This window comes from Podarcis gaigeae, assembly GCF_964106915.1.
Source record: "Podarcis gaigeae genome assembly, chromosome: 6".
Lineage (NCBI taxonomy): Eukaryota > Metazoa > Chordata > Lepidosauria > Squamata > Lacertidae > Podarcis > Podarcis gaigeae.
In genome coordinates this window covers 2498701-2784423 of record NC_139682.1, presented here as the reverse complement: position 1 = coordinate 2784423, position 285723 = coordinate 2498701, and the positions used below count along the sequence as shown (strand labels likewise).

Below are 285723 nucleotides of genomic sequence, written 5' to 3'. Positions count from 1 at the left end.
AATTTATTTATTTCTCTCATCATTTCAACCTACTCACCCTTCCAAGAACAATCCATTATTCTCCCTACCAAGGTTATGGCTAACAATGACAGCATGCTTTCTGCAGGGAACTGATAACACTTTAACAAATATTAACAATAGGCAGGGTTATTTGCACTCTACCCAAAAAAACAAAGCCACCACAAACAAACCTCAATAAGGAAATCCTAATTTTGTGAGAAAGAAGCAAAAAAGTCCATGCTCAAAATAAAATTGACATATTTTCAACTGCCCCTCTGCCAACGTGATAGTTAGAATATGAAATTCTGAAAAATCTGGCTGGCTTCCATTATTTCTGTGGTGGCATCTGAAGAATGTTAACGCTTTATTTTGTATTTTTGTAAACCACTTAGAGGGCTTTTTAAAAAATCAAGATGTAAATAAACTTAGATAGATGACAGAGATAGATAGATGATGATAGATAGATGATAGATGATAGATAGATAGATAGATAGATAGATAGATAGATAGATAGATGATAGATAGATAGATAGATAGATGATAGATAGATGATAGATAGATAGATGATAGATAGATGATAGATAGATAGATGATAGATAGATAGATATAGATGATAGATAGATAGATAGATAGATAGATAGATAGATAGATAGATAGATAGATGATAGATAGATGATAGATAGACAGATGATAGATAGATGATAGATAGATAGATAGATAGATAGATAGATAGATAGATAGATAGATAGATAAGGTTGACATTTCCAGGGCCCAAATCTATGCTAGGTTTTGTGCAGTTAAATGTCTGAAGAACTATAGAAGAACAAGCATCACATCAGCATCAACAGTTCGAACATGCTGATTTTAAAAATGGAAGCACCATAGTCATTCCCAGGACCTAGAATCATAGAATCATAGAATCATAGAGTTGGAAGAGACCACAAGGGCCATCGAGTCCAACCCCCTGCCAAGCAGGAAACACCATCAGAGCACTCCTGACATATGGTTGTCAAGCCTCTGCTTAAAGACCTCCAAAGAAGGAGACTCCACCGCACTCCTTGGCAGCAAATTCCACTGTTGAACAGCTCTTACTGTCAGGAATTCTTCCTAATGTTTAGGTGGAATCTTTTTTCTTGTAGTTTGGAACCATTGCTCCGTGTCTGCTTCTCTGGAGCAGCAGAAAACAACCTTTCTCCCTCCTCTATGTGACATCCTTTTATATATTTGAACATGGCTATCATATCACCCCTCAACCTCCTCTTCTCCAGGCTAAACCTGCCCAGCTCCCTTAGCCGTTCTTCATAAGGCATCGTTTCCAGGCCTTTGACCATTTTGGTTGCCCTCCTCTGGACACGTTCCAGTTTGTCCGTGTCCTTCTTGAACTGTGGTGCCCAGTACCTACACCCAAGTACTTTGTGATACTCTTACCATAGCTTTTCATGAAAGACTGGAGAGCAGGTTTTGAGCATGAGCATGCTCAAAGTCTTTACTGCCCAGAGTAGCCTCGCGGAAGCTGCTCGATTGGCCAGAGGCTGTTCTGTGCCATTCCTGTTCTTTCTGCATTTGGTCCATTGTAATATTTCCAAAACTGATTAACTATGGTTGTGGCAAGAGTGCCAGGCTTAGTCTAACCTCCGGTGCCAGCACAAAGCCCTGAAAACAGACATCTTCTGCTTCTGTTGCTATTGTTATAGAATATATTTACCATCAGTAAGAAATTCACAACTCTTCCAGTGCTCACCGGAATCATATAAGGTTCCTGATGCTTCCATCTATCCTCATTTTACAGGTAGAGAAGCGTGACCAAAGGGGCAGCAACTTGCACCCAAGGCCATTAAGCAAAGTCATGACTGGACTGGACTGAACCGGGATCATGTAGGAAGCTGCCTTAGATCGTCTCTGTGGAGCAAAGTATTGGAAAACAAAAGAACTACCCACCGTGGAAGAATGGCAGATGAAAGTTATAGACTATATGGGACTGGCAGAGATGACCGGCAGAATCCGAGACCAGGGGAAAGAGACGGCGGAAGGAGATTGGAAGAAATTTAAAGACTATCTTAAGAAATACTGTAAAATTGTTGATTGTTAAGACGATGTTGATTCTGATTTTAAGGGGTTGCTAGCTATAATTATTATGTAATATGAAAAGAAAGCCTAAAAACTTAAATGAAATTAAGGGAAGGATTTGTTGAAGAGAATTAATTAGAGATTGGAATGCAGTAAGGAGAGGTATGAGGAGGCCGGGAAAGCAAGTTTTATGAACATAAGGGAATGAAGTTATACATGTGGTTTTTGGTTTTTTGTATGTCTTTTTGTCTATTTTTTTTTCTTTTTGATTTTTGTGATTTTTATGTTATATAAACTTCTGAAAATGTTAATAAATATCTTATAAAAATATATATATATTGTCTCTGTGGAGCCCAGTATTGTCTCCTATAACTCACTGGCAGCTGTTCTCCAGTGCTTCAAACAAGGTGGCAATTCCCAATCCCACTACCTGAGCTCTTTGCAACCTAGGGAGTCTGAACATGGGACCCTGGATGCTCAAGGCGTGTGCTCTACAAGACTGAGCTCTGGCCCTTCCCAGGCACACACGTTGTGGGGTTAGAAAGGCCTTTTCAGTTTCCCCCTCCTGATTCCCTGCCAAAGTGGCCTCATTGTGCTGCTGCGAATGCCAGCGAGTCCCATGACAGAAGCGTGGGGCATTTCGTGTCTCAGCAGCAAACCAAGGTTTTAGCACATTTGAAAACACAGAACCGCATGAACTGTCTGAGATCACGTTCTGGAAAAGAAATCAGCAATGTCAAGAACAAAGCCTTGGAAGAAGGGTCTCTTTGTCTGATTTCACAAACAAAAGCATAAGAGATCAGGCCGAGGATCCGTTTAGTCCAGGACTAGCTCCAGGAGTGGAGCGGCCCACCAGATGCCCCGTGAAACATAAGGGCACAGCAAAACAGAAATAGTCACCCCCTTCTTGCCTGCCCTCAGCATCTGATAGTCAGGCATACACTGCCTCTGAACATGGAGGCTTCATTTATCCCTCACAACTAATGGTCATTTACCACCCTTGCCACTCCACCAATTCGTATAATAATAATAATAATAATAATAATAATAATAATAATAATAATAATAATAATATTTATTTATATCCCGCCCTCCCCAGCCGAAGCCGGGCTCAGAGCGGCTAACATCAAATGTATAACACATTAACATAAAATCAGACAATCAATTAAAATACACCCTCAAATCAGATCAGGATCAGAATAAAATCCAATCGGATGGCAACCCGCAGATTAGGGTTGGGGACCTTAAATGCTCACCAGGCCCAACTGTTTGTGCTGAACTTATATGGGCCTGTGAGAAAAATTGGGAGGCCACTTTCATGCAAGTTCTTATGAAAGGAGAGGGAGTCAGACTGAACCCCGACCAAAGGCCTGGCAGAACAGCTCCGTCTTGCAGTCCCTGCGGAAAGATGTCAAGCCCCGCAGGGCCCTAGTCGCTTGTGACAGAGCATTCCACCAGATCGGAGCCACAGCCGAAAAAGCCCTGGCTCTAGTTGAGGCCAGCCTAACCTCTCTGTGGCCTGGGACCTTCAGGATGTTTTTAAAAGCCACCTCAGACAGAAGCCACCTCCACCTCTGAGGGTAATCAATTCCACATCTGTGGTGTGCCAGTCCTGAACTTACTGCCAATCAATTTCCATCCACTGTTGCTTAAAAGAGGTTTAATGCAACAACAGCAGAAAGAATACTTATTGCAAAGTATTGGAAGACACAAGATCTACCCACCCTGGAAGAGTGGCAGATGAAGGTGATGGACTATATGGAACTGGCGGAAATGACTGGCAGAATCCGAGACCTGGGAGAAGAGTTGGTGGAAGAAGATTGGAAGAAATTTAAAGACTATCTGCAGAAACACTGTAAAATTAATGAATGTTAAAATGATGTTGGATTGAAAATAAGTGGCATTAGCAACAAAGTTAACAAGAATATGCAAAAATGAATTGATAATGGATGAAAATATAGAGTTATAATATGTTAAGATATAGAGTTAAGATAAATAAAGAGGGTAAGGATTTGCTGATTTGATTATGTAAATGGGAATACAAAAAGGGGAGGTGTGAGGAGGTCAAGGAAACAAGCTAATGAGTTTAAAGTTATAAAAAATGGATTTGTTTTTAATTCTTTCTTATCTATTCGTTTTTTGTATTTTGTATTTGTATTTTTTATTTTTTATGGATTTTTGTATTTATGTCTTTGTAAAATCTTAATAAATATTCTATAAAAAAACAAAAAAATAAAAGAGGTTTAAGTCCAGGAGTGGAATTCAACATCACGCTCTTCCAGTCGTTTCATCTGCGCAAGCACTGCAGCCTGCCAGGCGGAACGGAACCTCCTCTCTTCCCCCTGTGGGTTCTCATGACCGCTGCCCCCCAAGCCAATTTCAAGGGGCACATGGGGGGAGGAGCCCTGTTGCGCAGGTCGCTGAGCTTCCATTTCCACTGACAGGGCTGGTTAAGCGAATCCTGCCCTATGCCAGTATTCCCTGTTTCTGCACAACAACATCATGCATTAGGCATGTGGACATAATTTATTTATTGCACTTATATACCTTTCTGACAAGGGACCCAAGGTGGTTTGCAATTTTAAAATATCAACACAAATAATGATGTAAAATGTAAAGTTGGCCTGAACACTGTCGTACTCTCACACCCTGGTTCTAAATATATTTACTCGGCTTGCTGTTGTTAGGTTTGTTTGTTTTTTACTTTTACTGTTTGCCGCCCAGGAGACATTGCTAATTGCTAACAGCATACAAACAATGTAAATAAATAAGTATGCTTCACATGTTAAGGCAGCTTCAAAGATCATATTCAAGTACGCTTCATATTTTCAAGCCAGGTAATAGGGAAGAAAGACAGATTTTACTTTAGGAAGGGGCTACACGTTCTGGCACCTTCAGCTAAAAGGTTCTCAGGTATAAAGGAAAACCTGAAGAGCGGCTGTTAGGCAAAGGAGAGAACACAGGCCTAAACACACCAGTGGCCTCACTCTTTGTCTCACTGTAAAACAGACTTATATGATCTGAACTGCAGCCTTACAAAAACACACACAACGGGCCTCATTTTTCATAGTAGGAGAACCATGCCTCCGGCAGGAGAGCTCAGATAATGGCCTTTTTCTCTGTGGCAAAATTGGGCAAGAGCACATGACAATGTGTATCATTAAGTTTGTGTCTCTTCTCAGGATCCAAAAAAAATATGAAGATCCTCTTTCAGATTAAATAGCTACATTATAGGATGGGATGTTATTCAAATAAATAAATAGCTGTGGCATTAACCATATTGCTAAGTTTAAAAAAAAGGTGGCATGGAGAGGAGGAGTAGGGAGAAAGTCATATTAGAGACTAAACATTCTTAGCAACACTGGAGAAAACACCCTCTGTTTCCTGTTGCAATTAACCCATTTCAGTTTGTGTGCTGAGATAAACATATTTGTGTACAGTGGTACCTCGGGTTAAGTACTTAATTCATTCCGGAGGTCTGTTCTTAACCTGAAACTGTTCTTAACCTGAAGCACCACTTTAGCTAATGGGGTCTCCTACTGCTGCTGCGTCGCCGCGGCACAATTTCTGTTCTCATCCTGAAGCAAAGTTCTTAACCTGAAGTACTATTTCTGGGTTAGCGGAGTCTGTAACCTGAAGAGTATGTAGCCTGAAGCGTATGTAACCCGAGGTACCACTGTATGTGTTTTTTTTTAAAAATGAAAAGAACTTTAGGACACATATCACATGAGATCACTCTTAAAAATCAAAACAGAGAAGGAAAAGAGGCCTGAACCTTTCTAGAAGAGAGAGAAGAACTAAAAAAAAAAAAAAAATCCTGTGATTTTAAAAGTGTGATTTTTTTCAAAGAGACTAGGCACCCTGGATTTTTCTTTGAAAAAAATAATAAAGATACCTATCTCCACTAAGTGGCAGCACAACCCAATTTTTGCTGGCAGGCTAGGAAGCAGCAGGGCAAAGAGCAAGGGGGGGGGCGACCTGGTCCCACACTGCTTTGGAGATGCTAAGAGGGTTGTTCCCTAAGCACTTGCCAAGGTTTTGGCTGAGTGGCCACCCTGCCTCACCTTCTTCTCTCAAGGACCCCAGGAGTCATTTGTCAGCAATTCCCCTTTCAGGAGCTGCCCAAAGAAGGGATGCAATTCAGAGGAGGCTGCTTGGCTAATCGGAAAATGAGCTGAAAACTGCATCCCAGCTGTGCCTCATCTTGCTCCTTCCATTTTTTAGTTGAAAGTGTGGCAAAAGCAGCAGTGAGTTTCATGAGCCGTTGGGGAAGCCATCCTGATCTGGAGGAGGAGGACAAAAACAACCCCGAACTCTTCTGATCCCAAATGTGGAGATCTGAGCAAATTCACACGCTGCTTTCTGCCACTTGCATCTTCTCTTTCCCCCCTTGCAGAAGAGCAACCTGTTTTTGAGAGCAATGTGGTAGCAGCTGGGATTTGGCTTACTTGGGCGGTAGCCTGTAGCAGCTTCCATTATCAGAAAAAATAATAACGACAACAGACCACAATAGTTGCTTTGGCTGAAACTCTCCAGTTTCCAGCTCATTAGCACACTTTTCTTGCTGGGTGTCAGCCACTCACGTGCTAGGAAAAGAGAGAAAGTAGAGTTGGTGTATGAATCGACCCTTACACCCTTGGCATGAAGCTCAACCTACCAAATCTGCTATTAATTACTTCAACATGTTTATATACCCCCTTCTTCCAAGCAGCCTGGCTTAGTAGATAAGGATACACCCTATTCTTAGCCTCCTGACAACCCTGTGATGTAGGTTTGGCTGAGAGAAAGTGCAGACCAAACTCATTCACACTGAGCCTCATGCCTGGGGGCAGGGGGGCAATCTGAAACCAGAACCCTCAGGTTCAAGTCCACCACTTCATGCACCTCATGCCCCTGGCCTGATGAAATCCCACAGGGTTTCCACAGGAATCTCAACCACCTGAAGCAGGGAATGACAGCAATGGTCTTTCTTTAATGTGTCCCAACTCAGTCTTGGTAAACTCAGTGAACTGGTAAGCAAGCAACTGATAACTGCTAGCTCCTCTAGCTGCCATATTAATAACTCTTCCTCCGCTGCTACCTGTCTACAACATGGCCATATCTGGAAAGCAGGTGGGAAGTTACCCCTGGTGGTTCTGAAGCAGTACTACAAACGTTGCCACTTTCATGTTGTGATCTCATTTAGGAAGATAGTTCCTTAGTGCGGACTAAGAGCTGTTTGTGGTGAGAATACCGCTGTCCTGAAATACCTGCTCAGGTATGGGGACAGACAGATCTAAGAATGGCTCAGGCCCAAAACGATTTTCAGTTCCAGGGCTGAGTCCTAGAACAGGTGCAGAACTGCTTGCTGCCTTTGAGCATGTGCAGAATGCCATGCTCAAAGAGCCAGTGTGGTGTAGTGGTGAAGAGTGGTAGTCTCGTTATCTGGGGAACGGGGTTCGCGTCTCCACTCCTCCACATGCAGCTGCTGGGTGACCTTGGGCCAGTCACATTTCTCTGCAGTCTCTCAGCCCCACACACCCCACAGAGAGTTTGTTGTGGGGGAGGAAGGGAAAGGAGAATGTTAGCCGCTTTGAGACTCCTTAAAGGGAGTGAAAGGCGGGATATCAAATCCAAACTCTTCTTCTTCTTCTTCTTCAGAATGCTTGCTGGAATTAAGTGATGGGGCTTCCAGACTGGAGATCATGACTCTAGGTGGTCTTCTGAGTCCTAGGATGGCCCCCTTACAGTGGGCAGTCTGTTTCAATGAGTCCTAGACTTGAAAGGCTGTCTAGTCCAAGGCAGTTTAAAGATAAACAACCATAAGAATAGGGGGCTTGAAATTGCTGGTCATCAGTTAATACCTGGACAGCCGACTAAGCAGGATCGCAGATCATGTTTTCCCCACTGCGGTGAGATGTACTGTATTTCTAGTCATCAGCTATTATTCCACAAGTTGGTATCCAACTAAGGTGTTCTGTCAGTGCAAGGATTTCCTTTTGTACAACCCCCCCCCCAATGTGTCCAAATCTGCACTGATTTGAGATTTCTGCCAGGCCTTGAGATTCCTTGCATGGATTAGAAGGCAGAGAGTCCCCTGCACTGTGAATGTTTTGAAAACTCAGGAATAGATTGAACCCCTAGAACAAATTTGAGGGTGGGGAGGGGAGGAGAGCAGGGAAGTCCCAACATTGTACAAGCAGAAATCATTGTGCCGATGGGATGCATTACTCAGCACTACTTTGGATAGAACCCAAACAGTACATAATGCACCTTTACTTATAAATTAGCAAATACGTTTGTAAACTGTTATATATGCTAATTTATGCAAATCTGTGATGGGGCTTAAGTGGCCACTCTGGACCCTTTCAGAAACTAAGCGCAGAGTTAAGTGTCATCCTATGCAGGAGGAAGCTGGATTGCGTGATGAAGGGTTACGTTCACTGAGTTTATGTACCAGTTACAGAGCCCACTCCTGAGGCTATGTAGTACAATGATTTCTCTGCCACCTCTTTAATTTCTTTTGAAGAAGTACCTTTCTTGCACTTCCCCATATTAGGGACACCAGACTGCAGCACTCTGCCAGTCCCCATGGGGCCCTTTCTTGCAAACAGTCAGCTAATTTATTTCTGATAGCCTACCTAAGCAAGCAGAGAATTACCTCCAGCTCCAAATTATCAACCTGATTGGCTGCCCTCTGGAAGTGGAAGACAAAGACGAACTCTCTGCTGAATCTGGCCTAGTTCTCACAGAGGTAGTAAACCTGCGTCTTGGGGTGTGCCACTTCAGACTGCAGGTAGGAACTCACACCAAACGCTCCCTCTGCCAAGAAAATCCCTATATGCACAAATGTAGCCTACTGCATAGAAGGCTAGGCCTTTTTAAAAATCTCCCCTAGCTTTTTTATGTTCAGGGTACTTTTGAATTTAATTTTACCATTTTGGTATGGGGTCTCATTTTATCACGTGGACCCTCACCTGCATTCTGAAGTCGTTCAACCCAGAGACACAGTGCTGGGGCGGGCAAGCACCACCGAGACAGGGTTCACCCCTGAATCTAGCATCTCAATATTAATTCTGGTCCAGTGCGGCATCCCCAATGGGGGCACCAGAAAGGGAAGATGGCTCAGAGCCCTCCCAGGTCAGGAGGGGATACAGGCCTGCTAATGTGATGAGATCAGCTCAAGCAGAGGGGTGGAGCGCAGCAGAGCTGCAGCTTTTCTGGCCTGAGAAAAGCAGGCAGATCCAGCCTGCTCCCCTGAGGCTGTGGAAGGCATAGATTAGCACTCCCCGGAGCCAAATTGAAGGAATTGGGGGAGGGCCAGAGCTGTCCACTGTCGAAACAAGCAGAAAGTTTCCTGAATTGTAGTTGTACTGGTGGCCTTGCCCTCTTCCATTATGGAGAGGTCATCCGCCGATAGGCAGAGAAAATCGGCACAGACAATAGCTTTGCTGGCTGCGCGCAGAGGCAACGACAGGGGGGGCCTCCAGGTTGCCCAACCTGCAGCCGCTGTTAGGGGACAGGGAATATGAACAGGAGCTCTTTGCTCCCTGGGAAATATGCCAGAGGCAAACAGAGCCCAGCTGGGGAAGGGAGGGACAGGCCTGCATTGCAGGAAGTCAGGCAGCCATGTGCCCCATGGAGGATGGGCTCTGGTGAAGAGGTGAGAGAGAGAGAGAGAGAGAGAGAGAGAGAGAGAGAGAGAGAGAGAGAGAGAAGCTGAGTCTTCAGCTGCACATTTAGCCCCCTGGATCTCCAGCAGCAACCAAATTGCTGGCAGAGGTAGGGGGGGCCATGGCTGCCTTGCAATTTTTCAAGCAGAAATCCAAATGTCACAGGAAACCACAGTGCAGAAGCTGCAAGCTGTGCAGCCCTCGGAACGCCTCGCTTGCTGCATTCAGTTGCTCGGTGCCCCAGGAATAAACAGAGCAGCAAGAATTAGGCAAGAGATTGTAGGCCCCAAGTAAAGAAAGAGGCAGAAGCTGCCCCGATGTTCTCCTACTAGCAAGACCCTGGGGGCCAATTCATCCCCAGTCTAGCTAATGTGACTGAAATAGGGATATATGGAAAGAGATTGAGCATGTTACATGGGAAGAGACAGGGAAGCATGTGTTATTACTAATGATAACAACTGAATAAATAACATTCATTCAATTGAATAACAGTCACTCAATTTGATAAATACTTCAATGAATAACATAAATGTATAGACCACACAGGAGCATTTAGCAATGAAAGCCGAGAAGCAAGCATAAAATGTTACATCAAAATTTAAATGAAACATTCATTTTAGGAGTATGGGCATGACAACTGCTGGATTCTCCCAATCTGTTGTCCAAATTTGCTTGGCGTATAATTTTAATGTGCACAACGGGGCCGCCTGTCCCTCTAGTCAGCATCCTGCTGGAACCTCTGGGAGATTCTGCAAGCAGTAGGAGATGGCAATGCGGAGGACTGTATGTCCTAGGAAAACTAACCGTCTGGGCCAAGGAAAACTGAATTCTGCATCTTGAATAAATAATGTCAATTAAGCCAATCTATTCCCATCTTAGTGGTGTTTTTAGTTCTATAGATTTGTTATTATTTCCATCATACCAAAAGTTTGGAATATATTACTGATGTATCTGGCCCCCTTTTTGTCTCTGTTTCAATATTTCTAACCTGTGGTGATTCTGTTTATGCTTAATTTTGCATTTAATAAAAATAACTTTTAAAACCTCAAGCCAATCTATATGCATTTGCTTATTCTGGGGATGCCATCATCTTCTTCTGCTTATGAAGGGGAAGGGCAAAAAGTTAGCTAAGAGTTTTTGACGTCCTGCCTTCTGATTTCTGGCTTAAGAAGACTGGAACCTTCTTCGTTCCAGATGTGTGCTCAACTTCTGAGCTTCTGAGAAGATACCATGATCACACATTCAGATCTAAGCTAGGTCTGCAGCACTGAGGACTAGACACCTGCTTTTTAAAAAACAAACAAACCAGCAACCAGCATGCTGAATTCTACAGACAACACCAAATGTGAGGCAGAAAAAACATACCTGGCCTGCCTCAAAATACCCTCCCTGTCTCAGAATATGAAGTTTGCATGTATGGTTATCACAGTAGCCCAAGAGCTACTAGGCCTCTTTAGCATTTGTCCTAATTCTTTTTAAAGCCGTTTATGCTAATAACCTATCACAAAATCCATTACAGCAGAGCCAGAGCAGTGTATGAGCTGCAAAAGACCACCATAAATGCATGAGGCGGTCTTAGGCAATCTACCATCTTTCCAGCTTCGGCCTCCTACCCAATTCCATTCGCCGTATTGCTTTAATACTACTGATGATGATGATCTACATCACAGGGCTGTTGTAAGGACCCGAGACAATGCCCGTGAAACACCTTTGAGCGCTCAGGAAACATTATATATCTCTTAAGTATTGCTAAGCTGTGGCAAGACGTTCCATAGGCTGAGCATGCGCTGAGTGGCGAAGTCCTTCCTTTGTTTAAGAAGCATTTCCTTTCCATCCTGCATGGCTGGTCACTGCCTTCCCTGTGCCTTGCCTCTCATGCCTGGCCCCTCCCTTCTCTAAGCACATCTGCCATGGCCATCTCCTCTCCCCCCACCCTGCTTCCACTGATGCCCACTCTGATCCCTCTTAGCCAGTCCTTCTCACATGCAGGAGCCTGTTCCCTAGTCAGCCCCCCTCTGTGTGTGTGAAAAGGGGGGCATAGTGAGATGTGGCTACTGGCCCATTGGGGGCCTCTGTCAGTAGTACAAAGACAGGAATCTCACCGCCCGGTAGGTCTTCTTCTGCCCGGCATGTTTGGGTGCTTTGCCTGGCTCCGCCGAGCTCTCCACATGCATCGAGTAGATGATGTCAAAGAAATCTTCCACCACAGCGACGCGCTTGAGAGCGATGCCCTCGGGCTCCGACAGACCATCTGCCCCCTACAACAGCGCAGGCAAGTCAAGTTAGTCTCAGGAATGGGTGACAGAGGTGAAGAAAAGGGCTGCAGGATAATATGAGCAGAGGGAGGGAGGGAAAGGGAGAAACACAGAAACCCACTCCTGCCAAGGTCTGAACGTGTAAGGAGAAGGGGTGTCTGAGGAGGTTCCTATCAGGGCAAGGAGTGTGATATTTGTTGCTGCTTCTGCCGCCGCCACCAGAGACCAAAGCCAAAATGGGTGAGGTGAAAGCAGGAGAACCCATGAAGAAATCCCCCTATTCTTATTTATAGCAATCTCATCAACAGACTGGGGTTGTTGTTTTTTGTCTGGGCCACCTCCATCGCCCCCCTGCTGGCTACACAATGCTGGCTATCAATCAGCGAAAGAACTGCTAGTTGATAAACACCTGCCTTTTAATCGAGCAATTTCAACCAAGTTGAAGCGACTTATCAAGAGAAGCGACTTCCTGATATATTGAAAGAAACGTAAAATTATGTAGGATTTATTAAGTAAGCATCTACCACTCAAGCTTAGAAGATAGGTGACATATTTATTAAGGTTTTCTTCATTCTTTAATATCGTAGCATACCAGAGCATCTCCACCAGCACACACACACACACACACCATACTCACAAAACTTGACAGATGCCCTTAAAACAAGAGCTCCTGGAGGGATCCTATTACTGACGGAAACAGCAGGATTTGTACTTGGTGCTGATTTTACATAGTGCCAAATGCAAGGACTCTTGCAAGAGACCACTGGCTTAAAAAGTGCACTCCCAATTGTTCCCTTGCAAAGGGAGCTTGTGTCCAACACTGCTTAAATGCAGTGTCAAATGCAAGTCCCGCTGCTTCCTAGCAGGGACGGATCCACCTGACCTCCAATGATGGTATGTGATTGTCCACAGTGGTTCTCCAACGCTGTCTTAAAAAAAATAGTTGCACAATTAACATTTTGCCCTTACAAATTCATATTGGATTCAGTTCACGAAATCAATGAAAACTTTTGGTGATTAACCTATCAACTCTAAATCTATTTGCTAAGTGTTTTGAACTCTCAACCCCCTCCTTTAACAATGTGCCACCAGCATGAACCCTGCCCAGCTAGAAATTCTGTAGTGCCTGGGAAAGAGAGAAATAAAGGGCCTCGTAAATCAATACAAAAAAAGTATACATGTAAGCCAACTGCCCACAACTTTGTTCTGAAGTCTCTCATTGGCCAAATCTTGAAAGCTGGTTGATGGGCCAGAACATTCTCCACGTGTTGTTCCTTGTAAACATAAGGGCTAGAAACTTGTTTTATGGCAAAAAAGAAAAGAAAGCTGCAATTTCGAGAAAGGTGCCTGGGTGTCCTTCTCATGACTACATAACTGACCTGACTTGTTGGCTGGCCTGCCATTTAGAGCACCAAGTGCTCCCCATGTGTATTGCAGATGTCCAGTGTGCTGAATGAGCATGCCAAGCATTGCTCTACTATAGAAGGATGTTTCAGCTTGCAGAAGGAGAGCTAGGGCAGGGAGCAGGCTAGACAGGTGCTTCCATCAACACACATGTGCACACACACATGCCGTCTAGACCAATAAGCAGGGCACCTTTTTCACCTTGAGGCCAGGATGCCTGGAGGAACAGGACTGAGTCACCCTCCTCCCCGCCTCTGACCTTTCCCAGATTTCACATTCATTTTCTCTCTCTCTCTCTGACACACAGCCAAACAGTAGCAGTGCAGCTAAGCTTGGAGTGCAAGTACAGGATGCTCTAAACCAGCCACGTGGCAGCAGGACAGAAGAGGCGAATGCCACTGAGCATCTTATCTGTCTGACATAAAGGGCGCTGGCTCATCCTGGCAAGAATTGCCAAGGGAAAGGAGGCATACCTTGTTCCCTAGCTAGTTATTTGTGCCACACCCACAGCTTGTGTGCCACGAAAGCTGGTGGAAAACAAGATCTTGAAGGAATGAGGCAAGCATACTTTGTCTAAAGATTGGAAATCATGCTGTTTCAGTGTGGATTTTTCAACACACCAGATAAGGGTGCTGAGGAGCTCATAGAAAATATGCAATTAAGGTGTCACTGGCTGTCAACTACAGCTGGCTCAGAGTTTGTGCACACATGTGAGTGTGCTGTTGCCTGCATTCACAGAAACCACTCATTCACAAAAATTACATAGAATTCACTGCTGAGATGTGGTGATGGCCACTGGCTTACAATGGCTTTAAAAACAAAAGTTGAACAAATTGATGGAGGGTGTCAACCAATAACTATTAGCCATGATATCTAAATAGAACCTCCATATTCAGCATCAGTATACCTCCGAATACCAGACACTGGAGACAACAGCAAGAGTAGGCTGCTGCATTTATACCGTTTTTGCACTTCTCAAAGTCTTGTATTTAGCCTAATCCACAAGGGCTCTCATGCAGTCATGCAACTGCGTACACAACTACATATTTAATTACTCTTCCAACAAGCCTTTGTACTTTCACAGGGAAAGAGCCCGATCTGAAACTCTAAAGAACCACTGTCAATCAACATAGACAATACTGCATGAAGAATGTCATCGGCCTGACACACTATAAAGGAGCTTCTACGTTCCTCCTTATGTACTTAACAAACCCTTGCTGTAACCAGACCCTTGAGAGATTTCTTTTTCAGATCAGTGCTTAATGCAAGAAATCTTTCATTTCAGTATAAAGTGAAGCAAATTGTGTCACAGATGAGGGCAAAACTCATGTTTTCAAATGGGAGCTTCTGGACATTCTCTTTCTCAGCACTCTAAGGAAGATTTGCAGGCTAGTCTTATGCAGAGTGACCTCAAGTCCAGTGACCTCAACAGACTTCAGCACACCTAACCCTTAACAGCATTGACTACTTAGCTGTATTTACATTCTCTGTGCAACTGAGAAACTTGCACAAAAGATATATGAATACTTCTAAAAGAAGTAGCACTAGTAAAAATGCTGCCAATTTTAAATTTATTATACTGTTTTAAATATTATTTTATTAATTTGTTGTTGAATAGAGGTACAGAGTGGGACGCGGGTGGCGCTGTGGGTTAAACCACAGAGCCTAGGACTTGCCGATCAGAAGGTTGGCGGTTCAAATCCCCGCGACAGGGTGAGCTCCCATTGCTCGGTCCCTGCTCCTGCTAACCTAGCAGTTCGAAAGCATGTCAAAGTGCAAGTAGATAAATAGGTACCGCTCCAGTGGGAAGATAAACGGTGTTTCTGTGCGCTGCTCTGGTTCGCCAGAAGCGGCTTAGTTATGCTGGCCACATGACCCGGAAGCTGTACGCCGGCTCCCTTGGCCAATAAAGCGAGATGAGTGCCGCAACCCCAGAGTCGGTCACAAATGGACCTAATGGTCAGGGGTCCCTTTACCTTTAGAGGTACAGAGAATCCTAAGCTCCCTGCCATTTCACTAGGTTATCTCTCAGGCAAGCCCATGCCATGCACTGAGAGGATGGAAGGATGATGATGATGATAGTGTCTTGCTAGTAATATTATCATGCCCTTTGTGCAGGTGTGGGCAGAGAAGAGGTCTGAACAGGGAACTTTCTGGGTTCTTAGATACCATACGGTACTACCTCTGGGTGGTGAGGAAGGGTTAGGGGGACAGACAAATATGCTGACAGTTTTCCAGGCCGCTGCTTGAACCTGTTACCTTTTCTGAATCCTTGGAGGTGGCAATAGAGCTTCCAGCATCTGCACCTCCTCTATCTGCCTGCCTCTTCAACGTCTGCTTCTTCATTCTCGGGCTTATTTTCTGCCCCTCATTAGCAATTTCAGTCTAAGAGGAATGACAAAGTGTCACAAAATGAAAACAAATGGACACACGCTCTCTTAGTGTTTCCTCCCTGACAACATACAGTAACTGACTTTTAAGATCTTGGGGGCAGGAACCCAACTTCTTCTTTTTTTGCCCAAGTCCCTCTGTAAATTATCAGATCAGATGCTGTTCACTTGTCAGGATCCCTCCCCTCCCACAACAAGTGACCATTCCTGCTTAGAAAATTGGTCACTCAGGCTTCAGTCTTGCCTCGGACCTTAAAGACACTTCTCTAAGCCCAACCTCCTCCTGGACACCCTGCACATAAATCGTACCTTGCAAGAGATATATATTGTCTCTCCTTAAAGGACTCCAGAAGATTCCACAACTAGCTAAGCCTGTTCCATGGAAGCCCAGCTATGTGTCCCTATTTCCAGCTTAGGCTGCAATCCTATCCCCTCAGCTGGGAGTAAGACCCATTGAACTCAATGCAACTTGCTTCTGAGTGTAGAAGGCTGTTAATTTGCTACAGTCAGGGTTAAATGCCTTTAACAGAGACTGACATCCAGAAATTTAACAAGCTCAATTTTCCCCTGGCTTGGAAATAAGTGGTAGGAGCACTTGTTCAATTTCTATGTCAGGCTACCGTCAAAGGCTAAGGGGCAGTTTTGGGGTGTTTTGGTTTTTTTGGTACGGTATCTCCCCTGGCTACTATTGGAACCCATTAAACTTTCCTTCAACAGACCCTTGCAATCTGCCGTTCTCTCTCTTCTTCACCACTGCCTTTCACATTCTAAAAAAACCCCTAACATGTCTCTCTTTTGGCTCTAAGCCGAACACACACTCTACTTTGGTTTTCTAGTGAAAATCAACAGATATCTCCGCAGAGGCCTCCCATATACCAAACAGTGGAGAACTGCCAACCCTTGCCCAGACACTTTCTAAAATGCAACCTATAAAGTAACTGCCCAGCACCCAAATTAGTCCAGCCTCCTCTGGCCCCACCCTCTCCAGCTCCCATCTGCAGCTCAATGTGCAAGTATGAGACCTTTTGCATTATACGAAAATACGTAAGAATTCAGACATCCCCCTGACTGGCATTAATCCTGGTAGTTTTGGGACGCACATCACCATAGCTGATCCTGGGATGGCCAGCGAGCCTCAAGCAAAAACCTGTGTGCTGGGTGGCTGTAGGAAGGGTGTTCTCAGGAATAGCACTATCATTTCCCTGATGGGGGACGGAGTAGATTTGAGTGCCCCTCTCCATGTAGCAGCAGTATCAATAGGCTCCATACCAACAGCAACTATCCATTTTGTTTATTTATGGAGGAAACGTATGGACATCTTTATCACTTGCATTCCCGAAAGTGGAATATATTGGAGGGGGATGCTGGGGGGCTTCCTTCCCTCTCAGCTCATGTGGGCAAATTGTGGGCTGCTTGGTTCTTGTAGAACCATATGGGGAGTGAAAACACTAAGAGGGTGGAAATGGGGAAACTCTGCCATTGATGTAAATCAGATTATTAGGGCTGAGCTGCCCAAAGCCAAACAGTCTTAAGGACTGCTACTCCGAAAGGGGGTGCAAGAGCACGCGATGCTTGGAATCCATTTCCCCATCACTTCCCTTACAGCAAAAAATCCCATAAGCACAAGACCTCCCAACCAACTATAATTGTGTGTAATGGTTATATGGGGTTGCTCGTGCGTAAGTTGCCGCCACTCCTGGCTAGGTGGCCTGGTTAAACCTTTCCTGGCTGGACAGCCCTTCACTTCGTGGCTGTTCAGTCGCTAGCAGAATCCGTCAGTGGGCGTTTCTTGAACTTCTTCCAGCAAAGAAGTTCTTTGACGCCAAGTCTACGCCTACTTTCCCTGCGCGGAAGTCTTCTGCGCAGGGTGGGTGTGGGTAGCGGAGGACCTGTGCTCTCCCCGCTGGTCTCCGGCGAAGAGTCCTGGAGACCCCTCTCCGATTCCCCCAACCGCTCCCCTTTATCCCTGGTGTTACGCTGATTTCCTTCCCCAGCCGATGAGCTCCCTCTCTCCCTGCTTGGCCCTTCTCCGGCATCGCTTGGGAGCCCTGCCTCCACTTCTGGCTCCGATGTCAGTTCCCTGACATTGTGCAACCTCAATTTGCCGGTTTATGATGGAATCCCACCCGAAAACAGCAGCTGCCTAGAAGCGCCTGCCTCCAGCTCTCGATTCTTTCCCTTTCATGTACACTACCCTTTTGCATCTTTCCATCTGGCTGTTTCTTTCTGTTGCAGCCCCTCCACTGCCAACACAGAACACGCTTCTTCTTTCCACCACCCACAGGCTCCACACACACGCAAATGTACATATTATACATAATCACCAAACCTAAACTAGCATTCAGCCACTTTCACATTTGTGGCTTCCCTCTGGACAGGCATGTCCAAGAGGTAGATCATGATCTGCTGGTGGATCACGGGATGTTACTGGTAGATCTCTGGTCCCTCAGTTATCTCCTTCTCCCTCCCCCAACGGGTAGATCATTGCCAGTTTTTTTTTATACTATGAGTAGATAGCAGTATATCGGGAGTTGGATATCCCTGCCTCTGGGGAACAATGGGCACTGACTCTATATATGTTGTTGTTGTTTAGTTGTTTAGTCGTGTCCGATTCTTCGTGACCCCCTGGACCAGAGCACGCCAGGCACTCCTGTCTTCCACTGCCTCCTGCAGTTTGGTCAGACTCATGCTGGTCGCTTTGAGAACACTGTCCCACCATCTCGTCCTCCGTCGTCCCCTTCTCCTTGTGCCCTCCATCTTTCCCAACATCGGGGTCTTTTCCAGGGAGTCTTCTCTTCTCATGAGGTGGCCAAAGTCTTGGAGCCTCAGCTTCAGGATCTGTCCTTCCAGTGAGCACTCAGGGCTGATTTCCTTCAGAATGGAGAGGTTTGATCTTCTTGCAGTCCATGGGACTCTCCAGAGTCTCCTCCAGCACCAGAATTCAAAAGCATCCATTCTTCGGCAATCAGCCTTCTTGATGGTCCAGCTCTCACTTCCATACATCACTACTGGGAAAACCATAGCTTGAACTATACGGAGCTTTGTTGGCAAGGTGATGTCTCTGCTTTTTAAGATGCTGTCTAGGTTTGTCATTGCTTTCCTCCCAAGAAGCAGGGGTCTTTTAATTTCATGACTGCTGTCACCATCTGCCGTGCCGCCATATATATATTATAATATATATATGTGTGTGTGTGTGTGTGTATATATATATATATATATATATGCAGGTTTTGGTGTCCTCGGGTGTCTTCCCGTGTAAAAGTTGGGGTGTCTAGGCGACGTTTCGACGAGGTCTCACTCGTCATCTTCAGGCTGGTGCTTTCGGCTTCTTGTTACTGGAACAGAGCGTCGCCTAGACACCCCAACTTTTACACGGGAAGACACCCGAGGACACCAAAACCTGCATTCCTATACCCGTGAAAATCTACGAAAGCAAATATATATATATATATATATATGGTGAGGGAATGGCGTTTCAATTATAAATGTGACCTCGCCACCCACCCAAGCGTGTCTACTCATAAGTAAATCCCCAAGTTCAAGGGAATAGGAAATGCGCTTAGGACATACACACTCCCCTGAGAGTCTGCCCCACCGGGCTCACTTCTGAATAAACAAGCCTAGCCTCCCTCACTTGCTATCATAAGTCTTTAGGCTCCAGGACATGGTGGGCAGCTGAAATGGCTCCAGTTTCCTGCACCTCTACATGCCCTGGATGGATTCCCCAGTCGCCTCCGTCCCTCTCTTTGCTTCAACACCCTACGTCTCCCCACATTTCCCCTCCAATCAGAGAATCATAAGAGTGGGAAAGGGACCCAGGAGTCATCTAGTCCAACCCCCTGAAATGCAGGAATCTCAGCTAAATCTAGGCTGACAGCTATTTGTACCCAGACTCTATTTCATTGTGAAGGAACAAGCATGGCTTGGGCCACAGACGGCGCACATTGAGAGGCATCTTGAATGGCGACAGTTGTTTCACTGCTACATGCAGACCGTGGCAGCCATTGTGGGTGGGGGGTTTTTGGGGGGGGGGCGCGCACTGTTCGATTTTGGACTTATTATTATATATTTATTTATATCCTGCCTTTTTTCCTGACAGGGAGTCACTCAGGCAGCGTGTGAGAACAAGTTGCTGGGCTAGGTTTATTTTATAATCTTGTAAGATTTATGCAATGCTCGATTGTTAAAAACAAACTAACAGACAAGGGAAAAAGCCCAATCACCTCAAAACAGTTTGCAAAGACAGACCCCACATGTATTTCCTGATTTCATAGAATTTATACACTACTTGATTGTTTAAAACAACAACAACTCAAAGTGGTTTACAAAGATGGGCTGATTCAGCAGCCTGGCAGCATTATTATTATTATTATTATTATTATTATTATTATCAGCCACCACTGAGGCGCAAAACTGGTATCGGGCCTGTACCACTTCAGTGATTGAATGCTGTACCACACGGAAAAATCCAAAACCTGTAGGAAACCTTATCAGTTTAAAAGTACTTCATTGGGGTTTTTTGCTTTTTAAATACTGTATTTTATCATTTTAATTTTTGTGCGCTCCATAAGTACCGTACACTATAGCTACAGTCGTAAATTAACTAAAATAAACTTGAAGCTGAGGTAGAATGCAACAGAAAATGCCAGCATCTCCTGGCGTTTCTGGAAATGTCTGCCTCTTCTGGGACGCCGGACCCCTTGCAAAACTCAGGCTGCTTTCTATTGCAGGCCCAGGAGATGGGAGGCAAATGGCTGCACATCGGAGACAGGGACCCGGCAGCCACGTTCTTCAAAGAGGCTCTTCTTTTTTTAAATAAAAAATTAAAAATGGCAGCGATGGTGGTGAGACCACGCTTCCCAGAAAGTCACCTTGGAAAATGAGAAGCTGCCTTTACCTTGAGGAAGAATGAGCTGTGCGCACTCTGAGGAAGCAGCCAAAAATACTAACCATGGTAGGCCTCCTTCAAGGCCTAGCCAAACTGTGGCGCAACAGCGGCCATTTTCCTGACACACGCAACCCAGTCCCCTTGCCAGACGATGGGCAATCCCCCATTTTGTTCCCCCCTCCGAATCTGAAAATTGGAGGGGGCAATATTCACCTCAGTTTATAACATGCCATTGTGGGGGGGTGCATTCCCAAAACAATTCACTTTAGCTACCCCAAATATCAATTTTTGAAAGATAACAAGCTTAATAAATAATTTAAAAATTATTATTATTATTATTATTATTATTATTAAACTGCTCCATTGCACAAACTGCTACGGTAATTGAAAAAGCAATTAATTGGTTGATATTTTTCCTTAAATTTATGGGCCAAGGAGGGGCTCGCTCAGCCTTTGCCGAGCACAAAAACGTGAGGGAATGACCGTTGCTCCGCAGGACCAACGTAAAATAAAATAATATTCATGACCCGTTTGTTACGTTTTAATGAATTTTTACTTATTTAGTGTTTCATGTTGTCCACAGCCACTTTTCTTTTCTTTACTTTTTTTAAGCACTTGCTTGTTTAAAGCAGAATGCAATGCAACAAGCAGATACCATCTTGCGAGTGCAGCTCTGCAGCATTACGCACCGCGGCCTTTTCCGTCCTCCCCCCGCAACCTCCAGCCATCTCCCCTGCTCAGGCCCCAAAGCCTCTTCTTCCCCTTATCCTTTCCTCCCAGGCAGCCTTCTCTCTCCCTCTTATCTAGCATCATGCCATTTCACCATTTCACGTTTCCCCAAAAGTCTCGCTTTCCCCCTCCCATTCCCTTCCTCCTCATGCCCCTCTCATGCATTGGGGAGGCAGGACGTAATGGAGTATTGTCCCGGAGGAAGGCACGGCTGGCTGGCTGGCTGGCTGGCAGGATCGCTTCACGCTGCAACATTTTGTTGCAGGTCCTGTTTGCCATGGCCTTTAACAGACCCCCAACTGATGCTCAGCTCTGCATCCCCCAAAACAAATGCTCCTCTGAATTGGACTCCTTGGCAGGTTTTGAATAAACATACACAAACTTTTTATTGGTAACATATATATAGATAAATTAAGGATCTTTACAATTTTATAACATGCAGAGAATAACATGTGTTGAAAAACCAGAGAGAGGAGCTGAGGAAAGTCTGGGGGGTGGGAGGGAGGGCTTTTCTCTTTTTGGGGAGGGCGAGGGGAAAATGGGGGGGGGGGAATGAGAATGATGTATTTTTGAGAAGCGGACACGGAGCAATGGATCCAAACTACAAGAAAGAAGATTCCACCTAAACATTAGGAAGAACTTCCTGACAGTAAGAGCTGTTTGACAGTGGAATTTGCTGCCAAAGAGTGTGGTGGAGTCTCCTTCTTTGGAGGTCTTTAAGCAGAGGCTTGACAACCATATGTCAGGAGTGCTCTGATGGTGTTTCCTGCTTGGCAGGGGGTTGGGACTCGATGGCCCTTGTGGTCTCTTCCAACTCTATGATTCTATGATGGATTGTTATTTTGAAATTCCTAATAAAAAAAAATTACAAAACAAAATAAATGCTCCTCTTTCAACCTCACAGGGTGACCCTTGCCTAAACTGGCTGCTTTTCTCCGACTGACTGCCCCGCCATGCCACCTTTCTGCAACTTAACACCATCTCACAAGTTAGCCACTGTTCTCTCCCTTGTAGGGAGCTGCCCCAATGTTACAGATGCAACTGCACATTTGCCTTCTTGTCTCTTCACCATAAGTGTGGGAGGATTAAACCCCAAAAAGTGTTCACCCCACTTGTTGTCCTAGTGTATGTGTGAGTTATCACGGTGCGCAAGGCACACATGTACACAGCACTGCACACATGTGGGGTCCAGGGGTGCTTTGTGAAGGCTGTGGGTTGAGACTGCAAACAGAGACCCACACCAGCACTATTTTGCTGGATGGGACTGATAAAGGCACACATTCCTTGATCTACCCAGCTTCCGCACATGAGGTCCTGCCAAAGCAGAACGTAGGCACTCTGCAAATGCTCAATGGCACCTGACAAATTCACACACACTGCCTTCCCTACTTCCCCTAAAGTTGTTGTTGTTGTTGTTTAGTCGTGTCCAACTCTTCATGACCCCATGTACCGGAGCACGCCAGGCACTCCTGTCTTCCACTGCCTCCTGCAGTTTGGTCAAACTCATGCTGGTAGCTTCGAGAACACTGTCCCACCATCTCATCTGTCATCCCCTTCTCCTTGTGTCCTCCATCTTTCACAACATCAGGGTCTTTTCCATGGAGTCTTCTCTTCTCCTGAGGTGGCCAAAGTCTTGGAGCCTCAGCTTCAGGATCTGTCCTTCCAGTGAGCGCTCAGGGCTGATTTCCTTCAGAATGGAGAGGTTTGTTCTTCTTGCAGTCCATGGGACACTCAGGAGTCTCCTCCAGCACCAGAATTCAAAAGCATCCATTCTTCGGCGGTCAGCCTTCTTTATGATCCAGCTCTCACTTACATAGATCACTACTGGGAAAACCATAGGTTTCACTATCCCATGTTTATGCTCAGAGCCACCTTGTGATATAGGTTAAACTGCTAAAAAAATGTCCCCCAGTAAATTTCATGGGTGAATGGGGAACTGAATCCAGGTTTCCCCCGTCCAAGGGCTCGTCCACACTCATCCCACCACTTTCCCCCAGGGATACCCAATCCTTACTGCTGAATCGGAGCAAACGTCTATCAGGTTTCCTAGTGTTTGTTTCAATTCAGTGGTAAAGCGGGGGTTTCCCCAGGAAAATCAGCGAGGCAAACAGAAAACCTCTCGGACCCATGTTCTTTAGGCATGGGACGTTAGTGTGGACAAGCCGAGTCTGAAACATTCCACTGTTTCTTTGCCCTGATGGGTTTTTCCCCCCCACCGTTCTCCTTGGTATGTGAGGGGAGAGAACTCTGCACACGCTCAGACGACAACAGCCTTCCCCAACTTGGTTCTCTCTGGATATTTTGGGCTACAAATCCCATCAGCCCCAAACCAGTACAACCTAGAGGGCGCAACACCTAGGGTCAGATAATGTCTGAAGACAAATGTGACAATCTTACACACATGTGGTGCCAGTTCCCCATTCTCCTGCATTACCAGTTATTCCAGTGTCTTGTTTTTTCCTTCCTCTTGAGTCACCAGGGACTCCAACAAAAAAGCACACTCCTCCCCTCAGTGATACCAGTGTCCTATTTCCTGTTCCCAAGTGGGTGGTACTCACAAATCCTCCTCCTTTTCCCTATTCCAGCACACACATTGCTAATTCCTCACCCATCATCCAGGGTATATGCTCCCCCTGGCCCGCCCTCCAGAGCAACAACAGTGCCCTCCATTGTTGGTTTCCCCCCTTATAGCAGGAAAATCCCATTTCTTCCCTTCCAGGTGTTAAACTAGCATACTGCAGCTAGAAAGGCAGTATTATCACCAATGGCTGCTGCTGTGAACAGACCGCTCTGTTCCTGTCTGTGTACATTTCGGCTCTTCATTAAAAAAAGACGACTTGCAGATCATGGCTTTGGGCCCCGGTGTCTAGCAGGCGGAACATGTTCTCTGTACCCATCTGCCAACTGAGAATAACGCTTTGGGCATCTGACGAAGCAGGCTCTGGTCCATGAAGGCTTGTGCCAAAATACTTTAAGGTGCAACGAGAGCAACAGATTAAGAAGCCTGCTGTCCCTCTGGAGAGAAGAGGGTGTGCCGAGCAGGACTGGGGGAGATGGGGATCAAGCAGACTTCCTCTTTCCCATTGGACCACATGCTTCACTTGGAGCTAACCCCACAGGTCTAAAGAGGGATACTCCTACCTGGGCTTAACCTGAACAAGGATTCAGTCACAGAACACTCACTGCAGTAACAGAGAAGACCAGGAGCCTGCAGCCCCAAATATGGCTGGTGCAGAACTTTAACCCCTCTCCATCTCTTTGGGTTTCTTGCCCCAAAGCTCCACCACCCCTGCTTCAAAATTTCCCACTGCGTGTCAGAGGCTTTGGGGAAAACCTATGGGCAGGAAAGTCATGGCTGCTCCTCTGGAGTCCTAGACCTGCCAAGGCAGCCTTCGCCACCCTGGTGCTCTCCAGATGTTCTGGACTACAACTCCCATCAGTTCCTGCCAGTGTGGCTGCACTAGCTGGGGCTGATGGGAGCTGCAGTCCAAAACCTCTGGAGAGCACCAGGTTGGGGAAAACTGAATGAAGGTTGCAGTTATCTGCAGCCCTTGGGCCTAAGATATATCAGAGTTAGTAGTGATACTTTGATATGCCTGTTGCCTTTGTCCATGGAGTTGAATTCTGGTGCTGGAGGAGACTCTTGAAAGTCCCATGGATTGCAAGAAGATCAAACCGATCCATTCCGAAGGAAATCAGCCCTGAGTGCTCACTGGAAAGACAGATCCTGAAGCTGAGGCTCCAATACTTTGGCCACCTCATGAGAAGACTCCCTGGAAAAGACCCTGATGTTGGGAAAGATGGAGGGCACAAGAAGGGGACGACAGAGGACGAGATGGTTGGACAGTGTTCTTGAAGATACCAGCATGAGTTTGACCAAACTGCGGGAGGCAGTGGAAGACAGGAGTGCCTGGCGTGCTCTGTTCCAAGGGGTCACGAAGAGTCAGACACGACTACGACTAAACAACAACAAGTGATACTTTCGTCCTCCTAAAAATCAAGATCAAGCTACAAATAGAACAGAGAACAGGGGCAGATAGGAATACTGCTGCTGAAACACAGATGCACCCATAACCCAATATCTTCCCTTCCTTTAATGCAAGGGCTCCCAAACATTTTCCCCAATGATCCAGTTGCGAAGGGTCCTTCCTGGCAGACCACTTAATGATTTTTTTTTCTGCTTCTTGTGGCAATTGGGAAATGTAGTGCTAGATGCTGTGTGATTTTAAATTGTATTTTTATTGCTTCCCCCTTTCTTATATTGTATCATAATTCGCATTCCACAGAATTCAGCTTGCAATACAATACTTAAAGTACAATATAATAAAGGACAAAAGCAGTAAAACTACAATTAAAAAGCAAAATGAATATCTAATGTGGACTTGCTGTGGGCAAGCTGAATGAAACTCGTGCACCACCAATGGTCTGTGAACCACCATTTGGGAAGCACTGCTCTAATGTTCCTAGTCTAGGCATTTGCAGAATGGCAGAGATTCCTGCACTGGGGGGTGGGGGGTGGACTAGATGACTCTTGGGGACCCTTCCAACCTACGATTCTATGGGGCTTGCCACTGACTAAACACAACCAGCCCCTAAGCCTCGGGGTTCAGGGTCAGTGTTCCTGCGCACCCCGCCACGCTCGCCTTGCACATCTGGCCAGATGCACATTCGCCATCTCAAGAGATGCCCTGGTTCTTCGCGCCCCCCTGCAACGCTCCCCGCCCCAGCTCCGCGGGGTGGGGGCGCAGGCCCTCTGCCTGGAGGGCTGCTCAGGGCACCCTTCCTTCTAGCCAGCTCCCGAAGCGCAAGGCCGAGCGCCGCCGGGGCGTCCCAAACGGGGCGCAGAGGCTCGGATGCAAGCGCAGCGCCCTGCAGCTGGGCAGGGCAGGCGCAACGCCCGGAGAGGAGCAGCCCGAGCCTCGCCGGGGAGGGAAAGCGAGCCGCCGCCGGAGGCCCCATTGGCTGCAAGGCGAAGCGAGCTTCCCGTGCCAATCCCCCGCGCAAAAGCCCCGCGGGACCGCTTGGGCAGGGCTACCCCAAGGCCTTTGCCAAGCAGGTATTGAAGGTAACCATGGGAACCGGGGGGGGGGAGTGGGAAGGAGAGAGGAGAAGGGATCTGGCACAGCGATCCCTCCCCGGGCTGTCCTCGCCTGGGGCAGGCAGGCAGGCAGGCAGGCAAGCCGGCGGCCGTCCTGGGCTGCCCCTCCTTTGCGCGCAGGAAGGAGGCACTCGCCAGCTGGCAGCACCAGGGCAGGGCAGGGCAAAGCGAGGCAGGCCAGGGCGCGGGGAGGGGAGGGCAGGCAGCTGCGGAGAGGCCTCTCGCGGCGGGATAGAGACCCTCCGCTCCTCCCCCGCCCCGCGTGACTCGGAGCGAGGTGGGCCCCCTCCGTGGCGTCTCCAATTACGCACCCGCCTGCCCAGGCGCACCTGCCGCGCCAGCCACCTGCCCTTTGTTGTGCTCTGCTCTCGAACGCCCGCAGCCTCGGCTCGGGTGGCGCTTCCCCCTCCTCCTTAATGGGGCTCCTGTGGGTGCGTTTCATCAGACCCAACAAGTCCCCTCCACCTGCACCAACGCGCCCCCCCTCCCAATTATCCTCCAAGCGGCCCAAGTGGGATTGGGAATATTGTTGTGCAGGAACAAAAGAAAGGGGCGCTTCACACGTTACCAGGCAACAAACTCGGGTTTGCCTGGCAGGGGACGTGCAAGGAGTCGCCGCCACTGATCCTCACTAGAGGAGGCAGGTTTTCAAATGCCTGGTTTGCCATGCTCACATGCAAACGGGTGCAGCTTGGGTCAGACCAGAAGCCAGAGACCTGCATGCTACCCTCACCACCAAAGGAGCACCCAGGGATTGGGTGGACCAAGACCACATAACACTGGTCCTGAGAGATCTGCATTGGCTCCCAGTACATTTCCGAGCACAATTCAAAGTGTTGGTGCTGATCTTTAAAGCCCTAAACGGCCTCAGTCCAGTATACCTGAAGGAGCGTCTCCACCCCCATCGTTCTGCCCGGACACTGAGGTCCAGCGCCGAGGGCATTCTGGCAGTTCCCTCCCTGCAAAAAGTGAGGTTACAGGGAACCAGGCAGAGGGCCTTTTCGGTGGTCGCACCCGCCCTGTGGAACGCCCTCCCGTCGTATGTCAAGGAAATAAACAACTATCTGATGGCAGCCCTATTTAGGGAATTTTTTAATGTTTCATGTATTACTGTATTTTAATATTTTGTTGGAAGCCACCCAGAGTGGCAGATGGGCGGGGTATAAATAATAAATTATCATTATCATCATCATCATTAGGTGGTCTTGGGGGCAGCAGCAAACAGGCAGAGCCTCAGCACCTGAACCACAAATACATAGGCCCATCTGGTCCAGCATCCTGTTCTCACAGGGATCAGCCAGAGGCCTGTGAGAAGCCATGCAGTTTCCAGCAACTGGCATTCAGGAGCACTGCTGCCTCTGTCCTGGGAATGCCAGCACACAGTGGGACAGATGTAGCCCCCTTTCTCTCTCCTTAATCAAACCAAAACAAAAACATGTTCTAGTTCAGCCACATGCCCCCTGGCATGTACATGGTTACAAATGCCCATTCTGTTCTTTTTATCTTAAAATTTTATTGTATTTTTTCACACACACACCCCAAATGATGCCTAAGATTAGATCCTTCCATGATGGTTTATTGATGTCTTTTTAAAAACTTTTAATAGTTTTATCGTATGGTTTTATGTTTCCACTTTCTGCAAACATACAGAGAGAGCGGTATACAAATATTTTTATAAGTAAATAAATAATTCCCGAGCAAATGCGATTTAGGTTCAGGCAGCAGAAACAAACCACATTTCAGTCCTGTCGCCATGATGGCGCCATGATTTAAGTGAGCTTTTGAAAGGCAAAACTGCACATGCTCAGAGTATTTCTTTTTTATTGTTATTTTTCCTGCCAAACTATTTTTTTGTTCTTTGTTTCTGTGACAAAGCACAAAAATAGACACAGATGGAAAGCATTTAATGCAAGGCAGTAGGAAAGTAATGTCGGTTGTGTGGTTCACAACTTAAAAGAATGCACAGAGATGCAACCATACTTCCTTGTTGGCCCTTGTGCAAAACACATTCTGTAGGAGGCCCCTCCCCATTTAATTTGATTGTACCCAATTATACACCTTCTGATCGGAGAGGAAACATTATAGAGAATAAGGTAAAGGTAAAGGTACCCCTGCCCATACGGGCCAGTCGTGTCCGACTCTAGGGTTGTGCGCCCATCTCACTTAAGAGGCCGGGGGCCAGTGCTGTCCGAAGACACTTCCGGGTCACGTGGCCAGCGTGACAAGCTGCATCTGGCGAGCCAGCACAGCACACGGAAACACCATTTACCTTCCCGCTAGTAAGCGGTCCCTATTTATCTACTTGCACCCGGGGGTGCTTTCGAACTGCTAGGTTGGCAGGCGCTGGGTCTGAACGACTGGAGCGCACCCTGCCACGGGGATTCGAACCGCCGACCATGCGATCGGCAAGTCCTAGGCGCTGAGGTTTTACCCACAGCGCCACCCGTGTCCCTTATTATAGAGAATAACTTTAGGTAAATACGAAGGGCATAAACTCAGAATGCACACCAATTACAGAAGCATCTTTATGTGTCATATTAATTGGCCTGACAAAGCTACATTAGAATATTACAACAACTTAATTTATGGCACGTTAATAAGATTTCTGGCTTTGGAGGGGGCCTTAGAGCCTGTAGGCTCTCGTGCACAGCCCACCTTAAATTGCGGCCATTAAATGCACATGTCTGGGGAGTGCAGATGTTGCTCTGCAAGACTATTAAGTCCAGAGTCTAAAATTACCTTAGCTGCACTGCTGTTGACAAGAACTCCCCTCACGTGTTGGGAGAGCGCATAGCACCTATGTGCGCCACCACCACCCCTGTCAAGTACACTGGCCTCCTTCCCCACCAGCTGTGTGTTTGGTCTGCCTGTGAAAGGTCCCCATGCAGATTTCCTCCCTGCAGTATATTCACTGCAACCTTTATGTGTGTGCACCAAGCCCAATAAGAGGTGAGATTAACCTTTTAACATGTGAGGAGATTTCTCTGAAGGTCCCTATATATTTTGTGGCCTTTAGGTAAAGAGACCCCTGACAATTAGGTCATCGCAGATGACTCTGGGGTTGCGGCACTCATTTCGCTTTATTGGCTGAGGGAGCCGGCATGCAGCTTCCGGGTCATGTGGCCAGCATGACTAAGCCGCTTCTGGTGAGCCAGAACAGTGCATGGAAACGCCATTTACCTTCCCGCCAGAGCGGTACCTATTTATCTACTTGCACTTTTTGGTGTGCTTTCGAACTGCTAGGTTGGCAGGAGCTGGGACCGAGCAACGGGAGCTCAACCCATCGCGGGGATTCAAACAGCCAACCTTCTGATCGGCAAGCCCTAGGCTCTGTGGTTTAACCCACAGCGCCACCCATGTCCATTTAGGTATACACCTACAAATATAATGTATGAAATGGCCCACGGCCTCATAATGAATCTGTGGGAAATGTATGCGCAGCTCTGTAATCCACCCCTGCGCATCACCTTCAGATCCATGATGGAACAAAAGCATGATACAAATGTACTAAATGAATGAACATGTGGTTATCTGAGGATGTGTAGGGTGCCTTTCCCCTCACCAGTGATTTCTAATGCTGCCACTGTTTCTTCTGACAAGGCTCCTGTGCCTTTTGCCTGAGGGGCAGAAATTTTAAGAGAGATCTACACCGGCTGCTGATTTGCTACCAGGCCAATTTCAAGGTGTTAATCCAAATTCCTGCTCCACTTTTAAAACTATCTCGGCAAAAGCAATATACTTTTGCCCTTTTAACGTTCCTTTAGCCACTCCCACTTTGCAAACATGAGTGCGTTGATGAAAATACACATTTTGCAGACTTCCACTGGGAACCACAATGTGATGTGCCTTCGGAAATGGGCACCAGCTACCCAGAGCCCAAGAGAGCCAGGAGGAGCAAAAGACTCTCCCAACTCAGGTTCCCATTGGTGACTGTCATCTGCACAGGATCCTGACCTCTTCCTTTAACTGCATTGGGGAGAGGTTGTTTTTCAGCATCCTCCCCTCACAGAAGCTGCAAAATAAGAAAGGGCTCTGGATATCCCCTGAGAGGGGCGTAACAAAATTACAGGCTCCTCTTTCAAAGAGCAAAGCAGCCTGGGCTCCTGAACTGCTTGTATATAGGACCATCTCCTCTTCCTGGGATCTCCCTGGCCACCACAGAGAGAAGAACCAGCTACTGTCTGGAAAGCAAAAGCCCCGAAAAACAACTGCCTGTGTTTTGTCGAACATGCTCCTCCTTGTGGGAATTTTATGCACAACACAGCAGCCAGGCACACACCTCCTCCTGAACCAGCTCTTGCAGGGGCAACTGGTGCTTTTGTTTATGTGAACATGGCCTTAGATGAGCACGCTTTCCCCCAAAATGTGCCGGCAACTGCCATCTGATCTGCACAGTGCTGGTCCGCCAGTAACCTCTACCCTGACCCTGCACAGATTACAGCCCCGCACCTCATTTTCAGGCGTAACAAGACACCCCCCCTTTCAACTCCCCAAGCCCAGAGCATCTTGCGAAAGTGAGAAATGTGGTGTGTGGAGGCAACCTTTGCTTCAACAAGTAACCTATGGACCAAAGACCCCACCTTTCCGTGCCAGATGCCGATCAATCAAATCTGGAAAATAGGCTAAGTTATTTGCATTCTTTTTTGGGGGGGGGGCAACAAGCAGTAGAACTGGAGCCACAAACAGACACCGTGTCTTGGAGGGGCTCCTGCCCCACTGCCCAGGACGGGCAGGCACATTGCAAACGGTGTTTCTTGGGGCACAGATGGCAACTCTCCCTAGGGGCCGAGGAGGGGAGTCCTCAGCCAGCTCCAGCCCACTTAGAGAGGGCTGGGAAGAGAAGAGGTCTGCCCTAAGAGGCTTAGCAGGGCCAGGGCACGGGTTAAGGCACAAGGGGGGGGGGAGAAGGGGCTTGCAGCTCTCACAATCCTGGCCTCCGCTCTGCAGGACTCCAGATAGAGCGCTTTCTGGCCCTCGGGCGAGGAGGGGCTGATGCCAGCTGGATTCCACTTCCTGCCGGTGCAAAAAGGCTTCCTGGCAGTGAACGGGCGCCCTTGTTTTCTGACCACATTTCAAACGCCCATCACTCTGCCGGGGAGGGAGCAGCTCGGCAGACCCAGCTGGCTGCCCTAGAAGCATGCTTGGCTGTTCCATATAACTGGCCTCTCCCCCTCTGCAAAGGCTCCCATCACAGGAGCAGGGGGCAAAGGCATTGCTCCTCTTCAGTCTCACAGCTGCAGGTCTTTGCAACGAAAGGTGAAGACGCTCAAACATGCCTGGAAGAAGCCGCAAAGGCTGCATGCACCCATGAGGAGCTTAAAATGCAGCAAGGTGGCATCTCCTTCTCAATGCACACCAAAGCCGGTTTGCAGGGAAATGCATTGAAACGCATCATTTCTCCAGAAACAACAAGACTGGTAGGGGTTGAGGCTAAAATCACATGTACACCAGAGGTTACAGCCTACCTGCCTGCAGACTGTCTCCCCAGAGTGGTGTGTGCTCTAGTTCTCTCTCACTTGGACTACTGCAATGCGCTCTACGTGGGGCTACCTTTGAAGGTGACTCGGAAACTGCAACTAATCCAGAATGCAGCAGCTAGACTGGTGACTGGGAGCGGCCACTGAGACCACATAATACCGGTCTTGAAAGACCTACAGTGGCTCCCAGTACGTTTCCGAGCACAATTCAAAGTGAAGGGGCTGACCTTTAAAGCCCTAAACGGCCTCAGTCCTGTATACCTGAAGGAGGATCTCCACCCCCATCATTCTACCTGGACACTGAGGTCCAGCGCCGAGGGCCTTCTGGCGGCTCCCTCCCTGTGAGAAGCCAAATTACAGGAAACCAGGCAGAGGGCCTTCTCGGTAGTGGCACCCACCCTGTGGAACTCCCTCCCACCAGATGTCAAAGAGAAGAACAACTACCAGACTTTTAGAAGACGTCTGAAGGCAGCCCTGTTTAGGGAAGCTTTTGATGTTTAATAGGTTATTGTATTTTAATATTCTGTTGGAAGCTGACCAGAGCAGCTGGGGAAACCCAGCTAGATGGGCGGGGTATAAATTATTATTATTATTATTATTATTATTATTATTATTATTATTATTATACCACTGGCATCTCCAGGTAATGCTGGGGGGGAGCTGTTGCCAGTCAGTGTAGACAACACTGAACTAGATGGAGCAATGGTCTGGCTGTACAAGGCAGCTCCTGATGTTCCTATGTTCCACCATGTGCAGAGTAAGCAGGGGACATTGCACAGCCAATCTCTGACCCACAAAACCTCAATTTCCAATCTACCTTTCTGGTGCATGGATTTCTCTGGGGCAAGGGGAAGCCACTCTCTGCGCATCCTCAGAGGCACTCTGCTCCTTATGATCTCTACGCAGCTTCCGATGTTTGACAGGGGGTCCTGAACATGGCCTGCATGCTCTGCGTTCGAAATGCAGTAAGTGATCAAGCAGATCTGCCTGTTTCTGAGCCATTCTGAAATGCTGACAAAATCCACACTACACAACAGCACAGAGAACACATTTTCACATTTATGGGCTGTCAGTGCCTACAAGGAAAGTGGCCAAATGCCCTTCCAAAATCAGATAGCACCGTCCCACAACAGAATCAAGGGGTGGCAGTGTCCAGGGCAAAGAAAAATGCAGCAGACACCAGCAGCCTAGCACAGAGCAAGAAACAATGGCCTATACAGCTGGATACTTTGGTCATCATCATAATACAAAAAAATTCTGAATCTCAGAAACCTGTGGTGGCATTATCACTGTGGACCGAAATCTTATGTGTTTGTATCTACCTGAGGTTCCTGCTGAGGCCATAAGGTAGGACATAAATTTTAACTGTTACTGGTATTTATCATTAGGCTCATAGAGCTGTGGCACTGGAAGTAACCCAAAGACTGCCTTATTTTCTCTTCTACTTTCGTCCTGCCTAGAAAACTGTGTGCTTCATTTAAGACCTGGGGAAGATGTGGGTTGCAAGCCAGACTTCGCTTTGTCAGAAATGGGCTCAGCCACTGGTGCACCCTCCAAGAATCCCAGGTGTGAATTTGATGCCTGTAGCAATGAATTTTAAATCATTGAAACCTGCCCTGGACCATAAAGAAGGCTGATCGCCGAAGAACTGATGCTTTTGAATTCTGGTGCTGGAGGAGACTCTTGAGAGTCCCATGGACTGCAAGAAGATCAAACCTATCCATTCTGAAGGAAATCAGCCCTGAGTGCTCACTGGAAGGACAGATCCTGAAGCGGAGGCTCCAATCCTTTGGCCACCTCATGAGAAGAGAAGACTCCCTGGAAAAGACCCTGATGTTGGGAAAGATGGTGGGCACAAGGAGAAGGGGACGGCAGAGGACGAGATGGTGGGACAGTGTTCTCAAAGCTACCAGCATGAGTCTGACCAAACTGCAGGAGGCAGTGGAAGACAGGAGTGCCTGGCATGCTCTGGTCCAGGGGGTCACAAAGAGGCGGGCACCACTAAACGACTAAACAACAACAACAACCTGCCCTGGGACCTGTTGGTGAAGAGCAGGTAAACAACAACAACAACAACAACAACATATTCGGCCTGCAGTCTCCATCTTGGAGCCAAATTTCCATTCTGAACTTATGACTACAACATCCGGCCTCATTTTTTATCAACTAGCACTATGAGAAAGCTACCCCTGCTCTTTCTTACTATCATTTTTAATATAATGGTTACAGCCATTTGGAATGCCCAGTTTTTGAAGCGCCGAGAGCTCTTGCCTATGTGCTCTTGTGATCACACCAAATTCACACCTCATTACTCTGCCACTTGACTGCCACCCAGGAGTATAGGGTTTTGCAAGAGAGGATCAGTGTCTATCAGCACCATTCAGGCATTTGAGGGCTGCCAAATTTGTAGTAAGCACTAATACCTGTTTATCAAGGTGTTTGAGGACCAGAGCTTTCCCCCACTGAGCAGTTGCCATCCCGAACATTTTACTATGCAAAAAAATAGTCTGATTTATCATATATATCTCACGTGTGGCTGTCGCTTTTAAAAGCAATCAGTGCATTGACCTAGCAAATTTCAGACCCCTTTTATCAATAAACGAAAGAATGGTAACACACACACAGCAAAAACGATGCCAACTGATTCCTCAAGAAGTGTGCGTATGTGGGTGTAAACCCCTTCAATTGCTTCACAAAATCCACAGTTTGAGTTTTCCGCCACAATATTTAATCTGGTTGCTGGTGCATTTTAGGGCTGGTGGGGAAGATGTGTGAAAATTCCCTTCAGCAACTGGAATGGAGAAAGGGTAACAAAGACACATTCATAAGCCCGGCTATGAGGCCAGAGGAACAGATGGCTCAATCAAATGGCACAGAATCACGTCCCGAAAAACCTGCCCTTAAAGGATCAGCCTGGTTTGTGCTTGCCATCCCATACCATGACCCCAAACTTGCCCTAGAAGAAAATAAATATTGAACTCTCTGCTTGAATAGCTGAACTCTCCCTTAACTTTTACAGTTACCGTAACTCTGCAGCAGAGCCAGATAGGCAGGGTATAATTATAATTATAATTATGATTATGATTATATTACTGTCCTCTCAGCACTTACTTGAGTGTAAGTCCCATGGAAAGTCAGTGGGTCTTACTTCTGAGTAAACACGTGCACATATCTACTCCACCAACCCAGTATTGAGAGGCAGAAATATTTGTGTCAAATGCCGAACGAATTTAGGGCCAAAAAATTCATTGTGCTCATTTCCTTTAAGCGTGTTTCATTAATTGCTATTTTAGGACGTCTTCAGTTTAATCTTATTGCTTTAGGCAATGGAGAAAACACACACACACACGCATCAATAAAATAATTTAAACGCTGTTAGATATTGGGGGGTGCTGTAAGTTGTGCTGGATTGCTAGAATCCACTTGTGATTTATCAAAGGCACCAGTGAAAATGAAGCAGCTCTATTCGTAACACCACAGCCAGCATTAAAAAGTTTAAGGTCAGTTTTCCGAAGGACAGAGCAGTTATCACAATTCCTCCCAATGCCCACAAGGTCTTCCTCCTTACCACCCACATTAGAGCCATGCCAGTCTATCCTATAATGAAAACATTTTCTCCTAGCAGAATTCGGGACTGCATCCCGTGTCAAGGTGAAAAGAGGGACACTTTTATGAGATGTTTTGAGCAAAAACAGTTCTCAATTCTTCCATATCCTCAGGAAGCTGGTCCTTGACTGCCTTTTGCACGGAGATACACTGCTGCTCGTGTTGAGCTATAGGGTGAAAGCAGCTTTTGCAACAGGATCTGCTAAACCCAGGGGTCAGCAAACTAAGGCACATGGGCTTGAAGTGGCCCGCAGAGGTCGTTTGACCAGCCCACGAGCCACCCCTTAATAATAATAATAATAATTATTATTATTATTATTATTATTATTATTATTATTATTATTATTATTATTATTATTATTTATACCCCACCCATCTGTTTCCCTAAACAGGGCTGCCTTCAGATGTCTTCTAAAAGTCTGGTAGTTGTTGTTCTCTTTGACATCTGGTGGGAGGGAGTTCCACAGGGTGGGTACCACTACCGAGAAGGCCCTCTGCCTGGTTCCCTGTAACTTGGCTTCTCCCAGTGAGGGAACCGCCATAAGGCCCTTGGCGCTGGACCTCAGTGTCCAGCAGAACGATGGGGGTGGAGACGCTCCTTCAGATATACTGGATTGAGACCATCCAGTATACTGAGCTGCCCGCTCACGCGCTGCACTAAACCATGCACAGATGCTGGAAACCGCGGAGGGGTCTCCACGGGACCGATCCGGCCCAGACAAGATAAACCTTGCTGACCATTGTGCTAAAACTCACAAAGCCACGTCTTTCTAACGGGACAAGGAAAGGAATAAACCCCAGGAGGGAAGAGGGGTCTTGTGTTCGAATCCTGCTTGCTGGTTTCCCACAGAGAATTGTTCAGGGTGCTGGACTGGTTGGGCCATTGGCCTCATCCTGCAGGCTCTTATGTGCTTTTCTCCAGCTGAAATTAAAACTGCCAAACGCTTCACTGCCTTGTCTTGCCTCCTCCTTCCATCCCTTTTGACCCTTGCAGAGTCTCCCCATGTCTGTTGTCTCTTCCATCTGCCCCCCGCCCAAAAAAACCACCCTATATCATGCACTCCTTGGGACTGTTTGAGCAATAAACACGACAGCCCATCACAGTTAAATGAAGACAGTGGCAGGTCAGAAACAATTCGACAGAGAAGGACAGCGGATGCTCCTTCTGCAAAAGGTGTGATCCAAACCTCGGGAAACAGGACGTGTGTGTGTGTGTGTGTGTGTGTGTGTGTGTGTGTATAATTACCGTAGTTCAAAGGCAGAGGAGAAGTTGCAGAACTAATTCCATTTAATGTGTGTTTTAGGACCCTGTAAGACAGAGTTCTTCCGCCTGGCTTTTGGCTTGGAATCAACTTGATCCCCTTCCCCTCTTCCTTTTTCCTTTCTCCTTCTGTGATGGAACTCCTATTTGGGGACTTCCCTGGCTTTTTTCTGGCCGACGTAGGACCAGTCTGGATAGTTGGCCTTGGTGAAGACTTGACGTTTTCATCCCCAAAAACATTTTGCGTTTCTACTGAAACGAGGATGCATTTTAATGTTGTATTATAATCTTGTTTTTAAGTTGTATTTTAATCAGTTGTTTTTATACCTGTTGTTAACCACCCTGAACCCGGTCTTGGCTGGGGAGGGTGGGGTATAAATAAAATTTATTATTATTATTATTATTATTATTATTATTATTATTATTATTATTATTAAATCTGGGAGCCAGCTGAAGAGAAATAATAACCAGATTAAGTGCAGTTTTTAATTCAGTGAAGGCGTATGCATCATGTTGGGTTTTGCAAATGGTTCTGGCCCTTTTAGAGCTCACTTTCACACATTTAAGCCCTGCTGTCTTTAAAACTAACTAAGTGCAAAGCATTTTCAAAGTACTGCGAGAAAGATGCAGTCTGTTAAAAACTGACCTGAGTGAGCAGGGCTGAGCTCAAGGTATCTGATTAATCAACACTGCACTCACCAGGAGGCAGCTAACTATTATTAAACCTCAGGGATATGGAAGATCTGCCATCCCAAAAGCACTTACCCTTGATTAGTCCCATGGAGATAAATGAAGCTTTTGTCTGGGGTTGCCACGTTTTTTTTCTTTTCTCCCTGCCTTTAACATGTGCAAGGCAGGCAGAAAGTCAACAGGTATAGATTCTCCTCCCAGAAGGGCCCCAACGGAGAAAGCCACGCCGGTTGTGTTTCTGCTTGCCCTGCAGCTGAGAAAATCACACACCAAGGAAAAAGGCCACGCCAGCTCCCCAAGAATCAACATTTGTCAGCAAAACAACAGGAACCGACCTACTGCGAATCTTAAAAGAGCAAAAATCCTTCCTCAACCTTCACCGCTATTTTCCAGTGCTTACATTCTAAATTCATCGATTAATCATTTGAAGGCCAGCAACTTAGTTGATGAAAAATCTTTAATTGGCTCACAGCTCTATTAGCAGAAACCAATGAAAGCCACTTTCTAGGATGAGCCGAGCCAGCCCATAAATTCTGCTACCTAAACCTACCAGGTCTATTCCTCAGCAGTTCTCTTCCAACTCCGACCTCACCTGTGCTATACTTAAAAGCAGTATCATACCTCTTTTAAACAGCCATGGCTTCACCGCCCCAAAGAATCCTGGGAACTGTAGTCTGTCAAGGGTGCTGAGAGCTGTTGGGAGACGCCTAGCGCCCTCACAGAGCTACAGTTCCCAGAGATCTCTGGAAGAGCTAATGAAACACTCTGGAAATATAAGCTCCGAGAGAGGTATAAGTAAAGGTAAAGGGACCCCTTACCATTAGGTTGAGTCGTGACCGACTCTGGGGCTGCAGCGCTCATCTCGCTTTATTGGCCGAGGGAGCCGGCGTACAGCTTCCTTCTGAGTCATGTGGCCAGCATGACTAAGCCGCTTCTGGCGAACCAGAGCAGCGCACGGAAATGCCGTTTACCTTCCCGCCAGAGCGGTACCTATTTATCTACTTGCACTTTGACGTGCTTTCAAACTGCTAGGTTGGCAGGAGCAGGGACCAAGCAATGGGAGCTCACCCCATCGTGGGGATTCAAACCGCCGACCTTCTGATTGGCAAGTCCTAGGCTCTGTGGTTTAACCCACAGTGCCACCCGCGTCCCCCGAGAGAGGTATAAAGGTAAAAGGTAAAGGTACCCCTGCCCGTACGGGCCAGTCTTGACAGACTCTGGGGTTGTGCGCCCATCTCACTCAAGAGGCCAGGGGCCAGCGCTGTCCGGAGACACTTCCGGGTCACGTGGCCAGCGTGACATCGCTGCTCTGGCGAGCCAGAGCCGCACACGGAAACGCCGTTTACCTTCCCGCTGGTAAGCGGTCCCTATTTATCTACTTGCACCCGGAGGTGCTTTCGAACTGCTAGGTTGGCAGGCGCTGGGACCGAGCAGCGGGAGCGCACCCCGCCGCAGGGATTCGAACCGCCAACCTTTCAATCGGCAAGTCCTAGGCGCTGAGGCTTTAACCCACAGCGCCACCTGCGTCCCTGAGAGAGGTATAGGGGTCTCCTAACAGCACTCAGCACCCTGAACCGGTACTCCTGGGTGCGACTAATTATCCAGATCCACACCAATCTGGGGTCAGGCTCAGTTTCAGAACCAACTCAGTCTTAGTCGCCCTGACGAGGAAATAGAAGGAAAAGTGTCTGCTACTTCTGCTTGATCTCTCAGATTTTTGTGCCGTTGAGTCCTCTGGAACCAACTCAGTTGGATTGGCATCAGAACCACCATATTGTGTTTGTTCTGTTCTTTCCATCAGGTCCGCGTTCAGAGAGAAGCGCTGAGTGAATGCTCCTTGGACCCCTGGCAATTGCACTGCAGGGTACAGCAGGATACTACCACCTCCCCACTGCCATTTAACATCTTTATGAAGCGGTCATGGTTATAACGCCTGACCTGACTGCCCACTTCCGGCCAAGCCAGGTTCAAGGTCCTTGTATTCATCTACAAACCTCTGAACCAATTCGGTTCAGCTCCAGCCTGGACCTTTATATCCCAGCTCCATCTCTGAGCTCATCTGCAGAAGCACCATTAGTCATCCCCTGAGTTGGTGCGGCTCATCTGACATCAACAAGAAACCCAGCCTTGTGGAATATGCTCCGCCGGTAGAGATTCAGCAGGTGCCTTCTGCTTTGACCTTTTGATGTCTGCTGAAAACTTATTTTCAAGCAGCGCTAGAAATTAGCCAGGTGCCAGGCGCGTTTTGCAACTGGCGTGGGTCCAATGGTGACCACTGGAGATCTCTGGGTGCTAAGTTGGTGGCTGACATCTCCATCTGGCTGGCCTCTCCAACCTTTTTAAGCAGGTAAGCAGAATAACTTATTTATTGCATTTATATCCCGCCTTTTTAAGGACTCGGGTGGCGCTGTGGGTTAAACCACAGAGCCTAGGACTTGCCAATCAGAAGGTCGGCAGTTCGAATCCCCATGACAGGGTGAGCTCCCGTTGCTCGGTCCCTGCTCCTGCCAACCTAGCAGTTCGAAAGCACATCAAAGTGCAAGTAGATAAATAGGTACCGCTCCGGCGGGAAGGTAAATGGCGTTTCTGTGCACTGCTCTGGTTCACCAGAAGCGGCTTAGTCATGCTGGTCCATTCATCCCTGAATAGGATGTCCCTATTTTCATCAGAGAAATACTGGAGGGTATGCAATTCAGCAGGCAGGTTCTAACACCACTTTGGAGGTCCCAAACCTCAAGGAGGTTAGATTGGTCTCAACTAGGGCCAGGGCCTTTTCAGCACTGGCCCCGATGTGGTGAAACACTCTGTCACAAGAGTCTAAGGCCGTGCGGGACTTGACACCTTTCCGCAGGGCCTGAAAGACAGAGCTCTTCCGCCTGGCCTTTGGTTTGGACTCAGTCTGACCCTTATGTTTCCTTCCCCTTATGGTCTTGATTTATCAGCTACTTTAAAATGAGGCTGCATTTTAAACTGTATTTTAAATTGGGGTTTTTTCCTTTCCTTTCCCTCCACTCTCTTTTCCCCCTATTATGTTTTTACTGTGATTTTATTGGTGTTAGCTGCCCTGAGCCCGGCTCTGGCCGGAGAGGGCGAGGTATAAATAAAATTATTATTATTATTATTATTATTATTATTATTATTATTATTCTGTCATGTTCTTCTCTACATTAAATGTGGGTGTTTTCACACAGAGGCAGAACGAGCATGGTAACCTGACAAAGTCTGCAGTTCAAGCTGCCATTAAAAAGCTCTTCTGGGGAGAGAGACCTGTGTCAACTACCAGGTTGACACTCAAGACGTTGCCAGAGTCCATGTTGTTCAAACCGGCAGCAGCAGCTATCCAGTGTTTTGGATCAGAGTCCCTCGCAACCCCACCTGGAGAGGTTACCAAACACTGACCCTGGGAACTTGCAAAGGAGACGCTCTACCAGTGAACCACGACCTGCCTCTTCTTGTGGTCTTGCAGCAGGTAGATAATTTAACTGAACCAATGTTTCTGAGCAGCAAAGCTTTGCTGGAAGAAAGCGAGACGCACCGTTTTGGAGGAAGAGGCCGGTATGAAAAGGCAAAGAAGACTTCCAGCCATCTGCCCTGCTCCCTCCCACCCACAATTCCGGGGCGAGGAGGGGGAAGTCGGCAACCAACAGGTTGCACTTTGACGCAAACAGAAGCCGAGGCTCCTGTGGGACCAATTGCAGAGTTATTAATTAGAGGAACAAAGTGAGGGATTGGGCAGGGAGAGGAATTGGAGACGTTCAAGGTTTCAGAATGAAGACCTTGTTGGCTGGAGTCGAAGCCTTGCTCCAAGCAGAGGAAACAGCTTTCGGGCTTGCAAAGAGGCAGAAAGGGGCAGCTGCATGTGTGTGCATGCAAAGGAGTGGGAGAGGAGGACCCCAAAAGAGGCGCTTTCTGGGAAGATGCAAGCAGCACCCCTTGCCTGCTAGGACCAGAGGAGAATCAATAATGCAGCATTGCTCCTCTCCAGGTATCTGGAACGAGGCCTCCTGCTGCCACCAGCCAATGGCCTATCTGTTTACCTTGGAAGACGGCAGCCCAGGCAGGAGAGAAAAGCAATTAAAGGGCAGCTTTGATTAGGACGGCTCTGAGCTTTCTTAAGTGCCTGAAAAGCAGGAGGGGGAGAGATCCTGGCCTGATCCTTCCACCCGCCTCCTCTGCACATCACTGTGGTTTTTTTCCCTGGTGCAGCAGAAGCCGTGTTTAAAGGATGCGCTTCCTCAGTGTCCAGCTCGGAGGAAGGACCCGGTTGCTAAGAGACAGGGCTGTGCATCCCAGCCCACACTGACCTTTAATACCCGCCGCAAGCTCCAGGGCTTCTGCCGGCGCAGAGAAATACTTGCGCAGGTAAAGAGCCGGAAGACCAAAGGATGGTTCATCTAGGCGTCTGGCGAAAATCCCCGATGCAAAGCTGTGCACTTCCGGCGAGGGAAGCTGTCCCATGGGTCTTGGGAGAAGAGGAGGTGGAAAGAATAAAAGGGCCTTAAAAGCATTTCTGCACAAAGGGAGAGCTTGCGGGGGGGGGGGAGGCAGCCTCGCCGCAGAGCATCAGGGTGGGGGGTGCAGAATGGCACTGCTGCCCATCCCTGGCATCTAAGCAACAAAGGGAGCGATGCTCGCAGCATCAGAGGAGGAGGTGGAGGAGAGAGGGAGGCCGCAGGGAAGCTAGACAAAGGAAGCAGTGAGCAGGCAGGCTTGGTTTTAGGGCAGGATCCAAACCCCGTGGCTTCTTTGCTGCGGTTTGCATAGCAGTGGTCCAATCTGGGGCAGGTGGGCTGGATGGAGGAGAAGGAGCGAGCTTGTTTGCAGGACCCAAACAGCTGGGTTCAGGAAAGGCGATTCTGACTGAACGACAGGAAGAACTTTCACTGAAACGGAAGGCGAGGGACCCTCCTTCGTTGGAGGTTTCTGAACAGAGGTTGTGTGGCCATTCTGCTCGGGGTTCTCTAGCTGCAACTCCTCCATCGCGGGGGATCGATTGATTTAATTCAATTTATTAGACTGGTTTGAAAACCACAGGGTGGTTCGCAACAAGATTCCTCCGCCGCCTTAGAACAAGGAAGCTGGTGCCAACCCAAAAACACAAGGCCCTGCTGAATCAGGCTAGTGGCCCATTGAGTCCAGAATCCTGTTCTCACAGTAAGGTAAAGGTACCCCTGCCCGTACAGGCCAGTCGTGTCCGACTCTAGGGTTGTGCGCCCATCTCACTTAAGAGGCCGGGGGCCAGCGCTGTCCGGAGACACTTCCGGGTCACATGGCTAGCGTGACAAAGCTGCTCTGGCAAGCCAGCACCAGCGCAGCACACAGAAACACCGTTTACCTTCCTGCTATAAAGCGGTACCTATTTATCTACTTGCACTTAGGGGTGCTTTCGAACTGCTAGGTGGGCAGGAGTTGGGACCGAAAGACGGGAGCTCACCCCGCCGTGGGGATTCAAACCGCCAACCATACGATCGGCAAGTCCTAGGCACTGAGGTTTTACCCACAGCGCCACCTGTGTCCTGCGTCTCACAGTGGCCGACCATAAACTCCAGTGGGGAGCCCACACGCAGGAGATGAGTGTAGCAGCTGCAGCAACTCTCCTGCCTTCTGATTCCCAGCCACTGGCATTGAGAGAAGCACTGCCTGCCACCATAAAAGCAGAAAACAGTAGCCACCGCTAGCCTTATCCCCCCCCCCCCAAGTCCTCTTTTAGAGCCACCCCAGACATTTTGCTGCCTGAAGCAACCGGCCGAGCCACTTCTTTTTGAAGCAGAAGGAAAAAGGAGAGGGGAAGGACGAGACGCTGGGGTGGGGTCTCCTCCTATGATCTCTCCGCTCCTGGATTCACACAGAGACCTGAGCTGTGCTCCGGCTGAAATCATCATTAGGATGTCAAGACAGAAGTCTATTGTGCATCAGCCTCCAGAATCTGGTATGCGCTGCTTTCCTAGTCAACACACATCAAAAAGAGTCACAACAGACAGCAAGCGCAAGGGTAATGTGGGGAAAGGAGCCTTTTCCTACAAAGGATGGCTTCGCAACTGGCACTCTTGGCTCTTTAATTGCGGTGGGGAGAAAGATGACGAGGAGTTTTAATAAACCGTGATGGGTGAGAGGAAACAAGCAGAGAAGAGATTTCACTTTATAGATGCAAAGACCTGGGCGCGTCGGCTCAAAGCGACAGGCAGGTTCTTAGTTTACGGCAACAGCCAGGAATCATATTTTCATACGTGGTCTGGGTCTTCCTTCTCCCAACCAGGTACCCCTCCAGACTACAAATGCTGGCTGCTGCTGATGGGAGTTGTCCAAAACATCTGAAAGGGCAACTGGTTGGGGAGAAGGCTGGTGCAAATAATTTGGAGTTTTTATTATGCATTTTCTGTTTTTATCTTGTACTTCTATGTTGCAAACCACCCTGAGGTCTATGGATGAAGGGCGGTATACAAATTTAATGGAATAATTTATTTTTGCTTTGTTTTTTACTATGGTTTTATGTTTATCAGTCTCAAATGGCTTGGTGACTCTTAGGTTTAGACAACTAATCCAGAATGCAGCAGCTTGACTGGTGACTGGGAGCAGCCGCTGGGACCATATAACACCAGTCCTGAAGGATTTTCACTGGCTCCCAGTACATTTCCAAGCACAATTCAAAGTGTTGGTCCTGACCTTTCAAGCCCTAAACAGCCTCAGTCCTGTATCCCTGAAGGAGCGTCTCCACCCTGATCATTCAGCCTGGACATTGAGGTCCAGCTCCGAGGGCCTTCTGGCGGTTCCCTCCCTGCGAGAAGCCAAGTTACAGGGATCCAGGCAGAGGGCCTTCTTGGTAGTGGCACCCTCCCTGTGGAACGCCCTCCCATCAGATGTTAAGGAGATAAACAACTACACAACTTTTAGAAGACCTCTGAAGGCAGCCCTATATTGGGAAGCTTTTAATGTTTGACATTTTGCTGTGTTTTTATATGTGCTGTAGCCACCCAGAGTGGCTGGGGAAACCCAGCCAGATGGGTGGCGTATAATAGTAAAATTAGTAGTAGTAGTAATTGGGCTTGCTGCTGTGGTGTAATGATTGGAGTGTTGGATTGTGTGACCTAGGAGACCAGAGTTCAAATCCCCGCTCAGCCAAGAAGCTCATTGGGTGACCTTTGACCGCTGACCGCCTTTCAGTCTAACCTACATTACAGGATTTGGAAACACGCACTCAGAGTGAATACCTATTAAGGAAATATTTGGTAAGGAGGCAGGGAAACCCAAGAGCTAGAAACTCATCACCTAATAATGTTCATTCGCTCGGACCAGGAACAACGGATGCACCTTAGTTTCCACCTTTGTGTGAACCTTGCGTGTGAACCTCCCCCTGGTGCAGATTTGGACTGGCGGTTAAGTTTGACCATACATGAGGAATCCTTATGTTCCGATAATCAGGGAAAAGGCATTTCATATCCTTAACACCAGCCATCTCCCCGCAACAACACAACACTTTCACCAGGGGCAGACTTTGGTAATCTGTCGCAATACGGAGAGCCCAAAATTTGGCGTCCCCAATTGGATCTTATCAATGCGCTGCGCGGAAAAAGTATTTCAACTGTCTTGAATCTTCCAACATTCAGCATTCCTGGACGTCCACAAGTTCTCATGCTATCCCCACGTCATGCATAATTTCACAGGCTTCTGTCATGTCAGCTCTTACGTGCAAATAATCGAGGAAAGGCCATTTTATCTCCTTCATTCCACCCACCCTGCCAGTGTGGCTTCTACCGAACTAACTGCAAAAATAGCACAGCGAAGATCTCTCTCTATCTCTCTCCCGGACATGTGGGAGTTCGCCTTCCACGCGGGGCTCTTGTCTCAAGAGAAGGACGGGGCAGACACAGGAACCACGAGAGAAGGCTGAAGAAACACTCAACAGAATTCTGAAATGCTCAAACCGCTTCGTGCACATTATCTAGGCCAGGGATCGGCAAGGTTTACCTCGCCTGGGCTGGTTCACTCCAGCAGAGATCGCTACGTGGGACAAATCGTGTCTGCGCAGACGCGATTTCCGGCGCCGCGGAAGCGAGTCCCCGCTCTGCGCTGCACTTGTTTAGCGCAGCGCACGGGGACTCGCTGAGTGGGCGGCTCGGGGGCCGCTTAAACGACCCCCGTGAGCCGCTTGTGGTCCATGGGTCGCAGGTTTCCAACCCCTGATCTATATAACAACAACAACAACAACAACAATAATAATTTATTATTTATACCCCGCCCATCTGGCTGAGTTTCCCCAGCCACTCTAGGCAAATGCTTGCAGGAACCTTAAATAAATAAATAAATAAATATTCATTTTTCATTTTCATTCATTGCATACATCTCAAATTCTTAACGTTTCCTATATATTCCTCCCTCCCTCCTCTCCAAGACTTCCCCCAACTTGCGTTTCTGGTTTGTTTCTATTTTCACCCACTTTGCTATCTCTCAACAGAAAAGGTTATTAATAACATAACATCAAACCTAAAAATAAAATTAAATACTGATTTTACTTCTTCATCTTTGGTCTCCCATTCCAAAAGGAACCTTTTAAGATAAGCCAAAGTTTATCATCCCCACTTTGCAGACGGGAGCCAAATGACGCCCAGAGTTATTCTGACTGGGATGGCTCAGCCAATACAGCACAAGACTCTTGATCCCATGAGTTGAAGCCCTAAAATGGGCAAAAGATCCCTGCATTGCAGGGGGCTGGACTAGATGACCTTTGTGGTCCCCTTCCAACTCCATGAGAGGCAAGATCCATTTCTCGCCCCTTACACCACGGAAGACTTCACCAACCCTGTGCCTTCCAGACGCTTTGAGCCACTCGCTATTTATTTTATTTCCTGTATTCTGTTTAAATCTCCCCGACAAAGGCGCTTGGAATGGAAAGCAAGGGATAATTTAAATTAAAATTGGAATTAAAAACTTCTCAAAAATGATTCCAATGCAGATAAAAAAAACTTCTGGGAAATGATATATAATGAGTTGAAAAAGATGTTGAAATATACATTTCTTAAAAAACCCAGAAGCATTTTTACTTGGTATTATAGGTGAGGATATTAATAGAGAGGATGTAAAAAAAAATTTAATGCAACAACAGCGGCAAGAGTATTGTTGGCTCAGAAATGGAAGCAAGAAGAAATACCGACGAAAGGAAAATGGCAGGCGAAGTTAATGGACTACGCAGAATTTGATAAAATGACAGGAAGGATTTGAAACCTGCGGAACCAGAGACTTACAAAAGACTGGAAGAAATATACGAATTATTTGAAGAGCAACTGTAATCAACTATGCTAGTAGGACTACAAATACCATCTTTGTCAGGAGATCCCTTCTACAGGTACGGGGTATTGAGAGTGATGGCCCCTACTTTTGGGAATCCCCTCCTTCTGAATATTAGAATGGCACCGTCTCTGCGGCAGAAGACTTTTTCTTTCTTTCTTTCTTTCTTTCTTTCTTTCTTTCTTTCTTTCTTTAAATTTTTTATTAGTTTTTCAACAATAATTAAACATACTTTTACATCTTATACAATTTCTTTTTACTTCCATCAATCACATCTGAAAATTTCCCCATCTGTTTACTTAATTTGCATTTCTTATTTTCACTATTACATTTAAATCTCATAACTAATATCTCTCTTCTTTCCAATGTTTCATATATTTCTCCTTACAAAACTTCTTGCAGAACGCCCTCTCCTGCAGACTGCAATGATCAGCTGGATATATAAGGTGCGAGGTGATATTGCAGATGAGACTACAACTCCCATCAGCTGCAGCCAGCATAAATACATACAAACGTAAGAAAACCCTGCTGGATCTAATGCTCTTTTAAAGCCATCTAGGTTGGTGGCCATTACTGTGGCAGGGAGTTCCACAGTTTAACAAAGCACTGCGTGGAGGACTTCTGTCCCCGATCTTCCAACATTCAAAGGTGTCTCTCCGTTCAGCCTTCCTGCAACCTGGTACCCTCCTGAGTTCCCAATTCTTATCAGTCCTAGCCAGTGTGGCCATTAAGCAACCTGGAGAGCACTCGGTTGGGAAAGGCTGCCCCATGAGGTCTAGCAACTTGATTTCTCTCAAAGTTCTTAGGACACCAAACCCTACAGGACAACTACAAGAGCGCAGAAGACAGAGAGTCAGTCTACAGAGGTCACAAGATGAAAAGAAATCTTAGTCAATTAATATTATCTTAACAAATTGAATTGATTGGATCTACATATATTTGCATATGAATAAAACACTGGCTCTGGAAGAAAGAAGCATTCCTTCTTTTGTTCCTTACCAGATGCATGCAACATGTCACGGGAGGAACTATTACTCAATGGGAGCAATAGAAGAAATCAGAATGCAGAAGAACTCAGGTTCAACCCTGGCATCCTCCATCTGTGCTGGCTGGAGCTGCTGGCGGTTGTAGTGAAAAATCTGGAGGGCACCAGGTTGGCAAAAGCTGGGCGAGATGGACAAAGCTCAGCTGGCATCTCTCAGGCAACTTCCAAGGCTTCATAGCAGAAAAGGTATTCTCCTGGGTAAGAGAACCAGGGTGGTTTCCGCCCATGGATTTCAAGTACTCGCATTGTAAGCAATTATAATTGCTTCTAAGAAGCCTGTTGCCTGAGCCATTGATTTTTGGAGCAATTAATCCACAAAATCCGCCTTAGCCAACCTGGTGTTGCCCCCAGTGTTCTGAAGTGCACCTCCCATCCGCTCCTGACAGCACAGCCGTTTGTGACCTCGTTGCAGAAATTGTAGGGGGTTGGAATACAGGACCTCTGGGGGACCCTTACGACTCTACGATTCCATGAAAAGGGTAATACAGTTGTGGTGCTTTTTGATGGGGGCAGCGAGGGCAGCGGAAGTAGAGGCATGGCTTCGGAAAACAGCAGCACAGCCACAAGACTCAATGGAAATGTAAAGAAAAAGAAGGAACCTTTTACCACATGTGGTGGACGTGCCCCAAGGTAAAAGACTTCTGGGAAAGGATTTATAATGAATTGAAAAAAGTGTTGAAAAACACATTTATTAAAAAACCAGAGGCCTTTTTACTTGGTATAGTGGGGTGAAATCCCCAAAGGATATTACTTTTTTTCTGTATGCCACAACAGCTGCGAGAATATTGCTAGCAAAGAATTAGAAGAAACAAGATTTACCAACTATTGAAGAATGGCAGATGAACATGATGGACTATATGGAACTTGCCGAACTGACCGGGAGTCTTCGAGACCAGAGAGAAGAGACAGTAGAAGATTGGAAGAAGTTTAAGGAATATTTGAAAAAATATGTTAATATTTAAATCTTAGAATAGCTTTGGAAGTGGATATAGGCGGTAGGGTTAGAAGTAGAATTTTATTTTAAAATTAGAAGTGTATTTTATAAGTGATAAAATGTGAAGTTTTTTATGGTTAAACTAAGTGTGAAGAAAAAAAAAGATGGTTAGAAATTTTGATATATGTAAACTGCTAAAGATGAAGTAAAATGAAAATCAGATAGGTGGGACTTGGGGAAGCCCACTTAACAATATTTAGAAAAATAAGGTATCTGAAGAAGTGTGCATGCACACGAAAGCTCATACCAAGAACTGACTTAGTTGGTCTTTAAGGTGCTACTGGAAGGAATTTTTTTTGTTTAGAAAAATAAGGCTATGACAAGAATTTGTTTGTATTGTTTGTGTTTTTTATTTGTGTCATAAAATAAAATAAAAATTGGGGGGGGGGGACTCAAAATAACATCCTCTTCCACCCCCCTGAACCTCAATCTGCGCTTTGCCTTAATGTGGACTGGAATATCATATCCCCACCCCCCCAGTAGATCCTTGTCAATGGGCTGGATTTGCCTCTGGGCCTTCAGCTGCTACTCCTGTTGCTGAAAAGAGGCATGCAGCTTTTTTTAAAAAAAGTCCAATTTGTAGGGCAGGTGGGAGGGGATTCCAGCTCCCTGAGCACCCCACCTTGCCTCCTTTCCTCAGCAAACACCCCACTGCAAAGTAACCACTGATAGGGTTCAGCATGGCAATAGGAGCCTGAGAACCTACAAGGCACGGTAGACTGCCTCTGGCGCTGGAGGCCCTCTTAAGGATGTAGGTAAAGGTAAAGGGACCCCGGACCATTAGGTCCAGTCGTGACCGACTCTGGGGTTGGAGCGCTCATCTCACTTTATTGGCCAAGGGAGCCGGTGTACAGCTTCCGGGTCATGCGGCCAGCAGGACTAAGCCGCTTCTGGCGAACCAGAGCAGCGCATGGAAACGCTGTTTACCTTCCTGCTGGAGTGGTAGCTATTTATCTACTTGTGCTGGTGTGCTTTCGAACTGCTAGGTTGGCAGGAGCAGGGACCGAGCAACGGGATCTCATCCCATCGAACCTTCTGATCAGCAAGTCCTAGGCTCTGTGGTTTAACCCACAGCGCCAAGGATGTAACCTGAGCCTAAGAACCTGCAAAGGGAGGTAGATTGCCTCTGGCGCTTGAGTTTCCACCAGGACACCATATGACCCTGCTGGACCAGGCCACTACCCTGTCCTCCCGGCACCCATCGTGGGAAAGCAGCAAGCAGACCTTAAGCCCCCAGAAGAACAGGAGGAGGGCCTCCTAGATTTTGCCAGATAGACTGCCTCTGTGCCTGGAGGCACAGACTGTGCGTAATTTAGGGATTCTTGCAGCTCCCCACTGACTTATAGTCTCCCTTTCTCCAGCCCCCAAAATGGATCTTTAGAATCATTGAGCTGGAAGGGACCTTGAGGGTCATCTGGAATGCAGGAATCTCAACTAAAACATTGATGGCAGGTGACCATCCGTCAGCTGTCACTGAACACAAGAAGAGCCCTCCGGATCAGGCCGGCGGCCCATCCAGCCCAGCATCCCTGTTCTCTTTTTCTATCTCTCTCTCTATATATATATAATTGATTTTTATTGAGTCTTCCATAATTATCACGATCACATTTGTTACATACAGCAATAACCTTAAATATTGCACCGGCTTCCTTCCCTCCCTCTTTCTGACTTCCAAACATCTTTACTAAATTCTTAGCGTCTCCGGAATCGACGGGACGAACTGTTTCAAAAGAACTGGAGCAAATTTATATTTTACATGAAAGAAAAGTGTAAACATTTGAAAACGTTTGTAGGTTTGAGCTGAAATGTTTTGCCTAGGACCCTCGTACCTACGGGACCGCCTCTCCCGGTATGCCCCGCGGAGGGCCTTAAGGTCCATAAATAGCAAAACCCTAGAGGTCCTGGGCCCCAAGCAAGTCAGATTAGCCTCAACCATAGTCAGGGCCTTTTCAACACTGGCCCCGGCTTGGTGGAACGCTCTGTCTCATGAGACCAGGGCCCTGCAGGATCTGATTTCTTTCTGCGGGGCCTGTAAGACAGAGCCTGGCCTTTGGCTTGGAATCAATTTGATTCCCTCCCCTTTTTTCTTTTTTCCTTTCTCCTCCTGTGATGAGGCTGCATTTTAATGTTGTGTTTTAAACTTGTTTTTTAAGTTGTATTTCAATCAACTTGTTTTTATTATTGATTGTTAGCCGCCCTGAGCCCGGTCTTGGCTGGGGAGGGCGAGGTATAAATAAAATTTATTATTATTATTATTAAAGTGAATATAAAGACTTGATTTACATATAAAGAGGCGAAATGTTAATAGGAAGTCAGAAACCAGCATCCCTCTTCTTGCGGTGTCCAACCTGATGCCTACTGTGGGAAACTCCCAAGCAGGATTCGAACACAAGACCCCTTTCTCCCTCCCTCTTCTTTTCCAGCAACGAGTATGAGCCTCCGTGGCTTCCACAGCGAGCTCTTGAGGCAGGAAAACCACAGCCAGCAACAAACAACAGGAACTCTCAAGCCCTGAAGTCCACGACGGGCGTCGTAAATCAAGGCCCATCTCGCAGCGCAGTTTTGACTCACCCTGAGAGTCTGTGCCGCAGCCGGCCAGAGATGCGAATCTCTCCCGCTGGGCTGGCCTGGGTTCTGTAACCATGACAAGACGAAGACGAGACCCGACTGGCTGAAATACAGCATTGATCCGGCCAAACAGCACGGAGAACCCCATTAACAAAAAACAACTAGGTGTGGCGCAGTGTCAGACTACGGCCCAGGAGACCAGGGTTCAAGCTCATCAGGTGACCTCAGCTGCTGGTCACTGCCTGCGAGCCCAGCCTACCTCTCAGGGTTGTTGTGGGCGTTAAAATGAGAACCACCTCCATTGCCTGGGAGAAAAAAGCACTAGATAGATGCAATAATAATAATAATAATAATTATTATTATTTATATCCTGCCCTCCCCAGCCGAAGCCGGGCTCAGAGCGCCTAACAACACTAAATCAGGCATAGGCAAACTCTGGCCCTCCAGATTTTTGGGACTACAATTCCCATCATCCCTAGCTAACAGGACCAGCAGTCACGGATGATGGGTATTGTAGTCCCCAAACATCTGGAGGGCCGGAGTTTGCCTATGCCTGCAATAAAACACAGACTCAAAGAACTCTAAAGCAGACGGGCACCTCAAGGATCATGTAGTCCAACCCCCCTGCAACGGAAGATTAAATGGAAGGACGGGGGGGGGGGGCAAAAAGGAAGGCGGCCTTTTGCAACACAGCCAATGCCAAGCCCTAGCTGGGAGGGGCTGGTGCATTTTTAGGACGGCCCAGAGGCTTCCCGTGGACCTCTCTGCACCAGTTACCAAGCCCACACCCTCCCTGGGGGGCTGGGGGGGGGGAGAGAGGGGAGAGTGAAGCCTCCAGCAGCCCAGGCCTTTGTCTGGTGCTCTCACACGAGAAAGACCTTCCCCTGGAAAACTGACATGCAGGGAGTTTTCCAGTGCCAGACGCAGGCCTGGCCGCCTGTCCCACCCTGGCTCTCCAAAAGCACGGCACCATCTGGTGCCTCCGTCCCTCTGCCAGGAGAGGGGGGGGGGGGGAAACAGCAGACAGCCAGTAGCAGCGGCGTCCCAATCCACCTGAAGTCGATTAGGGTTGGGCTTGGAGAGGAGGGCAAGGGGAAAGTTAGGCCCAGCGAGAAAGAGTCCAGGACAATCTCCTCTGCCCAGCCGAGAGGGAGACTTGGAAGGAACCGAGGACGCACAGACGCTCTCTCTGCCCGCAAGCAAGGCCAGAGCTGTCATGAGAAGGCGAGATCTTATCCCTGCCGCCGGGATCCCTTGCACATTCCTCCGCTCCTCTGCTATCTCTTTGGACCTCAGATTTCTCCCCGACAACCTGCAGACACTGAGCAGGAACTCACAGAGGGTCTCCTCCCTGCTCAGCGGACCCGCCTGGATTCCCAAACCCTTTGTCTGCAAAAGCCAAGGACATTTTGGAGAGTAGAGTGCCTCTCCTCCAAACACAAAACACACAACCTGCAGTGGCAACAGTGGGAATGTGCCCCCCCCACTTCCAAAAAGCCCCTGGGGTGGAGCAGGGGGCGGGAAGGAGAGGAACTGGCTGGGAAGCATTTGCCCTACTAATTGGCAGAGCTAATTGCCCCAGTTAGAAGCATCTCGGCAGCAGCGGGTTTTTTGCCCTGGCTAGCTGGCGGGGCCTCCTCTCCTCTCCCCTCCGCCCCTCACTCCCTGCCCCCCCCCCCCAGTGAGCAAAAGGCAAATGCAACGGCTGGAGCAACAGGTCAGCGAGCGGGGCGCCCCACGGCAACCACCCAGCAAGGTCACTGCACATTTTTGGCAGAGGAGGATGGGACAGGATGTAAGGAGACGCTGCTGGAATGCTGCCTCTGCCGCCGCCGCCCCCCTCCCCAGCCAGGGAGAAAGAGGCAGACGTCTTAGTCAGAAACCCAAGCCTAGGAAGAGAAGCGCAATATTGAATATACTGCAAAGGAAAGGCGTTTGCCTGCCTGCAATTCCCCCTCAGTTCCAGGCCCAGGTGGGAAAGCGGAGGCGAGAGGCATTGCAAAAACAGCAGCACCCAGAAGCCACGGGGAGGGTGGCCCTTTTAGGGAGAAAAAAAGGAAGGAAGGAATAGTAATGGAATTACATAAGATCGTAAGAAGAGCATGCAATACCAGGCCAAAGGGGTCCTGTCTAGCCCACCTCCGGCTCCCACTGTAGCCAACCAGACCCCAAAGGAAAATAATCCACAAGAAGGTTCGGGGACAAAAGCAACTCTGCCCTCTTGCCGTTTCCACCAGCTGGTATTCAGAGGGCAGGGCACAGCCATCAATGGCCCTCTGCTCCACGCATTTCTCTAATGTTGGCTTTGTCAATCTACAGTACCTCCTCTCAAAATACGCACATGGAAAGGGTGTTATCATAAAGGATAAACGCACTTCCTCCCAGGACTGTCTCATGCAGGTCCCATGAAGTCCACGCAGGGAAATGGCCATAGGGTTGGGAGGGCAGAAAACAGCCTCTGGAACGCTTCGTGCTTTGGGGGACGGGACCCAGAGGTGGGGGGCAGTTTAGGGGGCATTAAAGGTGCTGGAGTTGGAGGGGGGCAGATCCAGCCCTTAGGCCACAACCCACTGGGACATCCTCCTATGCAAGCCTCTGGAATAAACAGTGACTATGCCAAGAACATCATTATTATTATTATTATTATTATTATTATTATTATTATTATGCATTTCAGTTCTACACCACTTTACAGCTTAAAGAATAAAAATCTCAAAGCAGTTCACAACACATTCGCACATAAAATAAAACAATCCAGAATAAAACAAATTCAAGCTTCAAGGAGAATATTTCCGTTCCGTCTCTAAATGACAGTTTGCTTTCCCCATATTTATTTACCTACTTAATTCACAGAGCTGCCCTATAGTAGAAGTACTCTAGAAAGTCAGTGGGGTGTAGTATGAGACCTGCACAGGGTGGGCACAGGGTGGTATACAAATTTAATAAAATAAAATAAAATAAAATAGTGGTTCAAGTGTTGGACTAGGACCTGGGAGATCAGAGTTCAAATCCCCATTTAAGCTATGAAGCTCACTGGGTGACCTTGGGTCGTAGCCTCTTAACCTACCTCGCAAGGTTGTTGTAGGGGTTAACTGAGGGGGGTGAACCATGTACTTCTTGGAGAAAAAGGTGGACTATAATTGCAATACATAAGCCATTCTGCTTTACTTGCTTCAGAAAGCTATAGGGCCCAGTCAAATGGGGAGTTCATCTGCCAACCATCCAGAGACTTCCCCATGGTAGCAATTGGACCCGTGCCAGTTGCCAAGAGTGCCTGGCTAATTTCTAACACTGGGGAGGAAGATGGTGGGGGCGCTCCTTGACTTTCCCTACTCATGCCCTGGTCTGTCCCAGGACAGTCCCATCAGGCAAGAGATGACACTTCCTCTGCGCATGCAAACTATTTTATAATTGCGTGCAAAAAAATAGCTACAGGTCCACTGACTAAGGTAAAGGCTAAACCAAAAGCAAACAAAAAGAGACATACACACAAATATTGGGAGAGGGGGAGTTGGGAGCCATGTGGCCAGCAGAAAAACTGGCCAGGTGGGTTTGAGGCAGATGGCAGAGGGGCTGGAGCCATTTTGGTCTCCCTTCTTCCCCAGCAGATATCAGTCCCGCTGCCAGCAGGTACTGCGATCTCTGGGGACTGAACTGGAGCTTGTTGGGTCCCTCCTCTGAACCTCACGAGGCCGAGGTGTGGCTTGTTGATTTGGAGAAGCCATGGGGTGTGCAGTGGGTCCCGCAGGAAAGGGAAGCAAGTGTTGGGCCCAGAGGCTCACCACACACACACACTCACTCACTCACTCACTCACAAGCACGGAGGATTTCCTTGGCTTCTGCTAGTCACTGTGCAAGGCAGACTCTGGAGGGCCGCAGGGTGTCCCAAACCACACAGCGACTGCTTAAGGGTATGTGTGTGTGAGAGAGAACTCACATGCGTGCGCAACACAAAAGCTCTGGGGAAGGAGGCAGCCCAGGCCCCGTGGGGCACCCCCAAACAAGCACATCATTTGAGAAAAGTAGGATGCACAAACCAGAAAAGAGAAGCAGGGTTTCTGGTACTTTCAGTGGGTGTTTGCAGCATTCGAGTCAGAATACCTCTCCAAATTTAGCTCCAGCACTAAAATCCACTAAAAATTGCTCTCTGCGTAAAGGGGGGGGGGCAAGGGGAAAGAGAATGGCCGTCCTCCTCCCCCCAGAACCAGGGAGGCCAGATGGGAGGCAAGCGTGCCCCATTTCACACAGATGGGCTGCCCTCATGGCAACCTCCCCCCAGCCTGGAAAAGAAAAACCCCTCCTGTGCCCTCCTGATGGCAGCAGCAAGCCTGCGAGGAGCAGCAGCGCTGGAGAAGGAAGGAGGGGGAAATATTAAATAAATAAGTAATCCCTCCTCCTCCTCCTCTGCTAGACACTTTTCTTCCCCGTGGAGAATATTCTCCCTGCCAGCCCTTGAGCTCAGCAGCAGCAGCAGCAGAGCTAAGCTGATGCCTCCTTGCTTGGGGAGGGGAGGGGGGCAGGCGTGCACACAGAAGTGCACTTTTCCAGCAAGGCCACCTCCGAGCAATTGTCTGCCAGGCGCCCAATCTCCTGGGCAGATGGTGCAAGGGACGGGCTGGCTCGCCGGGGCGGGGTGGGGGGGGGAGAGACGCGAGCTGGAGAGAGAGAGAGAGAGCTGGGGGGGAGCGAGAAAGAGAGAGAGCCCCCCCTCTATTTCCCAGCGTGCCCAAGCCCACCCTGGCACAGCCAGCTGAGCAGAGGGAGGGAGGATGGAGGATGGAGGGATGGATGGATGCGGACGGGCCGGGGGCGGCCCGGGGAGGGGACGGGCGCCAATGTCCAAATGCACGAGGCGGCTCCTGGCTGCCCCGCCCCGTCCGCGCACCCCGGCGGAAAGTTTAAATTGGGGGGTGCGCTTTGGAGGGGGGTGGAGAAAGCGCCCCGGCCTTCGCCAAGGGAACAATGCGGGCTCTGGGCGGGAGCGGCAGGGGGCCGGCTCGGCTGGCTGGCTGCGCCTTCCCGGGCCAGCAGCCTGCTGGGACGGAGGCGAGGCCGAGGGGGTGTGCGGAGGCCGGGCGGGCGGGCGGCGCGGCGTCCTGGGCCCGCCGGACAGGCGCGGAACAATGAGGGCGCCTCGGCGGGACAGGCGGCAAGCGGCGGAGACCCCCGAGCGCAGCCGGCGCCGCGCAACGCAACCTGCCCGGCGCAGCCCCGGCCGCCCCCTCCCCTCGGGGGCAAAGGGGGAGGGGAGGGAGGGGGAAGGCTCCCCCCTCTCCCTCTCCTCCTGCCCGGGACAAGGCAGTCGAGGGGGAGCAGGTGGAGGGGCGCCCGGCCGGGAGGGGAAGGCGCTGGCTGGGGGTCCCTTCTCCATCGCGCTTCTCCGCGCTCGCGCGCGCGCGCCTGCCCGGGGGAGGGGGCGATTTGGCCCCCAATCCGTTGGCACGAGGAAGGCGGTGGAGGTGGGCGGGGGGGGGGTTGAAGCTGCAGCTGGCTGGGCCGGGAGGGGCGCGGGGAGAGAGGCTGCCCCGCGCAAAGGCGACCCCGCTCCCCGCCCCGCTCCGGCGCCTGCTGAGCTCGAGGAAGTGGGACATTTGGAGGAGGCGGGAGGGGGTGGAAGGAGGAGGCGGGGCACCTCCCCCTCCCCAGCGTCTCCGCTCCCCCCCTAAAAAAAATGACCTCGCGGGGAGGGAGGGAGAGAGAGGGGGGGGAGGTCTTGGCGGCAGGGACTGTCCCGACCCCGTGGAGGAAAGCGCTGGAGATGCGAGAGCGCAGCCATGCCGCCGCCGCCGCCGCCCCCACTTTGCTCCCACCCCCAAATGACCTCCTGCTGTGCCAAGGGAGAGGGGAGGGCAGCGGGAGGGGGCGCGGCTGGAGGCGCGGGCATCTGTCTGGCTCCGGCGCGCCCTCCTGGCCATGCGGCACGGGACAGGGTGCGACGGGACGGGACGGGACAGGGCAGGGGGGGGTGGCGGGATAGGCTGGGCCGGGGCACCAACACACCCTCTTTCCCACACACCCTCCGGGGCACTGCGGTGCCGACACCCCCCCCCATGGCACCCACCCACCCGGGGAAACACAGACACGGCACATGGACGGACGCACAGACAAGCTTGGGGCGCACTAACCGTTCCCGTCTTCACCGGCACATAGACCACCACTTGACCCATCTTCGCCGCCGCGGCCGGCGGCTCCCGAGCGCCGTTGCCCAGGCGGAAGCCCTTGGAGCGCACCCAGAACTGGAACTTGCCTTTCTCTCCGCCTCCGCCGCCCGCGCCGGCTCCCCCCTGCAGCACCTCGGCGATGCGCTGGTACTTGCTCCGGGTCACCGTCTTGGTCTTGGCCGAGTCGCCGTAGGTGCGCAGGCACCAGTCCCGGAACTGCCGGCCCAGCTCGCTGTCCCCGGGGCGGCTGCCTCCGCCGCCGCTGGCCGAGCGCAGCAGGAGCGGCGGCGGCGGCGGCTGGGTCGGCTTCGGCATCGCGGCGGCGGCGGCGGCGGCGGAGCAGCCCCTGTCCCGGGCGGAGAGCGCGAGCGAGCGCCGAGCGCGGCGCCCTGCCTGGCGTGGCGTGGCCAAGGCGAGCGCGGAAGGAGGAGCCCCGAGGGCGGGCGGGCGAGGCCGGTGCCGCGGCCGGCGGGCGGGCGGGACGGACGGGGGCGGCCGGGACAGCGGCGGCGCTGGGAAGGCACCGGCGAGCTGGGGCGGCGCAGGTGCTGGTGTGGCGCGGGCACCAGCAGCTCGCCTGGCAGGCGGCGTCGGTGTCGGCGGCTGGGGCTGGGTCTGGCCGCTCCTTCCTCCTTTGCCCCCGCCCGCTGGCTCCTCCGCCCCCTCGCCGCGGGATCCCACCTGTTAGAGCCGCCGCCTCGGCTCGTCCTCGCCCGGGGCGCCGCGCGCAACGACGGGCTGCTGCTGCTGCTGCTTCTGGCCGGCGAGGGACGGGGCGGGGCGCGCCGGCGGGCCAAGGACGCGATGCGGAGCCGGGGCAAGGACGGCGCGGCTGCCCGGCGACGAGGCGGCCGGGGAGGGAGGGAGGGGCGCCCCGGGGGCAGCCAGGCGGCCACAGGGGGCGCTCCGGGCCTGGCGAGCCGGGAGGAGGGCGCCCGGGAGAGAGCCGGACACGCTGCCAAGCGGGCCCGCCCGGGCGCGCGGCTGGGCGGCGAGGAGGCGGACCCGGACGAGGCCGGCAGACGCCGCCCCGAGGGCGCTGCTGGGTCGCGGGCAGGTGCGTCGCTTTCCCGGCCGAGGTTAGAGACCTGCAGCAGCTTCGCGCTGACCTCATTTGCGACCGGCGAAACGCAGCCGGTGCCGACGAGCATGTGCAGAATGCCCTCGCCGCTGACTAGCGGGCCGGGGGCGTGGCGTCGCCCCAACACGTGGGAAAGGAGAAAAGAGGGGTGTCTGAGCATGTGCAAAGTGCTCCCGGGATGAGAGTGAAAGGGTTAGGGACCCATGACTGATTAAAAGACACAGTGCCCTTGAATTTGTGCAGAACGCCGCTCAGCATTGATTTTGGGATTGTGAATACAGTACTTTTGTTGCGGCGCGATCCTGTGCATAATTACCAGGGAGCAAGCCCGGTTGAAAACCATGTGGTTTTTTTCATCATCACCTTGTCAGTGGCTCTCCGATTTGATTTACTGAATTTCCACGCCACTTTTCATTCAAATGAGTCTCAGAGCATCTTACAAACAATAAATAGCAATAACAGAACATACATGATTTTTTGATTCTAAATACAGCATAAATAATACAAAGTAACTAACAAATCAATAAAACAATTATAATATATAAAAAGCCATTAATAAAACAGCAATAAAAATAAGCTAATTGTCACAGTTACAGCAAAACTCATATGATTAACAAATCAATGCAGCATTTATCATCTATAAAACAACATTAATAACGTTAACAAAATAATCACTTTAAAGTATAAAGCTAAGTGTTGTTAAGTTCATACACACTCTGTGCATGTGCAAAGTACATTTTCCTCACTAGTGAGTTTGGAATTGGAGGGTTGGGGAAATAGAGCGAGGACATAAAGGGTTGTGAGGTGCTTTACTGCTCACTTCTATTATTAATAATAATAATAATAATAATAATAATGTGTATAACCCCAACAGCCAGTATGGTGTAGTGGTTAAGAGCGGTAGTCTCGTAATCTGGGGAACCGGGTTCGCTTCCCCGCTCCTCCACCTGCAGCTGCTGGCTGACCTTGGGCCAGTCACACTTCTCTGAAGTCTCTCAGCCCCACTCACCTCACAGAGTGTTTGTTGTGGGGGAGGAAGGGAAAGGAGATTGTGAGCCGCTTTGAGACTCCTTTGGGTAGTGATAAAGCGGGATATCAAATCCAAACTCTTCTTCTTCTTCTTCCTATACCTGCAGATCTCAGGGCTGTTCTCAACACTTCTCAAACTGAACAGCTGTGACCCACTGGAGGAGCTACGGCCTTCGTCTGCAACCCCTCCCTTCCTCCCAGATAATAATGGCCACTGCTAAATGGTTTACTGGCCAAAGGCCGTTCCTCCACCCACCTCTTCTCCATTTAACTTCCCTTTCCAAGCAGACAGACAGATACATCACCGTCCTGTGGCCAGCCCTGCAGTAGGAAATTGCCTGGAGGCCAGGCCAGGCTCCAAGAGAGTATTCTGGGCCCCAAGGCAAACCAGGCCCCCATACCCAGCCCCACAAGACAAATGATGGAGATATGGACTGCCATTCAAAAAGCACCACTCCGTCTGCTCTATGATTCCATCCAGCGGGTTTCCCCACTTCTCCTACACCTCCCTTTCAACTTTCTCTGGGTGTAGCGGGCTCATTTCAAAGTTTGCAATCCTCTACACACGCCTTTGAAAACAATAGGGAAGGCATGGACAGCATTGCACTGCTCAAGTGCAAATCCTCTCTCTCCCCCCCCACCCCCCAGGACTGAAGCTGCTCTAGAAATTTAAAGAGGACCCCCACCCACTTTTAAAATCAGCCCTCTTAAAATTAGTTTCATTTCCCCTTAAAAATCCAACAGATGTGTAAGCGATGGAAGTCAATCAATGATTTTTATTTTATTTTCATATTGAGATATTTGTAAAATAAATTTGGAAGAAATTCTTCCAACTTTTCTCTTTTCTTCTTCTTTTCTCTTTTGTCCCCTTTTCATGTATGTGTGCTTATTTGAAGCGTATATGTGTATGTGTATTTGCAGTGTTTTGCTTATATTTTGTAACAATTATCTTAAATAAAAAGAAATCCAACAGATGTGTTCTTATCATGGGCAAACTGTCATGAGCATCAGGGAATGTAGAGCATTCCAAATGGCAAGACCTGAGTTGGACCTTCCCAGTTTATTATGTATTTATGTATTGCCTTTCTATATAAATCAATAAACAATAATAACAATAATACCACCTTAAGTTCCAGGGAGGTCAAGGCAGCAGGCACGGTTCTTCCCCTCCTCATTTAATCCCCACAGCACTTAAGCAGGAAGAACCAGCTGCACAAATATAAGATGGGCGACACGTGGCCTGGCCTGCCAGTAGTACATGTGAAAAGGATCTAGAGGGCTTAGTAGACCACAAGCTTAACATGAGTCAGCAGTGTGATGCAGTAGCAAAAAACGCTAATGCTATTCTATGTTGTGTCAGCAGAAGTATAGTGTGCCGACCAAGGGAAGTCCTAGAGTCCCACTTTGTTCTTCCTTGGTCAGACTGCACAATGAATATTGTGTCCAGTTCTGGGCACCACAATTTAAGAAGGATGTTGACAACCTGGAGCCCTTCAATGCAGGAATGTCAGCTAAAGCATCCATGACAGATGACTATCCAACCCCTGCTTAAAAACCTTCAAGGAAGGAGTATGTTCATTTAGGGAGAGCCAGTGTGGTGTCGTGGTTAAGAGCAGTGGACTCGTAATCTGGTGAACTGGGTTCGATTCCCTGCTCCTCCACATGCAGCTGCTGGGTGACCTTGGGCCAGTCACACTTCTCTGAAGTCTCTCAGCCCCACTCACCTCACAGAGTGTTTGTTGTGGGAGAGGAAGGGAAAGGAGAATGTTAGCCGCTTTGAGACTCCTTCGGGTAGTGATAAAGCGGGATATCAAATCCAAACTCCTCTTCTTCTTAATATGTTTCCCTATGTTGGGTGCTTTACAATTATTATCCCACTTCGTTCCCATAATATGCTTCTCTCTGTCTTACATACCTAATGTACTACCGTGGTATCTCTGGTTGCGAACGGGATCCGTTCCGGAGGCCCGTTCGCAACATGAAAAGTTCGCAACCTGAAGCGCTGTACCTGCGTAGCATGATTTGGCGCTTCTGCGCATGTGCGAAGCACGATTTAGCACTTATGTGCATGCGCGAGCGGCAAAACCCGGAAGTAACCCTTTCCGGTACTTCTGGGTTGCCGCGGGACGCAACCTGAAAAAACGTAACATGAAGCAAACGTAACAGGAGGTATGACTGTACAGCCACAGCATAGCAGACGCTGTAACTCTCCAGACATTTGCCTTCAGCCCCAAAGGCTCCCTCTTCCACGGTCTCCAGCCATGGTCTCCTACCAACAACCCAGTGAAAGATTAGACCTGCTGTATCACTCTTGCAGTCTCTGTGTGTTTACTGGGACGTTTAAACAATGAGTAATTTTAATTCCATTCTTTGGTCAAAACCACTTGGAATTATATAACCCTTGAAGTTTATCACACCTCGTTTTTGCTTTCCTTATGGGGAATTTCATCCAGAATTCTGCAAAGTGGCCTTAACTGCCGTCCGTGGAGGCATTCCTGCATTGTAGTGGGTTGGACTAGTTCTACGATTCTATCATTCTATGACTTATAAACAAATGTGGGCATTTAATATGAGCTTTGTAGGAGCCGAGAAGCCGCTTGGAAGCTTCAGTGGGGACCAAGAAGGGGTTGTGCATTTGTGCTGTGAAGCTGAACTCTTAATGGGGCGAGGCTCTCATTTCGGGATCTACTCGCCACCTTGGTTTTTAAAAATGCTACAGGTTTTGTCACAGGAAGAAGCTTTGCTTTGCTTCTCCTGGTAAAGCTGAGGCTGCTTATTTCTGCAGTGATGTCAGCAGGAGGCGTCATACAGTTCCTTTTAGTGACAAATATCTTAATTGTGACAGATTGCTTTCTTTTGAGTCTGGCAGCCTTGATGTTCACCAAGAACCCTTGTCCCTTGTTTCCTTTCCCTTCTTAACTATTTGCATGTGTAAATGTCTGAGTACTCATTCGCCCCCTGAGTAGCTCATGGAGGCAGATCTCTGGCTCAGTATGAACCTGTCTTGCCTTTCTTTAATGCACACGCCCTCCAACATTTCTCCGATGAAAATAAGGACATCCCATTCCATAATGATAATTTTACTATTTATACCCCACACATCTCACTGGGTTACCCCAGCCCCTCTGGGCAGCTTCAAACATATATAAAAACATAATAAAACATTAAACATTTTTTAAAAAACCTCTTTCCTATACAGTGGACGCTTGGGTTGTGAACGTGATCCATGCGGGTGGCACATTCGCAACCCACAGCGTTCGCAACCCACAGCGCTGTGTCTGCACATGCGCGGGTTGCGATTTGGCACTTCTGCGCATGTGCAAAGCTTGATTTAGCGCTTCTGCGCATGTGCGAGCACCAAAACTCAGAAGTAACCTGTTCCGGCACTTCCGGCTTCGGCGCGGTGCGCAACTCGAAATCGCACAACCTGAAGCTTCTGTAACCCGAGGTCTGACTGTACAGGATTGCCTTCAGACAGCTTGGGGGTCAGATAACTCCATACCCTGCAACGTTTCTCCAGTGAAAACAGGGACATCCTAAGGAAAAGTGAGATATTCCAAGATCAGATCAGAAACTGGGACGGATTCTCTAAATCAGGGATGTCCCTAGGAAATAGGGACACTTGGAGGGTCTGCACACACATGAACGTACACTAGTGAACAACCAAGGAATTGCGTCATGCTTGGCCTAAAATTTCACCCAGTAGGCTGAATACAGATCACAGGGCAAAACACCCTGTTGGCTTTCAAAACTGCAAGCCAGGCATTTGCAAAGTCAGTGAGTGGAGATCTGTTTGACAGCGGAATCATTTCCCTTGTGAAGTGGTGGGCTCTCTCCTTTATCTGAAATTTTCAAGCAGAGGTTGGGTGGCCATGTGTCATGGATGCTTAAGCTGAGATTCCTGCATTGCAGAGGGTTGGACTAGATGACCCTGGGGTCCCTTCCGACTCTGCACTTCTATGATTCTGTCTTCTCCAGTGTTCAGTGGGGTGCGAAGACTGGGGCTCAGACATGCATCCTTGGAAGATTAGGTGTGTTATAAGTTAGGTACGTTAGAAGTTAGTCCCCATTTTCCTGTGCGAATTGCAAACAAATTGCCCAAGCAAACAAATAAATGCAAATCCTCATGATGAAACCATCAAGTTCTGTCTCAGGCAGGCGAAAGGGTCATGATGTGTTCCTGTTAATTGATAGGAAAGATCCAAGTTTGGTTTGCTGGCTCTTAAATGCTGCTATTCAGGGTTTTGACCTCGGATGAGAAAGATTCTGGAAAGCAGCTGTGTTGGTTTGCTGAAACAAAAAATAAACAGCCAAATTTGTGAGGTATGGTACATCGAAGACTTAACACAGCATGGTTCAGAAATTGTGCACTCTTTCATCAGAATGTCCACCTGCGTGAGATTATCATGTAGGCCAGCCTTCACCAATTTAGTGCTCTCCAGATGTTGAGGACTACAATTCCCAGAAGCCCCTGTTAGCACGTCCTCTGAAGGGCATGAGTTTTTGCCCCAACAAATCAATTGCACAGCAAAGATAACTTGAGGCAAAAAGGAGCTAGTGAGGCCCAATGTATGATCTCGGGCTCAGTCCACCAGTTAGAAATTGTGGACCACTGGGAGCAAATGGCTGTGAAGATGGTCCCGTTTGCAGCAGCAAACTCTTTAAAATGATGTCACATGGAATGATGAAACATGGACCGAACAAAACTTTACGGAATACTGTAGAAGTCTTAAAATAGCTATTCAGGAAATGGTCGCTGGACACCCTTCTCTTCTGATGCTTCCCAGAACTACTTCGCTCCCTGCGCACATTTGCATGGCACTTTGGTTCCTACTGTCAGTGTGGTGTTGTGGTTAAGAGCGGTGGACTTGTAATCTGGTGAACTGGGTTCGATTCTCCACTCCTCCACCTGCAGCTGCTGGCTGACCTTGTGCTAGTCACACTTCTCAGAGGTCTCTCAGCCTCACAGAGTGTTTGTTGTGGGGAAGGAAGGGAAAGGAGAATGTTAGCCGCTTTGAGACTCCTTTGGGTCGTGATAAAGCGGGATATCAAATCCAAACTCCTCTTCTTCGTCTTCATTAGTGGAAAGCGAAGGAAGGAAAATGCAGTTACCTAAAACTAAGGTTGCCAACTTTTTTTTTACTTGTTACGTTTCCTGCTGAAAGCAGCTTGGTCAGCAGGCATGAGCAGGTGGAATAAATGTTGCCATGTCATGAAAAGCTTTGCCTGCTGATTTCTGTTGCTCAGATTGGTACTTAAGATCCAGCGGTTGTTGTTGCTGCTGCTGCTGTTAAATTTTGTATACTGCCGACAGGTCTCAGGGTGGTTCACAATATAAAATCACAATATAAAAACACAAAATACATAATAAAAACAAAAACAGGAACAACCCAATAATAATGGGTGTTTGAACAGTGTAGCTAGACATTTTTTCAAGTGTTAAGCCCTAGTGGGGGAGAGAGGTATCTGGGCTCCACTTCAGGCCGCAAAACGTCTTGTTGATTCATAAAAAATATTTTTATACCGCTATATTGTAAAAAGATATCAGCGCGGTTTACAGCACTGAAAATATAAAAGCATACAATAAGACCATAAAAAGTTTTTAACAGATAACCTGTTAACCATTGTGGAGACATTATTCTTAATTGCCTGCAAGGGCCTGGCAGAATAGAACTTTTTCCAGCAGTTGTTTGTGGGTTTTTTTGGGAGGGCGGGGGGAATCAAGTGTTTAAAATTTGGCACAGTAGATGCTTGCTGGGCCAGCACTGATTCTAGAGCAGGCATAGGCAAACTCCGCCCTCCAGAAGTTTTGGGATTACAACTCCCATCATCCCTGACCCCTGGTCCTGTTAGCTAGGGAGATGAGTGCCGCAACCCCAGAGTCGGCCACGACTGGACCTAATGGAACCCTGACCATGATGGCAGTGGCGTAGCGTGGGTTGTCAGCACCCAGGGCAAGGCAAGTAATTTGCGCCCCTTAACCCGTGGATTTGCGCCCCCTAACCCTAACCCCAAATGTTGCGCCCAGTGGAGCCGGCCCCCCCTGCACCCCCCACGCTATGCCACTGCATGATGGAACCTGGGGCGACGACCCCCCCTCCACGCCCCGGGTTGCTGCTGCTTTCTTTGGGTGCCAGGATGGGCAGGCAATGGCTTGGCGGCCCCTCCTGGGCCTTTGAATCCACCCTTGAACTGGGAGGAGAGGAGGCAGCTGTAACATCATCTACCTACTCCTTTGTCGCTGGCCCTTTTCTTCCACTGCCTACTGCTGCTGCAGCCAGCAAGGCTCCAGGTGTGTTTGGAGTTTGGCTGCGGGAAGGCAGCCAAAGGAATGGGGAAGGAACGGGAGGAAGAAAGAGCGCCCGGTTCGCCTCCCGCTTCAAAAGGGGATTTAAGGGAACCTTCCAAGGCCAAGCATTCCTCTCAAGAAACAGAAGTTGCCCTGCCCGTCTGGCCACGCCGATTTGCCCAGGTGGGACTGTCATATCTGAGAAGCACTGGAAGTTAAGACGGATGCCAGATTTTGGGTTGAGATAAATTGCCCTGGCTTTTGCCCTAAGCCAACACAGCACCATGATGATTATGGAAGCTGAGAACCCAGCTGGATACGGCCAATGGCCCATCTAGGCCAGCATCCTGGTCTCACAGTGCCCAACCAAATGCCAGTGGGAAACCCGCAAGCAAGAAAATAAAGAATTTATCTATGTATGCTACAACGGCGGCAAAGTCATAATAGCACAAGGATGGAAGAATGAGGAAATGCCGACAAAAGAACAGTGGCAAGGGAAATTGGTGGATTATGCAGAAATGGCGAAATTGACATACAAATTGCAAGACAAGGACAACTGTGGCTTTAAAGAAGAAGGGGAACTTTTTACAAAACAAAAACATAATGAACTGGACTCCTTGGCAGGGTTTGAATAAACATACACAAATTTATTGATTGTTAATATAACAGACAGATAATTTGAAGATCTTTACAATATGCAGAGAATAACATGTATTGAAAAATCAGAGAGAGGAGCTGAGAGAAGTCTCGGAGGGAGGGTTTTTCTTGGGGAGGTGAAAAAGTGGGGGAAATAATGAAGATGATATGTTTTGATAATTTCTTAAGCTGAAATTCCTAATAAAAATTATTTTTTAAAAAATTGTCCTGTCCTCCTCCATGAATTTGCCCAATCCTCTTTTAAAGTCATCTAGGTTTGTGGCCATCCCTGCCTCCTGTGGCAGTGAGTTCCACCGTTTAACTCTGTGCTGCGAGAAGAAAGACTTCCTTTTTTTCTGTCCTGAATCTTCCAAGAGATGGGCCTCTCCCTCTATGAGATGAGCAGATCTCCCTGTTGCCATATCCCAACACGATGCTCCACTACAGATGCCCTACTGGATGTGCCTGCAACCAGGGGCGGGGCCTTCTTTGTGGTGGCCCCTCCAATGGAATCTAAGAAATTCAGCACTGGTTAAACACATAATTGTGCCTCCCTCCTCACTCTCACACACACACAAACCAGCCAACCAACCATACTGCAACCAAGCAAGCTCTGTACCTTCCAATCTCTTGCCAATAAAAATAAATAAATATTTTAATAAAGGACGTACCCACATGATGCTGACGCACAAACACAGCACAAACACCATGCAATAGGTCAAAAGATCATTATCCTCCCCATCTCCTTCCCTCCCTCCCTCTCTTTCCCCCCCCCCAATGTCTATGACAAATATGTCTCATACGGAATATAAACAAACTGTGAAAAAGAATCTACGAATTGAAAATGGAGATGCTGCATGTACTTTTCTTTGTTCATTTGTTTGTTTGATAACATAAATAAATCATTAATTAAAAACTAATTTCAAAAAACCCGTACTTGTGCACACAAACCTTTTCTGGTGTTCAGGAGTTAATAAATGGTGCCTTTGGGCTGATCTGTTATGCTTTACATTAGTGCATTGCGATTATCCTGCTTTTACGAAACCTTTTGAACTTGCATACCAGCTTGTGACGCTTTATAACGGCCTTTATAAATAAAATAAAAGAACGCAGTTACCTGCCATGTATGCTTTGGCTACAATTCTATGATTCTGTGAGTCTGTGGTACTTAACTTCTGATCTGCTGGGATGCTTGAGGGCAGGCGAGAAGTTGAGGTCAAAAGGATGTTACTTTTTTTCTGTGTGCCACAACAGCTGCGAGAATATTGTTAGTGAAGAATTGGAAGAAACAAGATTTACCAACTATCGAAGAACGGCAGATGAAGATGATGGACTATATGGAACTTGCCAAACTGACCGGGAGACTCCGAGACCAGAGAGAAGAGACGGTGGAAGAAGACTGGAAGAAGTTTAAGGAATATTTTTTTTAAATATGTTAATATTTAAACCTTAGAATAGCTTTGGAAGTGGATATAGGCTGTAGGGTTAGAAGTAGAAGATAGGGGATTTTAAAATAGTATTATTTGTAAGTGATAAAATGTGAAGTTATTTTAAGTGTGGGGAGGGGAAATATGGTTAGAAATTATGATATATGTAAACTGCTAAAGATGAAGTAAAATGAAAATCAGATAGGTGGGACTTGGGGAAGCCCACTTAACAATATTTAGAAAAATAAGGCTATGACAAGAATTTGTTTGTATTGTTTGTCTTTTCTGTTTGTGTTTTTTATTTGTGTTACAAAATGAATAAGAAAATTTGGAAATAAATAAATAAATTTTCTGCGCTGGAAAAAGCTATGACTCAGGGCAGGGGGCTTTGGGCACGGGACTCTATCCCCCACCCCCAAATTTTTGGAGGTAGGATTGTCAGCCTACTAGAAGACAAACAGTCTGGCTTGCTCTTGCACCTCCGATTCACAGAAAGGAGCTGGTGAAACTTTCCGCAGCACAGAAGAAATTAGCATTGTCACCTGCTAATGTCTTCTGGTCAGATTGCCATACTAGGGAAGAGCTCTTTCTGCCTCACCTTCCTCAGCTGGCAAATTCACCTGCCTCATGGAGACACTGCCAAACCCTCGCAGAGCCTGCAACGTCGGCCAAAATCCTCTCTCCTAAAAAAAGACTCTGGAAAGTACCAAGGTCACAAGGTGGGTAGATTGGTCTCAACTAGGGCCAGGGCCTTTTCAGCACTGGCCCCAACATGATGGAAGGCTCTGTCACAAGAGACCAGGGCCCTGCGGGACTTGACATCTTTCTGCAGGGCCTGCAAGACAGAGCTGTTCCGCCTGGCCTTTGGTTTGGACTCAGTCTGACCCTTATGTTTCCCTCCCCTTACGGTCTTGATCTATGGGCTACTTTTAAAATGAGGCTGCATTTTAAATTGCATATTAACCTGTATTTTAAATTGGTTTTTTTGTCCCTACAGTGGTACCTCGGGTTAAGAACTTACCGTATTTTTGCACCATAACACTCACTTTTTTCCTCCTAGAAAGTAAGGGGAAATGTCTGTGCGTGTTATGGAGGGAATGCCTACAGGTGCCATGCCTACAGATTTTCCTCCTCTAAAAACTACGTGCGTGTTATGGTCGGGTGCGTGTTATAGAGCGAAAAATACGGTAATTTGTTCTGGAGGTCTGTTCTTAACCTGAAGCACCAGGTTAATGGGGCCTCCCGCTGCCGCCGTGCCGCTGGAGCACGATTTCTGTTCTCATCCTGAAGCAAAGTTCTTAACCCGAGGTACTATTTCTGGGTTAGCGGAGTCTGTAACCTGAAGCGTATGTAACCTGAAGCGTATCTAATCCGAGGTACCACTGTATTATGTTTTTACTGTATTTTTACTGGTGTTAACCGCCCTGAGCAACAGCTCTTGTTTATTCAAAGGCCAGAACAGACTGAACTGAGGAGCTCAGTCAGCCTGCTTATATAGAGCTCCAGAACAAGGTAACTGTTGCAACTTTCTAAAACTATCCAATCACTGAACGTCACTTTCGATCCTTCATTTGCATAACTATCTACATTATCCCCCTGCTGGCCCAGGGTGAGAACTTCAGTACATAACAGGTGGTGTAATGGTTAGAGCATGGGTAGGCAAACTAAGGCCTGGGGGCCGGATCCGGCCCAATCACCTTCTCAGTCCGGCCCACGGATGGTCCGGGAATCAGCATGTTTTTACATGAGTAGAATTTGTCCTTTTATTTAAAATGCATCTCTGGTTTATTTGTGGGGCCTGCCTGGTGTTTTTACATGAGTCAGCGGTTCTCAACCTGTGGGTCCCCAGATGTTGTTGGACTACAACTCCCATCATCCCTGAGCTCTGGCCTTGCTAGCTAGGGGTGATGGGAGTTGTAGTTCAACAACATCTGGAGACCCACAGGTTGAGAAAGACTGAATGTGTGCTCTTTTTTTAAAATGCATCTCTGGGTTATTTGTGGGGCATAGGAATTCGTTCAATCCCCCCCCCCAAAAAAATATAGTCCGGCCCCCAACAAGTTCTTAGGGACATGGGACTGGCCCCCTGCTGAAAAAGTTTGCTGACCCCTGGGTTAGAGTATTGGACCATGACCTGGGAGAACAGGGTTCGAATCCCCACTCATATGGGAAGGAAGAGACCCATCTGCGCCACCTTGAGCTCTTTGAAGGAAACAGGTGATATATAAACAAAAAAGGAATGTGTTTGGTTGTAAGTCTCTTTGGGCAAGATAAAGAGGCAAACAATTTAAACGAATGAATGAAAATGTGCCTTTTGGCCTTTGCAGCAGTTCCCATGCAGCATGCATGACTGGAAAAGATGATAACTGGATGATTGCTCTGGGACATGAAGCAAATATCAAAATAATGCTGGGGGGGGGGGCATTTCCCTGCCTGCAGTTTCCTTTGCTAGACATCAGTTTGAAAATTGGGTGCCTTTGGAAGATTCTGTTTGCTTTGTGATTTTATTCGCTTCGATTTTAAACCAAAACTGACTCCTCCTCGCCCCAGCTTTAATAATAATAATAATAATAATAATAATAATAATAATATATTTATACTCTGCCCATCTGGCTGGGTTTCCCCAGCCATTCTGGGCAGCTTCCAACAAAATTTTAAAATACAATAACTTAGAATCATAGAATCATAGAGTTGGAAGAGGCCACAAGGGCCATCGAGTCCAACCCCCTGCCAAGCAGGAAACACCATCAGAGCACTCCTGACATATGGTTGTCAAGCCTCTGCTTAAAGACCTCCAAAGAAGGAGACTCCACCACACTCCTTGGCAGCAAATTCCACTCTCGAACAGCTCTTACTGTCAGGAAGTTCTTCCTAATGTTTAGGTGGAATCTTCTTTCTTGTAGTTTGGATCCATTGCTCCGTGTCCGCTTCTCTGGAGCAGCAGAAAACAACCTTTCTCCCTCCTCTTATTAAACTTATTAAACATTAAAAGCTTCCCTAAACAGGGCTGCCTTCAGATGTCTTCTAAAAGTCGGGTAGTTGTTTATCTCCTTGACATCTGGTGGGAGGGTGTTCCACAGGGCGGGTGCCACCACCGAGAAGGCCCTCTGCCTGGTTCCCTGTAGCTTTGCTTCTCGCAATGAGGGAACCGCCAGGAGGCCCTTGGAACTGGACCTCAGTGTCCGGGCTGGACGATGGAGGTGGAGACAGGACTGAGGCCATTTATGGCTTTCAAGGTCAGCACCAACACTTTGAATTGTGCTCGGAAACGTACTGGGAGCCAATGTAGGTTTTTCAAGACCGGTGTTATATGGTCTCGGCAGCTGCTCCCAGTCACCAGTCTGGCTGCCGCATTCTGGATTAGTTGTAGTTTCCAGGTCACCTTCAAAGGTGGCCCCACTACCTTTGTAGTCCTACTTCCATCTGGCTCCGTTCTGTTAATTGTTCCAGCTGGCTGGCCATGCCGGCTGCCCCTCTGCAAAAGGCAGGATCCCAGTTCTGTTGCTCGGTCCATGAGAGAGCTCAGGGCTTTACTCTCCCAGAGAGCCAGAGGCTGGGATGCCACAGAGAAGGTAAGAAAGATGTAGCATGATAGAAATTTATTAAACTATACATGGCATGGAGAAAGTGCATAAAGCTTCCCTCTCTCCCTCTCTCCCCCTCCCTCTCTTTTCACAACACCAGAACTCAAGGATATCCAATGAAGCTGAATGTTGGAAGATTTAGGACACATCAAAAGATGTGCTTCTTTATGCAGCACAGACTGTGGAACTCCCTGCCACAGTGATGGCCACCAACTTGCAGTGGCGTAGCATGGGCGTGCAGGGGGCACAAATCCACGGGTTGGGGGGGGGCAAATTACTTGCCTTGCCCCGGGTGCTGACAACCCACTCTACGCCACTGCCAACTTGGATGACTTTCCAAGAGGATTAGGCAAATTCTGGGAGGAGGCGACGGCTATCAAGAGCTACTATCCATGACATCTATTCTCTGCCTCCCCAGTTGGAGGCAGCTGTGCTTCTGAATGCCAGTTGCTAGAAGGCACAGGCGGGGAGAGTGATCCTGTGCAGGCTGAGGCATACCTGGGGGGGGAGGAGCTTGTTGATGCAAATACAACTGGAAGCTCCCCCATGACATCACCGGGGGTCATGCCATGGCCCTAGCCACCAGCAGGGCATCGGACAGGATCTACGACCGCCAGATTCCTTTAACGGAATACCCAAAAGAGGAGGGGTAGATGATGGCACATACCCAATCCTCCAACACAGCACACATATTCCAATGCCTAACCACCAATACCAGAAAGTTGTGACGAGGTTTGATCTTCTTGCATTCCATGGGACTCTCAAGTGTTTTCTCCAGCACCATAATTCAAAAGCATCAATTCTTCGGCGATCAGCCTTCTTTATGGTCCAGCTCTCACTTCCATACATCACTATGGAAAACCACAGCTTTAACTATACGGACCTTTGTTGGCAAGGTGATGTCTCTGCTTTTTAAGATGCTGTCTAGGTTTGTCATTGCTTTTCTCCCAAGAAGCAGGCGTCTTTTAATTTCGTGGCTGCTGTCACCATCTGCAGTGATCATGGAGCCCAAGAAAGTAAAACCTCTCACTGCCTCCATTTCCTAGTGTGGGGCACAAAATATACTTGGGTCGTGTAAAATGCAGAGGGTTGGAGTAGATGACCCTCGGGGTCCCTTCTAACTCTACATTTCTGTGATTCTGTGAATCTATGATAAACCCTTGCAATGCCGGAATCTCAGATGAATAATCCCCAATAAACACACGAGACGTAACCGGCTGCGTTCTTAGATAAATAAGGTATACTATTCATTGTGTCAAATTGTAAATTTCAACAGAAGTAACGCGTAAAGTTCAACAAACGAACAAAGCAGAAGACCCAGCGGATCAGATTATTCTCTAGTCAGTTCATGCATAAGGTCCATACGTGACCAGAGGTTTGTTTGTTGTTGTTTTGTCAGTGGAATCTCAGCTAGAGCATTCAAGACAGATGGGTATTCAACCTCTGCTTTAAAACCCCAAGGAAGGAAAGTCCACGACCTCCTGAGGGAGACTCTCTCACTGTCAAACAGCTCTTACTGTCAGAAAATTATTCCTGATGTGGAGTCGGAATTTCCTCTCTTGCAACTTGAAGCCATTGGTTTGAGTCCTACTCTCCAGAGCAGGAGAAAACAAGCTTGTTCCCTCTAACATGTGACAGGCCTTCAGATATTTGAAGGTGGCTATCCTATCTCTTTGATGCTTTTGAATTCTGGTGCTGGAGGAGACTCTTGAGAGTCCCATGGACTGCAAGAAGATCAAACCTCTCCATTCTGAAGGAAATCAGCTCACTGGAAGGACCGATCATGAAGCTGAGACTCCAAGACTTTGGCCACCTCATGAGAAGAGAAGACTCCCTGGAAAAGACCCTGGTGTTGGGGAAGATGGAGGGCACAAGGAGAAGTGGACGACAGAGGACGAGATGGTTGGAGTGTTCCTGAAGCTACAAACATGAGTCTGACCAAACTGTGGGAGGCAGTGGAAGACAGGAGTGCCTGGTGTGCTCTGGTCCAGGGGGTCACGAAGAGTCGGACACGACTAAATGACTAAACAACAACAACATCCTATCTCTTCTCAGTGTCCTCTTTTCCAGGTTAACCATACCCAGCTCCTTCAACTGTTCCTCATCAGGCTTGGCTTCCAGACCCTTGACCATCTTGGTCGCCCTCCTCTCCACACCTTCCAGCTTGTCAACACCCTTCCTAAATTAGGGCACCCAGAATTGGACACAGTATTCCAGGTACCGTCTGAAGTTCCTCATCTGTGACTAAACTGGGGCATACACCCAATATGACATCCCACCAGATGTCAAAGAGAAGAACAACTATCAGACTTTTAGAAGACATCTGAAGGCAGCCCTGTTTAGGGAAGCTTTTAATGTTTAATAGGTCATTGTATTTTAATATTTTATTGGAAGCTGCCCAGAGTGGCTGGGGAAACCCAGCCAGATGGGCGGGGTATAAATAATAATAATAATAATTATTATTATTATTATTATTATTATTATTATTATTATTATTATTATCCTGGGATGCAATTCTCAGGCCTGCCCCTCATCAATGGACAGGAATATTAATTTATTTCATTATAATTGTATCCCACCTTGAACTTGAAGAGTTCAAGGTGGCATATATGATATTGATTGATTGATTGACTGATTGATTGATTGATTGATTGATTGCTCTCCCCATTTTCCCCTTCACAGGTTAGGTTAGGCTATGAGGTGGCTGTCGGCCCAAGGTTACCCCAGCGAGCTTCATGGCCAAGTGAGGAACAGAACCCAGGTCTCCCTGGTCCAACACTCTAACCACTGCACCACACTGCCTCTCAGTCTTGAAGGAGAGGAAGAGATGGGTTTCCAGGCAGAGCACAACCACCCACCCACGAGTGAAGTGGGCCACCAATCCTGGTTCTCGGTTAGCCACACATAACCTGATACCTTAGCAGGCTGGCTGGACCCCTGAGATGCACCCGCCAGCAAAGTTTCACTTCTCAAAATATAGAACTATTTTTGACACGCTCAGCTTCCTTCTTTTTTTTCCATGGGAGGGGGGAAAATAGCAAAAAAACCTGGCTAGAAGTTGGGTATTTCTGAAGCATTGTAACAGGCGGCCTTTACCTCCCCAGGAAACCCGCCCCCCCATTAACCCACAAAACATGCCCCAAATGTTCCAGGACTTCCACAGGCTCTTAGGTTCCTCCTTTTTCTGAAAACTGCATCTTTGAAAAACGGAGGGCAGGCCTGGCAGCTGCAGACTGTATAGGCCAGGTGTGAGGCAGCAGGGGGCCCATCAAGTCATCGTCATCCCCCCGCCCCCCCCCCCCCCCCGAGCCCTGGCAACGAGACACACAGCTCTACATCTTGGCTGTCACTGAACTCAGCGCCCACACAGCTCTGGGCACAAGGAAGCAGAAATCCACATCCAGGAATTTCAGAGCTGCCAGACTGGGGGTGCTTCTGAGCAGCCAGACTGAAGATGTTTGCTGCGTTCTGCTCAGAGGGTTGTTTTTAAAGCACATCCGTGGAACCAGGGTGCTCTGATCTGTGTATGTGCACATTAATTAACACACACATAGGAGCAGAAGTGAGGGTGCTCTGCCTGCACTCACTCTGAAAACCTCAGAAAGAACACACACACACATAATAATAATAATAATAATAATAATAATAATAATAATAATAATTTATTTATACCTCGTCCATCTGGCCGGCTTCCCCAGCTACTCTGGGCGGCTTCCAACAAAATATTAAAATACCGTAATGCATCAAACATTAAAAGCTTCCCTGAACAGGGCTGCCTTCAGATGTTTTCTAAAAGTCTGGTAGTTGCTTATCTCTCTGACATCTGGTGGGAGGGCGTTCCACAGGGCGGGTGCCACTACCGAGAAGGCCCTCTGCCTGGTTCCCTGTAACTTGGCTTCTGGCAGGTAGGGAACTGCCAGAAGGCCCTCGGCGCTGGATCTCAGTGTCCGGGCAGAACAACTGAGGTGGAGACGCTCCTTCAGATATACAGGACCGAGGCCGTTTAGGGCTTTAAAAGTCAACACCAACACTTTGAATTGTGCTCGGAAACGTACTGGGAGCCAATGTAGGTCTTGTCTAGTCTATGTCAGCCTTTGCCTTGCTGTTTTGGACTACAGGAACATTTGGAGTGAGGCAATGAGTTGGCCAAAGGCTAATCTATGCATATCTTGTGCAAATGTGATGTAAGGACAGAAGAAGAACTTTGCTGGATCCGGCCAATGGCCCGCCTAGTCCAGCAGCCTGTTCTCACAGTCGCCAACCAGATGTCCCCATGGGAATCTGAGCACAAGAACAACTCTCCACTGCTGTGGTTTCTAGCAGTTGGCATTCAGAAGCATTGCTGCCTCCTGGCACAGAGCCCAGCCACCCTGGCAAGTGGCCATTGATAGCCCTCCCTGCCATGAATCCGTCCCCTGCAGGAGGGAGTTCCACAGTTTATCCATGCGCCGCATGAAGAAGGACTTCATTCATTGGCCCTGAATCTTTGGACATTGCGGTGGCTTTTCAGGCTGCATTATATCGTCCAACATTTCTCCAAATCATAATAAATAGTAATAGTAATAATCATTATAATTATAATTATAAATTTTATTTATACCCTGCCCTCCACAGCCAAGACTGGGCTCAGGGCGGCTAACACCAGGTATAAAAACAATTGATTAAAATACAACATAAAAACAAGATTAAGTACAACATTAAAATGCAGCCTCATTCCAGCAGAAATTCAAATCAAAAACTTTTTTGGGGGATGAAAACATTCAAATCTTCACCAAGGCCAACTATCCAGACTGGTCCTGCGTGGGCCAGAAAAAAGCCAGGGAAGTCCCCAAATAGGAGTTCCATAACAGAAGGAGAAAGGAAAAAGGAAAGAGGGGATCAAGTTGATTCCACACCAAAGGCCAGGCGGAACAACTCTGTCTTACAACTCTGTCTTACAACAACTCTGCGGAAAGAAATCAGATCCTGCAGGGCCCTGGTCTCATGAGACACAGCGTTCCACCAGGCCGGGGCCAGTGTTGAAAAGGCCCTGTTCTGGTTGAGGCTAGTCTGACTTCCTTAGGGCCCGGGACCTCTAGGGTGTTGCTATTTAGGGACCTTAAGGTCCTCTGTGGGGCATACCAGGAGAGGGGGTCCTGTATTAAATTAAAATAGGGGCATCCTATTATTATATTGGTATTGGTATTATTTCACTATTTATACCCCACCCAAAAAAGTTTTTGAGTTTCTGCTGAAATGAGGCTGCATTTTAATGTTGTACAGTCATACCTCGGGATAAATATGCTTCAGGATAAGTATTTTCGGGTTGCGCTCCACGGCAACCTGGTTTCTTCTGGGTTTCGCCGCTCGCACATGTGCAGATGGTCAAAATGGCGTCACGCGCATGCGCGGAAGCGGCAAAACTCGACCCGCGCATGCGCAGACACGCAGTCACATCTTACGTTCTATTCAGAATGTGAACGGGGCTCCGGAACGGATCCCGTTTGCATCCTGAGGTACTACTGTATTTTAATCTTGTTTTTAAGTTGTATTTCAATCAATTGCTTTATATTTGGTGTTAGCCGCCCTGAGCTCGGTCTTGGCTGGGGAGGGTGGGGTATTAATAATAATAATAATAATAATAATAATAATAATAATAATCTGACTGGGTTGCCCCAGCCGCTCTGGGCAGCTCGCAACATATATAAAAACATTTTTTAAAAGAACCTTCCCTATACAGGGCAGCCTTCAGATGGCTCAGGAGTCGGATAACTCCCTACCCTCTAAAATTTCTCCGATGAAAACAAGGATGTCCTAAGCAAAAGCGAGACGTTCTGGGATCAAATCAGAAACCGAGATGGCTTCTGCAAATCCGGGACTGTCCCTGGGACACTCGGAGGGCCTGGACATTTTGCCTTTCAGCTTGCACCAGGTCTGGGGGGGCACAGAAGCCCTTCTCCCTGGCGGGGTCCAGAAAAAAGGGTGCTTTGGCTCTCTGTTGCCTGGAAGAGGTTAATTTTTGTGCGCCTCTCCCTGGCTGGGACGGAACATGTGTCTGTTGCTATGGTTGCGCTATACTTGAAGGGGCTGCTTGGATAATTATTGCAAGCATCCATTCTGCTACTTCCTGCCCCCCCTTCCCTCTCTCTTTCTCTCTCTCTCTCTCTCTCTCTCTCTCCCAAACAAGAAGTGAGGGACAGAAGGGCCTGGAGGGAGAGAAACCCCTTCACAGGGCGGAGAAGGTGCCCAGGACCGCTGGGTCCTGCTCTGCGCCTTTCGCCCCGCAGGATTACGGAGGCCCTGAGCAGCCCTTATCCGGGGAAACCAAGCAAGCAGCGCTGAATGCTAAGATGGCCTGGAGAGCGACAGTCCTTCCTCTGTGCAGCAAAATGATGGAGGACGAAGGGGAAAACCTGTGCCAACTCCATCCAGCCCAACACAATTTCTAGTGCTCTGGTGCCAGGGCAACGTTGCAGAGGCAGAACCGGGATGCTTTCAGATAGATTCATAGAAATGTAGAGCATCATCCAGTCCAGGGGTCAGCAACCTTTTTCAGCCGTGGGCCGGTCCACCGCCCACAGACCATATGGAGGGGGCGGACTATATTTTGAAGGGAAAAAATGAATAATAATAATAATAAGACAGTGGAAGACAGGAGTGCCTGGTTGCTCTGGTCGGACACGACTAAACGACTAAACAATAATAATAATAATAATTTATTTATACCCCGCCCATTTGGCTGGGTTTCCCCAGCCACTCTGGGCTGCTTCCAACAAAATATTAAACAGCAGTCCCGAAATTAAAAGATGCCTGCTTCTTGGGAGGAAAGCAATGACAAACCTAGACAGCATCTTAAAAAGCAGAGACATTACCTTGCCAACAAAGGTCCGTATAGTTAAAGCTATGGTTTTCCCAGTAGTGATGTACGGAAGTGAGAGCTGGACCATCAAGAAGGCTGATCACTGGAGAATAGATGCTTTTGAATTCTGGTGCTGGAGGAGACTCTTGAAAGTCCCATGGACTGCAAGAAGATCAAACCTCTCCATTCTGAAGGAAATCAGCCCTGAGTGCTCACTGGAAGGACAGATCCTGAAGCTGAGGCTCCAATACTTTGGCCACCTCATGAGAAGAGAAGACTCTCTGGAAAAGACCCTGATGTTGGGAAAGATGGGGGGCACAAGGAGAAGGGGACGACAGAGGATGAGATGGTGGGACAGTGTTCTCGAAGCTACCAGCATGAGTTTGACCAAACTGCGGGAGGCAGTGGAAGACAGGAGTGCCTGGCGAGCTCTGGTCCAGGGGGCATGAAGAGTCAGACACGACTAAACAACTAAACAACAACAACAACAACAATTTATTTATACCCCGCCCATCTGGCTGGGCTTCTCTAACCACTCTGGGCAGCTTCTAATAAAATATTAAAATACCGTAATACATCGAACATTAAAAGCTTCCTGTTAAGTTGTGGGTGAACATATCAGACGACACAGCGATTCTTCAAACAGCTCTTCTTTATTCAGAGGCCAGAACAGAACTCAGCTGAAGGGCTCAGTCAGCTTGCTTATATACAGCTCCAGTACAACCTTACTGTAGCAACTTTCTAAAACTGTCCAATCACTGAACGTCACTTTCGATCCTTCATTTGCATAACTATCTACAGTATCCCCCTGCTGGCCCAGGGTGAGAACTTCAGTACATAACACTTCCCTAAACACTTGCGCATGAGCACAAGCTATTTCTGTTGCTCCTCCGACCCAGAAGTGAGCAGCCATGCAGTGCAGCACCGGTAAGAGTGGGTGGCGGAGGTTGCCGCAGGCCGGATAAACGAGTCCCTCGGGCCTTATCCGGCTCGTGGGCCTTAGTTTGGGGACCCTGTCCTTGGACCTGAGGCAGGAGGAGCCAACCTGTGTGGTCGCAGGAGGGAGGGACAAGCGCCGTTATTGAAGAACTTCAATGCTGTCCCAGGAAAAGAGTAAACAGGACCAAAACCGTGGTGATCCCTCATGTTTAAGGAGGAGAAGATAATATGTGCCATATTATCACCATAGAGTTGGAAGGGACCCCTAAGGGCAGGATTAGAAACTGAGATATGAAAGGTAGGAGCCAAATGGCACCTTAAACCGAGGTTATGGGCGCAACAACGGAATGTCTAGGCATGCCTTTTTCATAACAAGAAATCAAAGCTGGAAATGAATGAACTGCATCTAAAATATTATCTTCCTTTTTCACATGCTCTAGTCCTTCCCCTGCCCACCCCCCACCCCTAATATTCTTAAGAGGGTCTCTTCTCCAGTCTTCAGAGAGTATCTGGAAGTGGGGAGGCAGAAAAAGGTCCTGCTTTCCTTCCACTCGGCAGTTTTAATCTGAAATCTTACTGCGAGAATGGTGATTGCACAAAATTGGAAGACTGGAGAGCAATGGCAAGAGAAGATGATGAACTATGCACAACTGGCAAAAATGACAGACAGATTAAGAGAAAAAGGCAACAGTGACTTTGAAAAAAGATTGGGAAGCATTCATATTATATTTGCAGAAACAAAGGAAGGCAATAGACTTGATGGCAGGATTTAAATAAACATTCACATCATTAGTATTAGAAAATGTGCAGAAGATAGAGAAATAATATGGTGTACTTATTTTCATCTTTATGTTTTTAGGTTAGATGTTATTGTATAAGTATACGATTAGTATTTTTTCTTTTAGGAGGTAGCAAGGTGGGTGAGAGGAGAAACAAACCAGAAGTGGAAGATGGGGGAAGCCCTGGAGGGGAGGGAGGAAGGAATGCATAGTACCGTATTTTTTGCTCTATAAGACTCACTTTTTCCCTCCTAAAAAGTAAGGGGAAATGTGTGTGCGTCTTAGGGAGCGAATGCAGGCTGCGCAGCTATCCCAGAAGCCAGAACAGCAAGAGGGATCGCTGCTTTTGCTGCACAGCAATCCCTCTTGCTGTTCTGGCTTCTGAGATTCAGAATTTTTTTTTTTCTTGTTTTCCTCCTCCAAAAACTAGGTGCATCTTATGGTCTGGTGCGTCTTATAGAGCGAAAAATACGGTGAATGTTATGGATATGAGATGTATGTAATGAATGAAAAAGAAAACTGAATAAAAATAACAAATAAAAAATCTGAAATCTTAGGCACAGTACTGCGCCCAGAGCTCAGAAATTGCTTGCTCTAATGAAACTGCCTGTCACAAAATGCTCCTAAAACAAAGGGAGTTTCGAATGCTGCTCCAAAAAGTCATTGAGTCCATCCCCCAATGATGCAGGAATCACTGCTAAAGGATCCCTGAGAGATAATCCAACCTCTGTTTAAAAACCGCCAGTGAATTCTTTGTGGTGTAAGTGGGCATTATTGTCTTGGAAGATGTTTAGTAAGATCAATTCTGGGGTGACTTCTAATACTTACTTGGTTATTTTGCTTATTTCTTATATAACTGGTGTCCAGGAGAGTTGGGTTTTGGGGCACTCCCACCACATGTGGAGGTATGTACCTGTGGAGGTGCATCCTCTCCAGCATTTTAGTGAGGTTCCTGGCCGTATTAGCACTAGTTTTCTTGATGTTAGGTACCACCTATAGGTGAGTTTTAGAGTGAGTTATTTTCTTTTCATTGATAAATGAAACTGATTTGTAAAAATGTTACATGGGGGAAAAAATACGAGAGAGAGACATTGCAAACACTTTTGTAAATCAAGAAAATCTTTAATAAAATAAAAGAGAGAGGGGGAAAACTGCCAGTGAAGGACATTTCACCGCCTTCTGCCATCTCCAACTAGATACCAGAAAGACAGGTCAGGCAACCATAAAACAGAAGGCGCTTGAAGAACAAGGAACTAAAATATGCAAAATGACACCAGCTAATCCTCCAATTTTTTCCAGACAAAAAAGGCCTGGGAAAGAGAGGGCTTGTGGAGAGCCCAGAGAAAGCATTGTTTGGACATTGTTCAGCTCAAGGTCAGGGAGAAAGGCTGGAGAAGAACAAGGACTCCCTCCAGTTTCCGTCCATCTGCCTCAAGGCTGTCTGAAATTATCTGTAAGGAGGTCTTCCCAAGCCCTTCCTATCAGGTCCTTTGAACTCGAACCTTGGCGCTCTCCAGGAAGTAAAGCTACTGCTCCAATACTGAGTGCTGGCTCTTCAAAGGGGCTTAAATAATGTGTCTGATGAATGGAAGTGAGAGCTGGGCCATCAAGAAGGCTGATCGCCGAAGAATGGATGCTTTTGAATTGTGGTGCTGGAGGAGACTCTTGAGAGTCCCATGGACTGCAAGAAGACCAAACCTCTCCATTCTGAAGGAAATCAGCCCTGAGTGCTCACTGGAAGAACAGATCCTGAAGCTGAGGCTCCAAGACTTTGGCCACCTCAGGAGAAGAGAAGACTCCCTGGAAAAGACCCTGATGTTGGGAAAGATGGAGGGCACAAGGAGAAGGGGATGACAGAGGACAAGATGGTTGGACAGTGTTCTCGAAGCCAGTGGCGTAGCGTGGGTTGTCAGCACCCGGGGCAAGGCAAGTAATTTGCACCCCCTAATCCATGGATTTGCGCCCCCTAACCCTAACCCCCAGATGTTGCGCCCGGTGCGGCCGGCTCCCCCTGCACCCCCCACGCTACGCCACTGCTTGAAGCTACCAGCATGCGTTTGACCAAACTGCGGGAGGCAGTGGAAGACAGGAGTGCCTGGTGTGCTCTGGTTCATGGGGTCACGAAGAGTCAGACACGACTAAAAGACTAAACAACAACAAAGCATGCTTTGAATGTGCTTGAATACGGCTAGCATCACTGCAGACCTTTGGGTGGCAAAAGGTTGAAGTTTGAGCAAAGAGAAGAGGAGTTAATACATATCCCACTTTCCCCTCTGCTAAACAGGTTCTGGTAGTTTCAGAGGCCTGGAAAAACCTGTTTGACTAATGATAACAGCAGGGCAAAGAGAAAGAAAGGCTCAAAAAAGTCACTTTCAGTCCATAAATATATATATAGACTCTGGAGAAAGGAGCAGTTCCTGCATAGGTGGTTTCTGACGTTAGCGTGGTTTTTGCCTTGGTCTGGAAGAGCAGCTATAAGCCACCAAAGTTTCAGGAATCCACGGGTACCAGAATGCTGTCAAGGGAGGTGTGGGCTGTTCTTAACTCTTTGAAAAAACAAGGGCCTCCGGTGGGGGAAATTGGGCCCTGCACAGTTGCTCCTTGTGTAAGGAAAGGCACTCTTTACATAAGCAGAGGTACTTTCCTCTCCTGTGTAATGCTATTTGGTTTTCCCATGGATGGAGGAGGAGGGGAGGAGTTTGGATTTGATATCCCGCCTTTCACTCCCTTTAAGGAGTCTCAAAGCGGCTCACAATCTCCTTTCCCTTCCTCCTCTACAAGAAACACTCTGTGAGGTGAGTGGGGCTGAGAGACTTCAGAGAAGTGTGACTGGCCCAAGGTCACCCAGTAGCTGCATGTGGAGGAGCGGAGACGCGAACCCGGTTCACCAGATTACGAGTCCACCGCTCTTAACCACTACTCCACACTGGCTCTCCACACAGGATGGGAGGGAGCAGGACTTTGAGAAAAGAAGGAGCAATACTTGCAAGAGAATTCTCCTTCTCTTATCATAGGATCATAGAATTGCAGAGTTGGAAGGGAATTCTAAAGGTCATCCAGTCCAACCCCCTGCAATGCAGGAATCTCAGCTAAAGCATCCATGACAGCTGGCCATCCAACCTCTGCTTAAAAACCTCCAAGCAAGGAGAGTTCACAACCTCCCCAGGGAGACTTCCACTGTCAAACAGCTCCTTCCTGATGTTTATTCAGAATTTTCTTCCTTGAAGCCATGGGTTCGAGTCCTACCCTCCAGAGCAGGAGAAAACAAGCATGCTCCCTCTTCCATGTGACAGCCCTTAAGATATTTGATGATGGCTCTCACATCTCTTCTCAGTCTCCTCTTTTCCAGGCTAAATATGCCCAGCTCCTTCAACCGTTCTTCATAAGGCTTGGTTTCCAAACCTCTGATCATCTTGGTCATCCTTCCAGCTTGTCAACACCCTTCCTAAATTGTGGTGCCCAGAACTGGACAGAGTATTCCAGATGTGGTCTGACTAAGGCAGAATAAAGCAGGAATATGACTTTTCTTATCTGGACACTAGACTTCTGTTTATGCAGCCTAGAATAGCATTAGCTTTTTTTGCTGCTGCATCACACTGTTGACTCATGTCAAGCTTGTGGTCCACCAAGACCCCTAGATCCTTTTCACATGTACTGCTAGTAAGCCAGGTGTCCCCCATCCTATATTTGTGCGTCTGGTTCCTCCTGCCTAGGTGCAGAACCTGACACTTGTCTCTACTGAAATTCATTTTGTTACCCCGGGACCAGTTCTCCAATCTGTTAAGGTCATCTTGAATTCTGGGACTTCCGGGTCGGCGCCATCGCCGAATGGCGGACTCCCTCCGAGCTCCGGAGGGAGCCTGCACGGCAGGGGCTGGGTCCTACCGCACCGGCGATGCGGGGACCCTTAAAAACCACGGCCACGGGGGCCGTGGACATGGAGACTCGGCTGGCACCGTTAGCGCCCTCCCGACTCGTGAAGGAGCCTTTTTAAAGGCTAAGGATCGGGTGCCGGGGAGAAGCGTGGTGTTTTGAGTCCTCTGCCATCCCTGCCGTGCGAAGCCGCATGCCATCCGGCGGAGAGCGCTGGCTTTTTCCTTTGAAAATTTGGACCTAAAAGAACAACCCGTAAGTAATTGGAATCTGGACTAAAAAGAGGGACAAAATTTTAAAAATTTCGGAGCGAGCGGGGGAGGCGCAAAAAAGGAAGTCAGCCACCCCCTCCATTGTAGAAGGGTCAAAACAAAGGATTTGATAACTAAGATCGGAATAACATCATTTTGGCAAGTTTGGAACCTCACGAGTGAAGAATATGAGATTGAGCTGGAGGAGGAAAGTAGAATTTGGACTTAAAAACACCCCCCCCCCTGGAACCCCGGGAGCGATCGATGACGGTGTTTGGAGAGGAGAAAGGCAAGTTTTGACAGCTGTCAAAGAGCTGTCAAAGCAGAAAAACAAGATAGAGACTATGTTACAAGGACTTTGCAGGTTATATTTGTTATAAATCGGATACAAATTGCTTTAAATAAGGATTACAAAGTTACTAGGGCTAATGGATGTGATCTGGAAGAGAACTCAGTTTTTGCAATCCACCTAGAGGAGCCGAGGGATATCACAAGTGGTTTTAGTTGGAAATTTGAACAGAATTTTTTATCTCCTGGGAAACTGCAGAAATGGAACATTATTATGACTACAGAGGCCAGTATACCGAAGAAGACAATGGAATCATCCGTTGTGGAATGAAAGGAACTTGACGTAATGTTTTGTTTCTGAGCAACAAGCCTCTGCAAAGGAACTAACTTTTGGAATTAGGACATTTGTGCAGGAAAACAGGGACAGAAAGAAATAGAAAGAGGAGTGTGGCCAATAAGAACAACAAAACAACAAGAATTGGACTAAGTCGAAAGTGGGGACATTTGGGACATCCAGATTTGACAAGCTTAAGGATTATAATTTGGAGATTTTCACTCCTGGATATAAAAATCTGGATGGAAAAAATGGGCCTTTCTTTGAGACAGAATCCTTTCATGATTGGACATGCGAAATTAAAGAGGACTGGCAAAGGACTATGACTTAGAGAGATGTGGAAATATCGGACATTGAGGAATATTGGGAACGCAACCGGGAAAAGGGGGGGTGGGAAATGTGGAACCCAAAGGGCGTAAACTATGTTTTATTTAGGTTATATACATCCACATGGTATTCTAAAGTGGGGAACTCGTGGAGGGACTAAGCCGATTTTAGGGGAATGGAAAATAATTTTTTTTTTAATAAAAAAAAAAAAAATTTTTTTTGGGTTAAGGATAACAAGTTTGAATTGAGGAGAAGAACTTGTTGAGATTATCTGTTTATTTGAGAGATTTGGAATACAAGGGGGGGAGGGAAGGGGAAGTCCTGAAAGGATGTAATTGGAAAAAGATTTGAAATTGGATGTTTTATTAATTTGTAATTAATTGGAAAACTTTAATAAATATTATTTAAAAAAAAAAAAAAAGGTCATCTTGAATTCTGATTCTGTCTTATGCAACATTAGCTACCCCTCCCAGTTTGGTGCCATCTGCAAATTTGATGAGCATCCCCTCACTCAATTCCTTCATCCAGGTCATTTATAAAGACGTTGAACAACAACGGGCCCAGGACAGAACCCTGTGGCACCCCACTTGTTATTTCCCCCCCAGGATGATGAGGAACTGTTAGTGGTACCTTGGATTAAGAACTTAATTCATTCTGGAGGTCCGTTCTTAACCTGACACTATTCTTAACCTGAGGTACCACTTTAGCTAATGGGGCCTCCCGCTGCCACTGCACAATTTCTGTTCTCATCCTGAAGCAAAGTTCTTAACCCAAGGTACTATTTCTGGGTTAGCGGAGTCTGTAACCTGAAGCATCTGTAACCCGAGCTACCACTGTATTGATGTCAAGCTCACTGGTTGGTAGTTACCTGGGTGTTCCTCCCCCCCCCCCCTTTTTGGAGATGGGGACATTTTCTCTCCAGTCTATAGGGACTTCACCTCCAAGAATTCCCAAATATCATAGAGAAAGGCTCTGCGCTTACATCCGCAAGCTCCTTTAGCACCCTTGGGCCTGATGAGCTCTGAATTCATTCAAAGCACTTCAATGGTCCCTTACTACCCCTTTTCCTATCTTGGGCTGCAGCTCCCTCCTTGCATCGTTTATTCTTTTATCACCAGGCTAGACATCACTTTCCTTTTGGCTGAAGACGAAGGCAAAGAAGGAGTTCCGCCTTCTCTCTGCCACCCAATAGCATTTCTCTGTCTTCTCCAAACAGAGGACCTGCCACTTGCTTGTTCTTCTTCTTGCTTCGGACATGGCTAAAGAAACCTTTTTAAATTATTTTCCCTCTCTCTTGCATTCTGAGCTCATTCTGAGCTTTGACCTTCTGGGCCTTCACCCTGCAACTGTTGGCTACTCCTGTCTACTGCTCCTTTGTGATTTCCCCTTTCTTCCATTTCTTATGCATGCCCTTCTTAGCTCATCTGCAAGCTCCTTATGCAGCCACACCGGTTTCCTTAAATGTCTCCCACTTTTCTTTCTTGTTGGAATTGTCTGGATTTGGGCCTTCAATATTTCACCTTTAAGAAACTCCCATCCATCTTGGACTCCCTTCAATCTCCCTTGTGCACACTCACCCCACTGTTAGTAAACAGGTTTAGCAGTGTGTTGTTGCTTTTTTGCACGGCCTGAAAAACCAACTTCTTCCATTTGACCAAAGGCACCAGAGGGACACATCACCTTTGCTTCAATACGATGGAGAAGCGAAACCTCTATATTACGTTTCCAGACTGACAACAGCCTTTTAAGGTAGTCCAGTGCAAAGGATGGAAGATGGAGTGACTTGCCAAAGGTTCGCCAAGTAAATGTGTGAGAGAAGCAAAATTTGAACCCTGGGCTTTGCGGCTCACTCTCTTAGCTCTCCACGCTCTTAAACCTGCTGAGGGTTTGTTCTTCCAATTCCCAACCTGTCTCTCCCTTCGTGTATAATTTAGTCGCATGGAAGTCAGCGAGAGGAAGCCGAGGAAACTTGCAAAGTCAGCCCTGGCTAGGATCAAATTTGTGTCAGGAAGCATTTACAAAAATGTGTGTGTGTGTTGCGAGGGAAGGGAGGGTGAAGCTTGGCGCTGCAGGGATTGCCAGTTGCTCTTTGTCTGTGCCAGTGCCAGCAGCGCCACCCCCCTTGCCCAGCGCGCTGAGCGATGCAAGGCAAGCCTGCCTTTTCCCTCTTGTCTGTCCCACACTCCTTTTACTGCGCTGCAGACTCTGGCTGGGACAACCCATCGCGGTTGCTATGACTGCAATCTGCTGGAAGGGTTTGGCTGGAGAATAATTGCAAGCATCTCCCTCCCTCTCCCTTCCTCCCTCCTCCCCTCCTCCTGCCTTGTGCTCTCCAGTGTTCTCCCTGCAAAAATAAAAAATGCCACCCCACTCCTCGCATTTCCCCCCTCTGTGGCAAAACAACACATGCATATTTCTTCTGTATATTTATATATATATTTATATGCATGCATATCTATGTACATGTCAAGATTAGAGAAGAGAAGCTTGCAGATGTGTGGCAGCTGGAGTCTCGCTCGCCAGCCAAGCAAGCCTTTGTAGCAGCAGAGGAGGAGAGCTGGGCAGGGCTGGGGGGTGAAGTTGGAGAGCAGGAGGCAGCTGGATCCAGGCAGGGCACAGATCACAGCCTCCCGCTGCACCCAGTTAAGGCTGTTTTTTTCCTCTCTCTCTCTCCATCCCTGGTTCTGAATTGATTGGAGGATGGAGCTCAGCTCCCGAACTGGGAGAAATACCACCGTTCCCTTTCTCTCTCTTAACCTTCCCTTCCACTTCCTCCCCTGAACCCAGCAACTTTGCTGGACCAGTTGCCAGCGTGACTGTTCAGCCCCAAGTGCCACCTTAGTCCCTTAATAGCACAAGGGCCTCCTGAGATCTGAAATCCCGAATATCGCACTGTCTGGGAGCCAGGTTGGCATGACACAGAGCAATTTGCAGCTTGCCGGAAGCTAAACAGAAAAGGAAAAAAGAGGTTTTTTTATTTTAATTTTTTTTCAAAAATGGTTGCTGCCGTCCCCTTCCTAAGTAGGTGGCAAAGAGAGGTGCCCCTTATTATTCTTTTAGCGTGAAATTTGTGGGGGCTGTGTACCAGCCACCGGAGGAAGGCTTACTCACGTTGTTTATTTGCTCCTGCGTCTCCCCAAATCTGAGGAGCTGGCGTCATGCAAGACAGGCATGCCCGCTCTCGGCTGCCAAATGTGACCCCGCACTGTGTCGCTTCGATACACATCATCCTGGGCATGACTCACAGTTGCATGGGCACTGCCAGGTCTGCCGGGTTTAAGATGGGAGGTCAGGGCCACCCAGACTTTTCCCACTGGGACTGGGGCACAGGAGGGACTCGCTCAAAGCCCAGAGTCCAGCTGATTCCGGGCTCCGCAGAGCAGCTGATCTTACGGCTTGCTGGCAGGCAAGCAGGCAGGCTGGCCGGCCCTTATTCCTGCCAGGCAGCTGCAGCAGTGCCCACAGTTGGGGGCTGACTCAGAGAGAGAGAAGGGGCTCTGCTGCCACCCCCTATGGCTTCTCAGCAGGGCTGGCAGAGCTGGGCGCCCTTCCTTCCACCTCCCTCGGGTCCGTAAGATGTCAGTGTCATCAGGATTCTGCACACTATTCAAGCAAACAAAGCCACACACCCAGTTCTGTGCCAGTTCAGAGGACTGGTTCTGAAACAAAAAATAAATTGTGGACATAATATGCAAACCACTACAGTGGTACTTCGGGTTACATGAGCTTCAGGTTACAGACGCTTTAGGTTACAGACTCCGCTAACCCAGAAATAGTACCTCAGGTTAAGAACTTTGCTTCAGGATGAGAGCAAAAATCGTGCTCCGGCGGCGCGGCGGCAGCGGGAGGCCCCAGTGGTGCTTCAGGTTAAGAACAGTTTCAGGTTAAGAACGGACCTCCAGAACGAATTAAGTACGTAACCAGAGGTACCACTGTACTTATTTTGCATGCTATATATAATTCTGGATCATAAAGAAGGCTGACCGCCGAAGAATGGATGCTTTTGAATTCTGGTGCTGGAGGAGACACTTGAGAGTCCCATGGACTGCAAGAAGATCAAACCTCTCCATTCTGAAGGAAATCAGCCCTGAGTGCTCCCTGGAAGGACAGATCCTGAAGCTGAGGCTCCAAGACTTTGGCCACCTCAGGAGAAGAGAAGACTCCCTGGAAAAGACCCTGATGTGGGGAAAGATGGAGGGCACAAGGAGAAGGGGATGAGAGAGGACAAGATGGTGGGACAGTGTTCTCAAAGCTACCAGCATGAGTTTGACCAAACTGCGGGAAGCAGTGGAAGACAGGAGTGCCTGGCGTGCCTTGGTCCATGGGGTCACGAAGAGGCGGACACGACTAAACGACTAAACAACAACAATATATAATTCTGCTCCTCGAAGTTAGAATTTGGGGAGGGGGGCAAGGCCTTAAGGCGTGGACCTTGGGGGTCAGTGGGCTATAGGAGCAATCTCATACCCTCCAAGATTCATCAGATGAAAATTAACCCTCCCCCACAATTAACCCTCCTTGAACCCCCATTTCTGTGTCCCCCGCCCAGAGCATTTCCTATTAGAAGAACGGTGAGTGCCACGACCACTTCACCAAGACGAGACACAGATGCACAAAGAATTTTTTAAAAAATTAATAAATCAAGACACCTTGTGCTCTGTTCCGCTCCCCCTTTCTTCCCACTCAGGGCGGTTGTGCCCTCTGCCCTGCTCCTAAAGGTTGGCACCTCACATGGAACTGGGCCTTGGCGATGGCAGCCTCTCCACCTCCTTTCCACTCTCCAGCAGCTGCTACAAGCTGCCCAAGGCTGGCAGTGGTGGGCATGGAGAGGCGATGGAGAGTTCACAGGGTGTTTTCTTGCAGCTGCAGCCACTGCTTGGGAAAAGCAGCCCTGCAAAGGACCTTAAGGTCCATGAATAACCATAATTTAGAGGTCCCGGGCCCTAAGGAAATCAGACTATCCTCCACCAGGGCCAGGGCCTTCTTAGTGATGGCTCCAACCTGGTGGGATGCTCTGTCCCCTGAGACCAGGGCCCTGCAGGATTTAACTTCCTTCCTTCTCTGTAAGACAGAGCTATTCCGCGTGGCCTTTAATTTGAATTCAGCCTGATCTTTTATTCCCCTTCCTTCCCTCCCCCTCCCCTTTTTATGAAGATTACCCACTCTGGGATCCCACAACTGGTTCTCCCCTGGTCTCCTCGCTGGCCCAAATAGGACTAATTTAGCCAGCTAGCCCTGGTGATCACCCAGTGTTTATTGGATGGATTTCCCCCCTAAATTAATTTTTGAATTCTGAATTTATTGTTATTCATGTTTTATACTGTATTTTATGCTGTTTTTTGTTGCATCAATTGTTTTAAATTTGTTGTTAGCCACCCTGAGCCCGGTTTTCTGAACTGAGAAGGGTGGGGTATAAATTAAAAAATATATATTGTTATTTATTATTATCCTCCTCCCTGGGCTCAGCAGCAGCACTGGCAGGAGGAAAATAGGGACATTCCAGGAAGAATCAGAATCCAGGATGGCTTTTGTAAATCCAGGACTGTCCCTGCAAAATGGGGGCACTTGGAGGCATGAAATCTCGAGGAAAGTCAGCATTCCTGCAAATGGCAAGGCCCTCTGGCCTCAATTTCTGGGTGCTGCCCGGCGAGTCTGCCCAGTCCTCCAGAGGTTTCGCAAAGGAGTTGTGAGAATGGAGGAGGAAAGGGGCAGAAGGAGGACTTAAGGATGCTAAAAGCATTATAGACGCCAAGCTCAGAACCGGGCTGCGCAACCGATGGGAGTCATAGCATCCTAGGATGACAGCAACTTCCTGCTTTGCTCTCTCCTGAGATGAGAGGATAGATGTTGGGGGACAAGGGACCCCCCATCACTGATTTCTCACAGCTGGCCTTGCCACCAGGCTTCTGGGTGGAATGGGGAGGTTAAAAGGTAAAGGGACCCCTGACCATTAGGTCCAGTTGTGGCCGACTCTGGGGTTGCGGCGCTCATCTTGCCTTACTGGCCGAGGGAGCCGGCGTACAGCTTCCGGGTCATGTGGCCAGCAGGACTAAGCCGCTTCTGGCGAACCAGAGCAGCGCACGGAAACGCCGTTTACCTTCCCGCCGGAGTGGTACCTATCGGTATTTATCTACTTGCACTTTGACGTGCTTTCGAACTGCCAGGTTGGTAGGAGCAACAGGAGCTCACCCCGCCACGGGGATTTGAACCGCCAACCTTCTGATCAGCAAGTCCTAGGCTCTGTGGTTTAACCCACAGCGCCACCCGCGTCCCAATGGGGAGGTTAAATGGGGGAAATTGTTGCTTCAATTTGAACAATTTTGGGGCTAGCGGGAGGCTGAGGTGTTGTTTATTTGCTAATTAGCGGGTTAGAGGATTCCTTTGTTTATTATTTGAGTATTGTTAATGTTGTTCGCTACTATCTATACAGCTGGTATATTCCCCCCCCCCCACGAATGTTACGTTATAGGAAATATTAATATATGATTCCCCCCCCCCATGGTATTATGTATTGTATATTTTTCTTTGCTTTAAGTCGCTTGGAGACCTTCGAGTGACAAGTGACGGAGAACTTTAATAAATAAATAAATTCGGAAGAGCTTTCTGACTGTAAGAGCTGTTTGACGGCGGAAGATTCCCTTGGGCGGTGGTGGACTCTCACGGGGCGATTTTAAAGCAGAGGTTGGATGGGCATCTGTCAGGGGTCCTTTAGCTGAGATTCCTGTGTGGCCGGGGGGGACGGGTTGGACTAGATGACCTGATGACCTCTTCCCACGCTGCAATTCTGAGATTTTATGATTTGTATGGTTGAAAGGGACACACAAGCCCATCGAGTCCAACTGCCTGCAATTCAGTCACTGCATCCAGATGGGACCATCAGATGAGCATCTGTATCTGGATCAGGCCAAAGAGGACTCATCTATGTAAGGATCCAACCAGCTGTCATCGCCTGGGCCACTTCAATGCCTATGGGCAGATCACAAGCCACAACCCTCTCCCTGCTTTTTTTGGTGGGGAGGGCAAGGCTCTCCATGGCTTTAGCCACCGCACACAGGAACTCAACAGGTAAAACTTCCTCCCTGCCGGAAAAGCTTCCCCTGTTGTGTTTTCAGCCTGTTCTTTATTTACTTCCTTTATTAAATTTGTACGTCGCCCTTCATCCAAAGATCACTGGGCAGTTCACAACATGAAAATAGACTTTCGTTGTTGTTGTTGTTGCTTTTGCAGCTGCAGAGCTGTCTCTGGGAGAGGGGTGGGGAGAGGGAGGGGTAAGCCGGACTGGGAAATCCCCCCCCCCCATTCTGTGGGCAGCATGCACTGGTAGATAACCTCGGCGTAAAAACAAAATTGCATGTTGCTATTTCTGTTTCGGTGCCGCTTAGCTTTTAATCCCATCCTCTGGGTATTTTCTTTCCCTTTCTTTAGCACCCAGTTATTTGTTTATTGTAAATTATTATGCCTCGCTCATCCTTCCCCAAGTGCATTTGTAACAAGGGATTTCTGCTTCCCCGCAACCCGAGACACCATCCTCTCGAAACCTGCTCCTACTGTATTAACTAAGCAGACTTGTGCTTCGGCCGTTTGCTTTCCTCGCCAATAAGTTGTTTCAGGGGCCCTTCTGTGCACCTCCAGGACTAGCCAACAGCGTGACGCGGCAGCTAAAAAGGCCAATGCAATTCTGGGCTGCATCAATAGGAGTATAGCATCTAGATCAAGGGAAGAAATAGTGCCACTGTATTCTGCTCTGGTCAGACCTCACCTGGAGTACTGTGTCCAGTTCTGGGCACCACAGTTCAAGAAGGACACTGACAAACTGGAACGTGTCCAGAGGAGGGAAACCAAAATGGTCAAAGGCCTGGAAACGATGCCTTATGAGGAACGGCTAAGGGAGCTGGGCATGTTTAGCCTGGAGAAGAGGAGGTTAAGGGGTGATATGATAGCCATGTTCAAATATATAAAAGGATGTCACATAGAGGAGGGAGAAAGGTTGTTTTCTGCTGCTCCAGAGAAACGGACACGGAGCAATGATTCCAAACTACAAGAAAGAAGATTCCACCTAAACATTAGGAAGAACTTCCTGACAGTAAGCGCTGTTTGCCAGTGGAATTTGCTGCCAAGGAGTGTGGTGGAGTCTCCTTCTTTGGAGGTCTTTAAGCAGAGGCTTGACAACCATATGTCAGGAGTGCTCTGATGGTGTTTCCTGCTTGGCAGGGGGTTGGACTCGATGGCCCTTGGGGTCTCTTCCAACTCTATGATTCTATGATTCTAGCCAAATTCTTGGAGGATTCAGCTAGCTAATTGAACCTGCATGGCCAAGAGCAGTGTACCTGTGAATGCCAGTTGCGGGCCGGGAAGAGCTGTTGTCATGCTTTGCCTCTGGGCTCCTCACAAGGCATTATTATTATTATTATTATTATTATTATTATTATTATTATTATTATTTTATTTATACCCCGCCCATCTGGCTGGGTTTCCCCAGCCACTCTGGGCGGCTTCCAACAAAGTATTAAATATAGTGGTCTCTTAAACATTAAAAGCTTCCCTAAACAGGGCTGCCTTCGGATGTCTTCTAAAAGTCTCGTACAGTGGTACCTCGGGTTACATACGCTTCAGGTTACAGACTCCACTAACCCAGAAATATTACCTCGGGTTAAGAACTTTGCTTCAGGATGAGAACAGAAATCGTGCAGTGGCGGCGCAGCAGCAGCAGCAGCAGCAGCAGGAGGAGGAGGAGGCCCCATTAGCTAAAGTGGTGCTTCAGGTTAAGAACAGTTTCAGGTTAAGAACAGACCTCCAGAATGAATTAAGTTCTTAACCCGAGGTGCCACTATAGTTGTTGTTCTCTTTGACATCTGGTGGGAGGGTGTTCCACAGGGCGGGTGCCACCACCCAGAAGGCCCCCTGCCTGGTTCCCTGTAACTTGGCTTCTTGCAGCGAGGGAACCACCAGAAGGCCCTTGGAGCTGGACCTCAGTGTCCAGGCAGAACGATGGGGGAGGAGACGCTCCTTCAGGTATACTGGACCAAGGCCGTTCAGGACTTTAAAGGTCAGCAACGAAACTTTGAATTGTGCTCGGAAACGTACTGGGAGCCAATGTAGGTCTTTCAAGACTGGTGTTATATTATCTCAGCAGCTGCTCCCAGTCACCAGTCTAGCTGCCACATTCTGGATTAGTTGTAGTTTCTGGGTCACCTTCAAAGGTAGCCCCACATAGAGCGCATTGCAGTAGTCCAAGTGGGAGATAACCAGAGCATGCACCACTCTGGCGAGACAGTCTGCAGGCAGATAGGGTCTCAGCCTGCGTACCAGATGGAGCTGGTAAACAGCTGCCCTGGACACAGAATTGACCTTCACCTCCATGGACAGCTGTGAGTCCAGAATGACTCCCAGGCTGCACACCTGGTCCTTCAGGGGCACAGTTACCCCATTCAGGACCAGGGAGTCCCCCACACCTGCCCGTCCCTTGTCCCCCCAAAACAATACTTCTGTCTTGTCAGGATTCAACCTCAATCAGCCGCCATCCAACCACCTCTAGGCACTGACACAGGACCTTCACCGCCTTCACTGGTTCTGATTTGAAAGAGAGGTAGAGCTGAGATTTTATTTATCCTTACATTTTATTCCACTTTTTTCACTCTCCAAACTGCTTAAGCTGATCAAGGGGGAGTGAGGGGGGATTGGGAGCAAGAGTTGGGGGGCAGGTGGGCGGGCTTTGCGGCTGCCCATCAATAGCTAGGAGACCAGTGACCTGGTCACAGTTTCCCCCACAATGAAGTGATGTGCGGCATTCCTACTTAAATTACAGCAATTATTTCTCTGTGTGTTTCCCAAAGCAAGGTGGGTCGCCCCATAAGGGGCTAGAGCTGTTTAAGGAAGGGGAGTTTGCAGGGAAATGAAGGGAAGAGGATAGAAAGGAACGAGCATGTCATCACCTTCTGAATGTTTCTCCAAGGTGGCGTTGTGCTCAGAGCGTCGGACTAAGACCCGAGAGACCAGGGTTCGAATCCTGGCTCAGCCACAAAGCTCCCTGGGTGTCACCTTGGTCCAGTCGCTGCCTCTAAGCCTAACCTACCTCACAGGGTTGTTGTGGAGATGAAATAAGGACGGGGAGAACCTTGAGCTCAATTAGAGGAAAAGGTGTCATATAAATGCAATGAATAAACGAAAAATAAATTAAAAGTGGTCAAAGCTCTGGCTGCCGTGCTCCCTGCAAAATGTGGTTTCATAAATGTCACTATTGTTTTAAAAATATGCGATTTGTGAGTCCACATGGACATCTATTTCTGTAGCTGAAAGACCATATTTTTTGCTCTATAAGACTCACTTTTTCCCTCCTAAAAAGTAAGGGGAAATATGTGTGCGTCTTATGGAGCGAATGCAGGCTGCGCAGCTATCCCAGAAGCCAGAATAGCAAGAGGGATTGCTGCTTTCACTGCACAGCGATCACTCTTGTTGTTCTGGCTTCTGAGATTCAGAATTTTTTCTCTCTTGTTTTCCTCCTCCAAAAACTAGGTGCGTCTTGTGGTCTGGTGCGTCTTATAGAGCGAAAAATACGGTATATGGAACGTTTTCATTTCTAAGAAAAATAAACAAATTCCACATTAACTGGCACGGAACGAGCTCTTGAAGAGGTTTATGATATAGCTAAACCATCTAACATAAGAATGAGCTAGCAACAGTATTCACTGAAAATTGTCCGGCCGGGAAACTCTTTGGGTGACCTTGGGCCAGTTGCTATCTCTCAGTCTAACTTTGCAGGTTGTTGTGACTATAGAATTGGGGACGAAAACAACACAACAAGACGGAAGAAGTTAAAAAAAACACATGAGGTCACATATGGGTGAAGGGGAACGGGGGTATAGGGGAATTTATAATATTATTTATAATGTAAAATTTCTAATTGCGTTGTATTTATATACAGCAAAGAGAAGCCTAGAGCAATTAGGTATATTTTAATTTAGTTAACTATATAATAGGCTTATGTTAGAGAAGGAATATGGATGTTGAATTTGATGTTTGTAATTTTTCTTTTTTCAGTTTTGGAAATAAATTAAAAAAAGAATTGGGGACGAAGGCTCCTTGAGCCTCTCTGGAGAAGGGAGGGGAAAAATAAAACCCGGAAACATCCATGCCATGACTTAAAACTCAGCAGAATTGGGTCTCGGTTTCACAACCCAAATCTCCTCCTAGTAAGAAGGCCTTTGCTAGACTTCTTCCCCCACCAAAAGAAGTATTCATTTTATAACACAAATAAACAATACAAACAGAAATACAAACAATACAAACAAATTCTTGTCTTATCCTTATTTTGTCGAAACATTCTTAGGTGGGCTTCCCCAAGTCCCCCCTATCTGATTTTCATTTTACCTCATCTTTAGCAGTTTCCTATATCATAATTTTTAACCATTTATTTATCACCATAAAAATCTTCACATTTTATCACTTACAAATAATACTATTTTAAAATACGCTATCTTCTACTTCTAACCCTACAGCCTATATCCATTTCCAAAGCTATTCTAAGATTTAAATATTAACATTTTTTCCCCCAGATATTCTTTAAACTTCTTCCGGTCTTCTTCCACCGTCTCTTCTCTCTGGTCTCGGAGTCTCCCGGTCAGTTCGGCAAGTTCCATTTGCTAGACTTCTGATGGCGAGGAGGAAATGAGCTCAGCTGGGGTGTTCCAGGGAAAAAAAGAGGAACATTTTATCATATGTGGTGGGAATGTAAAAAAGTAAAGAACTTCTGGGAAATGATATATAACGAGATGAAAAAGATGTTGAAATATACATTTTTTTAAAAACCAGAAGCATTTTTACTTGGTATTATAGGTCAGGACATTAATAGGCAAGATGTTAAATTGTTTTTATATGCAACAACTGCAGCAAGAGTATTGTTAGCCCAAAAATGGAAACAAGAAGAAATTCCGAAGAAAGAAGAATGGCAGATGAAATTAATGGACTATGCAGAACTGGACAAAATGACAGGAAGGATTCGAAACCTGCGGGACCAGAGATTTACGGAAGATTGGAAGAAGTATATGAATTATTTGAAGAGCAACTGTAATCAACAAATTACGCTAGTAGGACTACAAGAAGTTTTGTGAGGAGAAATATACGAAGTGTTACAAAGTAGAAAAAGATAGAGATATTGGTTATGAGTCTGAAATGTAATAGGGAAGATAAGAAATGCATAATGAGAGATTAGATTGGAAAATTTTCAGACAGGATTGATGGAAGTCAAACATTTGAATAAGATGTAAAAGTATGTTTAATTACTGTCGAAAATGATATGTTAAAAAAACTAATAAAGAATTATATATATGAAAAATAAAAAATGGGGTGTTCCAGGAAGAGGGTGCCACTTCGGAAAGGCCCTGCTCCCAGCCCCATAAATCCCCATTTCTGCTATGAGAGGAAGCGATTCTGACCAGAGCATTTCTGGACAATCTCAAGGGGGGGGGGCTTATTTGGGGAGACACCGTCTCTAAGATATGCAGAGCCCAGGCCATATTTGCTATGTCCTGTAGAGACTGGAAACTGGGGAATGGCTGCTGGGGCAGTGTCTCAACAGGCAGAGCTGAGGAGGTTGCAGCGGGTTGGTTTGGATGACCCCTGGGTGCCTTCCAACTCTACAATTCTATGATTCTTTAAAGAACAGCGAGACTTGCAGGGACTTTAGGCAATCAACAGGCAGCCCTCACCTAACGAAACGATGAGTGAAATGTATTGTACTTCTGTTTAGAAACTGATTCTAAATTTGCTTCTATACATATGGATTAGCACAAGCAAATTTTATGCAAATCTGCCTCCCCTTTCATCCTTTTGCCTGGTTCTTGGCTCTGCAATATATTTCCAGCCAAGCTGTCCTGATGCTCACTTTCAAAATGACACGGGAGATTCTCCTGGGTCTTTTGGAGACTGGGGTTGCGCTGGCTGGTTTTGTGTTTGCACGTGTTTTGTGCACTGGGCGATTTCTCTTTTTCTGGTAGCTGTTTTTGACTTTTTAACTTTATGGTTTTTTTATGCCTGTAAGCCGGCAAGGAAAAGCGACTCCAGAGTTTTGCAAATAAAAGCCAGGTTCCTGGATGATAAAGTCGACCTTTCATAGAGTTACAGAATTATAGAACAGTTAGTGTTGGGACCCCGTGGGGTCATCTAGTCCAACCCTCTGCAATGCGTGAATCGCAGCTAAGGAATCCCTGACCCATCCGACCTCTGCTTAAAAACCTTCCATGATGGACAGTCCATCTTCCAACAGAGCCTGCCAAACAGCTCTTGCTTTGTCCTTACTGAGACTTATCATGCGCCTAGTCCTCATGGGGTGGGCAGCTGGTGTCTGGGCTGTACCACAGACTGCAGGGGGACGTCTGACATGCCTGAACACTTGTTTAGACAAAAAAAAAATTCCTGCACACAGAAAACTAGCATATCAGGAAGAAGGCTAGAGTAGAATAACCTTCTCCTTGCTTCTCCCTGGCACACTCATTTGGGGGGGGGGGCAATTTTGTTGTTGTTGTTGTTGCTAGTGAGCGTTTAATCCTCCCTGCCTCCTGCCGCCTTTCTGCCTGCCGTTCTGAAATGACATCACCTACATACAGGTCTACCACCTCACTGATAACTAGGCCAGAGAATGGAGCTATGTATAGCTCTCAGGGATCGATCTGATACCCAGAACTCTCTTTGTGTGTCAGTGTGCATACTGTTGTAATTCAACTTGTATAAGGTGCCGACACTTTTCCAAGCACTCTGCCACCTATTAAAATATAAGCCCATCCCTTGCCTGCAGGCTCGCCACCTGATAGACACGACACAGAAGAGGAAAAAGAATGAGGAGGGAAGAGGAAAGCAATACTCCTTCGCTGATCCTTATTTTACTCATTTATTTTATTGCATCTATGTTCCTCTTTTTCCTCTGAGGGGCTCAAGGCCGTGTACATAGAATTTTGGAAGGGATCATGAGGGTGATCGTCTAGTCCATGGGTAGGCAATCTAAGGCCCGGGGACTGGATCCGGCCCAATCACCTTCTAAATCCAGCCCGCAGACAGTCTGGGAATCAGCATGTTTTTACACAAGTAGAATGTGTCCTTTTATTTAAAATGCATCTCTGGGTTATTTGTGGGGCATAGGAATTTATTCATATGTGTTTTTTTTCAAAATATAGTCCGGCCCCCCACAAGGCCTGAGGGACAGTGGACCGGCCCTCTGCTGAAAAAGTTTGCTGACCCCTTGGACTCTAGTCCAACGCACTGAAGTATATGGTTCTTCCTTCCTCCTCATTTAATCCCCACAACAACCCTGTGAGGTCATAGCTGTTAACTTTTCCCTTTTCTTGTGAGGAATCCTATTCGGAATAAGGGAATTGCCCTTTAAAAAAAGGGTGAGGTAGGTTAGGTTGAGAGTGACTTACTGGACGAGGGTCACTCAGCAAGCTTCATGACCAAGCGGGTCCCAGTCCGGTACTCTAACCACTGTGCCACACTGCCTCTCCTCTCTTCCCCTGAAGCTCCTCCCGGCAGTGTGTGTATTGGGCTCCCTAACTTCTCCCCACCCTGGACGCACCTGATCCTGACCACTGTAAGCGGTGGCCTCCCTTAATCCGACTCACTCTGGCAGCTGCAGGATATCACCCAGAGCCCCACGCAAAGGGAAGTCTCTGTGCCAAATGAAATGCAGTTGCTATGGAGCAAGGCCATGCTGAGATCAGAAGCCGCTTCGTGCGCAGAAGGGGGCCGAAGCAGAAGGGAGCAGCGGGCCTTGATATAAAAAATTCCAGCCTTGCGAGGCATCGTGTGCCCCCAGAACCAACCTGGTCGATATCTCTGCACCCCAGTAATCTGCCCTAAGCTGCCCCATTAGCTGTTTGGCTGCCCTTCCTTTGAACAGGGTCCAGGCAGAAACCAAAATAACAGCCAGCAAAGCTCAGGAAAGATGCCACACCTAACAGATCCGACCTTAAAGCCTCCTCAGTTATAGACACATAGAACTGTAGGGTTAGAAGGGGCACCCAGGTTCATCTAGTCCAACCCCCTGCAATTCTCGAATCAGCTAAAGCATCCCTGACAGATGCCCATTTGGCCTCTGCTTAAAAACCTCCAAGGAAGGGGAGTCCACCCAGTGGTGGACTTTGGGGTCTCCAATTTCAGTGGTTACGACAAGGCTGTATATTGCCTCCCTGTTTATTTAACTTATATGCAGAATTCATCATGCGAATGGCTGGGCTGGATGAATCCCAAACCGGAATTAAGATTGCCAGAGGAAATATCAACAACCTCAGATATGCAGATGACACAACCTTGATGGCAGAAAGTGAGGAGGAATTAAATAACTTTTTAATGAGGGTGAAAGAGGAGAGCACCAAATATGGTCTGAAGCTCAACATCAAAAAAGCTAAGATCATGGCCACTGGTCCCATCACCTCCTGCCAAACAGAAGGGGAAGAAATGGAGGCAGTGGGAGATTTTACTTTCTTGGGCTCCAGGATTACTGCAGATGGTGACAGCTGTCAAGAAATTAAAAGACGCCTGCTTCTTGGGAAAAAAGCAATCTTAGACAGCATCTTAAAAAGCAGAGATATCACCTTGCCAACAAAGATCCCTATAGTTCAAGCTATGGTTTTCCCAGTACAGTGGTACATTGGGTTACATACGCTTCAGGTTACATATGCTTCAGGTTACAGACTCCACTAACCCTGAAATAGTACCTCAGGTTAAGAACTTTGCTTCAGGATGAGAACAGAAATCGTGCTCCGGTGGCACGGCAGCAGCGGGAGGCCCCATTAGCTAAAGTGGTGCTTCAGGTTAAGAACAGTTTCAGGTTAAGAACAGACCTCCAGAACGAATTAAGTACGTAACCAGAGGTACCACTGTAGTGATGTATGGAAGTGAGAGCTGGACCATAAAGAAGGTTGATCGCCGAAGAATGGATGCTTTTGAATTCTGGTGCTGGAGGAGACTGTTGAGAGTCCCATGGACTGCAAGAAGATCCAACCTCTCCATTCTGAAGGAAATCAGCCCTGAGTGCTCACTGGAAGGACAGATCCTGAAGCTGAGGCTCCAAGACTTTGGCCACCTCATGAGAAGAGAAGACTCCCTGGAAAAGACCCTGATGTTGGGGAAGATGGAGGGCACAAGGAGAAGGGGACAACAGAGGACGAGATGGTGGGACAGTGTTCTCGAAGCTACGAATATGAGTCTGACCAAACTGCAGGAGGCAGTGGAAGACAGGAGGGCCTGGTGTGCTCTGGTCCAGGGGGTCACGAAGAGTCGGACACAACTAAACGACTAAACAACAACAAAAACCTTGTGTGACGCCCAAATTGGGCACCCCCTGCTTCTCACGCTCTGCGTCCCCTGCAATGCCCCCAAGGCTCCGCGTCCAGCCTGGCTAAACCGTTCACGCCTCTGGTCCACCATCCGGAAGGTGTGCAAAGGAGGTGTCCAAAGTGATAAAGAGTCTGGAAACCAAGCCTGATGAGGAGTGGTTGAAGGAGCTGGGTATGTTTAGCCTGGAAAAGAGGAGACTGAGAGGAGACTGGCATGATAGCCTCTTCAGATATCTTAAGGGCTGTCCCATGGAAGAAAGAGCAAGCTTGTTCTCTCCTCTTCTGGAGGGTAGGACTAGAACCAATTTACAAGAAAGTTAGATTCCAACTCAACATCAGGAAGAACTTTTTGATGGCAAGAGACTACTTCGGAAGCTGGTGGACGCTTCTTCCTTTGAGGTTTTTAAGCAGAGGTTGGATGGCCACATGTCAAGAATTCTTTAGCTGTGATTCCTGCGTCCTCAGGGGGTTGGACTAGATGACCTTGGGTACCCCTGCAAACTCTACAGTTCCCTGCACGGCCAAGGGAAAAACAATGCTATCCAGGGTTGTAAAGACTGCGGAGAGAATAATTGGGTGCATTCTTCCCACCCTGGATCAAATCTACGCTTCCAGGTGCCATAAGAAAGCTGCAGAGATAGCGCAGGATAGTTCGCACCCCGGAAATGATCTCTTTCAGCTTCCGCCTTCTGGAAGAAGGTCCAAGGTTTATAAAGACCAGGACTAGCCGCCTGAGAAACAGTTTCTACGCAAATTCAATTCTGGTTCTAAACGCAGCATAAGGAGTCTCTATACTATATTGTATTTTAAAATGGGGTTTCAGAGTTTTTAGGGGTTTTTGAATGTCTTCTGCAGATTTTCAGTTTCATTGTTCTGTATGTGACAATGACAATGAAGATATTGTATTGTATTGTATTGTGAGTGGCGCTGTGGGTTAAACCACAGAGCCTAGGACTTCCCGATCAGAAGGTCGGCGGTTCGAATCCCCACGACGGGGTGAGCTCCCGTTGCTCGATCCCTGCTCCTGCCCACCTAGCAGTTTGAAAGCACAAAATAGATAAATAGGTACCAGTGCGGTGGGAAGGTAAACGGCGTTTCCGTGCGCTGCTCTGGTTCGCCAGAAGCAGCTTAGTCCTGCTGGCCACATGACCCGGAAGCTGTACGTCGGCTCCCTCGGCCAATAAAGTGAGATGAGCGCCGCAACCCCAGAGTCGGCCACGACTGGACCCAATGGCCAGGGGTCCCTTTACCTTTATTGTGTTGTGTTGTGTTGTGTTGTATCGTATCATTCTATGATTCTAGGTTGATGGAGGCTCGCCCATGTGCTCTTTTGCATTCTTCCCCATCTGCCTTTTACTTCCTCACCGTTAATGACAGCCAGAATCCAGCACCAGTGATGTCTCTATTGCCTAGCAAACACACTGTTGTTTTGCAGATTCAGGTTGCAAAAATGCTACGCAATCAAGGTGCAATCAAACCTTCCTCAAATATCAGATGTTTATTTTATTTTCTTTCTAAATTCAGGCTTCCACTTGGCATCAATATGGTCTGTTGGGTCGGATTTCATTTCCGATTTCCAAATAAACTCTCTCTCTCTCTCTCTCTCTCTCTCTCTCTCTCTCTCTCTCTCTCAGGAGCTCGTCATCTTGTTGTGCATTGCAAATAATTCCGTCATTCGCTGCTGCCCCAGCTGCTGTCCTGCCCTGCTGCTTCCCCAGAATTGCATCTCAGCCTCCAGTAAACACTGTAATTCTGGGAACCACAGAGGACTCGTGAAAAATGACAGGAAGGGGGCCATCGGAGGGAAGGTGGCTCCGTTACGTTTAAAGAGACTTTACTGGCAACTGGTCCAGTTGGTCGCTCGAGTGCAGCATGATGAGATCTGCCCAGAATGGTTTCACGTGGTCCTTCGTTTGTGGGCCTGCTAATCATTGCTGCCACCCACTTTCCTTGTTAATGAACTGCCTGATCTGCAGCTACATTACTTCTCCTGCTGGAGATCTGTTGCAAAAAAACCGTGGTCCTTGGACGCCTTCTGCAGTCTGTCTGGTCACACTGCATGTCTAAGAAGCACTTGGGTGGGAAGTTTCAAAAAGAGAGAGGCCTTGTGGATCTATCCGTGTCAACGTCGCAGTAGCAAAATTAACTGCAAACCCCCAAATTTGGGGGCCTCTCCAAACCTGCGCCAAACTTTTGCAGATTTTTTTTGCAGAGTTTTGCAGTGAAAACCCCACATTGCCCCACAAACTGAGCAACTGATACCCTCCAGACGGGTGCCAAATTGTCCCAGTACGTAATCAGGTAGAGAATATCATTGCAGGGGTTGGACTAGATGGCCATTGGGGTCCCTTCCAACTCTACAATTCTAGGATTCTGTGATCAGCAGATAGTTTAAAGGTAAAGGGACCCCTGACCATTAGGTCCAGTCGTGGCCGACTCTGGGGTTACGGCGCTCATCTCGCTTTACTGGCCAAGGGAGCCGGCGTACAGCTTCCGGGTCATGTGGCCAGCAGGACTAAGCCGCTTCTGGCGAACCAGAGCAGCGCACGGAAACGCCGTTTACCTTCCCGTTTACCTATTTATCTACTTGCACTTTGACGTGCTTTCGCACTGCTAGGTTGGCAGGAGCAGGGACCGAGCTCACCTTCTGATGGGCAAGCACTAGGCTCTGTGGTTTAACCCACAGCGCCACCTGCGTCCCGTAAGCAGAGGTTGGGTGCCATTAATTCATGTATAATGAATTATTGCATCTGCAGGGGGTTGGACTAAGTGATCCTCAGAATCCCTTCCAGCTCTGATTGTATGATTCTATATACTTTAAAAAGCTTTGGAGCAGGAGAATCCTGAAGCTCTGCGCAGCCACCCCCACCCTCTCCCAACCTGGTGCCCTCCAGATATTTTCTGAAGGCAGCCCTGTATAGGGAAGCTTTTAAAGTTTGATGCATTACTGCATTTTAATATTTTGTTGGAAGCCGCCCAGAGTGGCTGGGGAAGCCCAGCCAGATGGGTGGGGTATAAATAATATATTATTATTATTATTATTATTATTATTATTATTATTATTATTAACTGCTGGCTGGGGCTGATGGGGCTTGTAGACCAAAGCATTGAGAGAGCAAAAGTTTGAAAAAGGCTGGCTCAGTAGCAGAACACAGAAAGGGTATTTCGCGATGGGAGTTTAAATTGCAAACGAGTTAGTCCGATGTTGCAAACAGGTAAGTGGCAACACTTAAAACAAAATCACCATTTCCCCCTGGAAATATTACATCTCAATTTAATGTGTGCGCAGGGGTGCTCTTTGAGGATATAGGCTGGCATTTGTGCCAGTGGCACTGTGTAGATGTTGCAAGGACTATGTGTGTACCAGGAGGACCAATTTAAACACCCATATCTGACGGCACTCAAGGCCCTGGGTTTATCCCCCGGCACTTGTAGTTAAAATTATCACACAATCTTAGGGTTGTGTCCCAGCGTTCTATGCCACTTTGCAAAGGATTCTAGGATGCAACTTTTAAACTGCGCAGCTCAGGTGCGTACGGCATCACCCCGACTCCAGCCACCCCTGGTTACGAAGGAATGAAGGCTGACCCTCCAAGTGTGAATTTAAAATCTACATGGAGCAAAAAGTATTGCCACCCATTCATTCTGTGGCACAGAGCAACTTCGTTGGTTATGCTAAATCATGGTGCTTAACTAGTCAATAATAATAATAATAATAATAATAATAATAATAATAATAATAATAATTTATTTATACCCCGCCCATCTGGCTGAGTTTCCCCAGCAACTCTGGGCAGCTTCCAATCAAGTGTTAAAAACAATACAGCATTAAATATTAAAAACTTCCCTAAAGAGGGCTGCCTTCAGATGTCTTTTAAAGAGAAGATAGCTGCTTATTTCCTTCACATCTGGTGGGAGGGCGTTCCACAGGGCAGGTGCCACTACCGAGAATGCCCTGTGCCTGGTTTCCTGTAACCTCACTTCTCGCAGTGAGGGAACTGCCAGAAGGCCCTTGGCACTGGACCTCAGTGTCCAGGCAGAACGATGGGGGTGGAGACGCTCCTTCAGGTATACTGGACCGAGGCCGTTTAGGGCTTTAAAGGTCAACACCAACATTTTGAATTGTGCTCGGAAACGTACTGGAAGCCAATGTAGGTCTTTCAAGACCAGTGTTATGTGGTCTCGGCGGCCGCTCCCAGTCACCAGTCTAGCTGCCGCATTCTGGATTAATTGCAGTTTCTGGGTCACCTTCAAAGGTAGCCCCACGTAGAGCGCATTGCAGTAGTCCAAGCGAGAGATAACCAGAGCATGCACCACTCTGGCAAGAAAGTCTGCGGGCAGGGAGGGTCTTAGCCTGTATACCAGGTGGAGCTGGTAGACATCTGCCCTGGACACAGAATTGACCTGTGCCTCCATGGACAGCTGTGAGTCCAGAATGACTCCCAGGCTGCGCACCTGGTCCTTCAGGGGCACAGTTACCCCATTCAGGACTAGGGAGTCCTCCACACCTGCCTGCCCCCTGTCCCCCAAAAACAGTACTTCTGTCTTGTCAAAACCATTACCTAGGCAAAGGGACTGGCTTGGCAAGCTTGCTCTTGTACCTTCTACCCCCACAGATACGGGATCCCAAGAACTGGAAGGGACACAGGGCACCATCCAGACTCAGCCCCCGAACCCACAACCCTTTCATTACACTATTTTAACATCTCACTTGCAAGGGAGAAAACTGAAATCATCTTTGACAGTGCCACCTTCTTGGCTGGTATAGGTCGATGCAAGCTGTGTGTGTGTGTGTGTGTGTGTGTGTGTGTGTGTGCGCGCGCGCGCACATAATACGATCTCAGACATGGCTATAAGTTTCCATAGTGACTCGATTGCAACTGGCAGAATCAGAGCTCACAGCCACTGTCGCAGGTGGCAGGGTCTCCGCATCGCTTTGCCTCTGCTGAATCAGTGCACACCTAGAAACCAGGTCAGGCAGGCCCTGAGAGACAGCTGGGCTGTGTGGTTTGGTAATCAGGGCTTTTCATTTCTCGTTTCCCCATCGCAAGAAGTGGGTGATCTGACGCTCCGTTGTGCGGCGACTGGGGAGATAATATTCTTCTCCTCAGTCCTATGCAGTTTCTGTCACAGAAGGATCTCAGCTTGGAAGGGCAGAGCTCTGAGGAAGGCTTGTTTCTGCGAGAAATGGAGGTCGCTGATTGTTCAGCTTCCCCACACAATGTATGAGTGAATCTGGCACACCTCCAGACTCCTAATCCTTTACTGAAATGATGCCAGAGAACATAAACTGGGCAGTTCTTCTTCACCCCTTTACCCAGCTCTCCATCTTTTTCCTCTCCTCACTTTTATCCCCACATCTTTTAATTGTGCATTGTAAGCACCTTGGGGCGGAGACCCTGTATCCATCAGTTATTCTGGCATATTAATAACCACAGAATATTTATAGCTGCCAGTTGCTTCTTCTGCCAGATATGGAGGCAAGCGTCTTGCCTATTTGGCCAGCTGTGACTGCTCAAACCCTTAGGATTCCTCACGAGAAAAGGGAAAAGTTGACAGCTATGTCTTCGTGACCCCCTGGACCAGAGCACGCCAGGCACTTCTGTCTTCCACTGCCTCCCGCAGTTTGGTCAAACTCATGCTGGTAGCTTCAAGAACACTGTCCCACCATCTCGTCCTCTGTCGTCCCCTTCTCCTTGTGCCCTCCATCTTTCCCAACATCAGGGTCTTTTCCAGGGAGTCTTCTCTTCTCATGAGGTGGCCAAAGTATTGGAGCCTCAGCTTCACGATCTGTTCTTCCAGTGAGCATTCAGGGCTGATTTCCTTAGGAATGGATAGGTTTGATCTTCTTGCAGTCCATGGGACTCTCAAGAGTCTCCTCCAGCACCAGAATTCAAAAGCATCCATTCTTCGGCCATCAGCCTTTATATATTTATGTACGTGTTTGCTTGGTACATTTATGAACATTTATTATATATTTATAAGACCTCTTTTATTATTATTTCAATCTTCACATAGAATTGTCCCAGCAGTCCTAGGTGCAGCCTGGAACCCGGAGAGCGCCTAATAGGGAGCGTAAACTAACTGAAAACGCCCAAGCGTCTTGTGTCACCTTCAGGACTAACAGTTTCCTGATGGCAGAAGGTGTTGCCACTTTATTTTAATTTTTTTTTTTTTTAATTTTTATTAAAAGTTTTATTGATACAAAAAAAGAAATCAGAAAAAACAAAAAACAAAACCAAAGAATAAACAAAAACAAAATTAACAACTTGTCATAATCATATTTTCCTCGCATTTTGGACTTCCTCACATCTCTCGCTCCTGCGTTCCAAATTTATACAACTTTAACCAGCAATTTATGACCTTACTTCCATTCTTAATCTGCCAATTTCCAATATTGTGTCCCTAACTTTGAATACTTTTATCTAAATCTTAAATACCTAATTTAAACATAGTATTTATTCAAAATTTAGCTTTCTCTTAAAATTCACTCATTCTCATATTCTTTTCAACTAACTTGATGGTGCCATGTTATTTTCAATCTCACACCCTTCTTAACACTCATATAGTTTACAATGTTTTTGTAAATAGTCCTTGAATTTCTTCCAATCCTCTTCCACTGCTTCCTCTCCCAGGTCTTGGATTCTGCCAGTCATTTCTGCTAGTTCCATATAGTCTATCAGTTGCATCTGCCATTCTTCCAGCATGGGCAAATCTTGGGTTTTCCAGTATTTGGCAGCAAGTATCCTTGTTGTTGCATAGAAGGTGTTGCCACTTTAAACAGTAGCAGAAAGCTACAGGAACACAAAATCACACATGGCGGGGACCCTAAACTCCCATTTGTGTGCCGCATCAGCGATTTCAGATGGAAATTGTTGTTGAATGGATTTGAGTTGCAGCTATTTTGAAGCACAGGCAGCAGCTGGACACCTCACATTGAAAATGCACATTTAAAATGTGTGGCTTCCGCCACAAGGAATCTTGGGAATTGTAGTTTGTTAAGGATGCTGTGGGAGGGACACAACTACAGTTCCCAGGCATCTGGGGAGATGGGGGGGGGGAGAGAAAGGAAGCCATATGTTTCAAATGTGCCTTAGATTTATGGCATGGATGTGACCTATTTGCTTAATCTCATTACCCTGATTTTCCTTTCTAATGGCGAGATTACTTCTGCCCTCTGCTTTCAGCAGCCCGCGCAAGGCTGTTCCACAGTAAATGAATGCAATCTGGCACAGCAGGAGGCCCAAAGCCTTCTGCAGTGTGTCCTTGGGGTGTGTGTTGTTTCGTGGGTGGGGAGGCGGGCAGAAGCGAGCAAAGCGAGGCCTGGAGGTTTGCCTGTCAAGCAGACACCCTGAGCCACAGCTTACCAAGGGAAAAGCCTCGTGCAAAGGAGGCTTAATTGGTGAGCAAACATGCACAAGCTTGTCCTGTTCACGGGGAGAAATTGGTGTTGCGAATGCGCAAGGGGCTCTCGCACACTCACACAATGTGCCCCAAATAACGTTTACGGGCAGGGTGGTAGAGTGAAAGCAAGATTTTCAGCAAATTTAATGAGAGAGAGAGAGAGAATAGATTTTGCTCAGCCCATTGTGTCTGTAAATGTTGGAGGAAATGGAGTTATGCGACCCGCCCCCCCCCAAGCCAAAGAGATAACTAACTGTACAAGCTTTAGAAGACATCTGAAAGCAGCCCTAAATAGGGAAGGTTTTTTATATTTAATGTTCTATTATGTTTTTATATATGTTAGAAGCTGCCCAGAGTGGCTACGACAACCCAGTCAGATAAGCGGGGTATAATAACAATACTAATAAGAAGAATAGCATAGGACTTTCCTATTTTCATCGGATAAATTTGGGGAGGGGTATGCGATCCCCTTCTAAAACCATATCCAGCCCGGCCCTACTTAGTCCTCTGCTGACTGCTAAATTCATCTATAAGCTTCTTTGACCTGGTATGGAAGCAAATGAACCTTTTGAAACTGGAGTTAAGTACAGTGGTACCTCAGGTTAAGTACTTAATTCGTTCTGGAGGTCCGTTCTTAACCTGAAACTGTTCTTAACCTGAAGCACCACTTTAGCTAATGGGGCCTCCCGCTGCTGCTGCTGCGCCGCCAGAGTACGATTTCTGTTCTCATCCTGAAGCAAAGTTCTTAACCTGAAGCACTATTTCTGGGTTAGAAGAGTCTGTAACCTGAAGTGTATGTAACCTGAGGTACCACTGTAACTATGCTTTGAGAAACACACAACTGCATCCATCTAATTGCTACTGCATTTCTCGAATCCTGCTTCCTGCTGCTGGTAGAAGATGCTGCTTCTCCCACTGAGAGGCAGGCCAGTGACTTGGAGCTTATCCCTTTCCTGCTTATCATGGCTTTCCGTCTCTCTTCCTGGCCTGGGCAGGGAAGGAGATCTCGGAGCCTTTGTTCACATCACTGGCGCAAACGGCTTTCAGAGGAGGACTGCATTTCTCCTCAAAAAGGATATTGTAGAGTTGGAAAAAGGTTCAGAAAAGAGTCCCCAAAACGATCAAGGGGATGGAGAGACTCCTCTCTTTTGAAAAAAGGCTACAGCATTTGGGACTTTCCAGTTTAGAGAAAAAGAAAGCAAGTTTACTGAGTTTAGTTAACGGAGAAATCTGAGGGCTCCCTTCGACAAAAAAAGCCAGGATTACCAGAGCCAAACAGCAGCCAGTCGGCTTGGTCTTTGTTGAAGACTGTCGCGACAGGACTCCCACCTGCCACCAGGTGGAACAAGATGGAAGCCCAGAACAAAAGAGCCCCCAAACTTTTATTAGCTGTTATTCCCCATGTTACACCCCCCAACTACATCACTCATACATCATGGTTACATCATGAAAGGGGAGGTCTGATGGCAGGAATCTGGGCATCCTGGACCCTGCCCCATGGTTCCCCTTGCCCTCCACCAAACATCATCAAGTGGAACAAAAGAGATCTTTACATTTCCCCGTTTCCCAGCCAAGTTAATCACACCCTTTTGTCTTCATCTGGGTTTGTTATTTCTGGAATGGCTACCTGTCTGGCACTCAGGTATCAGGATGCCAGGGATTATCACTCAGGCAGAGGGGCTGCTGAGGAGCTGATCTCACATGTCTACCGGTATATGAATTTCTGAAGTTTTCCCTGTGAGCCAGTACATAGATACATTGATCAGTGAATTCTTACATTTGGTATTGTGCAGCAGAGGCCTTTTGAATAGATAGGAAGAAACTGTGATGAAGTGTTTTGTGGAGACAAATCACAAAAGTCACAAAAGTGATTGTGCTGGTTTTGCTAGTGGGCTGCATGTGCAGGATATCTGCTGGAGGGGCAACCACCCCCCCAACCTATACATAAATTCCTGCAACAGTTTACTGACAGAAGTTTACAAAATTACACGTGGCATGGAGAAAGCTCAGACAGAAAAGGTTTCCTCCCTCTCTCATAACACTGGAACTCAGTGGGCATCCCATGAAACTGCGTGTTGGGAGAATCAGGGCAGAGAAAAGGCCTTCATGCAGCGCACAGGCAAGCTGTGGTCAACATCTGCAAGCAAATTTTCCCCACAAAGATGCAATGTACGTAACCCCCTCTGGGCCTTTTGCCTCTCAAGCCTTGAAGGGGCCTTGCCTGCAGAGGCTGCCCTGAGCTTGCAGAAACAAGCGCTGAACGAGGGATAAAGGGCAAGGAGGAAGCAAGGAGGTGATTAATTTGGTTGCACAACCCAGGAGCAATATATGCTGAAGCATGCGGCAAGGGGCCGGGACGCAGATGGCAAACAGGATCCTGCTTTGCTGTGTCTTTCCGAGGGAAGGGAGAGGATTTTATGAGGATTTTTCACAGCACCACCCAGGTATTTATTCCATTTGGAGGGGACTATGCTTAATTTGTTGTTGTTGTTTAGTCGTGTCCGCCTCTTCGTGACCTCATGGACCAGAGCATGCCAGGCCCTCCTGTCTTCCACTGCCTCCCGCAGTTTGGCCAGACTCATGCTGGTAGCTTTGAGAACACTATCCAACCATCTCGTCCTCTGTCGTCCCCTTCTCCTTGTGCCCTCCATCTTTCCCAACATCAGGGTCTTTTCCAGGGAGTCTTCTCTTCTCATGAGGTGGCCAAAGTCTTGGAGCCTCAGCTTCAGGATCTGTCCTTCCAGTGAGCACTCAGGGCTGATTTCCTTCAGAATGGAGAGGTTGGATCTTCTTGCAGTCCATGAGACTCTCAAGAGTCTCTTCCAGCACCAGAATTCAAAAGCATCAATTCTTCGGCGATCAGCCTGCTTTATGGTCCAGCTCTCACTTCCATACCTCACTACTGGGAAAACCATAGCTTTAACTATACGGAGCTTTGTCGGCAAGGTGATGTCTCTGCTTTTTAAGATGCTGTCTAGATTTGTCATTGCTTTTCTCCCAAGATTGCTTAATTTATATACCGCTTAAACCCTAAATGACTCAGGCCCCTTATACCTGAAAGATGGCTTCCTTTTCCACAGACTTTCTCGGGTGCTGAGGTTGGCAGAGGGGGTCCTCTTGCTAATTCCTCCAGCTGCAGAGGCTTGTGGTGGGTGCTTTTGCAGAGATTCCTACATTGCAGGGGGTTTGACTAGATGCCCCTTGGGGTCCCAACTATGATTCTATGACTGGGAGAGGGCCTTTTCTGTGGTGGCCCCTAAGCTGCGAAACAGCCTTTCTACAGAGGTGAATCTGGCAGCTCCATTAAACAGTTCCAGAGGGTGCTCAAGGTGCACTTCTATGCTCAGGGTTGCGGGTTTGAGTCCAACGTCAGGCAAAAGACCCTCGTGGTCCCATCCAACTCTGCAATTCTACGATTCTCTAAGTGGTTTCCAAACATCCTAAAACATCACAGATAAAAGGCAAAAGTCGCAATGCAAATGCCGCGTTTTAGAGCAACGTGAAACAATTCAACGAGATCTCCTCTTGAGCATCGATACAAACTAGAACTCTGAAATGCGGAAGAGCGGCAGAGGCAACATCCACCCAAAATGCAAGCAGGCATTTTATTTATTTTTACTTTTCTGCATTTCTTTTCATAGGTACCACCTGTGCTCTCATTTCTGCTGCTCTCCCCCCAGCTTCAGCTCAAGGCGGGGGGGGGGGAAAGGGGTGCACATGTGGCAGCTTACAGATTTCAAACCTGGAGAGGACTCTGTCCCCACAGAGCCTACAATCTACTGTGGGAAAATCCAGGGAGGGGACAGAGAGGAAAGGACAGTGAGGGGCTGAGATGAGGCAATGCCATTACTTTTTATTTATTGCAGAGGTCAGCAACCTTTTTCAGATGTGGGCCGGTCCACCGTCCCTCAGACCATGTGGGGGGCCGGACTATATTTTTTTGGGGGAAATGAACGAATTCCTATGCCCCACAAATAACCCAGAGATGCATTTTAAATAAAAGGACACATTCTAAGGTAAAGAGACCCTTGACCATTAGGTCCGGTCATGGCTGACTCTGGGGTTGCGGTGCTCATCTCACTCTATAGGCCGAGGGAGCCGGCATACAACTTCCAGGTCATGTGGCCAGCATGACTAAGCCGCTCCTGGCGAACCAGAGCAGCACATGGAAACGCCGTTTACCTTCCCGTCGGAGTGGTACCTATTTATCTACTTGCACTTTGACGTGCTTTTGAACTGCTAGGTGGGCAGGAGCAGGGACCGAGGAACGGGAGCTCACCCTGTCACGGGGATTCGAACCGCCAACCTTCTGATTGGCAAGTCCTAGGCTCTGTGGTTTAATCCACAGCACCACCCGCGTCCCACTAGCTTGCCTACGCCTGATTTATTACATATATATATCTATATATCTATCTATCTATCTATCTATCTATATATATATCTCCTTTTATCTCCACGGAGCCCTCATTTAATTCCAACAACCCTGTGAGGTAGGTTCGGCCGAGAGCCAACGACTGGCTGTCCCAGAGTCACACCCCGTGAGCTTTAGGGCTGAGGGGCGATTCGAACCTTGGCCTCTCCCATGTCCCAGTGGGACACTGGCTTGGCTTAACCGTGTCTCCTGCCAGGAGTGAGGATTTAAATTTCTGAGGCTGCCAAGGTGCTTTGGGGCAGCTCTTGCCCTGAGGGCTTCTTTAAACAGGAGGAGGAAGAACCAGAAGATGCCTATGGAAGAGTCTTGGGTTCCCCTATGCTGGGCATAGCTGTCAACGATTCCCTTTTTTTAAGGGAAATTCCCTTATTCCGAATAGGATTCCTCGCAAGAAAAGGGAAAAGTTGACAGCTATGCTGCCGGGTGGGATCCTGAACGAGCAGGCTAGCCCCAAATGGTGTTTGTGGGGTGATATGCATGCTGCCACAGCAAGGTTTTTCACCCCACACGAGAATTATTATTATTATTATTATTAAAATTTGTATACCTCCCTTCATCCGCAGATCTCAGGATGTCTTGCAACAGAAAAACACCAAGGTCCCACTTTTCTTAAAATGTGCACGTCCTGGTCCAATGGCGCTCCATATATCAGGCTGGCGCTGCAATTGTATTATTTTAGGCGCCTGCTGAGAACATTCTTATTTAGACAAGGCTACCCAGGAATTTTAATTGTTTCAGTCTATTCTATTGTGGTTTTAACTTTCTGTATGTTTTAAATTATGGCTGCAAATTTCTTAGTGGTCGTTTAATAAACTGCTTTTGAGTTGTTGTTGTTTTTCTGCAATCAAGAGGCATATAAATCCCATGAAATGAAATAAACGTTAATCAAAAGATGCAGCTTCCAAGGTTGCCTTTTTAAAAACAAAACAAACCAAAGTAAAGTAACATCCCTCTGCAAAGCAAACAAATGATACCGTGCTTAGGAAACCAAACTCCACCTAGTACTTCATTAGGGCTGGAGCTAATATAGTCCTTTCACAAATTGAAGTTTCTACTACTTGGGATGCTCCCCATTTTGTCTGAAAAAGCCTTCAGCCTTGGTGTGCAGAGAAGCCCCCAAAGGAATGAGGAAGTTCTTGTCTGCAGCAACAAAGGTGCCTTCAGGAAGTGTGATCAGGAAGCAAAAAGTCCTCTTTTCCGTTCTGGCCAGAAAGATAGCACAGGGGCCCAGATTGCAAAAAAAAGCAGGGACCCTTTGAAGACAAAATTCCTGGTCCGGAAGCTGCAGTTCGTGCAGGATGCTGCAGCACGGTTGCTGACAAGAGGCCTTGTCACATGCAACACCTGTGCTCAACATGTCTGCCTGCCAAGCCAAATTCAATTAGTATACAAAGCCATTAGCAACTTGGGACCAGTTTACCTGGAAGATTGCCTTACCCAATATACGCCCACAGTGTGCCACACAATCCCTGTTCCACATTTGTAAGAACTTTGTATTTTAGTGTGGCAGCACCTGCAGTACATTTTGGAACTCCCTGCCACTTGACATCAGCTACTGTGTTCTTTTCAGCGCCCACTAAAAGCACTTTTAGACAAGCCTGCCCAGATATTTAGAATGCTGATGAAAGTTCTAATCTGTATTTTAAAGGTAAAGGGACCCCTGACCATTAGGTCCAGTCATGGCTGACTCTGGGGTTGGGGCGCTCATCTCGCTTTATTGGCTGAGGGAGCCGGTGTATAGCTTCCGGGTCAGGTGGCCAGCATGACTAAGCCGCTTCTGGTGAACCAGAGCAGCGCACGGAAACGCCGTTTACCTTCCCGCCAGAGCAGTACCTATTTATCTACTTGCATTTTGACATGCTTTTGAACTGCTAGGTTGACAGGAGCAGGGACTGAGCAACGGGAGCTCACCCCGTCGTGGGGATTCGAACCGCCAACCTTCTGATCAGCAAGCCGTAGGCTCTGTGGTTTAACCCACAGTGCCACCCGCAGCAAATTTTTTGAAAGTTTTTCAAGTGATTATTTTTCTTACTGATTTGCCTTTCCTGCAAACCAATTTTTTAAAAACAATCTAGTGGGGTATAAATTTAATGTAATAGAGTCAATTTAAAAAATGCCCAATTTCAATTGTTGGTTTTACTGAGTCTACTAAGAATTATACCAGGGCATAGGGTTATCCCAGGAAAAGCAAATTACTGCTGCATGGAACACTCTGGAAAATCCATTTTGGGCGCTTTGCATTTTCCTGCAATACAGTGGTGCCCCGTGAGTCTCTTCGTCTTGCGGTTTTTTCGTCTTGCGGAGCAGGGCTATTAGCGGCTTAGCGGTTTTAAGAAAAAGGAAAAAAACTCGCAAGAAGTTTCGTCTTGCGAAGCAAGCCCATAGGGAAATTCGTCTAGCGAAGCGACGCAAAAACCGAAAAACCCTTTCGTCTTGCGCGTTTTTCGTTTTGCGAGGCATTTGTCTTGCGGGGCACCACTGTATTAAAAAAATGCAAATTGTTGGGGTGCAGAGTGTGGTTGGAAGAAAGGGCACACAAGGAAGCCTAGTTTGGTCTCATGGCCATAGGAGAGGTGTGCAAGTGTGCGCATAGGTGTGAGCAGGGCACACCTCAAAGACGGATTGCACTCCCACAAGGGATCATCATTCTGGATCACCGGCAAGAAGGAAGCCCACCTGCTGCCACTTTCAACTTGCAGGTTCATTAGATTTTGAGTTTTTGCCAAAGAGCATTTGATTCCCCTATAGCCGAGAAAGGGCCACTTGCCTAACTGAATGACCATCAATACACTGGTGGTCTCCAGAAGTTTCAGACGACAATTCCCACAACAGTTGTATACCTGGAGGAGCGTCTCCACCCTCATCGTTCAGCCCGGACACCAGGGTCCATCTCTGGGGGCCTTCTGGCAGTTCCCTCACTGCAAGAAGCAAAGTTACAGGGAACCACCAGAGGGCCTTCTAGGTGGTGGCGCCCTCCCTGTGGAACGCCCTCCCGTCCAATGTCAGGGAGACAAACAACTACAGTGGTACCTTCATAGTTGTAAGGTTTGGCTCCTGAATACTGCAAACCCCAAAGTGTTACAGTTTGCAAACGTTTTTTGGAAGCTGAACGCCCGACGCGGCTTCCGATTGAGTGCAGGAAGCTCCTGCAGCCAATCAGAAGCCGCACCTTGCTTTTTGAACGGTTTCGGGAGTCGGACAGCCTCCCAGAACGGATTAAGTTCAAGAACCAAGGTACCACTGTACATGACTTTCCACCGACACCTGAAGGCAGCTTTTAACGTGTGATGTTTTATTGTGTTTTAAAATATTTTGTTGAGAGCCGCCCAGTGGCTGGGGCAACCCTGTCAGATAATAAAAAAATTATTATGATTACTGTAGTCCAAAACATCTACAGAGAAACAGGTTGATGACAGCTATTCTGTAGGAAGGATTAAAAATAAAATAAAAGTGGCCCCCATCATCTGGGAATCTTCATCCAAGTATGGCGAGTCAGGGTGTCTGGCCTTTAGCGAATGCCTTCCTCTTTTGAGTGGCCTTTTTGGTCAAACTTGCACAACTTCCTTCCCTTTCCCCCCTCCAGTGAGGGGAAAAAAGGAAGAACCCAGGAATGCATTGGAGCTTCTCTGGAACAGGGCCGGAAAAATCCCACAGAATGGAAAGAGGCAGGTTTCAGAGATCCCTGATCCCACAAAAGTATTAGGCAACACAATATTGCAAATGAAGGGGCAGCTGATAAGAAGTGCAAGCATCTGGGCAAAGCTATACAGTGGTACCTCGGGTTAAAAACTTAATTTGTTCTGGATGTCTGTTCTTAACCTGAAACTGTTCTTAACCCGAGGTACCACTTTAGCTAATGGAGCCTCCCGCTGCTGCTGCGCGATTTCTGTTCTCATCCTGAAGCAAAGTTCTTAACCCGAGGTACTACTTCTGGGTTAGTAGAGTCTGTAACCTGAAGCGTCTATAACCCGAGGTAGCACTGCAAACGTAAAAGGTAAAGGACCCCTGGACGGTTAAGTCCAGGCAAAGGCGACTGTGGGGTTGTGGCGCTCATCTATCTTTCAGGCCGAGGGAGCTGGTGTTTGTCCACAGACAGCTTTCTGGGTCATGTGGCCAGCAGGGCTAAACCGCTTCCGGTGCAATGGGACGCAGTGACAGAAACCAGAGCACATGGAAACACAGTTTACCTTCCCACCACAGTGGTACCTATTTATCTACTTGCACTGGCGTGCTTTCGAACTGCTAGGTTGGCTGGAGCTGGGACTGAGCAATGGGAGCTCACCCCGTGACGGGGATTCAAACCGCCGGCCTTCCGATTGGCAAGCCCAAGAGGTTCAGTGGTTTAGACTACAGCGCCACTGGCATCCCATTGGGCAAGGCTATAGCGAATGGTGAATTTGTACTTCCATTCAGGGAAAGTGGTTCTGAAATAGGCGTTGGCACCTCCTGGGGGTGTGTGGATTGCCCAGGGGGGCACGAAGAGGCAAGGAGGTGGCGGGTGTGAGTGTGCGTGTGCTGGAGGTGTAAATGACTATCAGAGTTCGAAACCCGGTTCATCAGTTTTGCCAGGTTAATTAAACCAAACTGGGTTTTAGAATCATAGAATCATTAAGAGTTGGAAGGGACCCTTAGAGTCATCTAGGCTACCCCATCTGCAGTGCAGGAATCTCAGCTAAAGCATCTAGGCCACCCAACCTCGGCTTAAAAACCTCCAAGGATGGTTTTTGGATAACTGTGCAATGAACTGCTACTGTTTTGAATTTTATTGTGTTATTGTCTTCCTCAGTGGGTTATGCAAACCGATGTTCTAAATTACACCTTTTATATAGATTTTAAAGGAGATTTTATAGCTGCCACCTCTTCCTCTCAAGGAGAGCAAAAAGTTACCCCCCCATTTTATTTTTGCTTCCTTGAGCCTCTTTCAAGTAGCATTATCTGCTCCCCAAACAAGACTTTTATGCAGCCAGAGAAGAAAAAAACATCACACTTTTGCAGGTTTTACAAAACATTTCCTACCCCTTCTGTCCCTTAATGGCTCTTAGAGCCCCAAGTGAGCCAAACTTTAAAACTTCTCAATGGGGAAAATGGGGCTTGGAGGATCTGGTCCAGGGGCCTCGGACGGTGGACGTTCGGCTTTCACTCTCGATGCCCCACAGGAAACTCAGCTGAGACATTCCAGGCTGGTTTTCATCCTCTCCATCTCGTGAAGGAAGCTGTAGAACTGAGGCAGCGTCAGCTCTGATTCCGCGGGAGGGAGAGAGAGAAGAAAGAAAAACAGGAATGATTCGGGACTCACAAAACAGGACAAGCACTTTTGTTTTCCCTGCAGCAAGTTAACCGTGGCTCGGAAAAGGGCAACCAAAATTATCAAGTGGATAGAAGAAAGATTAGTAATAACAAGGGTGATTTTATTATTTATACCCCGCCCATCTGGCTGGGCTGAAGCATTTGGGACTTTTAGTAAGTTCAGAGAAAAGGAGAGTAAGAGGCAAAATGATATAAGTGTCTGTTCATCTCCCGCGATCTCTTATGGAGGTTGACTAGCTGAGCAGTTTTCTTTTTACAGCTGCAGCTTCCAAAATTTAAATTTAAATATAATAATAATAATAATAATAATAATAATAATAATAATAATAATGCTTTTTAAACGATTATCATTGCTACCTTTTTAAGCTTTTTGCATTTTACCTGTGTTGTTTTAATTTGTGCAAGCTGCCCTGAGTCCCAGTCTTGGGAAAATGAGGGATATTATTATTATTATTATTATTAATAATAATAATAATAATAATTGGATACCACTGAAGGCACTAAAGTCGAGGGAGAAAACTCTGACCTTAGTTGAAAGAAGCAGCTCCCCCCACCCCCCCATCCCAAAATACATGCCCTTGCAATGTCTTTTTCAGGAGATGCAATTTCAGCCTTCCTGGGGCTTCAACTGCCTCCCTCTCTTTGAAGAACGCCCCCCAGGACAAAATAATGGCTCACTCACCCATGTACAGAGGCTCCACTTTGTTTCCTTTCCTAACCACCAATTTCAGCTGGAAATAAAAATCAGGTTTATTTTGTCAGAATAAAGGAAGTTGCATCCAAGTGAGCAGGCGAGAAATGTTAAAACGCTGTGCTTTTTTCCTGCAAAGAGAAAACCCTGAGATTCTTCCACCGTTAACGTTTTTGCAAGGCGGTACATGGAGCGGCTGAGGAGTCAGGAATTGGGGTGTGTGAATGGATGCTTCTGGACAGGGGGACAGAGACAAGCCACTCTGGGCTGTGACCCACAGGAAAGGACGGAGATTTGCGAAGGGGAAGAAATCTGCACTTATCACCCTACCCAAAATGAGCACGGAGTCCCACGTTGGCTGGGGCTGATGGGAACAGTAGTCCAAAATAGCAGGAGGGCTCCAGTTCTGACACCTGTATAAGGAACACCTCCAAGGCAAACCTGTTGCACCAACTTACTATTTTGCTGTTTCTGCTAGCCAGGGGGAGGACCAAAGATGCTGAAGTCCCGTACCACTGGGATGCCCTCTCATCCCTCCGCCAACCTCCCGAAACCGCATTGCCCAAACACTTTCAAGCCTCTCTCTGCTGCCATACTAAAAACTTGGTTTTTGGAAACCAAAATAAAAGCAGGGTTTCCTGGGACGCTGAATTCTTCAGGCACGAGCGTCTGCGGAATACAGGGTGGCCTTTTCCCAGCGCCTGTGCCAGCACCTTATTTTTTTGCCCCTGGCTCTTCCCGGGGGTGTCTTTCAAAAACAGCATCACCTCTCGCACGGCAGGATACCCACCTGCAGGAAGATGCTTCCAGCTTTCTCCAGTTCGCTGCTTCCTGCTGTCACTGCCGGAGAGAAGAAAGAAAATCAATGTGGGGTGCCCAGGGGAAGCTGGAAGGCGGAGCTTCTGTGGGGTGGGGCCGTAGGGGGTTAGACTAGATGACTCTTGGGGTCCCTTCCAACACTGCGATTCTATGCCTCCCCCCACAGGCCTCCCCCAGCCCACAAAGCCCCTCACCTCCAAATTTCCACTCCATGTCAACGAGCTGGTTAACCATCAGGGTCTGGCCCACAGCCAGGCGCGAGAGGGTGGGCGATTTCTCCTTCCACTGGAAAGATTGCAGAAAGCAAAATGAAACAAAAACCGGCAAAATGTAACAAAAACCGGCTACTTAAGGTAATGGGGCCCTTTATATGTCCAGCTGTCTAACAAATTGTCAGTTTTTTTGTGTTGAATATATGATATATGGTAATTTATGGACCTAATAGGTATCTCAAGCCATTTGCACGTAACAAAATATGTACTTTACCAAAGTAAATGTCAAACTGAAATACAATTAAGAAGGATATTAACAGTGAAATTAAATTGCTGTTTTAGGCGTTGCTTTTAAAAGTCTGGAACGGATTTATTCCGTTTTGCAATACTTTCTATGGGAAAGTGTGCCTTGGTTTTGGAACGTTTTGGTTTTGGAACAGACTTCCAGAACGGATTAAGTTTGAGAACAAGGAAGCTTAAGGAAAAACCTAAAAATTCTAATTTTTTCCTTAAGCTTTTTGATTTTTCTTATTATTTAGTTTATTTCCATAAGATAATATTTCTAGTCGATTACTTCTTGTTTCAGGGATTTCCACGGTATTTCATTCGATTTGTGCAATTAGTTCAGAGAACAGGCAGCCCAGAAGAAAAGCACCCCCCCCCCCGGGGGAATTAAAATTTCAGTAGCGAAAGGAATGCTCATAATACCTGCGCTTCGAAATAGCTGGCCTTCTCCTCGCTCAGCCCTGCGGGAGAAATTCAACACGGTTAAATGAGAGGCCAGCAGCCACTGTCCACCTTCAGGAATCGCCGGAGGCTTTTCAAAGAGACCTACCTAGGGTGATAAGATCTGCTCTAACCTGCTCTGCCGACAGACCTCTCTTTAGGGCACCTGAGATAAACAAGGCATAAAACAGACAGACAGAGGGGGGAAAGGGGAGAGAGAGAGAGAGAAAGAGAGGTCTGGTTAGACAACATTGCTACTGTATGGAGTTAAGCGCGGGAATAAGACACCCAAACAGAGTTAGAAACTCAGGTATATAAACTAGGTGCCCAAAGGCTCCTTAAAACCAGGGCTACAGTCGCCAAAATGGAACGTTGGAAGATTCCGGCTGGACAAAAGGAGATACTTTTTCGCATGGTTTTCACTTTGGAACTCACTGCCACAAGATGTTCACCAGTGTGGGAGACTTTAAAAGGTGTTTCGACAAATCCGTGGGGACACGTGGCTACTTGGTCCTGATGCATGTCCCAGCTGTGAATCAAAAGTGCTGCTATTGTGCTTAGGTTGGGGTCTTCCTGTGGGTATCTGGCTGGCAACCATGAGAACGGAATGTAGGACTCCATGGGCCTTTGGCCTGATCCTGCACCCTGGCTCTCCTTATGTTCCTACGTACCTATGGGACCACCTCTCCTGGTATGCCCAGCGGAGGACCTTAAGGTCCACAAATGACAACACTTTGGAGGTCCCGAGCCTCAAGGAGGTTAGATTGGTCTCAACTAGGGCCAGGGCCTTTTCAGCACTGGCCCCGACTTGGTGGAACGCTCTGTCACAAGAGACTAGGGCCCTGCGGGACTTGACATCTTTCCGCAGGGCCTGCAAGATGGCGCTGTTCCGCCTGGCCTTTGGCTTGGACTCAGTCTGACCCTTATGGTCTTGATCTATTGGCTACTATTAAAATGAGGCTGCATTTTAAATTATTTTCTTTTTTTTATAATATTTTTTATTAGTTTTATGAAATACAGAAAAAAGAATAAAGAGCCTATTATAAAAGTAGAAAAAGAAAGTTACAAATTTTCTTGTTCTTTTTTCCAAATCTACTGGACTTCCCCGCGTCCTCCCAACCCTGCATTCTCTGTGATACATAACATCTGCAATTTGTTAACTTGTTTCAATACTTATTGTATCTTCCATTTTATCATGTTACCCAATTTCAAATATATTATGACCCAAATCATGTACGTTTTCATTTTAACACAATAAAGTTGTTTCATTATTCTATCTCTGACTTCTTGTACCTTAATTTCCATTTCTTTAATTTAACATTACTGAAGCTAGAATTTCCTAAAAGGTGCGTTTTTTAACATTCATACAACTTATAATGTTTTTCCAAATAGTCTTTAAATTTTTTCCAGTCCTCCTCAATTGTTTCTTCTCCCAGGTCTCGGATTCTGCCAGTCATTTCGGCCAGTTCCATGTAGTCCATCAACTGCGTGTGCCATTCCTCCAGTGTGGGTAAATCTTGTGTCTTCCAATGTTTTGCAATCAGGATCCTTGCTGCTGTAGTAGCATACATAAAAAAAGTTCTGTCCTTCTTAAGCACTCTCTGGTCCACCATGCCCAGGAGGAAGGCCTCTGGTTTCTTAGGTAAGGTAAATCTAAGTACCTTTTTTAGTTCATTATGAATCATTTCCCAAAAGGCCTTCACTTTCGGGCAGGTCCACCAGAGGTGAAAGAATGTCCCTTCCGTCTCTTTACATTTCCAGCATTTATTATCAGACAGGTGATATATCTTAGCAAGCTTGACTGGGGTCATGTACCACCGGTATATCATTTTCATAATGTTTTCCTTCAAGGCACTACATGCCGTAAATTTCATTCCGGTGTTCCATAACCTTTCCCAGTCTTCAAACATAATGTTATGCCCCAAATCCTGCGCCCACTTTATCATGGCGGATTTGACCGTCTCATCCTGAGTATTCCATTTAAGCAGCAGAGGTTATACATTCTCGAAAGTAGTTTACTTTTTGGTTCTAACAGTTCTGTCTCTAGTTTCGATTTTTCCACCTGGAATCCAACCTTCTTGTCTACTTTAAAGACCTCTTGAATTTGTGCATAATGCAACCAATCTCGCACCTTGTTTTTTAGTTTTTCCAAGCTCTGCAACCTCCAATTGTCTCCAATCTTTTCAATAATTTCCTCATATTTAGGCCAATTGGCTTCCATATTAGGTCTCTTACGTGCCTTGGCCTCCACCGGTGAGAGCCACCTCGGAGTCTTACTCTCCAATAAGTCTTTATATTTTGTCCAGACCATTAAAATTGCTCTCCTGACAATGTGGTTTTTAAACAGTTTGTGCACTTTAACCTTGTCATACCACAAATATGCATGCCACCCAAAAGCGTTGTCAAACCCTTCCAGATCTAGGACATCAGTGTTTTCCAGTAAGATCCAATCTTTCAACCAGCAGAAGGCTGCGGATTCATAATATAACCTCAAGTCTGGCAGGGCAAATCCCCCTCTTTCTTTCGCATCAGTTAATATCTTAAACTTTATTCGGGGCTTTTTGCCCTGCCAAACAAACTTTGAGATATCCTTCTGCCACCTTCCAAAGCATTCCACCTTGTCCACGATCTGTAGGGTCTGAAACAAAAATAACATTTTTGGCAATACATTCATCTTTATAGCTGCTATTCGGCCCAACAAGGAAAGTTTCAATCTTGACCACGTTTCCAAATCTCTTTTGATTTCTGACCAACATTTCTCGTAGTTGTCTTTAAACAGATTCAAATTTTTGGAGGTCAGATACACCCCTAGGTATTTTACTTTTTTAACCACATTTAATTCTGTTTCTTTCACGAACTCATCTGTTTCTGTAATTGTCAAATTTTTTGCTAGAACCTTAGTTTTTTGCTTGTTCAACTTAAATCCCGCCACCCGACCAAAGTCCGAAATTAATTCTAACACTCTTTTAGTACTAGAGACAGGCTCCTGTAATGTTAATACCATATTTTTAAATTATTTTAAATTATTTTCTAACCTGTATTTTAAATTGGTTTTTCTTGTAATTTTACTGGTGTTAGCAACTCTGGTTGGGGAGGGCGGGGTAATAATAATAATAATAATAATAATAATAATAATAATATTTTATTTATAACCCACCCTCCCCAGCCGAAGCCGGGCTCAGAGCAGCTAACAACAGTAAAATGATGCAACATTCTAAAATAATTTCATTATAAAATCAGTTCAAATCAGATTAATGGCAACCATTGGGCTAGAGTTCTGTGAGGATTACCGAAGGAGGGGGTCAGACTGTGCCTTGGCCAAAGGCCAGGCGGAACAGCTCTGTCTTGCAGGCCCTGCGGAAAGATGTCAAGTCCTGCAGGGCCCTAGTCTCTTGGGGCAGAGCGTTCCACCAGATTGGGGCCAGTACTGAAAAGGCCCTGGCTCTGGTTGAGGCCAGCCTAACCTCCCTGTGGCCCGGGATCTCCAAGATGTTTTTGTTTGAAGACTGTAAGGTCCTCCGTAGGACATACCAGGAGAGGCAGTCCTGTACGTAAATAAATGAATAATTTATTATTAATTATTATTATTATTATTATTATTATTATTTCACTGAGCAGCTGCCCCCCTTGTGAGGGGTCCCTTGACGAAAGAGGGGAGAAGCTCTTCTCTCGATTCCCCTGGTCTATGGCCGGCACCCACACACTGCCAGGGACCCCCAAGCCGCCACTCACCATTCGGCACCAACAGGAGGCTTTTAACAATGTTCTTCAAAGGGCCCGGGCTGAGTTTATTGCTGGTGGCAAATTCAGAGAGCTGAACTAGGAACCTTTCGACCTGTAAGAGGAGAAGAGCACATAGCGTGATCCACACCTCCAAGCTGCACATGAATGCGAGTTTCTGGTGCAATCCTATGCCTGCCTGACTCCAAAGTCAGTTCCACTGAGTTCATGGGGACTTTGAATCATAAAACTGTACTTAAGAGAGAATATTATGAAAATGATATACAGGTGGTACATGACACCAGTCAAGCTTGCAAAAATATATCATTTGCCTGATAATAAATGCTGGAAATGTAAAGAGACTGAAGGTACATTCTTCCACCTTTGGTGGACGTGCCCAAGGATTAAGGCTTTCTGGGAGATGATCTATAATGAAAAGAAAAAGGTATTTAAATATACCTTTCTGAAGAAACCAGAGGCCTTTCTCCTGGGCATGGTCGGCCAATTGGTGTTAAAGAAGGATAGAAATTTTTTTATGGATGCTACAGCAGCAGCAAGAATACTTATCGCAAAGTATTGGAAGACACAAGATCTACCCACCCGGGAAGAATGGCAGATGAAGGTGATGGATTACATGGAACTGGCGGAAATGACTGGCAGAATCCGGGACCAGGGAGAAGAGTTGGTGGAAGAAGATTGGAAGAAATTTAAAGACTATTTGCAGAAACATTGTAAAATTAAGGAATGTTAGAAGGATGTTGGAATGAAGTTATGTGGTTTTAGCAGCAATGTTACAAAGGAGTAAGTAAAAATGGATTGTTAACAGGTGACAATGTAAAGTTACAATATATTAAGATAAATTATTAAGATAAAAACAAAGATGGAAAGGATTTGCTGAATTAACTAATTGAACTAGAACACAAAAAAGGGAGGTGTGAGGAGGTCAAGGAAACAAGCAAATGAAAGATAAGATATGGAAAGATTGACTTGTTTTTAATTGTTTTTTTTCTGCATTTTGTATTTTTTGTTTTATTTTCCTTTATTTTTGTAATTTTTTGAAATTTCAATAAATATTATTCTTTAAAAAAAATGAATCATAAAACTGTAGAGTTCGAAGGGACCACGAGGGTCATCTAGTCCAACCCCCTGAAATGCAGGAATCTTTTTGCCCACCATGCGGCTTGAACCCACAATCCTGACATTAAGAGTCTCATGCTCTACCGACTGAGCTAGGCCAGGAGGGAACTTTGCCCTGGGTTGTATCCTAAGGCTGAAAAACAGAACCGCACCCACACTGTTAATCAAGGTCCCTTTTCGAGTTCTGGGGCACTGTGCAGAAGGAGCAGATCCGCACATCATTCAAACCGAGAAAAAGAAAGAATTGCCTCTGTGACCCATTTGAGGCTGTGCTGGTGCGGCAAAGAATTCTTGTTTAATTGGGAACAAAATACCTTTTTACTTTTATTCATGCCTACCTTTGCCTATACCTCCTGGCAAATAGAAGGGGAAGAAATGGAGGCAGTGAGAGATTTTACTTTCTTGGGCTCCATGATCACTGCAGATGGTGACAGCAGTCACGAAATTAAAAGACGCCCGCTTCTTGGGAGAAAAGCAATGACAAAGCTAGACAGCATCTTAAAAAGCAGAGACATCACCTTGCCAACAAAGGTCCGTATAGTTAAAGCTATAGTTTTCCAATTAGTGATGTATGGAAGTGAGAGCTGGACCATAAAGAAGGCTGATTGCCGAAGAATTTATGCTTTTGAATTCTGGTGCTGGAGGAGACTCTTGAGAGTCCCATGGACTGCAAGAAGATCCAACCTCTCCATTCCGAAGGAAATCAGCCCTTAGTGCTCCCTGGAAGGACAGATCCTGAAGCTGATGCTCCAAGACTTTGGCCACCTCATGAGAAGAGAAGACTCCCTGGAAAAGACCCTGATGTTGGGAAAGATGGAGGGCACAAGGAGAAGGGGACGACAGAGGACGAGATGGTGGGACAGGGTTCTCAAAGCTACCAGCATGAGTTTGACCAAACTGCAGGAGGCAGTGGAAGACAGGAGGGCCTGGCGTGCTCTGGTCCAGGGGGACACGAAGAGTTGGACACAACTAAATGACTAAACAACAACAACACCTTTGGCTAGCTTTTGATTTTGAATATTTTCTGTTCAGAGCTTAGAAGTTACCTTAGTCTCTGACAGAACTGAGAATCAGATGTTCAAGGAAAAAAGGAAAAGATCAGATGTTCAAGGGGTGAAAAGTGGCCTTAAAAAACAATCTGGGGATCCTGAGTTGTTGATGAATGACATATTCCTCTGCTGTCTGACTACTGCCTTAAGATAACATATAATTATAATTAATATAATATAATATAATATAATATAATATAATATAATAATATACCGTATTCTTCGCCCTATAGGACACACTTTTCCCCCCAAAAAAATGAAGGGGAAATGTGTGTGCATCCTATGGGGTGAATGCAGGCTTCGCGGACCTCTCAGCAAGCAGCGGGAGCCAGCGCTGGGCTCCCACGGCTTGCAGAGAGCTGCCTGTTTGGGGGCTGGGGTCGGGGGAAGCTCGGGCCTCCACCGCCCCAGCCCCGCGCCTGGGGGGGAAATAATTTTTTCCCCTTTATTTCCCCCCCAAAAAACTAGATGCACCTTATGGGATGGTGCGTCCTATAGGGCGAAAAATACGGTAATAATACCTTTGTTATTTTTTATTTTAGCCGACATCTCTGTCCCTGTTTAGAGACAGAAGCCCCCCTCCTTTCATAGCAATTGGTTTGAGAAAGCAGGGCATAATTTTAGCTAAACATCTGGTGCTTTCCAAGTTGTCTGCCCAAATTCGGGCAGAATTTATGACTTGTTTCGGTAGGGAAAGCTGAGCAGTCATTAAAGGAAGAGGCACAAAGAAGGGGCGAGATCCTGGCGCAAGTCGTAAATTAAGGAAGGCCTCGTTTTAATAATCTTGACTTTAGAACCTGTTTCTCCCTCACCTGGGAGGAAGCCCCACAGAGTTCGGTATGGCTAACTTTGGAGAAGATCTGGTGAGGATGAAACCGTCAGATTCACAGTATTTCTTTCTTTCTTTTCAAACAGTCCAATAAAATTGTTCCAAACCCCAGGGCCCCAAAGGATGAGAATGGGTTGGCGATAGAAAAGTGTGATTGCTAGAGGTCAGCACAGGGGGCAAGTCTGCCCTGTGATTCTCAGATGAAGGGCAGTATTATTATTATTATTAATGTGGCTGACTGCATTTGTTTAGGGAGAGGGCCTTCTCGGTGGTGGCGCCCGCCCTGTGGAACGCCCTTCCATCAGATGTCAAGGAAATAAACAGCTATCTGACTTTTAGAAGACATCTGAAGGCAGCCCTAAAAAATTGGGAAGTTGTTAATGTTTGATGTTTTATCGTGTTTTTAATATTCTGTTGGGAGCTGCCCAGAGTGGCTGGGGATACCCAGCCAGATGGGCACGGTATAATAATAATAATAATAATAATAAGAAGAAGAAGAAGAAGAAGAAGATACAGGATCTCATGTTTAAGCATACACATGCTCCTCTGCCGATACATCACACTCTGCTATTGCTTGGAATGCGCCCATACAGAATACGCACCCCATCGTGTCCTTCAGATTGAGATAATAATCACTTTCATGACACTGCTATTATTATTATTATTATTATTAAAAAATGAGAACAATCTACACTTTGGAAAGAACTTGCAGACTTGTGGCAGGGTGCCTGGCCTTTCGTTTTATCTTGTGCAAAGATGTTACTGTGATTAGCATTAAAAGTTGCTGCTGCTGCTGCTCCTAAGATGCTCACCTTGAGTAAAACTACAGCAAAAATAGCCTCAGCTCACCCCCTCGGATCCTATCTTGCCAACATCGCTGTGGACGGCTTACCTCTTTCGGTTCCTGCAGAAATCGGAAAACCACTTCCGCGAGAGTGGAGAATTGCTGGAGAGAGACAAAACGAAGGTGTCAGCAACACAAGACCTGCCAGGGATTGGGCCCACCTCTCCTGCTCTTTCCCGCGTCTAAGGCAGATTATTCCTTTTTTAAGAAGAGCAACAATCCTCAAAACTTTCCTCCGTATATATAGTTTTTAAAAGGCACTTGGTGGTTAAGCCTGGGTGTGCAAAGGCAGTGGTTTGGAGCCATCAAGTTAGATGGACCTGGGAACAGGGACACATCCTGCCCCACAACACGAGGGTCCCGATTCCCTTGCCGGAACTCCTCCCTTTAAGACTTGGAACTCAATTACGCAGTAATCCAATTCAACATAAGATTGCTCTAATACCAGCCTCCTTGTGAAAGTGAATAGGAGAGGCTGGTGGCCTAATTAAATAAATCTTACCCACCTTGACTAACAGTTATGAGTTTTAATTGCTTAATTAATTCTGCATATCAGAGGCCAGTACACAGAGGCCAGTACACAGCTTATCTGAGGCCCAGGGTGGCGAGCCCATAGCTGTCAACGTTTCCCTTTTTTAAAGGGAAATTCCCTTATTCCGAATAGGATTCCTCGCAAGAAAAGGGAAAAGTTGACAGCTGTGGGCAAGCCCCATCCAGCTGGCTGAAACCTCCAAGGTCCAGGAAAAGTGAAGCCAGCTGCCTCCCTCCCTCTGCAAGGAACCTGTATAGTGTCGTACCTTGGAAGTCGAACGGAATCCATTCTGAAAACCAAATTACAGCTTCTGATTGGCTGCAGGAAGCTCCTGCAGCCAATCGGAAGCCCCATCAGGACATTCAGGTTCCAAAAGAACGTTTGCAAACCAACAATCACTTCCGGGGTTGCGGCATTCGGGAGCCAAAACGTCCGAGTTCCAGGGTGTTTGGGATCCAGGGTACGACTGTATGTTTATATTTGGCCAGGCTTCTCCATGGGCCTGGGGTTAGTGTGTCTCTGTGTGTGTGCATGTGTGTCTATAGCCAGGGTTCTCCAACTTGGTGCCCTCCAGATGTGGCTGATGAGAGTTGTAGACCGAAACATCTGGAGGGAGCCAAGTCGGGGGCACCATCTTAGAAGGGGGTCTCGTTCCTGAATGGCAGGCTTCTTCTGCTCCCACTGCCAGAATCACCTGTGGATTTGCAAGTAATGATAATAATAATTTATTATTTGTATCCCGCCCATCTGGCTGGGTTTCCCCAGCTACTCTGGGCGGCTTCCAACAAAGATTAAAAATACATCAAAATGTCACACATTAAAAACTACCCTGAACAGGGCTGCCTTCAGATGTCTTCTAAATGTCAGGTAGTTGTTCTTCTCTTTGACATCTGGTGGGAGGGTGTTCCACAGGGCGGGCGCCACCACCGAGAAGGCCCTCTGCCTGGTTCCCTGTACCTTTGCTTTTCTCAATGAGGGAACCGCCAGAAGGCCCTCGGAGCCGGACCTCAGCGTCCAGGCAGAACGATGTGGGTGGAGACGCTCCTTCAGGTATACTGGGCCGAGGCCATTTAGGGCTTTAAACGTCAACACCAACACATGAAGCACAATTCACCATTTTAAAAACAGCCACCCAATTTAGACTTTTAAGCTGAAAAGTGTTTAATGCATCAATTCAATTAATTGACTTAAATGTTACAGCCTTAGGAGCAAACTAGCTCTGTGGAAAATGTGACACCCAGGAGTCCAATTTATCTTTATTTTGCAAGTTTGCAAATAAGGAGAGCTGGCCCAATTGAAAGGTATCGACCTCCACACAGGAGCTCTTGAATCCTCTGTTTGCATGCGCTGGGCATTCTCCAAATCCCCCAGAGAGAGGCAGCAGCCCTGTTTGCACACCGGGGAGCCTACAGAGCTCTGGCAGAGTGCTAAGGATTAAGAAACAATATTTTTTTAAAAAAACACACAATAATAATAATAACATGGGTTGCAGCCAACTAACGATTACTCAGAGTAGACCCGCTGCAATTAATGGACAGACAGATGGCCACCTGTCATGGATGCTTGAGTTGAGATTCCTGCATCGCAGGGGGTTGGACTAGATGACCCCGGGGCCCCTTCCAATTCTTCAGTTCTATGATTCTACGCTAACAATGTTCATTAATTTTAGTCGGTTTACTCTGGAGAGGACTAGCACTGAATGCAAACAGTTTACCTACATGATCTTTACCTTTCTGCATGTATGACCACTCGGCTACTTAGAACAGGTGCTGTTACAGGTGCCACATAAAGCCTGTTCCTCATTTGTAGGAACTTGCCCGTTTAGTGTGGCAGGGCCTTTGGAACTCCATGCCACTTGATATCAGGCAGGCACCTTTGCTGTACTCTTTTCAGCGCCTGCTTAAAGCATTTAGACAAGCCAACCCAGATGTTTAGAAAGTTGATGAGAGTCTTAATCTGTTTTTAGTTCTGTGTTATTTCACCTTTCCAAAAGTCCTAAGTTAGGTAGCATTTTTTTCCCCTTATTGATGATGTTAATTGTTTTGCCTTTTTTGAAAACCGCTCTGAGGGTTTTCTTTTCCTTTTTGCAAGTGGTGCGTACATTTCATGAACTAAATAATCAAAATAAAATCCTACAAGCATTCCCCCCCCCCAAAAAAAGTAAATAAATCACGAAACAGTGCAGCCATAGGGTCAGAAGGCAGGGCATCGAGGAGAGCAAAGCGGTCACATTCTTGGATGAGGTGATAACCCCAAAACAGAAGCATGACCTTGAGGGAGATACCTGGAATGCGAAAAAGGCATGACTAACAGCTGCGCTTTTTATTGTGCTACCAGGTTGGAGTGGAGACAGAAAGCTCATGAGTTCTCCAGGAGTCTGGCTCAGTGTTTTAGCAGCCAGCTTAGGATAAGATAGGACCCCCAGAAGGGGAAGAAATGGAGGCAGTGAGAGATTTTACTTTCTTGGGTTCCATGATCACTGCAGATGGTGACAGCAGTCACGAAATTAAAAGACGCCTGCTTCTTGGGAGAAAAGCGATGACAAACCTAGACAGCATCTTAAAAGGTAGAGACATCACCTTGCCAGCAAAGGTCCGTATAGTTAAAGCTATTGTTTCCCCAGTAGTAATGTATGGAAGTGAGAGCTGGACCATAAAGAAGGCTGATCGCCAAAGAATGGATACTTTTTAATTTTGATGCTGGAGGAGACTTTTGAGAGTCCCATGGACTGCAAGAAGATCCAACCTCTGCATTCTGAATGAAATCAGCCCTGAGTGCTCATTGGAAGGACAGATCCTGAAGCTGTGCTCCAAGACTTTGGCCACCTCATGAGAAGAGAAGACTCCCTGGAAAAGACCCTGATGTGGGGAAAGATGGAGGGCACAAGGAGAAGGGGACGACAGAGGAGGAGATGGTTGGACAGTGTTCTCGAAGCTACCAGCATGAGTTTGAGCAGACTGCGGGAGGCAGTGGAAGACAGGAGGGCCTGTCGTGCTCTGGTCCAGGGGGTCACGAAGAGGCGGATGCGACTAAACAACAAAGCCACAGGGATATCACCCTGCTGGAAAAACTAACTAATAAGTCCCTAGGCACTAAAAGAAAAAGAAAAAGATTTCATACCTCTTTGGTTTGACTTTATTTCATTTGTAAGGAAGGAGGAGCCCCGCTTGGTCTACAAACAAATATGGTTAATGCAGTAAAACAGGGTCGTTGTTGAATTAACCTTGTCTTGTGTAATCATTATGTCGCTGCCTTCCACGCATCCGCATAAAACTGCAGAGTTGGAAGGGACCACAAAGAGTCATCTACCCCTGACAGGTAGAAATCTTACACCCAACTTGAGGCTTGAACCCAGGACCCAGAGACGAAGGGTCTCATGCTCCACCAAGTGAGCTATCGCAGCACGCCTGTGGCTTATTTATTCTGGCTTCATTTCATGTCTATATTTGTTCAACAGTATATGGGCAATGTATGTTGCCATCAGATCCTGTTTTGATAACATAGTACTTTGCAGAATTTTGCAGAACCTTTTTAAAAATAATAACAGTAATAAAGAGTTATTTTTTTGGGGGGGGGGTTATATAAAAAGTGGCCCCAGCAGAGTGGACTTGCAGGAACCCAGGAGAAGCAGGAACAGTTTAAGAGCATCAGGCGGCACACATAAAATCCGCTGGGTGCCTTTGGTCAGATATGCTCGCTGTGCAATGAGGGAGGGATAACACGAGCTTGATGTATCGTGAGCAGGAACTAAAGTGATTTAGAAATGGTTGTACGCGGGGAAGGAGTTCTGGGTGAGACCAGCAGGGAACGGAAGCTGAATGCAGTAGTTTGTCGTGTATAGTTTTGCAGCAGCACACTGCTAAATAAAAATGATTCCTTTGAATCCAGTCCCTGTGCATCATTTATAATCTTGGAAATAATAAATATATGGTGTCAGGAGACAAAATTAAAAGAAGGCAGTATTGTATACCTGTAAGAACACAAAAGTTATTAGATCTGTATCTATACCAGCATCCTATTCTTTCAAGGCCAACCAGATGGGAAACCTGCAAACAGGATTCAAGGACAAGAGCAACTCTCCCCTCCTGAACTGAATCAGTCAAGAATCTCAAGACATATACATAAATCCCTAATTTTATTTGTCCCCAGCCTTTCCACAGTTCAAACCATGTTCAAGGCAGCTGACAACAGGAAAAGAAATACGTAGCTACAACGTTCAAGTAGCCATAAACAAAACATTTTTAAAAATACACAACCATCACTGCAAGATATAAAATGAAGATACAAAAAAGCTAACACCAACAGCAGCAAAAAATAAAATAAAAATAAAAACCACAACAAAACCCCGCCAACAACACCCTGGAGCAGCCAAAGATTTTTGACTCTGAATTATCTGAGACTAGGTAAAGAGACAGGGTGATCAGAAGACCAAAGAGATAGAGATTTTTGTTTTTCAAAAACACAGGGAGATGAAATATTCATGGGGAATCAAGTGATTTAGACATGGTCGTAAGGTGGAGGTTGTGGCCAGGCCGACAGAGAAAGGAATCTTGACTAAGATTAAGTTTTTCAGTACCACATGGCTAAATTAAAGTTTATTCCTTCTAATCCAGTTTCCACCGATCATTTATAATCTTGCAAATACTGTACTACACCAAACCTTTACATGGGCAACTAAAATAACACGGATAAAACGCGAGGTGCCGTTTCTGAAGGCAGAATAACAAACTAACCATAATCATGTGCTTTTCTTTGGAAGAATGGATGCCAATACTAGTCTGGATTTTATTTATTTTTTAAAAAGCTGATCGCAACTGTTTGGCTTTTTGGTTCCTTCCCTGAGTGAATCTTTAAAAATGCGTTTTAAAAGAGCTATGAGTTCGTAGCGTTGGGGGTCCCTTCCAACCCTCTCCAAGACCAGGAAGGCTTTTAAAAGCAAGCCGGGGGCCCCGATCCTGCTCACGCAGCTTGGCGGAGCCTCCGGGCACGCCGGGACTCCGGTCCAGAGGATCTGCGCCGGGGGGGGGTCGCCCTTTAGGATGACGCGCAGCTAAGCGCAGGAGTGGAGAGCGCGCTCGTGCGCCCTGCTTCCTTCCCCGTGGCGACGCGCCAGCCCCACTGGCCGGAGGGTTCCTCCTCCCTGCGCCAGTTGTTTTTTTGGGGGGTGGGGTACTCCGGCAACCAGCGCCCCAATATTCGGAAAAGAGGTCCCCCCCCTCCCAAGGCCCCCGCTCCGCCGGCAGCTGCACCTGGGCGCTCAGCTGGTTGAGTTGCTGCAAGTCTGCGCTCAGCGTCTCCGGCACCGGCTCGCGCGCAAAGCTCAGCAGCCCCATTGCGCGCCCGGATCCGACGCGCTCGCCTTCCTCGGCTGCCGCCGCCCGGCTCCTCCCCGCCGCGCTCCGCCCCTGCCGGCGCAGCCGCTTTCGATTTCGCTCCCCGGGGGGGCGCTACTACTCGCGAGTAAGCCAGGCCGGGAGATGTTTTGCCGAGGAAAAGCGCGCATGAGTTGGCGGCTTGGGGGAGGGGGTGGATGGCGGCGGGTGTCAGGCCTCGCGCTCCTGCCCCGCCGTCGGATCGGGTCTACTCGGAAACAAGCCCCGTGGGTTTTCTTCCGGCCGCTTACTTCCGAGGTAAGGGTCACTTGGAGGGACCGTGGGGGGAAAGCCCCTCGTCTAGTCCAGTGCAAGAGGTTGCTTCTTATCAGAGCAACAGCAGCACCAAAAAATAAAAACAAACGATTTCCATAGGATCGCAAAATTGTGGAGTTAGAAGGAACCCTGAGGGTCATGTAGTCCAACCTCCAGTCACAGCACCAGCATCACCCCTGGAATAACATGGCTTGTTTGTTTTGTTGATGTTGGTGCTGCAATTTAAGTAATCAGAACCAAGTAATGGAGTTAAAACAAGTAAAGACAAAGTCAGCAACTTTTTCAGCCGGTGGCCAGTCCACTGTCCCTCAGACCTTATGGGGGGCCAGACTATATTTTTTTTTGGGGGGGGGAATGCATAAATTGCTATGCCCCACAAATAACCCAGAGATGCATTTTAAATATAAGGACACATTCTACTCATGTAAAAACACGCGGATTGTCCAAGGGCCGGATTGAGAAGGTGATTGGGCCGCATCCGGCCCCCAGGCCTTAGTTTGCCTTCCCATGACAACATCATCACCCTATAAAAACTGATAGAACAGCAGAAATTATAATGCAGCAGAAAATTCACTTGGCGCAACAAAACTCAAAGCAGCATCAAAATGTCCTCAATGGTCCCTGGAAGATTAAAAACCATTACAAGGTTTTAAGACTGAAAAGGCTGGGGATATTTTTTCAGAAGGCCTTAATTAACAGGGAAGGGACCACAATGCCAGACCCCTGTTGCCAGAGGGTTCCAGCACCACTGAAAAGCCCTTCTCTGGTAGCTGTTGCCTATACCACATGGGAGAACCAGAGAGGTACCCCAGAAAATGACCCTTTAAGGCAACCTGGACTCTAAAGAGCCGTTCAGGGTTTTAAAAGGGTCAATGGCAGCATTTTGAATTGGGCCTGGAAATGGACTGGCAGCCAGTGGAGATGACCATGCAAAAATTTGGCACCATATGACCATACTCCCAGTCCCTGTTAACAATCCTGCTATTCACCTCCCCCAGCAATTGCATATGCATGCACCTGAACTTCCTTCTTTCCTCTTCCCTCCACTTCCACATTTCCTCTTGTGTCATACCTTTTAGATTTTAAGTTTTGAAGGTAAGCACTGTCCTCCTGCTGCTTTTTGGCTAAGGGGCAGAACAGAAGTTAATAAATAAGCAATAATCATACTACTGGGTCATTTCTCAGGCGGTAAGCTTGCCGTAGAGTGATCCCTGCAAATGTGTCTTCTTATCTGATCCTAGTTTTCTCTTCCTGTAGTTTAGAGATGGGGAAGCTGCAGTCCTCTCGTGGCTTTTGGACTTCAGTTTCCAGCAGTCCCAGCAGCCAGCAAAGCCAATGGCCATGAATGATGGGATTTGTAGTAGAAGGCCACATGTTCCCTACCTGAATCCATCTCCAAAGCCATGTTGCTCCTTGAAGTGATGCAAACCATTTTATTGCCATAAATCCTTGGGAGCACTTTATGTAAAAACAATGTGGTGAAATCACACTGAAAACCCATTGAAAAGTAGCTGTAAAATGTAAAGAGAAAGAAGGCACTTTTTTCATATGTGGTGGACGTGTCCCAAAGTGAAAGGCTTCTGGGAAAAGATTTATAATGAATTAAAAAAAATGTTGAAAAATAAATTTATTAAGAAACCAGAGGCCTACTTTGAATAACAGGACCGAAATTGCCCAAGAAGGATGTTAGACTGTTTTTGTATGCCACTACAGCAGCAAGAGTTTTATTAGCCAAAAATTGGAAATTGCAAGAAATACCGACAATTGAAGAATGGTAGATGAAGATGATGGACTTTTCGGAGCTGGCTGACCTGACTGGAAGAATCTGTGACCAGAAAGAGGAGGAAACACAAGAAGACTGGAAGAAATTTAAAGAATATTTAGTGAGATATTGTAATATAAGATAATTAGAAAATCCCTAGAAGTAACAGATTAGGCTAAGGGTTAGAAAAAGATTAATAATAAAGATTAGTATGGATGACAATTGGAAGTAAGGTTAATAAGTTAATAAGTTTGTAATGAAAGAAGATATTGATGTTATAAATATGAAATTGGGAACTGCTAAATATGTGATATGATGAAATTCAGATTGGAGGGTGTTGAGGAAGTCTTTTAGCAATGTAAATACACCAGGGAATAAGAAGGAAAAAAATCTTCTTTTATTTTGTGTGTTTTTATTGTTGTCAAGTTTTTATGTTGTGTTAAATGTAATGTTTTTCTTTTGTGTTTTTGTCTATGCGTTACAAGAGAAAACTAATAATTTTTTTGGGGGGGAGAAAAGTAGCTGTAAAAATGGGGAATCATGCAGGGAAGTATGCTGAAGAATTAAAAGTGTGTATTAAAACAAAAAACAGCCATACACTGAAGCCAAAACTTGGACGATTCAGGAGAGACTTAACGAAGAACACCTTCATGCAGTGTGAAGTTAAAACTATGGATTTTGCTCCCTTGGGATGTTGTGATTGTGACCAGCTGGGATGGCTTTGAAAGAGGATTCATGGAGGATAAAGCTATCAGTTGCTACCAGCCACAAATGACCATGGTGTACCTCCAGCACCAGAAGCAACCACAATAACACAAACAATGCCAAGACAACTGCGCCACTAAGTCTTTTGTGGGGAGTTAGCGTTCCATTGACATCGGGAGTCCATAAAGAAGGGGAAGAATATAAGTCAAGGGGAATGAATGGCCGGCAGCCTGGCTAAGTCCCAAGAGTTGCAAGGCGGTTTGTGCAAGGGAGTCTGGCCTGCAAAGAAATTAACTGAAGGTGTTGCTTGGTGCTCTGGCATTTAGAGCACAGGTTATGAGGCAAGAGAAGTTGCAACAGGTGGGAGTCTGGGAGGAGCAGTCTCAAAGCCTGGAAGTCTGAGAGGGGACATGAGAGCCACCTCCAAATAAATATCTTGCTATTATTTTTTTTTATTGATTAGAACAAAACTTACAATCGTCATACAAATCACATAAATAGAAAGAATCAAAAATTTAAAAATAGTAAAAAATAGAGATACAGTGGTACCTCTGGATGTGAACGGGATCCGTTCTGGAGCCCTGTTTGCATCCTGAGTAGAACGTAACATGCAACTGGGCGTGTGCAGGTTGCGTTTCGCCGCTTCCATGCATGCGCGTGACGTCATTTTGAGCATCTGTGAATGTGGCGAAACCCGGAAGTAACTTGTTCCATTACTTCCGGGTCGCCGCAGAGCGTAACCTGAAAATGCTCAACCTGAAGCATATTTAACCCGAGGTATGACTGTACACATCTAATACATATCCAAATACATAAAGAAAGGAACAAGAAAAGGGAAAAGAAAGAAAAAAGAATGAATGATTTATTGTTATCTTACGTTATATATATTCATTCTTCCTTTCACCTGCAATTATCTGAAGGGCTGCCGCGTGGAAGACGGAATAGGCTTGGTTCGGGTCCAGAAGGTAGGAGCCGAACCAAGGATCCAAACGGCAAGAAAGGAGAGCCCAACTGAACATTAGGAAAAACTTTCTGATTGTTGTTCGACAGTCGAACAGAGATGCCCGCGGGTGGCCGTGGACTCTTCTTCCTTGGAGGTTTTTAAGCAGTTTGGGTGACTATATGTCATGGATACTTTAGACTTGACCTCCTGCATTGCAGGGGTTGGGCTAGATGACCCTCAGGGACCCCTGCCAACTCTGATTCTCTAAAAAGCCCATGCACCCATCTACACGGGCTGGAAGGAGGGGGCTGGGATTTGACCAATGGCCTGGAAGTTGCACATTCAAATGCAGAAGCTCCAGTAATCTCTGCATATTCAAATCTCCCTTTGTTGCTGGTTGATCTTGCAAAGGACTGCCTGAAAAGACTTTTTGTCATGAAGATGGCTCTGCCCATTTTGCCATGAAGAGGGGAGAGAGGGGGCTCCCCAAAAGTCTTTTGCAAGAATTGGCCTTATAGAAATCACAGTGCTTTTTGTTTAAGCAAAGGGGAAAAGAAAAACCAAAGCGTAAACCTTCCAGCCAGCTCATTTCTCTAGGAACTGTATCCCATTGTGAGGGCAAAGGTGAGGCAAAGGATGTTGTGACAATCAAGGTTTATTATTATTATTTAGAAGTTTGCATGTTTCAGTGCAGGAACCAAAGCCATGTGGCAGATGACAAGAGTCATCAAAAGTCCAAACCCCTGCAATGCAGGAATCTCTTATCCAAAGTGGGGCTCAAACCCAAGACCCCGAAATTGAGAGTTTCATACTCTACCCATTGAGCTATTCCACCTATCCTATGCATGGCCCAGAGATCGCCATTGATTGTGGCGACCTTGATGCCTTTGAAAAGAATGGAGGCAAGGCTCCATGGAAACCTGCCAACGACATACTGTCTGAGCCAGAGGTTCTCAAACCCTTTTTTTCCTGGGCTACAACTTTCACCAGATTTTTTATTGATAAGAAATGCACTGGAAAACAAAAAAGGAAGTTCTAGCACTGCCTGCCTGGTTAACATAGAACGTAGCTACTTTAATACATGATCATGGGCCACCCAGAAAGTATGAAACAATGCAGCTACGTAAGAACACGAATAATTCCCAAAATGTAGTTAGGAGTGAGAGATTTTACTTTCTTGGGCTCCATGATCACTGCAGACGGTGACAGCAGCCATGAAATTAAAAGATGCCTGCTTCTTGGGAGAAAAGCAATGACAAAGCTAGACAGCATCTTAAAAAGCAGAGACCTTGCCAACAAAGGTCCGTATAGTAAAAGCTATGGTTTTCCCAGTAGTGATGTATGGAAGTGAGAGCTGGACCATCAAGAAGGCTGATCGCCGAAGAGTTGATGCTTTTGAATTCTGGTGGTGGAGGAGACTCTTGAGAGTCCCATGGACTGCAAGAAGATCCAACCTCTCCATTCTGAAGGAAATCAGCCCTGAGTGCTCACTGGAAGGACAGATCCTGAAGCTGAGGCTCCAATACTTTGGCCACCTCATGAGAAGAGAAGACTCCCTGGAAAAGACCCTGATGTGGGGAAAGATGGAGGGCACAAGGAGAAGGGGACGACAGAGGATGAGATGGTTGGATAGTGTTCTCGAAGCTACCAGAATGAGTTTGACCAAACTGTGGGAGGCAGTGGAAGACAGGAGTGCCTGGCGTGCTCTGGTCCAGGGGGTCACGAAGAGTCGGACACAACTAAACGACAACACAGTTATGAACGTGGATCCTGTTTCTGGCTGGACCTCCATACTGCACGGAAATGCTTCTTTGCTTGTCCTTGATTGGCCCTGCCACATTTGCCATCCTCTCCTGCCACAATAGGGCGGCATCCCACAGCCTTCAAGAACCACTGGCAGCCATCTTGGGCGACTGAAAGAGGATGACACACGTTAAGGCAGAGGTTTTATTTTATATATTTATTGATTTTTTAACACATCAGTTCCAACAGTCATACAACATATCTTCTCATCTTATACAATATTTTAGACTTCCGTCAACACCTCTGATGATTTTCCGTTCCTTTTCACTTATTCTGCATTTCTTAATTTCTATATTACATTTAATTATCCTTAACTAATAATTCTCTCCATAGTCCTTTCAGTATTTCAAATAATCCACCTTACAAAACTTCTTGCAGTCCTACTAGCGTAATCTGTTCATCACAATTACTTTTCAAATAGTTTATATATTTACTCCAGTCTTCTCTAGCAATCTTATCCCACTGGTTTTGAAACCTTCCTTTTAATTTATCTGAAGGAGTGTCTCCACCTCCATCATTCTATCCGGACACTGAGGTCCAGCGCCGAGGGCCTTCTGGCGATTCCCTCACGGTGAGAAGCCAAGTTACAGGGAACCAGGCAGAGGGCCTTCTTGGTGGTGGCGTCCGCCCTGTGGAACGCCCTCCCACCAGATGTCAAAGAGAAGAACAACTACCAAACATTTAGAAGACATCTGAAGGCAGCCCTGTTTAGGGAAGCTTTTAATGTTTGATGTATTACTGTATTTTAATATTCTGTTGGAAGCTGCCCAGAGTGGCTCGGAAAACCCAGCCAGATGGGCGGGGTATAAATCATCATCATCACCATTAAATTCTGCATAGTCCATCAACTTCATCCTCCATTCTTAATGCAGAGGTTTTCAACCTTTTTGGGTCCATGGCTCCCTTGACCAGCTACGTGCTTTCTGCGGCACCCCTGTGGGGCTCAGGAGCCCAGTTATGTCCCCCCTTGCCTGCAGAGCTGGCAGCCCCTCGCCCCTTTTCAAACACCCTCCCTTGTGGAAAGTTCCCTCAGCCTTCTCTCCCCTCTCCTTGGGAGTCCTCTGGGCAGCTGCTGCTGCTGCCCCTGGTCTCTGAGCTGCTCCCCCTGCCCCAAAGAAAGGTGCATCCTCACACTGCCCCACAGGGGCCTAGGAAGCACGCCTTGGCCAGCCCCAGAGGCAGATTCGCCTGCAGAGCTTGTAGCCAGGGCTGGTGCAATGAACAGCTGTACAAGCTTTTGGGAGGCAGAGACATGAGAGGGCATCCGAGAAAGGAGGGAAGGAAGGGAAGAAAGAGGGACAGAGGCCAGTGTTGTCCGCAGCACCCTTGACCATCCTTCATGGCACACTGGTTGAAAACCACTGCATTAATGGATGAGGATAAGGTTTGTAGTGGCTCCTAGTCACAATGGCTATGTGCTACCTCCAAGACCAGAGGCAACATGCCTCTGTATACAGTCATACCTCATGTTACATCCGCTTCATGTTACGTTCTTTCAGGATACGTCCCGCAGCGACCTGGAAGTACCAGAAAGGGTTACTTCCGGGTTTCACCACTTGCGCATGCGCAGATGTGAAAAAACGACGTCACACGCATGCGCAGAAGCGGCGAATCGCAACTCGCGTGTGCGCAGATGCGGGTTGCGTTCTTTTCATGTTGCGAACGGGCCTCTGGAATGGATCCCATTTGCAACCAGAGGTACCATTGCTCTGGCAATTTGGCCCTGGGCTTCTTGTGGGCATCTGGGGACAATAGGATGCTGGACTCAAGGGGCCTTTGGTCTGATCCAGCACCCAGGCTCTTCTCATGCTCTCAAGGCATACTTTCCGCCGAGGAGGATTTGAGAAGGAACACAGAACATCTGCCGCCTTCCACAACGCCATGCCATCCAGATGTTTTGGAGAATATTTGCTTCCGGGTTGGGGAAAGGTAGTTGCAAAATGCATCCTGTGCCATGAGAGGTAGCCCCTTGCTATGTTGCAGTAGGAGATGCTGAGGTGCCCTGGATTTTGCCTCTTGGGTTGCTTGCAATGGAGCCCGTCTTGTCCATCACCCCTGCCCTCCTTCCTCCAGGCCACAGGTTCAACAGGGGCCTTTTAAAAGTCTGGAACTTGCCTCCTCCCTGTCAAGAACGTAGGAAGAGCCTGTGGATTAGGCCAAAGGGGAGCCCATTTAGTCCAGCATCCTGCTCTCACCGTTGCATGCGGGGAGACCGGAGTGCGAGAGTCCCACACACTCCTGGAGTTTCCCGCAACTGGGATTCAGAGGCCCTGCTGTGGAGGCAGAGCAGAACCACCCTAACTAGTAGCCATCAATAGGCGTCTTTTCCTCCATGAATTTGCTCCAATCCTGAATTAAAGCCACCCAGGTTGGTGGCCATAACTGCCTCCTGTGGGAGGAAGTTCCATAGGTTAACTATGTGCTGGGTGTTCATCTTCCCTCTGGCACCGTTTGGTTTGGCCTCGTTTTGGGAACCCTGTGTAGCTCCCCTGTCGAATGTCAGATTACAGGTAGGTAGCCGTGTTGGTCTGCTGTGGTCGAAACAAAATTTAAGAATTCCTTCCAGCAGCACCTTAGGGACCAACTAAGTTTGTCATTGGTATGAGCTTTTGTGTGCATGCACACTTCTTAAGATACCGAATGTCAGATTGTCAGCTCCTAGAGGCAGGGACCTTGGGGCTGGGTGCACTCAGAGTGGCGCATGCTTCCTAGAAACCAACAAAAACAGGGGTACTGTCGCTGTGCATTGAAAATCAGAACGCTCCTGCATTTGGGAAGATGTTCTGGGATCACTGAAAGGCGCTGGGGAGACTGAAGCAGCGGGGAGACGTGCCTTCTACTTTGCAAGGCAATGGGGTTGCCAGAGAGCCATCCTGCCCAGGAAAATATTCACCCCAGGAAGCAGCACCCCCGTCCATTTCCTGGTTCTGCTGTGTGCGGACTCTGGGTTACTTACTCGGCGAGGCCCCCACCTCCTTCCCAACCCCCACCCTGCACAGGCCAGGCCAGGCCACCTCGCTCCCCTCCTTCCTTCGCGTCGCCAGCCTCACCTATTTTCTCCGCCTCCCTCCCCCATCCCACCCCCTGGAAACTTTTGCTTTTGGCCACCCGGGCCCTGCCGGAGGCCGAGGGATCCGGAGAGAAGCATGCGGTGGGGGATGGGGGGGGGCCTCTGGGAGGAGAATCTGGCCTGGGGGTGGGGAAGGCGCCCGGTGCCTCCTCTTCTCTCCCCTCCCCCTCCTCCCCAGGCCTGGCAAAATCATTCACCTGGAGACCCGCCTCCTGCGCTTTCAACTGGCCCGGAGAGGATTAGGGAGATTTTGGGCTGGGGGTTGGGAGGGGGGGGAGGGGGCGTGCTCGGCGCCGATCCCCTCCCCCTGATACCCCCCCCCCACTGCCCAGAAGGAGGAGGGGCGCCCGACGGGACAGCAAGGGAGCCAGAGAGCCCAGGAGCGCAGCGCGGGGAGGGTTAACCCGCCCATGTAAACGTCGTCTGGGGCTTGTCAGTTTCCGATTCGAGACCCGGGAAAAAAAGGGGGAAAAGGCACGCCTGGCAGCGGGCGGGCACAGCAGCCTCAGCGGCAGCAGGAACAGCAGAGACCCCGACGGAAAGGAAGAGGAGGCGGACGCCGAGGTGAGCGCCCTCGGGCGCGGGCGCCGTGCTGGCCGGCAGGCGGGCGGGCTGGTGGGGAGCCCGAGCGGGGTGGGGGGGTCCCCGGGGATCGCGCACCCCGGGATCGGGGCCCTGGGACTCGGAGAAGAGCTCCCGGGGGCTTTGTCCTCGTGGGGAGGGAAGAGGAAGCCGGGCACTGGGAGGCGCACCGACCACCGCGATTCAGTTTGGGAGCTCGCCCGGGGGTTGGTGAGGAGGGCGTGTGTGGTTTTGGCGAGGCGCCGGAGCGCGGTGGGTCGCCCCCTCCCCGCGTCCTCGCTCCCCGTGGAGTTCCCCAGCCAACGCTCGGCTGCCTCGACGGCGGCGCAGCCCCCGGGACGAGGAAGAAGCGCGCGCGCCGGGGAAGGTGGGATGCGCAGCCCGGCGGTGCGCGCCGTTCCACGCCGGAGCTCCCTCCAGAGTAAAAGCGCGCAGGGCGGTAGCCTCGTCGGGTGGGGGGAATGCCACCCCCTCGCAGGGGTACAGCCCATTCTCACAACAGCCCAGTGAGGTGGGTCCCCGCTTTTCTCCTTTTGCCGAAGGGGGACGGAGGTTTGAGTAGCCCAAAGCCCGGCCGTGACGTCGAGGCTGCGCCCCTCTCCAAACTTAGTCCCATGGAACCTATGCGTTTTTTGTAGGATCGCACTGCAGGACTCTCTTTCTGTCCTTTTGGGGTGGGCCACGCATTGCCTACACTGACCCCCTTCTCCACTCAATGGGGGAACCGTGGGACCCCCCCCCCCACCCCGGGCCTGGCGTTTTTGCCCTCTGGGCTGGTCTGCTCAGCCTCCCGCCCCTTTCCTTTGTCCCCCGAAGCGGATTCCCCTGCGGGGCTTCCAGGTGGGAAGTGGCTGGTTCAAAACAACATCAAAGAGCTTTGCAAAAAGCAGCCCCCCCCCGCCCCATATCTTTTCTTCTCCTCTCCATTGAGAAGCACCCCAAAGTTAACCCAAGTAGGGCTGGGTTGGTGTTCTTGAGGACCAAGTGAGTTCTCCAGAAACCATTTATCTGACTTTTTACCCTTTCCAGAAGTTAAACATGTTTGATACCCAGTGGAAGTTTGAAGAGGAACTGCCTCATTGTGGCAGAAGCCGATAAAAGGGCCCTTCTGTCACATGCAACAAATCAGTACATCAGCCTTCCCCAAACTGGTGCCCTTCAGATGTTTGTAGTCCATAACATCTGGTGGCACCAGGTTTGGCAAAAGCGGATGCACATCTTTAAGGTGACATAATATGCCTCTTTGTTATAGGTAAAAGGGTGTTTGTGTGTGTTCATATAGCATGTATAATGATGGGATCGCACATTGACCGAGTGCCCAGCTTTTACATTTTATGCCATCCTTCCCCAGCCTCGCACCCTCCAGATGTTGTTTATCTATTTATGTGCATTTTATATTTATTAATATTTGTCAGGTTCCGTCACACAGGGAAAAAAGAGTCTCAAAATGAGTTAGCAAGATATAACGCTATAAAGTGACCATGTTGGCTGTGGGGCTGATGGGATTTGTGGTTCAGCTGGAGGGCGCTAGCTTGGCGAAGACGACTTTTAAGCCATGCCACTGGCAATCTTCTGCTAGAGGAAAGTTCACAGAACGGTTAGAAGCCCACGTGCACAAACCATGTTTGCAATTTGAGATGGCTGCGATGTGGCCCATCTCCCCTTGAAGACACCTAGGTGGAATGCACGTCTTTGGGAATGGCTGATTCATTGAGAGTTCTTTAAATCATCCAATTATGAGGCCTATGGAAATTTCCTGTGCAGAAAGTGTCTGAAGATTTCAGAATGAAGGGGTGTGGGGTGTGTGTGTATTCTCAACAATGTACCGAAACATGGATTTCTTAACTCTTGAAACCTTTGACCACATTTTTATTCACAGAAGTGGGGTGGCTACGTCCTACACCCACATATTGGTAAAACTGCTGTACAATGCTAGCCTTACTCAGAGTAGACCTACTGACACTAATGGTTGTGAGCGACTCAAGCCCATTGATTTCAATGGATGGCATCCAGCTAAACAATTCTGCTAGGGAACCTTTTAGTCATCTTCTTTACCCCCCCCCCCCGTGACCCTAAATATGGGTTTCCCCGCAACTCTTTGGAGAAATTTTTAAGGTGGCTTCTTTGTGCTAGTGGAACTATTTGACTAGATACCACCTGCTGGGTCTACTCTAATTAGCTCAGTGGCTCCCAAGCCTTCTCAGGCCACCTCCCCCTTAGTTGCAGAAGCTCATCCTCAGGGACCCCTGCCCCCCCCCCCAAAGCATTATTCAAAATAGTGATTTGCACCCCCACCCCCTAAGAAATATAGCAACCCAATAAAATTCAAAACCATTAATTGCACATTTATTCCAACTCCAATTAGAACTAGTCTGTTTAATTTAATTCAACAACACTGATCACCTTCATCCAGAGATACCAGCTTTTAAAAGTCTGAGAGTGATTGACACCTCCAGCACTTACCCCCCCCCCGCCTCTTGCCTTTCAGCAACCCCCCCCCCCCGCAGATAATCCCACAGCCCCCATTTTACGACTGGCTGCCTTGGGAACCACTGACTTATCTGGATATTACAACCCACATATTTTGCCTATCTTTTGGGCATTGTTTGCACAATTCTCCATCCATCTGAGACTTTTCTGTTGCTGCTGTTCTGTGAACAGAGGACAGTCGGTTGCGGAATAACGGGGGGGGGGGAGCCTGACTCAAACATGGCAAGGCTGCAGTGACTGGTCCAAGCGGCTACCATCTTGTTTAAGAGAGCTTGCCACTGCGACTGGGGCTTACGTTTGCAGGCCAGGTTCTTAAGGCTGATGCAAATGTCTCTGGGTGTTTCTCTTCTGTATGCTGGGGGGTTGACAGCCGCGCCTGGGAAATTGTGGCGCCTGACAGTGATGTGAGAAAGCATGAAGGCCTTGCCCACCAACGGTGCATTCACACATGCCACTTTTGGTGTTGCGAAGCAGCCTGCTTGTGCCGCATCGATTCCTCGCTGGGTTGTGGTGTTTTAAACTCCACAACTGCAAAATATGGGAAAGGAGTGTGTTGGCGCTGGGGGTGTCGCTTTGGACAAAGAGATGTGCAATGCATGCACCATGTTGTGACTCCAGGGTTGCAATCCCCCCTGGAAATGTATGTCTGAATTGGGTTTTAAGCCCACCAGGACCTTTCTAACACTTAGAGAAGTCTGGGTGCCATGTGTGCATTTGAGACCTCCCCCTTCCTTATCTTCTCAGCCAGGTTGCACTGTTTGTCCAGGCCGATGTGGCCTTGTCCATGCGGGAGGCCCAAGACAATGGCCCTCTCCTTACAAAGGGCCTGAGAGAATTGGTCTTGAGGCTAGATAGCCCTTCAAATGGGCCTGCAAGCTTTCAACACTCATTTTACCTGAAAAGCTGGCTCTGGGTGGTTGTTCTGTGTATGTTTTCTGTGCATCAACAACCAGAAGTAGCAATGTTTCTGAATACCACTACAGGGGAGAGGGCCGGTCCTGTGTTCGAATCCTGCCTGTGGGCTTCCCCCAGGCATGGTTTGCCACTGTGAGAAAAGGTTGCTGGACTGGATGGGCCATTGGCCTGATCCAGCAGGCTGCTCTTAAAGATAAAGGGACCCTTGACCATTAGGTTCAGTCGCGGACGACTCTGGGGTTGCGACGCTCATCTCGCTTTACTGGCCGAGGGAGCCAGCGTAGTTTCCGGGTCATGTGGCCAGCATGACTAATCCGCTTTTGGCGAACCAGAGCAGCGCACGGAAACGCCATTTACCTTCCCGCCAGAGTGGTACCTATTTATCTACAGTGGTACCTCAGGTTACAGATGCTTTGGGTTATAGACTCCTCGCGGGTGGCGCTGTGGGTTAAACCACAGAGCCTAGGACTTGCTGATCAGAAGGTTGGCAGTTCGAATCCCCATGACGGGGTGAGCTCCCGTTGCTCAGTCCCTGCTCCTGCCCACCTAACAGTTCGAAAGCACACCAGCACAAGTAGATAAATAGGTACCGCTCCGGCGGGAAGGTAAATGGCACTTCCGTGCGCTGCTCTGGTTCGCCAGAAGCGGCTTAGTCATGCTGGCCACATGACCCAGAAGCTGTACGCCGGCTCCCTTGGCCAATAAAGCGAGATGTGGCCGGCTCTGGGGTTGCGACGCTCAACTGGACCTAATGGTCAGGGGTCCTTTTTCTTTTACTTTAACCCAGGAATAGTACCTCTGGTCAAGAACTTTGCTTCAGGATGGGAACAGAAATTGTGCTCCGGCGGCGTGGCGGTGGTGGGAGGCCCCATTAGCTAAAGTGGTACCTCAGGTTAAGAACAGTTTCAGGTTAAGAATGGATCTCCAGAACGAATTAAGTTCTTAATCCGAGGTTCCACTGTACTTACACTTTGAGGTGCTTTCGAACTGCTAGGTTGGCAGGAGCAGGGACCGAGCAACGGGAGCTCACCCCATGGCAGGGATTCGAACCGCCAACCTTCTGATTGTCAAGCCCTAGGCTCTGCGGTTTAGACCACAGCGCCACGCGTGCATTTGATAAAAGGACTGGTTAGGCCAACCTGAGTCTAAGCTGCTTGACTTAGATAGCATCTCCCATTCCTTGGGAGCAGAATGTGTGTCTTGAGCAGATATTAGCTGGTGGTTAGAGGCAGTGAGCCATTCCTGAGTCAGGGGAAGGAAGAGGAGACGACGGGAGTTCTCTAAACGCTCAGTTATAAAACAGAAGTTTCCTGGCGCTCGAGGCCTTCCGGTAATGATGTAATTAAAGAAAGAGGGTGAAGGAGGGAAGGTGGATAGGAATGGAGCCACATCCTCTGTTAGAATGGCGAGAGGTGATGCTCTGGGAAGTTGCGTGTCAGAAAAAGAGAGAGCGACAGAGATAGGGGGAGAGGTCTAGAAGAGGCAACATTGGGGGCTAGAGGGCTAGGCAACATTGAAGCGGGGAGTTTAGACGCAAGGGGTAATTTTCACTTTGCATTTGTGTACTGTGAGAATGGTCACGTAATGTAGAGCTTGGGCCCAGACCCTGGTTCAAGCTCCAGGTCTCTGGCAGTGATTCAAACAACAGTGCTTCTGAGCATGTGGGGAGTTCCTTCATCACTATGGTGGGAGTTTCAGCCAAGCTGGGTGTCAGTGCTGCCAAATTATCATGGCTAAGGGTCTCCGCTTGGATTAGGATGGGTTGTGCATTATATCATGTCCCAGCCACTCCCACTGCAATCTGAAGATGCAAAAAATACTGCAGGGCTGTTTTGATGATAATTGATTATGGATAATGCATGTGCTATGCTTTGAACACTCCAGATAGCACACATTGTTTGAAATATGAATGCTGTCCCTCCAAATCCTGAAGGGAGCTAAGAACCACAGCAATATAACCAATTAGACAAAATTATACAGTGGAACAAACAAACCTGGGATGCAATTAAATTGGCCGATCGCAGGAGAGCTCACAGCCAAGTTATTGTTGTGATGGTTAAGGATCTGCGACAAGAATGCTTGTTGTCAACCATTTCCTTGTAAAAACAAATTAGACACTGCTCATAAGTTTATTTCCCACCATCAAATGGATCCTGCAGAAAAGCACATTGTAATATATGCTCATCCTTAGCTGTGACTAGGGAACCTGAAAAATCTGTGTATAAAAAAGATCAACATGTGAATTAAATGCATAAGAAGAATCAGGTTTCTGGATCTAGTAGAATCCCAAAATCTGTTACCCAGAGATTGATGGAAAAGATCCTAAGCTCAGGAATTTTTCCCCCAGGGATTTTGTAATAGTGCTTAATGTCCTTCCATACATAATTCCACTCTGAGTTATCCCCAGTTCACTTAATATGAACAGTATAACTCCACTGATGGGGGGGGGGGGGAGAAGCTTGGCTTCCCTGGGGGCTGTACCAAGGTGGACACAAATAGGTAGCTGATATTCACCGAATTCACCCAAGATCCTTCATGAATTATTCCAAACCTTTTGCAAATATATTTTGAGGATGCTGATATTGGAGTTTGACACCATTGCTGCTTCTTCCAGCAGTGAGTTCCACAGGTTGTTTGGCCACTGCGATGACCCAAATTCTTGAATGAACTGCATTGCCACAGTTGGAATGTTCCAAGTCCCCGGAAGACACTTCAAAGCACAATGCTTTTCAATGGAGATGGCTAAGTTTCAAGCCATCGTTTGATCTAAGAGTGGGATACAATAATTCTTCTTCTTCTTCTTCTTCTTCTTCTTCTTCTTCTTCTTCTTCACCCTTCATCATAAGATCTCTTTTAATAGTCATCTGTCATTTTCATTTTACAATAAGGACAATGAATAATGATCCAAATACACATTTAATTTCAACTTTCCCCGGCCCTTTCCATGGTTCACTTCATTATTTTCCTTTCTACTACATATTCTAATTAATCCCTATCTTTTCATTATCTCGTTTTCTATATCTCCCTAGTTATTACTGCTGAATTTACTGTGTCACGGTTAACTTTTTAATATGCTTACAGTAATTTTCCAAAAGGGACGCAGGTGGCGCTCTGGTCTAAACCACAGAGCCTGGGCTTGCTGATCAGAAGGTCAGTGGTTCGAATCCCCGCGACGGGGTGAGCTCCCGTTGCTCAGTCTCTGCTGCTGCCCACTAGCAGTTTGAAAGCATGTCAGAGTGCAAGTAGATAAATAGGTACCGCTCCGGCGGGAAGGTAAATGGCACTTCCGTGCGCTGCTCTGGTTCGCCAGAAGCGGCTTAGTCATGCTGGCCACATGACCCGGAAGCTGTACGCTGGCTCCCTCGGCCGATAAAGCGAGATGAGCGCCGCAACCCCAGAGTCGTACCTTTAATTTTCCAAATAATCTACAAAGCATTTTCAGTCTTCTTTAAATAGCTTCCCATCTTGATTTCTTATTCTAGTTGTCAATCTTGCCATTTCTACATATTCTATCAGTTTCATCTGCCATTCTTCTTTTGTTGATATTATACCCTCTTTCCACCTCTGGGAATATTCCATTTGAGCTGCTGTAGTTGCAGACATAAAGAGGGATTTCTGATCTTTCAATACACTTTCATCTGTTTTACCTAGAAGAAAGGATTCTGGGCATTTAACAAATGATTTTTAAAACATTTTTTTTCCAGTTCATTATATATCATCTCCCAGTGAGGCTTAATCTTTTTGCATGTCCACCACATATGATGAAATGTACCTTCTTTTAATTTACAGTTCTGACAGATAACTACTTTGGATTTGTAGATTTTTGCTAATTTACTTATACCACCTATAAATCATTTCCATGTAATTCTACCTTAGTTTGTAACATGCTGTAAATTTCAAATCCATTTCCCATAATTTCTCCCATGCAGACAACTCTTACATTATGACCTATATCTCTTGCCCAGTGAATCATCGCTGATTTTACCAGTTCATCTTCCATTTCCCGTTTAGATAATAAGTTGTACATTTTAGACCTTCATCATAAGATCTCAGGGCGATTCATAGAATAAAATACAAGATAAAAACACGAGGAAATAACTAAAACAAAACTGGCAAAACAATAATACCCAACTTCCCACAGGCACATATTAGAAGGCTGTTGAATATTAATCAGCCAAAGGCCTGGCTAAAGAGGAACATTTTTGCCTGGCACCTAAAAATATATAAGGAATGGTGCCAGGCAAACTTCCCTGGGGAGAGCATTCCACAAATGGACTTCTGCTCCTCTTGCAATGAGCATCATTTCAGCATCTCATTGATCCCTGTGGAAACAGAATGATAACATAAGAACTGTGTGTGGATCAGGCCCAAAGGCTCATTTGGTTGGCCACTGTGAGAACAAGATGATGGACAAGATGAGCCATTGCCTTATCCAGCAGGATCCTCTCTTCATCTTAAGGCACCTGTGTTAATCTATAAAGCCCCAACCAACTTGGGACCAGGATGCCTTAAAGATGCCCAGCTCTGAGATACCTGAGTCAGATATTTCATGTCTGCATCCTCTTCTCACAGTGGCTGACCAAATGCCTCTGTGGGCAACCAGCGACACTCTCCTGGCAGAGATTTGGCAGAGTCCTCTTCACCTTTGCCTTCCAAAGGTTTCTTGAAAGATCTTTATATGCCACTGGGCTTATACAGCTGTTTAAACCAGTCGTTTTATGTTTTATGGCAGTAGCAATAAACGAGCTGGCGGTAGAGAAATGCTTTTATAAACAAATAAGCAGACGTATTCTAGGAGGAGCAGCAGTTGCAGAGTGGAGATCCTCTGAAATGAGGGCAAGGACTTGTGGCCTGCCTACATAAATGCTCTCAGCATCAAGGACGGGTCGGCAACGTGCGGCCCATGGGCCAGATGCGGCCTACGAAAACTGTTTTACTAGCCCACAAGCCGCTTCCAAACCAAGCTGCCCACTCGGTGAGTCCCCCAGCGCAGCACAGCACCGGGACTCTCCGAGCGGTGCAGGAAATTGTGTCTGCACATGCGCAGATACCGGAAATTGCGTCTGTGCATGTCCAGACGCTGAAAAATGCTTCTGCGTAGGCATGATTTTTGGCGTCTGGGCATTCGCAGAAGCAATTTCCGCCACCGCAGACATGCGCAGGTGCGATTTTCGGCGTCTGAGCACTGTCAGAAGCAATTTCTGGCACCGTGGACGTGTGCATGCAGGATTTTTGGCATCTGGGCATGCGCAGAAGCAATTTCCGGCACCACAGACATGCGCAGATGTGATTTTTGGTGTCTGGGCATGCACAGAAGCGATTTCTGGCATCATGCTGCACCAGTCCGGCCCATGGACAATCTCTGTGGGAGTGATCCTGCCCATGGTCGGTAAACCTTGCTGACCCCTAATCAAGGAGGACCTCCTTTGCAGTCATGGCCAGCTGAGCAGGACTTGCGTTCCTGAGTTTCTCTCCCCTTTTCCTTTCCACAACCTCCATGTCACTCCTTTGTGCACAGTCTCTGGCCTGACTGTTTTCCTCTACCGACTCCCACTTGCCCTCCTCCCCACCTCTTTGTCAAAAGAGTCTAAATTCTGTTGCAAAGCCTAGTTAATTTGGTTCCAGAACAAAGCATGCAAATTAAGAGGTGCATAATTGTTGCTGATTTGCACAATTTAATGAGACTGTAGCTGCTGAGGGTTATTTTTAATTTAAAGTGCCTGGCCTTGTTTCCAGAGAAGGTCTCTGCCTATAATCCTTGGCAATGGAGAAGTTGGCGTGGGTTCAACTGCTGATGGTGATGGATATTGTGTGTGTGATATTTGGGGACGAAGTGAAACCCACCAAATTAATTCAGACATTAAGGCCAAAGCTGGGATTGTGCTGATTTCTGCTCCCTTGACAGATCGTTTTCTTCTGCTGGCTGTTTTCGGGGTGGGGGGACATATTAGGAATATATTTTTGGGTGGGAGCACTGTGAACTCCATTCAGATCTGGTGCTCAAAGTAAATTCCTGGATTTTGGAATTTTCTTTAATTCTAAATGTATGCCTTTTGAAACAGGCTCTGGTTGGTGGATCCTAGTAAAAATCAAAAGTAGATCCCGCAAGCCTTGCCTGTTCCTGGTGTGCGCAGATTAGCTGCACTTTAACCTGGGGGATCATATGGGAATCTCTCCTAGATCCACCTTGAGAAGCCAGGGATTGGACCTGGGATCTTGTTGCCTGCAAGGAAAGAGTTCTAACCACAGAGCCACATCCTTTGTCTTAACCATAAGCACTGTTAGTATGCGTGAAACTGGCCACTTTTTACTTGGAATGCCAGTTTCTAATAAATCAAGTTACTTTCATTTTTTGAAAAAACAAACAAACGTGTAGATGTATTATCGATTTTTCAAGCAACAGCTCAGCCAGATTTTGTTTGTTCACCAAAAATCCCCACCATTTCAACATTTTCAATTATTCTGAAAGTGGGTTTGCAGAAGAAGCCATTCAGTAGCAGAAAGTGGTTCGTTTTAGGGAACCACTGACATGTTTTTATAACATGGAGAATGCTAGTGGCTTTTCTAAATACGTTTGTTGTTGTTTAGTCGTGTCCAACTCTTTGTGACCCCCTGGACCAGAGCACACCAGGCACTCCTGTCTTCCACTGCCTCCTGCAGTTTGGTCAAACTCATGCTGGTAGCTTTAAGAACACTGTCCCACCATCTCGTCCTCTGTCGCCCCCTTCTCCTTGTGCCCCCCATCTTTCCCAACAGCAGGGTCTTTTCCAGGGAGTCTTCTCTTCTCATGAGGTGGCCAAAGCACTGGAGCCTCAGCTTCAGGATCTGTCCTTCCAGTGAGCACTCAGGGCTGATTTCCTTCAGAATGGAGAGGTTGGATCTTCTTGCAGTCCATGGGACTATCAAGAGTCTCCTCCAGCACCAGAATTCAAAAGCATCCATCAGTGGCGTAGCGTGGGGGGTGCCAGGGGTGCCGGCCGCACCGGGCGCAACATCGGGGGGGGGGGCGCGAGTCCAGAGGGAAGGGACAAGTTCCTTCCTCCGCCGGGCTCCCCGCCGCCGCCGCGCTCCACTCACTGCTCGCAGGAGGAGCAGCCGCTGCAGCAGCGCCGACGCCGCCACCGACGCCTGGCCGGGCACGGGCAGCCTCCGCACCCCGCCGCTATCCCCTCGGCCCAGCCACAGGCGGCGGCTGCTTCTGCCGACGGGGAGGGAGGAGAGCTCCGAGGGGCCTTGCCGCGTCCTGCGCTCCCCAAAACCCTCCGAGAGGAAGCTGGCGGGCGGGCGAGCGAGGGTCTGCCAGCGGAAGGGGGCGCCGCTGGCTCCGGCTCTCAGCGCAAGTCTCAGCCGCGGGGGGGGGGGGGTGAGGAAGGAGCATGGCTGGAAGCCCCCGGACCCGGCCGGGGGGAGGAGAGGCGCTCACCAAGCCCGGATCTGGAGCGCCTCGGAGCGCGGGCTCCACCTACAGCCCAAGGAGAGGAGGGGGTGGGGAGGCGCCCGAGGGGAGGGGGCTTCGGCTGCCTCGGCTCGCGCGGGCTCCGCAAATAATAAATTTAATAAATTCCTGCTGAGCCTTAAGGGGGGGGTCCTTGGCTCCTTCGCTCGCCCCCAGCCCCAGTGGCGTAGCATGGGGGGGTGCAGGAGGGCCGGCCGCAACATCTGGGGGGGGGCGCGCTCGCACTCGAGTGCTAAAGTCCACGGGTTAGGGGGCGCAAATTACTTGCCTTGCCCCGGGTGCTGACAACCCACGCTACGCCACTGGCATCCATTCTTCGGCGATCAGCCTTCTTTATGGTCTAAATACGTTACAGGCATTTAAAATACCGAACTGCTTCTAGAAGTGCACCCATTTTCCTGCTGGCCTGCGGTTCCAGCTGTCGGTACTCTCTTTAGTCTGAGCCCAATGAGCCATGCGCTGCTACATCCCAGGAGCGGGCAGTGCTCTCCAGCTCTACCAAAAGGTAGATATTTGGAGAGGAATGTGAGGCGCTGGCCCCTTCCTGCGGTGAGGCCTTTCTTCCACAGACAGACCTTGAGCCTAGCCTCTGCAAGCTCCACAACCGAACAAATGCAGAATTGCTGCATGGGCAAAAAATGATCTGGGTCTCCTCCCCAGCCTCTTGTCTTGAGTAATGGCTTTTTCTGCCCCCCCCCCCCACTTCCAACTACTCTCTGAAGACTGGAGCCTCTTAAGAATTTTAGGTGGGTGGGCAGGGAAAGGACTAGACCATGTGAAAAAGGAACACAATATTTTAGCTGCAGTTCATTCATTTCCAGCTTTGTATTCTTGTTATTAAAAAAGTGTGCCTAGACATTACGTTGTTGCGCTCATAATCTAGGTTTAAGGTGCCCTTTAGCTCCTGGTTTCCATATCTGTTTCTTAACACTGGTTGGAAGTTTTCGGGTGTCCCTGCCATTGCAGAAACCCCGTCTCCCAAGAGCTGGTCCCCGGCACTTATGCCTGCCATGCAAAGAGGCTGGTGGGAGGTGGGTGGGCAAGGCTTGGGCAACCCTCTTTCTCCAACACCTGGACCTTCTCCCTTCGACTTGCACCTCCCTTGTTCCTCCGTTGGGGCCCCAATTAAACAAATTCAGCCAGAACCTGCTAAATGGCAACCAATTATTTCTGCATCCCTTTGAAAGGAGCTAGAGGGGGCAGCTCTGCAAGGACAAAAGCCTGGGATTAACTCTGGAGAAAGGAGGCAGGTTAAGAAAGAGGCAGCAGCCCCAGGTTTCTGGTGTGGGGCAGCTGCTCCCTCCCCCAAAACGTAAGACCATAAGACCAGACTGCAGAATCAGGCCAGTGGTCCATTTGGCCAGCATCCTGTTCTCACACTAGTTGACTAGATGCTCCCAATGGGAAGCTCACAAGCAAGCTTCGGCTGGGGAGGGCGGGATATAAATAAAAATTTATTATTATTATTATGAACTCAACAGAGACTTGCCACCTCCTGTGGTTTCCAGCAACTGAGATTCACTAGCATCGCTGCCTCCCATTGTGGAACCAGAAAAGAGATATCCTGGCGAGGAGAAATCGATAAACCTCTCTGCCTCTCTTCCGTGAATTTGTCCAATGCTATCTCTGTCCAATTTGTCCAGTCCTCATATTTATGGGACCGCCTCTCCTGGTCTGCCCCACAGAGGACCTTAAGGTCCATGAGCAACCAACGTTTAGAGGTCCCGGGCCCTAAGGAAGTCAGACTATCTTCCACCAGGGCCAGGGTCTTCTCAGTGATGGCTCCGACCTGGTGGAACGCTCTGTCCCATGAGACCAGGGCCCTGCAGGATTTAACCTCCTTCTGTTGGGCCTGTAAGACAGAGCTATTCTGCCTGGCCTTTAATTTGAATTCAGCCTTATCTTTTATTTTCCTTCTCTTCCCTCCCCCTCTGCTTATATGAAGATTACCCGCTTTGGGATCCCACAGCTAATTCTCCCCTGGCCCAAGTAAGACCAATTCAGCCAGCTAGCCCTGGGGATTATCTAATGCTTATTAGATGGATTTCCCCTAAATTGATTTCTGAACTTTGAATTTTATTGTTATTCATGTTTTTACACTGTATTTTATGCTGCTTTTACAATTTTTTAAAATTTGTTGTTGGCCCCCCTGAGCCCAGTTTTTGAACCGGGAAGGGCGGGGTATAAATAAAAAAATTATTATTATTTATTATTATTTTAAAGTTGGTGGCCCTCGCTGCCCCCTGTGGAAGCGAGCTCCATAACAGCCAGCTTTCATGATCCATCGCTCTTTGATAAAATCACTGACTATTCAAGCCAGGAGCTGGGTTGTAGTCCCTCCATGTGTTTCTCCCCACACCACCCTAACTAAAAAAAAGATAGTTAAGAGAACTGAGATCCCATCTCGGGATGACCCCGAAGGCAGCTGGCTGTATTCTTTCTCCCCAGAGCGCCCCACATCTGTTTGTTCCTCTTCCCGTGTGATTCATTGATGGAGCCAGCCAAGTTGCTCTCTGAGCCTGCACCTGTTCCAGGGTTTGGGGATGGGGTGGGGTAGGATACAATAGATTTCCATGAAAAGACAAAATGAGGACACTTCTACACACCCCTTCCAGTCAAAAAGGTTGGTGCACACAGGTGTTATCGCTCCTTTGAGGCTGCAGCGTCAGGTGGGTGCCTGCGCAAATGGAGCGTCCCAGGCACAGCCGTGTTTTCCAGGCGAGTCAGTCCACATGTTCGCCTAGCAGCTGCTGAGCGAAGAACTCGAGGGATGTTCGTGCATGTGTGAATTGGGCAATTTGGGTGTTGGGCAAGCCAGACCGCTGCTCTACCTGCTGCCTTGTGTCTGGCATCTACACCTGAACTATTGCGCTAAGGCAGGGGTCAGCAAACTTTTTCAGCAGGGGGCCGGTCCACTGTCCCTCAGACCTTGTGGGGGGCGGACTGTATTTTAAATATATATATGAATGAATTCCTATGCCCCACAAATAACCCAGAGATGCATTTTAAATAAAAGGGCACATTCTGCTCATGTAAAAACACACTGATTCCTGGACCGTCCGCGGGCCAGATTTAGAAGGCGATTGGGCTAAGGCAACTGTTTCATTTTGGAATCTTGAAGATAATATTTCGGTTTCCTGTTAATTATGTTGCTTTGAACGTATGCTTTATTTTTGACTTTCTTCTGTAGTGTTTTATTCTGGATAGCTTTATTTGATGTTTTAATGTAGGTTGTACAGTACACCGCTTTGAGGTGTTGTTCTTAAGCAGATAAAGTGGTATAGAAATGAAATTAATAACCATCATGGTCTGAACTGAACCACATAGTCCCTGTCTGCAGCCTCCTCTGAATCCATGTGCTTCAATGGCACTGCTTGCCTCAGGAGCAAAAGGCAGAGTTTGCAGCAGAATTATCTGCTCTGCAAGGGAGGCTGACGGGAGGAATAAAACCTGAGCAGCAAATTATGCAGAGATACAGAAGGCAGCTCCTTTTCTAAACATGGTAGCATTTTTTAAATTCTTTAACATTTTTTATGAGACACACAATCCAGGGCTTTGTGTTTTCTCCCTTGGGAGAAAAGTGCTTTGCACATGGTCAGGGATAGTCTCTTCTTCAAGCAGCACTTCACACATGATTTGGCTGAGCCCTGGAACTGAAAACAGAGTTGGGTCCTGGTCCTTGCATTCCAGACGAGGCATCTCTCTTTGGAAGAAAGCCCCTTTGAGACGGTTTCTGGTTGCCTGCCTGATTTACAGGCGGGTCTGTGTGTAACAGGGTGGGGTTCCACATGCCCAGGCAGCTTCCTCCCCCATTGTGTCCTGGGTCTGGGAGCAGATGTGCAGGATCAATGAGATTTCAGTAAGCAGCTGGCTGGCAGGTTTACTCTACCCAGGACACAACTGCCTGCTTTCTGCCATCCCTTTGTTGCAGAGAGTGCAGAGCTCCAGAGATGAAGGTCAGAGCCGAACAGGCATTTGTGGAGAAATTCTGGCATTTGCAAGGATGCACACAACACGCAGAAATGGGAGGCATCCAATGTTGTTTAGTCGTGTCCGACTCTTTGTGACCCCCTGGAACAGAGCACGCCAGACCCTCCTGTCTTCCACTGCCTCTCGCAGTTTGGTGAAACTCAGGCTCGTAGCTTCGAGAACACTGTCCCACCATCTGGTCCTCTGTCGTCCCCTTCTCCTTGTGCCTTCCATCTTTCCCAACATCAGGGTCTTTATTGGAGCCTCAGTTTCACGATCTGTCCTTCCAGTGAGCAATCAGGGCTGATTTCCTTCAGAATGGAGAGGTTTGATCTTCTAGCAGTCCATGGGACTCTTAAGAGTCTCCTCCAGCACCATAATTTAAGAGCATCAATTCTTCGGCGATCAGCCTTCTTTATGGTCCAGCTCTCACTTCCATACATTACTACTGGGGAAACCATGGCTTTAACTATACAGACCTTTGTTGGCAAGGTGATGTCTCTGCTTTTTAAGATGCTGTCTAGGTTTGCCATCACCTTTCTCCCAAGGAGCAGGCGTCTTTTAATTTCGTGGCTGCTGTCACCATCTGCAGTGATCATGGAGCCCAAGAAAGTAAAATCTCTCACTGCCTCCATTTCTTCCCCTTCTATTTGCCAGGAGGTGATGGGACTAGTGGCCATGATCTTAGCTTTTTTGATGTTGAGCTTCAGATCATATTTTGCGCTCTCCTCTTTCACCCTCATTAAAAGGTTCTTTAATTCCTCCTCACTTTCTGCCATCAAGGTTGTGTCATCTGCATATCTGAAGTTGTTGATATTTCTTCTGGCAATCTTAATTCCGGCTAGGGATTCATCCAGCCCAGCCTTTCGCACGATAAATTCTGCATATAAGTTAAATAAGCAGGGAGACAAAATACACATCCAATGAGGAAGCCCAAAAAGGGGGAACCCGTATCAAGGCGCTGAATAAAGAGTATTGCACTGTTTATTAATTTCCACCACATTTCTGCCAAAACAGGCTTTCTGCAGGGACACTTATGTTTCCTTGCGGACAACTGAAAGCATCTTTGAAAACACTGTAGGCAGAACTCCTGAGGATGGGCCCTGAAAAATGCAAGGACGTGGGTATTTCAAAATGGATGTTTTTGAATTGTCCACAAGGAAACACAAATACCCCCGAGGAAGGCCTGTCCTGGCTGAAGTGAGTTCAGCATTACTAAAAAGGGCAATATCCTTTCCCCCCCAACCAGTTTCTTGAGATTGGTTCTTTCACCTTTTTTTGTCATCTGTAAGGACAGAATGAGACACCCCTGACATGCTGGAATTTGGAGTCCCATGGGCCCGAAAGCTGCTGCAATAGGTCCTGTGGTGTTTGTTTTTTTAAGTGCACAAGAGTTTTGTTTTGTCAGATGAGGTGGGAGAGGAAAGGAGCTGAAAGGATTAATACATGCAGTTAGTTAGTTAGTTAGACTGCGGAACTCCTTGCCACAGGAGGCAGTGAGGATGTAATAAATGAAAATCTGCCCTTATTCCCTTATGGGGGACACAAGAGCCCTTGTAGAGTCCTTTGCAGGTTCTCCATCAGTCGGAGAAAAATAACAGAGGCCAACCAGAGAATATTGAGAAGCAAAGCAGCTAGTAAGCCTGATCTTTATTGATCTGTTGCAACAGGGTGCCCCCTTCGCATGCAGGAGAAGGAGGAGGACCCCGAACCAAGGTGTGCCTGCCCTTGTATAGACATTTTAAATTGCCCGCCCTGGAGTCCAAGACCACCCCCATAAACATCATACATACATCACAGAAGGGTGTAGCTCAAGACCACTCCGCAGACACCTCATACCTACATCACAGAAAGGGCGGTCTACAGCAGAAATCTGAGTGCCTTGTTTATCTCCTTTTGTTGTTTACCTCCTGTCTGGCAGGTTACCTGTTAATGCTTACTTGATTGGATACCCTGGGGAGCCTCGCCAGTCTTTTGTAATGATAAATACTTAGTTCCTGAGCCAGGTCACAGCCTCATACCCTATTCATATCTTAAATGCACCCTTAAGACAGGATTTGTGAAGGAAAAGGCAATGGGAGGTGTTTCCATTTTCCATTGACCTTGCAGAGAAAACATTTGCTCAGTTTGGGAATCAAAAATGGTTTCAGGTTGGTCTTCCTGTGCTGATCTATGTACGTGCTTGGTTGGTACATTTATGAACATTTATTGTACATCTAAGACCTTAAAATTCTTATCACAAGTACCACCAACTGATGGCTATAAAAGAGGACTGGACAAAACAGGGGAGTTCCTATGTGCTTAATGCTACAATCACAAACTGCCACTCCAAAAAGGCCCCTTGTCTCTGCTTGTTGTCATCTGTGCTTCACAGGGCATTCATTCAATACAATCACAGTGTTTTTCATGGCCCATCCCAGACTCAGGTTGGAGCCAAGCACCTGTTCCCAAACAGTGCATTGCTGGCTTTCGGAGAGTTTTCTTCCAACACAAGACCTTTGTCTAGAGAGCAGCCCTGGTGATGTTGGCCAATTCCACCCCCCCACCCCACCCCACGCCCCCAGCCAGTCTGCCACAAGTTGTGCTAGATGCAGTCACACCAAACTCATGCCATGCACATGCACAGTGCCTGGGCTGGTGGGATGGTGATTTCTTTTTGTGACCAAGCAAGAGACTGTATAACAGGAGTGTGGAAGCTGTGGCCTTCCAGGTGTCCACAGAAGCATAGAATGGAAGGTTTCTGAGGGGCATCTAGCCCAACCCTTTACAATGTAGGAATCTCAACTTGGAAATTGATTTTTTTCCGGAAGCAAGTAACCTGGAAATAAGTGCTGAAATGGCTCTGTTCCACTCTTGTTTTCAGAAGTGGATTTTATGATGCTCAAAAGCCCACGTATAATGCAGAAATAAACTGTGTGGATGCATCATTGCGCTCAGTGCCTGGAAGTGGTTTTTGCATCGTGTGGAAGCTCAGCTATAATGTGGAATTTAACAGTTCGGGGGACGTCGTGAAAATGGAATAAATGGGCACATAAATTCAGCCTTTGCCACTGCAGGTTCTGTAGTCGAGGGAGGAAGCCTCCTGCCCCCGAGTCGCACTTAACCCTGGCCTTGTAAATGAAAATCTATTTTATCACTCCTTCCAAAGTGCCTCTTTACATTGTTCTCCCCACGTAAAACAATTGCTTTGGGAGGCCAAGTCGCCTTGGACTTTGATAAATTAAGCCGTTGGCTTAGCTCAGAGAGGAAGAGGATATCATTTGTCATTATTCCAGCTGCAAACCTTCCTTGGCTTTTCTCGCTTTGCCCTTGTCTGGAGCAAAAAGGCTTGTGTGGATGTGCACCAGTTTGACTGAGGACCACTTTTTTAAATAATAATAATAATAATAATAATAATAATAATAATAATAATGGTTCAGAAAATATGTCAATATGGCATGTGTGTATGTCACGTTTGGAGAAAGAATGAGGAATTTGTGAAAATGAGTGACGGAAGACCCGGCTGAATTACTTCGTAACCTTTTAAATATAGTACTCGAAAACTAGAGTGGCTGACCTGAGGTTGTTGGAAGCCTCCTTCCCTCAGGACCAGCCAGCATGCCAAGTGGTCAGAGACTTGGGTCTTTGTGAGGAGGCAGTGCACTACTTTATTTTGGGAACAGTCTGCAAGAAGTATTTTCCTGCTGCTGTTGGTTTCAGTCTGTTTTGTTTTGGTTCCGCTTATTTCGTAGTTTATATATCTTGTGAACGGATCTGGGATGTTATGAGGAGCGGTATAATAATGAAATGATAAAACATAAATAGAATGCAGTTAACCGTGAGGTCCAGAAAGATCTGGATGGTGCAACATCTGGCAGAAGGTGCTGGAGGTGGGTGGGCAGTAGCTGCATCGGCCCCCAGCTGCTCCTTTGGAGCCCCCCTGCTCTGGCTATTCCATCACCAGCGCTGAAGGTTCAGTGGCCGGGCCAGTCCAGTTTGTGCACTACTGGGGGTTAGACTAGATGAGTCTTGGGGTGCCCTTCAAACTCTACAAGTTATCTCTCGCTTCGACTACTGCAATGCACTCTACGTGGGGCTACCTTTGAAGGTGACCCGGAAACTACAACTAATCCAGAATGCGGCAGCTAGACTGGTGACTGGGAGCGGCTGCCAAGACCACATAACACTGGTCTTGAAAGACCTACATTGGTTCCCAGTATGTTTCCGAGGACAATTCAAGGTTTTGGTGCTGACCTTGAAAGCCCTAAACGGCCTTGGTCCTGTATACCTGAAGGAGAGTCTCCACCTCCATCGTTCTGCCCAGACACTGAGGTCCAGCGCCGAGGGCCTTCTGGCGGTTCCCTCGCTGCGAGAAGCCAAGTTACAGGGAACCAGGCAGAGGGCCTTCTTGCTGGTGGCACCTGCCCTGTGGAACACCCTCCCACCAGATGTCAAAGAGATAAACAACTACCAGACTTTTAGAAGACATCTGAAGGCAGCCCTGTTTAGGGAAGCTTTTAATGTTTAATAGGTTATTGTATTTTAGTGTTTTGTTGGAAGCCGCCCAGGGGGGCTGGGGAGACCCAACCAGATGGGCGGAGTAAAAATAAATTATTATTATTATTATTATTATTATTATTATTATTAATTATTATTATTATTATTTATTATTATTATTTATTATTATTATTTATTATTATTATTATTATTATTATTATTATTATTATTATTATTATTATTATGTGATGATGGGGAAGGGGTGCCACCCCACCTTTTGACTTGGGCAACAACACACTTTAGGGCCACCTAAATATTTGGGTGGTTCTTATTCAGTAATGTTGGGTGGGGGCTGTGGAAGGATAATGTGGAGTAGTGGTTAGAGTCTTGCATTTGGGAGAAACCCAGGTTCAAAGCCACTGTGTTTATTTATTTGTTAAATTTGTCAGTCGCTTTATCCCCAAGCAACCTTCAAACAAACAAACAAGCAAGCAAACAAACAAACAAACAAACAAACAAACAAACAAACAAACAGACTATAAGCACCACGTAGATACATTAAAACCAAGAGAAGAGGTATAGTCAGGTTGTGTAGCAAAAATAGTTGTTTTTGGACACCAATGACTTTTTTTTTACATGTGATTTTACATTGAGAATGAGCCGTTGGCAAAAAAACCCCTGTTTTGCCTATGATTACAAGTTTACCCTAGAAAAGCCTCAAATTTAATTTTGGGGGTTAGATAATTTTCATTTATTCAGAAGAACGAACTGCGAACGCCAGCCTGTTTTGTACAAACAAGCTATAGGGACGACTAAAATAAACTGCGCACACGGTTTCATTTCTATAATAACTATACAATGCAATACAATATCCCGTGTTGAGCAGATGGGAGGTGAATGCCTGGTAGGTAATGAAAAGCAAACAAAGCAGTTATAAAGGGGTTCGGTGAATACAGAACAAGATGCACATCAAAGGATTAAGCAGAGAAGCCCCAGTAGAGGAAGCCAGTCTGCGTTTCCTTATTCCTTATTCCTTTGTGTAGAAAGGGGCTCCACTCTCCTCATGTCCAGATGCTGAAATATTTAGAACTGGATGCAAATTGAATTGATGTGATTTTTTTAAATCTGGGGAATCTTTCCACAAGACAGTGCTATTCCATGGTTGCTTGTTCTTAACCCTGCGGCATTTAAATGCAACCAAAGGACTATACTTTCCCTGGAAATTGACTGTGCCTGTTCTCTAGGGGGCTACAGTCTTCCCTCACCCCCACCACCCATTGCTTGGGTGACTCACATTCGGAAGAGGTGGTGAGCACGGAACTAAATAAAACTAAAAATGAAAACTGAATAATTGTGGTGCGTTTTGTTTTGTGTTTTACCAAATCGCCAAAGAAACAAGATTTTTTTTTTTTGCTTTATTGGTTTTGAAAACTGTACAACAGAAATGATCAATAAAGGTTGCTATCAAAATAAAAATAAACATTCATTCAATCCTTGGTTGAGACTTGTTTTTTATATCCTTCTGAAATTCAGTTTAACATGACCTCCAATCTTCCCATTGTGTTTCGAGTCAAATTCCTGAAATACGCACTTAACTTTGTTTTCACTCTATTATTTAACTTACTTAAAGATTTTTCAAGTTTTTCTATTTACACACAGAAGCTCAACCAAGACCTACCAACGGATTGATATTTTGACAATGTTCTTTTACGTAGACTCTGTTATGTACTGAAGTTCTCACCCTGGGCCAGCAGGGGGATACTGTAGATAGTTATGCAAATGAAGGATCGAAAGTGACGTTCAGTGATTGGATAGTTTTAGAAGGTTGCTACAGTAACATTATACTGGAGCTCTATATAAGCAGGCTGACTGAGCCCTTCAGCTCAGTTCTGTTCTGGCCTCTGAATAATCAAGAGCTGTTTGAAGAATCGCTGTGTCGTCTGATATGTTCACCCACAACTTAACTGACTCTGTATATATTCCACTCTCTGGCAATTTTTTCCTCTGTAACGCCTCATAGCCTTGCTGATAGTCTCGCTAATTCTATATAATCTCGTTAGTTTATTTTGCCAGGGGCAAAGCACCACATTTCAGAAATTCCCCCTGCCTCTGAAATGCTGGTAATGTCCAGCCAAATCCAGACGTTTGGCAGCCCTGTCTGAGGCTCCTGTGGCCACAGAGTTGGATGGGACATGCAGGGGCCATCTAGTCCAACCCTGAGCAGGTATCTCAGCTAAAGCACCTGTCCCTCCCATCCTGCAGGTTAACATGAAGAAGGAGAAGGTGGTCCAGTGGACGATGGACGGCGAGGAGGAGAACTTGGTCTTGGTCAATGGAAGCTGCGGTGACCCAGCCAAGGAGAAGGCTGAGCCTACCTTGAAAGTCAAAAGGAAGCAGAAGAATGCAGGTACCCTTGGGAGTCTGCCTCCTGCTCACTCACAGAGGCTGCTGGTTTGGCACCTCTTTGGCTGAGGAGGTGCAAAAAAGTTTTGATTGAGTTTCCACTGAAATGAGGCTGTATTTTAATCTTGTTTTTTAAACAGTATTTCAATCCATTGTTTTTATATTTGGTGTTAGCCGCCCGGAGCCCGGTCTTGGCTGGGGAGGGCGGGGTATAAATCTTCTATTATTATTATTATTATTATTATTATTATTATTATTATTATTATTTATATCCCAAGCAGACTGTGGAGCCAGGCTTGGTGCAGCGGTTGGCTCCTGGCTGAAGCTCCTGCGTTTCAGAAGGGCACTAAAAATAGAGGGCACTGAAACGGCTCTAGGGCTTTAGGTGGCAGCGGTGGTTGTGATGCCTAAGCCCATCACCAGCACCTGGAGGTGCAAACCTGGGATCCTTGGATCTTGAATGTTTTCACACATTAATGTCACATCCTGTAGAATTCTATCAGTTGTACAGTGGGACAGGATGAGAACAGAAATCGTGCTCTGGCGGTGCAGCAGCGGCAGGAGGCCCCATTAGCTAAAGTGGTGCTTCAGGTTAAGAACAGTTTCAGGTTAAGAATGGACCTCTGGAACAAATTAAGTATTTGACCCGAGGTACCACTGTATTAGGGACGCGGGTGGCGCTGTGGGTAAAACCTCAGTGCCTAGGACTTGTTGGTCGCATGGTCGGCGGTTTGAATCCCCACGGCGGGGTGCGCTCCCGTCGTTCGGTCCCAGCTCCTGCCCACCTAGCAGTTCGAAAGCACCCCTGGGTGCAAGTAGATAAATAGGGACCGCTTACTGGCGGGAAGGTAAACGGCGTTCCGTGTGCTGCGCTGGCTCGCCAGATGCAGCCTGTCACGCTGGCCACGTGACCCGGAAGTGTCTCCGGACAGCACTGGCTCCCGGCCTATAGAGTGAGATGAGCGCACAACCCTAGAGTCGGACACGACTGGCCCATACGGGCAGGGGTACCTTACCACTGTATTAGGTGAGCAGGTTCTGGGGTGGGTTGGGGGGGTTCCCCAGTGGCTTGGCCCAAATGGGCGGAAGCTGAGTCGAGGCCCCATTTCCTGTTGTGCAGATGTCGATGAAGCAGAGAAAGTGCCTCGCAAGGCGAAGTGGAAGGAACAGGATGAGGAGGTCCCCAAAGAAGGCCAGGAGGAGGTGAGATCTTTTTCCAAACCCTGAATGTCACATCACGATTAGCAGTTGCTCGCAATACAAACCAGCGGTTCCCAAAACGTTTGTGAGCCACCTGTCTTTTGGTTCCATAAACTCACCCCCTGTTCCCCCCACCTTCCCTTATAAAAAGTGTAACTCAGAACAGCGGATTGCACAACCCAGTATAAGGAAAACAGTAGCACAATAAAATTAAGTAACTTGTAAAAAGTTCCCATTCTTCTTTGAAGTCACAGTTGTCCTTATCATGCAGTTTGTATGTCAATTTAGCCAACTCTGCATAGTTCATCAATTTCTCTTGCCACTGTTCTTTTTTTGGGGTTTCCTCATTCTTCCATCCTTATGCTATCAAGACCCTTCTGCTGTTGTAGCACACATAAATAAATTCTTTGTTTTCCTTGGCAGGTCTTGTCCTACAATCCCTAACAAAAATGCTTCTTGATTTTTTTTTTACAAATGTCATTTTAAACATTTTCTTCAATTCATTATATATCATTTCCCATTTTTCTTAAATTTCTCTACATTCCCACCACATACGATAGTAAAATTCAATGCAGTAGCAATTAATTGCACATTCATTCGAAAGTCCATTAAAACAGTTCAGTTTAATTAATTCAGCAAAACTGATGAGTTTGGACCTGTAGGGTTGGAAGGAACCACAAAGGTCATCTAGTCTGACCCCTTGCAATGCAGGAATTTTTCATGAAAGCGTGATAGTCATGGGTACCTCCAATGCCCCCCTGCTGCCCCCTTGCCTCTTAGCACCCTCCAGCTTATCCCAACATCCCCTTTGGGAACCAGTGGTCTAAATTGTCGGGGGCAGCCATAACCAGCCAGGTGCCCCAATGCAAGGCCTGAGTGGGGCAGCAATGTTCTCCCCGCTTTGGACTTCCAGACACTTCAAAGGTGTGCTGACTCCACAAACGGAGGCTCAAGATAGACATTGCGGCTAATAGCCCTGAAATTTGAAAAGCTTTGCCTTCCATGAATCTGTCGAATCCTCTTTTCACGCTGTCTCAATTGGTGGCCATCGCTCTGCCCCTGAATCTCCATCGCTGTGCCAGCTTTGATGGCAGGATCACGTCACCCCTTCCCCAATGAAACGAGGGCAGGCTGTCACCTTTCTCTGTCCCGACTGCCCCTGACAAACCCGGGCAGTGAGCGACACCAATCCTTTTCGATTCCCAGGTGCGGAGGCGCGGATCCGCTGGCTGGGAGAACAGTTTGCGGCAGAAGCCCCCTCCCCGCATCGTCTTCCAGGCCGGACCCGTTGCGCAGGAGAAGAATGTGAAAGATGACGTGGAGAGCGTGGAGAGCTTCAAGGAGCGACACAAAATCAGGGTGAGGTTTGGGTTGCAGTGTCTGTCTGTCTGTCTGTCTGTCTGTCTGCGGTGGTCTAAGGATATTGTAGCATGCGTTGAGGTAGAAGAGGGAAGCTGGATATCCTAACATCCTCCCCCTTTCTGTGTAACCTGTAGTACCTGTGGTTCAACCCAATTACACCTGTGGTTCAACCCAATTACAACCTCTGTACGTAAACCTTAGACAACAGATCTGCCGCAGTGGAAGCGTGCTGGGCCCATAACCTGTTGTTGGGATACTGCCAGGGAGACAGGCATCTCCAGACGATCCATCGGTCTCCCGTAACACAGCACCAGTCAGTTAGCGACTCTGTTGCCTCAACACAAAGGCAGGCAGTCATGTTTTTCCTTTGTTCTGATCAACATTGAATAAAGTTGTAAATATGCTCTTCTGGGTGCATCTTCTGTTGCGGAGTCTGCTGCAAGGGCGTGCACGAGTCCTGGAATGTGTCTGAGGCTTGTGTCGCTAACTGACTGATGCTGTTCTACGGGAGACTGATGGATCATCTGGAGATGCCTGTCTCCCTGGCAGTATCCCAACAGCCTGTAGGCTGGCCCTTCCCAGGGAGGTAGTGGAGTTGGTCAACTTGTGATCTGGAAAATGACCCCTTTGCCAGTCCTCCTCATCAGTTGTTGCACCCCAGATTTCACCCCCTGATTTAGCAGATGGGGGATCATAGTTGGGCTGACAGTCGTTTGAACCGCCAAATTGGGAGAAGTCTTTTTTTTTTTAATGTTTAAAATTTTTATTTTTTACCAACAATCAAAACACAAACAGTGAACCCCCCCCAGCGACTGATACATTGGGTATACATAATCAATAATAACATATTCAATCAACCATATGTACAATTTTATATACGTTAACCCTCCTCCATCCACAAGGTTTATTTAACTTTTAACATTTTAATTGCCCCAAATTGTTCAAACCTACCCAAATAATTCAATATCTTCTCAAACCAATCCTCCTCTTTCTCACTGACCTTAAACCCTTTCATTCTGTGTATCTTCACAGTTAGATATTCTAAAATTATAATATTATTCAGTTCCCCCCCCCCCCATTGGTTCACTCTTAGCTCTTCTGCATTTTTCCAATTACTGGCTATAACCTGTCTGGCTGCAGTTACCATCAATTTTACCCATTTACATTCCTCTTTTGTTTTTAACTCAGTGCTACTCAGACTAATAAGAACCATTAATTTAGATATTTCCACCTTCCTACCCACAATTCCCGATATTTCTATACCAATCTGTTTCCAAAATTCATTAACTAACGGACAATCCCAAATTGGGAGAAGTCAGATCATCCCATCCTCCTCCAACCCGGCTGGTATGTGTCCATCACAAACTCATTATGCTAGTCTTCATGAGCAGGGAAGAGGGTTGGACACATCAGGAAGCTTTCAGCAATGCTTTCTGGACCATAATATGCACGGGTGATGCATTTCCTTGTGATGCTCCCCACCTCGTGAACATTGCGAGGGGAAATTCCCCATGGGGGTTCAAGGACAGAGGCTCACACAAAATTCCCCGTTGCTCAGGCTTCGTTTCATAACTCATTACTCAAGTCAAGGAACCTTTATTGGCATCACATAAGAACATTCAGAATACATTCCGAATAGATAGGCCAGTGCGATGTTGTCGCAACCCGAACGACACAGTCACCCGCCAAAGGGCAGAAGAGGTGAGCGATCCGCCTCACCTCTGTGGGTTTCCAGCAAGGGCAGGATCCTGTGGCATGCTTCAGTGACAAAAAATCAAATACAGTGGTGCCTCGCAAGACGAAAAGAATCCGTTCCGCGAGTCTCTTCGTCTTGTGGCTTTTTCGTCTTGCGAAGCAAGCCCATTAGCGGCTTAGCGGATTAGCGCTATTAGCGGCTTAGCGGGCTTAGCGGATCAGCTGTTAAGCGGCTTAGCGGCTTGGGAAAAAGGGGGGGGGGAGAGAAAAAACCCCCGAAGGAACTTGCAAGACATTTTCGTCTTGCGAAGCAAGCCCATAGGAAATTTGTTTTGCGAAGCACCTCCAAAACGGAAAACCCTTTCGTCTAGCGGGTTTTCCGTCTTGCGAGGCATTCGTCTTGCGGGGCACCACTGTAGAGGAACTTGGCTACTGTCTTGGTGAGCTCCTGGTTTCTCTCCTGTAATAAGAAGCGCATAACTTCCGTCTTTGGTTTCCATGTTGGAGTACATAGATGGTCTAGAAATTGTTGGCTTAGATCATCATACATTTTACATTTAAGGGCCATGTGAGCTAGAGTTTCCACCAGGTGGGCATCACATGGGCAGATACAGTGGTACCTCAGGTTAAGTACTTAATTCGTTCCAGAGGTCCGTACTTAACCTGAAACTGTTCTTCACCTGAAGCACCACTTTAGCTAATGGGGCCTCCTGCTGCTGCTGCGCCGCCGGAGCCCGATTTCTGTTCTCATCCTGAAGCAAAGTTCTTAACCCGAGGTACTATTTCTGGGTTAGCAGAGTCTGTAACCTGAAGCATATGTAACCTGAAGCGTATGTAACCCGAGGTACCCCTGTATAACTCATTATTGGACAGAGTCCAAGGTGCTTGTGAGAGCATTTCCATTACGATAAGGTTACCAGATTTTTTTTCAATGGATCCAGGGACACTTTTCAACTTCAATAGATTTTGTATGGGGACTGATTTGTAAATCTGGGGACTGTCCCCGGGAAACGCTATATGGCCACACTATATGGCCAAATAGATATCATCTTGGGGGTTTATCCTCTATCCAACCACCCCAGCACCCCACACTCTCATAAAACCACAGTCCTTAGAAACACTCAACTCATTTTTTCTTTACTTCACATATTAGAACCCTCCTTGTACCTCACCCAGAGTTGTTTTTCCCTTTAGCATCTAGCCATCTGGTACCTCCATAAATGGTTCTTACCAGTTTTTTGGGGCCGGGCCTTTTTGCACATGTGTCACCGGTGCCTCACCGAAAACGAGCCTGGCAGAAATCCCGTGGGCATCATCCATCTCTTTTCTCAAGGAGCTCAGCTCTTTCCTTTCTCTCTACCAGTTTTCCAGGAGAATCTCTGCATCTGCCCAAGTGGACTACTCAGAGGAGAACTTTGTGCAGTCTGGCCAGAGCGGCGGCGGCAGCAGCAGCAGCAATATTGGGGTACCAAATGGCTGCCTCTTGACAGGGACCCCGAGAGATGCAGAGGAATACCAGGTGGGGTCGCTTTTGCCTGGTGGGGAGGGGGCTGGCGTGGCTACCTGGCTGAAGCTTAGCAAGGGGGTGGGCAGCTCTGAAACCCAGGGTGGTCAAAAGAAGGGGTTGCAGTCTGGAGCAGCACACATGGATTATTTGGGGGGAAAGATTACAGTATAATGACCAAAACCCCACCTGCCTCCTTATTTTCATTTATGCATTGCATTAATAATAATAATAATTTTTTATTTATACCCCGCCCTCCCCAGCCAAGGCCGGGCTCAGAGCGGCTTACAAGCAATAATAAAAACAAGATGAATGATTACAACTTAAAAACAAAAATAAAATACAACATTAAAATAATGGAACATTAAAATATTAAAATGTAGCCTCATCGCAGGAGGAGAAGGAAAAGAAACAAGAAAGAGGGGGAGGGAATCAAATTGGCTCCAAGCCAAAGGCCAGGCAGAACAACTCTGTCTTACAGGCCCTGCGGAAAGAAATCAGATCCTGCAGGGCCCTAGTTTCTTGTGACAGAGCGTTCCACCATGTCGGGGCCAGTGCTGAGAAGGCCCTGGCTCTGGTTGAAGCCAATCTAACTTCCTTAGAGCCCGGAACCACTAGGGTGTTGCTATTTATGGACCTTAAGGTCCTCCGTGGGGCAGACCGGGAGAGGCGGTCCCGTAGGTACGAGGGTCCTAGGCCGTGAAGGGCTTTAAAGGTCAAAAGCAGCACCTTAGAATCATAGATTTGGAGATGTCTCACTTTTTCCTTTATGGAGATGAAAGCGGTTTACGTTGCTCTCCAGCTCAACCCCAACAACAACCCTGTAGGGTAGGCTAGGCTGAGAGGGAGCAACTGGCCCCCAAATCACACCGTGAGCTTCACGTTTGCTGAGTGGGGATTTGAACCCTGGTCTCTCCTTGGTTCTCGCCTGGAACTCTAACCACCGCACCACCATGACCTCTTTTTGGGGTCTCCCTGCTGTTTTTGGGGCAAAGCATTGCAGATGGATTTCACTTATGTGACAATTTTTTAATTAATTAATTAATTTGATTGATTGATTGATTGATCGATTGACTGATTGAATTTATATACCGTCCTGTACTATATTTTTTTAGTTTGCTTTTATTATCAAATGGATTTTGATACCAGTCTCTAGCTCAGGGGTCTCCAAACTTTTTGGGGGCCAAGCGGCACACCTGGGATCTTGAGAGAGCACATTGGGCGCCAGTCATAAAATGGCTGCCGCGGGGGACGTGTCATCGCACAAAATGGCGGCCATGTCTGAAAACAGAGCTAGACGTTTGGTCCTGTGGAAGCGGGTGACTAGTGGGAGCAGGAACTGAGCAGGGAGAGCAAACTGTCCCTGGGGCCTTGTGGATTTATTGAATCCCACTGCTGGAGTCGCCGGTGGGCACAACGGTGGCTGTGCAAACTGCACTGGAGACCCCAGCTGCTCTCAGGGGTGGGTAACGCATTCAAAAGTCTGCGACAGCGAAGCAAAGCGACTACAGGATGGCAGGTTAAATGTACAGCAGCCGGATTTCAAAAAGAGGAGCGTTTTGTTGGTTAAATGGTTTCAAATATGGTTTGGTACGCAGGCTGAGACCGTACCTGTCCATGGACTGTCTCGCCAGAGTGGTGCATGCTCTGGTTATCTCCCGCTTGGACTACTGCAATGCGCTCTACGTGGGGCTACCTTTGAAGGTGACCCAGAAACTACAACTAATCCAGAATGTGGCAGCTAGACTGGTGACTGGGAGCGGCCGCCAGGACCACATAACACCGGTCTTGAAAGACCTACATTGGCTCCCAGTACGTTTCCGAGCACAATTCAACGTGTTGGTGCTGACCTTGAAAGCCCTAAACGGCCTCGGTCCAGTAGACCTGAAGGAGCGTCTCCACCCCCATCGTTCAGCCCGGACACTGAGGTCCAGCGCCGAGAGCCTTCTGGCAGTTCTCTCACTGCGAGAAGCAAAGCTACAGGGAACCAGGCAGAGGGCCTTCTCGGTGGTGGCGCCCACCCTGTGGAACGCCCTCCCACCAGATGTCAAAGAACTACCACCAGACTTTTAGAAGACATCTGAAGGCAGCCCTGTTCAGGGAAGTTTTTAATGTGTGACATTTTAATGTATTTTTAAGCTTTTTGGGAAGCCGCCCAGAGTGGCTGGGGAAGCCCAGCCAGATGGGCAGGGTACAAATAAGAAATTATTATTATTATTATATTATTATTATTACTGTTGATGACCCGGGGGGTTCATGGAGCCACTGATTCAAGAGCCACTGACCGGCCACGGGGGCTCCCTGAAAACTCCCTGTTAGCAGCCTGTTCCTTTCCACTTGCTTACCTTCAATCTTATTTGGTTTTTTCCAGGACAGCAAGGGTTTTCGAATCGGCGAGCTCGTCTGGGGGAAGATCAGGGGCTTTGCTTGGTGGCCCGCCATCGTCGTGTCATGGAGGGCCACATTCAACCGCAAAGCGGCCCCCGGGATACGTTGGGTCCAGTGGTTTGGCGATGGAAAGTTTTCGGAGGTGAGGGGAAAATAGGGGGAGGGCTGCCAATGGAAGCTGGGGGGGGGGGAAAGTATATTTTTTTATAATACACTGAAATGAAAGAGTGTAAAAAGGAAGAGAGGCAGAAATAAGCAAAATGGGAAATAAAGGAAGAAATAAAAAGTGAAAGAAAAGAGAGAGATAAAAAGACTTTCCATTTTTCCGTCCTGCAGCTAAATATAGTGTTCACTCATTAATACCCAACCATTCCATCTTCTGTAAACCAATTATTTTTTTCAGTCCTCAAATCCAGATACGAACTGGGTTGTGTGTCTGTGTGTTCTTCCCAGAGCTACATTTCTTAGCCTTTCTTGAAACGTGATTCCTGGAGTTGAGTCGTTCAGACACTGGAACAGACACAAGGAGTATTTGTGGACCTCCTTTTGCACTTATGAAGGTGGCTACTCGCATCTTCCAAGTGTTAGGGGGGGAACGATGGCAGGTGGTGGGGCCCCTGGCGATGCTGAGCATTTATGCCATGTTATAGGATGGCAAGCTCACAATGAACCCCCTCTAAATATGGCAATTTGCAGGATGCGGGAGTTGTACTAGTGCAGCAGCCTTCGCCCGTCTGGGTCTCCAGATGTAATTATTATTATTATTATTATTATTATTATTAATACCCTGACCTTCCCGGTTCAAAAACCGGGCTCAGGGCGGCTTACAACAAATTTAAAACACTTTATAAAAGCAACATAAAATACAGTATAAAAACATGAATAACAATTGAAATTCAAAAATTTTAAGAGAATTTAAAAATTCTATTAATTTTAAGAGAAGGAAGAGAAGGGAAATAAAAGATCAGGCTGAATTCAAATTAAAGGCCAGGCGGAACAGCTCTGTCTTACAGGCCCGACAGAAGGAGGTTAAATCCTGAAGGGCCCTGGTCTCCTGGGACAGAGCATTCCCCCAGGTCAGAGCCACCACTGAGAAGGCCCTGTAACTGCCTCCCAGCCCAGCATCCCCTCTCCCTCCTCTCGAGGAGTTTTGCAGGGGGCGGTGGGTGGGTGATGTTCCTCAAAGCAGCCCCGTGGCCCTGTCCTGATCGCGGGAGAAGCCCTCTTGTTCCCGTGGCTGAGCTTTGCCGTTTCCACCGCAGGTCTCGGTAGACAAGTTGGTGGAGCTGTTGGCGTTCCAGGAGCATTTCAACTCCACCACGTTTCACAAGTTGGTTTCGTACCGGCAAGCCATCCTTCATGTCTTGGAGGTAAGGGGCAGGCGGAGAGACAGGGAGCCTGGCTAACGGGGCCTGGCGCGATTCCACCCAGAGGAGGGAGCCGCAGGAATAACCTTACAATACACCTTCTCAAGGAAAAAGCGGGAGGGTCCTGGTCTCCACCTTTCTTTAATGGACCTCCCGTCCGTCTTCTAAGGATGAGGGTAAAAGCATCCTGAAGGTCTGTGGTGTAGCTGTTATTCCTGAATTGCCTAGTGTAAGACTAGAACTGTGGTTCCCTCCTCTTCCTCCTGGCAGGTGGCAAGCAGCCGAGCAGGCAAGTCGTTCTCGAGCGCCCCAGGGGATTCTCTTGAAGACAAGCTGAAGCCCATGGTGGAATGGGCCATGAATGGCTTCAAGCCCACCGGAGGGAAAGGACTGAAGCCCCCCAAGACCTCAGGTAAGGACCTGGCCGGGGGGGGGGCGGGCTTGGGCGAGGAAACCCAGCAAGGAGGGCAGTGGGAGCCCAGGGGAACCTGACTTAGAGAGCTGTTATTGTTGTTGTAAACAAACATCTGCCCCTTTTCCCTTATGGGGTATCCAAGAGCCCATATAGAGTCCTTATGTAGGTTCCTTATTGGTAGGGGAAAATAACAGAGGCCAACCAGAGAATATTGAGAAGCAAAGCAGCTAGTAAGCCTGATCTTCATTGATCTGTTGCAACAGGGTCCTCGCTCACCACACGCAGGAGGGAGGAGGAACCCAGAACAAAGGCTTTATATAGACTTTTGAAATCGCCACCATGTAGATCACGAACACCCCCAGATACATCTTACCTACATCACAGAAAGGGTGGTCTACAGTAGAAATCTGAGTGCCTTGTTTATCTCCTGTTGCTGTTTATCTCTTGTCTGGCAGGTTACCTATTAATGCTTACTTGATTGGATTGCCTGGGGAGCCTGGCCAGTCTTTCGTAATAATAAATACTTAGTTCCTGAGCCGGGTCACAGCCTCACACCCTATTCATATCTAAAATGTGCCCTTAAGACAGGATTTGTGAAGGAAAAGACAATGGGGAGGCTTTTCCATTTTCCTTTGACCTTGCAGAGAAAACATTTGGTCAGTTTATGACAGTTTGGAAATCAAAAATGGTTTCAGGTCGGTCTTCCTGTGCTGATCTATGTGCGTGCTTGGTTGGTACATTTATTATATATCTAAGACCTTAAAATTCTTATCACATTGTGGCCTGCTGCTTACACACAAATTCTCCACATTTGTTCACAGTGCAGAATTACGGGGTTCACAGCTTGAATATTTGACAGGGAGCCTGACCGTCTTGTCTTCAGCGTAGGCTTGCTTGTGCTGGACATTCCTACTAGCTTTCCCAATCTTTGAAGAAGGCCTCTGTGGCTCTTTGTGGGGATGGCGAACCCCACAATCCAGGACCCCCAACCTGCCCACAAACCATTCCCCTTTCTGCCTGCCAAAGAAGATGTCTGTCCCAACTAAAGCCAGCTGTCCTTTCTCTGCAGACAGCAGTCTCCTCAGCCAGAGAAGCTCTGAAGAATCTGCCGCTCCTGAATTGCCTTCCCCTGAACCTGCCCCCCCAGCCAAGCGGCTCAAGACCAATGTCTGCAATGGGAGCAACAAGGAGCAGGCGGAGGAGAACCAGAGCAGAGGTAGGATTGGGGCCGGATTGGGGTTGGGGTGTGTGGAGGGAGGGAGGGAGGGAGGGAGAGGCACCTGCAGAGGTACAATTTTAATGAAACAACAAAAACAACAACCCTTACTTCACATAATCAAAGTGTATAAGGGTAAAATCCCTGACATGCTAGTGTTCTATGTGCAGGGAGATTTTTTTAAAAAAAGAATTATTTCATAAATTTTATATGTCACTCGATTGCAAAGAAACAAACGAACTCATAGTGGTTTACAAAAGGAATACAACAAAAGTAAAAACAGCATTCGGATCATAATTACAATAAGCGATAAGCTAGAAGCAGATTAAAGTAGATGTCAGTGTTCTGCATATCTGGGTCGGAGTGTCTAAACAAAGCTTTTAGTAGTTGTCGAAAAGGGTACCATCCGGGCTCCTGTCTGATGTCAGTAGGCAGGGATATGGAGTGCGTATGTGCCATTTAATCCTATATAGAACATAGAAAGCCGGTTCTTCATACAACTCTGAAACTCTTCTAAGGAGTCCCAGTTTATTGGCTGTGGGTTTGTGTCCTGGCCTCTCCATGGAGAGGAACTTCGCTCGCTAACTCGTCGTTGCCGCTTTCTTTCCAGAGTCGATGGCTTCTGAAGTCAGGCACAACAAGAAGAGCTTGGAAGGTAAAGAGCATTTTCAGCATCAAAACCTGGCCTGATTCAGGCCCAGACAGTAGACAGTGTCATGTACTGAAGTTCTCACCCTGGGCCAGCAGGGGGATACTGTAGATAGTTCAGGTCCACATATGCAAATAAGGGGTTGAAAGTGACGTTCAGCGATTGGATAGTTACAGAAAGTGGTTACTGTTGCGTTCTAGTGGAGCTCTATATAAGCAGGCTGGCTGAACCCTTTTGGTTATGTCAGGGAAATTCCAGACGTATGGCAACCCTACACAAAAAACAAGTCTAGAGTCGGAGCCTAGGGAGCTGTCCTCTGTTCCAGGAACTCTTCCCATTGTTAGACTTTTGTGGGTGAGAGGAGTTTGTTTGGGCGCTGGGGGAGAACCCGGAGGCTGAGGGGGAGGGTGAATTAATATTGGAAAATGAATTGATAATTGATTTATATACGTTACTAACTTTGTATCAATGCCATGTTGTTGAACGTAACTGTATTTTGTAATATTTTATTTAGAATCATAGAACTGTGAGTCGGAAGGGCTGCTGTTGCTATAGTTCTCTGCACTCCACTTAGACATATTTTTAACATATTAAGCAGTATAGAAAATCAATCAATGCCGCGTGAGACCATTGGCCTCTCTAGCTCATTGGTAGAATCTCTCCAGACTGAACGCTGGGACCATTTTGTCTTATGTCAGATGCACCCTAGGGAGTGCTTATTAAAACTCTGACCTGTCCTTCGCTCGTTGAACAGACAGCTGCTTGTCATGTGGGAAGAAGAATCCGGTGACCACCCACCCCCTGTTCGAAGGGGGCCTTTGTGAGACTTGCCAGGTGAGCGTCCAGGTGATTTTTTTTTGGGGGGGGTGTTCCTCCAAACCGTTTCATGCAGAGCCATTGCCTTACTTAACAACATGGCACCAGTTTACCTGCGAGATTGCCTTATCCCGCGGAAGCCGCTTCAATTTGCGGAACTGGCACTGTTCCACATCTGTAAGAAGTCATAGAGACATGCAGGACTCTCAACTACAGCATCCATGACAGATGGCCGTCTGACCACTGCTTAAAAACTCCTAATGAAGGGGAGTCCACCACACTCCGATGGGACTTCTGTTAGTTTCCTTCTCGCTTCGTTCTTAATTTGTGTATTTGTAAGAGCTGATCTCCACTGATACCCTAACATCCATGAAATTTGATTGTTCTCTAAATGGACTTTCATTTTTGCTGCTGCAAGAAGTTGTCCTTTCCTATAATAATCTTTCAAATAATATAAATGGAGTCCTTGCAACATTCACATTATATAATCTGTTTTTATTTTGAAATAGAGGACGATGCTGTATTGGAATTATAGGTGACTGTCCTGGCCCTAAAATTGCCCGTTTTTTTTACCATATTCTAAATCATGCGAGTCTACAGTGGTACCTTGGCTGTCAACCGGCTTAGCTCCTGAACAAATTGGTTCCACAAATTGAATGCCACAAACCCGGAAGTAAGTGTTCCGGTTTGTGAACGTTTTTCGGAAGCCGAATGTCTGACGCGGCTTCCAACTGGCTCCTGCAGCCGGTCAGAAGCCACACCTTGGTTTTTGAATGGTTTCGGGAGTCAAACGGACTTCAGGAAAGGATTAAGTTCGAGAACCAAGGTACCACTGCATTGGGATTTGTAAACTAACTCAATAATCAAAGCTTATTTTTCATGAAAGCTAATAACCCTATAGGATCACCGTCAATTTCTATATTCTCCAGTGTTGACTACTGCATTATCTTACTGGATAGCTGAGTTGGCTTGCTTCACAATAGCTACTTAAATTTGGAATGTCCCACCCGCCAAATAAAGAGTTTTTAATATGTGATTGGTCCAACTGAAATATAAACTTTTTAAAAAAATTCTGCCATCGTTTTAATTGTTTTCACTATCCTTTTATTCTTTTTGTTAAACCGCTTTGAGTTTTTTTGTACAGTTAAGCAGGCTGTAAATTTTGCGAAATAAAAAAATACTGCAGATGTCCCCAGCCTTGCCCCTTCCAGATGGTTCGGACTACAATTCCCATCAGCCTCAGCTGTAGTCCGAAAAATGTGGACGGGGCCAGGCTGGGGGTGGCTGGCCTTCTCTGCAGCTTCTGATACTTATTTTGGGCCTAGGGTCACCCAGGCAATTGGAAACTGTTTAAATCTGCCATGGATCTCTTCTCCTCGCAGGTTCAGTTCCTAGAATTTTTCTACATGTACGATGAAGACGGCTACCAGGCTTACTGCAGCATCTGTTGTGCGGGGAACGAGCTGCTTCTTTGTGACAATGCCAACTGCTTCAGGTGAGAGACCTCACCTGTCTCAAGAATCCAAACTACAGCATCCCTGACAGAACCCTTGGAACCAAACCCCTGAGCTAGCTGCAATTGTATTGGGCGGAATAATAATAATTGCGGGTGGCGCTGTGGTCTAAACCACCGAGCCTCTTGGGCTTGCTGATCAGAAGGTCGGCGGTTCGAATCCCCGCGACGGGGTGAGCTCCCGTTGCTCTGTCCCAGCTCCTGCCAACCTAGCAGTTCGAAAGCACGCCAGTGCAAGTAGATAAATAGGTACCACTCCGGCGGGAAGGTAAACAATGTTTCCGTGCTCTCTGGTTTCCGTCATGGTCTTCCGTTGTGCCAGATGCGGTTGAGTCCTGCTGGCCACATGACCCAGAAAAAGCTGTCTGTGGACAAACGCCAGCTCCCTTGGTCTGAAAGCGAGATGAGTTCTGCACCCCATAGTCGCCTTTGACTGGACTTAACTTTCCAGGGGTCCTTTACCTTTACTCCACCTGCATTGTTCTGCCCGGACACTGAGGTCCAGTGCCTTCTCGGTAGTGGTGCCCACCCTGTGGAACGCCCTAACATCAGATGTCAACGAGATAAACAACTATCCAACATTCAGAAGACATCTGAAGGCAGCCCTGTTCAGGGAAGCTTTTAATGTGTGATATTTTAATATATTTTTAATCTTTGTTGGAAGCTGCCCAGAGTGGCAGGGGAAACCCAGCCAGATGGGCAGGGTACAAATAAAAAAATTATTATTATTATTATTACCACTATATGAGTTTGACCAAACTGCGGGAGGCAGTGGAGGACAGAGGTGCCTGGCGTTCTCTGGTCCATGGGGTCACGAAGAGTCGGACACGACTAAACGACTAAACAAATTACCACTATTGCTACTACTACTACTAATAATGCACTCTGTATAGAAGAAAATTCCTCAGATCCCCCCCCCCCTTTTTGCTGTACATGCAGAACCCTCCTTGTGCTTTATCTGGAGTTGTTTTTCTTTGTAACATTCGGCCGTTAGGTTCCCCTTTAACTGGTTCCTTCCAGTTTTGTGGTTGGGCCACACTCTTGCATAGTAATACTGGCCTTACTGATAATGTGTTTTGCAGAATTTTGACCTCCTGGCTGTGGAGGAACAGAGGAGCTGCCCAACCTTACTGTCACGGTCCGGTCTACGGGCGATCAAAGTCCCGGCTGAGGACGTTGGGACCGGGGGCAAGATGGCGGGTGGGAGCAGGAATGAGAGTCCAGAAGGGTCCGAGAATCGGGAAACAGGGAGTCACGAGGTCAAGGGTCCGAGGGTCAAGAAGCAAGGAGTCAGGAAGTCAAGGGTCCGAGGGTTGAGAAGCAAGTCAAAGGTCTGAGTATCAGGAAGCAAGAAGCCAAACGCAGCAGGGCAGGAAACGTGTTGCTGTGGCAAAGAGCCAAAGGGAAAATGCTGATCTTATATCCCTTCCCGGCTCTTGCCACCAGGTGCAGCGAGTTACCAAGCAGCCTCACCTGTGTGGCCACGCCTTGCCTCCCCAGAATAAACTCAGGAAGGCCCCAGTCTGCGAAGCCCTACTGGTCACAGAGCCTGGCTCCTGCATGCACTCCTGACACTTACGGAACACCCCCCCCCCCGTTCCTCTTCCCTTGTTTTGTGCAGGTGCTTCTGTGTGGACTGTCTGAACCTGCTAGTGGGTCGCGGGGCGGCCGACACAGCCAGGAAGGAGGACCCCTGGAGCTGCTACATGTGCCAGCCGCAAGAGCGTCACGGGATGCTTCAGAGGAGGGGCGACTGGAACACCCGCCTGAAGGAGTTCTTCACGGACGAGAAGGGGCTGGAATACGTAAGGAAATAGGGGTGTGGTTAAAGGGGGGCAGCGTAGCCCACCTGCCCTAAAGTAGAATTATAGAATTGTAGAGATTCTCTGATGTTCGGATCCTGCTTTTTGGCTTCCCATTGAAACATCTGGCTGCTGCCTGTGAGATGCACTCCTGTTATACAAAAATCTCCAAATGGGTCCGAATTTCAATGTCTAAAACTCCTGGTAGAGGACAAGGATCTAGAGATCACGCTAAGGGTGGCCAAATTCTGTGCGAGAGCTTGGGAACAAGCTGTACTACCAAAATGATTAAGGTTTTAAATGACAATTTTACGTTATATTTTAGTGATCACGATTTAATCTATATTTTCTGAATATTATCTGAATTGTCTCTGTTATGTTGTTGTTGTTTAGTCGTTTAGTCGTGCCCGACTCTTTGTGACCCCATGGACCAGAGCACGCCAGGCACTCCTGTCTTCGTCTCTGTTATACCCAATTGCAATTCAATGTATTCCTGTCGTGTTTTATGATTTACCTGATATTGTAAGTGACCCGGAACTGGTCTGTGACCGTAATAATAAAATTCTATTCTGAGAACAGGATGCTGGACTAGATGGGCCATTGGCCTGATCCTGCAGGCTATTGTTACGCCACGTTCTTAGGTCCAGTTGGTGATGTGAAACTTGTGCATTTGATTTTCTTAATGGCTAGGATTCCCACTTCTTGCATGTGGCAACCTTAGAAGAGGCTTCCTATATTTGCAATGAACCTAAGCCAGTGGGAGATATGGGCACCGGTGGTGGCTGGTGGTGCCATTTCCTACTCTCTCTCTCCCGCCCTTCTCTTCTCACAGGAGCCACCAAAAATCTACCCTGCCATCCCAGCGGCAAACAGGAGGCCAATCAGAGTGCTGTCTCTCTTTGATGGAATTGCAACAGGTGAGAGGCCCCCTCAAGCACTTCAACAAACGCTGATGTCTGGGAATCAAAGAAGTACCGTACTTTTTGCTCTATAAGCCTCACCTTTTCCCTCCTAAAAAGTAAGGGGAAATGTGTGTGCGTCTTATGGAGCGAATGCAGGCTGCGCAGCTATCCCAGAAGCCAGAACAGCAAGAGGGATCACTGCTTTCACTGCGCAGCGATACTTCTTGCTGTTCTGGCTTCTGAGATTCAGAATATTTTTTTCCTTGTTTTCCTCCTCCAAAAACTAGGTGCGTCTTGTGGTCTGGTGTGTCTTATAGAGCGAAAAATATGGTATTTCTTGTGCCCTGCTCATCTGACTGGATTGCCCCAGCCACACAACAACACATCCAAAGGGCCACACACCAATATACAGTGGTACCTCGAGTTAAGTACTTAATTCGTTCCAGAGGTCCGTTCTTAACCTGAAACTGTTCTTAACCTGAAGCACCACTTTAGCTAATGGGGCCTCCTACTGCTGCCACGCTGCCGGAGCACGATTTCTGTTCTCATCCTGAAGCAAAGTTCTTAACCAGAGGTACTATTTCTGGGTTAGCGGAGTCTGTAACCTGAAGCGTATGTAACCTGAGGTACCAGTGTACTAGAAGCTGGGTTCAAATCACATTTTTGCTAGGGCAGTGAGTAGGTCATTTAGCTGAATCGCAGGTCCATCATTCACTTTTTCAATCTCACCATTTTGTTTCCCTACTGCTGGTTTAATAACGCATTATGAATGTTAAAAGTAGGACGTTGTGTGTCCACGCAGGACTAATCTATACTGGCGCCTTATAACGTTATAAATGCGTTATAAAAGTGTGACACTGGGGCACTGTACATTAGCCAATGGAAAATTGCATTGAGAGCTTTACAACTCCTTTTTCTTAGCGTTTTTTTAGATCAGTGGAGATCCAGCCATAGTTATCAAAACCATTCCTTAAGGTTAAAAAGCACGAGTATATCTCTGCCCCTGGCCCCCCTGCGCAGAGAATGCCCTGTAGCATAGTAATGGCACTGTGAAAAATGTTCGTTGATAACCCTTGAGAAAAAATGCTGCTCTGCCTTGCTAGGTCATAGTGAGGATGGACGAGAACAGCCATCATCACCGCTAAAGGACAGCTCATCCCACAGTGGTGGTCGAGCCTGTACCCTCCTTCCTTAAGGCCAGTCTGGTTCATTTGACCCCATGTCTATCTCTGTCCATCTCCCTTCCCCTGTCCTGCATCTTCCAGGCTGTCCCATGACATTCGTGATTTGTTTTGGTCCCATCACTGATCTTCTGTTGGCAGTGTTGTTCCTCATCAAATGATGTTGCGCATGCATGATGTGCGTGTGTGTTTGTGTGTGAACAAAACGTGCACTGGGAAATTGTCATTTTACATGCCACAGTATTGGCCAGAGCATGCGCATCAACACTGCAGCTCCTGAGAGTCTCTTGTTTCTGTCGGGATGTGGACGCCCTGCGCATCTTGGCTCCCACAGTTGGAGCTGTTGGCTGGGGAATCACAAGGGAACTCAATGGCCACCTCTCCCATCTCCTCACCCGTGGTGCTTTGACTCTTTAGGCTACCTCGTCCTGCGGGATCTTGGCATCCAGGTGGAGAAATACGTCGCCTCTGAGATATGCGAGGAGTCCATAGCCGTGGGAACTGTGCGGCACGAAGGGAACATCAAATACGTGCATGACGTCAGGAACATAACCAAGAAAAATGTAAGGAGATTCCCTGTGGTCCAGTTGAGACTTCGTGGCTGAGGCTGCTGGCTTGGTTGTATTGGAAGACAGGTCAAGATGTCTGTTATTATTTACAGTCATACCTCGGGTTAAATTTGCTTCAAGTTAAGCGCGTTACAGTTCGCTCCGCGGCAACCTGGAAGTAACGGAGCGCGTTACTTCAGGGTTTCGCCGCATGCACAGACGCTCAACATGACGGCACGCGCATGTGCAGAAGCGGCGAAAAGTGACGTGTGCATGCGCAGATGTGCCGTCGCTAGATACGTTTACCTCTAGATGTGAACGGGGCTCCGGAACAGATCCCGTTCGGATCTAGAGGTACCACTGTATTAAATTTATATACTGCCTTTCACAACGAGACCATACGGTGGTTTACAACATAAAGCATCAAGTATGTAATATAATAATAGCACAAGGGGGAAAAAGACAAATACCTCCCCACTCCACTTTAAAAGGTCATCTTTTTTTTAATTAGCCAAAGGTTTTGGAGAAGACGAATGTTTTTGCCTGGCACCTAAAGATATAACTAAGGTGCCAAGCAAACCTCCTTGGGGAGAGCATCTCACAAATGGAGAGTCCCTGCAGAAAACGTCTGTTCCTGTACTGCCACCATCTGGACCTCACGCATAGCTGGCAACGTTTTCCTTTTTTTGAAAGGGAAATTCCCTTATTCCGAATAGGATTCCTCGCAAGAAAAGGGAGAAGTTGACAGCTATGACCTCACGTGGATGAGACACACAAAGAAAAGCATCAGATAATACATTTATTTATTGAACAGAATTGATACAGTGCTTGATTGTGGTTTAAAAGATGTTTATTTTATTATAAATAACCATGGTGAGAAGAGGATGCTGGGCTCCTTTGGGCCTGACCCAGCTGTCTGGCTCTTCTGGGGTCTTCTGCGATGTGGTCATTTTGTGCAGGGCCAGGTTTAGGTTTGATGAGGCCCTCAGCTACTGAAGGTAATGGGGCCCTTTAATTGTCCAGCTGTCCTTTGTCAACAACAAATTGTCGCTGTTTTTTTGTGTTGAATATATGCTATTTGGTAATTTATGGACCTAGTAGGTATCTAAAGCCATTTGCACACCAAAGTAATTGTTGAACTGAAATACAATTAAGAAGAAGTATATTAAAAGTGAAATAATTATTAAGCTCTAACATAAAATGATTGGGGGCCCATTACTTACATCATAGGAGCGTACGCAAGACAAAACACTGTTGCTGTATGTAGGTTTTATTTTATTTGTTTTCTATCTTATATTTTGGAAATGCACATTCAGTTTCCCCCCTTTAATTTTTTTGGGGTCCCCCAAGAGAGTGGGGCCCCAAGCTAGAGCTTGTTTAGCTTATACGTAAATCCGGCACTGATTTTGTGAAGTCTCAGAAGCCTGGGATTTACAAACAAGACAGGCAACATGACTTTGCACTTGACCCTGCAAAACCCATTGCTCTGCTTCCCTGTTGCAGATTGACGAATGGGGCCCTTTTGACCTGGTGATTGGTGGAAGCCCCTGCAACGACCTTTCCATTGTCAACCCTGCCAGGAAGGGCCTGTATGGTAAGCAGCCCTTGGAAGGATAGGGGCTCTCAGCTTGGCTCCTCAACCCCAAGGTTATTATTATTATTTAATGTCCTACATTCCTTTGACCCACCCGTCTTCCTCCTTGCAGAGGGGACCGGGCGACTCTTCTTCGAGTTCTACCACCTTCTCAATTACACGCGCCCCAAAGCCGGAGAGGAGCGCCCCTTCTTTTGGCTGTTTGAGAACGTCGTGGCCATGCGCATCAACGACAAGAGGGACATCTCTCGTTTCCTGGAGGTAAAGGCTGGGTGGGGGGGACAGTCTTTTCCTCAAGGGCCAGAAGCTTTTGAAAAACAGAAGGAAAAAAAAATAGAGGATGACTGAGCTCTGCAAAATGTGTTTGCAATTATTTAATTGAAGGCATGGATCCTGCTTTCGCATGGATGGGTTCTAATAGGGGCAGACTAGAAGGTAGAACCAGGACGCGGGTGGCACTGTGGGTAAAACCACAGAGCCTAGGACTTGCCGATCAGAAGGTCAGCGGTTCGAATGAGCTACCGTTGCTCAGTCCCTGCTCCTGCCAACCTAGCAGTTCGAAAGCACGCCAGTGCAAGTAGATAAATAGGTACCGCTCCAGCGGGAAAGTAAACTGCATTTCCGTGTGCTGCTCTGGTTCTCCAGAAGTGGCTTAGTCCTGCTGGCCACATGACCCAGAAGCTGTACACCGGCTCCCTCGGCCAATAAAGCGAGATGAGTGCCGCAACCCCAGAGTCTGCCATGACTGGATCTAATGGTCAGGGGTCCCTTTACCTTTACCTTAGAAGGTAGAAGAAGGCTTTTGGGGTATTAAGTGAATGCCCATTAGCGGGATGCCCTGTTGTGTAAGACCTTCCTGTGCCCGTGTTTCATCCAAAACCCTTTAAATGATCTTTGTTGTACTGTCCACCTCTTTTCCATTTCCCTTTTCATAATTGGTGCACCTGCACTTAAGGACATTGCTCAGCTCCTTTGCGTGGCCTTGCTCTGATGACCGTGCAGCGGACTGTTCACAATCGGCGTACAACCGATTCTAGGAATCCATTTACTTTATTTTTTCCGTGTATAAAGCTAAAGGGACCCCTGACCATTAGGTCCAGTCCTGACCGACTCTGGGGTTGTGGCGCTCATCTCGCTTTATTGGCTGAGGGAGCCGGCGTACAGCTTCCAGGTCATGTGGCCAGCAGGACTAAGCCCCTTCTGGCGAACCAGAGCAGCGCACGGAAATGCCGTTTACCTTCCCGCCGGAGTGGTACCTATTTATCTACTTGCACTTTGACGGGCTTTCGAACTGCTAGGTGGGCAGGAGCAGGGTATTTTTTTTAGTAAGTTATTGGACTTATTCTTTGCTTATTGTACGAAATGCCCCCAAAGCAATTTGACTCCTACCCCACCCAACTGCAAGGTGAAAACCAAACAGAGTAGGAGATTGTCATATGATGTGATCCAAATTAAAAGCAAGGTGCCAGGGTAAACAGAACTGTCTTAAAGTCAATAATGATGGGGAGAGCATTTCGTAGTTGAAAAGGCCTGTATTTTTATTTTTATACAGTATATATTTTTTATTTTATTTTATTTTTTATTTGATTTGTATGCCGCCCTTCACCCGAAGATCACAGGTCATTCACAGCATAGTACTAGAATTAGTACTATTGTTGTCATTGCCACTGCTGCTGCTACTACTTCTCTCCCCGATGCTTTTTAACATCTTTATGCGCCCCCTTGCCCAGATTATCCGGAGCTTTGGGCTGGGCTGTCACCAATATGCTGATGACACTCAGCTCTATCTGCTGATGGATGGCCACACTGACTCGGCCCCGAACACACTGGCCAGATGCTTGGAAGCTGTGGCTGGATGGTTTCGTGGGAGCCGATTGAAACTAAATCCTTCGAAGACAGAGGTCCTATGGCTAGGTCGGGATGGCATGGGGATGAGGGAGCAACTCCCTTCTCTTGCGGGGGCCCAATTAGTGCCATTGCCTTCCGTTAAGAGTTTGGGTGTAATCCTTGATGCCTCCCTTTCCATGGAGGCGCAAGTTACAGCAACAGCCAAGGCGACATTTTTCCACCTTCGCCGCATCAAGCAGTTGGTCCCTTACCTTTCCCGCCCCGACCTGGCCACAGTGATCCATGCGACGGTCATCTCCAGGCTTGACTACTGTAATTCGCTCTATGCGGGGCTGCCCTTGAAGCTGTCCCAGAAACTTCAGCAGGTACAGAATGCTGCAGCGAGGCTCCTCACGGGGTCTCTGCCATGGGAGCATATTCACCCAGTGCTTTTCAAGCTGCACTGGCTCCCGGTGGAATACAGGGTCAGATTTAAGGTGCTGCTTTTGACCTTTAAAGCCCTTCACGGCCTAGGACCCTCGTACCTCCGGGACCGCCTCTCCTGGTCTGCCCCACGGAGAGCCTCAAGGTCCATAAATAATAACACCCTAGTGGTCCCGGGCCCTAAGGAAGTTAGATTGGCTTCAACCAGAGCCAGGGCCTTTTCAGCACTGGCCCCGGCCTGGTGGAACGCTCTGCCTCATGAGACCAGGGCCCTGCAGGATCTGATTTCTTTCCTCAGGGCCTGTAAGACAGAGTTGTTCCGCCTGGCCTTTGGCTTGGAGCCAGTTTGATTCCCTCCCCCCCCTCTCTCTTTTTTTCCTCCTCTTTCTTTCTTTTCCTTCTCCTGCGATGAGGCTACATTTTAATATTTTAATGTTCCATTATTTTAATGTTGTATTTTATTTTTGTTTTTAAGTTGTAATCATTCATCTTGTTTTTATTATTGCTTGTAAGCCGCTCTGAGCCCGGGTTGGCTGGGGAGGGCGGGGTATAAATAAAAAATTATTATTATTATATTATCATTACTATCCTAAACATGGCAGAGCATGAGGCAGCCTGTAATTCATCTTTCTGACTTTTGGAGTTGCTTCTTTTCCCCAAACTGCATCTAATCCTGCTGTCAAAGGAATTGTGAAATAGTCCTTCTGCCACTTGGTCCCTAACTGCCGTCCCTTTTTGTCTTCAGTGTAACCCTATTATGATTGATGCCGTCAAAGTCTCGGCTGCACACCGGGCGCGATACTTCTGGGGGAATCTGCCTGGGATGAACAGGTAATTTAGAAGCCCCTCTTGTGGGCGGGAGTTCCAGCTCTTGCACTGTATGAAGAAAGACTTCCTTTTCTCTGTCCCAAATCTTCCATCGCTCAGCTTCATCAGATCTCCACAAGCTCCAGTGTGATGAGGGAGAAAAACATCCTTCTCCCAGGTTCCCCAAACCTGGGGTCTTCAGCTGTTTCTGAACTACAACTCCCACCATCCCTAGCTAGCAGGACCAGTGGTCAGGGATGATGGGAACTGTAGTCCAAAAAACAGCCGGAGACCAAAGGTTGCGAAATCCCGTAGGCTATGCATAATTTTATAAATTCTGCCCTGTTGCCTTTTACTTGCCTTTTCCGTAAACTAAAAAGTTCCAAATGCTGCAACCTTTGTAGTTGAGTCGCTCCATGCCATGGATCATTTCGGGAATCCAGTTCTGAAGCTTTTCAAACACCACCACCACAACAACATGCGCTCGGCAACATATAGAGTGCCAAAGTTCCCGCACATTGCTGCAAAACGATAAGCTTGGAGGACAATTGGGCAGTGGCTTAAGAGAGTAATTTGCTTTGTTCAGGGAAGTTTTTAACGTGTGATATTTTATTGTATTTTTGGCTTTTATGGAAGCCGCCCAGAGTGGCTGGGGAGGCCCAGCCAGATGGGCGGGGTATAAATTATTATTATTATTATTATTATTATTGTCTTTTCTTAGGCCCCTGGTAGCTTCGACGACGGATAAACTTGAACTTCAGGACTGCTTGGAGTACGGCAGAACAGCCAAGGTATTTTTGGTACTTTCCCCTCCATTTCAACTAGTTCCTCCATTCTTATTCCCCCCTCCATTCTTATGAATGATCCGGGGGGGGGGGGGGAAGAAAGGTAATGACAACCTTTGCCAACCCATTGACCTCCACATGTTGTTGACCAACAACAACTGGAAGGTTTTCCAGGTTGGCAAAGGGCTGGGCTATGGAATGCCCCCTGGGTCTCTCGTCCTGCAAATTATGTCCCAAATTGCCTGTATTATATCTCTAGTGGAGCCTGGAGTGACCCTCTTCCCAGCCCCTCTTTCCTGCTGCCCTCCCCCCCTTCCCACCCATGTGAGGCTCTTTATGCCGAACGAAACGGCGAGACACTCTCCCTTCTGTCTCTCCCCTGCTCTACTTGTGCGCAAGGAACTCAAACATTCCACAGATGTGACAAAATGCAGCCCAAAATGGATCTCTCGGTTGGAGGGGGCGGTTGCACCACTAAGGGGACATTGTCCCCTCTGAGGAAGAGATGCAAAGACCCTCTTTCGCATTCCTGAGGGCCCGTTAGTGACCTCCCAGTGGCTGCTTTTCATCTGGATATTTTTAGCTGCCTTCTGGGCAAAATACCTCGCGCCCCCCCCCCCCACGCGCCACTTGAAGGCATACCAGTGACATCTGAGCGCATTTCTGGCTGATGGATGAGAAGCCTAAAATCACTGGACAGAGCCAGCCTCCCTCCCTTCCTCTGTCGGACGTCATTAATGCTACCACTTTCTGGAAACCTTCACACTGAGGCGCTTGTATTTTTTGGGGGGTGGTGGTGGTCATTTGTAGGGACGTGGGTGGCGCTGTGGGTTAAACCACAGAGCCTAGGGCTTGCGATCAGAAGGTCAGCGGTTCGAATCCCCGCGACGGGGTGAGCTTTCCTTGCTCAGTCCCTGCCCCTGCCAACCTAGCAGTTCGAAAGTACGCCAGAGTGCAAGTAGATAAATAGGTACCGCTCCAGTGGGAAGGTAAATGGCATTTCCATGCACTGCTCTGTTTCACCATAAGCGGCTTAGTCATGCTGGCCACATGACCCGGAAGCTGTACACTGGCTCCCTTGGCCAATAAAGCAAGATGAGCGCCACAATCCCAGAGTCATCCGCGACTGGACCTAATGGTCAGGGGTCCTTTAGGGTGGTCATTTGTGTTTTTTAAAAAAATGTTTGCTTTTCTTCTCTTTCAGTTGAAAAAGGTCCAGACCATCACCACAAAGTCTAATTCCATCAGGCAGGGGAAAGCCCAGACTTTCCCAGTGCGGATGAATGGCAAGGACGACAATTTGTGGTGCACTGAATTGGAAAGGTGGGATACAAGGGGGGGGGGAAATAATGGCGCATGGCAAGGGGGGGGGGAGAGGGAGAGATGAAAGGAAACAGGCAGGGGCTGCCCAGGAAATTCTTTTCTTCAGAGCAGTTGGGGCTTCAGCCTCTCTTCAAGAGGTGCAAATTTTTGTTTTCCCGCAAAGGGGTGCATGTTAAAGATTATTTGTCATGGAGTAGTTACTTCTACCACTCTTGAAATTGTTATGATTTGTTCCTGTTGTTATTCATTGGTAGACTTAATTCTGTGTCCAGGGCAGCTGTCTACCAGCTCCACCTGGTACACAGGCTAAGACCCTACCTGCCCGCGGACTGTCTTGCCAGAGTGGTGCATGCTCTAGTTATCTCCTGCTTGGACTACTGCAATGCGCTCTCTGTGGGGCTACCTTTGAAGGTGACCCGGAAACTGCAATTAATCCAGAATGCGGCAGCTAGACTGGTGACTGGGAGTGGCCGCCGGGACCACATAACACCGGTTCTGAGAGATCTGCATTGGCTCCCAGTACGTTTCCGAGCACAATTCAAAGTGTTGGTGCTGACCTTTAAAGCCCTAAACGGCCACGGTCCAGTATATCTGAAGGAGCGTCTCCACCCCCATTGTTCATCCCGGACACTGAGATCCAGCGCTGAGGGCCTTCTGGCGGTTCCCTCACTGCGAGAAGTAAGGTTACAGGGAAGCAGGCAGAGGGCCTTCTCGGTGGTGGCGCCCGCCCTGTGGAACGCCCTCCCAGCAGATGTCAAAGCAATAAACAACTATTTTACTTTTAAAACACAACTGAAGGCAGCCCTCTTTAGGGAAGTTTTTAATGTCTGATGCTGTACTGTTTTTAATATTCAGTTGGAAGCCGCCCAGAGTGGCTGGGGAAACCCAGCCAGATGGGCGGGGCATAAATAATAAATTATTATTATTATTATAGACTTATCAGTTGCTTGTTACCTAACTAGGTCTCCAAGTGACTTACGTTTGAAAACATAAATGTAAATGCATTACACCACAGGGGGGGAAATGAGGCAAAACAATTTAATTTATTTGAGAATAATATTTATCTGTGCCTTGGCATCATAATCGCAGTAGTTTAAAATTATATAAAACCATACAGTAAAATAATAAATGTTAAAAGCAAGTTAAAACCAAAAGAATGAAAAAGAAACACCAGTGGACCAGTGTGGGGTATGGGTGCAATCTTAATTGCCTGACTAATAATAATAATAATAATAATATCACGCCCATCTGGCTGGGCTGTCCCAGCCATTCTGCATAGACCTGGCAGAATGGAAAAGTTTTCAGCAATTCAAGGTTCTGGTTTCCCCTCTAATGGCTTGAGACCACAATACATTTCCTCATGTGAACCTGCCCAGACCCTGGAATCATCACCATACACGGAGACCCTTCTCTGCACATCACATCCAAAGGGCGTTGAGGGGAAAACGGACCTTCTCCGTGATTGCTCCCTGTCTATGGAGCGCTCTGTTTGGGGAGGCCCTCTTGCAGGGCTGGCCCATTCATGAGGCAAGATGTGGCAACCACCTTGGGCGGCTGTATCCATGGGGCAGCAATTCCGGCCTCCAAGGACTGCTACCACCACAGCAGCACTTGCGGCACAATCCTTGGAGGCAGGATCTGACCCGTGGCACCTGGAAAGTGACATCTTGGTGAATATTAGGAGGCTCTGCCAGTTTCCTCCCACCATTCTTCCCAGTGTAAATAATCTTTATTCCCGTCTTGTTCCAGGTGTACATCTTTGCACGCCTCTTCTTCCCTCGAGGGGCAGGTGGTGCCATTTTTCGGTTCATCTCAGGTGCCAAAGTGTCTTGGGGCAGTCCTGCCTTCTGGGCACCACCTTCATCGATGTTTCTGCAATAGGCACAGATGTCTTGTTTCCCCGGCATACGATAGTCTTGGTTTTTTTAATTAATTTTTTAATTCATTTTCCAATACAAAATTATACAATCAAAACATCTTTTCTTTTTATCACCAATTTCACCTTTTTGACTTCCCTCAGCTTGTCTGATAATCCCCCATTTTACTCACTTCGGCATACAATAGTCTTGTTGCTAGGTTTCATGTTGCTTATGTAATTTTAATAATAATAATAATAATAATTATTATTATTATTATTATTATTATTATTATTATTATTTATACCCCGCCCATCTGGCTGGGTTTCCCCAGCCACTCTGGGCAGCTTCCAACAGAACACTAAAATACAATAACGTATTAAACATTAAAAGCTTCCCTAAACAGGGCTGCCTTCAGATGTCTTCTAAAAGTCTGGTAGTTGTTTTTCTCTTTGACATCTGGTGGGAGGGCGTTCCACAGGGCAGGTGCCACCACCGAGAAGGCCCTCTGCCTGCTTCCCTGTAACTTGGCTTCTCGCAGGGAGGGAACTGCCAGAAGGCCCTCAGAGCTGGACCTCAGTGTCCCGGCAGAACAATGGGGGTGGAGACACTCCTTCAGGTATACAGGACCGAGGCCGTTTAGGGCTTTAAAGGTCAGCCCCTACACTTTGAATTGTGCTCTGAAACGTACTGGGAGCCAGTGTAGGTCTTTCAGGACCGGTGTTATGTGGTCTCGGTGGCCGCTCCCAGTCACGAGTCTAGCTGCCGCATTCTAGATTAGTTGTAGTTTCCAGGTCACCTTCAAAGGCAGCTCCATGTGTAGAGCGCATTGCAGTAGTCCAAGCAAGAGATAACCAGAGCATGCACCACTCTGGCAAGACAGTCTGCGGGCAGGTAGGGTCTCAGCCTGCGTACCAGATTATAGGTTTGGTGGCTGTACATTGCTTTGGGGCTTCCTTTTTTAAAGGAAAATCAGAGAAACTAAACTAACCACTCTCTTTGCTGCTACCACAGGATCTTTGGCTTCCCCCACCATTACACCGACTTGTCCAACATGGGGCGTGGAACTCGCCAAAAGCTGCTTGGCAGGGCATGGAGTGTCCCGGTCATCCGCCACCTGTTTGCTCCGCTCAAGGATTATTTTGCCTGCGACTAGGGAGCAGGTGGGGTGCCCAGGTCTCCTTTGAGCAAGCAGCCTTGGGAGAGGAGGGCGGCAAAGAGCTTGGAACGACACCCTCCTGCAAGTGCGACCCACAGCACGGCATCTCCCCTTCACCACCATCTGCAAGCGCCACCATGGAGACTGGAAGGATGGGAATGTTCCTTTCCATCAATACTGACATTTCTGAAAGGTCAAAAGACCTCTGTTTACTCACCGTGCAAAACACTGTTGTGTCCATGGAGGGACACGACTGCAGCATTAGCCAACCATTTTCCCCCTAAGATCAATGTCAGTCGCTGCCCGACTGAGAGGCAGTTTTCTGACGGGGCTGTACGAAAACCCCCCAAACTTGAAAAATAATTTTTAAAAGGATGAGCGACAGAATCTCTCCAGGGACAATCATGAAGAAAACCAAAATTGCAGCAACAATCCTGCCTTGCTGCGTTTTGTACACTGGAAACAATCAGGATAAGACGAGGAGACTCTTCTCCTTTTTATCCTTCTTTTTAAACTCCTAAAATATATATAAATATATGGAACAAAACTTTTTTTAAAAAGCGAGACACTTGGCTGCTGCTTTTTTCAGCGTTATGTGTGAATGGTGGAAATTCCTCAAGAGGAATTTAGCTGAAACACAAGTGTGGGATAATTATAGTGGCTAGAGCAAAAGAAAACCAACTAACTCTGCCAAATGCATCCAGGTATACTTTAAACTACTAATCTATCTTAAAAAAACATGCTGTGGAAGTTAACATACAGTCCACCTGGATTTTTCTTGCACAGACCCATTGAAGTGACCCAGAGCCCCTTGCAAGAGCCCCTTGTGAGCTTCCCCACAAATTCTTGTTTCACCTGAGGGGCAGAGAAGATCTCTTGGGCCTTTGGGGTTGAGCAAAGGGCAATAAGAGCTTCACATTTGGCCCCCACCCTCCAAAAGATTCTGCAAATGCTTATGCTGCTGTGGACTCACAACCTGTAGGACACGTTGACCTTTGTTTGCAATGTCCCCAACAGGACTTCATGCAGAGGGACATCAGGTCTGAAACTTATTGATGCTGCTATTTTCCTCATGAATGTTAGCTTCGTTCCCCCAACCCTCAGTTGGCATTACCTTGTACCACTGGCCGTGTTACGGAAAGGAAATGACATCCGTCTGCTGGGGCAACTTGTTTTTGTAGGTCGTCTCTCTTTCCACCCATCAGGGCACTGCCATGTGCTAAGAAGGAGCGTTTAATACAGTGGGTATGATGCAACTCAATGGGTTCTTTCCCATGGAGCTGGAGAGATCCTTTCACATGCCTCCGGGTTCTGTGCCACTTGCCAAAGAAAGGAGACCTCTTTTGGATCAGGCAGCTGTGGGTACATGCTTTACTAATCCACAACTTCTTGAGCAGCCTTCCCCAGTCTGGTGGCTTCTAGGTTGGGGAAGACTTCTATGGAGGTTGCCATAGCGCTTGACTTGATGTAATAGCGGAATGGGTAGAAGGCTGGCCAAGAAATAAGAATCATTCAGGGGGAAAAGGACACTCCACTGATAGGCAGAATGGCACGACTGTGGGCACACACTCCTCGCATTCGTTCCATTGGCTTGTGAGCAGGAGACCTTCCTAGTGGACACGTCGGAGATTGTTAAAGTTTGTTCCCCACGGGCCATCAGTATTTTAAGGTACAGATCCAAGCTGTGCTCCAAGCGCCCCCACTGAACAACAGCCAAAAATATGTTGCTCGGGGAACATACTAAGTATGGCAGAGATGCCCTCCTCTGCTCCCCAGCATAGCTGCAGCAATGTCAGCTTTGCCCAGATATATCTCCAGCAGGCATTGCATCAGACTGGGCTGTTGGCTGGAAGTTCTCTTTCACCGCCTGGGTCCTTCAGGAAGGAACAGCTCAGGGAAGCCGATTCAAACCAGAGAAGGAAGCTTTCCTCCTCCTTCTCTACTTTTTGCTTGACCCAGGTATCATCTCTCTCATCTGTGCCACCGCTGAAGAAACTGCCAACACTGTAGTGAATTGGTCCTACACTAAGCTGGAGCCTCTACTTTCTGCTTGAGAATGAACGCCAGTAATCTTGAGCAGAGATGCCTCGGAAGACACATTATGGGGGGGGGGGGGTTACCAGGTCTGGCTTATTTGGAATACCTGGACTTGAAACCATGACCCTCCCATGTGCTGGAATTCCACTGATTTTCCTGCCGCATGAATGGATCTTAAGATAAACAGGTAGCAAGCGAGCCACTGAGCAGAAACCACATTGGCTCCTCTGAGCCCAAGCTTTGTCCATGGAAATCAAACTGCTGGAATGGAAATGGAAATGTATGTAACTCAAGAAAGGGAGTTAACCATATGTGCCTTCTTGTCCTTTATTTTCTTTCATTATTTTGTTTTCCAGACCAGATCTGCCATTTCAACAAGTTTAGGCTTCTTTGCTAAAAACAGTACGACTTGAAAGACCCTCCATCAGAGGAGGACATGTAGGAAGCAAGGTAGAAAAAGAAACTGAGGCGACTGTCTACTTGTGAAACTTGCACAAAAAGTAGCAATAACTATAATGTCTGTTGCTGGGCAAAATCCACTATTTTACTGCATTTTTGCCTCTTTTTAAAGATGCATTTCAGGCATGTTGTTGTGACAATGTTTTATAAGGTTTTCCTGTCTCTTGTTGGTGCTATATTTTTAGAATTTTTGATGCCAAAACTGTTTTTTATACTATCGTTTTTATAAAAACATATGACAAACTTGTTTTTCTCTTTTTGTTTGTTTCTATTGTTTTGATTTTTATGAGCTTCATGAAGCGGAAGCTCAGTACCAAAGTGAACATCTGAGCCTTTGCAAGGGGGAAATTGGGTGCTGTTGTGTTTTTCTGTGTTTGTGTGTTTCGTTTTTGTCTTTTTACTGGAAATGAAAACAATTGGTTACTAAAGAGTTTACCTCGAACATTTCCCATTGTTTAATTAAAGTCAGTGTTCTATAACTGAGCACCCACTTGTTCGTTCTCTCTTTATTTAATGATGTGTCTTAATTGGGAGTGGTTTACTTCTCACCCTGGAGGAGTGGGTGGCTGGGGGATATTGGGAATGCACACAAGTTTGCATCTTTGTTGGCAATAGGATTAAAGTCGGTCCAGCCACAAGAGTTTGGCATTCCATGAGAATGTTGAAAAGAAGGGAAATGAACTGCAGATACAGTCTTGGTTATTTCATGCTAAGGACCATATTGCCTGGAGAAATCTGTAGGAAGAAGGAGGGATGTTGCTGGGAATCAGAAGTGAGGAGAGTTCTGTCATGCTGGCGAGCTACCCATAACTGAACCCCAGGCAGTTTCTTAACTTGCTCTTAAATCCAGCCATGACAGTATCCCAGGAGGTGCAGGTGCCCCATCTGTAAAAACCAAGAGCAAGCTGTCAAAAGTAAGATTGCAAAGCACCTTGCTTGTTTTCAAAAATACGACTGAATGATTAGTAACAAAGATTGGCACAATATAATAACGCTTAATACAGTCAAACTTCGAGTTGAATGTGCTTCGGGATGAGCGCATTCAATTTGCGCTCCGCGGCAACCTGGAAGCAACAGAGTACGTTACTTATTTGTTTCGCCTCTCGCGCATGCGCAGACGCTCAAAATGACGTCACATGCATGTGCGGAAGCGGCGAAACATGGCACGCGCAGACGCATCGTCGCGTCTTGCATTCCGTTCGGGATGTGAACGGGGCTCTGGAACGGAACCCGTTTGCATCCCGAGGTACCACCGTACCACATTTTCAGGTGATCAAACAGCTTAGTGTTCCCTATTTAGTTGCAATCTCCACAACACTCCTATAAAGCAGTTTGCAGCACTTTAAAAGACTCAAGCACACATTTGTTCTGGCATAAGCTTCTGTGAATTCAAAATTCACTTCATAGCTGGTGGGTAAGGAGAAGCCTTGGGACGCAGGTGGCGCTGTGGGTTAAAGCCTCAGCGCCTAGGACTTGCCGATCGAAAGGTCGGCGGTTCGAATCCCCGCGGCGGGGTGCGCTCCCGCTGCTCGGTCCCAGCGCCTGCCAACCTAGCAGTTCGAAAGCACCTTCGGGTGCAAGTAGATAAATAGGGACCGCTTACCAGCGGGAAGGTAAACGGCGTTTCTGTGTGCGGCTCTGGCTCGCCAGAGCAGCGATGTCACGCTGGCCACGTGACCCGGAAGTGTCTCCGGACAGCGCTGGCCCCTGGCCTCTTGAGTGAGATGGGCGCACAACCCCAGAGTCTGTCAAGACTGGCCCGTACGGGCAGGGGTACCTTTACCTTTTAAGGAGAAGCCTTACGATTTCCCCATTCTTTCTCCTGTAACATATAAGAGCTAGATATATAACTCAGTAGAAAAGAGTCTGAAGAAACACTCTGGATGTGTGGGTGGGAAGTCCATGCATGAAACGATGTAACTATTTAACAAAACTTATACAAAATTCACTTCTTAGCTGGCAGGTAAGGAGAAATTTCTTTAAGTTTGTATGCGCGTGGCATTAACCCACGGTAGTGTGTGCCATCCTTAGCCAATCTGGTGACATGGTTTTGCTCCATAACAATCCAAAGCAAACATCAACATTAGTTAGAACATTAGGAAACTTCTGCTTGTTTACAGGAAGAATGGAAACTTGCTTTTCAGCTAGAAACCTCCAGCTTGTATCTTGTGTCACACAGAGAAAGTCCCAGAACCTTCTTGAATCAAATAGAATAGAAAAGATCTCTACACCTTAAACCAATACTTTCTGCACTCAAAAAATCAAACCATGATATCTGGTAACCTCAAGACGTTGGCACTACAAGTCCCATCAGCCCCAGCAAACATTGTGTGGCGAAGTCTGGCTTGTGCCAATAGAAATTGAAGGTGCCACAAATCTCTCTCTTGTTCTCAGGTAAGGCAACTCACTATTGCACCTTCAGTGGGTGGGAGCTGGAGGGAAGAGGGAAGGGCTCACTCTCATTTTTATTTCATTTTTAAATAAGAAAACCCACTGGGGCAGTAGACCCTCCAAGTGTCCCTATTTCCCAGGGATAGTCCCGGATTTGCAGAGGCCAGCCTGGTTTCTGAATTTATCCCAGAATGTCCCGCTTTTCCTTTTTGCTGTTGTTTAGTCGTGTCCAACTCTTCGTGACCCCCTGGACCAGAGCACGCCAGGCCCTTCTGTCTTCCACTGCCTCCTGCAGTTTGGTCAAACTCATGCTGGTAGCTTCAAGAACACTGTCCCACCATCTCGTCCTCTGTCGTCCCCTTCTCCTTCTGCCCTCCATCTTTCTCAACATCAGGGTCTTTCCAGGGAGTCTTCTCTTCTCCTGAGGTGGCCAAAGTCTTGGAGCCTCAGCTTCAGGATCTGTCCTTCCAGTGAGCACTCGGGGCTGATTTCCTTAAGAATGGAGAGGTTTGATTTTATGGTCCAGCTCCCACTTCCATACATCACTATTGGGAAACCCATAGCTTTAACTATATGGACCTTTGTTGGCAAGGTGATGTCTCTGCATTTTAAGATGCTGTCTACGTTTGTCATTGCTTTTCTCCCAAGGAGCAGGCGTCTTTTAATTTTGTCACTGCTGTCACCATCTGAAGTGATCATGGAGCCCAAGAAAGTAAAATCTCTCACTGCCTCCATTTCTTCCCCTTCTATTTGCCAGGAGGTGATGGGCCCAGTGGCCATGATCTTCGTTTTTTTGATGTTGAGCTTCAAACCATATTTTGCGCTCTCCTCTTTCACCCTCATTAAAAGGGTCTTTAATTCCTCCTCACTTTCTGCCATCAAGGTTGTGTCATCTGCTTATCTGAGGTTGTTGATCTTAATTCCGGCTTGGGATTCATCCAGCCCAGCCTTTCGCATGATGAATTCTGCATATAAGTTAAATAACCAGGGAGACAATATACAGCCTTGTCGTACTCCTTTCCCAATTTTGAACCAATCAGTTGTTCCATATCCAGTTCTAACTGTAGCTTCTTGTCCCACATAGAGATTTCTCAGGAGGCAGATGAGGTGATCAGGCACTCCCATTTCTTTATTTTGCCGTGGTCGACACAGTCAAAGGCTTTTGCATAGTGTTACGGCAAAAATCTGGGTGCGAGGCTGCTCTGCCACCCAGCTCATCGGACTAAGTCCGTGGGTCCCTGCGGAGGAAAATGAGCTCAGCCGGAGACAGGAGCAAACTGCAGAAGATCCAAGTTTATCGCGCAACAGGTTCAAGGCGAGATTGAACAGTGAGAAAGGGGTGACATGAGTTTTTGAAACTCCCTCCATGTCCCAGAATACAGTGCAAAACACGTCATGAATACATTAAAGAGAGGTTTGGTTACACAGATTACATCATGAATATATTAAAGGGAGGTTGGGTTACACAGATTAACATATGGAGGAGGGAGGGGGGAATATGCAGAGCTGGAGATATGCACAGATAAACACTTCCTGGGGATGAGAAAACAATGGTCCCAAATATGAATAGTCTGCCACCTGACATTGTCTGGAGGAAAGGCTGATCAGAGCAATTTGAAAGGATTAGGGTCTTGACACCTTGCTTGAGGGATTATGCTGGACAGGGGAGGTGTGATGGAGTCCTAGAGTAATTGAGCAAACTGGCACGCTGATTTTCTATGAATTTTATAGATTTTAGTCCCTTTCGACATTGACAATTGGAAATAAATTGATATATTGTAGCGAAGAAGAAGGTGAAGAAGACATCCCCCCCCCTTCCGTAACAATAGCCAATGAAGCAGAAGTAGATGTCTTTCTGGAACTCTCTAGCTTTCTCCATAATCTAGCGCATGTTTGCAATTTGGTCTCTGGTTCCTCTGCCTCTTCTAAATCCAGCTTGCACTTCTGGGAGTTCTCGGTCCACATACTGCTTGAGCCTTCCTTGTAGAATTTTAAGCATAACCTTGCTAGCGTGTGAAATGAGTGCAATTGTGCGGTAGTTGGAGCATTCTTTGGCGCTGCCCTTCTTTGGGATTGGGATGTAGACTGATCTTCTCCAATCCTCTGGCCACTGCTGGAATCCCCTATTTCCATTGGGGAAAAGTTGGAGGGAATGGAGTTATCTGACCCCTGAGTCAAGGTGAAAGTAACCATGCAACCTTGAGACCAACAGCTATCCTGCCTTCCATCTGATTTTTAATGTTTAATGGGTTGCATATAAATAGTATTTTTTTATGATGATGATGATGATGATGATGATGGAATAGGACGTCCCGATTTCCATTGGAGAAATGGTGGCAGCGGATGCTCAAAGGCCCGAAGCGGGATGGTGCTAAGTATGGTTTCCATAGAGATGAATGGCGCGATGGGACTACACTACCCAGCATCCCTCGGGAACTACTTCCGGTCGCCGGCGCGTCATCATCACACGTGCAACATCGGGTCGCTTTACCCAGATGGACTACATTACCCAGCATGCGCGGCCGGAAGGACGGACTCGCGCAACCGAGAAATGCGTGCGCCTCTCGGGGCACGCTGGGAAATGTAGTCCTTGCTGCGGGAGGGGGACGCGGTTAAGAGTCGACGGCTGAGGAAGCCGCGGGCGTTTTCTTGAAGCGCCTCTCCGGACGCGCAGGAAGGGAGCGTTCACACATGCAGGCCTGACACGCGTTACAAAAACAAAAAAAATTCTGAACAGAATTGGGTACAAAGGGGGCGTGGTCCTCTGAGGGAAACAGCAAATCTTATAGAATCTTAGGGATCCCGAGGGTCATCTAGTCCAACCCCCTATAACGCAGGATTTTGTGAGCCGAACTCGGGACTCGAACCCACGACCCTGAAGCTCGTCGCTTTGTGAAAGGAGGCGGGGCCGGCTTCCCAGAAGGGGCGGAGCCGTCGCGCGCTTTTCCTCATCGCCGCGCCAATTGGCCGGCCGCCTTGTCTGTCAAGCCGGGAGGCGGTTTAAGAAACGCCGTCTCTCAGCAACGGAGGGCGGGCGCGGAAGCCGACACCGCCTCTTCCCCTCGGGAAGCCCCTCCCCGCGGCCCTACGCGGCTCTCCTTCCTCTTTCCCCCGCCCTCCCCCGAAGTGACGTCAGCCCGCCGGCGTAGCCGCGTGACGCTATATCCCGGGCGAGGCGGGCGGGGCCGGTTTGAACGGCGAGCGACTGAGGTAACGGGCTCTGAGGGCGCGGCGGCGACCCGTCCGTCCCTCCGTCCGTCCTTCCGTTGGGGGCGGCTGAGGAGAAAGGGAGGGCGGCGGCTGCCTCGGCTGGGCCTGGCGAGGCGGCGAGGCGAGTCTGAGGCGGGCCGGGCCCCGCCCTCCTGGCTCCGGCCGCCAGCGAAAGGCCGCGTCTGGCGCGGGGTGGGGGTGGGGTGGGGAATAGAACCTTCCGCGTGCTATTTGCATATGCAGATGAGTGCGGTTTTTATGCAAATGGGGCAGCGCTGCTTTTCGGTCTCTGTGCGGGGAAGAGGCGCCGTGCTCCGCCCGCCTGTCGGTGCGTGGCGGGGGGGCGGGAGCAGCTGCCGAGGGAGCCCCGGGGTGGGACTCGCCGGCTCCCATCGCCATGATGGTGATGAGGAGGCAGGTGTGGGTCTTGCCCCGTCTAGAGGACCTTTGGGTTCCCCGCACTTGAGAGGATAGGTCAGTTGCGGAAATGTCGGGGACCCCCCTGGCAAGGAACGGGGGGCACTTGCCCAGCAAAGCCCCCCCCTCTGTACCCCTCCTTGCAAGGGTCCCACCCGGTCCCGCTCGCCCTCTCCTTCAGCCTTGGCCTAGTTTGCTCCTCCAAGCTTCTCTCTCTGCTCCTGAGAAGAGCACATAGCTACTGATTTTTGGCCCCCGTTCAAGGCTGGTTCCCTCCCACTCATGGGGAACTCGAGTTGCACGGGCAATTCGCATGCCTGGGAGGGGGCTGGGGGTGTTGGGCCACTTCCCCTGTGAGAAGGGAGAGGGAACTGTAGCACAGGCACGCCAGCAGAGACTCCCGGAGGTGTTTCTGGGAAACTCCCCCCTCCAGGATACCTTGTCGCACTCAGTGGCGTAGCGTGGGTTGTCAGCACCCGGGGCAAGGCAAGCAATTGGCGCTGTGGGTTAAAGCCTCAGCGCCTAGGACTTGCCGATCGAAAGGTCGGCGGTTCGAATCCCTGCGGCGGGGTGCGCTCCCGCTGCTCGGTCCCAGCGCCTGCCAACCTAGCAGTTCGAAAGCACCTTCGGGTGCAAGTAGATAAATAGGGACCGCTTACCAGCGGGAAGGTAAACGACGTTTCCGTGTGCAGCTCTGGCTCGCCAGATGCAGCTTTGTCACGCTGGCCACGTGACTCGGAAGTGTCTCCGGACAGCGCTGGCCCCTGGCCTCTTGAGTGAGATGGGCGCACAACCCCAGAGTCTGTCAAGACTGGCCCGTACGGGCAGGGGTACCTTTACCTTTACCTTTAACCCATAAATCTGCGCCCCCTAACCCTAACCCCCAGATGTTGCGCCTGGTGCGGCCGGCCCCCCCTGCACCCCCCACGCTACGCCACTGGTCCCAGTGTGAAGCAGCAATGCCACATTTTTTATCTGGAAAGCAGAGCTCGCCCAAGCCTGTGTGGAACACAATCCTTATTTTGGGGGTGCTCTCCTGTTCATAAAATAGATACGCATCTGTGGTAAGATAGCAAGACTCATGTTTCTGTGTACAGTCATACCTCATGTTACGTTTGCTTCCTGTTACGTTCTTTCAGGTTACATCCCGTGGCGACCTGGAAGTACCGGAAAGGGTTACTTCCGGGTTTCACCACTGGCACATGCGCAGACGCACAAAGTGATGTCACAGGCATGCGCAGAAGTGGCGAATTCCAACCTGCGCTTGCGCAGATGCGCCGCTGCAGGTTGCACTTGCTCTTTTCATGTTGCAAATGGGCCTCCGGAACAGATCCTGTTCGCAACCAGAGGTACCATTGTAATCCCTGCCGTTGTAGTGAATGCAGCCTCCTTATATGGCCTGCTAAACTAAAGTGACTGGCTAGGCCCTTAGAGTTCATTGCCAGTACAGTGGTATCTCAGATTACAGACGCTTCAGGTTACAGACTCTGCTAACCCAGAAATAGTACCTCGGGTTAAGAACTTTGCTTCAGGATGAGAACAGAACTCATTCTCTGGTGGCAGCGGAAGGCCCCATTAGCTAAAGTGGTGCTTCAGGTTAAGAACAGTTTCAGGTTAAGAACGGACCTCTGGAACAAATTAAGTACTTAACCTGAGGTACCACTGAATTAGGAGGATGTCTGCTTTGCTTTGTGTTTCTGAACCAGACTTTCTTTGTTTTATTTTGACCACACAAGTTAAATTTCATTAGTGTAAAAACACCTTGCCATTTAATTTTGGGTGAAATGTGAACAAACAGTTCATGCCCTCTCTTGAAACAGCTGCTTCAGATTTCATATTGGGCATAAAAATGCACCAGGGGGCTGCATTTTGCCATCTCCTCTTCTTCCTTCCAGTGTTCAGAATCTACCACTAAACTTTCCTGTTTACATGTATTTGCCTAAAATGAAACACCTCATCTTCCTTGAAGACCCAGTGCATCCATTCAGCCTTTCCTAGTCTCTTTCTGCCTCTTCATTTACTTATTTATTCATCTCGGAGTTCTTCTTAAATCTTATCTCTACTCTTTTATCTATTTTGTGGAAAGAGAATGAGCATTATTGGTAAAAGAGAATGTTTCTGAGCCAGTTGTTAAATTGAATGGGTTACAGTACTCTTCCCTGCAGTGGATCGTTATGCCTATTGCAGTATATTTCCTGGTACAATAAAGTAAGTTTACTTGCTGTGCCTGAGTGTGAGTACAGCATTTGCATCCAGCTATGTATAAATATAGTCTCATCACATTACTCAGACAGTAGATTTCTGATAAATAACCAGACTGTCTCCAGTAAACGTCTTACTAAGGAGGTGGCCTATATCCAACAGATGTGACTGTGCTCTTGATGTCTGGAAAAGGCTTCCTTGGAGCATGAGATGTGCAGGTGCTGGTTCACTAGCCTGTGTATAAACGAAATCCCTTATTGGTTATTTCCCCTTGCAGAAAATGGCCGTTAATGTGTATTCCACTTCGGTGACAAGCGATAACTTGAGTCGACATGACATGCTCGCCTGGATCAATGAGTCCTTACAATTGAACTTGACAAAGATAGAGCAGCTTTGCTCAGGTAAGAAAAGTGCTGAGAGCGGAGGAACTTGCTGCTTGAGGTTTCCAAAGCATTACTATTTTCCTTTGAAAAATCAGTGGTGGGTGCTAGAAGGCTGTTTTGGTGGGTTTCTGCCTTGCTTGCCTTAGCTTAACTGCTTCTCATTTTGAGTTCAGAATAAATTTCCACAGCCAAATGAGTACAAATGTTTTTGTGCCTTTCTGTGTAGGGTGTGGCATGCTTGTTTGAACCATCTGCTTTTAATATGTATTCTCTTCTATAGGTACATTCAGCTTCTTATCCCTTGCTTGTGGCATAGAAGGGTTTTTGTGCTAGATGCTATAGAGCCCTCCAGGTGTTGCTGAACTACAACTCTCTTCAAGTCTAGCAAGCGTGGTCATTGGCCGGGAATGATGGGAGATGTAGTTTCAGCAGCATCTGGAAGCCCAAATGTTCCTCATACCTGCCATACAGCCAGTCGTGCCTTGACTTTCAGCGTTGTCTGCACCTTAGTTTCCAAATACATAAAGTCTTTACTGCAAAAGTGATGCATCATTTCCTGAACAGAAGCAGGAGCCCAAGTCACATTGATCTTATTGGAAGAATAAATTTTCTTTGCTGATTGGAATCTGCGTCCCACAGCAGTGCTGAGGAAGGAAGATTCCAATAAGCAAACAAAAGTTTCTTTTTTTGCAGACGAGATCTACGGGGCTTTAAGGCACACAACAGGCAGAGTAGAGACCCTGATATCCTGCTTAGCCTGATTTCTGTGCTTAGCCTGATTTGGTGCAGTCTACTCTTTAAGTGTGTGCCTTAAAGACATGAGGTGTGTGCCTTGAACCTGCATAACTAAAGAGCAAAGCCATGGCCTTGCAGATTGTGCAGGCATAAAGCAGCTTTTAGGCAAAGCAAAGCCCTTTACTCTGCAATGCCAGCTGAGAGGAGGCAAGGGCTTATGCCTTGATATTGCGGGCAGGCAAGAAATGGCCATTTACTTTGCAGTAAAGTGCCGCTTCCTGCCTGCCGGGTCAGCAGGGCAGTGCATTCTCTATATATTACAGGGTGAAAGATTTCTAAACCTTTATCATGTTCTGGAGTTCATACCAGTAAGAGACAAAATATTGATATATCATCCATCTCTAGCAGAGATGTAGCCAGTGGAACAATCTGAACCCATCTGGGCTCCACACCTGAATTCCAACGTGGGCCACCTCTATTTAAGGGAATTTCTAAGCTTTGCAGAAGATAAAACTACGTTCTGTTTTTGCAAATCCTATATTAATCCCTATGGAAGGGTGCCCGGTGTTAGCAATGCTTGCACAAGACTTCTGCACTGTGGATAAACCTCAAAGGAGATGAATCCATAGTGATGGTAGCAGAGCTTCTGTGTTGCAAAGCTGTAATGCTGCTTGTTTGTTTTGTTTTTGTTTTTAATGTTAAACTGAGTTTGTGGACTTGTAATGTACAGTCCAAGTAGGAAAAGCAAAGGGAGAGTGAAGCATATCTTAATGGAGAGACAGTAATTGTTGAAGATCTAGGAGGGCTTTCAAGTCACATCTGAATCAGGAACTACACAGTGCAGGCAGTGATGGTCATTGTGAAAAATTGATTGATGGAAAAGAAGGGTATAAAGAATGGGATAAGTGAATACATGGCCGAGCAGATGTACTGAGAGGGTTAATAGGTAAAGGTAAAGGTACCCCTGCCCGTACAGGCCAGTCTTGACAGACTCTGGGGTTGTGCGCCCATCTCACTTAAGAGGCCAGGGGCCAGCGCTGTCCGGAGACACTTCCGGGTCACGTGGCCAGCGTGACATCGCTGCTCTGGCGAGCCAGAGCCGCACACGGAAACGCCGTTTACCTTCCCGCTGGTAAGCGGTCCCTATTTATCTACTTGCACCCGGAGGTGCTTTCGAACTGCTAGGTTGGCAGGCGCTGGGACCGAGCAGCGGGAGCGCACCCCGCCGCAGGGATTCGAACCGTCGACCTTTCGATCGGCAAGTCCTAGGCGCTGAGGCTTTAACCCACAGCGCCACCTGCGTCCCGAGAGGGTTAATACATAACCTTTATTCCCTGCAATGGGGAGCAGTGCTGCCCTCATCCATGGCTACATGTGTGCTGTTGAAGGGGTACTGATGATGAGCTCAGAGTGAAGAAGAATTGGCGCTAAGATAGAAATTCTGCTTTGACAAAGTGGAAAAATAAAGTGTTGTGTTAATTTTGGAGTAGTCAACTTGATGGCTGCCACAGAACAGAAGTGATTGAGGAAGCAATAGGATCAAGATGTAAGGAAATGGGAACTGAGGAATTCTCATTCTTGAAGGTTAACAGTCATTGAGTAATCACAATAAAATCTTCTAGATTCATCAGGGTGATCGGAAACACCTTTGTTATGCTTGAGGAGAACTAGATTTTGAGAGATGTTGTCCTTAATGGCTATTTGCAGTTTGTTTTAACTACCATTCTCCTGTACTGTCTGAAGCAAACTGGTCAGTCACTGTTTGAAGCAACTGTCTGAAGCAAACTGGTCAGTAATTTCCTCATTGTACCACCTGTGGAGCTTTGTTAACACAACAAAAAAAATGCAGCAAGTGAAGTGATTTTTCAGGTGCCATGAGTAAGCGTAACATAACAGTCATGCATAACAATTACCTCATGTTGTGATTCCATTGAATTTGTTTTCAACTCCTGAAGTATTTTGCTTTTGGGGAAGGCTGACATCCTTATCAGAATGTGGAAGTGCAGCTATGCTTTGTCTATCATTTTATCTGTGCACAACTTGGAGAATTCTTTTTCATTCAAGCCGCTTATAAATAAATTTCCTTGTGTAGGTAATATTCCATGTGGAATGTGCCCACTCTGTTTAGGTACAGGGAATGTTACAGTCTGGGATGCTAAAGTTCCATGCCGCCTTCCTGCAGAAGATGTCTGCTTTTTCTTTTGTGGTATCTGTTCCCTTAGAATCTGTGACTGACTATGATCATGGGTTTGATTTAAGTGTTAAGGTGTTGGGAGAAGTGGAAACATTGGCGCCTGCATATTCCACAGTAACAGGTTCTCAGCAATGAGGTAGCTGTTCAGTAGCAATATTGCAGGCTTATAGCACCGCCTTTACTTAGCAGGTGTTGAATAAAGGCTGTTGCTTGGACATGTCCCAGTTTGTGGGGAGCAGCTAAATGCCAATGATAATAGGGCAGGGGCCAGCAAACTTTTTCAGCAGGGGCCGGTCCGCTATCCTTCAGACCTTGTGGGGGGCTGGACTATATTTTTTGGGGGGAAATGAGCAAATTCCTATGCCCCACAAATAACTCAGAGATGCATTTTAAATAAAAGCACACATTCTACTCATGTAAAAACACGCTGATTCCCAGACCGTCTGCAGGCTGGATTTAGAAGGCGACTGAGCTGGATCCGGCCCCTGGGCCTTAGTTTGCCTACCCATGTAATAGGCTATATCTATCCATGAACGAAGGGTGGTTGTCATTATGGCAGTAGCATGGGTTGAAGAAAGGCGCCTCTTGCTAAAGCAAGCAAAGAGACAAGATTATTGTCACAGCTTGGAAGTGTTTGTCCGTAATGCGATGCAGTGTGTTGACTAGTGACTTGTCAGTGGTCTGGTTTTGCTAACCAGGAACTGTAAAGGCGGTAGAACTCATGATCTCCCCTGTCTTATTTGTTGAATTGGGTGGGAGATGGGGGAATGGATTTTCTTGCAAAACTTTATTAACAAAAGTGACTGCTCTAAGGTTTTGCAATCCCAGAGACAGCTGTAGTGGATGTCTGATCATACTGCACTCCCACAGGCTTGTTGAAATGTGTTTGCAGGAGGGCGATTGCTGCTGTTGTGAATATGCTAGCATTTCTATTACTTCTTGTCTTTGTTGCATTCCACTTGCTCAAGTCAATTTTTCACAAGTGTGCCTGTTTTTATTTATCTTTTCAGGTGCTGCTTATTGTCAGTTTATGGATATGCTGTTCCCTGGTTCTGTAACACTGAAGAAAGTAAAATTCCAGGCAAAGCTGGAACATGAATACATCCAAAACTACAAGGTCCTACAAGCAGGTTTTAAACGAATGGGTGTTGACAAAGTAAGCTCTTTTGTCTTGGAATGCACTTGCTTTGAATCACCTTTATAGAAAAATGCAGTTTTCAGGATGCTGGCTTAAAATATTCCTTTTCTTTTACAGTCTTGGTGTTGCTTTTGTCCTAAATTGCTGATCTTTTCTGCTGCCACTCATCAGGCAGTGTTCACTTGCTTAGTTTCTCATTAAAAGTTGATAAATCAGGGGTTCTATCACCTCACAGTATTGGTCAGCCTAAACTGGGTGCATTTCTTCAGATAATGCTGAATCCCATCTGCTTTCAACTAACCATGTCTTGTTCTCAGTTGCAGTTCTTGTCTTTTAAAGCTATTTCCCTGATTTGTACAGAAAAGATCTATAAATACAATAGTCACTGTTGAATTAAAACTATAAGAGCACCGAATTAATGGAAAATTCCAAGAAGCGACAGAATTACATTTCCCTGGACTACTATGCATGGACTAATAATTCATAGTCTTCTGTAGAAGGGCAGAACATCCAAACTCTCCCTTTTTGCAACTTGTCAGACAAGTGCAAAAACACTTGTCAGCCTGCAACAGCAAAACTGCCTCCGCTTGTCTTGAAGGTATCCTTGTCATAGTGTAGATTTAAGCGAAAGATCCCTGTGTGACTTGCCTGGAAGCAGTTGCTTTCCCTCAGTGGGACCCAGCCTTTGAGGCTATTTGCATGAAACAAACATGCATGCAAGAGAGGGGGAAGGTGGTGGAGGGAAAGGAGGCTCTTTGGCTTCTCCCTGTTTTTTGGTTGTAAAATATGCTTCCCTCCACCAACCCAGCACACACATGGCTTCCAAAACTGTAAGAACAGATGCATTTTGATGCCCCACAGGAGGAAATAGGTGGGAGAAAAGAGCACTTTGTAGCAGAGAAATGTCGGGGGGGGGGGGAAGCACCTTCCTCTAAGCTGCTTTTCCTTAGGAAAAAAAATCAGCTGCTGAGCTTTCGTTAGGGCATGTGTGATATGCCAAGTAGGCCCCTTTTGTACTGATGAAAATAGCAATGGAAGACTGCTGGCTTCCCCATGAGGGCTGTGGATGGTTTGCACCATCTCAGCCCACCCTGACTCAGCCCACTACTAAAGACTAAATGGTTCAATTTTCTAAAGGTTTCTGGCACTTTTCATTTTGTATCGGTTATGCAGAACATGAAAGACTGTGCGCCAACCAACTCTGAAATGATTTGTGGCCTCAGGAGAAAATTCCAAATCCCCTTTCCTACCTCACTCTGTAAAAATCTGTTTTAACATTGTACTGTGTTTTTCCAGACATACACATAAACTATACCAGTATACAGACATACAGTGGTGCCCCGCAAGACGAACGCCTCGCAAGACGAAAAACCCGCTAGACGAAAGGGTTTTCCGTTTTGGAGGCGCTTCGCAAAACAAAGTTCCCTATGGGCTTGCTTCGCAAGAAGAAAGCCCATAGGGAAATCTCCGGGGACCTCTTTTAAATGCTGGCGGTAGGGAGCAAAGCCTTCCCCCCCCCCCCGGCCTTCAGAAGAGGTCCAGGAAGGCTGGCGGGGGCCGAAAGGCTTTGCTCCCCACCGCCAGCATTTTAAAAGCCGTCCGGGATAGCAGGGAAGCGCTTCCCGCTATGCTGGATGGCTTTTGAAGGCAGGCGGGGGCGAGCAAAGACTTTTGCCCCCCGCCCGCCTTCAGAAGAGGTCCAGGACCTCTTCTGAAGGCGGGCGGGGGGCAAAAGTCTTTGCTCCCCCCCGCCTGCCTTCAAAAGCCCTCCGGGACAGCGGAGAAACGCAGCGATGCGTTTCTCCGCTCTCCCGGGAAGGCAGGCAGGGGGGAGCAAAGACTTTTGCCCCCCGCCGGCCTTCAGAAGAGGTCGGGGGACAGACTGTCCCCGGACCTGGTCTGAAGGCGGTTTCCATAGGAACGCATTAATTGATTTTTAATGCATTCCTATGGGAAACCGTGCTTCACAAGACGAAAAACTCGCAAGACGAAAAGACTTGCGGAACGAATTAATTTCGTCTTGCGAGGCACCACTGTACCTTGGGTTAAATATGCTTCAGCTTGAGTGTTTTCAGGTTACGCTCTGCAGCGACCCGGAAGTAATGGAGCGTGTTACTTCTGGGTTTTGCCACTCGCACATGCACAGACGCTCAAAATGACATCATGCGCATGCACGGAAGCGGCAAAACATGCATGCGCAGTTGCGTGTTACGTTCTACTCAGGATGCGAACGGGGCTCCAGAATGGATCCCGTTTGCATCCAGAGGTACTACTGCACATGTGGAAAAGTAGCTATGGAGAACCTCTGGCCCACAGGCTTAATTAGACCCACCAGGCCATTGGGGGCCAGCCTTGCCCACCTGTCCACTATGCTTTGTCGTATGGTATTGAATTTGGTGCTTTGCCCTGGTGTGCTGCTTTCAGCCGTGGTTGGATTCGCATGGGGCTAGACAGGGAAGAGGTGCAGAGACCTCTGTGGTGAGGAAAGAATAAGAGGTGGAGGAGAGTGCAGGGAGACTGTGGCTGATGGTGGTGGAGAGCAAGGCAGATTGAGTTTAATCATAATTTAAAATTGCATTACAGTAGAACCTCGGGTTGTGAACGTGATCCATGCAGGAGGCATGTTCGCAACCCACAGCGCCACGTCTTCGCACGCACGGCTTGCAATTTGGCGCTTCTGCACATGCGCGAAGCGTGATTGCCGAAACCCGGAAGTAACCTGTTCCGGTACTTCCAGGTTCGGCGCAGTGTGCAACCTGAAAACGCATATCCTGAAGCGTCTGTAACCTGAGGTACCACTGTATTTTAAATTATCACTTTAAAATTACCAATTGCACCTGACTTTAAAGCAGAAAAATGGCAGAATAGCATATTCAAACATGTACAGTGTATATTGAAGACTGCATGTAAGAGGCTGACAGGGCCAAAAGAGCATCAGACACAGTTGTTGCATCACAATTTTTAAACTCTGAATGGGAGAGACTATTATAAAAACCGTCCTTTCCTTGTTGCAACATTATTTTGATATCATTCCCGTGCTTGCTTCCTCATTGGCGTTCTGCATGCACTCCAGAGTTTGTTGGGATATGACCTCTGTGCAGAAACCCTTGGGCCTACCTATTCTCCCCTGGCTCAAGTTTCTGGAGGAATCTCTTGAACTGGAGCCGGCAAGTTGTGTCCACTCATCTCAGAAACATCTTGAGTGTTTTGTTTTTCTCATTGGACTAAATATACTCCTCTCTTCCCTCAGATAATTCCTGTGGACAAATTAGTGAAAGGAAAATTCCAGGATAATTTTGAATTTGTTCAGTGGTTCAAAAAATTCTTTGATGCAAACTACGATGGGAAAGACTATGACCCTGTGGCAGCTCGGCAAGGCCAGGAGACGGCACCAGCCCCTGCTCTTGTCGTACCCCTGCTCAACAAACCCAAAAAGAATCTTAGCTCTACTGGCACAGGTAAGGCAAGCTCTTGACAAATCTGTCTGACCAGGCCAGCTTTGGGGTTCAGGGCTCTCATAATCGGATGCCTTCGCGTTCTGTGTTGGGTGAGGGACTTGCGGGATCTCTGGCTGCTTTTGCCCAGAGGCTGCTAGCAAGGAACCTGAGGATTGGGAGGCAGCCTGGAGGGGAAGTCTCTGTTGGAGGCAGAGACTCGCTGTTGTGTGCTCTGTCTCCTCATGCCTCTTGTGCCAGTATGAATACATCGTATGAGCATCCATGTGCCATCCAGGTTCACATCTGGAGATATGCTTAGCACTGAGAGGTGGTGCAGGGTTGTGCTTGTGTGAAGATGTATTCACACTTTGGCGCTTGCACAGCCCTTTTAATGTATGCCTGCGAGTCATTGCTGAAATACAGGCTGTTGTTGAAACTTGTCGCTTCCTATATTTCACAAGGGTGTGCCTGTCTCCAGACAGGAAACAAACACCCTCTGCTTGAGACTGCCCTTTAATCCTGCTCTTCCCCAGCAGGAAGGGGATTGCCTTGTGCCTTACCTGTGACCAGGTGCTCCTAATCTGGTGGTATACTGTGTGATTCAGTTCCGCGTATAACAGCTAGAAATGCTTTCCTTTTGTAGATCACAGTTTTGTGGGAAATCAAGAACTGAAGGCAGCAAGAGTAGAGCGCCCTGCTTCCTTACAGAAAGCGGTTGTAAAGCCTGTGTTCGGTACTTAGCACTTCACAGGGAGGTGGCCTTCTTTGAGGCTATAGGGTTAAGGTGCTTTCCTGCACACGGGATGGTACACTTTGGGTGCTGTCTCACTTTAGTTGGCTAATATGCAGAGCACAGGTGTGTGGAATGGGCATTTTGGAACTGCAGCTAATACCCTTCTGTGTTGCAGCTCCAGCGAGGCCCATGGTTGCACAGAGAACAACAGTGGCTAATAAAACTGGACCTGCGATGGTTAAAAAGGCTCCTGGAGGAATTGGGGAAGAAGAGTCGGCTGAACTGATCCAGCAGGTGGGCTTCCAGCAAGTAGGCTGCACTGATCAGCAGAGGCTCATGGCATGGGTGGTCTTGACTCTCAAATGCACTGCAGTGTATTATCACAAAGTAACATGATTGTGGGAGAGATACCTTGGAGTTTTCTGTGCTGATCACATCTTTGTAATGGAGATGCAAACAGAATTGTTAGACATCAGACCAGATTCAGCTAAGTGGTTGCGCTCTTAGAAGCCAGCACAAGTACTGCTAGTGCAACAGGACTCCCCTCCCCTTTGCCTCCCCCCCCATGCACTCCCCAAATCTTCTTGGGAGGATCAGGAAACCCCCCAGAATAGCACATGGGGGGAGAAGTAAGATTGTTCTACCTGACAAAAGAAAAGGCCTTAGTGTGACATTGAATTCCACCCATAATCTACATTCATGAGGTATAGACTCCAAATGTGTAGCGGAAGAGAGTTGTTGGCAGTGGTTATGTTGCCCAAAATGGTCTTAGTAAGTAGAACCACATGATTTGGTGACTGCCCTGGCCGCCTTACAGATGTTGCTTTGGGACTGGACCTTGGTGAAGTTGTTTCCATGCCATTCTTACCACAAGAGTTGTGCTGAAAACTGCTGCTTAAAGTGCCCACATTGCACACCATTGGTTCATCTAACCTTAGAGGAGTACAGTGTTGCTTAAAACCTCAAAACATACAAAGTTGTCTCTTACAGTTACCCACCCACAAAAATCGCTTGCATTTCATTGGTAGAGCAACATTGCAATGCAATTCTATGCACATCTACTTGGTAACAAGCCCTATTGAGTTTAATGAGACTTAAGATTGCAGCCTTAAATGTGCAAGCCCTCCCCTTTGTTCCTTCTTGGCCACAAGCATTTTCTCTGTAAGAAGCACTGTGAATTGTTCTTTGGCAGATCAATGTATTAAAGATGACTGTGGAAGATTTGGAGAAGGAAAGAGACTTCTACTTTGGAAAACTGAGGAACATTGAGCTGATCTGTCAGGAGAATGAAGGAGAGAGTGACCCTGTTCTTCAAAGGATTGTGGAGATTCTTTATGCCACGGATGTAAGTATCTGGTGAATGCTTCCCCCAATTTCTGGCTTAGACATTCCAGATTATGCCTATGCTTGCTCCTACAGCAGTGTTTGGGACACAGTTTAGTTAGGAAGATCCCTCCTGTGCAAACCCCACTGAGAGAAGTTCAGCTCCTCAACCACTCAGAAGTATTCTTGTGCAGCTTTCACTGGTTTCAGTGGGGGTTATTTAATTATTATTTTAAAATAATAATATACCACATTCCTTTTAAAAACCACAAAGTGGTATACAGCACAGGACAAAAATTACAACACCAACACCTAAACAATAACCATGTAGATACTAAAACCCAAACAGACAGACTGGTGTTAATTGTTAGCAATGACTTGGAAATAAATGAGCTTTCAGCAGGTGCTAAAATACTATTGATATGAGCACACAGCATAATTCAGAAAGGTGATGGTTTCATGGAGTGGGCGCCACAACAGAAAAGGTGCCCTTCTCACCCACTTTACAAAAAAGGCAAAGTGGGAAATGCAAAATGCGCAGACTTTGCAGGGAAGCTTATGTAAGTCTCTTGTTGTGTAAAACCAAAAGCCGGCCACTCATTAAGGATTCACTGTGTTGTCAGTTTGCAGTACAATGGTATACACGTCTGCCCAGGCTAGGCTCTGTTTTAGGGTTGGCCCTGGGGGGAAATAGGACTCTTGTGCCATTAGCAACTGTGTGGCAGGCAGAAATTCAGTAGGTTAAACCTCTTTGAGTATGCAGTTTTGAGGAAAGACCTACCAGCACAGTACTCTCTCTAATTTTATGTTGCACCATGGCAGCCATTTTGTGACTGGTGCCCACAGTGCACTTAAAAAATCTCAGTGTGCCCACTGGTTTAGAAAGGTTGGCAACCCCTGTTCTAAGGGAAGGTGGCATCCTGCCTTTGCCCCCTGTTCCTTGCTGATTAATGCAGTGGTCTCTGCATCTCTGTTTTCCCTTTCAGGAAGGTTTTGTCATACCAGATGAAGGAGCACCACCAGAGGAGCAAGAGGAGTATTAGCGGTCCACCGACTGTACCAGCAGAGCAGCAATAGCAGAATTCAGAAATCAGCTTTCCCCAATCATGTGCTTAAAATACTCCATTTTATTCTTTTCATAAGTTAAAAAGTACCTCTTGAAGTGCACTTTGCGTAAGTTTTAATACTTCCCCCCCTCCAATGGGTTTAATTTGAGAGCTCTTTTCTCACTTTTGTAGCAGAGCAGTATTAACATCTAGTTGGTGTAATTTGGAAGCAAGGGGTTGAATATTTGGAGTTTGCAGAGTTGCTTGGTTGCTGGTAAGGCACTGATTTGTGGAGAGTTTGCTGTACTGTTTTTCTTTTCTTTTTGTGGGCTGTGGGGTGTATGTAGTGGAGCAATTTCAGGATTGACTTTTTCGCAGGAAGGTTGAGCAAATATGAAATGTGTTCTGCAATTAAAGAGATGCCTTAAGGGGGCTTAAAATGTGCTTCCAGATGCCAAATTGAAGTAATGTGATGAGAGATTTTGTGTGTTCTATATTGGGGTTTGAGCATCTGGCTTTCTTGTTTTGGAAGGACTTGCTTGGCGCCTCAAGTCAGTAAGGGCTCCGTAAGGGGTAATTAGAACAGCCCAATATCTATTCAGAGCTGCCCTCCTGATCACTGACTGTCGTAAGGGGGAAAGACTTTACTGTATGTAGCCTGTTGCAAGACTAGAATGCGCAAGATACGGATGTGCTTGAAGGCCTCTCGGTTTTGCTGTACTGTGGCCAATGGCATGTGGTGTCTTCCAAACCAAAAAGGCTATCCCTTTTGAAACTCTTCACCTAATTCGCAGCCTGCATCCAGTCCCCTCCCTCACCCACCACCTGCTTTTGTGTCTCTGGTCCATTGAGTTTTGTGGGTCCTATTCCTCTCTGCGCCCCCGTCCTCCTCCTCCTCTTCCAAGCCTGCTGACTAAACTGTATTGATTTGGGTAGTTTTGTTTTGCAGTGCTGCTTTGAGGCCAGTCTTGATCTCCAGACTGTCTCTCTGTTTGTGTGTCCCCTCCTTGAGTTAGCCTCCCGACGTTTAAGCCTTTGCCAGTGCTCCTGACGGCTGGCAAAGAAGACTGATTGGTGTGCATTCAATAGGAAATCCAATATGCAGAAAATACAGCGCTCAGATGAGTCTCGATTACAGTATTTCATGCTTGACCCTGTCCCTCTTACGTGGAGCAAATCCCGCCCACCTACCCCCCTGTCGATTGCTGCTCTTTGGGGAGGGCCCTCTTGAGATCTTGCCCACAGCCACAGCTAAGACTGAGCCTCTGGGCTTGGTGTGCTCTTGTTCATTTGCTTCCCGTGGTTATGTGTTCTAAATGTGTGTAGAAAGCAAAGCATTTTATGGTAACTGTTGTGTAGTGCATGAATCCCTATGGAAATTCAGAGGAAGACCCAAATTCATCAAATGCCAAAAAAAGCAAGCCATTATTTAAAACATCAGAGGTGCTATTTCTCTTGTGGCCTTCTAGATACTTTGTGCCCTAAACCATATTCCACCCAGACTCCTCTTGACAGGGTTTTTTTCTACTTTTAAACAGTTTCTAAATAAAGTTCTGTTATTTCAAGAATGCAACTGTCTGCTGGAGTGTCATGTTCTTGTGGGTCTGGTTCTGTTCTGGGCCCTCAAAGATCCCAGTTCCTTTGCTTGGAAGTTGCCCAGCATCAGATTGCTACTAAGGGCACCACACTGCAACCCTGTGGACACAATTTGTACCAGTTTTGTGAAAGAACGTCTTGAGGATGAGCTTCAGCGTGTTCCTCCCGATATCCCTTGCTAGCAGTAGGGTTTTTCAACAAAAGTTGCTGTGACTCTGTGTGCTTGCTCTGTGGCGGCTTGCTGCCCACGAAACACCGGGTTACCTTATTACTCATGTAGATAGTTCTGTCTGTGTGTTGCCAGTGTCTTTGACAAGCAGTCTCATGTAGAGGCCGTTGCTTGCTGTGATGTCTTATCACATGTTAAACTTTTTGAGTGCCTGCACAGATGGGCAATGGAGGCTGCTTGTTCCGCGAGACAACTCTTCATTTATAACTGCCCAAGATACCTTCTCTGGTTCTGAAGACTACTATAAGAGTAACAGCTCTTTGCAAATGATACGTAGCAATCCACTGAAGTTAGCTGGGGTTTTTAAAATGACACACCAAATCTTTTTGCTGTTTGGCTTCCTGCACACGTGAAGGAAAATGTATTGTCTGCAAGGTATTGATGCTCTGATAGTAGGAGGCTCCACCTAGTTCATACCTATCTCACAAGGACAACATTATTCTTTTGGCTGTGTTTGTGCCACAGGGTTGTCTTTGCTGAAGGGGGGTGGAGGGAGAGAGGCAGGTGGATCAGTTTACCTGGTGAACTGTGACAATCTCAGCTGCTGTTCTAGAGATGGTGCCTTTATGGCATCGTACAGTTGATGTTTGCTGTGTCGTCACCAGAATAAGATACCTAGTCTGGCATGTAGCAGCTTCACGTGTAGAACTCCCACTTTCTGGCCAGAGAAGTGCTGAGATTTTAATGAGTTGCGTATAATATGTAAGAAGTCTTCATTGTGTCATCTGGACCAAGAACTGCCACAACCTCTCCTCCCAAAATGATAATAGATCTGCTCTCCTGGTACAGTACCTGATGCAAAGTCCTCTCCTGCTGAAAGGATCCTTTCATTTGGGGAAAAATAAAAATGCAAGCAAGCCCGCCTTAATCTTGGCCTTTTTTGAAGATATGTGGAAGGCAGACTAAATAGAACAACCAAAAACTAAGACATGGACCTGTCTGTACCCCACAGCGTACGTCTGGTCTTGCAAGTGGGCTTGCAGGATATCTTTTCTTAACTCTTGTTGTTCAGTCTTGTCAACCTTCTTACTTGCAATGACAATTCTTACTGTAACTGTTCCAAGACTAAAATAAAACTACAAGCATTTCAATTAAAATACTGTCTTCACAGAATCGTGATTTCTCTGGCTGGGTAAAGATTTGTTTGAAACTTGCAGTGTTCAAAGCAGTTTACAGATCGTCGCCCATACAACGCTGAAGTAGGTTGTAAATGTTTCCGCTCCAGGAATGGAGAGAATTTGGCCATGAGATGCCCATCCTGTTCCCAGTGGCAGAAAGCTAACAGCCAGGTCATGGCCCTTCCTAATGCCAGAGACTTGAGAATTGGCTCAAAGGTACTCACTTGCTACCATGATACCCAGTGATTAAATGGGATCTCCCTAAACTAACAGGGCATTAGCCAGTTCCCTTTCCCCAGCTTTCAAATGGACACAGTACTATCGAATTGGAACACACTTTCTTGAGAGTAAGCCTCCAAGACCACAGTGGAACATGCGTAGCTTTTTTTCCCTTGCAGCTTGCTATTCTCCTACTTGTTTTGGCTATCTAGGATTGACACACCTCCATTTAAGAGAGTGAAATGAAGGCACTGCATAAAAATGCAGTGCTTTTAGAATTGAAGCCCAGTGCTAGAGAAAAGACCATGCAATCATAGCCTCTGGGAATGTGACACGTCTCCCTTTTTTGGGCTGCAACCCACCCTCTTCCTGTTGTGGCTGTGATAGTATTCAAGCCAAGGCAGCCTTCAGAGGTAAACACAATGTGGTACAGAGATGCCCTCACTTAGAGCGCAGGACATCATGAAGTTGCCCCATGAGCATCTCCATCTGTCCTGCACATCCTGGGGGGAACAGAATGCACTTATAGAATCCTACCTATTTCGAAAGGACAGGACTCTTCCTGCTCAGATGTACACTCAATAGTTGGGCTCCGTGGTCAACATATGGACAAGCAACGTTCAAGTTTAGCTAATATGTGGTTTGCAGTCATCCAGGGCAAAGTTCTTGCAGTTGTGATTTCCTAAATAAAGGCTCTGCAAGAAAAAGGGACCTGCAGTTTGGGAAGTAGGTTTTGGTTGTCCCCGTCCACATTGGCTTGCCTAGTGTGGCAAAGCTGTTTAAAGGCTGGAAGAATTCATGGGGACACAGAGTCAATGTGGTGCAGCACTTGAGTGTTTGACTAGAACCTGGGAGAATGGGTGGTTGGTAGTCAACTAAGTTTTACTCAGGGTAGACCCAAAGAAATTAACGAACCCCACAAAGTTGGGTCTATTAATTTCAATAGGTCTATACTGAGCAGAAATTGAATATTACTAGAAACTGGTATTTGACAGTGGAGGTTAGAGCAAAGCCATTCTGCCTAGTAGCCTCTGATAGCTACTGGAATATTTTTTGCTGTTTTCAGCAAGGCATCTAACACACACACACACCAACGCCCCCAAAACCCACCACAATATGGAACCACAATCTATACTAAAACATCTGAGCGATACTCTGACTGTGGTTCCTCTTCTTTCTGTGTCCCTTTTATAATTTGCAAATAACACATTTTTGTGCCCCAGCTCTGATTTCACCTGCTTTCCTTTGTCATCTTGTTTTCCTGAGTGCTCCAGAAGATCATTTCCAACTGGGTTGCTGCATCTCTGCCCCTCTCCCTATGCACGCCCATATGCCCCAAATATCGCCTCCCATTTCTGTTTACCAGGAGCTACTCCTCTGAAGAAGAGACCTACACCACCTCATATCCTCTGTTGTAAGCATAGTCTTTGGGGGAAAATTCCAGCCTGTCTTTGCCTGTTACCCCCGCACATTCCCTGTCTAACATTCTGTTCATTTACTACTCCTTGGACTCCCACCCTCATCTCAAACCAGTATTTTAAGTGCAAGCTTAGCAGAGAGAATTCTAGGCCCCGGCTGTCTCTTCCTGAAGTTCAGTGAAATGAGGTAATCATTCTGAAGCGTGACATCACAGTTGAGTTTATTGGCACTCAAGCAGCTGAATACTTGCAAGTTGATTGCAGAGTCCTGCAGAGGTTGGATACTAAGCAAGAGGACTGCTGAACTCTTTGCTGAAGATGGAGGGCAATAAGTATGAAGACAGCAGCACGGAGAGGCCCACAAGTTCCCTGCTGAGCACACCCCGGAAACTCAGCGTCCACCCCTCTGTGAGTTGGTGAGTGATGGGGCAGGGCCACCGGATCTTTCCCTTAATGTGTCTTGTCTGCTCCCAACTTCCTACCTGTGCACCAAGCAGAAATGCAAATTCACATTAAATCAGAATATGCTTATGTGTTTGTTGAAAGGCTCTCCCTTCCCCTTCCAACGCTTGCCTATGTGTGCATGGAGAATGTGCTCTGTGCTTAGGAAGCCTCCCCACCCACTAGACCTGGCTGGCTGGTGGCAGTCCTAAATGTGGATTGTAGGCTCTTTGGAGGCAGGGTCCTCTCTGCTGCTTGTTTGTACATCTCTCTGAAGCTCACTGGTAGATAATAAGGTGTCCTGATCGAGCTGGGATAGAATGGCTCTGGCAATCCCTGAGATACTCTGCAACTAAATTATTCAGGGCTTTATAAATTAAGACCAGGGTATTGACAAGCTGGAAGGTGTGCAGAGTGGGGCAGCCAAGATGATCAAGGCTCTGAAAACCAAGCCTTGTGATGAGCCGTTGAAGGAATTGGGTATGTTTAGCCTGGAAAAGAGGAGATAGGATAAAAGGTAAAGATACCCCTGACCATTAGGTCCAGTCACGGACGACTCTGGGGTTGCGCGCTCATCTCGCTTTACTGACCGAGGGAGATGGGGTTTGTTTGCAGACAGCTTCTGGGTCATGTGGCCAGCATGACTAAGCCGCTTCTGGCGAACCAGAGCAGCGCACGGAAATGCCGTTTACCTTCCCGCCGGAGCGGTACCTATTTATCTACTTGCACTTTGACGTGCTTTCAAACTGCTAGGTGGGCAGGAGCAGGGACCGAGCAACGGGAGCTCACCCCGTCATGGGGATTCAAACTGCCAACCTTTTGGTCAGCAAGTCCTAGGCTCTGTGGTTTAACCCATAGAGCCACCCACCTGGAAAAGAGGAGATATGATAGCCATCTTCAAATATCTCAAAAGATTGTCACATGGAAGAGGGAGCATGCTTGTTTTCTCCTGCTCTGGAAGGTAGGACTCGAACCCATGGCTTCAAATTGCAGGCAAGGAGATTCCAGCTAGACATACGGAAAAAACTTTCTGGCAATCAGAGCTGTTTGACAGTGGAGTGGTCTCCCTCGGGAGGCTGTGAAATCTCCTTCCTTGGAGACTTTTAAGCAGAGGTTGGATGGCTATCTGCCATTGGTGCTTTAGCTGAGATTCCTGCCTTGCAAGGACTTCGACTAAATGACACTTGCAGTTCCTTCCAATTCTACAATTCTATGATACTATCATTCTGTGAACCTGGCTTGGTAGTCGATGGCAGCTTCTTTAACAACGGTGCCACATGTTTCTGACCAGAAGCTCTCACTTCTGCGCCAGCTGGAGCTTCCAAACCAGGCCCAAGGGCAGCTCCACGGTGAGCACATTACAGTAGTCTATCTAGCCTTGAGGTTACCAATGCATGGACTTCAATGGTCAGGCTATGCCTGTCTGGGAACGGCCATAGTTGGCGAACCAAACAAAGCTGATAAAAGGCAGTCCTAGCCGAGAGGAAACTTGGGCCTCTAGCACAAAGATGTTCCCAGGAGTACCTCTAAGCTATGCATTTGCTCCTTCAGGTAACTTATCTATTTCCCAAACGTGGGAACGACCCACCCAAAGAGTCTCTGGGATTCCCTTGCAGAGGAAGCAGCATGCTGGGCACAGACATGATATGCGAAAGAACGTGTGTGTGTGTATGTGTCGTGACAGCTCATGCCTCCACACTCTCAGCAGCAATGGCTCCTCAATGTACCCTTTGAATCTGGCTACAGGTGAAGGGAAGGCAACATCCTGCAAAACAGAGCCTGCAAAAGTCTGGCTGTAGCCCGGCATCTCTTAAAACAGCTTTCATAAGCTGTTCATCTTTTTGTGTCCAGGTGTTGTTGGACTCCAGTTCCCATCAGCCTCAGCTAGCCCAGCCAATGGTTGGGGGTTCTGGGAGTTGTGGTTCCAACAGCATTTGGAGAGCGCCATCTTGGCTACCTTACATGATTGATTGAAGGCAGCATCTTGAGTGTGTGTGTCAGGCAGAACTGAGACCCTGACCTGCTTTGCCTTTGCAAGGTTGTCGCATCCTGTGTGTTCAGCCAACCGTCTGCCAACCTGGTGCCCTCCAGATGTTGCCCAAGGGCAACTCTCATCAGTCCCAAGCCGATGCAGCTGTACTTATGGGAGTTGTGTTGTAAACAAAAATTGCCCTTTTCCCCTTATGGGGTACCCAAGAGCCCATATGGAGTCCTTACGTAGGTTCCCTATTGGTAGGAGAGAATAACAGAGGCCAACCAGAGAATATTGAGAAGCAAATCAGCTAGTAAGCTTGGTCTTTATTGATCTGTTGCAACAGGGTGCTCCCCTCACCCGCAGGAGAGGAGGAGGAACCCAGAAAAATGGCGCGCAAGGCCTTATAAAGACTTTTGAAATTCCCACCCTGTAGATCAAGACCAACCCCAGAAACATCATACATACATCACAGAAGGGGTGTAGTTCAAGACCACCCCTCAGATACATCATACCTACATCACAGAAAAGGCGGTCTTAAAACAGAAGTTTGAATGTTTTTCTCCTGTCGTTGTTTATCTCCTGTCTGGCAGGTTACTTGATTGGATTGCCTGGTTAGCCTGGCCAGTCTTCACCCTACTCATATCTTAAATATCACCTTAAGACAGGATTTGTGAGGAAAGAGACAATGGGGAGGTTTCCCACTTTGACCTTGCAGAGAAAACATTGGCTCAGTTTAGGAATCAAAATGGTTCCAGGTTGGTCTTCCTGTGCTGATCTATGTACATGCTTGGTTGGTACACTTATGAACATTACCATATATCTAAGACCATAAAATTTCTATCACAGTTGCAGTCCCACAAGAGCCAGGAACATTGGACCCTGAGCAGCAAGCACATCCGAGATGACATAGATTCCCTGGAAAGCAGCTAAGATTTAACAAGTTAGCCCCCACCCACTACAGGGAGGAGAGGGCTGTCGATGGCAAGCCAAAGAAACCAACAGGTGCAGCTTCTCCCATCTGCTGCACTTCCAAGCTGTGCAATGCTTCACCTGTTGAACCTCTGCCCATCAAAGACTTTGCTGAGTGCACTCAGAGGTCCGTGCAGCCTGACATTTTGTCAGGCCCCTTTGGAAAACAGAGCCCTGCCCACGGAACGGGATGCAGCCTATGGCTTAAAGAGAGAGTGGTTTATTTTCATTGCTGTGCTAAGTAAGCGTCCTATCACCGCTTATGCAATGAGACTCCCTCCTCCTCCTCCTTCTGTGCCCCCCAAATCTGTTCTGGAGTTACCCCCAGATTTATGGAGGGCCTGGGTTGCTCACACATGGGGAGGAGCAGGATTGTGTGTGTTTTGTTGAGTGAGTGGACAGGACACATAAAATAAAGTACAGTGGACACTCGAGTTGCAAACGTGATCCGTGCAGGAGGCACGTTCACAACCTGCAGCATCCGCAACCCGCAGCACTGCGTCTGCACACAGGCGGGTTGCGATCCGACGCTTCTGCACATGTGCAAAGTGCTGAAACCAGTTCTGATACTTCTGGGTTTCAGCACGTCCGTAACCCGAAAAAACGCAACCTGAAGCGTCTGTAACCCAAGGTATGACTGTACAGGTACCTCGCTTTTCCGACATCTCCATTGCCGAACGTTTCGGTTTCCGAACTCCGGAAACCCAGAAGTAAATGCTTCCGTTTTCAAACGCGCCTTGGAAGTCGAACGGCTTCCGCTGCATGTACCTGTTGTTTTTCACAATTTTCACAATTGAATTAGCAGACCGCCCTTTGTGCCTCCATTTTCGAACGTTTCTGAAGTTGGTCTGAAAGGTCTTCTGGAATGGATTACATTCAAAAACCGAGGTACCACTGTACTTATTTATTCAACACGTGGTTAAACTGTGGAACTCCCTCCCACAGGAGGCAGTGAGGGCCACAAGCCTTGATGAGGATTAGACCAATTCACAGAGGAAAGGGCTATCAATGGCTAGTGGCTGTGAAAGCTGTTTTCTTTCCTCCTCGGCTGGAGGCAGCAACGCTTTTGGATCCCCATTGCTGGAGAGGAAAGTTACTCTTGTGTTCAGATCCTGCTGGGGGTGTGTGTTTCCCTTTGGGTCCTCTTGGTTGGCCCCTGTGAGAATAGGTCACTGGAGTAGACAGGCCGCTGTCCTGATCCAGCAGATGCTCAGAGATTGGGAGGGGTCTTTGATCAACAGAAGGGAGCAGACCATTAGCATGATCCAGTGAATGCTCTTTGTATGTTGAATTCTGGTGCTGGAGGAGACTCTTGAGAGTCCCATGGACTGCAAGAAGATCAAACCTCTCCATTCTTAAGGAAATCAGCCCTGAGTGCTCACTGGAAGGACAGATCCTGAAGCTGAGGCGGACATGGCTAAACAACAACATGTAGACTGGGATGGCTCATTCGCTGGAGACACTTGCTCTCAAGGTCATGAGTTCGAGCCCCATTCTGGGCAAAAGATGCCTGCATTTGGGGTGGGGTGGGACTAGATGACCCTCAGGGTCCCTTCCAACTCTACAGTTCTATGTTTAAAAGGAGCAGGGCGAGGGATTGCACTGAAGAAACCAGGGATACAGTGAGCTGGCATAGGAAGCACTGCTTGTATCTGGAGTCTACGGAGCCTGGCTTTGCCCGCTACTCCTTCCGGCAAGAACCCAATAGTTTCAGGCTCCCTGACCCGCTTAGCAGGCGGTGCCCCCTCTTTTGCCATGCAGAGCTGCTGTTCGCCTGCTGAGCTTTGGCCCAATCCAAGCCGCTTGCCCTTGGGGATTGCAGCCTGCCTGGAATGCCCAAAGGAGGGGCAGGTGGATCTCAGGGGCGGGGCCTGGGAGGGGGGGGGACGGAACCTGGAGTTTACTGGCTTTTCAGATCCCTGGCAGAAAACAGTTTTACTGGACAGAGCAGAGCGGCAAGTGCTGTCTCGTGCTGGCGATCCTACGTCCCTGTGGGCAGTAGTGAACGCCGTTAGAAAAAAAATCAGTTTCAGATTAATTGCTGGGCACCCATAAGCATCTCCCAGAATTTTGCAGATCTGCACAGCATCCTGAAGGTCCAGAGCTGAACAGAAAGGTACCACTTCTTGCTCCAGTTGATGCAAACTTGCGCACACAAATGCTTTTAAAGTTTTTTTCGTTTTCAAGCATCTGCTTCTGCCTTCTTTTTGCTGCCTCCTCCTCTCACCCATCTTCTGTGAAGCGGCAACAAACTACTCCAGGCCTTGCTCTCGCTGCTTGGCATACCTGCCTCTGCTTGGCATGTTGTTGTTTAGTCATTTAGTCATGTCCGCCTCTTCGTGACCCCCTGGACCAGAGCACACCAGGCACTCCTGTCTTCCACTGCCTCCTGCAGTTTGGTCAAACTCATGCTGGTAGCTTCGAGAACACTGCCAACCATCTCGTCCTCTGTCGTCCCCTTCTCCTTGTGCCCTCCATCTTTCCCAGCATCAGGGTCTTTCCTAGGGAGTCTTCTCTTCTCATGAGGTGGCCAAAGTCTTGGAGCCTCAGCTTCAGGATCTGTCCTTCCAGGGAGCACTCAGGGCTGATTTCCTTCAGAATGGAGAGGTTTGATCTTCTTGCAGTCCATGGGACTCTCAAGAGTCTCCTCCAGCACCAGAATTCAAAAGCATCAATTCTTCAGCCATCAGCCTTCTTTATGGTCCAGCTCTCACTTCCATACATCACTACTGGGGAAACCATCCCTGCCTGCTCTCCAGCCTCCCTGCAGCCTCCTCTTTGAGGCTCCCCTTGCAGTTCAGGTGCCTTTCCCAACAGTTTTGATCAGCTGTTGTTAACAGGCAACTGTGCCAATCTCTCATACTACTTTTAAGGAGGGTTATTTGCCATGGGATCATAATGAAACAGGGATTGGTGCTTCTCTTGCAAGCTGGGAAAAGCCCCACTTGCTGATTTCTGTTGATCAAGCTGTTCTTCAAGGCACAGGAGGAGGCCTTTCTCAGGTCATTTGGCAACCCTTCCCCTCAAAATTCCCATTGTCCTAGGCATGTTTTGCAATAATGAATTTCATTAGTGCAAGCAGTTTTTTTGCTCTGGGTGCAGTACTGCGCCTAAGATTTCAGATTAAAACTGTCATGTGGAAGGAAAGGAGGACTTTTTTCTGCCTCTACACTTCCAACTACTTTCTGAAGACTGGAGATGAGACCCTCTTAAGAATATTAAGGGGTTAGGCAGGGAAAGGACTAGACCATGTGAAAAATGAACATAATATTTTAGCTGCAGTTAATTCATTTTCAGCTTTGTATTCTTGTTATTAAAAAGTGCGCCTAGACATAACGTCATTGTGCCCATAACCTCGGTTTAAGGTGCCATTTAGCTCCTAGCTAAGTGTGAGCTTCCTGGTTGAGTGACCATTCCCATTTTACAGAAGGAAGCATTGAGGCAGAGCACAAGGAACGCACCCAAGACCACTCCTTAAATCCCAGAGAAGCTGAAAGCCCACAGCCTTGAATCCATCCAAAGGAGTGGGGACCTTGACTTTCAAATACTTAAAAGTGCTCATTGGTTTTGCTTTCTTTCCAATATTTTTAGGGGAGGCCTCGAATTTGAGAAAGACCCTGCCACTCAGCAGCTTCCTCCGGCACCAGCCCCCGCTCCAGTAAGTATGAGTTGGGAAGATGTACTGTTGTTTATTTATGCATCTGTCAAAAGTCGTATGTACGTATGCCATGAAAATATATCAAAGCGGTTCACAGCAAGCTGTAATCTGGGATATCTGAGGCCTCTCTGCCAGGCCTTCTTTGGCCATGCTTCATAGAACTGTAGAGTTGGAAGGGGCCTCCAAGGTCATCTAGTCCAACCCCCTGCAATGCAGGAATCTTGCCCACTGCTGTCCCTGGTTGGGCTTGAACCATCAACCTTCTGGTTTACAGTCAGTGCTTTCCCCTGGCTGCAAAGTGGCTTTGAACTGTGAAGATGCTTCTTAACTTACCTAGATGGAGATTTGTGTGCAGAAAGCTCTGGAACTGAAGTGGCTTGCTTGGCCTGTTGCGCAAATGCAAGAGGCCCGCCCACATTTTGCCCCTGGGCTGCCCACCACCCCTGGAAGATTTGACTGTGAGTGAATGTGGCTCTTGGCTCTGATACAGATATGTACCCTGCCCATGCCTGTTGTGATTGAACCACTTTCCATCGTATGTGTCTCCATTTACATTTTAGTAAAAGCCATTTCCATGTCTTTGGTCTTCCACCCACCCTCCATCATATCGGGATCCATCTGGATAATAAAAGATGCCTTTGCCATGTCTTTTATTCTCAAAATATTCTCCTATGTAGCATACACCATTCTTGAATCTGTACAAGCCCTGAAACATATACATTATGGAGACTTCTTCTTCATGCTCTGGTTGTTTTACCAAAGCATATATATTATGGTGAGAGCTGGACCATAAAGAAGGCTGATCGCCATAAATTGATGCTTTTGAATTCTGGTGCTGGAGGAGACTCTGGAGAGTCCCATGGACTGCAAGAAGATCAAACCTCTCCATTCTGAAGGAAATCAGCCCTGAGTGCTCACTGGAAGGACAGATCCTGAAGCTGAGGCTCCAAGACTTTGGCCACCTCATGAGAAGAGAAGACTCCCTGGAAAAGACCCTGATGTTGGGAAAGATGGAGGGCACAAGGAGAAGGGGATGACAGAGGACGAGATGGTGGGACAGTGTTCACGAAGCTACCAGCATGAGTCTGACCAAACTGCGGAAGGCAGTGGAAGACAGAAGTGCCTGGCGTGCTCTGGTCCAGGGGGTCACGAAGAGTCGGACACAACTAAATGACTAAACAACAACCATTATGCTGACTGATGGGGAACGAGGGCAGTTTCAGTTTCTGCTTGTTTAGTGCATATTGACCATTTTCATAATATATAAGTAAAAGTAAAGGGACCCCTGACCATTAGGTCTAGTCGCGGCCAACTCTGGGGTTGCGGCGCTCATCTCACTTTACTGGACGAGGGAGCTGGCGTACAGCTTCTGGGTCATGTGGCTAGCGTGACTAAGCCGCTTCTGGCGAACCAGAGCAGCGCACGGAAACACCATTTACCTTCCCGCTGGAGTGGTACCTATTTATCTACTTGCCCTTGGACGTGCTTTCGAACTGCTAGGTTGGCAAGAACAGGGACCGAGCAACGGGAGCTCATCCTGTCGCGGGGATTTGAACCGCTGACCTTCTGATCGGCAAGTCCTAGTCACTGTGGTTTAATCCACAGCGCCACCCGCATCCCTTATTATACATATAAGACCTTAATATTTTTATTTCACTTCCAAAAGCTTTTAAAGGGCATTCCCACCAAATGTGAAGAAATGGACCAATGACTTAGGGAAATGGCAGGCAGCTCAGGACCTTTCTTCCAAGGGGGTGCAGAGTAATTTTGGTCTTTTCGGTGACGGACTGACCCCCTGTCTTCCTTCCTTCCTCCCAGCCCAGGCTTCCTGGTCTCCTGAGCAAGTTGGGCCCGGTGTGCTCATCCCACAGGCAGCTGATGAAGGCTGCTGGCTTGTACGATGAGTCGCGCACCAAGCAGGTGGAGGACCAGATTAACTATGACCACTTGCGGAAGCTGGAGCGCATGTTCCGCGAGGCGGACATCGATGGCGGAGGAGGTGAGGCTCCTTTCAAACCCACACCCCATTTTTAAAAAAAATTATCCATTTTTCTTTTTCATTCATTACATACATCTCAAAAGAGGGAAAGAGGGGAGGGGAATGTTTGGTTTGGTCTGTGAATTTTTTTTTATATTTCTGTATTTTTATTTCTTTTTTTACTTCTTGATTCTTCTGTATTTTTTGTATTTCTTTGGCTTTTGGAAAATAATAAGTAAGTAAGTAAGTAAGTAAGTAAGTGAGTAAGTAATACAGTGGTACCTCGGGTTACACACGCTTCAGGTTACAGACTCTGCTAACCCAGAAATAGTGCTTCAGGTTAAGAACTTTGCTTCAGGATGAGAACAGAAATTGTGCTCCGGCGGCGCGGCAGCAGTAGGAGGCCCCATTAGCTAAAGTGGTGCTTCAGGTTAAGAACAGTTTCAGGTTAAGAACAGACCTCTGGAACGAATTAAGTACTTAACCCGAGGTACCACTGTAATAACATGTATACTATTACTACTACTACTACTACTAATAATAATACACCAACACCTCAAAGCGATTTACAAAAAGGCAACACAGAAAAACCCTGAGAATGATTTACAGCAGTGCTTTAAAACTTACAAGAAGTTGAAACACTAAGATGGATTAAATTCAGCCGCCCTCCAAGCTTCCAGGCGGAGTCCTTTCCCCTGGGGAGGCTGAGGATCCGGTCCTTCTGTAGGCAAGGCAGGTGTCCTACCAGCACTGGGGGCTTTTCCCTCAGGATCCTCCGTTTCTTGGTCTCCCTTCTGGTTGCAGAGTAATGTTCTGTGCCTGGGGAGGGGAGCTCTTCGTATTATTATTTAAATGATTTTTTAATTTGATTTTTTAAAAATGTAAACATATTACAAACATCAGTTCAAAATCCAAATATCGAGAGTGCTTTGAATCTCCTGACTCCCCCACCCCCAATCCCTTTCATGGGTCCTAATGTTAATATTTACAACTGCATATCCATATTTATCCAAACTTTTATCCTTCTAAATTACCCATACTTTCCGTTACTTTACAAGTGTGGTTAGAATCCTGCTAACGCTTTAACCTGCTTGCAGTGGTCTCGTAAGTAAATAATAATAATAATAATAATAATATTTTATTTATACCCTGCCCTCCCTGGCCAGAGCCAGGCTCAGGGCTGCTAACAACCAATAAAATCACAGTAGGATGCAGTCCTTTGCAGCCTTACTCTCCTGTACGTGCCGTGAATCTGGGCCCATAACCTGTTGTTGGGATACTGCCAGGGAGATAAAGCCCATCATGGCCCCCATGTCGCCTCCGGACGATCCATCGATCTCCCGTAGATACAGTATGAGCAATGAGCTCCAGAAAATATCTTGCCACATTCCAGAGCTGATGCACGCTCTATCAGCAGAATTCGCATCGCGAAAGATGCACGCAGGAGAGCATTATTTAGAAGTTTATTCAGCGTTGGTCAGAACAAAGGAAAAAACATGACCGCCTGTTTGCGTGTTCAGGCACAGAGAGAAACGAAAGCAGAGACACAACAGAAACATCCTGTGAACAGAAAATACGCAGACTCTGTGACTCACAAAGCCTGTTCCCTTTTAAGGTGGAACGGAAATATCCTAACAGGGGGAATGTCAAGTCAAGTCAAGTAACCTTTATTGGCATCACATAAGAACATTCAGAATACATTCAGAATAGATAGGCCAGTGCAATCTCGTTGCCACCCCAACGGCACAATTTAAAATACAGGTTAAAATGCAATTTAAAATGCAGCCTCATTTTAAAAGTAGCCAATAAATCAAGACCATAAGGGGAGGGATAAATTTCCCCCAATCTTTTTTTTTTTAAAGTTCTTGTCTTCTTGATTTCTGAGCTTCCCAGTTAATTGTGCCATTTCGGCATAGTCCATCATCTTGGTTTGCCATTCTTCCGGTGTTTTATTGAAGTTTTTATTAGACAAGCAGATTCTTAAAATACATACAATACCAACAAAAGAGCATTCGCTATGTTATAAAGAGAGAATATAAATATACAGTGGACGCTTGGGTTGCGAACGTGATCCGTGCGGGATGCACATTTGCAACCCGCAGTGTTTGCAACCGCAGCAGCGGATCTGCGCACGTACGGGTTGCGATTCGGTGCTTCTGCGCAAAGCACGTTTTAGCGCTTCTGCGCATGCATGACCCCCGAAACCCGGAAGTCATCCGTTCCGGGTTTTGGTGGGTCTGTAACCCCAAAAAACGCAACCTGCAGCATCTGTAACCCGAGGTATGACTGTAAAATGAAAAGAACGGAAAAGAACAGAGGAAAGAAAAAATAAAGAGAAAGAAGAAGAATGAAAGTGTGAATAAAGGCATAATGACATCCATTATTTGAATCAGCAAAGAAAAGAAACTTCCGACTTATACCTGCTGTACTAATTTACAATGTTGTACTATTTGATTGTTGTTAGCCGCCCTGAGCCCGACTTCGGCTGGGGAGGGCAGGATATAAATAAAATTGATTATTATTATTATTATTACAATTAAATTAATTACATCGTTGCTTTCCTGCCTTTCAGGTCTGGACATGGAAGAATTCCGAAGCGCCATGAAGAAGATCATGGGAGACGTTTCCGACGAAGACATTGACGTGATTTTCATGAAGGTGGACACCAACTGTGACGGCGCTGTGGACTGGGCAAGTGCCTGCTTGCATTTGTTCTGCAATGTTTTGAGAAGCTGTTCTGCATAACTCATTTGGTTTAGGCTGGCACAGGTGGGGCGAGGAGTTATTGCAGGGCACAGATGATCTCGTAGAAATCTGACTTGGCCAGCCTCTGGCTTCTGGTCTTTGCGCTGTAAAGAATATCATTGCCGCCCTCAGGGCTAGAAACTCGCTCTGCTGTTTTTAAATGGTAGCTCAGATTCCCGGGATGCTGAATGGCACGCCCTGCGTTGTGCACGCCTTGGGCTTTTCCTGTGCTCCTCAGCACCCTTATAAATGAATCATAGAATCATAGAATCATAGAGTTGGAAGAGACCACAAGGGCCATCGAGTCCAACCCCCTGCCAAGCAGGAAACACCATCAGAGTACTCCTGACATATGGTTGTCAAGCCTCTGCTTCAAGACCTCCAAAGAAGGAGACTCCACCACACTCCTTGGCAGCAAATTCCACTGTTGAACAGCTCTTACTGTCAGCAAGTTCTTCCTAATGTTTAGGTGGAATCTTCTTTCTTGTAGTTTGGATCCATTGCTCCATGTCCGCTTCTCTGGAGCAGCAGAAAACAACCTTTCTCCCTCCTCTATGTGACATCCTTTTATATATTTGAACCTGGCTATCATATCACCCCTTAACCTCCTCTTCTCCAGGCTAAACATGCCCAGCTCCCTTAGCCGTTCCTCATAAGGCATCGTTTCCAGGCCTTTGACCATTTTGGTTGCCCTCCTCTGGACATGTTCCAGTTTGTCAGTGTCCTTCTTGAACTGTGGTGCCCAGAACTGGACACAGTACCCCAGGTAAGGTCTGACCAGAGCAGAATACAGTGGCACTATTACTTCCCTTGATCTAGATGCTATACTCCTATTGATGCAGCCCAGAATTGCATTGGCTTTTTTAGCTGCCGCGTCACTCTGTTGGGTTGCTTGCTCTGTACTGGATCCAAAGCTGAGGCTAATGGAGAAGCAAGATCTGTTGGAGAGGGCTCAGTGTTGTGAGCCCCTCCATCACAGAATCATAGAATTGTAATTGTTGGAAGGGACCCGAGGGTCATCTAGTCCAACCCCTGCAATGCAGGAATCTCAGCTAAAGCATCCATGACAGTTGGCCATCCCAGCTCTGCTTGGAAACCTCCAAGGAAGGAGAGTCCACAACCTTCTGTTCCACAGTCAAATAGCTCTGGACTTCGGAAAGTTATTCCTGATGTTCTGTCGGAATCTCCTTTCTTGCAACTTGAAGCCGTTGGTTCAAGTCCTACTGTCCAGAGCATGAGAAAACTGTCAACATGTAGAGGGCCAGGAGGCCAGCTGGCAAGCCCCAGCTGTGCCGTCTCCTTCCATCGACCCGAGCTCTGACATAAATCAGCGACCCGGGCTTCAAAGCAGAGAGTACTGCACACACAGAATAGGCGTGAGGCTTGTGGAAGCATAATACAACTACAGATTTGTTAATCATAAATCAGGACAAAGAAACATGTCTCTCTCTCATGTCGTCTCATGGAGAACGGAAAAAGCAAAAGCTATACACAATGGAAGTTCCCAGCATACTGTGCTGGAATGTAAACAGACATGTGACATGCAACAATTCCACACGTCTGTTCCTTAAGGTGGAATGGAAATCTCAGCAAAAACAAGCCTGTTCCCATCGTATGCTCAGGTTCCGTATATGTGTAAATAAAATAACAATCATAAAGACACCACATGCTCCAGAAGCAGGATTTCCCAAACTTGGGTCTCCAGCTGTTTTTGGACTACGGTTCCCATCGTCCTTGACATGCTGGCTAGGGATGATGGGAATTGTAGTTCAGAAACAGCTGGAGACTCAGGTTTGGGGAACTTTGTCCTATAGATACCACAGTCTCCACTTACCTTCATCCCAAGGAAACCAAACTTGGGTGAGGGTCTGGAACCCCTGCAGTCTCTCGCTGTTCAGAGATTGGGGTAAGACTGGCATCAGCTGGGTTACATATTAGCTGGGCTCGAGAGAATCCTTGGAAAAGCACCGTGCTGGCGGAGAGAGTGAGAATGACAACGGCAATTTCTCTCCCTGCAGGAGGAGTATCTGAATTACATGCTGCGTGAATACAGAGGGAAGGACGACATGCTGAAAAATAAGATGCTTCCCGAGTTCCAGACAACCATGAAACCGGTTTCCGTGTAAGGATCCCTTTGTCCTCTGGGCGGGAGGGAAGGGGTCAAGGCCAAGTGGAGCTGCCAATTCCCAGAGCGTCTGAACAGCCAGTCCCTTTTCCGAGGGGAATTCCCTGGGAATTTCACTTCTGGAGGGGAATGGAATTATTATTATTATTATTATTATTATTATTATTATTATTATTTATACCCCGCCCATCTGGCTGAGTTTCCCCAGCCACACTGGGCAGCTTCCAACAAAATATTAAAAATACATTAAAACATCAGCCATTAAAAACTTCCCTAAGCAGGGCTGCCTTCAGATGTCTTCTAAAAGTCAGATAGTTGTTTATTTCCTTGACATCTGTTGGGAGGGCGTTCTACAGGGTGGGTGCCACTACTGAGAAGGCCCTCTGCCTGGTTCCCTGTAACTTGGCTTCTCGCAGGGAGGGAACCGCCAGAAGGCCCTCGGCGCTGGACCTCAGTGTCCAGGCAGAACGATGGGGGTGGAGATGCTCTTTCAGGTCTAATGGGCCAAGGCAATCTTAACTAGCTACAGATCCCATTCCTTGGAGGACACCATGATGGTTAAAGTGATATGATACCGCTATAAATGAATAGTCAGGATGGGGCAGAGGACTCTTCATCAGTCAAGACGTTACGCAAAGCAAGGAGTGGGTGGGTGGGGGGAAGGCGGAACAAGGATTTTTCTTTTAAGTACAGAGCTCAGTCGGGTAAAGCATGGCGCTGATAATGCCAAGGTTGCAGGTTCGATCCCCGTAAGGGGCAGCTGCATTTCAGGGAGCTGGGCGACTAGATGATGCTCAGATTCCCTTCCAGCTTCATGATTCTTTCAAATGAGGATTCTGGAAGCTGTGGCCCTGAGGTCAACTTGGAGACTAAATTCCAAGGCGGAGGCTGCAGACTGAGAGGAGAAGCAAATGGCGCTCTTCAACTCAGGGGGTCCTAAGCTTTTTTGAGGCACTGTACTGCCCTTCCGGTTCCATAAACTCACCCTCAGTGCCTCCTCCTTTATCCTATTAAAATGCACAATTCAGAATGCTGGCTTGCACGACCCACTAAGGAAGATCATACTGTTGTTTAGTCGTTTAGTCGTGTCCGCCTCTTCGTGACCCCCTGGACCAGAGCACGCCAGGCACTTCTGTCTTCCACTGCCTCCCGCAGTTTGGTCAAACTCATGCTGGTAGCTTCGAGAACACTGTCCCACCATCTTGTCCTCTGTTGTCCCCTTCTCCTTGTGCCCTCCATCTTTCCCAACATCAGGGTCTTTTCCTGGGAGTCTTCTCTTCTCATGAGGTGGCCAAAGTCTTGCAGCCTCAGCTTCAGGATCTGTCCTTCCAGGGAGCACTAAGGGCTGATTTCCTTCAGAATGGAGAGGTTTGATCTTCTTGCAGTCCATGGGACTCTCAAGAGTCTCCTCCAGCACCAGAATTCAAAAGCATCCATTCTTTGGCGATCAGCCTTCTTTATGGTCCAGCTCTCACTTCCATACATCACTACTGGGAAAACCATAGCTTTAACTATAGGACCCTTTGTCAGCAAGGTGATGTCTCTGCTTTTGAAGATGCTGTCTAGGTTTGCCATCGCCTTTCTCCCAAGAAGCAGGCGTCTATTAATTTCGTGACTGCTGTCACCATCTGCAGTGATCATGGAGCCCAAGAAAGTAAAATCTCTCACTGCCTCCATTTCTTCCCCTTCTATTTGCCAGGAGGTGATGGGACCAGTGGCCATGATCTTCGTTTTTTTGATGTTGAAGGAAGATCATAGCACATTCAAATTCAAGACATGAACGATTAATTGCTCGATTTTTCATACTAATCATTACGTACATATGATATGGTTTTCTTTGTAGATGTGTTTTCTCTTTTTTTTCTTCTTGTTTGTACTGCTTTGTTTTGCACTTCATGTTTGTAATTTTTGTTGTAATGTTGCATTCAAAATTAAAAAACTACTCAGTTTAATTGATTTAACAAAACTGAAGAAATTGATCCAGCAAGACCAGCTTTTCAAAGCCTGAAAGCCACCCCCTTGCTGCCCTTGTCCCTGCCCCCCCATCCCTGGGAACCCCACTGTCCCCTTGTGGGGTGCTGTCTCCCATTTTGAAAACCCCTGGTTTAACTTCTTGATGGAGGTGGTTTTCCCATTCACCTTTCAGACAGGTGTTGCCACTCCTGGTCCCCAGGAGCAAAGGATTCCTGTCTCGCCTGTTGCTGATGCAGATGGAATGTTGCTCTTTGCCCTCTAGGGATGAATGCAAAATCCAGCCCTGCTCTCGATGACTTTGCAAAAGGCCGCCCTGAGTTTCTTGTGCAACTCTGCTATTACCTCCTACACCCCGTCTTAAGTCTGCCAACAAATACAGACTTTGTGGCGTCGATGGCAAAACTTTTTTTTCTCCTGTTGGTATCCCCAGTTGCAACGCAGGTTGGCGGTTCGAATCCCCATGATGGGGTGAGCTCCCATTGCTCGGTCCCTGCTCCTGCCCACCTAGCAGTTCGAAAGCACGTCAAAGTGCAAGTAGATAAATAGGTACAGCTCCGGCGGGAAGGTAAATGGCATTTCCGTGTGCTGCTCTGGTTCGCCAGAAGCAGCTTAGTCCTGCTGGCCACATGACCCGGAAGCTGTACGCCGGCTCCCTCGGCCAGTAAAGCAAGATGAGCGCCACAGCTCCAGAGTCGGCCACAACTGGACCTAATGGTCAGCGGTCCCTTTACCTTTATCCCCAGTCGCTTCTTTGGTTGACATGCAGTCTGGTGAAGACATTACAGTCATACCTCGTGTTACAGACACTTCAGGTTGTGTTTTTTTGGGTTACGGACCCGCCGAAACCCAGAAGTCCTGGAACGGGCTACTTCCGGGTTTCGGCGGTCACGCATGTGCAGAAGTGCTATATTGTGCTTTGTGCATGTGCAGAAGCACTGAATTTCAATCCGTGCATGCGCAGGCGTGTTGCTGCGGGTTGCGAACGTGCATCCTGCACGGATCACGTTCGCAACCCGAGCGTCCACTGTATTATATTATTATTATTTAATTAGTATACCGCCTTTCATCCGAAGACCACAGGGCAGTTTACAAAATAAAAACACAAAAACGTAGCTGCCGTACATCTGTGGCAGTGGAAGGTTTGTGGATGTTTTTAATGTTTAATTATGTTTCTATATATGCTGGAAGCCTCTCAGAGTGGCCAGGGCAACACCCAGCCAGATGGGTGGGGTACAAACGACAAAATCATCACCAACATCATTCCATTATTTATACCTTGCCCATCTGGCTGGGCCTTCCCATCACTTTGGGCAGCCCCCAGCAGAATATCAAAACATAATAAAATTTCAAGAACCTGAAATCTCACTTGCTGTTTATTTAATTTGTATACCAAAACCAAAAGCATATCAATAACCCTTCCCACACCACATTTAAAAGAGCATCAGGTGTCAATCAGACAAAGGCCTTGTTGAAGAGGAACGTTTTCGCCTGGTGCCTGAAGGTGCCAGGCGAGCTTCCCTGGGGAGAGTGTTCCACAAAGAGGGACCACTGCAGAAAAGGCCCTGTTCTCGTGTTGCCAGCCTTCCGGGTCTCTCATGGAGGAGGCACACAGAGAAGGGCCGCAGAAGTTGATTGCAGGGTCTGGGCCGGTTCATCTGGGGAAAGGCGGTCTTGGAGCTATTGTGGTCCTTGCAGTATTTTGTGATGTTTTGGTTGACCCTCATAAAAGGGAGAGGACGAGATTCTGCATCTGTGATGCGGAAGGGCAAAGGGGCAGGCTGATGGCGGCAGAAACTGAGGAGGGTGACCACAGTCATGCGGAGGAAGGTTCAAATAATAATAATAATAATAATAATAATAATAATAATAATAATAATAATATAGTGTTTATACCCCGTCCATCTGGCTGGGTTTCCCCAGCCACTCTGGGCGGCTTCCAACAGAATATTAAAATACAATAACCTATTAAACATTAAGAGGTGATTCTGTGCTGGGACTGGACACACTGATGTGAACTTAACTTAGCCTGGGGTGAGTTAAGACAAGCCCAGAGCTGTCCTGGATGGTGGAATTGCTTTCTGCTTGGACTGAAATGAATCCTGGCTCTCCAAGGTCTCAAAATGCTCACCCATGAATTCTGATGGCAAATGCACCTTTGCCCTTGCATGGTTTTCTGATCTCACAGGAGGACGGATCTCTTGTTTTTTATTTATAAAAGCATAGATATCTCACAATCACAAAACACATCAAAGCGGCTCGCCGTGCTAAAAAACAGAAGCCTTACATTAAAAGCATGAAAACAAACTTAAAAACAGTTTAAAAGCAGAAAAAAGGTTAAGTATCAATAAACTGTTGCTGGGAGATGTACTCTTAACTGCCTGCAGAGGCCTGACGGAATAAAAGAATTATATTTTTTTTAAGGTTTTAAGTTTGCTTGCTATGTTCCTAAGCACAGTATATGTGTCTGTAGCCATTTTCTTTCTTTCCCCTCTTCCTTTTCCTCCAGGGCTCACTCTGAGGAGATTGTCAAGATCCAGTTTTTCCCAAACCAGAACAGGGGGCTTTTGGAGAGGGCGAGGAAAAGCCGATCGCCGTCTGGGCGATTCCTGACCGTGAGCAGGGACGGGATCCTGCAATACTGGAGCGACACCTTTAAAAGGCTTCGTACTGTTGTGGTAGGTAGCCTGGTCAGCCCGGGATGGTGGTTTGGTATGAAGGACTCCCTTTTTCTCTCTAGTCTCTGAGAAAAGCCAAGAAAAAAATATGTAAAGTTGAAATACTAAAGCGGGTGAAAATTCACACCAACTTTTTAAGCCCCTGGGCAGGCTTGTCTGAACAATAATGTTATTAGCAGGCGCCAAAAGGAATACAGCGAAGGCACTGGCTTGAGATCAATAGGCAGGGAGTTCCAAAGTCTCGGTGCTGCCAGACTAAACAACTGAGTTCTTACAAAAAGGGTTTCAAGTAGGGCCTGTCGGTCGTGCCGTTTCTGCCGAGTGAAGCATTTGAGGGGTCGTGTATGGGACAAGGGATTTTGCAGGTCAGTTGGTCCCAAGTGGGCATGTTCTGCTGTGGCTGGTAGCATTCAGAGCCAGGATTTTAAAGCCAGGATTTGCTCCAAGGTGGAGTTGAGTGAGTGGAGAGCAAATGAAATTGCACGGTGGCTTAAGATGCTTCTCAGGGCCCCTCTAGAAGACCTACCGTGTTTTTTGCTTCATAAGACGCCACTTTTTCCCTCCTAAGAAGTAAGGGGAAATGTGTGTGCGTCTTATGGAGCGAATGCAGGTGGGAGGCTCTGCTCAGCGCTCCCTTTAAAGAGCCGTGTGGAGTCTGTGTGCGGCTCTTGGGGGCTTTTCCCCAAGGAAGGAGAATGAACTGACAGGCTGTCCTTCTCCTCCTTTGGGGAAAAGCCAGCAAGAGCCGCTGCCAGGCTCTGTTAAGCGCTCTCTTGTAAGGGCTCCCTTCCGTCCCTCATCCTGCTTTGGCAGAAGAAGAGGTGCTGTGCAGCTATCGCTCTTGCTCTGCTGGCTTCGGCAAAGTGGGAGGAGGGACAGAAGGGTTTAAAGCAAGAAAAGTGAGATCCGCTTACATGCTCTGCGCAGAATATTTATTTTCTTGCTTCCCCCTCTAAAAACTAGGTGCATCTTATGGAGCGAAAAATACGGTACTTACAAAACCCAGGTGAAAGTTAGCTTGCATCTGGTCTGTATTGAACATTTCTTCTGATTTGAATGTGTGAAGGTTGCATAACAATGATCACCCATCCTGATTTGCATGAGGGGTGTTTAACGCTTCTTCGCATTAGTCATCCTGCACTCGCCAAAACATTTCTCCTTTCTTTTCCAAACTGCAGGAATGTATTTAAAAACAATCAAACAAAAAAGCAACCCCCAAAAGGCAGAGTTGCTGTGATAGGGCAATAGAAGTGCTTTAATATACTTTAAATATGCAAACCTAGCCTCTCCCTAAATGCAAGTGGGAAACCAGCACAGCAGGATCCGAGCACAAGAGCAGCTCTCTCCTCCTCCTGTGGTTTCCAGTAAACTGGTATTCAGAAGCATCTGTGGAGGCAGAGCAGAACCATCCCAGCTAGTAGCCATCAATAGTCTTCTTCTCCTCCATGAATTAGTCGAATCCTCTTTTAAAGCTGTCCAAGTTGGAGACCATTGTTGCCTCCTGCAGGAGGGAGTTCCATAGATGAACGCTGCGCTGCTCGAAGAAGGGCTTTCATGACAATAATGCCCACTTACACCACAAAGAACTCATAACCCACCTACTTTCAGCAGCCAGAAACACCACAACCAGACACTGGAGAGACCTGTCAGGAGTAAGCCTGGACCAATGGTACCAAATAGTATGGGAAACAGCCCTACTAGAAAAATTAACCAATAAACTGAAACTGACACGGGGATAAATAGAAGAAGACACCTTCACCCCGGTATGGCTCCACTTTATCACATACACAGCCTAACAAGACAATGACAAAAATCCACCAACATCATACAAATCAATATGGCTACCCTGATCCAAAACATCCACCCACCCCACTCACACACAAAAACAAAGATCACCACAGCCAGCCACAAATGGACAACCACACCCCAGGCCAAGCCCAACCTCTCTCACCACCAAAGGAACACAAGTGAACAGCAAAGAACCTGCACAAGCGAGACTGACACAAAACCCCACATATATTAAGTAAAATAAAAACATTGCCACCAGACCCCACCCTCACTCATCTCTCCTCCCTCCAGCTCTTTCCCCCTTTTCTAATGTCTCAACAAATGAAACTGATCTGTAAAAAATGTTACTGGGGTGGGGGGTAGAGAGATATTGCACACACTTTTGTAAATCAATAAAATCTTTTAAAAAGAAAAAGAAAAAGAAGGACTTTCATTTCTCTGCCCTGAATCTTTCAACGAAAGCCGACAAGCTGAGGTTCTCTTCTCCAGAGGAAGGTTGGAGGAAGCATCCCTGCTTCCTTGTTTCTCTGCCCTCCGAGCCAGGTCCCCCCCCCCCGTCATACGCTCCCCCCGGTTGTTCTTCATCTTCCTCCTCCTGTCTCGGAGTCTGCCAGCAATATGAGGCTCCTGACATGAAATATGTGATGTGCAAACAGCAAACCTTCCTTCCTTCTGTCTCCCCCATCACTTTCTTTTCTCTGTGAACCCTCCTCTCTCTATGCAGCTGGACCAGAGCAAAAGACGTCACAGTTTGAAACTCTGGGTGATTGACATGGTGTGTCTTACCAATATCAACTTGCTGGCGGTTGCAACGACAGACCAGGATATTGGTAAGTGCAGAACGCAAAGGGGAAGGTCCCCTCCGCCGCCCAATTGCCTTGCAATCCCTGCTTCCCCAAATAACGTGTGTGCCTCTGTATGCCGAGCTTGCAACCCTTTCCCTCAAAATACGCACCATGCAGCCGCGAGTTCCACAGGTTGGTTCCGAACTGTGTCCAGGGGAACTTAGTTTTTGTGAGTTCTGGACTTCTGAGTCAACTTCCCATTGATTCCACAGGGGAAGCTGTGTTACGGGGAGAGGGAGAAGGATAGAGACTCTGGAGGTCAAACTCTGATGCAGCTTCCAAAGCACAGTGCTTTTCAGTGGAGTCAGTTCAGACCTGCAGGCTGGGGAACGGAGTGATGCACGTACAGCCCTCGAATAAAGTGTTCCGCTTTCCCTCTTTCCACCCAGAGTTCTTTGACATTGGTGGCAATAAATGTGACCGGATTTTCACTCTCGTCGACTTGGAAGGATGTGCCACGGCTATGGACTACTGGTACGTCAATAAAAGACTCTGGGGGCATTTCCCCTCTCAACGCCCCCTCCTCTCACCATCTCCCCAGACACAGGCTGGACCAGCCCCAGCCACAACCAACACTCTGTTTCCAGACCCGGCCCACACTAACCATCGGCACAACCACACTTGGCAATTAGAATTACAGGGGCTGCCCAGTTGCTGGATCCCCTATTCATTTACGGTGGGAATGGGGAAAAGCACAAACCTTTGGTTCTGCGGGGTTTGTTTTTAAAGAAATAAATACGATTTTTGAATTGTTGTACTATCCCTTCTCCCCAGCTCGCACTGTTATCTATTTTTGAGGAAGCTGATCTTAATATATATAATGAAGAGCTAATTATTCCTTCTTATTTTTTTAAAAAAAATTTTTGGGGGGACGGACACTAGAGTTGCAATGGCCCACTTCAGGAGACATCTAAATGGAGCCAGTATTTCATTTTGCCATTTCACAGTTTGGCAACTTGCTTTATTAGAAAAGTTGAGCGGCAAACTATGCGTCTCCAGGGGACAATGCAAAAAAAAGAAGAAGGATAGATTTGCAGAGGTCTGGTTTGATTTTATTTTATTGCTGATGTCTATACAGAAGAACAAGCCTTGTCCCTTCCCTCTGCTTATCAGTAGATTTGGTTGATTCAATAACATGCTGATATTCCTCTTTAAGATTCATGACACTCATGGGTTTTTATATTATCCTATGTTTAAAAGTACACCCAGCCTTCCATTTTTACTGCACCAGTCTGATGTGTTCAGTATTGCTGCCTGCCACCCCAATCTTGGAGAGGGGAGAGATTCCAGGAGTTCCTTGTCCAGGGTCTGTGTTTCCTTTGGAATGAGGGACAGCGGAGATGGTGATGTCTTTAGGATTTATGGTTTTTTTATACATACGTACACAATAGAGGGGCTCACAGCATCGACGCCCCAGAAGGATCTTGTTTCTCCCATAGCTTGCAACCTTGGAGTCAAACAGAAATCAAACATCACTCTCTGACCCTCTTTCCTCCCCTGTAAAGGAACCCTGAAAATTCTCTAAACTCTATCTGTTGAGGGAGGGCTCCTTAATCCTCATTAATGGATCATCACCCGGACTATCAGCTCACCAGGAGGCTAGCCTGGCTATGCCAAAAAATAGAAGCCTTGATTAAATTCTAACACTTGCTGGATCCAGGGATTAGAGGGTTCTGGCACCCAGCTTAATGCCCCGAACTCATAACAGCATTGTTGTTGGTCAGTGTTAGCCCAGTGATGCATTTTCTTCAAGATGCTTTTCTTGCTTTTTATTTTATTTTAAGGAAAATAAAAATTTGCAATTGGTTGCTATGGGGCTTGCTCCTAGGTGGGAGATGTTAGGCAAATGGGCTTCATTGTGAGAAGTGCAAAGCTGGGGAGCTGTGTCTGTGGTGAGTGCATGGGGCATCTTTGGACTGAAAAGCAGTAAAGAAATAAAACATTGTTTAAATCTTACAAATGCCTCCCATTCAGTCAGCCACTCCGCTCCACAATCTTACTGATTCACCTTTTCATCAGCCACCCTCTCCCCGGCAACTGGTATTCAGGGATAGGCTGCTCCTGAACAAGGAGGCTCCATACAGTTGCTGTGACTCTGCGCCACAGGTAGGTCTGGGCTGGATCCTTTATTTTATTTACTAAATTTATATACCACCCTTTACCTGAGGATTACAGGGCAGTTCACAGTATAGAAATGCAAAAATGCGTAACATGATTCTAGATTCAGGTAGGTTGCTGTGTTGGTCTGATGCAGTCAAAATAAATATTATTATTTTTTTAAAAAAAGAATTCTCCAGCAGCACCTTAGAGACCAACTAAGTTTGTTCTGTGTATAAGCTTTCGTGTGCATGCACACTTCTTCAGATACACTGAAACAGAAGTCATCAGACCCTTATATATAGTGGGAGGGTGGGGTCATCTGCATACTATCCCTTGCTTTTTCCTGTAGCACCAATTGAAGTCGTTAACAGTCATCAACAGGTTTACCACACCTATCAGCCAGTCACCCATTCCCACCCCCCTTCTGAGTAATACCCCTCCCCACCCTCCCACTATATATAAGGGCCTGGTGACTTCTGTTTCAGTGTATCTGAAGAAGTGTGCATGCACACGAAAGCTCATACCAATAACAAACTTAGTTGGTCTTTAAGGTGCTACTGGACAATTTTTAAATAATAACAAAGTACCGTATTTTTCGCTTTATAAGATGCACCAGACCACAAGACGCACCTAGTTTTTGGAGGAGGAAAACAAAAAAAATATTCTGAATCTCAGAAGCCAGAAAACAACAAGAGGGATCGCTGCGCAGTGAAAGCAGCAATCCCTCCTGCTGCTCTGGCTTCTGGGATAGCTGCGCAGCCTGCAATTGCTCCATAAGACGCACACACATTCCCCCTTACTTTTTAGTAAGGGAAAAAGTGAGTCTTATAGAGCAAAAAATACGGTACTTTATGCTCCTGCCTTGTGGCCAGAGGAAATCTGGAGCGATGCCCATTTTGGATCCCAATTCCAGGGCTCTGCTCTGCTACCTGGAGCAAAGAAGCAGGCAGAACTTCTATCCGAGGCTGACCTGCTTCCCAGGTAGGCAAAGCTCTCACCTGTTCCGCACCTGTGCTGCACCTGCAGGTTTTGGCCTTCATCTCTTTTCTTTTCCTAACTGAACTAGGACCGATGGCCGCAAAGCGATCTTCTCTGTTGGGGACGTGAAAGGGAACGTCCTGATCTTCACCTCATCGGATGTCGTGATGAACGGGCTTTTCAATGTCCGCAGCTACATAGGTGAGTCCCGGATGGTGCAGAGGGGGGTCTGCTGGTCCCTGAGCTTCCAGAAAAGGGGTGCAAGTTGACCCTTATTGAGATGTTTGATCTTTGGTGCTCCCCCTTTTGCTGAGCACTGACAGAGCTTTCCTTTCAGACGAGAGAGAGAGTGGTAGGGTTGGCTTTGCAATATTTGCTTTATTCATAAGCTGAGCATCAGTGGTAGCAAATGAACACCAAGTAAGGACTCTGTTAAGGTTGTAGATCCATTACTCCAGATCAGACCTTCAGAGAGATATTTGTTTTGTTTACATGTAATGTTATGCCATGGTTTACTAAGCTACAGGTCTATGGCCCAACGTCATATGGGAACCCTGCCCATGCCTCCCGCATGGATCACGTTCGCAACCCGAGCGTCCACTGTACTTATTTTTTCCAGTTTGTCACCCCCACCTCCGGGTGACACCCGGGGCGAACCGCCCCTACCGCACCCCCCTTCCTACGCCACACAGATACCCCACCCCAGACATTCACTAAACTAAACTGCAAAGGTAAGAGCAGCTGGAAAACAGTCGCCTGTGGGGCAGCTCATAGTTTGTGAAACAGATCATGGCTTAGTGTAATGTGCGAACTATGAACTCCAACTTGTGCTTTTAGCCAATTTTCAGCCCTCCAGTTGGATGTCAAAGAGGTAACCCATTATACAACCTTTTGTGGGCATCCGAAGGCGGCCCTGTATTGGGAAACGTTTAATTTCTGATGTATCGTGTGTTCTTTTATATTCCCTTGGAGGGTACTCAGAGTGGCTGGGGCAACCCAGTCAGGTGGGTGGGGTAAAAGTAATACATTATTATTATTATTATTATTATTATTATTATTATTATTATTCTGTTGTGGATTAACAATCACAAACGAGGGAGTAGAGCCAATGCATTATATTTTGGCTCTGCTGGGCTCTGCTGGTGCACAATGTTTTTCCCTGGATCTTGTCCTCACAGGTGGCATGTCTAGAGTCCCCGTCCACATCCTCCTGAAAAACAAGGCCGAACAATACAGGAATTTCCATGTCCCTGTGAGTTTTCCCCATGAACCTGCCTGCTCCAGAGTTAGGGTGATTTCTGCCAGGCGCTCCTTGCTTTTAATATTGATTTATTAAATGTCTTTCTATCCTAACCTTTACTCTCTTTTTTAAGGACCGCAGTGAAAACGATCAAAATAAATAATAAATATGTGTGTGATAAAACCCCCAAAGCAATTAAAATATCACAATAAAATAAAAGAAGGCGGCAGACTTACAAGTTTGCAGTTCTCTTTGCTAATTCAAGTTCCCTACGGAATCTTGGAAGAACAGCATCTGCTGTACCTCAGAGGCGGCTTAAATTCCACTAAGTTTTCCACTGATGGGCAAGTGGTGGGTGGCACCAGTATTCATCCAAGCTGTTCCAGGTACCTGCTCCTAGCCTTGCCACTGGATTGCCAAATCATGGAAAGGACCTGAGAAAGTGAGCTTTGCTTAGTTCTCCTCTCTGTCTCTCGTTCAGGCTCCCACTCCCAGTTTTCAAAGATCTTGATTATTATGTCTGTGCGGTTCAAGCCAAAATGAATACACCTCTTACAAATTCGCCGAGACAACTGATGATTAAGGCTGGAGACAGACGTTAGCCGCCCTCCAGGGAGTTTGAAATGGGGATCTATGCTCTTGTTCTGCACAGACTCTTGCCTCTGGTATACGGGTTTTGCATCTCCTGGAATTGCTTCAAAACCCTGCAAAACCTATTTGACCAGGCATGACATTGGAGAAAAGCAGGGGGGGGGGGAACAGGGGACAAAGACGCATTAATTTCCATTACTATGAAAACAGCAACCTTTCTCCTTCCTGTTAATTTAGAAAGCGAGAGGTTTCTGGTCAAGGGAGGAATCTAAAGGGCTGTGTACACACTTCAATTAATCTGCATCTTTGGGAAGAGGTTCATGCATGATGTTAGCCACAATGCATGTCTTTTCTTATGGAATACTGCATTTTGTTGCATTTTCCTCCAAACCAGTTTTGAACTGAATTGAGACAAAAGAAGGACCCAGCGTGCATTTTAAGCAGGTTAACGCGTACACATCTCCTTTGGGATTTCCAAAAGATGGCATGCAGGCAGATAGAGCGCTCCTTTTAGTTAACGGCTCTCTGGCCTTTCTTTTTTGCAATGTTTAGTCTTCATCCTCCTCCTCCTCCTCCTCCTCTCACTCCCCTCCAGGCTTTGCACGGAGACTGGTGCCAACAGATCAAGTACATCCCGCAGCTCAACTTGGTCGCCTCCTGCACGCCAGCCGAGAAGACTGCCATGGCCCTCACCGCTCTCCCGCTGCATAACATTGGTAAAACCCAGTAAGAGAGGCCTTTTTCTCTCTGCTCTGGAAATGAACCCAAGGTGGGATTGAAACGCTGTTACTGTTTCCACTGGAAGGTGGGTAGGGAAAGGGTCAGAAACTTCAGAGAGCCATAAATACGGGAAATATCCATCAGGAATTTGTGGCAGAGGCTGTAAATGCACAAGAGTTTCCAAGGGACCTTTCAAATGGGAAATCTGAGTCCCAGAAAGGCCCCTGAGAATTAATAATAATAATAATAATAATAATTTATTTATATCCCGCCCTCCCCAGCTGAAGCTGGGCTCAGAGCGGCTAACAACAATCAAAGTAACACAGCATCCTAAAATCAATTCATTCTAAAATCAATTCAGAATCAAATTCATGGCAACCATTGGGCTAGAGTTCTATGAAGTTTACAGAAGGAGAGAGGGGGCCAAAGGCCAGGTGGAACAGCTCCGTCTTGCAGGCCCTGCAGAAAGATGTCAAGTCCCGCAGGGCCCTAGTCTCTTGTGACAGAGCGTTTCACCACGTCGGGGACACAGCCGAAAAAGCCCTGGCTCTGGTTGAGGCCAGCCTAACCTCCCTGTGGCCTGGGACCTCCAAGATGCTTTTGTTTGAAGGTCCTCTGTGGGGCATACCAGGAGAGGTGGTCCCATAGGTATGAGGGTCCTAGACCATATAGGGCTTTAAAGGTTAAATTTTTAAATCTGGAGGTCTTTTTTTTAAACGTTACTTTGGGGAGGACAGAACCTCCCAGGATTTGCAGGTATAGCCAGTTTCTCCTCCACTCTGATTTCAGCCGGGGAAGTGAAATCGACAAGGCGCTGGCATCCTCTCTCCGAGAAATGCTTAAATCTCCCATGGGGAGAAGGCATGAGCTGGCCTCCCGCCCCCAAAGGACCTGTGGGAAGAGCTGCCCTCTCCTCTCCCCTTCTCTGCAAAATCAGGACAAGGGTGCCTGTTCCGCAAGAAGGCATTACCTTTCTTGTCAGGGCACAAAATGGGAAGAAGGAGTGATTGAAGATCTACCTTGCAGGGAATAGAGATCGGCCTTGGGATCTGCTGTCTCTCCGGAGCCTGCCCCCTGAGGCATCCTCCTCATCTTGCCTCCTGGGCGGCCCTGTTTCTGGTTTACATGGGCAAAGCAGGGCAAAAGATTCCCTTGGACGAACTTGGTTAGGGAGTTTGGTGGTGGTGGCGCTGTGGGTTAAACCACAGGACTTGCCGATCAGAAGGTCGGCGGTTTGAATCCCCACGATGGGGTGAGCTCCCTTGCTCGGTCCCTGCTCCTGCCAACCTAGCAGTTCGAAAGCACGTCAAAGTGCAAGTAGATAACTAGGTACCGCTCCGGCGGGAAGGCAAACGGCGTTTCCGTGCGCTGCTCTGGTTCGCCAGAAGCGGCTTAGTCATGCTGGTCACATGACCTGGAAGCTGTACACTGGCTCCCTTGGCCAGTAAAGCGAGATGAGCACCGCAACCCCAGAGTCGGCCACGACTGGACCTAATGGTCAGGGGTCCCTTTACCTTTTACCCTGAGTAGAGTGTAGTTAAGTAGAAGCCATAGTCTAAGGTTACCAGACGTCCCCGTTTCCCAGGGACAGTCCCCGGGTTTAGAAATCAGTCCCCTATCATTCCTAGTGTCCCTGGACTCATTGAAAAAAATCTGGTAACCTTACCATAGTCTGCCTGCCAGCCCACAACTGAAGTCCCTCCTGCCTATGTGGTCGCAACATTTAGTTGATGCATCAGATACATCCATGAGCTTTATCCAGGTGGTCCATGACATGTCTCTGGATTCGTGGTTGAAGATGGGAAACAGGACATCCATTGCTTTAAATATTCCTCTTGCTTTTTTAATTCTATTTTTTAATTGCTGGACCTAATGGTCAGGGGTCCCTTGACCTTTAAGCCAGCTCTGAATCCTAAATTTCCTGGTTTGAATCTCTTCTTTCCCACACACTCTTAGGCGAGCTCCATCTCAGCCACCTCCCTGGCTTGAAATAAGGGGGGATAATGTCAGTGGCCTTCTGCTTTACAGGGTTGTTCCAAGGATGCAACAAGATTGTGCATATGATATCCTTCACAGCTTGCAAGAGCCAGGAATTATGATCACCAAAAGTTCAAGGTTGCAGTTCCAGGAACTGGACAGCAGATGGTGGTGTTGCACTTCATTGTTCTCTTTCAGAGCAATAATTAGGATTTTTTTTTTAAAAAAAATGTTTTTATTAAAGGATTTTCATCGTTAACAAGGGTGCATCCAACATCTCTGTTTTCAGTTTATAGTAGAATGGTGTGAAATGAAAGCATTCAAAGCAGCGGTTCTCTACCTTTGGGTCCCCAGATGTTGTCATGCTGGCTAGGAATGATGGGAGTTGTAGACCAACAACATCTGGGGACCCACGGGTGGAGAAACACTGATTTAAAAGATAGCAGGTTTAGAGCTCATCCAGACTCCCACTCGTCCTGCATCTTCCCCCTTGGAAAACCTCATCTTTACCGCTGAATCAGAGAAAACTTCAGCCAGATTTTCCACAGACTGACGTTTGCTCCAATTCAGCAGTAAAGAGTGGGTTACGTGTCGAGACCCCACAGCCACCCCCTCATTGGAAATAACTCACAAAAGGACACGGGTATTACGTTTATGTTATTGGGCAAATTTTGGCCACAACTTTATTGAAATTACAGAATGTCAACGGTATTGGCTTAGGCATTGATTGGACCTGACTATATCTGACTCCTGTCCATTGTGCAGGAAGTCCGGTAAGGGTAAGCCCTGTCGATGCGAACCAACTCAAGCTCCCCCTGGTGTTCCCGTCGGGGTCGTGTCAAGGCCTTAGCCTGCCAGCCGGGCTTCAGACTAGATCAACACCCCCAGATTCCTTTAATGGAATACCCTTAAGCATGGAGGGGCAGGTGATGAAACAACTTTATTGTGTTTAAATGAAAATGTACATGATTTGGGGTATTATACATTTGAAATTGGGTAACATGATAAAATGAAGGATACAATAAGTATTGAAACAAGTTAACAAATTGCTGATGTTCTGTATTACAGAGAATGCAGGGTTGGGAGGATGCGGGGAAGTCCAGTAGATTTGGAAAAAAGAACATGAAAATTTGTAACCTTTCTATTTTATTTTTATAATCTGTTCTTTATTCTTTTTTCTGCACTTTGTAAACTTAATAAAAAAATATTATATAAAAAAAAAGCATGGAGGGGCAGGTGATGGCCACCCCTCCCCTCCCCCACACACGGTCAAAGAATGCCTAACCGCCACAAGAGCCCCAAAGGCTCGCCGCCAAATACCCACACATCTGTAACCAATGCCTCAGACCCTCTGCAATTTCACCCAGCCATATATCATTCCCCCATTCGGCAAGGTGCATGCCGTCGTTGCAAAATAAGGCCATTTTACTGAAAACAATGGAAGGGTTCGTAATCACCCGGCTATTCAATGCAACCACTTTCTGTGAAATGGAACGATTCAATCGCTTCCGGGCACAGTCTGTAGCAGGTGGGGAATTGCTGCCACGCCAAATGCGTCTCTCCAACAGCAGTGACCGAATGAGACTCATTCTCGGGAAATTGAGCGCCAGAGTGTCCACGTCCTTTTTGATAGTGAAAAGCAAGTCCTTGCCCTTCCGGCATGGCAAGTCGTTCTCTCCCAGCTGTATGACCAAAGCATTGGGGGGGGGGCGCATGTGCCTCCGCCCTGGCCATCACAATTGGCAGCATCTCTGCCCAGCGCATCCCATGCCTCTCTATCCAAGAAATGTGAATGTGCGGAAGAGGAAGACCTCTGGCTCGCTCTTCCATTTAAACGGCCCCGGCCACGCCCCCCTGGCCAGCGGGTTGGCTGGCCGGGATCCCCCAGGCAATGGGGTTCAGAGTCCCCTGCCCCAGGTGGGGAGTGGGTGGCCTTGTGGTCCACCGCAACTCCTCCCCACTGGGAAGTGGAGCGGATTTTTCAGACAGGAAACCGCTTGGCCCCTTGGTTTCTAGACACAGGACGGGCCTCACGTTGCCTTGCGGTTTCTTAGGCAAGAACCTACTTGGTCAGATGTGCGGTGGTGCACTTTGCAATCTGCAGACTTGCTGCAGAAATCCAGGTTGAGCTCTGCGCCTCTGCTGCTTCCTGGATCATGGTCGGGTGTCTCTAGCAAAACGTTCGGCAGCCCACCATGCTTTTGGTAAATGTCTTTCTGGCCCGTTTCTTCAGAAAGCCAGCCAGCCATTTATTTTTGAAAGAAAAAAGAAGAGAGACGGGCGTACTTAATTGACACCTCCCCTCTTCCAGATCAGCGGTGATCGTTCTGAAGAAAGGCATCCTTTGCTTTGACTATTCCTCGGAAATGAACATCCTCGGTACGTTCTCTAGAAACAGCTCGTTAAAACCGCCTCCTTCTGGAGCTGGTATCCAGTTTGGGGACCAGGTGCCTGAGAGAACGGCACCTTCAGGTATTCTCAGTTGGCAACGATTTACTTGGATCCGGTCGAGTCTTGTTTCTAACCCAGTCGGGGCACCGAAACGGCCTTTCTGCCCTGGTGGATAACCGGGAAGAGGGGTGTGACCCAGTTAGTTTATTATTTTATTTTATTTATTGAATTTATATACACCGCCCTATGAGCTCTCAGGGTGGTTCACAGAACAAAATCAAAATATAAAACCGCAAATATATTCTCCAAATGTCTCAGCATCCCTCTGGAGGTCTGAGATGATGGAGAGCAGAGGCAAAACTGCCCTTGAAACAGCTGAACTGGCTCCTGGCTCCTTTCTGTTCCTAATCAAGTTTCAAGTTTTATTACGGCAAAAGCCAGTGACACTAAACACCACAAGATCAAACAAAATGAAATCAACAACAACATAAGGGGAAAAAAATACACAAGGGAACTGTTCCTAATGCAAGGTGTTTGTTTTAAATTTGAAGGCCCTAAATAAGGGATGAGGGACCTGCGTTGTTCTGATGTGTCTGCTGCAATCCTTCTGCACTATTGTCATCAGCTTATGCTTTGCGATGGCTGCCCCAAGAAAGCGATGCAGACGGTTCTGCAGATCGATCAGTCAGTGCGCCCCGCAAATGAAATATAATAATAATAATAATAATAATAATAATAATAATAATAATAATCTGGCTAGGCTTTCTTACAAGTGGCTATCGGTGCCACTGATGGGATGTATTTTCTAATGCTGCAGTTAGAACCTAAAACAATAATAATAATAATATAATAATAATAATAATAATAATAATAATAATAATAATAATCAGTGCTTTTATTCTGGGGGTATGCATACCCCTAAACATTTTGTGAATCTAAGTTTGGCCTCATTGAGGGGCAGTATTTTAATATGAGCAGGAAAATGAGAGTACCCCTAAACAATTTTTAAAGAAGAAAACTACTGATAATAATAATTTATAGCTTATACCGCGCCCATCTGGCTGGGCCTTCCCAACCACTCTGGGCAGCTTCCAACAAAGATTAAAAATACATTAAAATGTCACACATTAAAAGCTTCCCTGAGCAGGGCTGCCTTCAGATGTCTTCTAAAAGTCTGGTAGTTGTTCTTCTCTTTGACATCTGGTGGGAGGGCGTTCCACAGGGCGGGCGCCACCACCGAGAAGGCCCTCTGCCTGGTTCCCTGTAACTTGGCTTCTCACAGTGAGGGAACCGCCAGAAGGCCCTCAGCGCTGGACCTCAGTGTCTGAGCTGGATGTTGGGGGTGGAGACGCTCCTTCAGGTATACAGGAAATGGCAAAAGTGGAGTGATTCCGCCGGAGCTCCTGAGATGCGTTTTCTCTTTTGCCAGTGACGGGAGGGTACGAGCCCCTGGTCCGCATCTGGAACCCCTATGTAACCAGCAGCCCCATCACGCAGATGAAGGGCCACTCCACGGCTGTCACTCACATCATGATCAACGGGCAGAGGAACACCATCGTCAGCGTCTCCAAAGACAAAGTAGGGGTTTGGGTGCGAGAGGCGGGGGAAGGGCTGCTGTGGGAGTGTGGGGGATCCCTGTCCGTCCGTTCCCAGGATGTGGAATGGTGGGGCTATATGCCACGAGGGCGGCAAGAACTATGTTGGCCCAGAACTGGAAAACAGATGTAATGCCTACCATTAAGGAATGGCAGGTGAAAATGATGAATTATGCAGAGCTGGCTAGAATATCAGGAAAACTAAGAGACCAGGATGAACAGAAGTAAATACTGTAATGTATATAATGTGTATATTTACTGGAGTAAATACTGTAATGTATATAAGAGACAATTGTAAAACATTAAAGACACTGGCAGGGTTAGAATAACTCTAACAGCGTATGATAGACAAAGCAAAATATACAAAATGTGCAATGTTAGAAACTATATGACACTTACCGAAGGAATGGAGGGAAGTCCGAAGCTCGGCAGAGCTTAGATAAATATGAGATTTATTTGTACAAGGTATGTATGTATGTATGTATGTATGTATGCATGTTTAATGGAAAATCAATAAAAAAATATTATTTTTTAAAAAAGGAAGGGTGGGGCTGGAGGCCTAGAGCTTTTAACTGGAGGTTAATTTAACCCGCCCTGGAGCAGAGTTCAACTGTTCCAACAGCTGCTTTGAGAACAGGATGCTGGACAAGATGGGCCATTGGCCTCATCCAGCAACCAGGATCTTTTTTGATGCTCACAGTGGCTGGGCAGGGGCCCATTAAGGGAAGCCCCCGAGCAGCACCCGAGCAACTCTGCCCACCAGGGACTGCCAAACAATTAAAGCCCTGTGTTGCGAACAAATATCAGTAATATCCAAAGGCAATGCGATGACCAAGTACAACAATGCGATGTCAGAATAAACTCTTTATATACCGTATTTTTTGCTCCATAAGGCGCACCGGACCATAGGGCGCACCTAGTTTTTAGGGGGGGAAATCAAGAAAAAAAAAATCTTATTCCGCCCCCAGCCCCCAAAAGCAAAGAAGCCAAGACAGCGAGCGGGATGCATCCTGCTGGCTGTCTTGGCTTCCTCTTTAGCCGCACACAACCTCTCCAGCCAGGAGAGGCTGTGTGCGGCTTTGGCAGAAGGGATGGATCCTGCTCGCTGTCTTGGCTTCATTTTCAGCCACGGGGCTGGGGCGGGGGAAGCCCGAGCTTCCCCTGACCCCAGCCCCCAAAACGGGTCCTGGAGCGAAGGCGAGGTTGCGCACAACCTCGCCTTCTTTTTTTTTATATAGGATATTTATTAAGATTTTTTAAAGTATTACAATAAAAATGAAGAAAATAACAAAAATACAAAATAAAAATAGTTAAAAACACACAGATTTTCCATTGCTAGTTTTCCTTTAGCTTGTTTCCCGGACCTCCTCATACCTCCCTTTTTTGTATTCCACTTCAAATTGTTGGTTCAGCAAATCCTTACCATTAGATTTTTACCTGTTTATAACCCTTTTTTCATATTCTCTTAAAGCATTACAGCTGGAAACCACTTAATTTCTATCCAACATCATTCTAACATTCATTAATTTTACAATATTTCTGTAGATAGTCTTTAAATTTCTTCCAATCTTCTTCCGCCGACTCTTCTCCCTGGTCTCGGATTCTGCCAGTCATTTCTGCCAGTCCCATATAGTCCATACCTCGCCTTCGCTCCCGGAGCTTGCTGCTATCCACAAGCCTTCTGAGCGCGGAGTGGGAATATGCGCTCTTGATGGATTCTCTTGAAAACATTCTATGCATTAGAGCGCATATTTTGTGACTTTCAGAGATTTAGAAGGTTTCCGTGTTTTTGGTTCTGCAGAGAGTGCATATTTCATATGGTTCAATGTTCTGTATGATATAAAGAGTTTATATTGACTCCCTGCTCCAGCCCTTTCAGGCCCTCTACCTTCCCCTCTCCCCTCTCTCTCTCAGAACATCCGCGTCTGGGATCTGCTGGATCACTTCTGCCTGCAGTCGATCCACGGCAGGAACGTCCCCCTGGGCAACTACCCCATCTCAGCCACCTACTACCACCGGCCCTGCAATTACATCATTTGCGCCACTTACACGGTGAGGGGGGGGCGGTGAAGGACCGTGGGATCAGAAGGCGAGAAATCGCTTCTCTCTCGACTTGGGTTGCTGCTGCTGCCACCTCATAGTTTGCAAACTGAGTTATTAGCATAATTTTGAATTTTCAGGTTTCTTTTCTTTTATTTTCAATGCAAAATGACAACAAAAATTACAAACATTGACTCCAAAATAGAGCAGTACAAACAAGAAAAAAAACACACAAGAAAAAAACCAAAAACTAAAACACACATCAACAAATAAAACCGTATCATCATTCTAATCATTACGTACATATACACATATTGACTTCCTTCCTTTGTTCTAAGACCTCGAAATTTTTACTCTTTCTAAATTGTTGTGTCTAATGTAGATTACTTCTATCTTTATACTTTTTGCACCATTTTTTTCTTTCTTTAATCCTGCAAACCATCATTCATTACATATCGATATACTTACTCCAGAACAATGTTTTTTTCACACACTCTTTAGCACATCCCCATTCTTTTAATAATTTTTGGTACGATTGTCCCCTTATGAAGCTGTGAGTCTTGCCAGATGTATATATATTCACAAAATTTAATTTGCCATTCTTTCATTGAAAGAATTTTGGGGTTTCTGCCGCCTGTCTGTTGCTTGCAGGGCACAGTTTTTGCGCGGTGGGTGGGGCTTGTTGGCATCAAATGGTGAACGGTCACCTCTAGGCAATTTCTCCTGTCGAAGAGCTGCTCCGAGGTGCCTCTGCCCAGGCTTGGCTCCTCTGGGGAAATCTCCTGTGTCGTTTTGCTGCAGCTTGGCTTTTTCTACGGCGTGGAGTATGTCGACTTGGATGCCAAGACCCAGGACCAGCCGGTGTGCTGTGCACTCTACAACAAGAACTTTAAGCAGGTGAACAGCTGGCTGGGAAGAGGGAAGCAGCTGGGGATGTTTACCCGGGAGGAAAAAGTGTGGACCATCTAGGTGGACCAATGATGTGAGCTGCTGTAAGGCAGGTTGGTTCATTGTCAGCAGGAATGGTGGCAGAGAGGAGAGGGACAATAAAGGGGCATGTCCAAAGTGTTCTCTACCTGAAGCAAAGTTCTTAACCCGAGGTACTATTTCTGGGTTAGTGGAGTCTGTAACCTGAAGCGTGTGTAACCTGAAGTGTAGGTAACCCAAGGTACCACTGTATTATTTCTCGCTTGGACTACTGTAATGCGCTCTCTGTGGGGCTACCTTTGAAGGTGACCTGGAAACTACAACTAATCCAGAATGCGGCAGCTAGACTGGTGACTGGGAGCGGCCGCAGAGACCGCATAACACCGGTCAAGAAAGACCCACATTGGCTCCCAGGACGTTTCTGAGCACAATTCGAAGTGTTGGTGCTGACCTTTAAAGCCCTAAATGGCCTTGGTCCTGTATATCTGAAGGAGCGTCTCCACCTCCATTGTTCTGCCTGGACACTGAGGTCCAGCTCCGAGGGCCTTCTGGCAGTTCCCTCCCTGCGAGAAGCGAGGTTACAGGGAACCAGGCAGAGGGCCTTCTCGGCAGTGGCACCCGCCCTGTGGAACGTCCTGTGGAATGCAGTTTCTCTCTGTATGAACCTATCTGCAGTTTAAGAGCTGCATAAGGATAGAGAGAACATCTTCTCAGTGGCGGTTCCCTGTTTGTGGAATACACTTCCCTGAGAAGTCAGGCAACCTTTCTACCATTCATTTAGAAGACATCTGAAGGCAGTCCTGTTTAGGAAATTTTTTAAAGACTGATGTTTTAATGTATTTTTAATCTTTTGTTAGAAGCCGCCCAGAGTGGCTGGGAAAACCCAGCCAGATGGGTGGGGTAGAAATAAATTATTATTATTATTATTATTATTATTATTATTATTATTATTATTATCATTATTATTCAGGAGAACAATGCTTGCTCCCCTAGGCTTGAAACAGCTTTGCGACTTTTTGAATTGCAATGGTTTCATTTAAATAGTCCCCTGCTGCTCTTTTAAGTATTTCTGGATGATTGCATCTATCTCGTATCCTGCTGGTTTTCTCGTTTTAGAGTTGGGAAGAGCAACAAAACATTGTTGCGTCGTGCATTTATGAACGCTGGCCTGCCGGCGTGTTTGTGACTGAAGGAGGATGGCCTTGCTTCCTTTAAATTCTTTTTCTGGTTGCGAGAACTCTCAACGAACGGAGAGTGCGTGTGCAAATGCACCTTGGTGAATCTGACTGACCTTCTCGAGTTAACCGTCCCCTCTGGTTTTCTCCCACAGGTGGTCAGCGGCTGCTACAGCGGGGTCATCACCGTTTGGGATATCATGACCGGGCAGAAAGTGATGGAGTTTCCTACCTCGTCAGGGCAGCCGGTGGAAATCACAGCAATGACCTTTGATACCCCTGAGAGGCGGCTGATCACAGCCCTGAAAAACGGGACCATCAAATTGTGGAACTTCAACAACGGTGCCTGCCTGATAGAGCTGCCTTTTGACGACAAGGCTGAGGTCAGCGCAGGGGGCAAAATGAGAATCTGGTTGGATAACCCTCCTCTCTCTCTCTCTTTTTTTTAAAAAATCATTTTTATTAGGTTTTCCATTTTAACACTCCAATCAAATCGCATTAAATATTCCAAATTATACCTATACATATCAAATAATCCAAATATTCTGCTGAATTATAATTTTTTTTTAGTGGGACTTCCCATGCTTCAAGTTGGGGGGGGGGGGGCTGATCATATCATATATCTACTGCTCTTGATAGTCATTTCTCATAGTTCCTTTAAATCTTCCTGTTGTTAACCTTCCTTTTTTCTCGGCCTCTTGAGTTGTTCCCACAAGCCAGCTGAAGTAAAATGATGCGTTTCTGTGTGGATTTTAGGTGTATGATTCCCCTCTGTCCTTTGCAACATCTCCTCACACGCTGGTGTTTCTGCCGAATTAATCCAAAAGTCTATTTGCTGCTGGCAGCTGCCATCGTCTCATCAATTCTGGTTGGATAACCCTTCTCAGCCAGAGATACCTTTGCTGCTGCTCCTCCAGAGGGGATGCAGGAGGCAGCAGAGACTGGCCACCTCGGAATAATAATAATAATAATAATAATAATAATAATAATAATAATATTTTTCATTTATACCCCACCCTTCCTGGTTCAAAAACCGGGCTCAGGGCGGCTAACAACGAATTTAATTGTAAAAGCAGCATAAACTACAGTATAAAAACATGAATAACAATAAAATTCAAAATTCAGAAATCAGTTTAGGGGAAATAATCATTAGGTAATCCCCAGGGCTTGCTGGCTGAATTGGTCCTACTTGGGCCAGCAAGGAGACCAGGGGAGAATTAGCTGTGGGGTTTCAGAGTGGGTGATCTTCATAAAAGCGGAGGGGGAGGGAAGAGAAGAGAAGGGAAATAAAAGATCAGGCTGAATTCAAATTAAAGGCCAGGTGGAATAGCTCTGTCTTACAGGCCCTGCGGAAGGAGGTGAAATTCTGCAGGGCCCTGGTCTCCTGGGACAGAGCATTCCACCAGGTTGGAGCCATCACTGAGAAGACCCTGGTGGAGGATAATCTGACTTCCTTAGGGACCTCTAAACTATGGTTATTCATGGACCTTAAGGTCCTCTGCCCTCTCAGCCGGGGCAGTGGCACCCCCCCCCCCGTTCTGCTCCTGGGTCAGACCTGGCAGGGAGGAAAGGGTTGGGCAAGGCGCTTTATCCAGAGCGAGACACCCAGAACTGCAGCTGACATTGGTGAGGAATTCCTGCTCTTAACTGCACGGCCATACTCTTGCATGCCACCCCAATCTCTGGGCGGTGCGAGATTCCAGGGGTTCCTGGCGCTTTCCCCAGAACGAGGGACAGGGGAGACTGTGGTTTCTTTAGGATTTACAATATGATACGATACAATAGTCTTCATTGTCATTGTCCCATACAGAACAAGGAAATTGAAAAATCTACGTAAGACATTCAAAAAACAACAAGCCTGCTATCCCAGCTATCCCGGCCTGGTTAGCCCCCTAAAAACTCTGATACCCCTTTTTTAAATACAATATACTCCCATACAGACTCCTTACAATGCGTTTAAAACCAAAATCGCATTTGGATAGAAACTGTTTCTCAGGCGGCTAGTCCTAGTCTTTATAACCCTGGAGGGTTCCAGGGGATGTGGGTGGCACTCTGTTAAACCACAGAGCCTTGGACTTGCCAATCGGAAGGTCGGCGGTTCGAATCCACGCGATGGGGTGAGCTCCCGTTGCTCGGTCCCTGCTCCTGCCAACCTAGCAGTTCGAAAGCACATCAAAGTGCAAGTAGATTAATAGGTACCGCTCCAGCGGGAAGATAAACGGCGTTTCCGTGCGCTACTCTGGTTTGCCAGAAGCGGCTTAGTCACGCTTCTGTACGCCGGCTCCCTCGGCCAATAAAGCGAGATGAGCGTCGCAACCCCAGAGTTGGTCACGACTGGACCTAATGGTCAGGGGTCCCTTTACCTTTACCTTCTTCCAGAAGGCAGAAGCTGAAAGAGATCATTTCTGGGGTGTGCACTATCCTGCGCTATCTCTGCAGCTCTCTTATGACACCTGGAAGCATAGATTTGATCCAAGGTGGGAAGACTGCACCCAATTATTCTCTCCGCAGTCTTTATAACCCTGGACAGCATTGTTTTTTCCCCTGAGCGTGCAGCTCCCAAACCACACACAGAGACCATAAGTTAATACACTCTCCACAGTACAATGGTAAAATGCCATCAACAGGTCCTTTGAGAGATTATTTTTTTGCACATGTATACAACCCGCACTGTTGATTTAACAACACCCCAAAAGGCACTGGCGTCTCCCATAGCCAAAGCCTTGGAAATCTCGGCAGAAATCAGGTGTGGCTCTGTCTCTCATCTGTTCAGCCTCATTCTCACTCCCAAACGCATCAACTCAGGCTTTTGTGTGCGCCTTGTTTGTCTGCATAACCAGCTTTCTGCACTTTTGCTTTTGTGTCTCCCCAATAGATCGGCTGCGTCATGTACATGAACCAGAAGATTTTCGTGGCTGGGTGGAGCAAGAGAGTGACCTGGTACCTGTAAGTAGAGACCAAGTGCTGGGGGGGGGGGATTTGGGGTGGGGGCTTCCAATGTTCTCCACTTCAAGGCCATGCCATTGCTAGACACTTAAAGACTCGGGTAACACCATATTTTTCACTCCAAAAGATGCACCTGACCATAAGACGCACCTAGTTTTTAGAGGAGGAAGACAAGAAAAAAATATATTCTGAATGAAACAGTGGGTGTATGATTTTTGTGGTTCATGCTGTGGCCACAGACATGTGATTTGACGGTGAGTTTGGAGTGACCCAATGCAAAAATCCTGAGAATCCATGTGGATCCGTGCTTTGCAACCACGTTTTTGTGCCATTGCGGCCCCACAAAACAGTGGGTGCGTCCTTTTTTTGGTGCAGGCTGTAGCCATGGACATGCTATGGGATCTGATGTTGAATTTGGGGTGACACAATGCAAAAATCCTGAAGATCCATGTACTTTTACCTCTCCACTCCTAGGCAGCCTCTTTTATCTCTAGAATCCCTTATCTCCCTCCCGATCGCTTGCCGATCAGCTGCTCAGCGGCTTTGTTTCAACACCCGCTTCCCTCTTTCTAAAAAACAAACAAAAAAAACACGATCTGCTTTTTGCCCTTGGGCAATTCGGCTCCAGGGACCACGCATTCGCTCCATAAGACGCACAGACATTTCCCCTTACTTTTTAGGAGGAAAAAAGTGTGTCTTATGGAGGGAAAAATACAGTATAAATTAACATTTATAATAAAACCCTCCAGTATGAGAAAGGAGACGTTTGCTGGTATACCTTTGTTCCCCTCTGAAGTCAATAGCAGCTTTTTTGGGGGGGGATTTTGATTGGAAGAATGGAATGCAGGTGAAAGTCTGTTCGTACTTGCCCTGTCTGTTTTTGTTCCGTTTGCAGGGATGATAACAGTTACCCCATTATGCACACGGGGCTGCTCTAAGATCTTAACAAAGAGTGAATATGGGTTAACTGTGCCCCTGAAGGACCAGGTGCACAGCCTGGGAGTCATTTTGGACTCACAGCTGACCATGGAGGCGCAGGTCCATTCCGTGTCCAGGGCAGCTGTTTACCAGCTCCATCTGTTACGCAGGCTGAGACCCTCCCCACCCGCAGACTGTCTGGCCACAGTGGTGCATGCTCTGGTTATCTTCCGCTTGGACTACTGCAATGCGCCCTACGTGGGGCTCCCTTTGAAGGTGATCCGGAAACTGCAACTAATCCAGAATGCAGCAGCTAGACAGGTGACTGGGAGTGGCTGTTGAGACCACATAACACTGGTCTTGAAAGACCTACATTGGCTCCCAGTACGTTTCCGAGCACAATTCAAAGTGTTGGTGTTGACCTTTAAAGCCCTAAACGGCCTCGGACCAGTATATCTGAAGGAGCGTCTGCACCCCCATCGTTCTGCCCGGACACTGAGGTCCAGCGCCGAGAGCCTTCTGGCGGTTCCCTCACTGCCAGAAGCCAAGTTACAGGGAACCAGGCAGAGGGCCTTCTCGGTTGTGGCACCTGCTCTGTTGAACACCCTCCCACCAGATGTCAAAGAGAAAAACAACTACCAGGCTTTTAGAAGACATCTGAAGGCAGCCCTGTTTAGGGAAGCTTTTAATGTTTAATAGGTTATTGTGTTTTGATATTCTGTTGGAGGCCACCCAGAGTGGCTGGTCTATAAATTATTATTATTATTATTATTATTATTATTATTATTATTGGCTCCCCCCCCTTTTCTGCGATGTAAGGGGAGGATTCTGCCTCCTGCCCCTCTCCTCTCCCTGGACAGCTACGATGGGGCTACTTAATTTCTCCTAACCAGAGACAACAAGGAAGACGAGAAAGTGATTGAATGCAAGCACTGGAAGTCGTACCACTCTGACGACATCTCGTGCATGGACAGCTACGGCAAGAATCTTTTGGCGACCGCATCCTGCAACGGAGACATCGTCCTGTGGAGCGTCCACTCTGGACAGGCGTTCTGCCGATTCAACGCATCCGAGAGCCCCTTGATCCTTGCTCCCCAAAGGGTAACGTTCAAAGCCTCATACGCCACAAAGACTCTCTTGTAAATTCCCAAGGTGGTTGGCATTTCCCTGGGGCTGCGGAGGAGAGAAACCTCCCACTCCAGAGAGCAGTAGCCTTTTCCATCTGCCACTGCCGGCTGCTTGCAGTTTTGCTCAGGGAAAATGCCCCACGAAACAGATTTGAGAGGTTTGCAGAAGAAGGTAGATCTCTGGGTGTCAGGCTTGCTGGAGATCAGCAAGAGCGTCCGACTCCCAGTTGGTTAGTAATAACAAAATGGTTTATTCCACCTGAGCTCATTTACTTTCTGGTGCTGAAGACCAATCCCTGGGCTCAGAAAATCTCCTGAAGTGCCCTGGTCTCTCATTCCCATGGGACCTGAGATGCTACCTGATTAAAGGAAACTTTATTAAGATGGTATACAGGTGGTATTTGACTCCATCAAAATTGGCAAAGATTAACAAAAAAATAAAAAAATAAAACAGCAGCAAGTGTTGGAGGTGTCAGCATGAAAACGGAAACTTTTCCCACATGTGGTGGACGTGTCCCAAAATTAAATCATTTTGGGACATGATATATGATGAATCGAAGAAAATGTTAAAATACACACAAAAACACCAGAATTATTTTTATTGGGTATTTTTACAACAAACATCCCAAAGGTTAATAAAAGAGTTTTTCTTTATGCCATTGCGGCCGCTAGGATTCTTGTAGCAAAATATTGGCATCTAAGAAGAATGGCATCTAAAGCTATGTGAATATCTTGAACTAGCGAAACTAACAGAATCAATAAGAACTTCGAGAAATAAAATTTTTAAAGAATGGGATGTTTTTTAAAATTACATGATGTCATATGTTTCCAATGATTGCTCTTGGTTGAGCATAGACTAAATTCCACAGAGATAAGAGAAAAGGTTCCCGCAGAACAGGAAAGGACACAGAAAGTCTAAGAGATGAGAACGTAGGAACCGCATAGTGGTAGAAGGAAGTCATTAAACAAATCAGGGAATAAAACCGGAGAATAGTCACAGATAAGAGAGTAAGAGTAGTGAGGAGAAATCGATAAGGTGAAGATAAAAGGAATTCTTATTAGATTTATATGTTTAAAAGAATTTTGACGATGGTTTGTAATTCCTAAAAACCTGCATGTCGTTGATAAGACTTTTAGTTAAACTTTCTATTTTCCCCCATCTTTTTTCTTGTTTTTCTTTTCTATTTTCTCCTTGTGTACATTCTTTTTCTTTCGTAACAGAACAATGTGTGTGATTATGTGTAGTTTTTAATGTGTAAATAGAGATTATTTAATAGTGACAAAAAAGTAGCAAAATCCGTACAATTGCTTCTACTATTGCGTTTGGATTTCTAATCTTTCTAACATTGGAAATCTTGAAGGCCCCTTTCCAAAATGAAATTTCTTTTCCCGTGGTGTGGGATGCATCTAGCAAGATGCTCTCACACACCAACCGTTTAAAAGTCCACCTGTTGACCCAAAGTGGGCTTTCCTGATGGTGGGAAGAAACACCACATCGCTTTGCTGGGATGAAGCCAAGGGGAGCTCAAGCCTGCCTCTTCCGAGGGAGAACAGCTGGCCTGGCCTGCTCCCACCCTTCAATATTTGGGGGTGAGGGTGGTGGGGCGAGCGTTGCGCCTGTTTGCGCTGAAGTGGAAACGGCGTCCCCTTTTCCAGGAGTTCTCCTCGGACCCAGACATCCCCTTGCTGAACAAGAGCCCCAAGAAGACAGGTTGTAACCATCGGCAGGCGATGAAGAAGTGCTTTGCCTGCTCAAGAAAGGCCACCGCCTTCAAAACTGCCATCCCTCAGCGGCCAGCCAGTGCGAAGACTCACCAGGTGACATCTCTTATTTACATATGTTTCTAAACATATCATTTTCAGCAATTATTAAACATACTGTTATATCTTATACAGTCATACCTCGGGATGAATACGCTTCAGCTTAAATATTTTTGGGTTGCGCCCCGTGGCGACCCAGAAGTCACGGAGCGCATTACTTCCGGGTTTTGCTGCTCGCGCATGTGCAGACACTCAAAATGGCATCACGCGCATGTGCGGAAGCGGTGAAACGTGACCTGCGCACGTGCAGAGGCACAGTTGCGTCTTACGTTCGCTTCAGGATGCGAATGGGGCAATGGAACGGATCCCATTCGCATCCCAAGGTACCACTGTACAATTTTTTTGACTTCCATCAATCACATCTGAAATTTTTCCAATCTTTTCCACTTAATTTACATTTCTTACTTTCACTATTACATTTAAATCTCATAACTAGTATCTCTCCTCTTTCTCTTCTTTGCAATATTTCATATATTCCTCCTTCTTGTAGTCCTACTGGCGTAATTTGTTGATTACAGTTGCTCTTCAAATAATTCGTAAATTTCTTCTGTGAATCTCTGGTCCCGCAGGTTTCGAATCCTTCCTGTTGTTTTATCCAATTCTGCGCAGTCCATTAATTTCACCTGCCATTCTTCTTTTGTCGCACCAGGTGACATCTCCTATCCCCCAGAGGCGCCCGGCTTCAGCCATGCCCGGAAACCGCATCATGCGCCCAGCTACGTCCGTTCCAGGAAGCCACATCATGAAGCCCCAGGTAGGTTTTTTTTTTGGGGGGGGAACCTCCTTGGGGCTGATGTGGGGGGCAAGAGGAGTGGGCAGTCCTGCTTTTCTCTGCTGGGCTAATGTGCAAAGTGTTGGTGAGCACATGGCATGGTGCATTATGCTGCTGGCTTGTGCCTGAAGACAGGGAACCAGGCAGGTCTTTCTCTCTTAGACACCCTTCCCTTCTCAGTGCGCTTCCTATCTTGGCCTGGAGCCAGACCTATGTGCATTGTGCAACCCCCAATTGTCTTCTCCACCTCTGGCTTCTTGTATACAGTCATACCTCGGGTTACAGCCCCTTCAGGTTGCGTTTCTTTCAGGTTGTGGACTGCCGAAACCCAGAAGTACTGGAACGGGTTACTTCCAGGTTTCGGCAGTTGTGCATGCGCAGAAGCGCTAAATCGTGCTTTGTGCATGTGCAGAAGTGCTGAATCGCAACCCGCACATGCGCAGATGAGCAGACGCGGGTTGCGAACGCTGCGGGTTGCGAACATGCATCCCGCATGGATCACGTTTGCAACCCAAGCATTCACTGTATTTACTATTGGTCCTTAAAGATCTTAAGCACGAGTGCGTGTGAGTCTGCAGCTGTTTTTTGGTTTTGCTGTCAGTGGGTTTTTTTAACCTCAAGATTCTGCCTTCTTTATTTTCAGCTGATTAATTGCTCTTCCCATGGCTAGATTTCCATTGAAGAATTCTAATTTCGTGGAATCATAGAATTGTAGCATTCGAAGGGACCCCCACGGGTCATTTAGGAATCTCAGCTAAAGTGTCTCTGACAGATGGCCATTCAACCTCTGCTTAAGAACATCAAAGGAAGGAGAGAAACGCAATGCAATGCAAACAAATTAATAAAATTAATAACAGCCCAATATCACTTTTATGATCTCGGCAGGGTGCAACAGGGTTGACCCTGTATGTGGTAGAATCTATAAAATCTGCACCAATGGTCCCTGGTGAGGCACATGCTGCGCATTTGAGATGTCTTCACAAGCAGCCAGGCCAGAGCACTAGCGGACGTTCTTAGAAAAAGTCTGATGATGTTTCTCTCGACTTTGCAGGCAGCCTGGGAACCCGAAGGAAGCGACAAGACTGCTGCTGGTTCTCATGCTCACGCAGCCCCTGAGACTGGCTCACCGAAGGCCGAGACCCCTACATGGCAGGAAGAAGTCATCGCCAGCCGGGTTGGTGTAGAGAAGGTTAGTGCCGCCGGTTCCTCTGCCATGGGTACAGTAGCATGGGGTCTGGGTTCGGCCAAGAGCAGCCCTGCGCAAACTCCAATTTTTAATAGCGCTCATTTCTGCGCTCGTTTCTTTACTCAAGGAAATAAATCTTTCTATCAACGTGGGATTGCCATTTCCTCAGAGTGCATCACAGTCTTCCACCTTGCCTCTTCATCCGCTAAATGCTTCTTTTCACTCTGAATGGAGTGTTCATAACCTGAAGGAGCGTCTCCATCCCCATCGTTCTACCCTGACGCTGAGGTCCAGCGCCAAGGGCCTTCTGGCAGTGTAGTGTGGTGTAGTGGTTAAGAGCGCTAGACTCGTAATCTGGGGAACCGGGTTCGCGTCTCTGCTCCTCCACATGCAGCTGCTGGGTGACCTTGGGCTAGTCAAACTTCTTTGAAATCTCTCAGCTCCACTCACCTCACAGAGTTTTTGTTGTGGGGGAGGAAGGGAAAGGAGAATGTTAGCCGCTTTGAGACTTCTTAAAGGGAGTGAAAGGCGGGATATCAAATCCAAACCAGGGAGGGGGCCTTCTTGGTGGTGGCACCCGCCCTGTGGAATGCCCTCTCACCAGATGTCAAAGAGATAAAAAACTACCAGACTTTTAGAAGACATCTGAAGGCAGCCCCATTTAGGGAAGCTTTTAATGTTTGATGCATTACGGTATTTTAATATTTTGTTGGAAGCCCAGCCAGAGGGGTTGGGTATAAATAAATTATTATTATTATTATTATTATTATTGCCGAAAAGCCACATAAATTTGAGATTGAGATGTATGGCGAGATCAAGGAAGGGAAGGTTTACAACGAGGGCAGCAATAGAGCTGTCAAACTGGAAGCAGATGGAAGCACTGGGTAATGATGATAAAATGCAATTGCTCTCGTTGCTTCAGGCGTCATCCATATTGACGCCTGCCGTGTCCAATAACGGTGAGAATATTTCGCACGGTGAAGGAATGAGCTCCACACTTACGGTTCTCATTGGCTGCCGCCATTGTACGGCACTGTCACATGGAATCGCAGAGTTGCAATGGGTTCCAAGGTCCAACCCTGTGCACTCACAGCTGGAGAAGTTTTCCTAGCAGCTTCCAAGAGGGTGTTAGCCAAAGAACTGGGCCCCTCCCTGAGACCAATTACCAACCACCTGGTGCCCGCCAGATCCTGTGAACTATCACTCCCATCGGCCACACCCAGTGTGGTCAAGGATGTGGGCAGTTTTGGACCACATCTTCTGCAAAGCATCACACTGGGAAAACCCCCACAGTCACTGCAATTCTGAAAGGTCTCTCACTTTACCCGTGTTTGCTTTCTAGATCCTCTTTCTGAAAGCTCGCGAGCGAGACTCTCACACAGCCATTTTGCTGACCAGCTGCTCCGACGGGAACATCTACGCTTGGACGTTCGGCGGCAAAGGAGGGATGCTGGGCAAATTCCGAGGAGGCCACGGACATGCCCAGGACACCGTGGTCTGTTCCATGAGCACGGATGACAAGAACCTAGTCCTCTTCACTGGGGATTCCTTGGGCTACTTGAAGGTCAGTGCTCCCACTTCCCTGTGGATTAGGGGACAGGCAGTTGATGGCTCCATATTCTGGGCATGGTACCTCCAACTCCTGGCTGCCTGTTTGCCTCAGTGCCCTCCAGATGTTCTGGACTGTAACAACAACAACAACAACAACAACAACAACAACAACAACAACAACAACTTATTTATACCCCACCCACCTGGCTGAATTTCCCCAGCCACTCTGGGCAGCTCCCAATCTAGTGTTAAAAACAATACAGCATTAAACATTAAAAGTTTCCTAAACAGGGCTGCCTTCAGATGTCTTCTAAAAGTCTGGTAGTTGTTCTTCTCTTTGACATCTGGTGGGAGGGCGTTCCACAGGGCGGGCGCCACCACCGAGAAGGCCCTCTGCCTGGTTCCCTGTAACTTGGCTTCTTGAAGTGAGGGAACCACCAGAAGGCCCTCGGTGCTGGACCTCAGTGCCCGGTAAAATGATGGGGATGGAGATGCTCCTTCAGATATACTGGACCGAGGCCGTTTAGGGCTTTAAAGGTCAGCACCAACACTTTGAATTGTGCTCGGAAACATACTGGGAGCCAATGCAGATCTCCCAGTAACTCCCATCGCAGCCGTGATGCCTGAGGCTGGTGGGCCCTGAAGCCCAAATGGCTATTTCTTCATCTCCTACACAGAGAACTGAAAGCTCAGATAATTCGGAGGAGTGCGAATCTCAAAGGATGGTTGTGTTTTCGGTTTGCATGGTGTGAATTAAGTAGGTTTGCCTTTAAATGTGAATAGAATCAAATTCTCCTTGTCCTTCCTCTGCTCCCAAACTCCATGGTGCTGTTGTTGCCTCCACTCCCACAGCTTCCCTATGGATTCCTGCAGGGGCGTTGCATGAACCCACAGTGGGTGGGGCCCAGAGGTTGAAGGAGCCCACAGAGGCAGCCCAGCCTTGCCCACCTGGCATGCCGAGGGAGAAATGAGCTCCCTTGGCCACAATGCCTCATGGGGTTGGGGCTAATGGAGCTCGTTCCTCCATGCTCTGGGTGCTGGCAGCCATCCCTAAACATTAGGAAGAACTTCCTGACAGTAAGAGCTGTTTGACAGTGGAATTTGCTGCCCAGGAGTGTGGTGGAGTCTCCTTCTTTGGAGGTCTTTAAGCAGAGGCTTGACAACCATATGTCAGGAGTGCTCTGATGGTGTTTCCTGCTTGGCAGGGGGTTGGACTCGATGGCCCTTGGGGTCTCTTCCAAGTCTATGATTCTATGATTCTATCCCTGCCCCCTCCTCAAAATGTGCCCGGGGCCCCGGCCCCTGCTGCCCTCCCCACTCACTACGCCACTGGGTTTCTGTGCTCAGGTATATACAGTGAAGGGAAAAAAAGTATTTGATCACCTGCTAAATTTGCCCGTTAGCCCTCTGACGAAGAAATGACCAGAAATGACAAAATACCTCCTGAGATGTGTGCAAACCTGGTGGCCACCTGCAAGAAACTTCTGACCTCTGTAATTGCCAACAAGGCTTTTGCCACCAAGTACTAAGTCATCTTTTGCAAAGGGATCAAATACTTATTTCACTCATTATAATGCCCTCCAATCTCTGACTTTTGTCTTCTGGGTTTCTGGGGTTTTTCCTGTTGTCATTCTGTCTCTCACAGCTACAATAAACCTACCATTAAAATTATGGACTAGTCATTTCTTCGTCAGAGGGCAAACGGGTAAATTTAGCAGGAGATCAAATATTCCGCCCCCCCTCACTGTAACCTTGTGAAGGCAGTTAGCAGGATATGAAATGTTTGCTCAGGTACTGGCCATGGCTGCACCCTCTGAATGTCCCCTGTGGAAAATGAGAGGAAGGTGGCTTGCACCAAGGGGGGGCCGCGCCTGTGGCTATTGCACAGTCGCTCTGCCCTTTTTGAAAAGGCCAGACGTTCTGCGTTGTGAGAAGGGTGGCAGAGCCAAGGGGCAAACACAAGGCCGCCACAATTTGCTTGCTGAGTCATGTGAATGCGCTCCAGACAGGGAGTGAGCAAAGCACACCGTAGACATTTCTATTTTAATGGGATTGTTTTCATTGTGCATGTTAATCGTTGTGCATTTTAATGATGCACAGTCATAATTTGCAAGCTGCTTTTTGAAATACAGTCGTACCTCGGCTCCCAAACGCCTTGGGAGTCGAATGTTCCAGCTCCTGAATGATCGAAAAACGTGAGTGAGTGTTCTGGTTTTTGAACTTTTTTGGGAAGCTGAATGTCTGGTGTTGCTTCCGCTATTGTTTCTGGTGCACCTGCACAATTGGAAACTAATTGGAAGCCGCGCCTTGGTTTCCAAACGTTTTGGAAGTCAAATGGATTTCTGGAATGGATTCCGTTCGACTTTTGAGGTATGACTGTATTTCGTATCCTGCCCTTCCTCCTGATGCAGTTTCAAAACAATTATTTATTTGCATTATATTTGTTTTTTGTTTTTTTTACCATTCCTCTGGATTTTCTTGCAGGGTGTTCACACACCTCTCTGTTAGCCTCTTGTTCTTTGCACATTTCCCAATACATTTCCCTGTGGCTTTCCAGACTGCAAACAGTCCTATTCTTTTTTTTAAAAAGCGGCTTTGTTGCGCTAGGACAACAGAGGCATTTTTATCCACTATTAGCTGCGCAAGCCTAAAGTTCTGGCATTTTCTTGAATCTCTCCTGCAACGTACCAGAAGGCTGGAGACACGCCAGGCTCCTCTGATCACCATTCCCTCCCTTTTCCCTAGATCTGGGATATCATGAATTACTGCACACCGAGAGGGGAGGTAGACCTTGAGTCAGAGATTAGCGATGAGAATCTCCCGCAGCCGAGCCAGAACGCTTTTCGTGCCTTAATCCCCGATTACTGCAGAATTCCTTCGGACTTCAGTTCCTCTGGTATAACCGAAGAGGTTAGAAGCGTGACATCCTTTTTCCAGAGAGGTGTACCAACGGGACTGCGTGAGAGGAAGCGTTTGGGCAACTTGGCACACGTTGGATTGTGTGATTATTTAATAACGATACCTTTCTACATTTTATTGTTAATTCTGCTTCGCCATCTGACCCCAGAACACTCCTTTAACTCATGCATCCCAGACATAAAGTCTGCGAGTTTTGGTAGCTTTTAGCCCATCTCCCACAAGACTCAGAAGGGTCCTCCCTTACCCCACAAGATTTCCTTCCAAACCAGGAACCATTCCCAGCAGCAGCAGCAACAACAACAACAACAATTTATTAATTATACCCCGCCCATCTGGCTGAGTTTCCCCAGCTACTCTGGGCGGCTTCCAATCGAGTGTTAAAAGCAATACAGCACTCAATATTGTTATTAATAATATAATAATAATAATTATCTATTATTTATACCCCACCCACCTGGCTGGGCTTCCCCAGCCACTCTGGGCGGCTTCCAACAAAATATTAAAATACCGTAATACATCAAACATTAAAAGCTTCCCTAAACAGGGCTGCCTTCAAGTGTCTTCTAAAAGTCTGGTAGTTATTTTTCTCTTTGACATCTGGTGGGAGGGAGTTCCACAGGGCGGGCACCACCACCGAGACGGCCCTCTGCCTGGTTCCCTGTAACCTCACTTCTCGCAATGAGGGAAGTGCCAGAAAGTCGTTGGCGCTGGACCTCAGTGTCCGGGTAGAACGATGGGGGTGGAGGCGCTCCTTCAGGTATACAGGACCGAGGCCGCTTAGGTCTGCCACCTTCCTGACGACGGGCTTCAGCATCCGGTGTAACAGGAGCCTCTTTAAATTTCTGTGGCAGGAACACGAGGGCTGGTTCACCTCTCTGATTCCCCCCATCTGCCTGAGCTCCTGGAGGGGACACTTGAAGAACGTGGGCAGCATCAAATACGTGGAGAGATTCAGGGCGATTCTCACTTCCAGCCACGACAGCACAATCAAGCTCTGGATGCTCTCAGGGAGACACGTGGGTGAGGCATTTTCTCTTGGGTGGTGTCGTGTGTCGTGGGAGACCAGGAGGCTGGTCCGGGGCAGGGGAGCAGAGCGACGGAATCATTGGGAGGGACCCCGAGGGTCATCCAGCCCAGCCCACTGCAATGCCTGAAGTCCAGTCGCCCTGAGCTGCTGCAGTCGGGCAGCAGAAAGAAAAGGAACTGCCCGCATCTCCAAACCTGCACCACGTCGATGTGCCTGTAGCTCTGGGGTGGGAGGAAGGTGTGTGGCTGGGGAAGTTTTCAGGGGCCAGATAGAAGGCTTGGGGAGGCCACATTTAGGGCCCAGGCCTGAGGACCCTATCTCTGACAGTGAGTGATTCCTAGAGGCCCAGGAAGTTTTCTTCTCTGCACTTTGAATCAGGGCTGGATTCAGGTTTGATGAGGCTCACAGCTCCTGAAGGTAATGGGGCCCTTTCTATGTCCAGCTGTCCTTTGTCAACAACAAATCGTTGCTGTTTTTTGTGTTGAATATATGCTGTATGGTAATGTGCGGACCTAATAGGTATCTAAAGTCATTTGCACATAAAAAATATGTATTTTATCTAAGTAATTTACGATATGATAATCTTTATTGTCATTGTCCCATACAGAACAACGAAATTGAAAAAATCTACACCATTCAAAAACCAACAAGTCTGCTATCCCATCTATCCCAACCTGGTTAGCCCCCTAAAAACTCTGATACCCCATAATTAAATACAATATACTCCCACAGAGACTAGCTTACACTGCGTTTAAAACCAAAATTGCATTTGGATAGAAGCTCTTTCTCAGGCGGCTAGTCCTAGTCTTTATAAGGTGGGGGATGCTCATCTGCCATGTATGATCTGGTTGATATTCCTGCATCACAGGGGGTAATAATAATAATAATAATAATAATAATAATAATAATAATAATTTATTATTTATACTCCGCCCATCTGGCTGGGTTTCCCCAGTCACTCTGGCCGGCTTCCAACAAAATATTAAAATACAATAATCTATTAAACATTAAAAGCTTCCCTAAACAGGGCTGCCTTCAGATGTCTTCTAAAAGTCTGGTAGTTGTTTTTCTCTTTGACATCTGGTGGGAGGGCGTTCCACAGGGCGGGCACCACCACCGAGAAGGCCCTCTGCCTGGTTCCTTGTAACTTGGCTTCTCGCAGCGAGGGAACCACCAGAAGGCCCTCAGAGCTGGACCTCCGGGTCTCTTCCAACTCCATGATTTTATGATAGGACCCTTGACACACACCCCTTTGGCACTTTCCACAGCAAGGCAATCCTGCTTCTGCCCTGAGAACGGCTGGATTCTCTGACTAATGCAATGCAAAGAAAGAAAATTTGCATATGTTTTCTTAGATTGCAAAATGTCTTCAGCTAGCTAGGCAAATGGCCAACCAACTATGTAGGGCAGCCTCCCTTTCACCACTGGAAGTTGTGCTCAGACTCTAATTTTCCCTCAGGGATATATCACTAGGGGCAAGTTCTAAGCTTCTCTCAAAACCTTGGTCTATTTTCCGTGGCCATTAGGGACTGGAAACTGGCTAAAAATAACACCAGGCTGAGATTTCCCGAGGCGCTGACTTTTGCAGCCAGTACCAAAATCCAGTGTCTAGTGTGCGTGTTCTGCTTTGGCTTATGGGTTGTGATTTGGGTTGTGATTTGTGGGTGCTCAGATTAGGTGCTTCTCTCGCAGGGACGTTTGGGCAGGCGGTGTGGAGGCTGGAATTGCAGTCCATGATGACGGCAGAAGTGCCTGAGGACATCCGCCGAACAGGCTCCCTGCAGACCCTGAAGGTCCTGAACGAAGGCCGGCAGCCCCACTGGGAGTGAGTAAACAGAGGCGGACGCCTTTTCTTGGCCCTGCAGTGGAGGGGCCCCTTTGCTGCAATCTTGCACCTGCAGCACGGAAAATAGTGCCCCCCACGAGCGCTATGGAGAACACAGCATCTAGTTGCTGCTAGAAACAGCATCCCCTCCAACATTTCTCCAATGAAAAAAGGGACATCCTAAGGAAAAGCGAGACTTTCCAGGATCAAATTGTGGGAAGCTTGGGACTTCCGGTCCGCTGCCAAGGGAAATGGCAGCGAGCTCCGTGTCGTCCTATTAAGGAAGGACACGGTCCAGGCTGTCAGAGCTTTGGGGATGAGTACCAGGGCTAGGCGCCCCCCCCCAATCCCCACGGAATATTGGGGACTCCGGAGGTCCAGTGGAGCATTGGTAACTTGCCGTAATCTGACCTCCTGGCTGCCGGTGCTGCGTCGGGAACGAAGAGGCTTGAGTCCGCTCACAGCTCTAACGCACCCTGCAGCTGAAGCCACACACCGCGACCGTAAGCGACGGATTTTCCAATTAAGAGGTAAAGGTAAAGGGACTCCTGACCATTAGGTCCAGTCGTGGCTGACTCTGGGGTTGCGGTGCTCATCTCGCTTTACTGGCCAAGGGAGCTGGGGTACAGCTTCCAGGTCATGTGGCCAGCATGACTAAGCCGCTTCTAGTGAACCAGAGCAGCGCACGGAAACGCCGTTTACCTTCCCACCGGAGCGGTACCTATTTATCTACTTGCACTTTGACGTGCTTTCGAACTGCTAGGTTGGCAGGAGCAGGGACCGAGCAATGGGAGCTCACCCCGTCACGGGGATTCGAACCGCTGACCTTCTGATCGGCAAGACCTAGGCTCTGTGGTTTAACCCACAACGCCACCCTCGCCCCATTTTTAAGAGGTACAAACTGAAAGTTACATTACCTAAACGTAACCCGAGGGTCCACCGTAACAAGAAGTTTACTCACATTTCAGTCCAAGATTTGATTCCTGAAAGGCAGGCTTTACTTGGTAGTTACATCAAGAAGCAGTGTGAGTTCATCTCATACAGTAGGGATACTGAACTCATGTGCTGCTGGCTGAGAGCCAGCAGACAGCAAAATTACATTAAGAGAATACAAGATGGCTGCAGGAGAGCATCATGGCAGCAAGAGAGAGAACAAGATAACTTCAAGACGACAAGAAGACAAAACTGCAAGACTAAACTAGACTGAACTGAGAAAGCGGCTTCGTGACCTGGCTTTTTTATGGAGTCAGCCCGGCCTATGCCCAACTCCCAGGTCACATGAAGGGAATGTTGCATTTGACTGTACCAATGGATCACATCCCACACAAATCAGAAAGCAGGATGGGTTCTGGAAAATAGGGACACTTGGAGGGTCTGGGATTAACAGTTAAAGGCCTGGCTGAAGAGGAATGTTTTCCCCTGGTGCCTAAAGACAGGTAACAAAGGTGTCAGAGCACCCCACAAATGAGGAGCCACCACAGAAAAGGCCCTGTTCTGGTGCTGCCACCGAGGGACCTCTCACAGAGGCGCATGGAGAAGGTGCTTGTTTGCATGCACCAGGGTCATTATTTCTCTCCCCCCCCCCTGCCCCGTTCCTGCTTGCAGGAGCACCCGCAACATCGTGCAGACGCTGAGCCAGCAGAGGAGGCAGCAGTCCATGCTGATGGATTTCCTGCACGTCAAGTCGTCCCACGACGCTGCCAGCAAGATGCAGGAAATGATGCATAAAGAGACGCGAATCATCCAGATCACAGACGAGCAAATTGAGGCCTCTTATCAGCAGTGGGAAGAGTTTGGGAAGCTGGTGAGGAAGATCTCTTGCTTCTTGGCGGGGTGGGGTGGGTCATCTGCTGTCTCAAAAGTGACCAGAGCGCATGGGAGAGGGCAGAGTACCTGTTTGTCCTGTTCCAGAACCGAGGTGCCTGCAACGCGATGGGTCAGTTGGCGGAATCCACGCCTATCTCTCAGTCGGGTTGTCAGTGGCATCGCTAGAAGGCGCCACAATAGCATCCGAGTGGCTTGAGCATTTTAATTTCAAATATTCTGATTATTTCCACTTTTAGTTAAGTTTTTATATTTATTTACTTGATGGGGGCAGCAGCTGCCCCCCTTTCCCCCTGGCTTCGCCCAGCCAATGAGCGCTAGAACGTCAGTCAGTGCCATCTACCCACTGAAACTTGCAACTAACAGGACTCGATGGGGCTTCCAGATGAAGGCCTTGATGTGACAGAACTAAAGAGTTGGAAGGGGCCCCTGGGGGTCATCTAGACCAACCCCCTGCAATGCAGGATTCACAACTACAGCACCCATGGCAGGTTTGTCTAAATCTTTGTTTAAAACCTTCGAATGAAGCCTACCACCCTCTGAGGGAATCTGTTGCACTGCCAAACAGTTCTTGTGGTCAGAAGGTTATTCTATATATTTTTTTGCAAATCATTTTTTTTAATTGATACTGTACTATACTGAAATGTTTAGATGTTTCTTTGATTGCCCTTGGATCTTCCTGCCACACTTGCCATCCACACTTGCCACGCCAGGGTGGCACGTCACACCCTTTGAGAACCGCTGCTCTATGGTAGTAACCCTTTCGTGCAGTAATGGGACTTAAGCACGTTGGTTATCTGACGCTGGCTATCTCGCAGAAAGGAGATTCCAGCCCAAGCGTTAGGAAGAACTTTCTGACGCTACAAGTTATTCAACAGCGGAACGTACTCGCTTGGAATAATAATAATAATATTAATAAATAAAATTTTATTTATATTCTGCCCTCCCCAGCCGAAGCCGGGCTCAGAGCGGCTAACAACAATAAAAGTAACACAGTTTACATAAAATCACAATCAATTAATTGAAATGCATTCTAAAATCAATTCATTCTAAAATCAATTCAAAAGGTGGAAGGTGGTGGGCTCTCCTCCGTCGGCATTTTCAAAGCAGAGGTTGGATAGTCACCTGTCAGGGATGCTTTAGTTGTCGCTCCTGCATTGCCAGGGTTGGGCTGGATGGCCTTTGGGTTCCCTTCCAACTCTGCGGTTTTATGGCTCCAAGGCATGTAGGGCAGGGCAGGGATGGGAAAGGCAGGTGGGACCATTGGGTAGCTCAGGGGGGGGGGGGGAGCCAGAGGCAGGGGAAGGGAGGAGGGCCCAGCTAAGCGACTTCTCTGGCTTAAATCCCTCGGTGAGCGCAGAAGAGCGATATCCTGGGCAGCGCCTACAAGCAGAAGTTTCCGCGCCCCGTCTTGAAGCAGCTCCCGGAAATGAAGGCCTACGTAGCCCACAAGGACCAGGTAAGTGAGCTAGCTCCAGGAGAAGATGAGAGTCGGCGGGGCGAAGGGGTGGTGGGGAGCTCACATAACCCCATGCCCTCCAACATGTCTCTGATGAAAATAGCGACGTCCTAAAGAAAAAGGCATATGGTTCAAGCTATAGTTTTCCCAGTAGTAATAATAATAATTTAATAATAATTTATTATTTGTACCCCGCCCATCTGGCTGGGTTTCCCCAGCCACTCTGGGCGGCTTCCATAGAAACCAAAAATACACTAAAATATTACACATTAAAAACTTCCCTGAGCAGGGCTGCCTTAAGATGTCTTCTGAATGTCACATAGTTGTTTATCTCTTTGACATCTGGTGGGAGGGCGTTCCACAGGCCGGGCGCCACTACCGAGAAGGCCCTCTGCCTGGTTCCCTGTAGCTTTGCTTCTCGCAATGAGGGAACCGCCAGAAGGCCCTCGGCGTTGGACCTCAGCGTCCGGGCAGAACGATGCGGGTCGAGAGGCTCCTTTAGGTATACTGGGCCGAGGCCGTTTAGGGCTTTAAAGGTCAACACCAGCACTTTGAATTGTGCTTGGAAACGTACTGGGAGCCAATGTAGGTCTTTCAAGACCGGTGTTATGTGGTCTCGGCGGCTGCCCCCAGTAACCAGTCTAGCTGCCGCATTCTGGATTAGTTGTAGTTTCCGAGTCACCTTCAAAGGTAGCCCCTCGTAGAGTGCATTGCAGTAGTCCAAGCGGGAGATTTCCCAACCTTGTGCCTCCAGCTGTTTTTGAACTACAACTCCCATCATCCCTGACTAGCAAGACCAGTGGCAAGGGATGATGGGAATTGTAGTCCAAAAACAGCTGGAGGCACAAGGTTGGGAAACACTGAACTAGAGCATGCACCACTCTGGCGATACAGTCCGCGGGCAGGTAGGGTCTCAGCCTGCGTACCAGGTGGAGTTGGTAGACAGCTGCCCTGTATACAGAATTGACCTGAGCCTCCATGGACAGCTGTGAGTCCAAAATGACGTGATGTACGGAAGTGAGAGCTGGATCATAAAGAAGGCTGATCATTGAAGAATGGATGCTTTTGAATTCTGGTGCTGGAGGAGACTCTTGAGAGTCCCATGGACTGCAAGAAGACCAAACCTCTCCATTCTGAAGGAAATCAGCCCTGAGTGCTCACTGGAAGGACAGATCCTGAAGCTGAGGCTCCAATATTTTGGCCACCTCATGAGAAGAGAAGATTCCCTGGAAAAGACCCTGATGTTGGGAAAGATGGAGGGAACAAGGAGAAGGGGACGACAGAGGACGAGATGGTGGGACAGGGTTCTCAAAGCTACCAGCATGTGTTTGACCAAACTGCGGGAGGCTGTGGAAGACAGGGGGGCCTGGCGTCACGAAGAGTCAGACACGACTAAACAACAACAACAATGGCTTCTCATTCTTCGCAGGGGGTATCTGCATTCCACCTGAAAGTCAGTGAGCTGTGATTGCAGATTGATATGCCGGTTTGATGCTCTGGTCCCCTTCCACAATTCCGCATTACTGTTTCCTTTGTTGCTTAACCTGCTGTTTCCCATACTTGCACTATTTATTTCCCAAGCACGGAAATGGGTAAACTCTGCAGAAAAGGTTCAATTTGCTTTGAGTGACCCTAATAGCTTTGTGGCAGATAAAGTGGCTGTTTATGCACTGGCAGCCAAAAAGAAAGAAAGAAAGGAAGGAAGGAAGGAAGGAAGGAAGGAAGGAAGGAAGGAAGGAAGGGATGAGGAATGGGACAGTTGGATAATACAGGGTGATTTATAATGAAGTATACAGTTTCAACGCACTATAAAAAAAGAAGACTGTAATATATCTTATGTTACCTGTAACAGAATTGTAGGGAAATGTTTAAAGTTGTTTTTTTTAGAAACAGTCACAGATGTTCTATGTGTGCAGCCTTTGTCACATGACACACATCGAATCAGTAATCCATTTCTGCCCAAACACGACTCACCCTATGCATTGATTTTCCTGGACTTCATAGAATTGCAGTGCAAACGCTATTGATGACTTCTTCCAATATACATGGTCGTCCAGGACTTCTAAGTTTGCACAAACAGCCCGTAGTTTCAAACTTCTTATGCCAATCCTAGATACATTTTCTGCTTGGAGGTTTTCCCCCCAAATCGCGATCTAAAATGTCGTCACACAACAGTTACAGATTTCGTTTTGATAAATTCAAGAACACAAAATTCCCTGTGCACTGCAGACGCAGCCATTTTGCCTGACTAGTCACGTGACACATGCGCTACCGCCTACGTCACTTCCCTCAGTAGCGGAACACAAATTTATGAGTACATCTCCCTCATGGTTTACAGTTGTGGTCCATGTCATCGCCTGTTACTGTCTTACAGCATCTGGAAACTGTATACTTCATTATGAATCACCCTGTATTACCATAAGTTGCTTCAGAGATTCTGAGGTTTAACCAGAAGCTGAGCTAGGTTTGAGCTTGTTGATGACAACCCTGCTTCCACCCCCTCATATTACTGATGAATATATATATATATATATATATATATATATATATATATATATGCAGGTTTTGGTGTCCTCGGGTGTCTTCCCGTGTAAAAGTTGGAAGACACCCGAGGACACCAAAACCTGCATTCCTGTACCCGTGAAAATCTACGAAAGCAAATATATATATATATATATATATATATATATATATATATATATCAGTAATTATATTATTTAATAATAATAATGATAATTTGTATTTATTTATATCCTGCCCTCCCCAGCCAAAGCTGGGCTCAGAGTAGCTAACAACAGTAAAAATAGCACAGTTTACATAAAATCACAGTCAATTAATTGAAATACATTCTAATCAATTCAGAGGCCTGGCGGAACAGCTCTGTCTTGCAGTCCCTGCAGCAAGATGTCAAGTCCTGCAGGGCCCTAGTCTCTTGTGGCAGAGCGTCCCACCAGATCGGGGCCACGGCCGAAAAAGCCCTGACTCTGGTTGAGGCCAGCCTAACCTCCCTGTGGCCCAGGACCTCCAAGATGTTTTTGTTTGAAGACTGTAAGGTCCTCCGTGGGACATACCAGGAGAGGCGGTCCCGTAGGTACGAGGCTCCTAATTGTAAGTTTTTAGGTTGCTGTACTGCAAAATTGCAATGAAATCTGTTATGTAGTGAAGTTTCACCCTGGGCCAGCAGGGGGATACTGTAGATAGTTTTCACTCAGGTCCACGTCAGTTATTTTAGGCGGGAAACTCTGGGTTGTTGTTGCTACAATGTTGACAGCCGGCTGCCTATAAAAGCAGGCTGGCTGAGCTGTTTGCTGTTCAGTTCTGTCCAGCTTACAAAGTAAAGAGCTGCTCTGGAGAAATCGTGTGTCGTCTGTTCTGTTCGCCCACAACTTAACACTGGTGATGAGGATGGGATTGATGGACATCAGAGCACAGCCAGATGCAGCCACCTCTGAGCAGAGCTGAATCACTGAGCTGAATCACTGAGCAAAATCACTGAACAGAACCAATTCAGAGCTGACTGTTCTGGCTAGAGCACGGTGTTCCATCCATCGCCTCCATGTCGGCATCGGAACCATGGCTTCACTTGTGCCTCTACCGCCGTTTGCGCCAGCCTCTGAATCATGGAACTCCTACCTCGCTTGGTTCGACTGCTACCTCCAAGCCAACGAGCTGACACAAGTATCACAGGAGCGTAAGCGGGGCCTATTCCTCAGCCTCTGTTGGCCTGAGGTGTTTGAGACGGCCCGAGCATTTTGCGCCTGAAGCAGTCCAGGCAACACCATGGGACACAATCCAAGAGAAGCTCAGCAACCACTACGCACCAAAGCCGTCCAAGATTGCTGCCCGCCATGCGTTCTACCACCGGAACCAGGCAGAGGGGGAGTCAATCAACAACTACACCACCGCCCTGCAACAGGCTGCAATGCACTGAGAGTTCCGAGACTTAGATGATGCCCTGATGGATCGAATTGTCTGCGGGGTCCGGGACATCCATCTGCAATGGCGTCTCCTTGCCAAGCCAGACCTCACGCCACAGAAAGCCATTGAGGAGGCTGTGGCCTCAGAAGCTGCTGAACGCTTCGCCCAGGAGATCCGCAAGTCCAGCAGCCCACGTCTTGCTAGGAAGCCAGTTCCAGTGCATCATGAAGAGGCCAGCAGTGATGGCATCCTTCAGTGAAGACGATGACGTGCACCAGACAAAGCGGGAGCGCAGGAAGTTCCAACAGAAGTCCAAGGGCCAACCGGAATGTGCCGGCTGCGGAGGCAACCATTCCCGTGCCAAGTGTCGATTCAGAGACGCCATCTGTAGGAAGTGTTCCAGAAGGGGCCACATCGCTAAGGTCTGCCGATCGGCTCCGTCTGACACCCCCCCTTCACCGATTCGCAAGTCCAAGTCTTCACTCCAGTCTGCCAAGGAAAGCTGTTTCACTCTCACCAACTGCCACTGCCCGTCTGGAACCACGATTGGCCAAACTGACTAGCCTACGCGACGCAAGCTGAACGTCACGGTGCTCATTGAAGGAGCTCCATGTGACATGGAGATTGACACCGGGTCTGCCCTGTCCATCGTGTTTTGGAGCACCATCAAAAGACTGGTACCCAGAGTGTCCAAAAGGCAACTCGACTCTCACCGCGTACACCTGAGAGACTACCAGGGAAACGACATTCCCGTGGTAGGCGTTGGCCGGTTCCGGATCGCCTTCAAGGATTTTTCGGGCCTGCTCCGGTTGGTGGTGGTCAAAGGTCAGCGGCCAAGCCTCCTAGGGCTAGACTGGTTTGATGCCCTCAGCCTGGAAGTCACCGGCATCAACTGCATCTCTAACGCAGAGACTGAGGGTCTGGTCAAAGACTTTGCCGAGGTTTTTGATGGCACCTTGGGGAAATATACAGGAACGCCCATCTCCTTTAGCCTTGATCCACAAGTCGCCCCCATCAAGCTAAAGCCACGCCGGGTTCCCTTTGCTCTCAAGGCTAAGGTGGACGAACAACTGGACAAGCTGATTGCCCAAGGAGTTTTGGAGCCGGTTGACCACGCCAAGTAGGAAACCCCCATCGTCATGCCTGTCAAGCCAGACAGGTCGGTGAGAATCTGCGCTGACTACAAGTGCACGATCAACAAGGCACTTCAGCAGCATGCTTATCCGGTTCCTGTTGTCCAACACCTGCTGCATTCCCTGAGTGAGGGTAAGGTCTTCGCTAAGCTGGACCTTGCCCAAGCCTATCAACAACTGCCTGTCGATGATGCCACTGCTGAAGCCCAGACCTGCTGCATTCCCTGGGTGAGGGTAAGGTCTTCACTAAGCTGGACCTTGCCCAAGCCTATCAACAACTGCCCATCGATGATGCCACTGCTGAAGCCCAGATGATCGTCACCCACCGGGGGGCATTCCGTTGCCGCCGGTTGCAGTTCGGGGTGAGTGTGGCTCCTGGCATCTTCCAAAGCCTTATGGAGCGTCTCCTGCAAGGGCTTCCGGGCGTGGTACCATATTTTGATGACGTCTTGGTGTCCGCAGACTCACACCAGCAGCTGTTCGAGTGCCTCCATGCCGTGCTGACCAGGTTCCAAGAGGCCGGGCTCAAGGTAAAGAGAGAGAAGTGCCAGATCGCCGTTCCACAGGTAGAGTTCCTGGGCTATCTTATCGATGCCTCCGGCCTTCACCCGACCACATCCAAGATCCGCGCTATCCAGCAGGCCCCCACCCCAAAGAACAAGACGGAGTTGCAGGCGTTCCTGGGGCTGCTGAACTTTTATAACATGTTCCTGCCCCACAAAGCCACAGTGGCTGAGCCTCTTCACCGACTCCTTAGCACAAAGACGCCTTGGGCCTGGGGTCATCGGGAGACGGCGGCCTTCAACGCGGTCAAGGCTCTCCTTTCATCAGACAGTGTGCTGGTACAGTACAGTGAATCCAGGCCACTGGTCCTTGCCTGCGATGCCTCACCTTTTGGCATCGGCGCTGTCCTTAGTCACCGTTTTCCAGACGGAAGAGAAGCACCGCTCGCCTACTTTTCCAGGACGCTATCTCCGACGGAACGGAATTAAAGCCAGCTCGACAAGGAGGCACTGGCATTTGTGGCTGAAGTGAAGAGGTTCCATGAATACCTCTATGGCTGGACTTTTGACCTCATCACTGACCACAAGCCACTCCTGGGACTCCTTGCCAGTGATCGTCCAACTCCACCGGTCCTCTCGCCACGCATGCTGCGATGGACTGTTTTCCTGGCTGTCTACCACTACCGGCTCGTCCATCGCCCGGGGAAATCGATGGGCCATGCTGACGCCCTCAGCCGTTGCCCTCTTCCAGTGTTTGTGGAAGACCCGGCTCCTGCTTCATCACTCCTCCTGATTGAGGATCTTCCGGCAGCGCCTGTATCGGCTGCCACTGTGGCCTCCGCGTCTGCCCAGGATCGCACCATCAGCCGGGTGCTCAACTGGGTGTGGAGGGGGTGGCCACAAGGGCCTTTTGCATCGGAGTTCCAGCCCTTCGCAACCAGACAACATGAACTCTCAGCTCATCGCGGCTGTATGCTGTGGGGAGACCGCGTCGTGATTCCCCAGGGACTCCGTCAGCACATCCTGGAGGCTCTGCACGTTGGCCACCCGGGAATTGTCAAAATGAAGGCGTTGGCTCGGTGTTACGTCTGGTGGCCTAATATGGACGATGCCATCACTGCCTGGGTGTCCGCCTGTCAAGCGTGCCAAGAGTCAAGTAAGGGACACACCGGCAAGTAAGGGACACACCTGGGAGATGCCAAAGACACCCTGGTCGAGGGTGCACATCGATCTGGCTGGCCCCTTTCACGGCCGGACCTTTATGGTAGCGGTGGACGCCTATTCCAAATGGCTGGAGGTGGCCCTCATGCCCTCCACCACTACCGAGGCTGTCATCCGGGTGCTGCGAGGCCTGTTTGCAACGCATGGGTGTCCTGATGTCCTTGTCTCCGACAACGGACCACAGTTCACGTCAGGCACTTTCGAGTGGTATCTTTTGGGACTGGGCATCCGCCATGCCCTAACAGCACCCTTTCATCCATCCAGCAACAGGCAAGCGGAAGGAATGGTGCGCTCGGCAAAAGAGGCACTGGCGTGCCTGGACCGGGGAGACTGGCACGAGCGGGTCACTGAATACTTGTTCGTACAACACACCACCCCTCATGCAGCCACAGGGCGCAGTCCTGCTGAACTGCTTATGGGCAGCCGCCTCAGGTCACCGCTCGACCGGCTGCACCTGGAATTTGCAGTGGCCGAACCCCCAGGCTGTGCCAACGCACCACGGTCGTTTGTTCCAGGAAACCAGGTCTTTGCCCGGAACTATGTGGGGGACATTCCTTGGGTGCCAGCCACAGTAGTGGGAGTCACTGGACCTCGCTCGTACCAGGTGGCACTCGAAGACGGACGCTTGTGGCGCCGGCACATAGACCAGCTTAGGCGCAGGGTTGGGGACTTGGACACTACCGAGGTGCCCCCAACTGCGCTTGCGGCTCCAGAAGAGACACGTACAGATGGCGAGGCCCCACCTACACCTCCCTCGCAAACTGCCAGCGTGGAGCCGAACCAAGCCACTTCAGAGGGTCTGCCAGACTTACCACAGACTCAGACCTCTCCACTTGTGGAGGCTCCACCCACAGCAGCGGATCCAGGGAATTTGGTTTCAATGCCACCAACGCTTTTATGCCTAATTGAACCATTACGTGTAGTCCTGTATATAAGGAAACCATTACGATTGTAACTAACGCCTTATCTCGGTGGGGAGGGGTGTTATGTAGTGAAGTTTCACCCTGGGCCAGCAGGGGGATACTGTAGATAGTTTTCACTCAGGTCCACGTCAGTTATTTTAGGCGGGAAACTCTGGGTTGTTGTTGATACAATGTTGACAGCCGGCTGCCTACAAAAGCAGGCCGGCTGAGCTGTTTGCTGTTCAGTTCTGTCCAGCTTACAAGTAAAGAGCTGCTCTGGAGAAATCGCTGTGTCTTCTGCTATGTTCGCCCACAACTTAACAAAATCGTTATGGCCTTTGGCTCGTGCAAAAATAAACTGATTGGATTTTTAAAAACAAAGAATGAAATAAAAAGAAGGGCAGAAAACACTTGTTGTTGTTTAGTCATTTAGTCGTGTCCGACTCTTCGTGACCCCATGGACCAGAGCACACCAGGCACTCTTGTCTTCCACTGTCTCCCGAAGTTTGGTCAAACTCATGTTCATAGCTTCGAGAACACTGTCCAGCCATCTCGTCCTCTGTCACCCCCTTCTCCTTGTGCCCTCTATCTTTCCCAACATTAGGGTCTCTTCCACGGACTCTTCTCTTCTCATGAGGTGGCCAAAGTCTTGGAGCCTCAGCTTCAGGATCTGTCCTTCCAGTGAGTACTCAGGGCTGATTTCCTTCAGAATGGAGAGGTTTGATCTTCTTGCAGTCCATGGGACTCTCAAGAGTCTCTTCCAGCACCAGAATTCAAAAGCATCCATTCTTCAATGATCACCCTTCTTGATGGTCCAGATCTCACTTCCATACATCACTACTGGGAAGACCATAGCTTTTACTGTATGGACCTTTGTTGGCAAGGTGATGTCTCTACTTTGGGCCAAAACGGGGTTGGAGATCCACAGGGCTCTCTTGGGCTCCCTGACTGAGTCCTACTCTCTTGGCTCCCTACAGCCTCGTATCTACCGCTGCATCCAGTACACAGACCTCCAGCCCATGTTCCAGGCGTACACCCCGGACCTGGTGACCGAGTCCCTGCAGACCCAGGCCGCGATAGAGCACCGGGCAACCCGGAGAGCCAAGCGCTGGGCAACCCTCAAAGGCGTCGTCAAGCCCACCCTCAAGAGCTTCCTGTTGCGCAAGCGAGTTATGGAGCCCAAGGAATGAGTTGCGGCGAGCGCTCCAAGGTGCAAGGCAGCAGCTTTCTCGTCCCAAGGGCCGCTGTTGGCTTGGGGGGGTCTGGGAGTGATTCGAGGCCCTCTCCAGTCTTCAGCTCCCCCCGATTTCCAGATCCTCCTAGAAGCTGGCATTGGATGTGTCCGACCCTTCAAAATAAACAATTTGTTGGAAATTTGTGGCTTGTTCTTTTCCCTGTGAGGTATGGGGTGATGAGCTTTCTGCAATGGAGAGTTCTGGTGACAAACAGATGATACGCTTCGATATAGAAGGCTGTGGAGCATGTCCCAGGCAGGGGGGTGCGGTGGGGGCAGATTGCCCCAGGTATCTTTGCTGAGGGGGGTGACATTGGCGCACCGCCCCCCGTGACTTCCAAGCTTACCCTAAGCTGTCAAAACGACCCCAAGTTGTGAAAATGTCCGCCATAATAATAATA

The 285723-nt window shown here is 47.6% G+C and overlaps 5 protein-coding genes and 4 long non-coding RNA genes across 16 annotated transcripts in view; 4 read left to right on the top strand and 5 right to left on the bottom strand.

Moving 5' to 3' along the window:
- The window catches only part of NOL4L (nucleolar protein 4 like), a 137306-nt gene extending 78997 nt beyond the window's left edge, over positions 1 to 58309 (bottom strand). Inside the window, exons 1-3 of one of the 5 annotated variants that reach the window (XM_083744268.1) lie at positions 57532 to 58149; positions 15638 to 15763; positions 11822 to 11977 (exon numbers count right to left, since the gene is read on the bottom strand). In XM_083744268.1, coding sequence (XP_083600394.1) covers positions 11822 to 11977; positions 15638 to 15763; positions 57532 to 57882 — 633 coding nt within the window. In that variant the 5' untranslated portion in view covers positions 57883 to 58149. Of the gene's footprint in view, positions 1 to 11821; positions 11978 to 15637; positions 15764 to 19402; positions 19560 to 21212; positions 21441 to 57531 lie in introns of those variants that run through there. The other 4 variants (XM_083744271.1, XM_083744272.1, XM_083744270.1 and 1 more) reach the window with 4 other exon arrangements.
- A 57113-nt stretch (positions 58310 to 115422) lies between these two features.
- LOC310847265 lies at positions 115423 to 117323 on the bottom strand. Its single transcript, XR_014565742.1, has 2 exons — positions 115880 to 117323; positions 115423 to 115648 (listed from the first exon to the last, which is right to left on the bottom strand). It is a non-coding gene; the product is annotated as an uncharacterized lncRNA (long non-coding RNA).
- An 80-nt stretch (positions 117324 to 117403) lies between these two features.
- On the top strand, positions 117404 to 118225 carry LOC310847279. Its single transcript, XR_014565756.1, has 2 exons — positions 117404 to 117991; positions 118046 to 118225. It is a non-coding gene; the product is annotated as an uncharacterized lncRNA (long non-coding RNA).
- Positions 118152 to 134846, bottom strand: COMMD7 (COMM domain containing 7). 2 transcript variants are annotated; one of them, XM_083744770.1, is made up of 9 exons: positions 134519 to 134846; positions 128786 to 128839; positions 124891 to 124993; positions 121268 to 121324; positions 121141 to 121178; positions 120415 to 120505; positions 120192 to 120241; positions 119393 to 119441; positions 118152 to 118641 (listed from the first exon to the last, which is right to left on the bottom strand). In XM_083744770.1, the coding sequence occupies exons 1-9, from the start codon at positions 134600 to 134602 to the stop codon at positions 118565 to 118567; spliced, it is 603 nt and encodes a 200-aa protein (XP_083600896.1). In that variant the 5' UTR covers positions 134603 to 134846; the 3' UTR covers positions 118152 to 118564. The 2 variants fall into 2 exon arrangements, with proteins under 2 accessions (XP_083600896.1, XP_083600897.1); XM_083744771.1 differs by lacking the exon at positions 134519 to 134846 and adding an exon at positions 134003 to 134384.
- Positions 134847 to 143376: 8530 nt separating this feature from the next.
- Positions 143377 to 196830, top strand: DNMT3B (DNA methyltransferase 3 beta). 2 transcript variants are annotated; one of them, XM_083744228.1, is made up of 21 exons: positions 143377 to 143764; positions 165351 to 165495; positions 166612 to 166694; positions 167898 to 168050; positions 171112 to 171267; positions 173624 to 173782; positions 174903 to 175010; positions 175278 to 175419; positions 176492 to 176638; positions 177249 to 177293; positions 178042 to 178121; positions 179486 to 179598; positions 181238 to 181421; positions 182251 to 182335; positions 183919 to 184064; positions 185553 to 185643; positions 185756 to 185904; positions 188660 to 188745; positions 189443 to 189512; positions 190711 to 190829; positions 193700 to 196830. In XM_083744228.1, the coding sequence occupies exons 2-21, from the start codon at positions 165357 to 165359 to the stop codon at positions 193839 to 193841; spliced, it is 2397 nt and encodes a 798-aa protein (XP_083600354.1). In that variant the 5' UTR covers positions 143377 to 143764; positions 165351 to 165356; the 3' UTR covers positions 193842 to 196830. The 2 variants fall into 2 exon arrangements, with proteins under 2 accessions (XP_083600354.1, XP_083600355.1); XM_083744229.1 differs by lacking the exon at positions 171112 to 171267 and having other exon boundaries at positions 143536 to 143764.
- A 4505-nt stretch (positions 196831 to 201335) lies between these two features.
- Positions 201336 to 218471, top strand: MAPRE1 (microtubule associated protein RP/EB family member 1). Its single transcript, XM_083744713.1, has 7 exons — positions 201336 to 201941; positions 204838 to 204961; positions 208883 to 209028; positions 212261 to 212468; positions 213356 to 213474; positions 214373 to 214525; positions 215490 to 218471. Exons 2-7 carry the CDS (start codon positions 204841 to 204843, stop codon positions 215544 to 215546), a joined length of 804 nt encoding a protein of 267 aa, XP_083600839.1. The 5' UTR covers positions 201336 to 201941; positions 204838 to 204840; the 3' UTR covers positions 215547 to 218471.
- LOC310847245 lies at positions 218268 to 220040 on the bottom strand. The gene is made up of 2 exons (XR_014565719.1): positions 219920 to 220040; positions 218268 to 219393 (listed from the first exon to the last, which is right to left on the bottom strand). It is a non-coding gene; the product is annotated as an uncharacterized lncRNA (long non-coding RNA).
- A 368-nt stretch (positions 220041 to 220408) lies between these two features.
- Positions 220409 to 285462, top strand: EFCAB8 (EF-hand calcium binding domain 8). Of its 2 annotated transcripts, XM_083744121.1 has the most exons (28): positions 220409 to 220545; positions 227106 to 227172; positions 228991 to 229171; positions 231723 to 231841; positions 233914 to 234017; positions 238501 to 238669; positions 241182 to 241287; positions 241692 to 241776; positions 244469 to 244581; positions 245559 to 245632; positions 246807 to 246937; positions 251220 to 251287; positions 252729 to 252877; positions 254809 to 254946; positions 255736 to 255831; positions 257192 to 257419; positions 259912 to 259982; positions 261794 to 262001; positions 263684 to 263845; positions 264498 to 264602; positions 265672 to 265809; positions 267149 to 267370; positions 270103 to 270267; positions 271128 to 271296; positions 272996 to 273128; positions 274734 to 274932; positions 276313 to 276411; positions 285066 to 285462. In XM_083744121.1, the coding sequence occupies exons 1-28, from the start codon at positions 220448 to 220450 to the stop codon at positions 285276 to 285278; spliced, it is 3810 nt and encodes a 1269-aa protein (XP_083600247.1). In that variant the 5' UTR covers positions 220409 to 220447; the 3' UTR covers positions 285279 to 285462. The 2 variants fall into 2 exon arrangements, with proteins under 2 accessions (XP_083600247.1, XP_083600248.1); XM_083744122.1 differs by lacking the exons at positions 220409 to 220545; positions 227106 to 227172; positions 228991 to 229171; positions 231723 to 231841 and having other exon boundaries at positions 233860 to 234017; positions 264498 to 264606; positions 265676 to 265809.
- On the bottom strand, positions 220486 to 231831 carry LOC310847264. Its single transcript, XR_014565741.1, has 3 exons — positions 231700 to 231831; positions 229778 to 229969; positions 220486 to 220611 (listed from the first exon to the last, which is right to left on the bottom strand). It is a non-coding gene; the product is annotated as an uncharacterized lncRNA (long non-coding RNA).
- Positions 285463 to 285723: the final 261 nt, after the last annotated feature.

Coding starts and splice junctions, on each gene's coding strand:
- MAPRE1 (XM_083744713.1), top strand. CDS start 204,841: ATGGCCGTTAATGTGTATTCCACTTCGGTGACAAGCGATAACTTGAGT. Junction 204,962..208,882: donor GATAGAGCAGCTTTGCTCAG/GTAAGAAAAGTG, acceptor TTATCTTTTCAG/GTGCTGCTTATTGTCAGTTT. Junction 209,029..212,260: donor AACGAATGGGTGTTGACAAA/GTAAGCTCTTTT, acceptor CTCTTCCCTCAG/ATAATTCCTGTGGACAAATT.
- EFCAB8 (XM_083744121.1), top strand. CDS start 220,448: ATGGAGGGCAATAAGTATGAAGACAGCAGCACGGAGAGGCCCACAAGT. Junction 263,846..264,497: donor CCAGTGCGAAGACTCACCAG/GTGACATCTCTT, acceptor TTGTCGCACCAG/GTGACATCTCCTATCCCCCA. Junction 276,412..285,065: donor ACGTAGCCCACAAGGACCAG/GTAAGTGAGCTA, acceptor GGCTCCCTACAG/CCTCGTATCTACCGCTGCAT.
- COMMD7 (XM_083744770.1), bottom strand. CDS start 134,602: ATGGGGCTGCTGAGCTTTGCGCGCGAGCCGGTGCCGGAGACGCTGAGC. Junction 128,840..134,518: donor TCAACCAGCTGAGCGCCCAG/GTGCAGCTGCCG, acceptor GTCTCTCTCCAG/CAATTCTCCACTCTCGCGGA. Junction 121,179..121,267: donor AGCAGATCTTATCACCCTAG/GTAGGTCTCTTT, acceptor TTTCTCCCGCAG/GGCTGAGCGAGGAGAAGGCC.
- DNMT3B (XM_083744228.1), top strand. CDS start 165,357: ATGAAGAAGGAGAAGGTGGTCCAGTGGACGATGGACGGCGAGGAGGAG. Junction 179,599..181,237: donor GACAATGCCAACTGCTTCAG/GTGAGAGACCTC, acceptor TGTTTTGTGCAG/GTGCTTCTGTGTGGACTGTC. Junction 188,746..189,442: donor AATCTGCCTGGGATGAACAG/GTAATTTAGAAG, acceptor GTCTTTTCTTAG/GCCCCTGGTAGCTTCGACGA.